At 44.1% G+C, this 288,358-nt stretch overlaps 1 protein-coding gene and 1 pseudogene across 10 annotated transcripts; one reads left to right on the forward strand and one right to left on the reverse strand.

Annotated features, from left to right (window-relative positions):
* Positions 1 to 31,916: 31,916 nt before the first annotated feature.
* Positions 31,917 to 230,854, reverse strand: LOC121279277 (hepatocyte nuclear factor 4-gamma-like). 10 transcript variants are annotated; one of them, XM_041190387.1, is made up of 12 exons: positions 230,125 to 230,289; positions 227,553 to 227,739; positions 190,258 to 190,366; positions 89,550 to 89,721; positions 83,464 to 83,558; positions 75,330 to 75,445; positions 65,124 to 65,282; positions 56,430 to 56,517; positions 56,142 to 56,294; positions 45,316 to 45,552; positions 42,445 to 42,564; positions 31,917 to 33,408 (listed from the first exon to the last, which is right to left on the reverse strand). In XM_041190387.1, exons 4-12 carry the CDS (start codon positions 89,693 to 89,695, stop codon positions 33,284 to 33,286), a joined length of 1,239 nt encoding a protein of 412 aa, XP_041046321.1. In that variant the 5' UTR covers positions 89,696 to 89,721; positions 190,258 to 190,366; positions 227,553 to 227,739; positions 230,125 to 230,289; the 3' UTR covers positions 31,917 to 33,283. The 10 variants fall into 10 exon arrangements, with proteins under 10 accessions (XP_041046321.1, XP_041046322.1, XP_041046325.1 ...); XM_041190388.1 differs by lacking the exon at positions 190,258 to 190,366 and adding an exon at positions 227,087 to 227,232; XM_041190391.1 differs by lacking the exons at positions 227,553 to 227,739; positions 230,125 to 230,289 and adding an exon at positions 230,722 to 230,854.
* On the forward strand, positions 195,561 to 195,655 carry LOC121279434 (annotated as a pseudogene).
* Positions 230,855 to 288,358: the final 57,504 nt, after the last annotated feature.

Genomic DNA, 288,358 nt, shown 5'->3' on the forward strand with positions numbered 1-288,358 from the left:
CTCTCTCACTACCACACACACTCACTCTCTCTCACTACCACACACACTCACTCTCTCTCACTACCACACACACTCACTCTCTCTCACTACCACACACACCTTCACTCTCTCTCACTACCACACACACTCACTCTCTCTCACTACCACACACACTCACTCTCTCTCACTACCACACACAGCTTCACTCTCACTCACTACCACACACACTCACTCTCACTATCACACACACTCACTCTCTCTCACTACCACACACCCTCACTCTCTCTCACCATCACACACACTCACTCTCACTATCACACACACTCACTCTCTCTCACTAACATACACACTCACTCTCTCTCACTACCACACACACTCACTCTCTCTGACTACCACACACACTCACTCTCTCTCACTACCACACACACTCACTATCTCTCACTACCACACACACCTTCACTCTCTCTCACTACCACACACACTCACTCTCTCTCACTACCACACACCTTCACTCTCTCTCACTACCACACACACTCACTCACTCTCACTACCACACACACTCACTCTCTCTCACTACCACACACACTCACTCTCTCTCACTACCACACACACTCACTCTATCTCACTACCACACACACTCACTCTCTCTCACTACCACACACACTCACTCTCTCTCACTACCACACACACTCACTCTCTCTCACTACCACACACACTCACTCTCTCTCACTATCACACACACTCACTCTCTCTCACTACCACACACACTCACTCTCTCTCACTACCACACACACTCACTCTCACTACCACACACACTCACTCTCTCTCACTACCACACACACTCACTCTCTCTCACTATCACACACATTCACTCTCACTACCACACACACCTTCACTCTCTCTCACTACCACACACACTCACTCTCTCTCACAACCACACACAATCACTCTCTCTCACTACCACAAACACTCACTCTCTCTCATTACCACACACTCACTCTCTCTCACTACCACACACACTCACTCTCTCTCACTACCACACACACTCACTCTCTCTCACTACCACACACACTCACTCTCTCTCACTACCACACACACTCACTCTCTCTCACTACCACACACACGCACTCTCTCTCAATACCACACACACTCACTCTCTCTCACTACCACACACACTCACTCTCTCTCACTACCACACACACTCACTCTCTCTCACTACCACACACACTCACTCTCTCTCACTACCACACACACTCACTCTCTCTCACTACCACACACACTCACTCTCTCTCACTACCACACACACTCACTCTCTCTCACTACCACACACACTCACTCTCTCTCACTACCACACACACTCACTCTCTCTCACTACCACACACACTCACTCTCTCTCACTACCACACACACTCACTCTCTCTCACTACCACACACACTCACTCTCTCTCACCATCACACACACTCACTCTCTCTCCCTACCACACACACTCACTCTCTCTCACTGTCACACACACTCACTCTCTCTCACTACCACACACACTCACTCTCTCTCACTACCACACACACTCACTCTCTCTCACTACCACACACACTCACTCTCTCTCACTACCACACACACTCACTCTCTCTCACTACCACACACACTCACTCTCCCTCTCACTACCACACACACTCACTCTCTCTCACTACCACACACACTCACTCTCTCTCACTACCACACACACTCACTCTCTCTCACTACCACACACACTCACTCTCTCTCACTACCACACACACTCACTCTCTCTCACTATCACACACACTCACTCTCTCTCACTACCACACACACTCACTCTCTCTCACTACCACACACACTCACTCTCTCTCACTACCACACACACTCACTCTCTCTCACTACCACACACACTCACTCTCTCTCACTATCACACACACTCACTCTCTCTCACTATCACACACACTCTCCCTCACTACCACACACACTCACTCTCTCTCACTACCACACACACTCACTCTCTTTCACTACCACACACGCTCACTCTCACTATCACACACACTCACTCTCTCTCACTACCACACACACTCACTCTCTCTCACTACCACACACACTCACTCTCTCTCACTATCACACACACTCACTCTCTCTCACTACCACACATACTCACTCTCTCTCACTACCACACACACTCACTCTCTCTCACTACCACACACACTCACTCTCTCTCACTACCACACACACTCACTTTCTCTGCACTACCACACACACTCACTCTCTCTCACTATCACACACACTCACTCTCTCTCACTACCACACACACTCATTCTCTTTCACTATCACACACGCTCACTCACTCTCACTACCACACACACTCACTCTCTCTCACTATCACACACACTCACTCTCTCTCACTACCACACACACTCACTCTCTCTCACTACCACACACACTCACTCTCTCTCACTACCACACACACTCACTCTCTCTCACTACCACACACACACTCACTCTCTCTCACTACCACACACACTCACTCTCTCTCACTATCACACACACTCACTCTCTCTCACTACCACACACACTCTCTCTCTCCATCACACACACTCACTCTCTCTCACTATCACACACACTCACTCTCTCTCATTACCACACACACTCACTCTCTCTCACTACCACACACACTCACTCTCTCTCACTACCACACACACTCACTCTCTCTCACTACCACACACACCTTCACTCTCTCTCACTACAACACACACTCACTCTCTCTCACTACCACACACACTCACTCTCTCTCACTACCACACACACTCACTCTCTCTCACTATCACACACACTCTCTCTCACTACCACACACACCTTCACTCTCTCTCACTACCCCACACACTCACTCTCTCTCACTACCACACACACTCACTCTCTCTCACTATCACACACACTCACTCTCTCTCACTACCACAAACACTCACTCTCTCTCACTATCACACACACTCTCTCTCACTACCACACACACCTTCACTCTCTCTCACTACCACACACACTCACTCTCTCTCACTACCACACACACCTTCACTCTCTCTCACTACCACACACACTCACTCTCTCTCACTACCACACACACTCACTCTCTCTCACTATCACACACACTCACTCTCTCTCACTACCACACACACCTTCACTCTCTCTCACTACCACACACACTCACTCTCTCTCACTACCACACACACTCACTCTCTCTCACTACCGCACACACTCACTCTCTCTCACTACCACACACACACTCACTCTCTCTCACTACCACACACACTCACTCTCTCTCACTATCACACACACTCACTCTCTCTCACTACCACACACCCTCACTCTCTCTCACCATCACACACACTCACTCTCTCTCACTACCACACACACTCACTCTATCTCACTACCACACACACTCACTCTCTCTCACTACCACACACACTCACTCTCTCTCACTACCACACACACTCACTCTCTCTCACTACCACACACACCATCACTCTCACTCACTACCACACACACTCACTCTCACTATCACACACACTCACTCTCTCTCACTACCACACACCCTCACTCTCTCTCACCATCACACACACTCACTCTCTCTCACTATCACACACACTCACTCTCTCTCACTAACATACACACTCACTCTCTCTCACTACCACACACACTCACTCTCTCTCACTACCACACACACTCACTCTCTCTCACTACCACACACACTCACTCTCTCTCACTACCACACACACCTTCACTCTCTCTCACTACCACACACACTCACTCTCTCTCACTACCACACACACTCACTCTCTCTCACTACCACACACACTCACTCACTCTCACTACCACACACACTCACTCTCTCTCACTACCACACACACTCACTCTCTCTCGCTACCACACACACTCACTCTCTCTCACTACCACACACACTCACTCTCTCTCACTACCACACACACTCACTCTCTCTCACTACCACACACACTCATTCTCTCTCACTACCACACACACTCACTCTCTCTCACTACCACACACACTCACTCTCTCTCACTACCACACACACTCACTCTCACTACCACACACACTCACTCTCTCTCACTACCACACACACTCACTCTCTCTCACTACCACACACACTCACTCTCACTACCACACACACCTTCACTCTCTCTCACTACCACACACACTCACTCTCTCTCACTACCACACACAATCACTCTCTCTCACTACCACACACACTCACTCTCACTACCACACACACTCACTCTCTCTCACTACCACACACACTCACTCTCTCTCACTACCACACACACTCACTCTCTCTCACTACCACACACACTCACTCTCTCTCACTACCACACACACTCACTCTCTCTCACTACCACACACACTCACTCTCTCTCACTACCACACACACTCACTCTCTCTCACTACCACACACACTCACTCTCTCTCACTACCACACACACTCACTCTCTCTCACTACCACACACACTCACTCTCTCTCACTACCACACACACTCACTCTCTCTCACTGCCACACACACTCACTCTCTCTCCCTGCCACACACACTCACTCTCTCTCCCTACCACACACACTCACTCTCTCTCACTATCACACACACTCACTCTCTCTCACTACCACACACACTCACTCTCTCTCACTACCACACACACTCACTCTCTCTCACTACCACACACACTCACTCTCTCTCACTACCACACACACTCACTCTCTCTCTCACTACCACACACACTCACTCTCTCTCACTACCACACACACTCACTCTCTCTCACTACCACACACACTCACTCTCTCTCACTACCACACACACTCACTCTCTCTCACTACCACACACACTCACTCTCTCTCACTACCACACACACTCACTCTCTCTCACTACCACACACACTCACTCTCTCTCACTACCACACACACTCACTCTCTCTCACTACCACACACACTCACTCTCTCTCACTACCACACACACTCACTCTCTCTCACTATCACACACACTCACTCTCTCTCACTATCACACACACTCTCCCTCACTACCACACACACTCACTCTCTCTCACTACCACACACACTCACTCTCTCTCACTACCACACACGCTCACTCTCTCTCACTATCACACACGCTCACTCTCTCTCACTACCACACACACTCACTCTCTCTCACTACCACACACACTCACTCTCTCTCACTATCACACACACTCACTCTCTCTCACTACCACACACACTCACTCTCTCTCACTACCACACACACTAACTCTCTCTCACTACCACACACACTCACTCTCTCTCACTACCACACACACTCACTCTCTCTCACTACCACACACACTCACTCTCTCTCACTACCACACACACTCACTCTCTCTCAGTACCACACACACTCACTCTCTCTCACTACCACACACACTCACTCTCTCTCACTACCACACACACTCACTCTCTCTCACTATCACACACACTCACTCTCTCTCACTACCACACACACTCACTCTCTCTCGCTATCACACACTCACTCTCTCTCACTACCACGCACACTCACTCTCTCTCACTACCACACACACTCACTCTCTCTCACTATCACACACACTCACTCTCTCTCACTACCACACACACTCACTCTCTCTCACTACCACACACACTCACTCTCTCTCACTACCACACACACTCACTCTCTCTCACCATCACACACACTCACTCTCTCTCACTACCACACACACTCACTCTCTCTCACTACCACACACACTCACTCTCTCTCACTATCACACACACTCACTCTCTCTCACTACCACACACACTCACTCTCTCTCACTATCACACACACTCACTCTCTCTCTCTACCACACACACTCACTCTCTCTCACTATCACACACACTCACTCTCTCTCACTACCACACACACTCACTCTCTCTCACTACCACACACACTCACTCTCTCTCACTACCACACACACTCACTCTCTCTCACTACCACACACACACTCACTCTCTCTCACTACCACACACACTCACTCTCTCTCACTATCACACACACTCACTCTCTCTCACTACCACACACACTCTCTCCATCACACACACTCACTCTCTCTCACTATCACACACAGTCACTCTCTCTCACTACCACACACACTCACTCTCTCTCACTACCACACACACTCACTCTCTCTCACTACCACACACACTCACTCTCTCTCACTACCACACACACCTTCACTCTCTCTCACTACCACACACACTCACTCTCTCTCACTACCACACACACTCACTCTCTCTCACTACCACACACACTCACTCTCTCTCACTATCACACACACTCTCTCTCACTACCACACACACCTTCACTCTCTCTCACTACCACACACACTCACTCTCTCTCACTACCACACACACCTTCACTCTCTCTCACTACCACACACACTCACTCTCACTACCACACACACTCACTCTCTCTCACTACCACACACACTAACTCTCTCTCACTATCACACACACTCACTCTCTCTCACTACCACACACACCTTCACTTTCTCTCACTACCACACACACTCACTCTCTCTCACTACCACACACACTCACTCTCTCTCACTACCACACACACGCACTCTCTCTCACTACCACACACACTCACTCTCTCTCACTACCACACACACTCACTCTCTCTCACTACCACACACACTCACTCTCTCTCACTACCACACACACTCACTCTCTCTCACTACCACACACACTCACTCTCTCTCACTACCACACACACTCACTCTCTCTCACTACCACACACACTCACTCTCTCTCACTACCACACACACTCACTCTCTCTCACTACCACACACGCCCACTCTCTCTCACTATCACACACACTCACTCTCTCTCACTACCACACACACTCACTCTCTCTCACTACCACACACACTCACTCTCTCTCACTACCGCACACACTCACTCTCTCTCACTACCACACACACACTCACTCTCTCTCACTACCACACACACTCACTCTCTCTCACTATCACACACACTCACTCTCTCTCACTATCACACACCCTCACTCTCTCTCACCATCACACACACTCACTCTCTCTCACTATCACACACACTCACTCTCTCTCACTACCACACACACTCACTCTCTCTCACTACCACACACACTCACTCTCTCTCACTACCACACACACTCACTCTCTCTCACTACCACACACACCTTCACTCTCTCTCACTACCACACACACTCACTCTCTCTCACTACCACACACACTCACTCTCTCTCACTACCACACACACTCACTCTCTCTCACTATCACACACACTCTCTCTCACTACCACACACACCTTCACTCTCTCTCACTACCACACACACTCACTCTCTCTCACTACCACACACACTCACTCTCTCTCTCTACCACACACACTCACTCTCTCTCACTACCACACACACTCACTCTCTCTCACTACCACACACACTCACTCTCTCTCACTGCCACACACACTCACTCTCTCTCACTACCACACACACTCACTCTCTCTCACTACCACACACACTCACTCTCTCTCCCTACCACACACACTCACTCTCTCTCACTACCACACACACTCACTCTCTCTCACTACCACACACACTCACTCTCTCTCACTACCACACACACTCACTCTCTCTCACTACCACACACACTCACTCTCTCTCACTACCACACACACTCACTCTCTCTCACTACCACACACACTCACTCTCTCTCACTATCACACACACACATTCTCTTTCACTATCACACACACACATTCTCTTTCACACATACACACACGCGTGCACGCACACATGCACACACGCACATACACACACATACACACACACACTCACACACACCACACATGGCAGTCAGCCTCTTCCACGCCCCACACCATCCCCTGGAGCTCCACAGTGTCTCACTCCCGGTCCTCATAGCCAGCCTCTCCTACCTGAGGCCTGGGCACTCCACTCCCCAGCACTCCACTCCCCGGGGTCCCGGCTGGAGGTGCTGGAGGGGCGCTCCAGTGTGCTCTGGCAGCATTACACCCCTGGTTTTGAGCAAACTTTTGTCACCACAATGATAAAGATTTGCTGTCTTCTTGATTTGCTTTCACTGACGAATTCCAGGAAACCTGGAAAACCGCTGGAGCCAAAGTTAAACTCTAAAGCCATGTTAAAATTGCTGTAATTAAGTGAATAATATGTTGGAATTGACAACCCGCCTCTCCTGAGGGGCTAGACAGATACGGTCTAACAGGCTGGAATGAAATGCAAAAGTTGACAGGTTGTAACCAGCTTCCCAATGTGCTCACAGGATTTGACCCCACTGGGACCCAAACCCAATTTAAACTCTTCAGTCTTCCCAATATTTAGTTGGAGGAAATTTCTTCTCATCCAATTCTAATTATCAGACAAGCAGTCTGACTACTTTAGAGACAAAATGTTTCATTTGGAGCTACTATAACCAAAATTAAGTGCTATATTCTTCTCCTCTGGGATAAACTTTGTTGCCCACCTCTGAAGATGTTAACAGTATGAGGCAATAGAATATATTTACACTGATGCTAGATTCAAGCACACTTAGGTTATGTGTAGGATGTTTTAGATGCAGAGGAAAGCACATCCTGCACTGTTCCAATTAAACCTTAACTGCAGCATTCGAGTGAGATTTCATATTATCACACGGCCATCATTGAGACATATTTGATTGGAACTATATTTAATTTCGACTTGTTAACAGTTTTGTGCTTTAGGCTTATAACCATTACAAATTAGTTAAAACTATCAGTTTTCTTTCCATTTTGGAGAATAAGGCTAATAGATGTCTTCCCTTACTGTTACGATATCGCAGATGGTATTTGCCAAGCTGACCAAATCCACAAGGGAAACTTGGTCTCACTATCACAACGATTTTGCAATTCGTATTTATTACCAGAAGGCTTGTGCACTGGGTCAGAAGTAATGAGTCCACTACCTTCTTTAGAGATTTTAAAGATCAAATTAAAACATTTATTAACAAAAGAAGATCAAACTTCAATACACACAAGATTACAGTTACACATTTATAACAGTTCCCAAAATTTCTACTTAACCAGATTCCCAACTACACACCCCCTTTAAGGCAACAGTCAAAATAGATTCCAAATTTATAAAGTCATCCAGCAGTTGTACCACAAGCACCCACTGGTCAATGAACTTCCAAAGGCTTTTAACACAACTTTAATTACTGGAACATCAAACTTTTGCAGGGTGGCTAGGAGCTTTTTCCCCAAGTCTGTTTCATGCAGTCACCTTTCCAGATCTCACATGGCCACAACTCACACAGCCTCTCATCCTTCCTTAAATATATTTCTCCGTTTTTGATCTGTAAATCCCATTGTTTCCACTTGTCTTTAGGAGTTATTTTTTCCAGAATATAAAAATCTTTCATGTTATCATTATAGCCAGCACTTTTGGGAAAAATCAAAATAATAACCTTGCCTTATTTATCTTGCCAGTTGTAAACATTTCCCATGTTCCTTTGAAAATCAAACTCTTCTCCATTTATCTAAAAATAAAAATTCCATTCATACCATCTCTGTTGAGACTTCACCCTAGCTTTACTCATCTCTATTTCAAACATCTGTTTTACACCTCTCTTCTTTGATAATTTAAATATTGCAGTCTAATCACCTTTACTTTAATTAAATTAGCCACACCCACACAACCATACACACATACACATAAGCCTGCTTTAAAATAGTAGGAAAATATGATAGTTCCTTGACATTTCAAATGGTAGATATCATGAGGGCAATTTCTCCCGGACACCTTAGCTGCTGAAGTGTCTCCAAGGTAGCCAGATGAAGTTCTGTTGAAGAGTCATACCGACTCGAAACATTAACTGTATTCCTCTCCGCAGATGCTGTCAGACCTGCTGAGTTTTCCCAGGTATTTTTGTTTTTGTTTTGGATTTCTAGCATCCGCAGTTTTTTGCTTTTAGCCAGATGAAGTCTTGGATTGCAAACTGGTTTAGCCAGTTTTTAGCACATGACACCGACGTGGTAAAAGAGTTGATGTGCACTGATAATAGCCACCCCATGGACAGTTAAGGCCTGGCAATTATTAAAGAGGCCCATACACCGCTGTGGTAGCTAACACTTCAAGTAATGACCTCTCATAACAGTGACCAGTGAACAAGAGATATGAAGTCACCACTGGGATTTTTCGCTCTATATAAAGCCATGCTCAGCTTTCACTGTTCACTTTCTGTATAGAATGATTGACCGGACTTGTGTTTGAAGAGGACCTCTGTGACAGATTGCAAGACTTTCTGGGACACTTTGGGCTAAATTTTCCCAGTCCATTAGAGACAGGCTGGGGAGGCAGAGGGCTGGCTAGGGGAAGGCATTGGGAGGGGTCCCAATGACTTCCTGCCACCAGTGTCAAGAAACTTAGTGGAGCGGCTGCCCTACTTAATAGATGCCCCATGGCCCATGGAAGGGCCCCCTGGCAACAAAGGCTACCCCAGGGCACAAGCTCCATCGCCATAACAACCACATTGCTCCCAATTGCTGGGGGCTGCTGCCTTGCCCCAGCTTCCCCAAAGGAACTTACATGTCTTTGAGGGAACATTGGCATTGCAATGCCCTCTTTCTGGTGATGCAGCCTCAGCAATGGCTAGTGGTAGTGTTGCTGATCAGCTGCTGAGCTGCCGGTCCTATGATTGGGCTGGCAGCAATTGGATGGCAGCCTCTGGCAATGAAATTTCTGGCTCCTCAGAACATTCCATCTTGTTGTGTTTAATTCTGACACCCCCTCCCCCAATATGTGTCTGTTGGGTTCGAGTCGGATTTAAAAATTTTTAAATTCTCAAACTTGGCCCCAACCTGTCCACATTCAGGTTCAAAGATTTGGGCTGAGACGGACTCAGCCCCAGCAGTTTTCAAGCAACTGAAATATTCCAATAAGGCTGGCAAGCTCTGATTTAACCCACTTTCCTGGTTTGACAGTGACCATTCATGTTTCCCAGACCTCGGGAAACCCTGACAGTTGAAGAGAAGTGAGCACAGCTTCGGGAAGAAGGAAAATGCTTTTACAGTGCTACTTGTTGTCCAGGAGGATCAGGAGAACATTCCCAGCCCCTCTAAGCTCGCCTCCCACCATTTCCCCTCATATAAAGATTGCTAAAGTCACAGATCAGATTCACCCTGGGATTGGGGGCCACCATCCCAGTGTCAGGGATCGGATCACCCCACAGGCCTCAGTTATCCCCTCCCAGGATCAGGGATCAGACCTCCTGAGGTTGGACCACAACTCCCCGACCGGGTCAATGATTAGATGTACCTGCTCCTATGGCCTGCTCTAGAACTTTGTGCCTGACTGGAAACCAAGCTTGTGAATGGGATTAACCTCCAGGTGTGGAATCTGTCAAGGACAAAAAATGCACAATATTGAAAAATCCACATTCTGTGGAGAAATACATACTTCTGGATTTCCTGATGGAAACTGCCCCCCTCGACAATTAATATCCAAACTTTTGTCAACAATCTATCAACATTTATTCTGAAAATTTTCTGAGGACTTCATCTAAAGAGAGTGAGAGCTGTGCTCCACTTCATTATTGGACATCTTCTATTTTATAAGTTAGGACTCATTACAGCCTTAGTTCCAACATGGACAAAAGAGCTGAACTCCCGAGGTGAGGTGAGAGACACTGCCCTTGACATCAAGGAAGCATTTGACCAAGTGTGGCATCAAGGAGCCCTAGCAAAACTGGAATCAATGGGAATCAGGAGAAAACCATCCATTTGTTGAAGTCATAACTAGCACAAAGGAAGATGGTTGTGGTTGTTGGAGGTTAGTCATCTCAGGTCTAGAACATCACTGCAGGAGTTCCTCAGTGTAGTGCCTCACTAGTGGCCCAACCATCTTCAGCTGCTTCATCAATGACCTTCTTCCACCACAAGGTCAGAAGTGGGGATGTTCGCTGATAATTGCACAATGTTCAGCAGCATTCATGACTCCTCAGATACTGAAGCAGTCCATGTCCAAACGCAGCAAGACCTGGACAATATCCAGGCTTGGCCTGACAAGTGGCAAGGAACATTTGCACCACATAAGTGTCAGACAATGACCATCTCCAAAAGGAGAGAATCTAACCATCACCCTTGATATTCAATGGCATTACCATCACTGCATCCCCCACAATCAACATCCTGGCGGTTACCATTGACCAGAAACTGAGCTGGACTAGCCATATAAATACTGTGGCTACAAGAGCAGGTCAGGAACTAGGAATCCTGCGATGAGTAACCCACCTCCTGACTCTCCAAGGCCTGTCCAACATCAACAAGGCACAAGTCAGGAGTGTGATGGAAAACTCCCCACTTGCCTGGATGAGTGCAGCTCCCACAACACTCAAGAAGCTTGATACCATCCAGGAGAAAGTAGCCCACTTGATTGGTACCGCATCCACAAACTTTCACTCCCTCCACCACCAACGCACAGTAGCAGCATTGTGTACCATCTACAGGAATTCACCAAGGCTCCTTCGACAGCACCTTCCAAACCCATGACCACTACCATCTAGAAGGACAAGGGCAGCAGATAGATGGGAACACCACCACCTGGAAGTTCCCCTCCAAGCCACTCACCGTCCTGACTTGGAAATATTTCGCTGTTCCTTCACTGTCACTGGGACAAAATCCTGGAGCTGCCTTCCTATCAGCACTGTGGGTGTACCTACACCACATGGACTGTAGCGGTTCAAGAAGACAGCTCACCACCACCTTCTCAATGGCAACTAGGGATGAGCAATAAATTCTGGCCCAGCCAGTGATGCCCACATCACATGAATGAATAAAAAAATAGTCACCAGGGGAAAAGGAGTGCTTGGTCATGAGAAATAGTCCTTCAAAGCTGTGTAGCTGCACAGAAATCTACAACAAATCACAAAGGGAACAAACAAGCCACGTATAGGCAACGTTCCCTTTAAGGGGCACAAGTGCACAACTGCATTGTGCATTTCAACAAGAGGCCATATAAAGCACACAGAAATTAGAGGGCACGTTGATCTTGCTAGGGGTGCCCTTTTGCCTGGAGAAGAATGAGAAGGGGAGAGGAGACTGGGCAGGGCAGCACCAACTCAATGCAGGAGGCAGAGAGAGATAGAGAGAGGAGGGTGAAGTGGATTCCAGATTCATTCTGACTTGCTGCATGCTCTATAATCTGGCAATCACAAGGGACTAACATTACCACCAGTTGACCTGAGAAAGTGCCAGTGGACTTCCATCTGGTACCACTGCAGTTTGTGTGATGAAGGAACTCTCACAATTCTGTTTCATCTTTTTAGCAGTTTGTTATGACTGGGTGGTGCACTAAGCCTTTGCAAAGGGCAGTTAAGAGTCATATAGTAAGAATGTCTTTGGAATTATACAGAGATTCAACTGAGTAAATTCAGCAGGTTTCTGTAGCATAGGGATTGGCATAGAAAGGGTCAGTGTGGGACTAGGTACAGTACCACCTACACTGTGATGGAAAGGAATACATGACCTGAGTCTAGAGGCCACTCTTGGATTGGACAAAGACATGTGTAGAGGCAAGCATGGAGACAGCTCATAGCTTAAACATTATACTGTATATACATGTATATAATTGCTAGTAACTATTAAACACTTACTATTAAATTATTCAAGACTTATAACCTCTTCATGAGACCAACTGAATGACACACAACATCTTACAATATGGTGGCAGCTATTGGAACAACCCAAAATCTCACAGAAGCTGGAGGAGAAATTTAAAAGCTAGAAGATTAAAAGAGAGCTTTCTAACCTGACAAAAAACACCAAAAGCGGAGGCCCAGAAGGAAATCACCAGAGAAAATTCCAAAGCAGGATTGGAAGCAGAAGGCAGAAACAAAGCTCCACTGTGCAGCAGAGGACTCCACCAGATCTCAGGGATCTCAGCTCCAATACCCAGAGTGTGCAGAGTCAGGAGACCAAACAGGGTTGAGCTAAAAAACTTAAGTTCTTGGTTAGAATGAGTTTAAAAAGCTCTTAGTCAGCAGCAGTCAGGATTGCGATTTTAAACCACACCACGGGTTGATACCTGAACACATGGTGGCCAAGCTCATTTCAATCAAAAAAAATTAAGTAACAGATAATGAGCAGTTAAAAAATCCAGCAAAAGCTGGGTGGATGGTTTCATGGCCTGAAAATATGCAGATAGTATGGGGAGGACCCAGAATAGTCAACCCAGACAGTCGCTACTGAAAATTACAAAGAAAGGAATCGGGACTGCCATTACTGTGGGAGCCCACCAAAACCAATAAGCACAGGAAACCTCATTGTAAAAAGGCAACAAAGTACCTAGACTGCAACAGCAAGTGCCAGAGCTGAACCACCTGACTATGACTGAAGGCAAAGCAATTAAGTGTTCCAAATTGCAGGTGGATAAAGAAAATTCGGAAGCAAGATCAGAAAATGTAGATTTGGAACTAAAAAGCCAGGAACCAGAAGGAAAAACGCTGGATACCTCAAACTTACTGAGAACCACTGGGTCATAGAAAATTGAAACAGCTGAAATGGAAATCAAAAACCTAGAATGGCAAGAGGAAGTAGAAGTTCTCACAAAAGAGTGTGTAGAGTCTCAGAAACAATTGGTAGAAGTGCAATTACAGAATGTGAACTTGAAGGATAGCGCAGAGGAATTGTGCTCTGCTAAGAAAAGACTGATCAGTGTAGCAAATCGACTTTCATGTACGAAAAATGAGTTTGATAAGGAAAAGCAAGAACTGATGAGAACATTGGAATTCACTAACAGGAAGTAAGACTTGAAAGTGGACTTGAAACACCTAAGTGATAACCTTGTAGGAACAAGCTCAACAAAGATGGATCTTCAATTAAAACTTGATAAACTTCAAGCATCAGAAGTCTCCACTAAGCATTGTGGAAAATGCCTGGAACAGCAGAAAGAATTGCTGATGCATCAGAACAGTTGCTTGAAAGCAGAATTAATAGCAACACTGATGAAGTTCTTGAACTTCGATCCAATCTGAACAACATGCATTATGAGATGTGCAGTATGGAAAAGCAAATCCAGACTTTAAAAGCAGATAAGGAAAATTCTATGAAACAGATTGAAGATCTAACAAATGAATTGAAATAGTTTAAGGAGCAGTCAGTGACCATGGAAGAAAGATTCTGAAAAGGACTGAATGCCGAGGTGCAATTGTTAAACTTATATAAGAGTTCCACAGATAACTCTGAAACAAAGACAAATGAACTTGCCAGAGTAGTTGCTGAGCTGAAGGGAAAGATTCTTAAGCATGAAAAACGACTGGAAAATAAGACAGTAAATCAATTATTTGGGTGAAATGGTAAAGCAAGTGGAAATGGAGGTTCCATTTATGAAATGTAAATACCAATATGCATCATTGCCAACCACTTGTAAGAAGAAACACAGGATGTACACAACAGATGAGCAGAGAGATCACTCTACCCATAAGGAATGGAATAAAACAGTGGCCATTAATAACACCAGATGGGGGTTGACAAGGAACAATTCAACTCCAAAGAATGCAAAAAGAGGATTAAAGACAACCAACCAAGTGCCAGAATAACAACATTCAAAGCAACCTCCTATTCAACAAGGTTTGCCCAGTATAACAGAGTCTACCACTCCTCCAACTGTTAGGAAGACAAGATCTGGAAGAATTATAAAGCCTTCAAATCACCTGAACCTGTAAACACAGAGACTTGAGGGTGGTGTGGGGAGAGGGTAGTAGAAGTAATGTAAATAAGTTGGGTAAGCTGGATTGTACTGTAAATACATTGGATAGACTTGGGAGAAGTGTAGTATAAGGGTCAGGCATAGAAGGGTTAACGTATAGTACCCCCACACTGTGATGTAAAGGAACGCATGACCCAAGTCTCAAGAGCAGTCTTGAACTGGATAGAGATATGTATAGAGGCAAGCATGGAGACAACCCCTAGCTTAGCCCTTATACTGCATATACGTATATGGTTACATGTAGCTAATAAACACTTACTGTTAAACCATACAAGACTCTGAACCTCTTCATGAGACCTACTGAACTACACACATCTTACAACAGTCTCTTTTCTGTAAAGAGCATTGATGATCCAGTCAGAAAGCTTCACGGAGACTTTTTAATTCCAGGGCCTGGATTTTTCCTATGGCAGGTGGGCTGGGCAGGAGTGGGCTGGGGCAGGTGGGGGCGAGTGCGGAGCCAATCGCCACCCATGGTCAGCTGTGCGCTGCCATTTTACGCGGGCAGGCTAATTAACGCATGGCCGGTCAGCGCTGCCTGTGTGGGTGAGGGGAGGAGGGAGAGTCGGGCCCAGCGCTCTTTCGCACATGCATGTGAAAGAGCACAGCAATCTCCCCAAGGCACAGAGCTGCCTCAGGGAGATTGAATAGAGAATAAAACATTTTAATAAATTAAGTAAAATTTTAGTTAAGCATGTCCCCGCATGTGACAGTGTCATGCGACTTGGGACATATTTGTGAAGTTGTGAAAATTTATTTATTTATTTTATAAAAGCTTCAGGAAACCTCACCCCGCTCTTGAATGAGGTTTCCTAAAAAATGCAAAGGCTGTATGGGCTTTTCACCTGCCCGCCAACCTTAAGGTTGGATGGGCAGCATTCTAAAGTATTTTAATTAATCCCTTAATGGTCTTAATAGGCCTTAACATTTCGGCAGACGCGCAGCAAACTCTGGCGTACAACCGCAGAACGAAATATCGCAATGGCGCGCAATAATGTTGGGACGCACACCCGACATCATCACACATCATTTTACGTGTCAGAGTGTTGGGCCTGCCCCCACACGATGACTGGAAGATTCAGCTCCAGAATATTTTAAAAACTTAATTCAAGTTCTCAAACTCCCATACTGGGCTTTGAACTCATTTTCTGGCATATCAGTCCAACCTCTAGCTTGCCTGGTCAAAATATAAGCACTATATTTTCATACCCATATTAATTATGATCAGGTCAAATGTTAAAAAAGGCTTATTTTCTCAGTTGCAATTTGTAACCGTTTAAGTTTATTTAATATTCATTTTGGCTACATCTAAGCTTTGCTCAATCCAGAATAATATTTTATATTACATACTTAACATTTCTTCAGTCAATGTAAATATCATTTCCCGCTTAGATTAATTGTTATGTTTGGTTGCCACTTATGATAGAAATAAAGGCTATTTTTAAATTTACTGATGTTTTAGAACTAAACATACATATTATTAAAGATGTTATAGCAAAGCACTTAGATAAATTCAAGGTCAACATGGTTTTGTGAGAAGGAAATCATACTTAACCAATTTATTGAAGTTCTTTGAAGAAGTAATATGTGCTGTGGTTAAAGGGGATCCAGTGGCTGTACTGTACTTAAATTTCCAGAAGGCATTTGATAAGGTGCCACATCAAAGGTTATGCAGGAAATAAAATCTCATGGCATAGGGGGTAACATATTGGCATGGATTTCTATTGGCTAGCTAACAGGAAACAGAAAGTAGGTGTAAATGGGCCATTTTCAGGTTGGCAAGATGTAATGAGTGGTGTGCCACAGGGATCAATGCTAGGGCCTCAATTTTTTACAATTTATAGAAATGACTTGGATGAAGGGACTGAAGGTATGGTTGCTAAATTTGCTGATGATACAAAGGTAGGTAGGAAAGTAAGTTTAAAGGGACATAAGGAGGCTACAAGGGGATATAGATAGGTTAAGCGAGCGAGCAAATATCTGGCAAATGGAACATAATGTAGGAAAATGTGAAATTTTCCATTTTGGTAGGAAGAATAAAAAAGAAGCATATTATCTAAATGGTGAGAAATTGCAGAGCTCAGAAATGCAAAGGGATCTGGGTGTCAGAAAGCTAATAAAATGTTATTGTTTATTGTGAGGGGAATTGAATACAAAAGTAGGGAGGTTATGCTTCATTTATACAGGGCATTGATGAGACCACATCTGGAGTACTGTGTACAGTACTGGTTTCCTTATTTAAGGAAGAATGTAAATGCATTGAAAGCAGTTTGGAGAAGGTTTACTAGACTAATACCTGGAATGGGATGGTTGTCTTGTGAGGAAAGGTTGGACTTGTTTAGAAGAGTAAGAGGTGACTTGATTGAAACGTATAAGATCCTGATGTAAAAGCAAAATACTGTGGAGTCTGGAAATCTGAAACAATAACAAAAATAGGTGGAAAAACTCAGCAGGTTTTTTATATTTTTCTTTTCCCACCTATTTCTATTATTTTTAAACGTATTTCCATTCATTGTTTTATCTTCACTTTTTAGCCCATTTCGATCCCTTCTCCCTATCCCACCCCCACTAGGGCCATCTGTCACTTGCTCGTCCTGCTTTCTACCCTTAATATCACCATTAGCACATTCTATAGCTAATATCACCACCGTCAACACCCCTTTGTTCTTCTGTCTATGACATCTTTGGCAATCTCTTCTTTGCCTCCATCTATCACTGGCCATCTATCCAGCTCTACTTGTCCCACCCCCCTCAACCAGCTTATATTTCATCTCATTTCTATTTTTCCTTAGTTCTGATGAAGAGTCATACAGGCTCGAAATGTTAACTGTGTTCCTCTCAGCAGATGCTGTCAGACCTGTTGAGTTTTTCCAGCTATTTTTGTTTCTGTTTAAGATCCTGAGGAGTCTTGACAGGGTGAATGTGGAAAGGATGTTTCCTCTTGTGCAGAATTGATAACTAGGAGTCACTGTTTAAAAATAAGTGGTCACCCATTTAAGGGATGAGAAAAATCTTTTTTTCTCAGAGAGCAGTGAGCTTTTGGGGTTCTCTTCCTCAAAAAGCCGTGGAAGCAGAGTGAATATTTTTAAGGCAGATGAAGAAAAATTCTTGATAAGCAAGGGGGGGAAGGTTATTGGGTGTCGTTGGAAATGTGAAGTTGAGATTACAATCAGATCAGCCGTGAGCAGGCTCAAGGGGCTGAGTGGCCTACTCCTGCTCCTAATTCATATGTTCATATTTAATTTTTGGCAAACATATCCAATAGAGTCAGCTGACTCAGGCAGCATGCCAAAAAGCTCTAAAACATCTTTGTGGCAATAGATTAATTTGTGTAACCTGATAGTGTTTACCTACAGTGAGTCATTGCTGAATCTATGCTGAGATAACATTTTATGCTAAATATAAATTGTGGCACAACTTGTGAGGCAGCAAATTCTTTAGCATGGCCAATCTGCCTCGTGAATTATATTGATCAAAATTTTATGTGTGATTACAAGCTTTTCTTTCATAGTTTCAAAAAGTCCTATATCAGCTTAAGTATTGCTGCAAAGAAAACTTGTATTTATATAGCACCTTTGGACAATACCATGGGCAGGATATTGAGTTCGGCGAGCGTGGGGGAGAGCCCACTCGCCAACCCAAAGAATGAACCAGGATGATGTCGGGAGGAATTCCCGATGTCACCCCGCATCATTTAAATTTTCAGGTCAATGGGGGCACAGTTGAGTTAGCTGTGCACCCACCGACTGATCAATGACCAACTGATGCCATTTAAAAAGTCATCAACATAATTAAGGGACCTGCCCGTCTAAACTTAAGGTTGGCGGGCAGGCCGGGAGTTCTGGCGGGCTTCAGAAAAAGCATGAAACTTCATCCATGGGCGGGATTAGGTTTCATGTAGGTTTTTAAAAATTTAATAAAAGTTGAATTAAAAGTGATGGACAGGGAAATTTTATCTGTCTATATTCCACGTTTCTGAATTTGGCGCCGATCTCTCTGAGGCAGCACTTAGCTTGAGGAAGATGAGTGGGCTCTTTTGTACATATGTGTGATACAGTGCACTCTCAGCTTAGGGAATCACCACCCCTCCCCCCACCACCCGCACAGGGAGTGCAGGGCGCTCCCTGGCGGATGTCATGCTGGGCTGGCCTTAATTGGCTTGCCCGTTTAAAATGGTGGCACGCCACTGATTGGAGGCGCAGCTGCACACGTCCATTCCTGAACTTCCCCACCAACGGGGGGAAAATTCTTCCCCATATCTCAAGGTGTGAAGGTGATTTGCAGGAGCATTATAAAGCAAAATTTGACACCAAGCCACATGAGGAGATATTAAGGAAGGTGACCAAAAGCCTGCTGAAAGTAGTTGAATTTAAGGAGTATCTTAAAAAAGGAAAGAGGTAGTGAGGCAGAGAGGTGTAAGTTTGGCAGTTGGTTCATTTAAAATCATGCATGCTCAAGAGGCCAGAATTAGAGTTTTAGATGACTTCAAGTGATTGGAGGGTAGAATATAGGGCTCTGGCCAGAAATGCATTGGAATGATCAAGCCTCAAGGTAACAAAGGCATGAATGAGGGTTTCAACAGTGGAGGAGTTGCAAGGCACGCTGGTGGGGTATAACTGACTGGCATTAGCATACGTATGAAAACTGATGCTGTGTTTTCAGACAATGTTACCAAGGAGCAGGATATAGATAAGAAATAGGAGGCCAAGGAAATATTCCAGGGGGAATATCAGACGTGACAGTGAGGGAGCAGGAAGATAAGCCATTGCAGGGGACCAAGATTAGATAGATAAGAATGGAGTCAGCCACATGCAGTTCCACCCAGGCGCATGGTGACGGGGCGGCGTAGGAGGAAGATGACGTGGTCCACCATGTCAAAGGTCGCAGACAAGTTAAAAAGGATGAGGAAGGAAGGTTTACCTTCATTTGTCACAATCAGAAGGATAGTCATTTGATAAGAGCTGTTTTGGTGCTGTGGTAAGGACGGAAACCTAATTAGAGGGGTTCAAACATGGAGTTTCGGGAAAAGATGGACACAGATTTTGAGTGACGACAATAAGTTCAAGGACTTGGAGAGAAAAGGAGATTTTGGTGGTGGTTTGCAAGAATGGTGAGGTCAGGGTATTTTTTTGAGGAGCAGGATGATGACAACAGATTTGAAGGAGAGAGGGACAGCACCTGAAAAGAGAGAACCATTAATATGAGTACCAGGAGGAGAAGTTGGGTGGTCAGCAGTTTAGTAAGAACAGGCTCGAGGGAGCAGGAGTTGGGTCTCATGAACAAGATGAGCTCAGAGAGGACATGAGGCAAGATAGAGAAACTAGAGAAGGATATGAGTTCAGGTCAAAGGTAGAGCGAAGCTTTAGAGGAAGTATGGTCAGGTGGGTTAGTGGAGGGAAGTGGCAAAGACAGCTGATTGGATGATCTCCATCTCAGTGACAAAGAAGTCCATGTATCAGAAGTAAGGTGGAGGAGACACGGGAGAGGGGTTTAAGAAGATGGTGTGCAGTAGAGAAAAGAACCCATCATTATCTTTGCGTTTCAGGATAATTCTTGGAATAGTGAGCAGTTTTAGTACATGAGAGCAGGACCCAATAGTGCCTTATGGGAATCCAGCCAGATTGACTTATGATATTCTGCTGTTTTATATGATGGTTGAAGGATTTTTTTGTGATTGGAAGCTGGTGACAAGTGGTGTACCGCAGGGATCGGTGCTGGCACCCTTGCTGTTTGTAGTGTTCATTAATGAGTTAGACATGAATATAGGAGGTATGATCAGCAAGTTCGCAGATGACACAAAAATTGGTGGTGTTGTAAATAGTGAGGAGGAAAGCCTTAGATTACAGGACAATATAGATGGGCTGGTAAGATGGGCAGAGCAATCACAAATGGAATTTAATCCTGAGAAGCGTGAGGTGATGCAGTTTGGAGGGATTAATACGGCAAGGGAATACACAATGAATGGTAGGACTCTAGGAAGTACAGAGGATCAGAGGGACATGGTGTACATGTCCATGGATCCCGGAAGGCAATAGCACAGGTATATAAGATGGTTAAGAAGGCATATGGGATACTTGCCTTTATTAGCCGAGGCATAGAATATAAGTACAGGGAGGTTATGCTGGAGCTGTATAAAACGCTAGTTAGGCCACAGCTGGAGTACTGTGTGCAGTTCTGGTTGCCACACTATAGGAAGGATGTGATTGCACTGGAGAGGGTGCAGAGGAGATTCACCAAGGTGTTGCCTGGGCTGAAGCATTTCAGCTATGAAGAGAGGCTAACGTTGTTTTCCGTAGAGCAGAGAAGGCTGAGAGGGACCTGATAGAGTGGTACAAATTCTGAGGGGCATGGATAGGGTAGATAGGAAGGAACTTTGCCTCTTAGCGGAGGTGTCAATGACCAGGGGGCATAAATTTAAGGTAAGGGGCAGGAAGTTTAGAGGGAATTTGAGGAAACAATTTTTCACCCAGAGGGTGGTTGGAATCTGGAATACACTGCCTGAGGGCATGGTAGAGGCAGGAATTCTCACAACATTTAAGAAATATTTTGATGAGCCCTTGAAACATCATAGCATACAGGGTTATGGGCCAAGTGCTGGAAAATGGGATTAGAATAGATAGGTGCTTGATGGCTGGCACGGACATGAAGGGCTAAATGGCCTGTTTCTGTGCTATATAAATCTACGGCTCTACAGTCTGAATTTTCCAGGCGGTGGTCGGGCCCAGAGGGAGCGGTTGTGGAGCCAATCGCCGCCCGCGATTGGCTCCACGCCACCATTTTACGTGGGCGGGCCAATTAAGGTCTGCCCAGTGTAAAACACGAGTGGTAGTGCTCAGCACTACCTGTGCGGATGGGGGAGGAAGGAGAGTCAGGGCGAAAGAGCACTTCAATCTCCCTGAGGCAGGGAGCTGCCTCAGGGAGATTGAATTAATGTTCAAAAAATTAAATGAAAGGTTTAAAAATTTATTTAAACATGTTGCCTCATGTGACTATGTCATGTGAGGTGGGACATGCTTTTATATTTAATGATATTTTTAAAATTTATTCAATAAAAGCTTTAGGGAACTTCATCCTGCTCGTGGATGAAGTTCCCTAAAAAATGCGAAGGCTGCTTGGGCTTTTCGCCTTCCGCCAACCTTAAAGTTGGATGGGCAGCATTAACAATCACAATAATTACTTTGTTAATGGCCTTATATCGCAGGACTACCCGATGATGTTGGGACGCACGTGTCATTTTACGTGTCAGCGTGTCAGGCCCGCCTGCACAAGCCGACTGAAAAATCCTGGCCAATGACTCAATGACCTGACAGTGAATAGCAAACCAGCCATGAGCTATATTCATTCAAATGTTTCTCTCAGGCTTAAGAAAGTGGAGATGAGGGCCACACCAAGGGGAATGGCCAAGATGAGAGTGAGTAATGCTTTTCGTGATAATGAGGTCATTGAAGGTGGAGGATGTGGTTGTGCAAATCAGTAGCTGCAAAAATGTTGTGGTGTGGGCCAAGGTCACAGACAATTGGGATTTTGAAAGTGCAATTTTAAATGAATTGGGGGAAAGTTTTATCCAAGGCAGAAGGAAATAGGGTTGTGATGGGAAAAGTGGATATGGGTGGAGAATTATACAAGTGGTCAGAAATGACCCTATCTGTGATTGAGACAATGGGAGTGGTGAGGCCATGAATATGAGTTGAGAGTTTACAAGGAGGGAGAGATTTAGGAAGGATAAGTGGGCAGTGAACTGAGCAGGGAGAGAACATATTGTGTTGAGATGGAGATTGAAGTCACTGAAGATGTGACGTTGCTCAATACAAAGGCTGAGGGAGGAAAGCAGTGAAGATAAGTGAAGATATCTTGCTTGAGTACTTGGTATTACTCGCATTGTCAAAATACTGTAAATACACAATAGCTTTATAAACTTCTGTAAAACTAAAGACAAACATTTTAGATATCCTCCCTTTGGAATCAGCATTCATTTATAGTGTGCGTTAGGTGTGACTGGGGAAATTGAACCTCTCCCCAATAACAGCAGTGAGTGGCGGGACAGTTTTCAAGATAGGGTCTCATTTGAACTTGAAGGCACCCACTGAGTGCTAACAGTCAACTTACTGATCAGGGGAGGGGGCAACAGGAAATCCAGCTGTTCCTCCATAGAGCTGAGCCTGAGGCATCCATTTAAAGAGAAGGCAATCCCCCTGAGAGGGCACAGGGTGAGGTGGAGGGGGTTGATGATGTTTGAAAGAATTGTCAGCAGGCCAGAAGGTTGTTGTGGAGCTTTTCATGCACCTTCTGAAACCATAAAAATCATTTAAAAAACTTAATTGCAATAATTCTTGACTAGCACTCAGTGTTCCCTTTAAAGAATCACCACGGGTCAGGCCATGCAAGGTGTGTTCCCTGCCTATAGGTGTCTGAAATTTGCAGCCAGGTCCTGCAGGTGGTGTCGGACACTGATTTAGCATGGCCATCCAAGACTTCCCCGCCCGACCCATCCTACCCTATCCCCCATCCTATCCACTGACCTTATACACCTACCTTCTCCCTGGCTTCTTAAAGTGGCTGGGACCTTTAAGCGTACCTGCTCTATGGCAGCTAGCCATAGAGGTGCGGCTTCTCTTTCCCCGACACTGCTGCCCTGCACTGAAGGCTTCGAAAGCCTGCTGCACTGCATATTTCTCACCTAGCCTGAGTCAAAAGATTGGATAAGAAATATGCAGCTCCCAACTATGGTAAGCAAAAGGGAATGGAGTGGCAATCCAACCATGATTGTCACTCCTTGGAAGTTATGGGTCATTAAATATTTTCCACACATGCCAGCCCCTTTCCTTGTCTCTGACCCATTTGTCCCCCAATTTCCGGTAATCCCCTCCCTGTAGTCCCCATCCCCATCTGTCTTCAGTGATCCAGCAACGATTGTCAGGCTGAGCCTTACCGACAGAAGCCGCCACTGGTTATACTGCCAGCGATGGGGAGGTACTGGCCTCTGATTGGCCGGCAGCCCTCAGAGGCAGGACATCCACTCCACTGGGCGCTTGATTGCATAGAAGGCCCAACGCTGTCCAGTTAAGTGCCTGAGGGGCTCTCACTGGTTCTCCAATTGGTTGTGCCACTTGGATCCCCACTGTTAGCACTAAATCCTAGCCATTACACAAAATGTATTCATTCCTGCCCGCCGGTGGGACTTACCAGTGCTGTCAAAATTAACTGGCATTTGGCTGGCTCACCACATCCACCACGGCAGGACCCGCTACACTGGGGCCAGAAAATCCTGATCACTGTGTCTTCTGCTAAAAACTGATGCTACATTACACTCCCAATCTTTCTATCCTCCACTCTAGGCTGCTGTTGTTGGTCCTTCAGGATTAGCCATTTCACTAGATTTATTTCTTTGAAAACAGAGAGTTGGTTAAAAGGAGGGTGCTTCACACCAGAAGGTTGCAGAATCACTGTTAACAGTGGAAATGGATCAGGGCCCCAGGGTTTCAGAGGCAGTGGAAGTGAGATGAGGGTGGAACATGTCAATGTTATAGAAATAGATGTAAGTATAGGGTTGAAGACCAGTTCCTTATCAAACAAAACTGTGGACCATCTGCTCTGGTTGTACAAGCAGCTGAGGAGGGGGATAGAATCACTGGTAATATTACAGAGTTTCTTAAGGAATCGAAACATAATAGCTGGCGTCTTTCAATGTTCAAATGAAGGAAATTCCCAGTTCGTTGGTGATTTACTGTCAGATATGCAATCTGAAAACACAAAATTTACCATGGAGTCAAGAAAAGTGGTTGAGAGGTAGAGCTGAGGGTCATCAGCTGGTGTATATAGAAGCTGATGGAGGTCAACAAGTAATGATACCGAGGCTTGATGTAAATGAGGAAATGAAGAAATCCAAGAGTGGAACCTTATAGTATTTCTATGAATTCATTGCAGGGATAGGAGGAGAAGCCATTGCAAGAGATGTGCTGGCTACATTGGAACACAGGTGTCATTTTTAAAATGTGTTCTCAGCATGTGAGCAATGCTGATGAGGGTGCATTTATTACCCAAGCCAGTTGCCCTGAGTGGTGGCGACACACCTCATTCCCCAAATAGTTTTCTGATGATGCTCCCAAAATGGTGTTAGGTCCTAGATCTTTGCGCTCCTGCAGTTTTGGCCTGTTGTGCATCACTTCACCATTGGTGACTTTGCCAACAGCTTCATAGATTCTAAGCTCTGACATTCCATCCGTGAGTCTCTTTTTCTTTCTATCCCTGAACCATCCTCAAAGCCTAGCTCTTTGATCAAGCTTTTTCTCACTTGGTCTAACATTTCCTTATGCAGTTTGGTATGCCTTTTTGTTTGATAATACCTGCAAAACACCTTGGGACATTTTACTATGTTAAAGGCTCTGTCCAATCAAGTTTCTGCCTGTGTCACAGGATCAACATGACTCTCATCAATGTACTGGCTACATATCTAGCAGATGGTGCTGGACAGCCTGGTCTGCCACATTCCACTGGTTCTCTGAGGACAAAGGCCAGAGGCCTGGCGTGTGCTGCTGCATTGAGAGAAGGTGGACTCCAACATCATAGCTGTCTAATGGGAGGTATCAGATCCTGAAAGCCTTGAGACACATTGGTCATCATATTCTGGAAGCTGCAGTTCCTGCTTCACTCCTATCAGTGCCTTTGTGTTTCCAGAGCTTTAGTCTCTGCATTTAGGAATGGAGCACTGAGTTCTCCTTGGCTATTACCCGCTGGGGATCTGTTGCAGCTGCCAGTTGCTCCATTGATAGCTGGAAGAAAGACAAAACTTCCAAGATGCTACAACAACAAAAAATTGTAGCCTCTGGGCCTATACGTATGAATTGCTACAGATGCTCAGAGATTGCTCTCAGAGCCTGCAAATATGTTTGATGTTCATTGAACATCCTTCTTTTCAAGTAAGTACCCATGAGTTCTGACTCCCAAAACTCCAAAGTCATGGGCAGCCTTCTCCTAATTCTCTGCTGGGACAGTGACAAATCTTCACTTGCTGCCCATTTCTCTGGTTCCCTCCTGCTGGTGTGAGTCTAAAGAATAGGGTCCCAGCTGTTCAACCTTTCCTGGTTGTGCTTTATGTTTACCATCCTTCAGTTGTGTCCACAATTTATTTTCTGTCTGCATCAAAAAGGGGTATGCTTAATAAACAAATCCAACTCCAAAGGTGATACCTTTTCTATCCTCTTCGGTCACACCCTGCCTGTCTAACGATATTCACCCAGTAACCCTTACCAACTACTCTGCTGTTAACAATCTGTGAATATCGTCTGGAATGTCACACCCTCGCCAGAACTTTCTGATTCAGCTTGGGTGAATCTGAGTTGTGCCAGGGAGTAAGTGCTGCAGCTTTCCCACCAAGTGAAGATTAACCTGAAGATCACCAGAAAGCTGAATAGACTTTCCAGTTCAGTGTTTAACTTTCCTTCTTAAAGATTAAAGAAAAAGTTATCCCTCCTGCTCAGAGGGCCTGTAGGAATATTGTCAAGCTGAGGACTGGGACGGAGGGGAGGGCATTGGTGGACTAGGCAATCACCCCCTCCCCCCATGCAGAGGTTGATGCCATGGGTGCGCACTCCCATTGACCTGGTGATCCTGCGCTGGAGGTTTCTGTGGGCATTGGCATGGTGTTGATTCAGCAATGGTGATAGCGTAATAGTATTGTCGCTGGACTAGTAATCCAGGGACCCAGGGTAATGGTCTGGGGACCTGGGTTTCAATCCCACCATGGCAGATGGTGGAATTTGAATTCAATAAAAATCTGGAATTAAAAGTCAAATGATGGCCATGAAAGCATTGTTGATTGTTGTAAAAACCCATCTGGTTCACTAATGTCTTTTAGGGAAGGAAAGTTGTCATCCTGACCTGGTCTGGCTTACATGTGACTCCAGGCCCACAGCAATGTGGTTGGCTCTTAAATGCCCTCTGAAATGGCCTAGTAAGCAACTCAGTTGTAACAAACCGTTACAAAGACACAAAAAAGAAATTAAACTGGACGGATCACCTGGCATTGACCTAGGCACCGGAAACGACAATGGCAATCGCAGACCCTGCAAAGTCCTTACTAACATCTGGCGGCTAATGCCAAAATTGGGAGAGCTGTCTCACAGACTAGCCAAGCAACAGCCATAGTCAACCTCACGAAATCATACCTTACAGATAATGTTCCAGACTCCACCATCACCATCCCTGGGTATGCCCTGTCCCACCGGCAGGGCAGGCCCAGCAGAGGTGGCAGCACAGGGGTTTACAGTTGGGAGTCCTCAACATAGACTCCAGAACCCATGAAGTCTCATGGCATCAGGTCAAACATGGGCAAGGAAACCTGCTGATTACCATGTACCGCACTCCCTCAGCTGATGAATCAGTGCTCCTCCATGTTGAACATCACTTGGAGGAAGCACTGAGGATGGCAAGGGCACAGAACAAAATCTGGGTGGGGGACTTCAATGTCCATCATCAAGAGTGGCTCAGTAGCACCACTACTCATCCTCACCAACCTGCCTGCTGTAGATGCATCTGTCAATGACAGTGGTGGTAAGAGTGACCACCGCACAGTCATTGTGGAGACAAAATCCCGCCTTCACATTGAAAATACCCTCTTCGTGTTGTGTGGCACTACCACTGTGCTAAATGGGTTGGGTTTTAGACAGATCTCGCAACTCAAGACTGGGCATGAATGAGCCGCTGTGGGCAGAACTGTACTCGAACACAATCTGTAACCTTATGGCCCACCATTTCCCCACTCTACCAATACCATCAAGCCTGGGGATCAACACTTGGTTCAATGAAGAATTCAAGAGGGCATGGCAGGAGCAGCACCAGGCATACCTAAAAATGAGGTGTTAACTTGGTGAAGCTATAACAGAGGACTACTTGTGTGCCAAACCGCATAAGCAGCAAGTGATAGACAGAGCTAAGCGATCCCAAAACCAACGGATTAAATCTAAGCTCTGCAGTCCTGCCACATCCAGTCATGAATGGTGGTGGACAATTAAACAACTCACTGGAGGAGGAGGCTCCACAAATATCCCCATCCTCAATGATGGAAGAGCCCAGCACAACTGTGCAAAAGATAAGGCTGAAGCATTTGCAACAATCTTTAGCCAGAAGTGCCGAGTGGATGATCCATCCTTCAGCGGTCCCCAGCATCGCGGATGCCAGTCCCCAGTCAATTCGATTCACTCCATGCTATATCAAGAAATGGCTGAAGGCACTAAATATTTCAAAGGCTACCGGCCCTGACAATATTCCGGCAATAGTACTGAAGACTTGTGCTCCAGAACTTGCTGCACCCTTAACCAAGCTGATCCAGTACAGCTACAACATTGGCATCTACCCGGCTATGTGGACAATTGCCCAAGTATGTCCTGTACACAAAAAGCAGGACAAATTCAACCCGGCCAATTACTGCCCCATCAGTCTGCTCTCAATCATCAGTAATAGAAGGGGTCATTAACAGTGCTATCAAGCAGCACTTGCTTAGCAATAACCTGCTCACTGATGCCCAGTTTGGGTTCTGCCAGGGCCACTCAGCTCCTGACTTCATTACAGCCTTGGTTCAAACAATGCACAAAAGAGCTGAACTCCCAAGATGAGATAAGAGTGACTCCCCTTGACATTAAAGCAGCATTTGACCCAGTGTGGCATCAAGGAACCGTAGCAAAACTGGAATCAATGGGAATCAGGGGGAAAACTCACTGCTGGTTGGAGTCATATCTAGCACAAAGGAAGATAGTTGTGGTTGTTGGAGGTCAGTCATCTCAGCTCCAGTACATCACTGCAAAAGTTCCTCAGGGTATTTTCGTAGACTCAGCCATCTTCAGCTGCTTCATCAATGACCTTCCTTCCATCATAAGGTCAGAAGTGGGGATGTTTGCTGATGATTGCATAATGTTCAGCATCATTCTCTATTCCTTAGATACTGAAGCAGTCCATGTCCAAATGTAGCAAGACATGGACAATATCCAGGCTTGGGCTGACAAGTGGCAAGTAACATTCACGCCACACAAGTGCCAGGCAATGACCATCTCCAACAAGAGAGAATCCAACCACCACACCATGATGTTCAATGGCATTACCATCACTAAATCCCTGACTATCAACATCTTGGGGGTTACCATTGACAAGAAACTGAAGTGGACTAGCCATATAAATATTGTGGCTACAAGAGCAGGTCAGATGCTAAGAATCGTGTGACGAGTAACTCACTTCTTGACTCCACAAAGCCCCTCCACCAACTACTAGGCACATGTCAGGAGTGTGACGGAATACTCTCCATTTGCCTGGATGAGTGCAGCTCCCACAACACTCAAGAAGCTGGACAGGGCAACGTAGTCCACTTGATTGGCACCATATCCACCACCAATGCACAGTAGCAGCACAGTACCATCTACAAGATGCACTGCAAGAATTCACCAAGGCTCCTTAGCCACGACCACTACCACCTATATGGTGGCAGATAGAAGGGAACACCACCACCTGCAAGTTCCCCTTCAATCACTCACCATCCTGACTTGGAAATATATCGCCGTTCCGCACTGTTGCTGGGTCAAAATCCTGGAACTCCCTCCCTAACAGCACTGTGGGTGTACCTACACCACATGGACTGCAGAGGTTCAAGAAGGCAGCTCACCACTATCTTCTCAAGGGCAACAAGGGATGGGCAATAAATGCTGGCCTAGCCAGTGAAGCCCACATCCTGTGAATGAATAAAAAAAAAATTATGAGCCAAGGAATTTCAAGGCTCATAAATAATTAGGAAGCTGCAGAAATTTTAAAATATAATCAAATATGAAGACTACTCTATTCAGTTTCAAAGGTGCAGGTATTACGTTTTCTCACAATGAGATCCAGGAGAACAGCTACAATGATCTTTAAAGGATCACAATACAGGTAGAAAAGGTATATGAAAAGGCAAATGAGTTTCTGGCACTTTCACATTGGGATAACGAATATAAAAGCAAGGTAGAGATACTGAATTTGTACAAGACATTGGATTGGTCACAGTTGGACAATTATATGCAGTTCTATGCATCCTTTTACAGGAGGAATAATGGAGCCAGGGACATGATACAGCAAAGTTCCACAAAATTTTATCAGAAATGAAAATGTATAATCATAAAGGAAGATTGGAAAAAGGTATTTTTCACTGGAACAAAAAGGATTAAAGGGTGATTTAACAGATACTTTTAAAATTATGAAATGCTTTGAGATAGTAAGTAGTGAAATATTGTTTCCATTTATTGGCATGGACTTTGGACTATCACCAAGAGAATGAAAGGGGAAGTTAGAAGAAATCCTTTCAGACAGGGAATTACTAGAAAATGGAATGCTTTGCCAGAATTAACTGCTGAAACATAATTTAAAAGAAAACTAAGTATTTAAAAATAATATAAATAAATATAGGGGAGTGGGAAGGAAAGAAGATGAGCTCACTGCTCCAACAGGCACAGTTGCAATGGGCTAAATGCTGCACAAACACATCACCCTAAGGTCCTCTTCAAGTCACACACAGTTTTGAATGGGACATATATTGCTGCTTCGTTATCAATGCTGGGTCAAAATGCTGGAATTCCTGTGCGCCGTCAGCATATGGATGACAGCCATTTACGAGGCAGCCCAACAAACCCTTCCTCAGGATACATAGGTAAAGTGGTCTTACCAGCAATGTCTTACCACCAATAGCAGCAATGTACAAATTCAACATCTCTCCCTTGCTTTTATATTCATTATCCAATGTGAGGAAGCCAGAAACTCAGAAACACAAACAAATAAAAAAATGGCTTCCTTCTATGTCGTCATTTTTACGATTCACTGGGAGAGACCATGTGAGGCAGTTAAAGGTATAGTCAGCTGTCAAAATGCAAACCGACATTCACACTCATCTGACTTAACCTGTATAAAAGTAAATAGTACAATGACTATGGCAAATAGTGATTAACATGATTGGTCTTTCATAAATTCTCTTTTCAAGGGAAAGTTTGGATGGGCAATAAATGATGGCCTTGCCAGCAACTCTCACATCACAAGACCAAATAAAAAAAAGTGCGAAAGTCATAAGTAGTACTCAAAACCAGAGCTAGCTGATGTCAAATTATGCTTCATAATTCGAAAGGTATTGACATTTATTTGTATTTTTACATGTGGAGAACTCCAATTTTCTGAAAACGTAATAAGTACATGCAACGTACTGAACACTCATCTCACTTATACAATGCAATCCAATGTTTAAAAATTGTGAATACTTTACATTCCAGTACTGATTTTCTTCCAGAAATTGATAATTTTTGATTCATTCACAATAATTCATACAAAAATAATTTCATGTTTATAAAATAGATCATTGCATCAGAATAAATTACAATGATTATATAATTAGTCACTCTGTATGTACAAACCAGGAAACAATTGTAAATGGGTTCACCCCATTTCCACAAGGTAGAAGAAAAGATGCATTCACGCAATTTAAGGCAGCTTTCTTTTCAGTCAAAAGCTATCAGAGAAAAATCTATTTACCAACAATATCTACAGATCAACGTTAAAGCATTAAATGTTAAGCTTTGATATTACTCTGGAAGCTAATCTGATTTGAGATTAACACACATTTCATAAACAGGTACAGAATAGTACGGCAAGTATTCTGAAATAAAGGAGTTGTGTTATTTTTCAGTAAAGCTCCCTCTTCTGGTCATGCAATGTGAAACCATGTGGTAAAGCCAGCAGCCCCAATGTGCTGCTAAGAGATATATCAGGGCTGATACTACAAGCTATAAATTTAAATGGCAAGACTCAAAATAGGAAAGAGTTTAAACACAGTTATATACAATGAAAAAAATATATCTGGTAACGTGATGTTGGCTATAATATACATCTGAGTTTCATAGTTGTGATATCATCAGTACTCTTGGTTGGGTTACAATCGTGTAAGACATTCGGTCGTTTATCGGTTTTAATTCGTCACCATCAATTTTCACTTACCTTAAAAAACTGAATTAAATCCAGTCTTAGAAGGCAAAATTTACAGCGTATACATAACCCAGTATGAAATAGTCTATTTATTCACTGTCACAGATCTAAATTATGGCTACATCAAAATGAAAAATAGTGAAACAACCAGCCAGATGTAAATTGATAAATCTAATCTATAATTTATAAAAATTATGCCATGAACTGTTGCTATTAACCAAGATTTTTTGACATTATACAAATAACTTTAACCAAATCCCTTTGAAATATTAACCTGAGATTGCAGCTTGTGTTTAAGAACCTTTTTGCTCTTATAATGGTAAACCCCACAAAAACAAGTGTTGGCAAAGTCAAGAATTAAATAGCCATCGATACAGACAGTACAAAAGGACAATGTTGCATTCCACCTGTGGCTTGATCCTGCTTGCAGTTCGACAACATAACTCAGGTTCCTGGTTTTGAAGTGTGCAGAAAGCACAAGCTGTCATTCTTAAAAATAAGTTTGGCATCACAAGCCTTTCTGCTTTGGTAATGGCACTTGTTGAGAAATAACTGAGAGGTTGTTTGAAGCAAGTTTATATTGTTCCTGTCCTGAACCTTGTGGAGGAGATGGTAGTGGGGTTTCTGGAGTAGCTGCAGAGAAATGCACACAAAATAAATGCTATAGTTACAGTCATGGTGTTTTTAGTGGCAAACATATGTCTAATGAGATAAGAAAACACAGAACACATGTTCTCTCACATACCATCTCTAAAACAGAATTAATACTTAAGCCATTTGTTAGTGAAGTGTTGTAATACTATACAGTGAAATGCTGTGCTTCCATCTCTGGAATATCAAAACTCCAGCTTTACTTAAGGCTTCCAGTATCTTTATTGTCTTCTTCATTTTTACTGTGCACAGCATCCCATTTGATCCCTCACATCATGCTACAAAGTAATAAAGTTCTGATGGTGCTGCCTTAACAGGCCATTTGCTTGTTTCTGCCCTGTGTTCAGGCATCCCACATTCTACTTTCCATAAATTGAGGTTATCCAATATACTGCTGCCAATGTCCTTACTTGCACTAAGTCACATTCACCTATCACCCTTGTGCTCGTTGACCTATATTGACTCCCAGTCAAGCAATGCCTCATTTTTAAATTTTCATATCTTCTAAAATCACTTAATAACCCCACCGGTCCCACAGCCCTCCAAGGTATCTATATTCATTTAATTCTAGTCTCTTGACTGTCCCTGATTTTAATTGTTCCATCGGTAGTGACTGTGCCTTCAGCAGCCTAGACCCTAAGCTCTGGAAGTCCCTCCCTACACTTGGCTGCCTCTCTACCTTGCTTTCCTTCTTCATGACACTCTTTAAAACCCACCTCTTTGGTCAAGCTTTTGGCCATCAGCCCCAATTAAAAAAAAATAAAGAAAATAAAACTGTAATGAAACATGTCCCTGCTCATGTGACTCTGTCACATGAGCAGGGACATGTTATTAATTAAGTTTTAAAATTTTTATTTTATTTTTAATTGCTTTAGAAAACCTTATCCCGCCCGTGGATAAGGTTTCCTAAAAAGTGCAAAGGCCATTTGGCCTTTTCGCCTGCTGTATGGCTGGACGGACAGCGAAAAATTCAAGTTAATCGATAATTTAATGGCCTGAATAGATTATGGCTGGGATTTTCCGGTCCCATTGGCATCGGGCGTCATGGCGGGCGGGGGCTGGGGGGGAAACAATATGGATAGAAGGCCAAAAAATCGGTTTTACGCTATAGTGAAATCAGTTTGTGATCGTCCCCTCCACCGCCAATAACGAGCTATGTTTCCCACGTCGGGAATGTCATTTTAACACAATTGCATCTAATTATAAGCCCTGCTCGCCAGAATCATCCCTCCCCACCACTACCCCCCCGGTAAATTTACCACCAATGACAGTGTGACTTCAGAATGGTGTGTTTACGACTGCCTTTAAAAGGCGTGTACCTGTCAACCTGAATTTCGAGGGGAACTCGGAGGTGAGTGCACACAACCTTGCACATTACCTGAGCAGCACCTGTAGGACATTAAGGATGAGGCCCTGCACATTCGGGGCAGCGCAGGCAAGTCTTTTTTTCCCAGCTGGCTTTTAGTGCGGTGCTGGAGCAGGGGCTCCAGTGTGGGTCAGGCCGGTGGGTGGAGGAGGTGGGGGTCAAGGCAGTACAGGCAGACTGAAGGAAGTACTCAAGCACATGCCACGGTAGTGGGTGGAGAGGGTGGTGAGGGAAGCAGGCATGTGCTTGGAAAAGTAAGCATTATTCTGCAGCTGAGATTGTTCACCAGCAGCTCCATTGACATGCTTGAAGTCGGGCCTCTGAAGCTTTTCTGCCCACTCAAGCAATGTAAAAACATGAAAGTGCCACCAAATGCTCCAGAGCCTTTCACACCCTCAAGCGCAGATGGCAAATTAATGTGCTTTAGGCAGCAGCAGAGCAATTGGCTGACTGGGCAAGTTGTACAATCCCCTTGCGAAATGTGGCCATGGCACAGTCACTGGTGGAGGCACTCACAACCCCTTTTAATGTCTTTATTCAGATTTGAACCAGTATCCCTCATGGTTCAAGCTATCAGTGCAGCTTTGCAGTGCAGGTTAGGAGAATGACTGCACCTGAGCTGAGAGCACAGAATGCAGTCCAATGGCTGAAGATGCTGTCAGTCAAGTGAAGTGGGTTGGAGGTGGGCGGGGTTTTGGATAGCTATGAAGCACACGACATTCTGGCCAACACTTTCAAGCATGTGTGAAGAGGCCTTCAGACTTAACTAAGTGAGGTTCTTAGGACACAGATGCTAACCCACACGTCTCTCTCTGATCCTGCAGGAGCAGAACATCAGGATTATGGAGCCTGGTGATCTAGTGGTATGGCTCATTACTTAGAGGGAGCAGAGAGAAAAGAGAAGAGTGCGGCAGAGGCACCTGGCTCACCAACAGGAGGAGCACCACCCTCAAGATGAAGGGGTGGCAGGGCCTGCTGCACATGCAGGGGAGGTCCACAGTGAACCATTACTCATAGATATCTTGCTAGACCCAGGGTCTATAAACAGTGCCTGCCATTCCTGCAGGTGACCAAGAACCAGTGTCGCTGAAGACTGCACAAATCTAGGGAACTGGTCGGTCACATATGCCACCTGCTGCAGGATTTGGTGCCACGGGGATATGGACAGCATTCACTGCCAGTGGCTGTGAAAGTGACTGTGGTGCTCAATTTTTACTCCAGTGGCTCCTTCCAGGGCTTCACAGGTGACCTGTGCGGGTTCTCGCAAACCTCCACACATAAGTGTATCCAGGAGGTTATGGACGCCATCTTCATGAAGGCACAGAACTTTGTGCATTTCACCCAATAACAGGAAAGCCAGGAAGCAAGAGTGCTGGGATTTGCACAGATATTAGGTTTTCCACAGGTGCAAGGTGCCATTGATCACACTCACATGGCGCTTAGATCTCCATGGCAACAAGCAGTCACCTACGTTAACCGCAAGGGCTTCTACTTGCTGAATGTTCAGCTGGTGTGCGACCACCACAAACACATCCTGCAGGTCAGTGCACAATTTCCAGGGAGCGTCCATGACTCCTACATTCTCAGTAGGTCTCAGATCCCTGACGTCTTCCAGGGTCTAGAGAGGCTGCAGAGTTGGTTCCTCAGGGACTAGGGCTACCCACAGAGGGCATGGCTGATGATGCCCATGTGGCGGCCTCAGACTGCAGCAGAGTGATGGTACAATGAGGCTTATGCCGCAACCTGGACTTTGGTGGAACAAACTATAGGTATTTTCAAAATGAGGTTCTGGTGCCTCGACAGGTCCGGTAGCACACTGTGTCATCACCATCACTTGCCACGCGTACCACAACCTGGCGCTGCAATGGGGGGAAGACCCGGCTGAAGAGGTGATGGAGGTGCTGCACATATCCTCCGATGAGGACATTGAAGGGGATGAGGGTGAGGAGGTCCTCAAAGGTGAGGATGCTGGCGATTAGGCCATTGCACTGACCAGTTGAGGCAGGCACGCTCGGGAGACCCTCATATCTGCAAGATTTGTGGAGAATGATGATGATATGCAGTGAGGTCAGTCCTGACATCCTCACCTTGTATCTGTGTATATTTGACTCCAGTTTGGCTTATGGTAGCGCACATATCCTCAGCGCTCATGCTCCTGTCATGGAGACGCAGTGGAGGCTCTAATAGTTGCAAAGTTACAGGAGGATGATGATGACATGCAGTGAGGACATTCCATAGATTTTTGCATAGCCTCTGTGAATGTCTGACTCCATCTGGCTGAGGGCAGCTCACTTACGCTCTGTGATCAGGGTCAAAGCATGGAGACACAGCCATGAAATTTTAATGTACCTGATCCTTTGTCAGCCTTCAGCACCTGACCCCTTCAGGAGCACAGGGTCACTGGTCACAGATGCTGACAAGATGGGGGGACCAGCCCCACCTCAAAGGTGCTGAGAACACACAGAAAGAATGACGGAACTCTGTGACGCCTGCCCTTGACATTCTGGCAGCAATGACAAGCACCATTGAGGTGCAGGCATCACTAATGTGACCAGTGAGTGTGAAACTGGACCATCACTTTGTTCTGAAGGTTATACACAGCACAGGGAAGAGGCCCTGGGCTGAGACATCTGCCTTTATCATGCGCAGGAACCAAGGTTTCACATTTGAGTGACATGAACAATGCTCATCAGAACAAGGAGTCATTGACAAGGAGACATTCTTGGGAGTTTATTTACAATAGCGAACATTACGTACAAGTGATTAACACCCTTGCCCAGGCTGTGCAACTACATCTTCTTAACCTTCCTAATCTTGCCGCTACTTCTTGGTGCTCCCCCAACATCAACAGCGGACTTGGAGGCAGCCTGCTAACTGCTACACCCTGTCTGTGATGACCTTGACAGGCGTACTCTGGAGGGCCAAGACCTGGAGGGCCCTGGTCTGCTTTCAAGGTCTTGCTGTGTGGCAATGGCACCCTTCTTGGCCTGTGGAGCTGGAGCAGCTGGAATCAAAGGAAGATGGGATTCGGATGGGCCAGACACTCACGGAATCATCTGGGTGGATAGCTCCAGGCTGCACCTGCTGATCCTTTTCCCTATGGGTACACAATGGACTCTGGCTGACTCCGTGAGGAGAAGGGGAAGCTGCAGTGAGATTGAGCTTCCCCACACCCTTCTTGTGTTGACACTGTTAGATGCCAATTATGGCGTCAGCGATGGAGTTCAGGCTGTGCAGCAGTGCAGGACCAATGTCCTGGACTAAGATTTCCATAGCAGCCACCATCCTACCCATGTTGATCTCAGTGCATTGACATGCCAACGCTATCACCTCAGCCTGAAGGCGGATGGACTCCTCCATTGTGCCTTGCAATCTGAAGAGTGCAGTGGGCATCCCTTCCTGATGTTCCCGAGCTTGCCTTTGCAGCACCAGCAAGTGTGACATGACTGAGTCTAGAGGCTCCTCATCTGACTCAGACTCAGCCGATTTCTGGCCTCCAGTCATCCTCTGAGTGCCGGAAACCTGGGAAGTCCCTGCCACCACCTGCTGTGGATCAATTAGTGTGATGTGCTCAACAGATTGTGACCCCAATGCTGCTCTAAAACCAAATCCCACTGAGGAGTGTGTCTCTGTGCTCATGGAGGGTGTGGGTGAGTGCTGTGACGCGTCTTCTGTGAGGGTGCCATCAGATTCTTCTTCTGAGGTGTCTTCAGGGCTTGAGTCGAGGATCTGGGTCATGGGCTCTCTCGCCTGTTTCCCAGATATGCCTGCGAAAGCAAGGAGAGATAACTAGTGCATGGCAGGGGAATGTGGGACAGGGGAACTCACTCACAGCATGGTTGCCTGATGGATGTTGCACTGCTAGGTCCACACTTGGTTGAGCACTGCCGACCTCACCGTCAAGAACAGTTACTGTCACTGGCCAGCTGGATGGCACTATTTTCAAAGTCCGTGAGGACCTTGATATCAGGCATTCCTCCATCAGTCTGTGACCTTTCCCTCTTGTGTGCCAGCTTGTCCTGCATGAATACAGATGGAGAGATTGTAAGCAGGATGCCTGCCAGACCAGATGATAAGGATGCCTGGCAGGTGTGGGTGGTGAGTGGTGCCATGGACGGGATGAGGACACGATCTGCAGGGCAGATGCAGGTGTGTGAGTGAGTGAATGGTGATGTCCCTTGAACTGGCAGTGAATGAGATCCCTATGAATGTTTGATGGGCTTGTGAGCGTGTGGGTTGAGAGAAGAGTGACTCACCCTGGTTGAATGGAGGAGATCATTCATTCCCTTTTGGCACTGGGTGACTATCCTCTTTCACAGGGGGCTGACCACCACTGCCACCACTTCCCATGCTGGATTGGTGATCTTGCTTGCTGGAATTTTCCCAGAGCAGGATAGAGGACTTCATGTCGGGTCTCCACAGCGTTCAGTAGGCATCCAATGAGGCATTGCTAAATTTGGCAGCAGCACATTTCCTCCCTTTGGCACATGACTTTCCAGCAGCTTCTGATGCCTTAGAGAGTGCTAGCTCTGTGCAGGAGCACCCGCTAAATATGACGCCTGGATTACTGAAGCCTTGAGGTGATGGTGGGGCAGGCCAATCAGAGGCTACCCCATCAGCAATCTGGCGTGTTTCCCAGGAATGCACTATTAATGAGGCGGGAGGCGCTGGAATTTGGGACAATAAGGTACAAAAAGCTGCCATTGCGGCCGGCTGGTAAAATGTCCTTTTTATCACCCTCTACTGCACTTGGTGCAAATCTGGGATGATTCCGCCCAATCACTATAGTGGAGTGGGACTGGCCTGTGCTGTGCTTTGCTGTGTTTAATTGATTTGAAGAGTAGCTGCAGCATGAGTGAAATATGCTAAATTGCAGCAGTTGTGCAGGAGCAAGAGCAAGATCAGATGTGAAGGTGCCGATAGGATCCTGATAACTAATTCTTTTGCTCAAGGTGACTCTGCACTGAGATTTATATCGTGTTGCCTGTGCCATAAGGAATAAAGAAAAATAAAGAACTTGCATTTATATACAGCCCGTCATGATCTCAGGACATCCCAAGTGGTTTGCAGACGCTGCAGTGCTTTTGACACAAAGGCCGGGATTTTCTGGTCCTGCCCACAGCGGGACCAGAAATTCCTTCCCGAAAGCAACGGATCTTTGGCTAGTCCTTCAGATTTTCAGTTCCCCCTGTGATGATTCCTGCCATGGTCAGGGCCGGAAAATCCCGGCCATCATCACTGTTGTAACCTAGGGCATAGCAGCAACTTTGTGCATAGCGAGGTCTCAAAAACAGCAATGAAATAAATGACCAGATGGATGTGTAAATATTGGCCAAGACACCAAGACCCCTCCCCTTGTAATAGTGCCATGGGATCTTTTATGTCAACCATGAAGGGTAGACTGAGCTAAAGTTGACACTTAATGGAATGAAATGTGACTCCACACTTATGTCCTATAACATAAACTTTAAATAGGAAATCATGGTAATGTACCACTAATTATAAGTGTTATCCTTGGCTTAGTGTTAGCACTCTCACCTTTCAGTCAGGAGTGGGTTCACTCCAGGGACTTGTACACATAACCCAGGCTGATAGTTCAGTGTCAACCGAGGGAGTGTTGTACTGTTAGAAATGCTGTCTTTCAAATGAGACATTAAACTGAATCCCTGGCTTCTCTCTCAGGTGGATGCAAAAGGTCCCATGGTCCCTATTTGAAGATTGGGGAAGGTCTCCATGCCTTGGCCAACATTTATCATCTAACCTACACTATTGAAACAGATTTTTGGGTCATTTTTCTTGCTTTCCACAAAGAGAAGATGGCTGCTGCATTTCCATAGAGTGCACCAGTAACTAAATTCAAAAAATGCCTCGTTGGTTGTGAAGTACTTTAGGCCACTATAGGCCCATCTTGGTGCAGCTGATTGTTGTCAGTCCCCGATGCACCCTTCCGCACCTTGCCCAGCTGGAACCCTCCTGCTCCTGCTGCTCCTACTATTATTGCGGTGGAGCCTCTGCCGCATTGTCCACCCTCTCTTCACACCACTCCTCCTCCATGAGGGTCAAAGCTGTACGACATATTGTTGGTCTCTCAGGGAATTAAGGGATATAGGTAGCAGGTGGGCAGGTGGAGTTGAAGCCCAAGATCGGCCACGATCATATTGAAAGGCAGAGCAGGCTTGATGGGCTAAGTGGTCTACTCCTGCTCCTATTTCTTGTCTTCTTGTGACATCCCAAGGACATAAAAAGCACTGTATAAATGCAAATTCTTTCTTCTTTCTTCATTACTGTTGCTGTATTGCCATCACAGAGGATCCAAATACATTAATCAAAAATGAAGAATGGAATTTTCCATGCCCGCTGGTGTCCGGCATCATGGTGGGCGTGAGCGGACAATATGGCAGGAAGGCCAAAAATTGGCTTCACGCCGTCATGAAACACATTTGCAACCGTCAATGGCAGGCCATGTTTCCTGCTGCCACACATTGGGAACTTTATTGTAATACAACTGCATGTCATTGTAAGCCCTGCTCGCCAGAATCATCTGCCCGTGTTGGATCATCCGAGCACGTCGGCGTGATTGCACACTGACATGTTTCACAACTGAACATAAGTGACGTGCCGCCTGCTGAACTGCATTTCGCTCGGGACTTTGAGGTTTGTTTGCCTACCTTGCTTTGGGCAGCACTTGCAGTTATCAGCACCAGGCTTCGCAGGCAGCACCACATCACTTTTAAGGGGGCTCACGGGCAGGTCTCTACCTGCCAGACCAGCCATAAGGTGGGAGCAAGGCTGGGGCTTGCTTGGAGAAGGGGGAGAAAAGGCCTCAGACAAGGGAAGAGTTTGCTGGGCGAGGGTTGTACTGGGCATGGGGGTATCCCAAAGTGTGTGTGGGTGCATATGTTGATCTGTGCAAGTGGCCTCAGGAGGGTGAGGACTAAGGAGGCAGTCACCAGGGGCGATGAGGCCAGATGGAGATGTGAGGGTGTGTGTGAGAGTGATTGGTGATGTCCCTTGAGTGAGTGAATTGCCAGTGAATGTGTGATGGCCTTGTGAGTGTGTGAGTTTAGAGTGATGAGATGGCTGCCTTACCCTGGTGGCATGGATGAGATCATTTATCCTCATTCTGCACTGGATGGCCAACCTCTTCTGTACAGCATTGGCACTGACCACCACTGCCACTGCCTCCCAAGCCGGAGTGGTGACATTGATGGGCCTCCTGTGGCCAGAGCAGGGGGTAGAGGACATCACGTTAGGCTCCAATGGTGTCCAGGAGTTATCCATTGATGCATCACAGATTTGGGTCTTCTTGCCTTTTGGAGCGCAGTGCAGCAGTCCTGGGCTGGAAGCATTGAGGGATGTACGCGCGGCTGCACTTTAATCATGGTGCCTAGACTGAGGAAATGGCGAGGTGACGGCTTGGCGGGCAATTGAGAACCCACCCGCTATCGAAATGGGGTGTCTCCCGGAAATGCATGATTAATTTGGTGGGATTGGGACGATACGGCGCGAAAAAGGCCATTGCAGCCGGTGGGTAAACGTCCTTCCTCCTACCCGCTACCGCACTTAGTTCAAACCTGGGATGATTCCGCCCTAAGCCTATTTACAATTCCATATTAAAAAGCCACACTCAGCTATATGAAAAGAAAACATACACATTTGTTCACTGTGAACTGCTGCAGGCATTGAACTGATCAAAATTGTCTGGCCTGTCACTGGATCCTGGGCGACATGAGGGTGGACAGGGTGATGAAGGTGCGATGGGTCACTCGTACCTACAAAGAAGGAAAAGAAAAGAACATTCTAAAATATGGCCTGGACAAAATCATGCTTCTTGAAATAAATGCTTATAAACTAATATGAATAGATCCAAATTTTTGGTGAATACAACAATCCATCCTGGCAAAATGCATTGGATTTTTTTCTTAATTTATAATTGAAACACGCAATTAAACAAAAAATTTGAAGCAGTTAAAATTTTTATCTCGATATTCAGCTGTGTAAATATCCATTGTGTGTACTTTCGTCAACTGAACACTCATTAAAACTGGAAAGAACTGGTAAATGTTGCAGTCAAAGTACACGCAGTTGTACAAAAATGTGAGCTGATGCTGGAGCACTTTGTCAATGTGATTGGAAGACAATATGTAATTTTGGAACTATTCTTATTAACTAGTCAAATGAAACTTTCACTTGAACTTTCTCTAAAATAATAAAACAATGGTGAGCTGACGCAATCACTATGTGGAGTTAATGATCAGTTGTGTTTACTTTATTTGTGAAAGCAAAGTTATACAAATACCAGGATTACAGAATAATCATGCATACAATTTCAATGAATATATGATTCTGTGAATATTACTATGTCAACCTGTTGTTTGACTGGTCTATGGAAAAGTTATACCGCCTTGGCACACCTGTCCTCAAGAGGACCTCACAGGGTTGAGATTGTGGAAGTGTGATTGAGCAGAAATTTCCTCCAATTAAATATTAGGAAAACTGATACTATTGTCCTCGGTCCCTGCCACAAAATCTGCTCCCTCACCACTGATTTCATCAATCTCACTGGCAACTGTCTGCACCTAAACCAGACTGCTCGGAACCTCTGTGTCTTACCTGACCCCAGATGAGCTTCAGCTAGATGTCTGCACCATCACCAAGACCATCTATTTCCACTTCTATAACATCGCTTGTCTTTACCCCTGCCCCAGCTCTTCTGTTGCTGAAACCCTCATCAATGCCTTTATTACCTCCAGACTTGACTATTCTAATGCACATCTGGCCGGCCTCTCAGGCTCTACCCTCTGTAAGCTTCAGGTTATCCAAAACTATATTGCCAGTGTCTTAACTCACACCAAGGGCAGGATTTTACATACAGTGGGCGGCTGCGCACCCAACCTGATTGGGGTAAAATAGTGCATGATGAAATCGGGCAAGCGCCCCGACGTCATTGCGCAATTGCGCGATATTTTGGTCAGCCGGCACATGCGAGTGTCAACAGCGTGCCTGCTAGCAATTAAGAGGCCTATTAAGGCCCTTAATCAATTCATTTAAACATATTTTCCGCTGCCTGTCCAACCTTACGGTTTGTGGGCGAGTGAATCGGTCAGGCAGCCTTTTGATTTTTTTTAGCAAACCTCATCCATGGGCGGGATGAGGTTTCCACAATTAAATAAAAAATAAATATAAATTTTTGGGCAGAATTTTTATTCTGTTCATATTATTGCGAGTTAGTCCTATGTTGGGACATTTTTTCCAAGTTTTAAAAATCTTTATTTTTGGTTTTAAAATTGTTCAGCTCCCTGAAGCAGCTCTCTGCCTTCAGGGAGCTTTCAAGTTCGCTCCCAAACGCATGCCCAGACTTTTGCGCTTGTACTCCTCCCGCCCCCACCCCAGTAACACTGAGCCTTTCAGAGCGCCTTTCACGCTGGCTGCCCGTTAATTGGCTAGCCAGCGTGAAATCGCGGTTGGCGGCTGATTGCGGGCGGCAGACCATTTCCCGGCCACTCCCGGGCCCTCCACCGTGCCCATCCGACGACCCGAAAATTCTGCCCCAATGTTGTTCACCTGTGCTTATTGGCCTACACTGGATCACGGTTAAATAACACCCAATGTTAAAGTTCACATCCTTGGTCTGACTACTTCCTGCTTCTGTAATCTCTTCCAGCCCTATCACCCCCTCCCCCCTAAGATATCTGTGCTCCTCTAATTACAGCCTCTTGAAAATCCACAATTTTAATCGCTCCGCCATTGGTGGCTGTGCCTTCAGCAGCCTAGTCCCTATGTTTTGGAATCCCCTCCCTAAACTTCTCCACCTCTCTAACTCTCTTTCCTCTTTTGAGGTATTCCTTAACACCTACTTCTTTGACCAAAATATTGGTCATTTGTAGGGCTCAGGGTTTTGTCTGTAATTTCTCAAAAGAAGTGCCAATTTTAAGAGTATCAGATTGGAGGAAACAAGTGAAGAAGCGATGATTCATCACAGGAAATGAAGGTATCAGTAGAATATTTTACCTCGGCTGCAACAAGAGGCTGTATACAGAATAGTATACAGAGGCATGGGAATGGGTCATCTTCCAATCTACTGTTCTTTAGGGAAAAGCTAATATTAAAAATGGGTGGTTGACAAAGGATAGCTTAAGACCAATTCAGTACCTTTTGAAGTGTAGTCACTCATTTTGGTAGGAAAACATGGCAGCCAATTTATGCAGCTAACAATTTGGGTTACAATAAACATTAAAATTGACTGAAAAAGACAGTCTTGATGAGATATGTGGCAAGAATCCCTTTGAGATTTTCCCAAATGGCCACTGAGAATTTGGTGGAAATCTTGTTTACATGTCTCACCAATTTTCTGCCAAAGTTAGACTAGCTGATCAGGAGATCCCAGGAGGAAATCCCAGCAATAATATGGAGGTAAAAGATTAAAACAGGATAACATTGATGCCATTTTGAGTTTCACACTGGATTACTTTAAAAAAACTGTCTCGTGCAATTGACTTGATTTGATATGAAATCACACATACCTCCTAACAGCATTTCTTGGAGCAAGTTGTCAATTTTAGCTAGGCCAAAAAGTTTGACAAATTGAATTTGTTCAATCATCTGCCAAGTTATACTTTGAAGAGTAGGCAACAACAGCAGCAGCTCTCCGAATCGCCCTCGGGAATCATACTGTCGATCATTAATGTAATCTTCCAAACTAACTTGCACTTGGTAACGCATATTCTTAATTTTTGATGGATTGTTCAACGCCTTAGCATCTGCAGCAAAATAAAAACAAAATGAAATAAAATTTGGACACATATTTGTCACTAGGGGATAAAAAGGCTACAAAAAATTGCATAGCAGAAACTCAAGATAAAAGCAAAATACTGATGATACTGCAAACCTGAAATAAAAACAGAAAATACTGAAAAAACTCAGCAGGTGTCAAATGCAGTCAGGCCTGCTGAATTTATCCAGCACTTTCTGTTATCAAAACACAAACTCAAATGGGTGTCAAAGAAGTACAAGTTACCCAATAGCAACTGACCTTTTATAATGAGGGTTTGTTTAGTAAAATATAGTAGATGAAAAAAGAGTTTTATTGTACCACTAATGTCTGTGGATAATACAGGTGAACTTCCATTCACTACAAGTAATAAGCAAAAGGTCTGGGCTGTATGCCTGTCTTTTCCTGAGATGTGCTCCCCCAGTGTCAAATGACTGAATCATAGCTAACATTTCGAACTTAACACTGATCAGAGCATCTACAGCATCGATTTTTTTGTGTTGTACCAAAGGAGAATTGTATCCACCTCAGCCTTAGAGAGCTTTTGCAAAGGAAAAGTTTTCAACTGAACGTATCTCCACAATATGTAAACACTATCACTATGTATGATGACACTTGATCATGTACCTGACAATTTGAACTTTTACCTCTGCTTATTTACGGGTAAAGGTTCTACATTACAGGAGGGAACAATCCTCTTGGGAAGAAGCTTCACAACCCACCAAGCTTTCACTTTGAAGAGGCCATACCCTAGATCACTGGGTGAGAGGGCCAGACGAAGAATTTGATGCTGAAGTTGGAGGGCATCTCCTTCCTCAGATTACTACAATCCTTAACATGCTTTTCCTACTCACATTGCTTTCTCTCTTATTGGTACTAGCTCATAGAATAAAGCAGAAGACCATGGGCCAGATCTTTCGAGCAGTGGCAATGATCGTTGGATTACCACTGCACTCGTAACTCCCCCTGATTCGATACTGCTGCGCATTTCTAGCGGGCCCTTCACAGAAATGCACAGTGCAGCACTGCTTGGGGAGCTTGGTTGGATCGCAGTAGAATCGGGGGAAGACAGCACATGTCCCCTTTTTATGACACTATCTGCCGAATGATAAGTTTAAATATCCAGTCTAAACGTTAGTGAATGGGTGACTGGATGAGTGAGTGAATTGGTGAATGAGTGAAATGGGTAGGTGGGTAAGTGGGTAGGGGGTAGGTGGTTAAGGGATTAGGTGGGTAAGGTAGTAATGTCAATGTCCGTGGAGGCGGTAGCATAGTGGTGATGTCAATGGGTCAGTAATGCAGAAACTTAAGCTAAAGCCCTGGTGACATGTGTTCAAATCCCACCATGGCAGCTGGGGGAATTTAAATTCAATTATTAAATCTGGAATTAAAAGCTAGTCTCTGTAATAGTGACCATGAACCCCCTGTCGTAAGAACCCATCTGATTTGCTAATGTCCTTTAAGGAAGGAAATCTGCTGTCCTTACCTGGTCTGGTCTGGCCTACATGTGACTCTAGACTCACAGCAATGTGATTGACTCTTAAATGCCTTCTGAAATGGCCTAGCAACCACTCAGTTGTAACAATCTGCTACAAAGCCTAAAAGTAATTAAACCAGGTACCGGAAATGACAAGGACACACCCAGCCCTGTTGACCCTGCAAGGTCATCCTAACTAACATCTGCAGACTTGTGTCAAAATTGGGAGAGCTATCCATAGATGAGTCAAGCAACAGCCTGACATAGTCATGCTCACGAAGTGTCCCAAACACCACCATCACATTTCTGGGTATGTCCAGTCCCACCAACAGGACAGACCCAGCAAAGGTGGCAGCACAGTCCTAGACAGTCGAGCATGAGTTGCTCTGGGAGTCCTCAACATTGACTCCAGACCCCAGACCCCATGAAGTCTCATGGCATCAGGTCAAACATGGGCAAGGAAACCTCCTGCTGATTACATGTACTGCCACCCTCCTCCACCACCAACCACCACCCACATTGCCCCCAACCTCAGCTGATGAATTAGTGCTCCTCTTTGTCGAAAACCACTTGGAGAAATGCTGAGGGTGGCAAAGCACAGAGTGTACTTTGGGTGAGGGACTTCAGTGTCCATCACCAAAAGTGGATTGGTAGCATTACGACTGACCAAACTGGTCGAGTCATAAAGGACTTGGCTGTTAGACTGGGGGAGAGTGGATTTTAGTATAATAAGGCAGGATCTGGCTAAGGTAGAGTGGGAACAGTTACTTGTGAGGAAATCTACAGAGGAACAGTGGGGGGCTGTTCAAAAAGGAAATGCTCAACATGTTTCCTCTAGGGTGATAGGAAGGAGTAACAAGCCCATGGATGACCAGAGATATTCAGGTTACGATGAGAAGGAAAAGAGAGGCTTTTAGCAAGTACAAGGGAAGCAAATCAGCAGAGGCATTAGTGGAGTATAGACAGTGCAGGATGGAGCTTAAGAAAGCAATTAGAAGAGCAAAGTGGGTACATGAGAAAGCTCTGGCTGGTAAAAGTATGGAAATCCCAAGATATTCCATAAGTATATCAATGGGAAGAGGATAACCAGGGAAACAGTAGGGCCCATAAACTGGGTGGAACCAGCGGACATCTCTAGAGTGTTGAATGAATACTTCACGTCCGTCTTCACCCAAGAGAATGAGGATGAAGGTATCGAACTCGGGGAGAGAGACTGCGAGGTTCTTAAGAAAATTAATATAGGGAGTGACAAGGCGTTGGAGGTGTTGGCAGGCTTAAAAGTGGACAAATCTCCAGGTCTGGATGATTTGTGTCCCAGACTGCTGAGGGAGGCAAGGAGGAGATCGCTGGGGCTCTGACCCAAATTTTTAATTCCTCTCTGGCCATGGGGTGGTGCCAGAGGATTGGAGAACAGCTAATGTGGTTCTGCTATTTAAGAAGGGTTATAGAGATAAGCCAGGGAACTACAGGCCAGTGAGTCTTACGTCAGTAGTGGGGAAACTATTGGAGAAAATTCTGAAGGAGAGTATCTATCTCCACTTGGAGAGGCAAGGTTTGATCAGAGATAGTCAGCATGGCTTTGTCAGAGGGAGGTCATGCCTAACAAATTTGATTGAACTTTTTGAGGAGGTGACCAGGTGTGTGGTTGAGGGTTGTGCAGTTGATGTAGTTTATATGGATTTCAGCAAAGCCTTTGACAACGTCCCACATGGGAGACTTATAAAGAAGGCAAAGGCACATGGGATACAGGGTAATTTCAGGGTGTGTTCAAATTTGGCTTAGTTGTAGGAGGCAGAGTGTGATGACAGAAGGATTCTTTAGTGACGGGAAACCAGTGTCCAGTGGCGTCCCACAGGGATCTGTGCTGGGTCCCCTATTATTTGTCATTTATATAAACGACGTAGATGACAATGTGGGGGGTAGGATTAGTAAGTTTGCAGACAACACAAAGATTGGCCGGGTGGTTAACAGTGAGGTTGAGTGTCTTGGGCTACAGAAGGATATAGACGAGATGGTCAAATCGGCAGAGAAGTGGCAGATGGAATTTAACCCTGAAAAGTGTGAGGTGATACACTTTGGAAGGAGTAATTTGACAAGGAAGTACGGCACTAAGAAGTTCTGAGGAACAAAGGGACCTTGGCGTGTGTGTCCATAGATCTCTGAAGGCGGAAGGGCATGTTAGTGGGGTGGTGAAAAAGGCATATGGGACACTTGCCTTTATCAATCGAGGCATAGATTACAAAAGTAGGGAGGTCATGTAGGAGTTGTTTAGAACCTTGGTGTTACCACAGCTGGAGTACTGTGTGCAGTTCTGGTTGCCACATTATAGGAAGGATATGATTGCACTGGAGGGGGTACAGAGGAGATTCACCAGGATGTTGCCTGGGATGAAACATTTAAGTTACGAAGAGAGGTTGGATAGACTTGGGTTGTTTTCATTGGAGCAGAGAAGACTGAGGGGCGACCTGATCGAAGTGTACAAGATTATGAGGGGCATGGACAGGGTGGATCGGGACCTGCTGTTCCCTTTGGTTGAAGGGTCAGTCACAAAGGGGCATAAGTTCAAGGTGAGGGGCAGGAGTTTTAGGGGGGATGTGAGTAAAAACCTTTTTACCCAGAGGGCGGTGATGATCTGGAATGCACTGCCTGGGAGTACCTGGAAGAGCACTTGGCACGTCATAACATTCAAGGCTATGGGCCAAGTGCTGGTAAATGGGATTAGGTAGGTAGGTCAGGCGTTTCTCACGTGTCGGTGCAGACTTGATGGGCCAAAGGGCCTCTTCTGCACTGTGATTCTGCAGCAGGTGGTGAGGGAACCAATCCTCATCTGTCTAACTGTTGCAGACGCATCTATCCATGACAGTATTGGTAGGAGTGACCACCGAAATCCCATCTTCACACTGAGGATACACTCCATTGTATTGTGTGGCGCTACCACCGTGCTAAACAGGATAAATTTGGAACAGATCGAGCAACTCAAGACTGGCCAAACATGAGGTACTGTGGTACATCAGCAGTGACAGAATTGTCTTCAACCACAAACTGTAACCTCATGACCTGGCATATCCCCTACTCTACCATTACCATCAAGCCAGGGGTTCAACCCTGGTTCAATGAAGGGTGCAGAAGTGCATGCCAGGAGCAGCGCTTTGTGATTTCTACTACCTAGAAGGACAAGGGCTGCAGATGCATGGGAACATTATCACCTGCAAGTTCCCTTCCAAGTTACACATCATCCTGTCTTGGAACTATATTTCCATTCCTTCACTGTCACTGGGTCAAAATCCTGGAACTCCCCTCCTAATAACACTATGGATGTACCTACATCACATGGGCTGCAGCAGTTCAAGTAGGCAGCTCACCACCATCTTCTTAAGTGCAATTAGGGATGGGAAATAAATGCTGGCCTATCCAGCGATGCCCACGTCCCGTGAACGAATAAAAATAATTGGTGAGGTGGGTAAGTGGCTAGGTGGGTGAAGTGGATAGGTGGGTAAGTAAGTAGGTGGGTGAGGTGGGTATGTGGGCAGGCGGGTGAGCTAGGTAATTGAGAGAGGTAGGTAAGTTGGTAGTTGGGTGAGTTGGGTAGATGGGTGAGGTGGATAGGTGTGTGAGGTGAGTATGTGTGTGTTTTGGGTAAGTGGGTAAGGTAGGTGAGGTGGGTAGTGGGCAGGTGGATGAAGTGGGTGGGTGGATGTGGCAGGTAGGGTGGGGAAATAACAGAGGTGGGTTTGGTGGGTTTATGGGTGGGTGAGTGGGTAGTCAGGTTGGGCAGGGGTGTTAGTCGAGTGATCATGAGGGTAGTCAGGTGGCATGGAGGGGTAGTCAGGTCGGGTCGGGTTGGAGGGTAGTCAGGTTCAGTCTGGAGGGGTAGTTGGGTGATTGGAAGAGGTTGCCTGGGGGCCAGGGAGTGGTGATGGGGAGGGGGGGTGCAGTTGTGTAGTTCCTGAGACATCAGACTAGGTTTTAATCTGTCTAACATTTCCTGGGTAAACACCAGGTAAGTACCGCAGAACTGTCCAAAGTCTCCAGCTAACTCAAAAGTCAGACCCTTTTGCACAGGGTCCCGAGGAGCAGAGGAATTGCCCATCAGAAGTTAAAACTTCCCGGGGAATTCCCACGTAAGTTCGCACGTCAGGACTTCCACAAGATCCTGGTGCCCATCCTCAGTCATGTGTCCGGTCTCTGACAATCCGGACACCAGAAGATTTGGCCCCATTTGGCACATTGTGTTATAAAATATACTTCAAATTTCAATAAGGACAACATCTCTTTCCTTCGTAGCTCTGTGTTAGGAAGCCAATGGCCCTGAGCAGTCCAGCACTTACAGCACCTGTGGCATTCACTGCTACCACTGCAAGTATCAGCTCAGATTTATCCATCCAGCAAGATTTAGAAAACAAGGTGCAGGAGGGTCAATCCAGTGATCCACAGACACAAGTGAAGGAGAAGCTTAAAATTAGAGTTAGGCCAGTTACGCACTTTTTCACACAGATCAGCCAGAATCTGGAAGGAGCTGGAGAGGCTGAATGGCCTACTCATGTTTCTAATTGTTAGCAGGGAAGGAGTAGGAACTTGCTGCCTGAAGGGAAAACTAATATCTGTTCTTATCGGTTGACTCCATAAATTTGGACGTCATGAATCCTGCTTTTACAGGAAGAATGCTTTTTGAGCAAAGAACCTTACTACAGTCATTGGAGATTTACTAGTGCTCATGGCCAACATAGAGATAGATTCACGGAACTGTACATCACCACAGACTTTTGCAGCAGAATGCCCACTGGCAGAGACCTTGATGTCAGTTGTAGCTCATGAATGTTCAGCCTTGATCTGTGGAACATGTGTTCTCTTTCAGTTCCACAGGCTTAGGATCACATAGAGACAACTGCTTATCAGCGTTTCACTGATTTCACTAATTTCATCAGGTCTATTTTCCTGCAATCAGTATGGTGAGGCAACAACCAGTGGAAGGGGGTAGGTTAGTTCTGATGAAGGTGCTGCCTCCTTGTATAACAACACATTCACATGCTCACACCATCTCTTCAATGTGACAGAAACCATGCTGATTCCAGCATTCCCGACAGGTGTCAAAGGAATATGCACTTCAATGCAATTATGCTTAAAGGAAGCTATTTCCTGCATATGGTGAGAAGTTCCAGCTGATTTGGGTTGAAATAAAGGCGCGTGGTCTGAAAAAATGGTGGCAATGTCTTGCGGCTGGACGTCCCGCTTCTGTTTCTGGCATCGCCAATCTTCCCAAGGGCCAGGAGAAGAGGGTCACACTGGCCTCCAAACCTACTCACGCTCCTAAACAGGCCAATTAAAATAGCTAATGGCTTGTTAAAAGCCCCACACTGCAACCTTTAGCAATCTTCATGGAGGTGGCCAGTGTTCAGATCAACTTTAGGCAGACAAGGACATGTTGGGGTGGCGAGAAAAGTTTAAAAAGCTAAGTGTACATGCTTTTCACTGATTTAAGGGCTTATCCCTTTGGAATTATAGTTGCAGCAGCCCATTACAGGTCAAAGGAGGAGCCAGCATTAAGAATTTTACCAGTTCAGGAGATCATTACCCTCCAAGCATCACATGGACATCAGAGCAGTGGTCAAGACTGCCTGGACTCCACCTGAGCACTAAGAAGACAGCAGCTGAAAATGGGTGCTGCACTCTTAGAATTTTGCCCTTGGTGGGCGTGCAGGCCCCACCGGCTCGGCGGTGGGCGGACAGCTGACCCCCGCCACCGAAACGGGACCTGCCGCCATTTTGAGTGGGTGGGCCAATTAAGGCCCGCCCAGCGGCCTTACCGACAGGAAGCATTATGTGCTTCCTGTGCAGGGGGGGAGGGGGGAATCCCCAACTGTCAAAGTGCGCTCTTTTGCGCATGCGTGCGAAAAAGCGCACTGCTCCCTGAGACAAAGTGCTGTCTCAGGGAGATTACTGACATTCCAAAAAACTTTAAAAATTTAAAAATTATTTACATGTCCCCCTCATGTGACAATGTCACACGAGATGGGACATGTTAATAAAGTCACATAAAATGTATTAAAGTTTTAAAAAACGGACATGAAACCTCATCCCGCCAGTGGATGAGGTTTCATGCTTTATCAGGAGCCTGCTGGGGCTCCTGGCCTGCCTGCCAGCCTTAACGTTGGATGGGCAGATCTTTATTTATCTTAATTACTCTGTCAATGGCCTCAATTGGCCATTGACAGGTCGGCGGGCGGACAACTGATTTTGCTGTCCGCCTTCCTAAAGATTTAAAGTCAGGGGTTTCTCCCGACGTCATCCCGCGCCATTTTCCCGTCGGTGAGCGGGCCCCACCCCCAAATTGCCGACGGGGAAATTTCAGGCCTTAGAAACTGAGGGCTGCACAGTAAGGGCAGAGCACTGGGCATCACGAGGCCAGGGAAGAGGGACGAGGAGCACAAAGGAGAAAGTGACACTACCCTGAGCACAGGGTCTACAGGCAGAGGCAAAGAGACTGGTAGATGACTGAGAACTAGTGCTGAAGGAGACTACGGCTCTCTAGGCAGACAGTCATAGACATCTGTGCCCCTGTCAGTACGGACCTCTGTGGCATCTCACAGGTGTCTTAACACCAGCACATCATCCAGATGACAATGCTCACTTCACCAAGGCTGGACAACACATCAGGTTCACAACTAGTGGGGCACTGCAGGCTAAGATAGCACAAGGTCCGGTGCATGGAACGGCTGGATGGTGCCCTTCAATACCCTCCTGCAAGATGCTCCTTCATTGTGGTAGTCTGCTGCACTCTCCATAACATAGTCCTCCAGGGGTCGAAGGTGATGATGCTGAACAGAGAAGCATCCCTAGAGCATATCATTGTGGCCTCCTCCTGCTACCCTCCAGGAGAGGGGCCTTCCTCCTCTCCCTTATGGGTGCCAGGCCTCCAACTGCTCTGTGACATCTCACTTTCCTATGGTGCAGGGGCAGGCTTTGGCACAAGCTCTCTGCCTCAGGAGAAGCAGCAGCCTTAGTGATGGCTGCCTTGGGTTTCTGAAACCTGCATCCATTCCTGCCCCCACTAGCTTTAATTGGAACAGAAAACCCCTCTCCATATCTATTCAGGGCTCACCATTGGGAAAATCCAAAACTCACTCAGTTTCTCATGGAGATGGGTTTCTGACACAAAAACAGATCCAGCTCCTTGTTTTCTGCATCCGTGGCAAAAGTCCAGCCCCACAAGTATCAGCTCTGTCCCTCTGATGAAGTCATAAGTCTATTTTACAGCTTGCTTAACTGTTACAATTATAGTTGTTTGGTAGTACAGAACTTGAGTATTGCTGAAAGAAGAGACATGTCGAAGCTTTTCGCCTTGCACTCATCAGGACGCTTCATAAGAATACCAATATAGGGGGAAGACAACAATTCATACAGTTGAAAAAACTGTTCTAGTAGTTACAATAGTTGTTTGTTGCTATTTTTCCAAGGACTATCATTATCATTGTTAATGCGTGGCTGCTTTCCATACCTGCAGTTATCTCAGCAGGGTGTATTAAGTTCACAGTTTGATTAACAGCTCAAAGAGCTTATTAAAATATTATCTGTCTTTGATGTGGAGTTATGAATACAAGGTTCCTTGTGTTTATAAGAGATTAAGTACTATAAGGGATTTATAAGTTTTTAATGAGCTTTCATGCATGGCAGTGTTGTTTTTAAAGATAGTGAAGGCTCTGATAGATATTTAGACCTTTATTTTATTTCATCCCTACATGGCTCCTGAGACCTGCCCAAGGCGGATACTAGGTAAGTTGTAATGGAGGGTGTAAGGGCAAAGAGTGGGGGTATGGGTTGGCATAAAGACATGGGAGTAGGTGGGGAGGTGATGTGGTGTAAAGGGCCTAAAATTTAAAGAAACAACTGGGAGAAGTCCCAGAGAACTGAGGTGGGCCTTTAAACAGCCTGCTTTGGCACTTGACATCCACTGTGACTACCTTTGATCTGAATCGGCAGGTGCCAGGCCCAACTCCATCCTGCACTCACCTCCCTGGAGTGAAAATTGGGTCTGATGGGGGCACTTTCTCTCAAGGTGAGTGCAACAGGCTGGGAAATTTTCCAACTCAAGCTACCCGCCCCTGGAGTGAAAATCAGGCCCATTATGATGGGGGTCATTTTACAAAACCACAGTCTGAATATAGAACCTTGCTAGGTGGGAGCACATGTTTAGAATTCAGGGCCTGAATTTTACATTTGGCGGGCACGCCCAATCGATTGGCCCGGGAGTGGTCAGGAAACGGGCTGCCGACCGCGATCGACCCCCGGCCGCGATTTCAATTAGCGGCCAGCCAGCGTGAACTGCACACTGAAATGCTCAGTGCTGCTGGGGTGGGGCGGAAAGAGGGCGGGCGATGATATTTCCGCGGGTGTGGGTGAGCACTGCGATAAAGCTCCCTGAAGGCAGACAGCTGCCTCAGTGAGGTGGAGACCTGATAAAGCTAAAATAAAGTTTTTAAAAGCTGAAAAAACTGTCCATGCATCATAATCAACTGCCTGAAAACATAGCTGATAAAAATTCTGCCCGCGCAAATTTATTTAGTTTATTTTATCCCACCCTTGGATGAGGTTTGATGAAAAATGCAAAGGCCACCTGATTGATTCGCCCGTCCATCAACCGTAAGGTTGGATGGACAACAAGAGATCGGAATCAATTGCGTCGTTAATGGACTTAATTGCCCTCTTAACTGTCGGCGGGCATGCTTCTGACTTTTGCACACGCCCACCAAGTGAAATATCACGCGAGTGCATGGTGGTGTCAGGACGCTCGCCCGTTGTCTTCTTGCACAATTTTATGCCCAATCGGATTGGGCGCCCGCCCGCAGGACGTAAAATTTTGCCCCAGGCGTGGAGAGCACCTGTCTTAATTCCTATTGTGGGTTCCTGGTCAGTTTTGCAAAATTATTTCTGATGACTGAAAAGAAACAATTTCATTTTCAAAAGGTATTTCATTTTAAATTCAAACCTCAAATTCAGCAATTCAAAACTTGAAATGCCTATTTGCTACTTCCAGTGGAAGCCAAATTGGTTGTCACAGTGATGTAATGCTAAATCTTCTTTCTGATGTGAAAATTAGTACTCACCTGGATCAAAGAAAACTATTGCTTTCAAACAGGCATATTCATTGTCATCGATCTGAATTTCTTGGAAAGGCTGCACCAACTCATCCAAAATCCTATTTGCCACACGACTAATTTCCATTTCTGGACTGTTGCGGTGTATAGCATAATCATTTCCTGTTGAAAATAGCATGAATGGTCAGTGCTGCATTTTTTTAAAATAAGAGTTGCTCACTATAATAATATATTAGTTCTTTGGAAAGTATTTTTTAAATGCTATCCATAAGGTATATGAATGTCAGGGAATTTTACCTAGTAATAGAACATCCTTGTACAACATGGATCGTTTTGCCACTCCAAGCAGTAAGTGTTCTCCAGCATGTGCTCTCAACAAAGCAACCTGATATATAAGATATACAAGGGAGTTAAAAACTACAGTATATGTAGTTAATGAATAATTTCTAAGCCTATGTATTGACAATTGAAAACTGTATGTCCATACTTATTTAATCTAGGTTCTAAGTTTCGAACAGTTGTATTCTGTGACCACCCACCCCCAAAGTTGTAACTAACCAACAAGCCAAAATTGCAGAGGCTCTCAAATTTGGGGTAGCTTTTCATTGGAACCAAATCAATATTTATGATGTTAGTTACTGTACTGCACAATAGATTCAGTTAAGAACAATTACTTAAAAATGCATAATTATGGCTCTTTCTTAATCTGTCTATAAATTTCCAGTGTCAGCAAAAGTTAGTATGCTTGTTTAGTAGCATTTAGCTCCCATAAATAACACTTCAATTTTAAAATGGTGCCAAACTATATAGAGTGCGTGACAGGATATTGTAAATCAATGCAACCAGATGCTGGCTTTTAAATTCTAGTTAAGATCAGGTCCAGAACAAATTCCAAAGTCGAAATGACTCCAGTTGGGCAATTTATGGTTCATCTAAAAACATTTCAGTTTGGCCACCGAGGTTTTGATGGTTTGTACCCTTCTTTGAGGACATGGGCCCTCTTTATCCTTGCTGGGTCTCCTGCCCCAGATCATGTATTACCCAGAAGTGAAAGAATGAGGCAGATGGTCTGCCACTGTACCATTGCCTATGCCAACCTTGGTCAGGCATGAGAAATTGTGTGCTTCAAGAAAAATGACTGGTCTCCAATCAGCACTTCATTGAAACCTAAGCCTGAGACAGCAAAGGCAGTGGTGTAAGGATATGTACTGCTGTTGTAAAAAGATTGTTGCATTCACATGAAGAGGCAGAGAAAATTCCTTTGCATGGGAAAATCACAAATGCTCCTATCCTGACATGGCAAATTGTTGGTGCCTTGTGTCTAGTGGAAGGTGTCAAATTCTTGGCAGACATTTTACTTTTGCAATTGGACATCTTCTAGTACTTATTTTTGCCAGGTTTCTGGTGGCAGGGTAACCTTTCATTGTCCCTGGTAGAGAGCTAGGAGATGATCTGTCCAGAGACCTGGTGATGGAGGAGAAGGCAGGTCAGGATCAATTCCCAGTTGCTGTAATGCATATTGATTTCACAGTGTTAAAGGAATGGGGCTGTTTTCCAACGTAGTTTGGGATTTTGCACTGGTCAGTGGAATGACGTTATATATATTCAATTGAAAATGGAATCCTTAAAAATCATGAATTTTCAGCACTAGTTCCAACTTATCATTTTAAATGCACTGGTGATCAAAGTAATTTCAATGCATCATTGGAGTTAAGTTAATGAGACCGCATTCCATCAATAGCCTTAAGGTACTTTAAAATTATAGGCCACTTCCTGAGGTAACATCAGCTCACAGATGTTGTGCTATAGAAATGTTCTTCTTTATTTAAAGGTTTGATTGCTACAGTGGTCAGTTCAATTTTGAAACAGCTGCATGTGCACTTTCCTGCAAGCATCTCTGGTTGACACTTAGGAGTGAGAACAATAGCTAACCTTTCCCCTATCTTGCCCAAGCACCCTAGCTCATTGTAACATTCCATCTGGGAACATGCCCAGATGACATTAGTTAACGCAGGCACTGGCTTTCTGGCCTCTATGGCTCAGTGTCACACCACAGAGCACATTTACACATTGAGTTATCCATGGACCCACTGAAATGTTTTTTTTTTAAAAAGCTGACTTATCGGGCTGAATGCAGAATAAAACAATCAGTTTCTACTTAAAAGAAAGTGAAGGTATGCACTCATGTAACATCTAATCACAATTCTCACAAACACCTCTGAGCACATCAACAATGTATATTCAAAGAGTGCCTTTAATACAAAGAAACCTTATCTAACTGGTTTAATCTTGTTCCTGTAGCCCCAGTTCAGTTTATTATAAGTTCAGAGTTCTTCAGTGCAGCCTTGGCAAACGGAGCGCAGGCGACTAACAGAGTGAAGACTTGGAGTTTGGTGAGTTGGGAGTTCGGTGAAAGGGAGAAGGTGAGTTCTGTTGAAAGGTCATGAGGACTCGAAACGTCAACTCTTTTCTTCTCCGCTGATGCTGCCAGACCTGCTGAGTTTTTCCAGGTAATTGTTTGTGTTTTGGGAGAAGGAGTTGTTCATTTCCTTTTTCTATCTTTCTCACCCCATAGAAATTCGTTCTTGCTCTACTACAGGGAAAGGAGCTAGCTGTTTGGTAAGTATCTGGTAAGTAGGTAAGTTCTATTCTCAGAATCACAGAGTGCAGAAGAGGCCCTTCGGCCCATCGAGTCTGCATCGACGTGAGAAACACCTGACCTACCTACCTAATTCCATTTAGCAGCACTTGGCCCATAGCTTTGAATGTTATGACGTGCCAAGAGCTCATCCAGGTACTTTTTAAAGGATGTGAGGCAACCCCCCTCCACCACCCTCCCAGGCACTGCATTCCAGATTGTCACCACCCTCTGGGTAAAAAAGTTTTTCCTCACATTCCCCCTAAACCTCCTGCCCCTCACCTTGAACTTGTAATCCCCTCGTGACTAACCCTTCAACTAAGGGGAACGGCTGCTCCCTATTCACCCTGTCCATGCCCCTCATAATCTTGTACACCTTGATCAGGTCACCCCTCAGAATTCTCTGCTCCAATGAAAACAACCCGAGTCTATCCAACCTCACTTCATAAATTAAATGCTTCATCCCAGGCAACATCCTGGTGAATCTCATCTGCATACCCTCCAGTGCAATCACATCCTTTCTATAAAGGGGCAACCAGAACTGCACACAGTACTCCAGCTGTGGCCTCTGCAAGGTTTTATACAACTCCAACATGACCTCCCCACTTTTGTAAACCATGCCTCGATTGATATTCTATCCCTAAGGTTTAAAATAGTACACAGTTTGGTGGTAAAGTTAATAAAATATATAAGAAAACAACATAAATAAATTATTAATAAAATTAAATAATTATTTAAAACACATTAAGAATGGCAGGGCAAGTGATGTGTCAATGCTGCAGCATGTGGGAGCTCCTGAATAATGTTCTGATCAAGGGCAAACACATCTACAGTAAGTGTTTGTGGCTTGAGGAACTTCGGCTCAGAGTCATTGAGCTGGAGGCTGAGCTGCAGACACTGCGACACATCAGAGAGGGGGAAAATTACCTGGATGCTTTATACCAGGAGGCAGTCATATCACTTAGGATAGGGTCTTCTGATTTGGTCAGTGGCCAGGGACAGGAGGGTGTGACTAGAGTGAAGCAGGTAAGGGGACCCAGAGGGCAGGAGTGTGAGCCTCACCAATTGTCCAACAGGTTTGAGCATCTCTCAGCTTGTTTGGATGAGAGAAAGGGCTATAGGGTGGATGACCAAACTGACCATGACACCTTGGCACCGGAAGCCATCCAAGTGAGGGGAGCAAAAAGGAACGTATTGGTAATAAGGGATGGTATAGTGAGGGGGATTGACACTGTTCTCTAGCAAAAAGTAAGAGTTCAGATAGCTTTGTTACCTGCCGAGTGTTAAGGTTTGGAACATCAGCTCAGGGCTGGAAAGGAACTTGCTGCGGGAGAAGGACGATCCAGTGGTTGTGGTCCATGTAGGTACCAACAAGATAGGCAGGATGAGGAAGGAGGCTCTGCATTGTCAGTATGACGAGCTAGGCATCAAATTAAGAAGCAGAACCTCAAGGTTATAATTTTTGGATTATATGAGCCACTTGCAAATTGGCATAGGACAAATAAGATTAGAGAAATGAAAGTGTGGCTCAAAGATTGGTGTGGGAGAAGTGAGTTCCAGCTTGTGGGGCACTGACACCAGTATTGGGGAAAGTGGGTGCCTGTACCATTGGGACTATCTACACTTGAACCATGCTGGAGCTGGTGTCCTTGTGAGCCGCATAACTAGGGAAGTAGAGAGGGTTTTAAACTGAATAGTGGGGGCAAGGGATCAAATTTGGGAAGATGTGATAAACCAAAGAGTAGAGACAAGGCAAGAGAGACAGGTATTAATATGGGAAATGATAAACAGACTGTGACAGGAAGGGACAGAGAGACAATTTTAAGAGTAAATCAGCAGATAAGGCTAGGTGCTACAAAAATAACAGAAGGACAAAAATAAAGGCTCTGTATCTAAATGCACATAGCATTCAAAACAGATGAACTGATAGCACAAATAGAAATAAATAAGTACAATCTGATAACCATTACAGAGACATGGCTACATGATGACATAGATTGGGATCTGAATATTGAAGGATATGTGATATTTAGGAAGGACAGGAAGTTAGGAAAAGGTGGAGGGGTGACTGTTAATTAATGATGGTATTAGCACATTAGAAAGGGATGACCTAAGTTTAGGAAACCAGGACGTAGAAACGGTTTGGATTGAGATGAGGAATGATAAAGACAAGAAGTCACTTGTGAGAGTGGTGAATCGGCCTCCTAATTGTAACTACACAATAAGACAGAATGTAAAATAAGAGATAATGGGAGTTTGCCAGAAAGGTACAGCAATAACAATAAACATAATCTCCATATAGACTGGAAAAATCAGATGGGCAAAGGTAGTGTAGATGACATGTTCATCGAATGTTTGCTGGATAGTTTCTTAAAACAGCACATTCTGGAATCAACCAGACAGCAGGCTATACTAGACCTGGTATTGAGCACCGAGATAGGATTAATTGATAACCTCTCAGTGAAGGCACCCTTAGGTAGCAGCGATCATAATATGTTTGAATTTTACATTCATTTTGAGGGAGAAAAGAGTGTGGCCAAAACTAGTATTTTGAACTTAAATAAGGGCAATTATGAAAGCATGAAAGAGATTAAGGTATATGTCAACAGAAGTTCAGTGGCAAGCATTTAAAGAGATATTTCAGAATACATGGAATACAGTCTAATGAGAGAGAAAAATTCCAAGGTTGGGGGGGGCGGGGTTGGGGTGGTGATGGCCACCATCCGTGGTTAGCTAAAAACGTTAAAGACAGTATCAAACTTAAAGAAAAAGCGTATAATTACACTAAGACAGGCGGCAGGTCAGAAGATTGGAAGGAATATAAAGAACAGCAAAGAATGACAAAAAGATTAATAAGGAGGGAAATATTAGAGTATGAAAGAAAGCTAGCTAGTAATATAAAGATGGATAGTAAGAGTTTCTATAGATGTTTTAATAAGAAGAGTTAACAAAGTGAGTGTTAGTCCTATAGAAAGTGCATCTGGGGAATTGATAATGGAAAGTAGGGAGATGGTGGATGAATTGAACAGGTATTTTGTTTCAGTCTTCACTACAGAGGACACAAATAACATCCCGGAAATAGCTGTAACTCAGGAAATGGAAGGGAGGGAGGAATTCGGGGAAAATTACAATCACTGGGGAAGTGGTATTGAGCAAATTGCTGGAGCTGCGGGCTGACAAATAACCAGGTCTGGATGGACTTTGCCCTAAGTCTTGAAAGAAATGGCTAGTGAGATAGCTGATGCGTTGATTTTAATTTTCCAAAATTCCCTAAATTCAGGGAAGGTTCCATTAGATTGGAAAATAACAAATATAACTCCTTTATTCAAAAAGGGAGACAGAAAGCAGGAAATTATAGGCCAGTTAGCCTAACATCTGTCATAGGGAAATGTTAGAAGCTATTATTAAAGATGTTATAGCAGGGCACTTAGAAAAATTCATGGCAATCAGGAAGAGTCAACATGGTTTTGTAAAAGGGAAATCATGTTTAACCAATTTATTGGAGTTCTTAGAAGGAGTCACATGTGCTGTGGATAAAGGGGAACTGGTGGATGTACTATTCTTAGATTTCCAGAAGGCATTTGATAAAGCTGTTCAGAGAAGGTTTACAAGGCTAATACCAGGGATGGGCAGGTTGTCTTATAAGGAAAGTCTGGACAGGTTAGGCTTGTATCCACTGGAATTTAGGTGAATGAGAGACGACTTAATTGAAACCTTAAAGTTCCTGAGAGGTCTTGACAGGCTGGATGTGGAGAGGATGTTTCCCCTTGTGGGAGAATCTAGAACTAGGGGTCACTGTTTAAAAATAAGGGGTCGCTCATTTAAGACAGAGATGAGGAGAATTTTTTTTCTGTCAGTGGGTTGAGAGTCTTTGGAACTTTCTTCCTCAAAAGGTGATGGAAGCAGAGTCTTTGAATATTTTTAAGGCAGAGTTAGATAGATTCTTGATTAACAAGGAGGTGAAAGGTTATCAGGGGTAGGAAGGAATGTGGAGTTGAGGTTACATTCAGATCAGTCATGCTCATATTGAATGGGAGAGCAGACTCAAGGGGCCAAGTGGCCTACTCCTGCTCCTAAATCGTATATTCGTATTCTGAGGGGCTTCCTATAGTTATGAGGAATATAGACACAGAGCCAGAGGAAAAACAAAGCAGGACTGATAACTGAGAGCTGGTCAAAAATATATGTTTTGAGGAGGAGAAAAAGCTTTGTTGGAATTTGGGAGGTGTGGGGGCCCAGTGGGATGGGTGGGTGAAGGATGAAAACTTCCAACCATTAGAAAAGAGGGGGCGGGAAACTCTGCCATCAACAGTGTAGAGTAGAAATACAGAGAAGACCAGAGTCACTGGAATCGAACACCCTAGAAGAGATACTGACTGTAGAGACAGGCAAGAGCAAAGCCATGTTTATAAACAAGAACAAAAATTTAAAATTTAGTGAATTATCCATCAGCACTGATTGGGATGAAGGACAGATAACATATCAGCTTATGATTATTCTTTCTGAAGTAAATGAATGCATAAATTACCAGATTTATTGAATTCAGTTATTTGAATTTTTTAACCTGCTGGGATTTAAACATTAGATTGCTAGTTTGCCATAACCATTACACTAAAGTGCCACTTTAACTATTTGGTACATCCCACAAATTGTAATTAATTGAAGTTTCCCTAGGATGTACTGTGTGTCAGATCATTTGCCCACCCCAGGGAAGCGACCAGCCAATTGAAGGGACCATTAAGTGAGGCTGCTGGCACCCTGTGGTCTTCCAGGAGGCTATTCAAGCTGGAGTCTCCAAGTATCAATGAGGGAGCTACAGGCAATAAAGGGCACCCCCACAATCCCAATGGGCAATCTGGAGGGGTCTGTCAGCTTGGTCCACAGGATTTATTTTTACTTGCCTCTCCAGGCCTCTCTACCTCCGAGCTGCCACAGCAGTGCCCACCTCTCCCAGTGGGGCTGCCAAGGCTTCAGTGATGCCTGCCCAGTGATTGGGCCAGCTGTATCTACATCCTGCCCACCGCCTTTAATTGGATGATGGGTCCAGAAGAGGCCAACTAGGAAGCTGCCTTTGGCAAAATAGCTGAACCAGTCCTGCTGCTGGAAAGTGCAGACTTGAGACCCCCATTTGATCTTGAAGCCAGGGCCCTGAAGCCACTGGGAAAATTCAGCCCAAAAAGAGCCATACAATAAATTGATGATTAAATAGTATTGGTGCGTTATGGAGATTCTTTTACATGTGAAAAACTTGCGCTAATGAAATGCACCTATTATGCATAGTTTCCTACATTACAACAGTACTTGAAAAGTATTTCATTGACAATAAAGTGCTTTGGGATGTCCTAGAGTGGTGAAAGGCACCATATAAATGCAAAGCCTTCTTTTCATAATCATTAAAAATGTCACTAGCTTTTTAAATCATAAATTAGATTCCTTGCAGCAGAGCAATGCATCAAAAGTTTGAACTTTTAGATCCTACAACTATGTCATTCCATTATCTAACAGTTTCAACTATGCTAAATCTTGAGTTCTCATACCAGAGCCTCTAGAAAGAACTTAGTTAGGAGAAACTTTAAGTTGGCTTAACTTGGAACAGGGCGATTTTATTTTTCCTAACCTTTCTTTGGAAACTTTAAGGAGAGATGGAGTACAATTTATAATTAAAATTATAGTTGAGTCATCGAATAATAGCCAATAGCATTTTCTACCCTCAATATATTTGTTATACAATAGGCACATAATGTATGTATGTGAGCATCTAGGTTACAAGTATACTTGCTGTTTTGATCAGTTTGCTCAAATTTTAGTTAAAACTAATTCAGTTGCTGCCCAAATGTCCTTCAATGTAGGCAGGATATTACAACAATTTCCAAATCATAACTTCTGGTGATGCACTACCATCTAGGGAAGGAACAAGAAGTCCTGTTTCCTTCTATAAATGAGTTTGGGATATTTAGAGATTCTTCCCCAAATAAGAAAAGTTGAGCTTACATTTTGAAGATGGATTGGGGGTACAACAAGAGTGGTGGAAGTGGAGATGATCAATGAATTCAAAAGGAAATTGGATGGGTGCTTGACAGAATTAAACTTGCAGGGTTACAGGGATAAGGCAAAGGAATGGGACTGACTGGATTGTTTTACAGAGAACTAGCATTGACTTGATGGGATGAATGGTCTCCATCTGTGCTGTGGTTACTCGATTACTCGAATTCCATATGCATGTGTATATGCACATATGGATGTGTGAGTGCAAATACATACACGTATACACACAATGCAATTCAGCAATGAGTTGCTATAAGTCTCTCCAGTTCAAAACTAAATGACCATTTTCAAAAATGTTCATACTCCACCTGATCATCTAATGGCAGTTCACAGAAAGCTGGAATGTATTTTGCCCATTCCACCAAAACCAGCAACTGTTCCTTCATTGATTCACAGACATCACTAATACTAGCAATTTTCTTTGTGGTAATGTCTGCGCTTGCTGCAGAAACTGAAAAGGTGATCTGCTGAGAAACAAAAACCGGGACCAAATTAAATTACAGCTCAGGAAATGTTAATTGTTTTCACAAGCAGTTGCTGTTCCCAGAACACGATCCAAAGAAGCATTCATGCAGATAATTAAAAAACCAAATGAGATTATTTTTGCTTCACTTGTGACTAATGTGAATGGAAATGTGCAGCCTGTTGTTTGTCCACCATCAATGAGATTTTAAAAGAACCTGCAAACAGGTTTCTGAATTCTAAAAAGATTCATGTTTTTAGTAGCACGATACCATTGAAAAATAAAACATGGAGCCAGAAAAATCAGTCAACCAAAAGAAGTGTTTTGTTTGCAAAGAATATCATAAAACCATACCATGCAAAGTCTTTGAAAGTTAATTAACTTTTTCTGAAAAAGCTTTGGAACATTTAATACTGAGCACTAGTTCCCCATTTTTAAGAGTAGTCCATTAAAGAAGATTCATTGTTTTGTTTGTCATAAATGCATTTTTATTGCTATGTGTTGTTAAAAAACAATTCTCACATTGCATATTAATTGAATGCACCTATTATTTCCTTGTCATGATAAAAGCTAAACATCTGATTTCATTCAAAATTATGCTGAGAAAATTAATTATCCAGCTTCAAAAAGTAAAACAAAAAGATATTAGAACCTTGGGGATGGTATATCATGGCCAAGCATTTCATGATAAATCAACAATGATCACCTTACACAGTAGCTTCTAAGTGTGTTACACAACTGTATTTCTCCAAAAGTTACATTTATGTTGCCAATTTTAAGCTAGCAAATCACAATGATTTAACTCATGGTGGTATTCTGTCCTCAGAGTGCGATACAATATGTAGGTCAAACTGTAATTTGATATATTTTTTGCTTTGGGAACAAGATGTTGTGTGCACATTAAGAAAGATGTGGCTAACTGTGCCTTTCTTCTAGTGACAAAAGAGCTTCATGCAGAGTTCTTTCTAGTGCATTCACTTTGCTGCCCTGTTGCAGATGACAACCCTGCTGTCAGCAACTGAGAGAAATGAGGTGGTGCTACTGTCTATTGAAGTCATGTGCCCCACCAACAGAGGAAAAGGTTTTCGGTAGGCACCTTGGGAGGAAACAGTGACTCTAATAATAATATAAATAGAATTGATCTGTTTGTCAGAGATGGAGATGGTCATGCCTGTATAGGCCAGAAAAGCACTGTTGTGTTTTCTAGCATTTGCGTTCTTCTTCCAGCTTTAAGGGAAGGTGCACTGACTAGGTACCAAATCATAATCACAAAATAAAATAACTGTGTTTGTCCCTATGTCGTGGAACCTGCCTCATAATGGTCTAGATGTTGCTGTGGTAATGATGCCAAAATTGTCAGCATTCGCTATCACTACTGTGTGAACTCATAGACTCATGTCTACAATGCAGTAGTCCATTCGGCCCATCATGTCCGTGCCAGTCAACATAGATCTGACAATGTTAATTCCAATTTCCAGCACTTGGCCCAGGGCCCTGGAGGCTATGGCAACGCAAGTGAATATCTAAATACATTTTAAATTTTATGAGAGTTTCTGACTCAATCACACTTTCAAGCAGTGAGTTCCAGACTCCCACCGCCCTCTGGATGAAAAAAATTCTCCTCAACTCCTCTCTTAGCCTTCCACTTCTTAATTTAAATCCATGCCCCCTGGTTATTGACCCTTCTACTAATGGAAAAAGTGCCTTCCTATCCACCCTATCTATCCCTCTTATAATCTTATACACATCTATCAGCCTTCGTTGTTCCAAGGAAAACAACCCCAGTCTATCCAATCTTTCCTCATAGCTCAGATCCTCCAGCCCAGGCAGCATCCTGGTAAATCTCCTCTGCACCCTCTCCGGTGCAATCACATCCTTCCTATAAAGCGGTGACCAGAGCTGCATGCAGTATTCCAGTTGTGGCCTAACCAGCATTTTATACAGTTCCAGCACAATCTCCCTGCTCTTGCATTCTATGCCTTGGCCAATAAAAGCAAGTATCCCATATGCCTTCTTAATCACCTTATCAGGGATCTATGGATATGCACACCAAGGTCCCTCTGATCTTCAGTATTCACTTTCCAGGATTCTACCATTCATAGTGTAATCCATTGCCTTGTTAGCCCTCCCCAAGTGCATTACCTCACACTTTTCTGAGTTGAATTCCATTTGCCACTGCTCTGCCCACCTGACCAGTCCATTCATATCCTCCAACAGTTTACTGCTATCTTCCTCACTATTTACCACCCTACCAATTTTTCTGTCATCCATGAGCTTCTTGATCATACCCTCTACATATAAGCCCAAATTATTATATACACCACAAACAGCAAGAGCCCCAACACCGAGCCCTGCAGAACCCCACTGGAAACAGACTTCCAGTCATAGAAACATCCCTCTACCATCACCCTCTACTTCCTGCCCCTGAGCCAATTTTGGATCCAGCGTGCCACTTTGCCTTGGATCCCATGGGCTCTTACTTTCTTGACCAGTCTGCCATGAGGGACCTTATCAAAAGCCTTGCTAAAGTCCATGTAGACCACATCAAATGCATTAGGCTCATCAACATTCCTGGTTACGTCTTCAAAAAATTCAATCAAATTTGTCAAACACAACCTTCCCTTAACAAATCCATGCTGACTATCCCTGATTAATCCATGTCTCTCCAAGTGCAGATATACTCTGTCCCTCAGAATTCTTTCCAGTAACTTCCCCACCACTGAGGTTAGACTGACTGGCCTATAATTTCCTTCCTTTTTTAATAATGGGGCAATGTTAGCAGTCCTCCAGTCCTCTGGCACCTCACCTGTAGCCAGAGGGGATTTGAAAATTACTGCCAGGGCCCCTGATATCTCTTCTCTTACCTCCCTCAACAGCCTGGGATACATCTCATCCGGGCCTGCAGATTCATCCACTTGTAAGGCTGCTAAACCCCCTAGTGCCTGCTCTCTTTTTATGTTAATTTCCTCTAATATTTCACAGTCCTCCACCCTGATGTCTATATCTGCATCGTTCTTTTCCATTGGGAAGAGCAACGCAAAGTATTCATTGAGGACTGTACCCACTTCTTCCAGGTCCACACACGGATTATTTCTATGGCCCCTAATTGGCCCTACTCTTTCCCTAGTTATTCTCTTGCTCTTTATATATTTAAAAAAAAACATTTGGGTTTTCCTTTATTCTACCCACCAATGTTTTCTCATGTACTCTCTTAGCTTTCCTAATTTCCTTTTTAAGTTCCCCCCTGCACTTTTTATACTCCTCTAAGGACTCTGCGGTATCTGCCATAAGCTTCTCTTTTTTCTTCATCCTAACCTGTATGTCCCTTGACATCCAGAGTTCTCCAGATTTGGTCCCCCACTTTGTCTTTATGGGAATATATTTGCTCTTTACTCTCACTATTACCTCCTTGAATGCCTCCCACTGCTCTGACACAGTTTTATCTGCAAGTAGCTGCTCCCAGCCCATCTGGGACAAATCATATCTCATCTTAGAGAAATTAGCCTCTCCCCAGTTTAGGACTTTTATTCCCGGCCCAAACTTATCCTTTTCTATCACTATCCTAAATCAAACTGAGTTATGGTCACTATCTCCAAAATGCTCCCCTACTAATAAGCCTTCCACCTGCCTGGGCTTATTTCCAAATATTAGGTCCAGAACTGGCCCCTCCCTTGTTGGGCTTTCAATGTATTGCCTAAATAAGCTCTCCTGGATGCAACTTAAGAATTTTGCTCCCACCCTACCTTGCGCACTAAAACTATCCCAGTTAATATTTGAGTAATTAAAATCCCCTACTATTACTGCCCTATTATTCTTACATTTCTCTGAAATTTGATTACGTATTTGATCCTCTATCTCTCCCTGACTGTTTTGGGGCCTAACGTGTTTGCCCCTTTTGGGTTTTTTACTTCTACCCATATGGCATTTTTTGATGATCCTTCCAAGATATCATCCTTCCTCACTGCTATTATTGATTCCTTGATCAATATTGCAACCCCCCTCCTCTTCTATCCTCCTCTCTATCTCATCTGAGTACCCTATAACCAGAAATGTTGAGCTGCCAATCCTGCCCATCTTTTAGCCAAGTTTCAGTCATAGCTATGATATCATGCTCCCACGTGCTTATCGGTGCCCTCAGCTCGTCTGTCTTATTCCTCAGGTCCCTGCATCAAAATATATTAATTTAGCTTTGCTAAACTCATTTCTTTCTTATATAGCCAAAGTTTCCTCTGCCTTCCAGACTCACTCACTAGCATTTTAACTTCTAATTCCATCTCAGCTTCTCTCCCCTCTGAACTACTTTTCAGGATCCCATCTGCCTGCCAATTTAGTTTAAATTTTCCCCAACATAAGAACATTCTAAATAAGAGCAGGAGTAACCCATTCAGCCCTTCAAGCCTGCCCTGCCATTCAGTAAGATCATGGCTGATCTGCCCCAGGCCTCATCTCCTCTTTCATGCCAACTCCTCATAGCCCACAACTCCCTGGTATTTCAAAAATCTATCTAGCTCCTCTTTAAATACTTTGTGATCTATGCTCCACAATTTTCTGAGGTAGAGAATTCCAGACATTCACTACCCTCTGAAAGAAGAAATTCCTTCGCATCTCAGTTTTAAATGACTGTCCCATTATTCTGTAACTATGTCCCTTGGTTCAAGATTCCCTCCCTAGTGGAAACATCTTCTCAAATCTACCCTGTCAAGACCCCCCTCAGAATCCTGTGTGTTTCAATAAGTTCAACCCTTATTCTTCAAAACTCTAATGAATAAAGACCTAACCTGTTTATCTGTTCTTGATAAGTCAACTCCTTCATCCCAGGAATCAGCCTAGTGAATCTCTTTTGAATTGCCTCCAATGCCAGTATGTCCTTTCTTAAATACAGGGACCAAAACTGGACACAGTATTCCAGATGTGGCCTCACCAACACCCTACACAGTTGTACCAAGACTTCTCTATTTTTAAACTCCAACCCCCTCACAATATAAGCCAAAATTCCATTTGCCTTCTTAATTACTTGCTGCATCTGCATGCTAACTTTTTGTGTTTCATGCACAAGAACACCCAGATCCCTCTGTGCTGCACTTTTTTGGAATATCTCTCCATTTAAATAATAATCTGTCTTTTGATTCTTCCCATCAAAGTGCATGACCCCACACTTTCCTATATTAAACTCCATCTGCTAAGTTTTTGCCCACTCACTCAACCTGTCTATATCCTCTTGCAGATTCCTTATGTCCTCATCACAACATGCCCTCCCACCTATTTTTGTGTCATCAGCAAATTTGGATATGTTACACTCTGCCCCCTTCTCCAAGTCATTAATATAGATAGTAAATAATTGAGGTCCTAGGACTGATCATTGTGGTACTCCACTAGTTACATCTTTTCAACCTGAAAAAGACCCACTAATCCCGACTCTCTTTCTTTGTGTGTTAACCAATCCTCGATCCATGCTAATATATTACCCCCAATACTGTGAGCTCTTACCTTGTGCAATAACCTTTTATGTGACACCTTATCAAATACCTTCTGGAACTCCAAATACACTACATCTACCAGTTCCCCTTTATCAACTCTGCTTGTTACATCCTCAAAGAACTCTAGCAAATTTGTCAAACATGATTTCCCTTTCAAAAAACCATGTTGACTCTGTTTGATTGCGTTAAGCTTTTCTAAATGTCCTATTTCTTCCTTAATAATGGACTCCAACATTTTCCCAATGACAGATCTTAGGCTGACTGGCCTATAGTTTCCTGCTTTTTGTCTCCCTCCCTTCTTGAAGAGGGCGCAACGTTAGCGGTTTTCCAATCTGCTGGGACCCTCATGGAATCCAGTGAGTTCTGGAATATTTTGACCAATGCTACCACTATGTCTGCAGCCACTTCCTTTAAAACCCTTTAATGGAGGCCATCAGGTCCTGACAACTTGTCTGCCTTTAGTCCTATTAGTTTCTCAAATACTTTGTCCCTCATGATAGAGATTGTTACAAAATCTTTCCTCCCATTAACTCCTTGCTTATCTGATATCTTTGGAACATTTACGGTGTCTTCCACCATGAAGACCAATGCAAAATATTTGTTTAAATTATCTGCCATTTCCCTGTTTCCCATTATCAATTCTCCAGTCACATCTTCCAAGGGTCCCATACTCACTTTAGCTACTCTCTTTCTTTTTATAAACCCATAGAAGCCCTTTCTGTTTGTTTTAATATTTTTTGCCAATTTACTTTCATAATCAATTTTCTCCCTCTTTATTAGCTTTTTAGTCATCCACTGCTGATTCCTAAAAGATTCCCAATCCCCTGGCCTACCATTAGTTTTCACCACTTTGTATGCCTTAATTTTTGACTGCTTTTCCTTGACTGCCTTTGTTAACCACCGGTGGTTCATCCTTCTCATCGAGTCCTTCTTTTTGACCAGAATAAATTTTTGCTGAACATTTTGAAATATCTACTTAAATGTCTGCCACTGTTCATCCATTGACCTATCCCTTAGTCTATTTCCCCCAGCCGCTTTAGACAACTCTTTTTTCGTACCTCTGTAATTATCCTTATTTAAATTGGAGGACATTGGTTTGAGATCCGAGTTGCTCGTCCTCAAACTGAATTTGCCAACAGCATTGGCAAGCCTCGCTGCAAGGATGTTGGTCCTGTTCCTGTTCAGATGTAGCCTGTCCAACTTGTACAGGTTCCACCTCCCCCAAAAATGGTCTCAATGACCCAGGAATCTAACGCCCTCCCTCCTGTATCATCTCTCCAGCCATGCATTCATCTGGTTCTATCATTCTGTTCCAATACTCACTACTGTGTGGCATCAGGAGTAAGCTGAAGATTACTATCCTTGAAGTCCTGCTTTTCAATTTCCTACCTAACTCCCTAAAGTCTGCTTGCAGGATCTCATTTCTCTCTCTTCCTATGGCATTGGTCCCAACATGGACCACGACCTCTGGCTGTTCATCCTGCCCCTTCAGAATGCCCTGCAACTGCTCCGTGGCATCCTTGACCCTGGCACCCGGGAGGCAACATACCATCCTGGAGTCATATCTACAGCCCCAGAAGCGCCTGTGTACTCCCCTCACTAACGAATTCCCCGACCATTATTGCCCTTCTACCCTTCTTCTTCCCGCCCTGAGTAACTGGACCACCCACAGTGCCATGGCCTTTGCTCTGGTTGACCTCCACAGAGAAACCATCACTCTCTCCGTTTTCCAAAGCTGAAAAATGGTTTGTGAGCGAGCTGCACTTGGGGGAATTCCCTCACTACCTGCCTGGTCCCCTTCTGTCTAGCAGTCACCCATGCCCTCTCTGCTTGCACTTCCTTAAGCTGCACCGTGACCACATCCTGAAATGTGCTATCTACAAACCTCTCAGCCTCATGAATGCACCGTAGTGTCTCCAGCTGCCACTCAAGCTCCAAAATCCAGAGCTCGAGTTGCTCCAGTCGGAGGCACCTCCTGCACACATGGTCATCCAGACCGCCATGAGCATCTAGGATTTCCCACATAGTGCAGGATGTGCAAATCACAGGACTGAGTTCCCCAGACATATCTTAACTAAATAGAATATGAACCCTTGCTTTTATCTTACCCTTACTTCTAATGAGCATAGACTAGATTCTAGATCCTCTAAGTGCTGCTGACTGCCTGTCCCAGGGTCTTTCTCTCGCACTCTCCTCTGACAGTAACCTGACAGTAACTTTGGAGTCTGCACATATGTAGTCAACAGCAGAATTCTGGAAGTTGGTGTCAGTAAGTCTATGCTTCTCCAGAGGCTATGCATTAGAAGTCCCTGCAGACTGCAATCGAAGGGAAATCTATGAATTGATGAAAATTTCCACTCCAGTACTGTTAGTCTCACTGAAAATATCCTTGAAAGCATTACACCTTGTTGAATGAGGTATTGAGTTTAAAATGGTCTGCTACCTTCATAATTACTGCTAAGCAGCTTCACAGACCGTGAAAAGCAAATTTTATATTTATAGGATATCAGATTTCTCCATAATGAAAAAAATTGCATGCATTTTAATTTTTTAAAAAGTTTGTTCATCTTTATTTTAACTTCCATATTAATCTAATTGTAATTATTTATTTGTTCTGAAAATTAAATTAAAAGTGAAGATTATTAAATGCTTTTAACTTACTGGTTTGCTCTGTATAAAGATTTCAATGTGAGTGGCTGCCTATCAGCTTGCTGACATCACTGCAGCTGCTTCCCAATGACATCCCCTTGACTTGGTGCCAGGTTTAAACTGTTGTTGGGAAAGGGGAAAACCCACACCACAGGGACTGATAGATTTTTCAGGTCAGCAGCAAGCTCCTTGAATTATCACTGACCCCAAAATTTGGACTATTATAACTGCCACTGTTTCTAACCACCAAAAACATTAGACAGCAACGCCAACCAACTAAATAGCCTACAATATAAATGCACCAATCAAAAATGCATGATAGCTTGGGGCTGAATTTTTGCTACTGAGGTGGGTAGCTCGAGTTGAAAAGTCTTCCAACTCAGCAGATAGGCCTTGGTTTAAAGGGGACTGTTAATCCAATTTTTGCTCTGGGGAGCAGATCATAGGCAGTCACAGGGATGGGAGAAAGTTGATGTGGGCTGGTTAGAAGGGTCTCTGTGACGTTATCCCAGTTGATTTAGAAGCTGTTAGACCCTGTCGTCCTCACCCCTGATCTCCCCACTCAGCCCTCCATGTCAACTCATGCCACTCACCCACCCCTTATTTTCTTATGGCCCCTCATGACGCCTCCATGCCAATTCATGCTCCCCACTTCCCATGTCCCCTCATACTCCATGACAGTCATCCAGTATTTATCATGAGCAGACCTCAAAAATTAACTTCTAACAATCAAATACAGCTCTCATTCATCCACACCTGATCATGGAAAAACTCCTATTCATGAAACCCAAGCTTTTAAATTTCAAGTGTTCAATCTCTTATAAAAACAAAAAGGCATTTAGATGCCACATCAAAGACAACTAATCTTTTAATAGCCTCACTAAACAGTCAAACTATGAATTCAGAACTCCTCTGCTAAGATAATTTTAGCTTTGAAACTCAGCCAAGCATTCATAATGCCATAATAATAGTTCTCAGGAAATGTCAACCAAGAGCTTTATTGAAACTGCACAAACAGGTGGTAATGTTCTTTTTCTAGCCTACACCAGAAGGCCTGTCAATCAAAGCAGTTCAGCAAACAGTACTTTTTTTAACTGTCACTGACAGCTTCAGCTGTTTATATTCATATTTAAAGAGCAGGGGATTTAAGAAACTTGAGATCCTGCCACTTAAACAAACATTATCCATCCTTCAGGAGCACTTACATCTACTCTGTCAATTCATGACTCCCACACTGTCACTCAAGTTCAAATGGACCTGCTAAGTTAAGGTTCCTCCTTATGTGAATAATGCCATGCCCTCTTCCCTCTGACTGGCAAAAGCTGAATCTGTTGGAAATGAGGCATCCATCTGCAACCAAATCTTGCCCACATTTTTAAAGGTCCAGCCCTTGGTCTCTTTTAATAGAGTAAAATATTGCCAAGTAATTTAATTCCGTAAAAACTATATTTCTTCATAGGATGCTGGTCCACTCAAAATCAAATTTTCAAAGAAAATCAAAGTAATCTGAAAAATTTTACTTCAAATCCTGATCAATAAAGTGGCAACAAAATTCCTCAGGAGTTCTCATGATTAGCCAATATAATGTCGATAAAAGATTGATGGAAACTCAGGGCGGGATTTTTTGGCCACGCTCCCCCCCCACTGTCTGGGATCGTCTGGTCCCGCCGAAAGTCAATGAAATTTTGGCTGGCTCGCTGCATCACCAGCAGTGGGTCCTGCATGGCAGGGCCAAAAAATCCTTGCCTCTGTTCAATTCGCAACCTGGATCTCAGCTGATCCTTGCCAAAGTTATGGCAACTAATCAAAAGAAGCTGAAGAGTGATTCCTGGAATTTGTACTGCCTGAAGGATGAAGTGTAACAATAAAAGACAAAGGGAAACTAGAAATGAGAGGAACGAAAGACGCAAATTCTTGTACTGTACCTGCTCTACCTGATGAGAGCGAACTTCAGCCTGAGCCAGTGTGTTGATGGAGGGTGAGTTGTTGCTCTCATAGCTGTTCCTTCTGTTACTTATTCGATCCCGCTCATTTTGTACAGCTGTGGGAGAAACATTTTTGTTATACAGTAAACAAACACTCTGAAATCAAAACTGTCTTTTACACATAGCTGAGTAACAAAATCTATTCTAGATGCAGGTCTAATGAAGCTTCATCTCCCAAGTGGTTTGACAGTCATTAATGTGGGAGCACTGTCTTCGCACAGAGCTAATCACTACAATTATGTGCTCCATCAGCTCTGAAGGTATTTTAATTATCAATTCTTTGGAACTGCTAACATTTGTCCCTTTTTGCTGGTCATAATATTCATTCATTCTGTAAAACCATTATTTACACATAACTGCAATTCTTGCATTCAAGCTGACAACTTGGTTTAAGGTCAATTTTGTCAGCACTCTGTAACTGTGTTCTGTTCCTGTTTAAGTTTTAGGTGAATTTTGACTGAAACATCACCGCTATGCTGTTCTTCACAACAGCATTATGATTGTATTATCAGCAGCAACAATGGAGGAAATGAATTATTCCATTCAGAACTGGATGTTCCTAACTTGTGGGCATGGGCACAAGATGATTGTGAGATATAACAAGTCTCATTGAATAAATACACTTGTGCCCAGCCCTTTTGTTGAGACTAGAACCTGCTTAGTACAGGAACAAGGCACGTTGTGCTCTACACCTTACCCTCCCTTTAGCTATTTTATTTTAACTGGAACAAATGAGGTCAACTGTGTAGCCAAGGTGACGCATTTAAAGAACAATATCCTTTTGTGGTATTTTAAAATAAAACATATTATGTGTTGAAAAAATCTTTTTCAGTAAAATGATGTATATTGTCAATCAAAAAACTTGGTTGGCTAAGGCAAGAAATGGCGCAAAAGTAGTCTATCAATTAAGAAAAGAGAGATCTTGTGCACAAAATCAAACAGGTTTGTTTGGCCAAACTAATGACAAAATGAAAATTAGGTATATATTCATATTTCATAGATTGGCTTATTTTCAATTTATCCAAAAAGCCAAATTAATCTCCATTTTAATAGATTTTATTTCTTTCAATGTCAAATTCAATTTATACAATTGTTGAAAGTCCAATCTAATTTCCAAATATCCACTGGTCAGCTGGTGAATTGATGTGCAGTATTTGAAGTTGAATAAATGGTTTCACAGATTAAGGTTTATGGCAGCTATTTATACCAGCTCAAAAGTATATTTAAAACACCTCTATTAACCAGTACATTACAACCTCACATACATTTACAACTGGCCTTCAAATAGAATTTTATTACCCAGAATGGAGGGCATTGAACAACTTTAGAATGTAACACGGGGCAGAAGTTTTTGCTCGGTGGGTGGGTGCGCGCCCGATCTGCTCAAGTGTGAAATGATGCGCATTGATGTTGGCTGAGCGTGTCGACGTCAACGTGCAGTCGCACAATGGTTCAGTCGGCGGGCACACGCCGGAGCCAACAGTGCACCCACCGACAATTAAAAGGCCTGTTAAGACTATTAAGTAATCAATTATCTTAAAATTTTCACTGCCCATCCAAGCTAACGGTTGGCGGGCAGGCGAAAAGGCTAAGCAGCCTTTGCATTTTTTTGGCAACCTCATCCACGGGCAGGATGAGCTTTCCAAAAGCAAATAAAGGTAAGACAAAAGTTTTAAAATTGAATTAATAACACGCCCCTGCTCGTGTTCGCATTCAGCCCGATCGCCCTCCTCCCCGGCCTGCACAGGCAGCGCTGAGCGCTGCTGTTCACGTTTCACGCTGGGCAGGCCTTAATTGGCCTGCCAGCATGAAATTGCAGTCCGATCCCGATCACAGGTGGCTGTCGGCTTCCCAACTGCCCCCATCGAGCCCATCTGCCATGTGCAAAACTCTACTCATGTAATTCTTGGGCCCAGAATTCTAAAGCCTCAAAATTGCAAAATCCCTCTAGGCAGGAAAGGCAAAAATTGGTTTCACGTCGTCGGGAAAACAGTTTGCCATCGTCCACTCCGCCCGTCATTGGTGGGCTGCCTTTCCCACCGTCCAACGTCGGCAACCTAATTTCAATGCATTTGCATCTCATCATCTTGCCTGCCCGTCGGATTCATCCCCTACATCGACATGACTTCAGAAAATACAAACATATGAATTAGGAGCAGGAGTAGCCCACTCAGCTCCTTGAGCCTGCTGCACCATTCAATAAGCTCACGATTGATCTGAATGTAACCTCAACTCCACATTCCCACCTACCCCCGGTAGCTTTTCACCCCCTTGTTAATCAAGAATCTATCTAGCTCTGCCTTAAAAATATTCAAAGACTCTGCGTCCACCACCTTTTGAGAGTTCCAAACACTCTCAACCCTCTGACAGAAAAATATTTCTCCTCATCTGTGTCTTAAATGAGCGACCCCTTATTTTTAAACAGTGACCCCTAGTTCTAGATTCTCCCACAAAAGTAAACTATCCTTTCTACATCCACCCTGTCAAAGCCCCTCAGGATCTTAAAGGTTTCAATTAAGTCATCTCTTACGCTTCTAAATTCCAGTGGATACAAGCCTAACCTGTCCAGCCTTTCCTCACAGGACAACCTGCCTATTCCATGTATTAGTCTAGTAAACCTCCTCTGAACTGTTTCTAATGCATTTACATCTTTCTTTAAATAGGAAACCACTACTCTACACAATACTCCAGATGTGGTCTCACTAATGCCCTGTACAACTGAAGCATAACCTCCCTACTTTTGAACCAATTCCCCTCACAATAGATGATAACATTCTATTAGCTTTCCTAATTAGCTGCTGTACCTGCATACTAGCCTTTTGTGATTCATGCACTAGGGCACCCAGATCCCTCTGAATCTCAGAGCTCTTTAACCTCTCATCATTTAGATACTAAGCTTCTTTATCCTTCCTACCAAAATGAACGGTTTCACATTTGCCCACATTATACTCTATTTGCCAGATCTTTGCCCACTCACAACCTATTTATGTCACTTTGCAGCCTCATGTCCTCTTCGAACTTACTTTTCTACCTATCTTTGCATCATCAGCAAATTTAGCAAACACACCATTGGTCCCTTCATCCAAGTCATTTATGTAAATTATAAAAAGTTGAGGCCCCAAGACGATTCCCTGTGGCACACCACTTGTTACATCTTGCCAACCAGAAAATAGCCCATTTATGCCTGCTCTCTGTCTCCTGTTAGCTAGCCAATCTTCTATCCATGCCAATATGTTAGCCTCCACACCATGAGCTTTTATTTTCTACTATGACTGGTTACACCTGACCTGCACACTACAATCCACTTGCAAGTCGCCACTGGCCCCATTTGATATATCAAACTTAGAATTCTCTGCTCCCTATTAACTAGCCAATCTTCTATCCATGTGTTTACAACGGCATTTAAAGGGTCCACACCTGGCGAGCTGCACTTCAAGGGGAATACGGAAGTGAGTGCACACTAATGTTGCACAGCACTCATGAGGGTAGTCTATTTGACTTCAAGGGTGAGGCGCCACGCATTCAGGTGAGGGCACAGGCAAGTCACTTTTTCCCAGATGGATGACAGTGTGGTGCCAGGGCAAAGGCTGCACTGCGGTTGGAGTGAGTGGGAGGAGGTACAAGGCAGCATGGTCTGATGGGAGTGCACAAGCACGTGTGGGGGTGGGGTGGGGAGGGAAGTGCCCACACATTAGGGAGACCCTGTATAAAGTGCTCATTCTTCTACAGCTGAGATAGTTCAGGTGCAGCCACATTGACATGCTTGGAGTTGGACCTCTTAGTTTATCTGCCCAACCAAGCAGCTCAGAGGCATGAAAGTGCATCAAATGCTCCTTTTCACCCCTCAGGTGCAGACTGCAAATTATTGAGCATTTTAAGAGGTTGAAGAACAACTGGATGATTGGGCAAGTTGTACAATCTCCTTACTATAGCTAGCTATAGAACAGTCACTGGTGAAGGAGCTCATAGCCCCTTGCAATGTCTCCATTCAGGTTTGGGCCAGTCGCCCCCATGGTTCAAACTAACAGTACAGCCTTGCAGGAGAATGCCTGTGCCTGAGCTGAGAGCACAGCGTGCAGTCCAATGGGCAAAGCTGCTGCCAAATTGGTCAGGTGCAGGTGGGTGCAGTTTCGGTCAACCATGCAGCGCACTAAACTCTGGTCATCCAAGTGGTGGCCAGCACTCTCCGGGAAGCATTAGGGGGCCTTGTCATGGAGCTGGGGCTGCACAAGTAACCACGTGAAGTCCCAATGTGAAGACCAATGCTAACCCATGCATCTCTCTCTTCCATTCTGCAGGAGGCACACATAAGGAGCATGAAGCCAGAGAGTGAAGGCAAAGGAGAAGATAGCAATGGAGGTGCCTGGCTGGACAGAGAGAGGAGCAGCACCCTCAGGAAGGAGGGGTGGCTGGGGCTCTCGCATACGCCGCTGAAGAGCCACAGTGAACTATCACAGTTCAGCACCTAGCTAGAACCAGGGTCTGTAGACACCGCCTTTCATTCCTGCAGATGACTGAGAATCAGTATCGCCGTAGACTGCGCATGTCTAGAGAACTGGTCGTCACATCTGTCAACTACTGCAGGATTTGGCACCATGGGGACATGGAGGGCATCAACTGCCAGCGGCCATGAAAGTGACAGCTGCGCTCAATTTTTACACCAGTGACTCCTTCCAGGAATCCACAGGTGATCTCCGCAGGATCTCTCAAGACTCTGCACACAAATGCGGTCACCCGATTTTGTGCATTTCAGCCTGGAACAGGAAAGCCAGGGAGCAAGGGCGATTGGATTTGCGCAGATCTCTGCTTTTCCACAGGTGAGGGTGCCAGCAACTGCACTCATGTGGCAACAAGCAGTGCAGTATGTGAATCACAAGGGCTTCCACTCGCTGAATGTTTAGCCAGTCTGCAACCACAGAAAACACATGCTGCAGGTCTGCACATGGTTCCCAGGGAGCGTCTGCAACTCCTCCACTCTCAGTAAATTTCAGATCCCTGGCAGCCTCCAGGGTCCACAGAGGCTGCAGGGATGGCTCCTCAGGGACAAAGGCTACCTGCAGAGGCTGTGGCTGATGATGCCTGTGCAGTGGCCTCAGATAGCAGCAGAGCGAATGTATAATGAGGCTCATGCTGCAACTTGCACTTTGGTGGAGCAGACCATCGGGATGTTGAAAATGAGGTTCTGGTGCCTGGACCAGTCTGGTGGAGCACTGCAATACAGACCAAAGAGGGTGTCATGCATCATCACTGTCTGCTGCACCCTTTACAACCTGGTGCTGCAATGGGGAGAGGAGCTGGCTGAGGAGGAGATGGAGGAGTTGCACATGAATGTTTGACTCCTGTCTGGCTGAAGGCAGCGCACATACCCTCCGTGATAAGGCTAGTGTCATGGAGACGCAGCGAATGCCCATAGTCTCTACATTCCAGGAGCATGGTGATGACATGCAGTGGGGAACTGACTCACAGCATGGTTGTCTGATGGATGTTGCAGTGCTGGATCCTCACTTGGTTGAGCATTGCTGATCTCACCATCAACACAGAAACGGTACAGATCATTGCCAGACAGCAGAATGACCCTATTTTCAAAGTCTCTGAGGATAGTTCAGTACCTAGCTAGATAAGCAGGATGCTTGCCAGGCCAAATGAGAAGGATGCCCAGCATGTGTGGGTGGTGAATGGAGCCACGGATGGGATGAAGAAACGATCTGCAGGGCGGATGAAGGTGTGTGTGAGAGAGTGAATGGTGATGTCCCTTGAACTGGCAGTGAGTGAGATCCCTGTGGATGTGCGATGGGTTTGTGAGTATGTGAGTTGAGAGTGATGGGAAGAGTGACTTACCCTAGTGGAACAGAGGAGATCATTCATCCATTTTTGGCACTGGGCGGCTGTCCTCTTTTGCAGGGCATTGGTGCTGATCGCCACTGCCACCATCTCCCATTGGTGACCCTGATTGCTGCTGTTCGCTCACAGCGGGGGTAGAGGACTTCACAGCGGGCCTCCATTGCATCCAGTAGGCACCCGAGGGAGGTGTCGCTAAATTTAGGGGCAGCATATTTCCTCCCTTTTGCAGCTATGTCTTTCCAGTAGCTTCCGATGCCTTAGAGAGAGCCAACTCTGTGCCGAGGCCTCCTTTAAACATGGCGCCCGGATTACTGGAGGCCTGAGGTGAGGGTGGGGCGGGCTAATCAAAGGCTGCCCTGCCAGCCACCTGGCATGTTTCCTGGGAATGCATTATTAATGAGGTAGACGTACTGGGAATGGGACGATAAGGCATGGAAATCCGCCAACGCGGCCTGCTGATAAAATGTCCATTTTCCCGCCTGCCACCACATTTAGTGCAAATCTGGGATGATTCTGCCCCTAGACTTTATCACACTTGTTAATTTTTCAAAGTAATACTTGCATAACTAATCCATCACAGTGTTCATTGGTTAGGTAGGGCACCAACTCAGCATCTTGCACCATAGCTACCCAGCTCTCCTCACAATTATTTAGAAGCACAATGCAAATTTCCATCCACTTCTTTTAACAGCAATACAGCCCTGCATTGCTTACTTAAGCTCTCTCACGCCACTTTAAGCACACTCCTCAACTCCCAACCTTCCCTTCATTCATTCTACCTTCTGGCAGGAGAAATTGACATACAATACAAGCCAAACACAGGCCACTGGAAGGGCTTCTCCACCTTTAAGCCCCTCACCACAGGTTACTTGATGCCATAGTCACCTTGGCAATCCGGAAAGAGCCAGACAGGCACAGCCTTCCAATCCTTTCTTTGATTCTCGAATCTCAAAGAGTTGATACATTCAATCTCTGCTTCCTTCTGCCTTTTCCACAAATCCACAATTGCAATGGATGGGGCACAGGAGGAGGAAGATGCTAATGATGTTGCTGAATAAAACAATGATGAGGACAAAGCCACCCAGGGTGAAAACCCACATAATTCTGGATCGTTTGGTGGCACACAGCCAGAAGCCTGTTTATCCTGCCTTCAACATCCTCCAGAATGGCCTGGAGTTTTTAATGAGTGAAGTTGCAGATTCTTTTATTCTTTGGCTTGCTGCTGTGCACAGCTGAATTCAGGGAACAGATGGTACAATGTAATAAAAATAATGATAACTTATGCAGTAAACTTAGCAGCAAGAAAAGCGAAAGTGCCAAGCAGTGCCCTGCTTTTTGTCCCCATTCTGCTTTCAATGACTGCAGGATAAGCTATGGACTTAGAGGCTGAATGGAAGTTTCCAGGTTCAGCCGCGAATACCTGGGCCTGAATTTCCCCTCGTTGCATACGATTGGTGGGCCTGGGAGCGACCGGGAAACAGGCCCCCGAACACAATTGGCCCTCGACCGTGATTCCATGCTGGCTGGCCAATTAATGGTTGGGGCGGGCGATGACATCACTGTGGGAGCAGGTGAGCGCTTCAAGAGAGCTCCCTGAAGGCAGGCAGCTGCCTCAGGGAGCTGCAGGCCTGCAAGTAATAAAATGCAGCACTAAAAAGCTGCAAAAAAAATCCATGCATCACAATCAAACACCTGAAAGCATACCTCATCAAAATATTGTTCCCAGATATTTCTTTTTATTTTATTTCCTAACGGAGGTTTCATCCCGCCCTTGGATTAAGCGTCATGAAAAATGTAAAGGCCGCCTGGCTGATTCCACCGTCTGCCAACCATAAGGTTGGATGAGGCACGAAAAATTGCAGACATTTGCACCGCTAATGAGCTTAAATGCCCGCTTAATTGTCGAAGGGCGTGCTTTCAACTTTTGCATGTGCCCACCGAACGAAATATCGCATGAGTGCGTGATGACATCGGGATGCTTGTCCGGCATCACCTCACATAATTTTACGCCTGATTGGGTTGAGCGTGTGCCTGCCCGCGGGATGTAAAATTCTGCCCCTGTTTTATACCTGCACCAATGGGAATGTTAGTAAGAGACCCAGCAAACTCATAGGTATCTCCCTCTAGAGGCCATTGGTAGAAATAGCACTCTTCTGAAAGGCACAACATTGGAGCAAATCATTTTGGAAAACCCAGGCCACCAATTCACCTCATCATTATTTGCCAATCTTACCTTCTTTCTTCATACCAGCTCGAAAACATTTCTTCAATCTGCAATACCTGCACTGGTTCCTCTTGTCTTTGTCAACAACACATTGCCGATTAAACCTGAGGGGTCATATAGTAAATTTTTGACTAACTATGAACCAGAACATACAATCAGGGTTGTCATTAGGATTTTAAAAAGTTACATTCTGAAACTGAAAAAGGTAAAATGTCACTTTCATGTTCCCTATTTCTAAATATAGCATCTCAGGTGGCTGTACCTGCAAAAGCCGAAATGGACAAACATGAGGATGGAGGTTGTCTCCTGACTATGTAAACAAGGTAAAAAAACTTAGCAGTACGTCACAGGAATTGTCTATGAATGACTTGGAGTAACTAGTGGAAGCTTCAGATTGAACGCAGAATTTAAAAAACATAAATGCAAATAGTTAGTATCATTGTAATCAGCAGCAGGGTATAAACATAAAATTGAATTAAGTTACAGATTTAAATTCCAAAAATTGCAGTGCTGACACAATATTAAGATCGAGGATGTAGCAAGGCAACTAAACTAGAAGTGAAATTTTGTTGGTATGCAAGTACCATTACATATTTAGTTCCAGGAAAGCCAGTATACTATAGAAAGGGGTTGCCATAAACTAATCACCTGCCTGAATCTTTACTGATTTTATGTTTAAAGTCAAAATTGGCACCGGCTAGGAGGGTCACCATGGAACAAATGGTAGATACTATAACCAGAAGAAGCCCATGCCACACGGGAAAGGATAACTTAATTTATCTGGGATACAGATGGGTGTTGAGACTTTGGACATCAGAGGGTGCACACTGATGGTTATATCATGTATTAATCGTGCTCTACTCTGTGGACATTGGGGGGGTGGGGTGAGAGGGCTGCAAAATGAGACAGCTGATTGGCTGTTGGTTATTCATCCAGCTGATTCTGCTTTGCTTTGAATTGAATGGAATGGAATGGAAAGGCAGGCAGATTGTGTAATGATCCACCAATTTACTAACATTTGTTTTGCATCCCCTTTGAAGTTGAATTTTTCCCTGTTTGTTGCATCATACGTCCAAATAGTGATTGCGTATAAGGGCAGAACGTTTAATGTAATGATAATGCAATTAAATATAGTATTTATAATATTCCAAATTCTCTCTTCACAGAGCAAGGAGAAACTAGTGGTCTTTTGTTGGGCAAAAATACATTTGAATGATGCAGCAAATACACTGAAGAAGATAACAGTGAAGTGGAGAAGGAAGCATAGGATGACTTATGCAGCAATGTTGATGAAGGGGCAGCAGTGATGTGGGACAAGGAAACTATTTGTGCCAGTGCAAATCTAAAATGGTTAGTTAGAAATCCCATGCAGTTGACCATCTACCAGTACTACTCAACTAGTGAGACAAGCACTCATTTGCGGCACACATTCACTAGCACTGCCATACCAAATACATTATATTTAACTTCTACAACCATCTTGCAGTCTCACATTGCCTAGAAATGAATATCAGTTGCTCAATAGGAAAATGAAAAGTCTACTTCTTGCAGTTTCTCCTACAGTTCTTGAAACGATCATATCAAATCACATCAAAGTTGAGGGGAATGGTGAGCTCAATTATCACTGATAGTGCCTTCACTCTTTTGGCCTACATGCACAGCTCAGTCATAGGTTCCTAATTCAATGAGCTGCCTTCTTAAACACCTTCCTTCTAGATTGTATCACTTAAATTCTTTAATCTTTTGTCATTGCTCACTCTTTTACACCTGGATTCAGTCTGGTTCCTCTTTACTGTGTATACCCTTTTCATGCATGGTTGCCAAAGCTAGACATAGTAACCGAGATTTTCTGGTCCCGTCTCTGGTGGGAATTGTTCCAGGCAGGATGGAAAATTTGTCGGACCAGCCAAAGGTCCGTTGACTTTGGGCAGGAATTTCGGGTCCCACGGTGGACGGGACTGAAAAATCCTGGACTCTGAGGAATGGTCTAAGTGCATGATGGCCTTAACATAACTTATCTAGACTTATGTTCTATTGTAATGGCTATAGGCATTCATGTTATTCAGTTGTTATATATGGCACTGCAACAACAAAGATGGGAGGTAACCAGAGGTCTTCGGGATTTAGCACTCAGGCCATTAATATTTACAATGATCTAAGTGATTTTGATTTGGAGTCAGAAACAAAGCTATACAGTTTTGCTGAGAATACCAACTTGTGGCCAGGAAGATGTAGGGGAGGGGGTAGGAGGGGGTTGCAAATGAGACAAATGGGTTAAATGTAGAGAGATTTGGGTTATTTACAAAATGCGGTTGACAAGTGTTTAATGCTAATACAAATTCACAGGGAATAGGAGGGAAGGGGAATAAGTCATGGGAATATAAGATAAATGGTTATTTCTCCACACAACATAACACAGAAAGTTCTGAGCACTACTTGTGGATCGGTTACTGAAATTATCAGCAGAGTGTGCAGAAAAGAAAGAAGAGCCTAGAAAGAGGGATAGAGCTCGTGTCCCAGAAAATGTTAAAAAGCTTACAACAGTACTTATTCAGCCATTACAGAATAAAATGTACAATTGTGGTCACTCTACAATATCCAAACATTGGAGAGTTTTGGGGTAGGATAATTAACTTGATACCCAATATGGGGCACCTAAACTGTGAGGAGAGTCCATGGATATTAGAAAAGTTTAGAAATGAAAAAATGGATCTAAAGTCATATGTTCAGAATTCTAAGGGAATTTGAATAAGTTGAACCTAGATGGGCTGTAACTTCTGAGCTCCGGGGCAGTGTATCTGGGGGGTACCCGAAAGATGCACGGGAATACACCCCACCACACCGCACCACTGGATCTTCCCGGGGAAGGATTGCATAGCAATTGCTTGGGAAGTTCAAATTTCCAATGGGCAATTGCCCTGCATTAGGAACCATCCGAAAATACAGTTTAAATCGCAAACTTCAGATGGTTCCAAGTCATACAGCAATAGTTGCCCAGAAAAGTTAGAAGAATTAAAACCGCTTCTAGCTTCTGGAGAACTATTGTACAGACCGCTTATGACCACCGCCCCCCCCACCCCAACACCACCCCACCCCACCCCCCAACCATGGGACTACCTCCATCCCCTGAGTGCCCTTGGGACTCCTTCCACTGCCTCACTACCCACTCCCCCTGACCCCCAATGGGCTCCCCCACCCCCCAGTAGCCCCTGACCCCCATGGGACTTTCCTCAACCCCCAGTACCACACCCCAACTACTCTCCCACAGGACTTCCCCCTAATCCCCCACTATCCACCCCCGACTAACCCTCCCTCCCACAGGACACTTCCCACCACCCCCATGGGATTCCTGCCACCCTGCCGACACGCCCATGAAAACCCCCAACCCCCTCACTAACCCCACTGGACTCCCCCACCAGCCGCACCCCCCCCCCATGGGACTTCCCCCCCACCGCCACCACTATCAACTCCACTCCCCAGCCCCCCCACCCCCAGACTACCCACCCCACCCCAACCTACCTGTCCCAGCCACCACCCAAACCCCCCCACCCCACTCTCCCCAAGACCCGACCTGACCCATCCCTCTCGGGCCCAACCACTGCCCCCCGCAACCAGACCTGACCCAACTCCTACCCCACTTCCCAACCCCAATCCTGATCCAACCTCCTCTTGACCCAACTCATCCCCCCACTCCCAGGCTGAACATGCTGCAGCCACACACACCACCCCCTAACCCCAACCCCCCCAACCCCCCCCGGCCCCACCCACTCTGAACCCTTCAAATCCTACTTTATTTACCTACCTTCTCCCTGGCTTGTCAAAGTAGCTGGACCTTTAAACTTACCACTGCCCTCCTTCTCTCTGAAGCTGCAGCCCTGGACAGGAGACAATGGGAACCCGCTGCACTGCACAGATCTTGTCTGGCCTTAGTCGGAAGGTCAGACGAGATGGCACTGGCTGGATTTCAAGGTAAATAACTACAATTGAAGTGGCAATCCAACTCCATTGCCATTCCACTGGAAGTTACAGGCCTATATGTTCAACATAATCAAAAACTCTACAGGTTACAGAATCAAACTCAAGAGAAAAGAAATAGAACCACCATCTTAGATTGAAGCACATAATACAGTGGGAGGTGGATGTGTGGAAAAGGCTGTGAAGGAGGTTTTGGGGGCATAAATTCAAGAGGAAACAGGTATTTGGCATAGGGAAGGATTGAACATATTGAAATGACAGCCAGGAAAGGACCCACAGATTCATCTCACCTATCCTGAAGTGATGGGGATAAAGTACTCTATGATATATGGTTTTATTAAACGTTGGGACCAGACAGGTGGACCAGTACCTCTTGCAGTCATGCATATTCCTCTCTTCTTGCTCTTGCATGGTTACTTCTGGTGTTCCTCAGGGGTCTATCCTCAGTCTACTCCTATTGCTCAACTATTCACTGTCCCTCAGTCAGTTTCCATGTGTAAGCTGGTAACACCTAGCTCTACCTCACTACCACCTCTTCCCATTCCTCCATTGTCTCTAAATTATCAGACTGCTTGCCCGATATGCAGTGCTGGATGAGCAGATATTTCTTCCAACTAAATATCAGAAAGACAGAAGTCATTGTGTTTGGTTCCCATTCACAAACTCCACTCCCTAGCTATCAAATCCATCCCCCTCCCTGACAATTGTCTGAGGCTTAACCATACTGTTCACAATCTTGGTGTCATATTTGACTCCAAGATGATCTTTTGGCTACATATCTGCACCATCACTAAAACTGCCTATTGCCACCTCTGTACCTTTGCAGGACTTTATCCCTGCCTCAGCTTATCTGCTGTCGAAATCCTCAACTTTGTCTTTGTTACCTCAGGACTTGACAGTTCCAATGCATTCCTTGCTGGCCTCCCATCCATCACCCTCTATAAACTTGGGGTCATCCTAAGCTCTGCCACCTATATCCTAACTCACACCATGTCCCACATTCACCCACCACCTCTGGGTTCACTGACCTAAACTGACTTCTAGTTAAGCATTGGCTCGATTTTAAAATTCTCATCCTTGTTTTTAAATACCTCCATGGCCTTGCACCTCTTTAGCTTTGTAACCTCCTCCAGCCCTACAACCCTCCATGATAACTATGCACCTACAATTTTGCTTTCATGCACGTCCCCAATTTTCATCGCTCCACCATTGGTGACCCTGCCTTCAGATGCCAAGGGCCTAAGCACTCGTATTCTCTTCCTAATCTTTCCCCCTCTCATTCCTTCTTTAAGACAATCCTTTAAACCTATCTATTTGATCAAGCTTTTGTTCAGCTGCGTTAATATCTCCTTTGTGACTTAACACCAAATTTTGTAAAGAACCTTGGGATGTTTTACGATGCTAAATATACTATCTAAATACAATTAATTATTGTCATTGGTGTTGTCTGTACATCTCATGTACCATTCCAACTCTGGAATGCAGTAGTAGCTCAGTCTAGTAACCATTCTTCTTGTGGAAAGTAGATAGTGAATATAGCAGTCTATATTTGGATCATGGGCCCAAACTGAGCCAAGTCTGATCCTATCTCCACTCAACATTAAGACATACACCCTTCCTAGTAGGAGATAATCAGCGCTATCTGATCCAGGAATGCTGACCACCATTTTCCATCACCTCCCCTAAGGACAACTGCGGCTTCCCACCACCATTCTGTAGACTACAGATTGAAGCTACAACCTCCATGTTCTTGTATGGTTCAGCTACACACCTAAAATTTCTCCCTATCCGAAGGTTAAGCAATAACATTAAAATAAACTTTATTTGGAAGTAATCAGTAATGGTTGAAACAAAACATCTTAATACCATGAAAACTAATGTGAACAAAATGCTGTAAGTAAACTAATAATCATCTTGAAAATTGTTTACTACCTTAAAACTTTAGAATTGATTTATTACAATAATTCCTACACTGCCAGCTCTCAGAATTGAGGCTACTCAAGGACAAAGGCACATGTAGAAGTGATTCTTTAGTAAGACTGATGATTACATATTCAATTTTTACTCTGGGTCACTTGGCAATGTCAATACATTATAAGCAGGAGATCAAAGTGGTATACCTGCAAGAGTACACATGATTCTTCCTTATGCTTCGTCTGAAGAAACCTTTGCATCCATCACAACTGGAGGCACCATAGTGTTTTCCTGTTGCTCTGTCCCCACAGATTGCACACAACGTGCTAATCCCATTGTCTGATGTATTCATGGTGTTTGTCTCTGTTGGAGAAGTGTCTGAGTGTGGAAAGTAAAATAAAATCAGTCCAGTTACACTTAGCAGGCAGCACAGTTACAAAGCCAGGAAAATTTTTCACTAACAGACACCTGTCACCCTCTCTTGCCATTTCAATTAGTATGTGCTGTTATGTTACACTACAAAGTGAGCCATATCAAATGTTGTTATTATTCTGATGAGTCTCTTTGTACTGTCAGAAGCAAAAGGATCTAAAGAGTCCTTTGAACATTAATTTCACTATCACAGTTATTCTTTGATCAGATTTGGCAACTATATGCAAAAATCCACCCATTATAATCTGTAAAAACAGTAATCTTCTAGAAATGAATGTGTTTACTTAAAGTGTTTGTACTATTTTGCAGTGGTGTAATTCATAAATTTCAGCCCAGTAGCATAAATTCAGAATCAAACAGTCTCTGTGTGGTTTCAGAGGGCTGATTCAAAGATGGGGAAATCAAAAATATATTAAAATATAATTTGTAGTTTAAAACAAATCCAAACAAATGTATTTTCACTTTCAGTTCTAATGTTCAAAAAAGCAGTAGAACTTTAGATATGCTTTCAAATGGAAATGATTAAGACCGACACTGGCACAGCTACAAAACTATCTGTTGTCTTCTAATAAGTAGCCATAAATGATTTCTTAACTGACAAGCCTTGTACTTGCGCCAACAAATAATGCCTCTTAAGCACTATGATATCAAGGACAAAACATAAATTAATGCAACAGGACTATAATGTCATATAAACCACAATCTAAAAGTTATTAGGAATATTTTCTATGTAGCTGGGACTGGTCTGTAGAATGTAGTTATTCTTTATTTCAACTTGATCTCTTTCTGTTAACTCTCCCACTTGCACTGGGAAATTTTTCATCTTTGGAGGGTTTAGAAAGTAATGCTCCTTAAAAATTAATGAATACATCCTGAATAGAACTAAATTCTGAGAGTGTCAACGTGACTAATGTATAAATCATCACTGCCTAGAAATTACTGTTAGGATGTTTGATATGACCATTAAATAATTGAAGAATGTCATAGAAATGTATTGAGCAGTCATCTACTAATTTCACCAACAGTGATTTCCAGGCTCACGTTAGTTAAACCAGTATTCTACAAATGCTATGAAATAAATGTTGATGTACCTATAAGTGCATTGTTAGTCCTGTAATGAGTCCATAAAAGAATAACCAACAGTTAAAGCTTTAGACTAGTTAAATAATCAGTGAAGGGATGAGGTAACATTAGCTTATTATTTACTCAACATGGTCACTAGCCGCTTATAAATTTCACTTCTTGTCTAGTTCAAAAACTAGTTGTGTATAATTTTTAAGCTCTAGGGGCAAAAATACCTCAATTTTGCTTCACAAGTGACTGGAGTGCCTGTTCCAATGAAATTTAATTAATTAAATAAGATGTTTAGCACAGAAATGTATATTCATTTTTTTCTGTTGAAGTTGTCAAAACGCTAAAAATTATAGGATTAAGATAAATGGAGCAGGGAATACTCCAGCTGGCTTTATTTTAAGCCTCTGACACACTGACTGACAGCCTGCAAGTGGGTGGCACATTGTACTTTTTAAGAAAAAAGCAGTAGCCAGATTCACAGCGCTACCGCCAAATATGTTGTCAATTATTAAGAGCGAAAGGAAGTATCGCATTGGAGTAGTCATAACTTCAGTAAAATCTATTTTAAATGAATCAATTCTTTACACAAACTACTTTCAATTCTTTACATTACTTCAACCTACTGATCATAAACTAAGCAATGTATTATCAACAAAATACTGTAACTTACCATGGGTGTTGTACAGCAACTGCATATTTTCAAACTCCAAAGCAGTGTAAGATGGGTCTAAAGCTTCACTATAATTTGCCATGTCCATATCCAAGAATGATTCAGACAGCCTCATTATGAATGTACATCAGGCTATGTCTTACGCACCCCACCATCCGACAGCACTGCTAGGTTGTCTTTTACACATTCAGAATTTTGAAATGCTGCCCACAATAAACTACGTGATCAGCTTGTATAACTTTATGTTGGATGGGAGGAGTTCTTCAAGTCACAGGCTCATTCTGCACAGTTGTGTTAGCTATCGTTTCTGGACCAAGAGTACCTGAATGAGGTTATGATGTTCATGGAATTTTTAGTGTGTGTGTTATCATTTGAAAGTCAGCAACAACTATTGGCTTTCTAATTACTTTAGGTGCCTGAAAGAAGACTTTGCATAATAAATACAGTTACACTGGAACACAACTGTGAAGTAGAGGGAAGCTATCAATAAAGATCAAGTGTAATGGAATGGATTTTTCAACTGCTACCAATAAATGTTGTGGCTGCTTGTTTAGCTTTGGGAACAACCGTTAATTATATTTATTTGCAGTGTCAATAGGAAACAGAATGAGGTCAGATTTAAGACAACAAAAGTTGATGAACTTGAGTTTGTGAGGCAGCATAGCACCTTCTCAGAAGTTGTACCAACATTAATGCTCAAATTAGGAATCAAAATGAGACAAATGTCTTCAATAAATAATGGATGTCCTGAACATCCTCATCACTTATTTTATCAAATGATGCTCTGCATTTGATGGTTTGATAACCATTGCTGGAACGTCAGGGATTAACTGCACCCTCACCTCCATAGAACTTTGTCCAGGTGCAGGGAATGATAGGTTAAAATAGTAAGCCACAATATTTCTCCATTATAATGAATCGGCACACATGAAAATGTGTTATAAAGCTGGAATACATTGATCTTCAGATGGTACTGATAAACTACCTGAGGTTTATTTTGCAGTCTACAGCATCATCTCAACATTCACTTTATAATAAATTCCAAACTATACATTAATAAAAACAGAAAATGCCGAAAATACTCAGCAAGTCAGGCAGCATCAGTGGAGCGAAAACCAGAGTTAACAATTCAGGAGACCTTCAACGTTAACTCTGCTTTTCTCTCCACAGAATCTGCCTGTCCTGCTGAGTATTTCCAGCATTTTCTGTCTTTTTTCAGGTTTCCATAACCTGCAGTATTTTGCTTTTGTATTAATGTCCAAACTGTATATTTTCTGCACAAAGGGGGAAGCTGCATATCTTTTATATAGTTGCCTTAACAATTTTACTTTATAGTCTCTATGAATATGATGCATTTATACATACTGGGCACAATCAGGAACAGCACATTTGTGACTTTATCAATTCCATGCTGGCTAAATGTCCTTCATGAGCCATTCTCTGCTAATTTCAATTTTATGATTTATTCTTAAACTACATTTGAAAACCAAAATAACATAATGCTAAATAAACCTGCTTTATTATTGTATATCAGATCTCACTAAATGTTGCATATGCAGCTGAACTTGGAAAGCAAACACAATTTTAAATGAAGAACTATAAAAATACTTTACACAATCATTGAAGATAGCGAAAAATGCTTCCATCACAAAACACAGATAATGGTCACAATCTACCAAGTCTTATCAGATTTTGCATTACACATTAAGTGGAACCAAGAAAGCTTCATATATCTTATCTGTATAACTATTAAATCTATACTTGTCCAGCATTCAATGTTCTGCCCCCTCCAATAATTTTAAAAACAACTGATATTATGATAAATATCTAATCTTATCTACAAGGTTACATGCATAAAAAAATAAATTCCAAAAGAATATTTCACTTTATCATGCTGGGGTATAATCCTCACATTTACTTAAATAACATACTAGCAGTAAGAAAAGGAAAAAAAATAATTCGGCATTATAGCACCATATATCCCTCTCTTCACTGTAGAGATGTGAATAAAAATGGTGCAACACTAACTGAGTGGGCCATTTGTCTTTCTTAGCTCTGCTGTGAAAATTGTTCCTATTCAAAATTAATTCTGGAAAATGGGTGACAAACACAAACAGAAGGCTTCATTCAAGGTCAATCAGAAAAAACTTCGGCAGGGTTTTAGGGTGGGAGTGTACTTTGAAAAATAAGTATTGAACTCTGAATTACATCTGAGTTTAACCAGCTGAAAGAAGTTATCTGGAGCAGGTGCAAAGGCCACTGGTGGTATCTTGCTGTAGCAGCAACAAGAGGAGAGAATAGCTCAAGAGGGTAAAGGCCATAAGACTCACATAACTCATAGAACAAACACTTTGGGAAGATTTTCTGCCTGTCGGGCGGGCTGGTCGGGAGCGGGTGTGGGCGGGCATGGAGCCAATCACCACCCGTGATCAGCTCCGTACTGCCAGTTTATGCAGGCAGGCCAATTAATGGGCCAATCCAACAACTAGCCGACGATCTAATCCCCATCGAGGTGCTAGTATCTCCACTGGTGCCTACCTGGCTGAGATGGTGTGACGCTGGTGCTTGTAATTCATCTTGGGGCACAGTGGTGAGGGCACTTCACACTCGCTTGAAGTGCAGGCAGAGACAGAGAGTGCCCATGGCGCCGGCAGTCGGAGGACTGTGGGGGACCAGGAACATGCTCAGTGGTCCCTGAGGCAGCAGATGCTGGAAGTCCAGCAGGGTGCGCGGGAGGATCTGGCGGAGATACATGAGGAAATGTGTGGCATGGTCTCCGTGCTGGAGGAGTTGATGTGGAGCATCAGCAATGCATTGACCCTCTTGGACCAGCACAATGCTTCCTCCATGGAGAGAGTGGTGACTCTCATGCACAGGCGCCTCCAGGAGAACAATCAGGGCTTCCTGGGGTTGCTCTCGTACCTGCAAGCCCTCACAGTGGCATTGACCTCAGGTGGTCATTGTCAATGTGGGAGATGGATTGGGCACCCAGTATCCCAGCTAGGTGACCATCCATCAATGATGAGCAGGGAGGTCTGCAGTGACCTCACATTGCCTGTTGTCTCTGCGGTCTCCTCTCAGAGCATTCTGGATGAAGGCAGCAGCTCCTTCAGCTCTGCCAGTGACCATGGGACCCGATGAGGCTATGGCGACTGGGGAGGTGCCAGCCATGCACTGGCCGCTCCCTCCCAGACGGGGCCATCACATGCCCCACAGGCCAGAGGATGACTGCCAAACTGATCAAGGCCAACAAGACAGCAGAGTGAGCAGCAAGTGGGGGGAGCACTTTGACATAGCACACAAAAACATAAACTTAAGACCATAAGACCATAAGACATAGGAACAGAAATTAGGCCATTTGGCCCATCGAGTCTGCTCCACCATTCAGTTCAATTCTCAACCCCATTCTCCCGCCTTCTCCCCGTAACCTTTGATCCCCTTACCAATCAAGAACCTATCTATCTTGGTCTTAAATACACTCAATGACCTGGCCTCCACAGCCTTCTGTGGCAATGAATTCCATAGATTCACCACTCTCTGGCTAAAGAAGTCTCTTCTCATCTCTGTTCTAAAAGGTCTTTCCTTTACTCTGAAGCTGTGCCCTCGGGTCCTAGTCTCTCCAACTAATGGAAGCATCTTCCCCGTGTCCACTCTGTCCAGGCCTTTCAGTGTTCTGTAAGTTTCAATCAGATGGCCCCTCATCCTTCTAAACTCCATCGAGTATAGACCCAGAGTCCTCAAACATTCCTCATATGTTAGCCCTAGCGTCTGTGGTGTGCTAGCTGAAGATTCATTGGATTAAAGCCTCCCAGGTGTCCCTGCCTCCCTGGAATATGTCAGCGTCTAACCCCTCAGCTTTCTCCTGAGCATGCTTATCCTTGGACTTACTACTGGACTCATCGTGTGCAGCCGGAGCATCTGTGTTAACATCTTCTTCCTCCACTGCATCCCCCTTTCCAGCGCCAGATTGTGGAGGGCGCAGCATGCAACCACTATCAGCGACAAATGATATGGGGGGTATTGCAGTGCACCCTCTGAACGGTCCAGGCATTGGAAACGCATCTTGAGAAGACTGATGGTTCTCTCCACCACAGCCCTTGTGGAGGCGTAGCTCCTATTGTACCGCTGCTCAGATTCTGTTCTTGGATGGCAGAGGGGCGTCATGAGCCACCTTCTGAGGGGATAGCCCTTGTCACCCAGCAGCCAGCCATCCAGCTGGGCTGGAGCACAGAAGAGCCACGGCACCTGGGAGTGTCTGAGGATGTAGGCGTCATGGGAGCTGCCTGGGTACCTTGCACAGACTTGTAAAATCTGCATCCTGTGGTCACACACTATTTGCACATTCATGGAGTGGAAACCCTTCCTGTTGATGAAGGCACCGGGCTGGCGCCTTGATGGCCACGTGTGTGCAGCCTATAGCACCCTGGATGGGGGTTGGGGGAACCCAGCAATGGCTGCGATGCCTCTGGCTCACTCTGCCTGGCTGGCCTTGTCCCTGTGGTAGTGGATGAAAGTCAATGCTCGTCTGAACAGAGCGTCTGTCACCTGCTTGACAGAAGTGTGGACCGCTGACTGGGAAACTTCACAAAGATCACCCACTGATCCCTGGAAAGAGCTGAAGGCATAGAAGTTGAGGGCAGCCGTGACCTTCAACGCTACTGGCATGGGGTGCCCACACGCACAGTTGGCACTGATCTCAGGGCCTATCATCTGACAAATGGAGGTCATTGTATGCCTTGAAAGACAGAGCCTCCTTCGGCACTGCACCTCAGACATATTGAGGTAGCTGCTTCACCGCCTGTAAACTCTGGCAGCAGGATAGTGGCGTCTTCTGCGGCCGCTTCTGCCTTTGTCTACCTCTTGGCCCTGTGCCCCTTGTGCCTGTGCCTGTCCTCCCAAAGGTGGCTCCCCTGGAGGCTGAATATGGACTCCTGGCCTCCTTCCTCTTCTGGTCCTCCCTTCCTCCTCGGAGAATGCCTCCAGTAGAGAACACAGCTGCCATTCCCAGGGTAAGGGAAGGTTTCCTGAAACCAGCAAGGCCCCAAGAATGATGTTTACTCCAGAGTCCTGACCTGAAGCCTGTTATTCCTGTACTAGCAGCCGTGAAGAGATTTGAAGTTCTCCTGTTCACAGAAGCAAGTAGGAGTAAGTTTAAACATTAAGGGCAGAAGTTTGCCCTTGATTGGTGGGCGGGTCCCACCGGCTTGGTGGCGGGCAGGCAGCCGATCGCTGCTGCCGAAATGGGCCCCGCCGCCATTTTAAGTGGGCAGGCCAATTAAGACCTGACAAGTGGGCCGCCCGACGCTTCCTGTGCAGGCAGAGGGGATTCCCCAACTGCGAGAGTGCGCACGTTTGTGCATCTCCCTCAGACTAAGTGCTGCCTCAGGGAGAGCGCTGAAAGGTTCTGAAACTGTAAAAATAGAAAAATAAAAAAATTATTAACATGTCCCCCTCATGTGACAATATCACACAGGATGGAACATGTTAATAAATATCACAGAAACTTTATCCCGCCGGTGGATGAGGTTTCATGTTTTTTCAGAAGCCCGATGGGGCTCCTGGCCTGCCTACCAACCTTAAGGTTGGATGGTCAGGGCCTTTAATTGATTTAACTACCCTCAATTGGCCATTGACAGGTCGGCGGGCACACGGCTGATCTCGCTGTTCCCCCACCTTCCTGAATATTTAAATGGGGCGGGATGACATCAGGAATTTGCGTCGGTGAATGGGCCCCGCCCCCAGCTCGCCGACAGAAAATTTCTGCCCTAAATGTCTAACAAATACCACTCGCGAGCCCACTCACCCCTCTTATCCCACCCATGGAAGAGGTTTTTAAAAATGTGGCCCACCCACCCGCCCCTTTTGCCCGTGCAACACTCTGAAGATTGCACAGGCTGCAAAAAATCTCCATCCATTAATGGCTCAAGGGCCTTAAGTTAATTAATGGCAGGCACGCATCGAAGCTCATAGCGCATCCGCCCACTGAAATATCCCGACGGCGCATGGAGATGTCGAGACGCACACCCAACTTCACTGCGTATCATTTTACGCATTGGCCTGTTGGGCCCAACCCTGCATGTCGACGTCAAGATTCTGGCCTTTAGGTAACATATTTACTTCAATAGAGTCAGCCACCATGACTAAAAAGCTATACATGGTGACTCAGGTTCAGAAATGAGATGGACTGGGATGTACCACTTGATCCACAAAGGCCTGCAGGAAGAGGCTTTCATTCCGTTATTCAGGTAATACCTTCAATTTGTATCCCAAAGGTTCTGTGCAAGCAATCATAAGAGGGCACTTTCTGGTTGGCTTTTCAGCAATTAACACTTCATTCAAAAATTGATCTCTCTCACATGACATTCTATACACTTTCCATTCACATTAATCTTACTTCTTATGCCATGCATTTACAATTAAAAACCCATGTGTGAATTTATTACAGTGGAAAAAGAATGGGAAGAACCTAACCAGCCATATGAAGGTAGCATTGGTGGCAGGCAGTAGTGAAGTTTTTAGAATGGTGCATTGGATTCCCGTGTCCAGCCAGTGTTGCCGGAGGTGAGTGACCGACGGAAACGGCTACCTGCCCAGCAGTAGCCGGTGGCCAATTAGTGCCAATTACCTGGCGAATTGAGGCAAGATTGAGGATGGTGCCAGTAAGGCCCTATGCTGTGGCCAAAGCTTGGCAGGTCCCGAGAGGTGGCCTCTTGGCAGCAGGTTGCACAGGGAGGAGGTGGGGGGCAGCGGCAGAAAAACCTTCTGAATTGAAATACCCTGCCCGGGGTAGTTTCTAGCACAGGACCACAGCTGTGGCCGCCGGCTTTCCTGAAGGTGGTTCTCTTTCCACAATATTGGCCTGACTGCTGTTCCCACAAACCATTTTAAATATCTGCTCAGAGCAACTGTGACAACCTCACATGCTGGGGCAGCCAGCAGGACAATGCCCTCCCATTGGCCCAGCTGGGTACCCATCCTGTCCGCCATTCTTAATTGGATGATGTTCCTGGAGGCGGCCCCTTAATTCATCACTACCTGTAAGCATGTTCAGGCGGGTGCCAGGCAGCACCAGCAAGGTCCTGACCTCTGTAAAACTTTTAAGCCGGTAAGATTCCACCCATTAAGGTAGGTTATCAGTATAAGGAGTAAAACGGACAATAATTTCTGGCAACTGCATAGGTGCAGTTAAATGCGGAGATTGGATATTGCTGTCTAACTTGCCCGACTCCTCCAAAATCTTCACTATAACAGTATCTCACTGAGAGGCTCAGTATTGAGATACATGGAAGAGTGTAAGGTTCTAGTAATTACCCATTACCTATTAAACTCATCAGAAACAGTTAGGGCTAGTGCAATAAAGTGCAACCACATTTCTAATGGTGAGATCTGTCTTAATTACTGCCAAGCATCCTCTCTGATGCTGAAAATTTACTTTTACTTTTAAAGAGTGGAGTCACATTCATCACATTCAAGTTAATGTTGGGGATTTAAACAAAAATATGGACCAGGATTTCCCAGTCGGCGAGCGGGGGGCGGGACCCTCTTGACGACACGTAAAATGATGCGGGATGATTTCGGGCAGAATTCCCAATGTCACCGCGTCCCATTTAAATTTTCAGGTAGGCGGGGGCTCAGCAGAATCAGCTGTGTGCCCCCTGACCTGTCAATAGCCAACTGAGGCCATTGACGGAGTCATTAAACTAATTAATGGACCTGCCTATCCAACCTTAAGGTTGGCGGGCAGGCCAGGAGCCCTGGCAGGCATCAGAAAAAGCATGAAACGTCAGCCCTGCGCGGGATGAAGTCTCATGTAGGTTTTTAAAAATGTAATTAAAGATTTTTTTTAAAAGTTATGGACATGTCCCAACTCATATGACAGTGTCAGGGATTTTTTTTTCTATTTTTCAAATTTTTTATTGTATAGCCTGAGGCAGCACTTAGCCTCAGGGAGATGAGTGTGCTCTTTTGTGCGCATGCGCGAAAGAGTGCACTCTCGGCTCAGGGAATCCCCCTCCGGCTGACAGGGAACGCATAGCACTTCCGTGTGGACATCATGCTGGGTGGGCCTTAATTGGCCCATCCACATAAAATGGTGGTGTGCCTCCAATTCACCCCCATGTACAGAAAAATAAAGAAAGAAAGAGAAGGATAGGATTCAGGGGGTGGGGGGGGGTGGGGGGGGGTGGGGGTGGCGGTGCTACAAGGGAGAAAGGAAAAAAGAAGAAAACCATAGACAGAATTTTCCAATGGGGGAAAATTCTGCCCATGGTTTTCTTTATTTTTTTCTTTCTCCTTTATCTCCCTCTCTTACTCCTATCTTTCTTTTTCTTTCTTTCTTTTTCTGTACATGGGGCTAAGTTTTCATGATGGGCTAGGGAAATGGGAGACTTTGGAAACCCACGCCTGTCACCTATTCCTACCAGAATTTCATTTCCTGGAGATGAGGGTAAGAAGGATTTGGATTTTCTGACTCCTGAGGCAGCGTTAGAGGAGTGCATGTATCCAGTGGGTTGGTTAGAAGAACTGCCTTGGCTTTCGGGGACATTGGCCCAGCTCTCCAAGATAGTTCTTTTGTTCCCCAACCTCCTCATACTTCTACCCGCTCTCGGACTCCTCCGTTCCCCTCAGATTCTCCTTGCCCCCTCCATACTTCCGTAGAACCCCACCATGCACGCTCTATGCCCCCCATATGTCCTCCATAGCCACCTACTAAGCATCTGCTATGTACAGTCCTCAGTAGCCATGCCATAGAAATGGAAAGCCTTCAAAGTGGAAAATTAAAAATGAGACCTTTAACAATCCAAGAGAACTGTCAGTGAAAAACACAACCATTCATATTTTTAAAATGATCCTGAGCCTATGAAAAAAAGTTCAGCTCCTCGGGTGGCCATTCAGTTGTAAAAACAAACTTCTATTCAGTAACCACATCAAAGACAGATAATCCTTTACTCATTTTTTAAACTGTCAGTCAAACTGTGGACAAAGCCCCCTGTTGAGATGTGTGGTTTTGTAGCTTTTGAACCTCTGCTAAGCAATCCTAATGGCCCCAGTTGTCAAAGCAAACCCTTTAAAATGGAAACAATGAAGACTATTGAAACTGCAAAAACAATGGCCTTGCTTTTTTCTAAGCTACACCAGGTGGCCTGTCAATCAAAGCACGCAGGTGCAGGCGTCTACTTTTTTCTCTAAGTGAAAGCTTGTAAACTAGTTTTGTTTCCAAATTTCAAGGGCTGTGGGGTGTTAAATCATTTCAAATCATGACAGTAGAGCTCCCAGGCACCATTATCCTCAGTTTTAAATGTGAATAGCACATACACCAATGGGAAAAATACTCCAATGCATCTCAACACTTACACAATGCTGATCAATATAATACTCAACTTAACATCGCAGGACACTGTTCAATGATCAATAATGGCATTAACAGTAGAGCATCTAATAATGACATTTGAAGCTGTCAAAATGCTTAACACATAACTGTCAGGATGTTCCTCATTCCTCAGCAAACTTCTGCCAAGGTTCACGAACTGCCAAACAAGGTGGGTTTTCAAAAGCCTTCCAAAACCCAACCAACCCGACAAAAGTACTGGGGAAACAGGAAAAAAAATCCTCTACGGCTGTCAATGGTGACCTTAACATCAGCAGAAGCCTGTGAGGAGTCACAACGCAAGCCAGTCCCGACCCTTGATATGGCTATGTGAAAATGGGGTGAGGTCAGGTAGACACAGGAAATTCAAAATTCCTGAGAAAAAATCCAAGGTTTTTGTCATTTCTGGTCCATTCCCACTTCCATCAGGAGATGGAAACCCAGCCTGAGGTGTAACATTGGATTCCAACTTGCACCTCCTGGTTCAGACTGCATGCCTCAGGAAGAATTCTTCAATCTGATTGGTTAAGGAGATATACAATCACCCAATCCAGACGGGTTCCAGATACAATGTAGAGGGCATTGTATTGAAATACATTTCTAATTACTGCACTTTCCAGTGCAAAATTCCATAGGAAGTCTACGGGCAAGTGTAAGTATAATGAACAGCAAGCCAATATTTCCTAAACAAAAATCAAAAATACCTGGAAAAACTCAGCAGGTCTGGTATCATCTGCGGAGAGGGACACAGTTAATGTTTTGAGTCCGAATGACCCTTCAACAGAACTAAGTAAAAATAGAAGAGAGGTGAAATATAAGCTGGTTTAAGGGGAAGGTGGGACAAGTGGAGCTGGATAGAAGGCCAGTGATAGGTGGAGATAACCAAAAGATGTCACAAACTAAAGGACAAAGAGGTGTTGAAAGTGGTGATATTATCTAAAGATATGCTAATTAAGGGTAGAAAGCAGGACAAGCAAGGTACAGATAGCCTTAGTGGGGGTGGGGTGGGGTGAAGGAATCGATAAAGGCTAAAAGGTAGAGATAAAACAGTGGATGGAAATACATTTAAAAATAATAGAAATAGGTGGGAAAAGGAAAATAAATATAAATTATTGGAAAAAAAGTGGGGGGGTGGTGGAATCGGAAAGGGGGTGGGGATGGAGGAGAGAGTTCATGATCTAAAATTATTGAACTCAAACAAGGCACACAATTTCCTGCTTCCACAGCGTTGCCACATATTAGCAACGGGCGGTACTACCAGCCTCTGCTGCCAATCCCACCCTACCTCCCCAATAATTCAAAACTTCCTTTCTATTCCTGTTGGGCCAATGACCTCCTGACTAAGCTTCGCTCTCCCACAACATGATGAAATATATCTGCATGAGTCATGGATATCCAGTTCAGATTCCACTTTTATAACCACAAAGCCAGGATTTTCAGCTCGGCGTGTGGGTGCATGCCTGACACGCCCAAGCATGAAATAGCACGCGATGATGTCGGGCGAGCGTTCCGACATCATCACGCATTCACGTGATATTCAGTCAGTGGACACGCGCGAGATTTGGCAGCGCGCCCGCTGACAATTAAGGGGCCCATTAAGGCCCTTAGGCAGGTCATTAAGTAGAATTTTTTGCTGCCCGTCAAACCATATGGTTGGCGGGCGGGCGAATAGGCCAGGCTCTCTTCGCATTTTTTGAAAAACCTCACCCATGGGTGGAATGAGGGTTCCAACATTTAATTCAAAAAAATTTAAAACTCATTTTTAACATGTTCCTCTTCATGTGACTTAGTTTATATTAATTGTAGATCTTCATTTCTCATTTTACAAATCATCAGGTCCCTGAGGCAGCTCTGCGCCTCAGGGAGCTTTTACTATGTGCACGCCTCCTCCTACCCCCACCTGGCGGTGTTGAGGCTCTCAGTGCACGTTTCACGCTGGCTGGCTCTTAATGTTCAGCACCTTTTGCAACTCCTCAGATACTGAAGCAGTCCATGTCCAAATGCAGCAAGACATGGACAATATCCAGGCTTGGGCTGACAAGTGACAAGTAACATTCGCACCACACAAGTGTCAGGCAATGACCATCTCCAACAAGAGAGAATCTAACCATCATCCATTGACATTCAATGGCATTACCATCGCTGAATCCCCCACTATCAACATCCTGGGTGTTACCATTGACCAAGAAATGAACAGAACTAATCCTATAAATACTGTGGCTACAAGAGCAGGTCAAAAGCTATGAATCTTGCAGTGAACAACTCACCTCCTGACACCCCGAAGCCTGTCCACCGTCTACAAGGCATAAGTCAGGAGTGTGATGGAATACTCCCACCTGCCTGGATGAGCGCAGCTCCCACAACACTCAAGATGCTTGACACCATTCAGAACAAAGCAGTCCGCTTGATTGGCACCACACCCACCACCTTCAACGTCCACTCCTTCCACCACCAGCGCACAGTGGTAGCAGTGTGTGCCATCTACAAGGTGCACCGCAGCAACTCACAAAGGTTTCTTAGACAGCAACTTCCAAACCTGCGACCTCTACTACCTAGAAGGACAAGGGCAGCAGATGCATGGGAACACCACCAGCTGCAAGTTCCCCTCCAAGCCACATGTTACCCTGACGAAACTATGGGTAGAATTCTGTCCTTGTTGGGCAGGCATGGTGGGCAGGCTTAGGAGCGGTCGCAAAGCCAGCTGCCATCCAGGATAGGGCCCCGATATGGGTTTCATGCTGGCTGGCTAATTAATAGTCAGCCAGCGTGAAACGTGTGCTGCAGCACTGCCAGGGTGAGGGTGGGAGGAGAGCGAGTGCGGAAGTGTGCACATGCTTGGGGGTGTGCACAGTAAAAGCTCCCTAAGGCACAGAGCTGCCTCAGGGAGCTGAGAAATTTTGAAAATAAAAAATAAAGAATTTAAAAATTTTAATTAGATGTCCCCTCATGTGACTCTGTCACATGAGCAGGGACATGTTAGAAATTAGTTTGAAATGTAAAAAAATTTTTTTAAATTACTGATCGAAACCTCACCCCACCCATGGATGAGGTTTCGCAAAAACTCCAAAGGCTGCTTGGCCTTTTCGTATGCCTGCCAACCATAAGGTTGGACGGGCAGTGAAAAATTTCATTGGGCAGGATTTTCCTGTCGGCAAGCTTGGGGCCGGGGCCTGCTCACTGACGTGTAAAATGACACGCGGTGGCGTCAGGCGGAACTCCCGACGTCACCGTGCCCCATTTACATTTTCAGATAGGCGGGGAATCAGCAAAATCAGCTGTGCACCCGCTAACCTGTCAATGGCCAATTGAGGCCATTGACAGAGCCATTAAAGTAATTAATGGGCCTGCCTGTCTAACCTTAAGGTTGGCGGGCAGGCCAGGAGCCCTGGCAGGAATTAGAAAAAGCATGAAACCTCATCCATGGGCAGGATGAGGTTTCATGTAGGTTTTTAAAAATTCAATTAAAGTTTCTTAAAAAAATTATGGACATGTCCCAACTCACATGAGAGTTTCACATGAGGGGACGTCAAGGAATTTTTTTTTCTATTTTTAATATTTTTGACAGTAGAGCCGATCTACCTGAGGCTGCACCTAGCCTCAGGGAGATGAGCGTGTTCTTTCCTGCACATGTGCAATACAGCACACTCTCAGGTTTAGGGATTCTCCCCCGCCCGCACAGGAAGCAGACAGCACTTCCGTGTGGACATCACACTGAGCGGGTCTTAATTGGCCCAACCGCGTAAAATGGCGGCATGCCCCCCGATGGGAGGCGCGCCTCCGGGCGCCCGCACTTCAACTTTGCCCCCGACGGGGGGAAAATCCTGCCTATTTAGTTAGAACTTTAATGGCCTTACTAGCCCTGTTAATTGTCAGCGAGTGCGCTGCCGACTCATGTGCGCACCCGCTGACTGAAATATCACACGAGTGTGCGATGATGTCGGGACGCTTGAATAGTGTCATCATGTGCCACTTGACGTTCATTCAGGTCGGGCGCCGCCTGCCCGACGAGGGAAAGATTCTGCCCTACGTCGCAGTTCCTTCACTGTCCCTGGGTCAAAATCCTGGAAATCCCTTCCTCCCAGCACTGCGGGGTGGACTACAGTGATACAAGAAGGCAGCAATAAAAATGCTGACCCATCCAGCGCCTCCCACATCCCATGAAAGAATAAACAAATAAAAATCTCCCAATCTTGATCAATCCTCAGCTGAAAATATACACGAGCAAATGTTGGGTGAGGAAAGGGCTGCGTTTACATGGCTTTTAGCCTCTCCCTCTGTACAAATAGCCTCGGAACACTTGCCATCGAGGCACACAGATGAAGAATTACCATTTGAACGAGATGTCCAGAAGTAATCAGCGTCTATGGGATCATACTTCAACAAGAAGTCAATGCCTTTAGGAGGGGAAGGGGAAAAGGAAAAGAGTGCTAAATAATAAATATATGGGTTTGCAAAGTATGCTGGTGTGTAACTGAGGGTGTCACTTACTGTGGATATTGGTTCAGTTGAAATTTCTGCGGTGTCACTGGTGCTTCAGGCAAGTGACTTGTTGAATGTACTTCTGTTAATGATTAATGCTTCATACAGCAGAATCCAAATTAAAACAGAACTTGTTTGAAACGTCAGGCATGGATTTTATTTTTCGGTCAGAAATATTTGATGGTAAATCCTTTATATCATGAAGGAAGTCCATTCCAGCAAGTTACATTTGAACACTCATGCTTAATTTAAGATAAACTCCTTTCACTGTCCTAGCAAGTTGTTTTAAGCCTAATCTGCAAAAGGAATACAGTGTTAAATTTTGATTTCTCATAGGGGCCTCCCTCATAATGACTTGGAACAGAGTTGAATCTCCCTAAAATGTTTTCATTCAGGCCCACAGTAGTCTCCAGTCTTTATCCCATCAATCCAGGTTCAAGGCCAATCTCCAGAGGTGGAAGGAGGCTGTTCTATACTGCTCATCAGCCACTCCCCTTGCTAAAGATTTCTAATAGCAAGGACAATAGCCAGTTTGCAAATATTTACATGACGGCCCAACCATTCATCCACCCAAAGCACAGTGCACCTGAACTCCATCACATTAACCACTGCCACAGATCCCAAAGGTCATGCAGACATTAACATTGCACTATCCTGGAATATGCACATCAGGCTTACTAAGTCTGTGATTACCCCCTTTGTCAATCAGGAGTATGAGATAGACAAAGAGAGATATTAAAGAAAGCCAATTTTTAATATAGCCCACTTACTTCCTGTGTGTAGTTTTAATATAAGATAGCTTGAAATTTGGCCACATCAATGTAACTCCAAAATCAAGGGGCAAAAAATTACTGTAGAAAATGCTGTGCATCTGGCAACTTGCTTAAGGTAACTAAAACAGTAGTAATTACTCATTTTAATATAGTTCCGATGACCTTGTATTCCCGTGAATGGACCAGCTGATCTATGATCCAGAAGCTCTATTCTCTATACTCCATCCTCACAGACATATAAACCAAGTGATTAACAGTTGCTGTACTTGCAGTAATCTGCTCATTAAATTTAATGTATATTCGAGCTACCAGATGCTCTTTAAAATGTCAGGTATTACATATGGATAACCATAATGTCACTTTACCTCAGGGGACAGAATTTTGCCCTTGGTGTGCGAGCTCCGTGGGGGCGGGCAGGAAGCCAACCACTGCCTGCGATTGGCACAGCACCTTTAATGCTGGTGGGCCAATTAAGGCCCACATAGCTTGAAATGTAAGGAGCAGCACTCAGTGCTACCTGTGCAGGCGTGGGAGGGGAAGAGGGCAAGTGGACCAAGCATGAACTTTGCGCATGCACTCAAGTGAGCGCTTCATAGGCCAGAATTTTGATGTTGGCGTGCAGGGGTGGGCCCGGCTTGCCGACACATAAAACGGCGCGCGGTGATGCTGGGCGTGCGCCCTGATGTCACTGCGCGTCATTTAAATCTTTCGTTTGGCTGCACGCCCGCCAAACTGTCAAAGACTTGTTAAAGCCATTAAAAAACCCAATTAAAAACCCTTGTGGTTGGCGGGCAGGCAAAGGGCCCAAACAGCCTTCGCGTTTTTTCAGGAAACCTCACCCATGAGCAGAACAAGGTTCCCTGAAGCTTTATTAAATAAATAAATATTTTTGCACAATTCATTAACATGTCCCAGTTCATGTGACACTGTCACATGAGGGGAAATGTCTAAATAATTTTTAACTTTAATATTTCAGTACTTTTAACAGCTCCGTGCCTCAGGGAGATTGCTGTGCTCTTCGCAGGCCCCTACTCTCCCTCCTCCCTCCACCTGCACTACCAGCCATGCTTCACGCTGGGCGAGCCTTAATTGCTGCGCCCATGTAAAATGGCAGCACGCAGCCGGTCGCGGGGAATGATTGGCTCCGTGCCCGCCCGCGTCTGCTCCCGACCGGCCCGCCCGACATACCGAAAATTCTCCCCATAACCTCTGAGGCACAGGGCTGACTTTGGGAGATGAAGTGTTGTTTAAAAAAAATAAAGAAAATAAAAACATCATAAAACACGTCCCCTCATGTGACTTTGTCATATGAGCAGGGACATGTTTTCAATTCAAGTGTAACATTTTTATTTGATTTTTATTTCCTTTAGGAAACCTCATTACGCCCGTGGATGAGGTTTCCTAAAAAGTGCAAAGGCTGCTTGGCTGTTTCATCTGCCCACCCACTGTTAGGTTGGACAGGCAGCGTAAATTTGAATAGAATTACCTTTTTAATGGCCTTAACAGGCCTTTTAATTGTCGGCGGGCGCACTGCTGACTCCAGCACACACCCACCGAATGAAATATCACAGGACTTTTTGATGAAACCAGGCGCTTGCCTGACGCCATCGCGTGACATTTTGCGCTCGGTCCGGTCAGGTGCACCCGCCGAGCTTCATATTCTTTATAATATAGAAGCAAAATGCTGCGGATGCTGGAAATCTGAAACAATAACAAAAACTGTTGGAAAAACTCAGCAGGTCTGACAGCATCTGAGGAGAGAAAGACAGAGTTAACATTTCGAATCTGTCCGACTCTTCTTCAGAGCTAAAGGGAAGTAGAAATGTATGAACTATATCCTATTTAAGGGGGGAGGAACTGGTGAAACTGGATAGAAGGCCAGCGATAGGTGGGGGCAAAGGAGGGATTGCGAAAGATGTCATAAACAAAAGGTCAAAGGGTTGTTAATAGTGGTGGTGCGGGCTAAAGGAGATGCTAATGGTGAACTAAGAGTGGAAAGGAGAATGTGATAATGGCAGGACCAGGGTAAAGACTCTGGAAATTGAGAGATGGCCCTAGTGGGGTGGGGTGGGAGGAGGGGGCGGTGGTGGGAGAAAAGATCAAAAAGGCCAAAAGCTGCAGATTAAACAATGAATAAAAATGGAAATAAATTTAAAAAATAATAATAATGAAAATAAGTGGGAAAAATGTAACAAAATAAATAAATATAAAACATTTTTTAAAAAATGAATAAGAAAAAAGTGGGGTATCAAAGGGTGGGGATGGAGAAGACAGTTCATGATCTGAAGTTGTTGAACTCAATGTTAAGTCCGGAAGGCCGTAAAGTGCCTAATCGTAAGATGAGGTGCTGTTCCCCGAGTTTGCTTTGAGCTTCACTGGAACAATGCAGCCGGCCAAGGACAGACATGTGAGTATGAGAGCAGGATGGTGTGTTGAAATGGCAACGACAGGGAGGTCTGGGTCATGCTTGCGGACAGACTGAGGTTTTCCGCAAAGTGGTCACCCACTCTGTATTTGGTCTCTCCAGTGTAGAGGAGACCGCATTAGGAGCAGCGAATGGAGGAGACCAAACTGAAGGAGGTGCAAGTAAAGCACTGCTTCACCTGAAAGGCCCATGGATGGTGAGGAGGGGGCAAGTAAAAGGGCAGGTGTTACACCTACTGCGATTGCATGGGTAGGTGCAGTGGGAGAGGATTGAGGTGCTGGGGGTGGTAGAGGAGTGAACCAGGGTGTCCCGGAGGGAATGGTCTCTATGGAATGCCGACACAGGAGGGTGAAGGGAAGGTGTGTTTGCTGGTGGCATCATGCTGGAGTTGGTGGAGATGGCAGAGGAAATATTCTGCCCTTTATATTCTTAATATTCTGCCCGGTGGTGTATTTTACTCTGTTATTTGAGCTTCAGCATTCAACTAGATCATTTCAGATGAAGAGTCATGAAGTACATAACACCTTTGAGTCTCACAAAGGTATCCCCCATGTGAACTTAATAAGATTATCAACTAATTTTCTGTAATCTACACAGAAGTATGCTTTTTAAGAATGAGCACTACAGGATACCCAGGCAGGGACAGCCTTTGCCTTGAGGGAGTCCCACACAAAGGATGGGAACTGGATCTGCTTTAAAAGCCTGTCTTGTTGCAAGGCACTAAGACTGACCCTAACGTTGCTGACGATGGGAAACGATCCATACGGATCAGCCATGCAGGAATATGTCAGGCTGAAACTTTCAAGACCCTGTGCAATCACATGGGCCTAATGTCTTCCCTGTGCCCATGACTCCTATAAAGAACTCAAATGTAGCATTTCCTTCATTCTTTTTTCTTCACCATCTGATGTGTTACTCCCCAGTTTTCCAATCCCTTTTCTACTAAGGCCAGGATTTTCAGGTGGTTGGGTGGGCACAGTGGGTGGGCCCGGAAAACGGTCCACCACCTGTGGCCGGCCCCTGACCACGATTTCATGCGGGCTGGCCAATCAACAGCCAGCCAGCATGAAAGGTGCGCTGAGAAGCTCAGCGCTACCAGGGTGAGGGCGGGAGGAGCGCGATCGCAAAAGTCTGCGCATGCGCAGGGGAGCGCGCAATGAAAGCTCCCTGCAGGCAGGGAGCTGAAGAATTTCAAACCATTGAATAAAGTTTTTACAGATATGGAAAAAAATGTACATACGGCGGACTCACTCACCTTAACATGTATATTTGAAAAGTTCTGCCCAAATTTTTTTAAATATAAATTTAATTACAGAAACCTCATCCCGCCTGTGGATGAAGTTTCCTAAAAAATCCAAAGACTGCCTGGCCGATTCGCCTGCTGCCAACTGTAAGGTTCGATGAGCAGCAAAAAATAGCACTTAATTAATACTTTAATGGCCTTCATAGGCCTCTTAATTGTCGGCAGATGCACTGTTGACTCTCACACGTACCCACCGACCGAAATATCGCACAATGATGTCGGGATGCTCGCCCGAAGTCATCGCGCACTATTTCACACTCAGGCATGTTGGAAATCCTGCCCTATGTTTGGAAGTGATTGTGTTGTTATATTTTCCAGAAAACAATTGCTGAAAATTGTGAAATAACTCCACAGCCTTCTTTAATAATAAATAAAGACAGAAAATGCTGGATAAACTCAGCAGGTCTGACAACATCTGTGGAGACAGAAACAGAGTTAATGTTTCAAGTCTGTATGACTAGTCTTCAGAGCTAAAGAGTAGTAGAAAGTGATGGAATTTATACTGTTTAAGGGAGATGGTGCAGGTAAAGCAGGACAGCAGATTAGGAGACCAAGGAGAGATTGCCAAAGATGCAATGGACACAAGGCAAAGGGAGCGTTAATGGTAGTGGTAAGGGCTGAAGGAAGTGCTGATAGTGGCTTAAAGGTGAGAAAGCAGAACATGTGAATAGCAGAACAAGGGTCAACACCCTGTGGAAGAACAACATGGAACAAGTAACAGCTGGTCCTTTTGGGGGTGGGGTGAGGGGAGGGGACGGGGGTTGGGCAAAACGAATAGAAAAAGGGTAAAAAAAAAATTAAAAGGGGGATAAAATAACAAATAAACGAATAAAAATAAAAATAAGTAAATAAAAATAAATTTTAAAAAAGGGATTAAAAAAGGTGTGAAGATGGAGAAAAGAGTTCGTGGTGTGAAGTTGTTGAGCTCAATGGTAAGACTGGAAGGCTGTAAAGTGCCTAGTTGGAAGATAAGGTGCTATCTCTCCGGTTTGTATTGGGCTTCACTGGAACATTGCAGCAGGCCAAGGATGGGCATGAGATCACTGTGTGTTAAAATGGCAAACAACAGGAGGGTCTGTGCTTGCGGACAGGCTCAAGGTCACCCAGTCTGCGTTTTGGCTCCCCAAAGTAGAGGAGATTGCATTGGGAGCAGCGAATACAGTCTTCACCTGAAAGGAATGTTTGGGGCCTTGGATGGTGAGGAGGGAGGAGGTAAAGGGTGTTGCACCTTCTGCGATTGCTTGGGAAGGTGCCATGGGAGGGGGATGAGGTGTTGAGGGTGATGGAGGAGTGGACCAGGGTGTCCCAGAGGGAACGGTGCCTATGGAATGCTAACAGAGGGGGTGACGGGAAGATTTGTTTGGTGGTGGTCTCATGCTGGAGTTGGTGGAAATGGAGGAGGATGATCCTTCAAATGAAGAGGCTGGTGGGGTGAAAAGTGAGGACAAAGGGGAACCTATCATGGTTCTGAGAGGGAGGAGAAGGTGTGAGGGCAGAGGCACGGGAGATGGGTCAGACATGGTTGAGCGCCTGTTAACCACAGTAGTGGGGGGAACCTCAATCTATAGCCTTTTACCTCTACTCAGGCAACAGCTATTGGCCCAAATAAATTTAATCCATCTAAAAGCTTTTTTATTATCAATTAAATATTTGTTCTCATGGGTAGTCAGGGTACGTAAAACCACCTCCTCAAAGCCAATGAATGATGATATAGTACATAACTCTGAGATGTTATTTTGGTTATATAAATCACCTCATTACATTTGCCCAGCATTTTAAGTACCTTTGCATTCAACCTGACCCATGAACAGATTGCAAACAGATAATGGCAACTAATTCTTTCTCAGTTGACACAAGTGCATTTGAATATCCAACATCAAGCAATGGCAACTTTTGATAGTTTGTGGACCCATTTCACAATGTCCACCATTTCAAAAACTTTATTAGTAATCAGTAGGGACTGCAATTGAACTTTAGTTAAATTTCCAGCTTCATCTTAATGGTCTGGAATCTGCAGGTGTAATGAAGCAAAACACTCAGCATTCGCCATCGTTACTGTGAACAACTGACACCAACTCCTAGTGTCCATGCATGCATGAAATATAAGGATGTTCGGCATAACAAGGGTTAATGTGGGATTGGAGAACGGTAATGCCCAGTGTGATGTGGAGAGTCACATGATTGTAGAGAGGGGACAGAGTTGTATGAAGAAACTGGGGTAGAAGCCAGAATGAAATTCGCTCTTCGTCTGGGTTATACTTTGTACAAAAGTACATAGTTATGTGTTACCAATAAACACAGCTGATCAACCTTACAAGTCTCTGAACCTCTTTGTGAGACTTACTGAACAAATCCTTACAACATGGTGGCAGCTAATGAACGAGCCCAGAGCTAATGAAGCTAGTGAAGGGCTGAAATCTGAAAAACTAAACCAGCAGCATCCTGACCTGACTGAAGTGTACCTGAACCAAAGACACAACTGGAAAGCACCTAAAAAGGTCCATTGCAGGTGTGGAGAAAATTTGGGTGAAATTGTGCAACAAGTGGAGATGAAGCTTCCATTTTTGAAACGTCAACTTCAAGGAAGAACATGGCGGACTCCACGGAGAAAGAAAAACCAAGTCCGCTCTATGATTGAACAGAGTGAACATTCCCTCCAGAAGGAATGGGATAAGTAAATGGTATCTGGCCACAGAAGACTGATGGTTGATAAGGAGAAGTCCAACTCCAAGGAGAGCAAAAAGTGAATCAGATGGAGACAACCAAGTGCCGGAAACACAGAATACTATGATTTCAACTTCAAGCTAACAAAGCTTCCCCAAAGCAACTGAGCCTACCCATCCTCCAAGTGTGACCAGAACGAGACCTGGAAGAATTGTCAAGCCTCCAGACTCTGAATTCTTAAAGTCAGAGACTTGAATGGCAGAGAAAGGGCAGCACGTAAAGAAAGATTGTACAGTAAATATGTTGGGTAAAGACTTGCGGGGGGAGGTGTTAGTATAATGATGTTAGGCATATCATGGGTTAAGATGGGGCTGGAGAACAGTACCACCCACAATATGATGTAGGGAGTCACATGACAACAGAGAGGAGACAGAGTTGTATGGACAGACTCTAATGGAAGTCAGCATGGGCCAGGATTTTCCAGTCATTGGATGGGCTTGGCAGGGGTGAGCGAGAGTGGCCGCGAAACAGTCCACCGTCTGCGATTCGGCCCTGACTGCGATTTCATGCTGGCTGGCCAATTAACAGTGTGAATCACGCGCTGCAGTGCTCAGCGCTGCCTGTGTGGGGTGAGGAGGAGGGCGAGCACAGAGATTCGCAGGTGCATACAGTAAAAGCACCCTGAGGCACAGAGCTGCCTCAGGGAGCTGAAGATTTTCCAAATAAACAATGAAGAATTTTAAAATGTTCGAAACGTGTTCCATCGTGTGATTCTGTCACGTTAGAGATGTGTGCAAAGAGTTTTTTTTTTAATCATTGGACGAAACCTCATCCCAAACGGTTGGATGGGCAGTGAAAAATTTCGATCAATTAGTTCATTAAGGGACCTAATAGGCCTCTTAAATGTTGGTGGGTGCACTGCTGACTCCTGCGTGTGCCCACCGATCGAAACATTGCGCGATGACATTGGGACTCTCTCCCGACGTCATCGTGCATCATTTTATGCTTGTTCGGGTCAGGTGTGTGCCTACCTGATGAGAGAAAAATTCTGCCCATGAAGTTAGCTCCTAGTTTGCGCTATACTTTGTACATATGTGTATAGTTACGTGTTACCAATAAATACTACTGTTCAACCTTACATGCCTCAGATCTTCCTTGCGAGGCCTACTGAACAAACCCTTACAACAATGCACATTTAAGTACAGAAATCCAGAAGTTATCAGGAGTACTCTGTTTCTCCACAGGGTGTGCTCAACTAATTGGCACAAAAATCAGTGATTTGGTGTGAAGTTCAATTTTTTTATGCACTATCCACACTGTAAAAATCTGTGAAAATGGTAACATTACTGAATGAAGTATAACTGAGTTTAATACACATTCGGTCCTAATCACTTTAATCCTGAAAACCTAGTTTTAAAAATTTAGAGTGTCATTCCCTTCATCCATAATAAAAATTCCATAGCTTTTTAAAATAATAAAAAAAACTTTCATTTTTGAAGTGTGTTCATATCTCAGATTCTACCTTAAACTTCCATCCAGGGGTCTAAGTTCAGTGCCGGACACGAAAGTGGGAGTGATTTCCACTGATGTGGGTGGGGGCGGCTGACTGCACGTGATCTTGCACTGTTCGACTCATTAAATATGCATCCGCAAGGAGCTCACAAATTCTTGCAGGGGGCAGACAGGAAGTCATCATCCCAGCCATTACCTTATGGGTCGAAGGTCCAGGCACCATATTTAAATGGCACCCAGAAGTTTGCACTATCCCTTCCTCTTTTGCCCGGTCACTGCTCCACTCTTCCCCATTAACTCTTCCTCCCTTCCTTGATCATCCTCCTTGCAATGCTATAGGTTGATATTTACACATGCTCTTTGAAGAGGACAATGCAGTGGCAATCTAGTGTTAATCATGGTAGAAGTCAACCTTGCAAAGTGCATGCCACATAAGTAGTCGTAAAAGTGAACATTCTAATTTCTCATTGGCAGGGAGCTTAATTCTGGTGAGCTAGGCTTTTAATGAACATACATAACTTGTTAATGCAAGCAAAAGAGCTTCCTGGCATTGCTTGTTGGGAAGCTTGACCTGCCTTTACCCTGCCTTTAAAGTCTAGAGAACTTAATTCCTAAAGTTCATCCCACCATCATTTTTGGCCTCACACCACATTAAGTCCCCGTCTGCCAAACTTCCTGCTGCTGGCAGGACCAGGATATTCTGCCATTAGTTTCTGTAAAGTGATTGAAAAGTGAAAAATTGGAATCCTGCCTGCTATCTGCTTCCATACCTGTCCACTTCCATTTTTTTTAGAAGCAGTAGGTGGACAAACAAATTGCTTGTGGGAGGAGGATTGGCAATTTAAACATTATAATGAGGCTACCTGCCTCATATTTAGCCACCATTTTAAATTTAACCCTGGTCAGCCTCGTGAAACTGGCAGCTAAAGGGAGGCAAGGACTGCTGGATTCTGGAGGTAAGTGCCCTTTCCTTTACCTTCTGTATCCAGTACACTTGCTTCACCACTGGACAACCATCCCTACCCACCTCGTACACTTCTGAGCTCCCTTGAATCTTCTGATTTTCCCCTATCCTGGCCTCCCTGGTCTTCCATATTCTGGACTTCGATCTCCCTCTTTCACACCCAGCCTCCCAAACTTTCATGCACTATAGTCTACCCAACTGACAACCCCTTAGTCAAGCCAACTCCAGCTGGGAAACAGAGGCAAAAATTGCTGGTCTGGTTCTGCTGTTAAATTCAGCAGAAGCTTCAGGAAACCCATTCTTCCAGGTTTCCCGGCTTCGATCCAGCAATCCTTCCCCCACCACCAAACTGCTCCAGCCCCATCTCTGAATTAATATCCAAACTATGGTGTCACTGCTTTTGCATAATGGAAGTAATTAGTAGTAAATAGGACTCAGTCTGCTCTACTCAGTATATTTGTGAACTGGTTTTAATCATTCATATACATATTCCCTTAGCTATCACTATCTAGTGTAGACATTGGCTCAGTGGTAGCATTCTTGCTCTCAGTCAGAAAGCTATGGGTTCAAACTCCAGTCTTGGACTTGAGCATATAATCTAGGTTGATGCTTCAGAGAAGTACTGAGAAAGTGCTGCATTATTGGAGATTTTGGAAGAAACATTGAATGAATTGAAGACCGACCCATCTAATCAGGTGGACGTAAATGATCCACAGCACTATTCAAAAGTTCTTCTGGTGTCCTAACCAGCATTAATTCATGCAACAACACCAGTAGAAACACCTTCTAGCTGGTCACAAATCCGATTTACCATTTTAGAGACTTGTGCAAATTGGGTTCCATAGTTGCGTATAAATAATAACGATTACGGGCAGGATTTTGCATTTTGGGTCAGGAGGCTAATGGGAGTAGTCACTCAGCAGTGAATTTGCCTGAAATGGCCAATTAGTGGCCAAAGGGTACACTTGTTGCCCAATTAAGGGAGGCAGATGGGCTCTCATAGCTAGGGAGCCAATAGGAGGCTCTTGAGCCCAGAAGGAGCTGCAGCCTGCCATTTCAAGGGAGAGAGAGGTTTCATTTCAGAGCTTTAAAAAATGTTCAAATAAAAAATTGTCACAGCAGCTGGGCCACCATTCAGAATGATAGAATTGTTACAGCACAGAAGGAGGCCAATCAGCCCATTGTATCTGCACTGGCTCTCCGAATGAACCTAGTGCCATTCCTCCACCTTCTCCCTGTAACCCTACACATTTTCAGATTATAGTCTAATTCCCTTTTGAATGCCTCAATTAAAACTGTTTCCACCACACTCTCAGGCGGTGCATTCCAGACCTTAACCATTCACTGCATGAACATTTTTCCTCATTTCGCTTTTGCTTCTTTTAACAATTACTTTAAATCTATGCCCTCTCGTTCTCGATCCTTTCACAACTGGGAACAGTTTGTCCCTATCTACTTTGTCCAGAGCCCTCATGATTTTGAATACCTCTATCGAATCTCCACTAACCTTCGTTCCTTCAAAGAAAAGAGTCACAATTCTTCAACCTATCTTCATAACTGAAGTACCTCATTCCTGGAACCATTCTGGTGAATTTTTTCTGTACTCTCTCCAATGCCTTCACATCTTTCCTAAAGTATGGTGCCCAGAACTGGATGCAATACTCCAGCTGAAGCTGAACTAGTGTCTTACACAAGTTCAACAGAATCTCCTCGCTCTTGTACTCCATGCCTCTATTAATAAAGCCTAAGATATTGTATGCTTTATTAACTGCACTCTCAACCTGTGCCGTCACCTTCTATGACTTATGCACATACACCCAGGTCCCTCTGCTCCGACACCCACATTAGAGTTGTATCCTTTATTTTGTATAGTCTCTCCATGGTCGTCCTACCGAAATGAATAATGTCACATTTCTCCACATTGAACTTCATCTGCCACTTGTCCGCCCATCCCACCAACTTGTACATGGCCTTTTGAAGCTCTACGCTATCTTCCTCACAGATCACAATACTTTCACGTTTCGTATTGTCTGCAAATTTTGAAATCGTGTTCTGTACACCAAAGTCTAGATGATTAATACACATCAGGAAGATATAGGTGGCCTCCATTCGCAGCTGTAACCAGACAGATGGAGAGGGCCTCTAAGTTTGCCTGGAGTGCTGGTCCCCTGGCCTGGCACCAGGAGGCTGCCACCAGGCAGTTGTCCTGTTTCCAACAAAGCAGAGAACCCAGAAGTCAACTGGAGCATTTCACTCGGCCTCCCATAATTGGCCTTAATAGACCACTTGGTTGCTTTAATTGGCTACCTACCGATAATCCTGCCTCCAGAAAGGTGGCCTGTAGGAAGAATTGTGCTGGCAAACTGGTTAAGCCTGCTGGCAGTGGGATTTTGCACCGCTCCCCCCCCTCCCCCCCACTGCCTCCACCCCAAATCTGCCCTTCATATAGCTCAAACATAGGAAAAGTGCTGTATAAGGTTCTTCTTCCATCATTCCTTCTAGCTGCAGAAACACATTTGTTCTTTGTCAGTGGATATTTTGAATTCTATTTTGAAGCATTACACCTTTCTTATCCCTGCCTTAATCTGCTGGTTTGAGCTGCACCTTAAATTTGGCAGATATGGCCTTTCTTTGGATCTTAATTACTTTATTGAATAGTCTGTCCACTGAATCGCTATCATATTTGTTCAGTTCAATGCTTGCAGGCTGCTTCTTTCTTTCTGCCCTTGTTAGTTCAATCAGTTTTAGGTTATTATGCCCATAGTACATTTCAGTTGGTCCAAATTAACCTTCAAGTAAGCTATCTGGTCTTTAAGTAATGTATCCGATCACAATGCCACCAATTGTTCTGATTTCAATTATTTTCTATATCAGTGATTTTTTTTCATGGTCACAAAATTGCTATAAGCAAACCTTGTTGTCTACAATCTGAAAAACTGCACCATTTCTATATTCTGTTTGTACAAAGGTATGTCTGAGAAGGGTTGACAATTCATCCATTTGCAATAATCTGTTTACTGGATTAACTTCAAGCTATAGCGAAATAAAAACCTCTTCATACTAGCAGATATCAGCACACAGACCAAAAGCAGCTTAAAGCAGTTCATATATTTGTTTACAAGTAAGTAGAATAGGGGACACAAACATCCCTTACCACAGAAAGTAGTACACTCGCATTATATTTGAAACCTATAGTAATACAGAGAAATGAACTGCTCCTTCACAGCGAAAGGACTATTTTGTTAATTAACTCGAAGGGAACAAACCTATTTCATTCTAGATCAAAAGAGTTTGATCTTTAAATATATGGAGTAAGCACCTTAGACTTGATCCTATGTATTCTATTTTCTGCAGAAGGATGTAAAACTTTATTAAGATAGCTCACATTTAAGTGGCAATGTCGACAGGAGATTCTTCAGTGTAAAACAGCAAACAACACAAATAAATGACAGTGTGTATCTTCAGGGTCCTACCACAGTAAATATATGATTACAATCAATGAACTTGTGTGAAAAAAAAGTAAAATAGTCTTTAAAAAAAGCATATTTGAACAAAGATCCGGCTTGTTGATTGTCTTTCAGGTAATGATTAATAGCAGGAACTTTCAAGCTTCAGAACAAGAACATTCCATGTACTTACCAGGTTGTATTAGTTCATCTTCATGTAGCTTTCATTTCTGAACTTTTGGTGTCATTTGGATAAATGTTCTATAGTATTTCAAATAGTTAGGATTAACTAATTGCAACTTTCTGTTTGTCGCTTTTTTGGGGGTCACGTGAAAGGTCCTATTTTCATCAAGTAAATGTGTAACTAACTACAAATCTTCTATAGATAAGCATTTCAACAACTAGTTATGCAATTAAATAGGTTGATTTATCTGTTATTTAAAACAGAAATATCAGAGAACTTGTTGATACGTTTAAAAACTACTCCAGAAACTATTCATTCAAAAATGATTATTTTTTGTTTTACACAATGTCAAGAATGCTCTTTGAAAAAAAGCAGTAGAAATACTTGGGGCTTCAACAAAGAACAAAAAGACATAAATTTTCAAATACCAATCCCAATGGTTGCAATTTAAATAATAAATCACAACAATACACATTTTTGTTTACTGGCAGTGACAGCTTAATGAGGAAAAAATGCTATTTGCATTTCAACCTCCATAAGATAACTGGGTAAACTGGATTTCTGAGTCTAAAAAATTGAAACAAAACACAGATAAAACAGTTATATAGGATACTGTACCAAAGGCTACTCATTTCCCAGCATTTTCTCCAAAGGCGTCACTATTATTTCTCCTGTGCATCCACAAGAGTGAAAATACATCAAGAGTACAAAAGCAGTAAAATTGTTACAATGCTTTCATAAATAATAAAATAATACAATAATTACATCTAGCTGGAATTAGGGCCTATCACTTCTTCTTCCTCTTCTGCCATTTAGAACAATTAACAACTAGCTGGGTCCACAATGAAACATGCATATCCTCCTTGCTTTGTTTCATACACTTTGTAACCTCACTAGCCTGCGAATAGGTTTCCATGCCTGGACTTCATATGGGAATTTAGTGGAAGAAAATTGGAGGGAACCATGATTAAAACAGCATAAATGTCTAAAAATGACCTTGTATGTTGTTTTTCTGGAGGTTGTGCTGACATCTTGCCAACTTTACAGTGGGATATTGGAAGGAACCCCCATTGCAATTTGGGGCTAAGGTCACATCATACCATGCTCTCTCCCTCAAAAAGGCATATGCTTCCTTTCAAATTACTAGCTTTGATTATTTTCCTTGCTGTATCTGGATACCAGAAATGTTCTTGGATATCACTAGATTTAGAATATTTAAAGTCCCCCAGTGAGTGGATAAATCATGTCGGCAGATTACTGTTTATAATGTGATACTTTTAATGTGCTGAACATTATAAGTAAAATAAAGAAATACTTGCATTCATGTTGTGCCTTTCGTGACCTCAGGATGTCCCAAAGTGTGTTACAGCCAATGAAGCACTTCTGAAGTTTAGTCACTCTTGTAAGACACCTGGCAGCAAATGTGTGCACAGCAAATTCCCACAAAGAGCAATGTGATTATGACCAGATAATCTTATTTTGTGATGCTGATTAAGGGATAAATATTGGCCAGGTCACCGGGGTCACTCCACTGCTCCTCTTCAAAATAGTGCCATAGGATCTTTTACATTCACCTTAAAGAGATTTAACATCTTAGCTGAAAGACAACATCTCTGACAAAATAGCACTCTCTCAATCCTACACTGGATTGTCAGCCTTGGATTTTGTGCTTAAATCTCTCAAACCCACACCTACTGATTCAGATGCCATTCTTGTGCTACCAAGGAAGACGTGGCTGGCACAGTATAATTTAAATTAACTTAAGATATAATTTTACAATGTTTTGCACATACTTCATCTCTTGGTTTCATGGAGTAAGTTGATATATTGAAATTTTTGCTCAAATGTTTTCTTGATGTTAACTATAACTGAATTAATTGTTCTAAGTTTAATTTTAATTGAATAATGTTTTTAATGCCGAGTTCTTTTTAAAATGCAGGCAGTGGAAATTTTAATGAGGTGCTCACTTTTTTCTTCATCACCTTGACTTACAAATGTGTGTAAAGCATCGAAGAGGATCTCTTACAGTACATACAGCCAAGGTAAATTTAGCAATTTAACCATTCTTATTCCACCTGATAACTACAGTAAGGTTCTAGATAAGTTCATTAACTTCTATCAGAAAATCTTGACATTTTGTTTTGCTTATCAGCCAATAAGTAACATGCTTAGACTATAAAGATAAAGTGGATTAGTGTTTCATAAACAATTAGTCATGAGGGGCTGATCACTTTATTTCCACACGTGCATAGAAACATCGTTTGTAAACTAGCTGAGTGAGGTAAAAGTTGTTTGGTTCATGTCTTCACTGTTTAGACACAATGTGCCTGCTTAAAAGCATTTCTGGTGTAAAGTTTGTCATTTGCTTTGCCATTTATTTAGCCACACAATAGACACAATGTAAACTGATTTCTGAGAGTAGGTCCCGTACTCAATCTGCAGCAGGGGCATGGCCAGCACCATATTAGTCCTGGCATGAGAGTTGACTGTTTTTGCAACAAGAGGGGCAGGTTTAAAATTTTGAAGAGCAAGTTTGAAAGTTTTTTTTTGTGTAGAAGATGATCAATAATAGTTGAAGCCAAGTGGCTGGACTCACCCATATTCCAACGGCAAATAAAAGAATAGATGGTCAGAAATAAGGCTGAAGGCCATCAGAAAGCTGCACTTACTTAAGATGCAGCTCTCTCTCTATATATATTATATAATATATAAAATATTATACTCATGTGTATGATTTATATATAAAAATGCATGTACAAAGGAGAGATGGTAAAGTTGTTAGTATTTTAGAAGGATAAGATTAAATGGACAAAAGAGCCTTTTTCAACCAAAACTATCTTGTGAATAAATATAATCAATTATTTCAATTAATATTATGGATTTGCTGAAAACTGACATTTCTTAAAGTACATATCTGGGAACTGGCACTGTGGGGAAATCTGCGACTCATGTCTGTCATTTTGCCTTTTTATAGTGGTGAGAAAATAAGAATTGTAAATACATGCAAATTTCTTCCCAGTAGGATTTATGGATTGTTTGTGTCTTGGGATTGTAGCAGCAATCTGAGTGCCAAACAGGCGTTCAGCACACATGGATAAAAGCAAAGGGACATGGCACAACAATCTCTAGTGAATAAGCTAGGGGAGGATATGAAACACTTGGGAATTAGGCAGACAAGTGGCAGATGAAACTCAACGTAAGGAAATGCAAAGTGCTTCACATGGGACAAAAAAATCCAAGAAGGACCTATTAATTAACTGAAAAGAAAATAAAGTGCTTGGAAAATAAAAGAGATCTATGGTTCTGATTGACAATAAATTGATGCTGTGGCAACAATGTTCAGTGGCAGTGATAAAGAAAACTTGATGTTGGGTTGTATTAAAAAGTCAATATTAAGCCAAGAGAGTGAGGAATTCCTGCCACTTAGAATATATGTAGAGTTCTAGTCATAACAGTACACAAAGGAAAGTGCAGCTATTGAAAGAATATAGAGGAGAGTAACCAGGATGACTGGAGTGTGAAGGGGTTGGATTATGAGCAGCGATTTTGTAAATTTGGGATGTTCTTACTGGAAAAGAGAGCAGTGATATGTTCAGGATTCTAAAGGGGATGTAGAACATGGCCAACTATTTTGCTTTGTTCAGAACAGCAAAAACAGTGGAGATGGTATGTATTTGAAGTGAAGCTAATTTAAAACTAATGTGTGAAAGCACTGGTCCTAATATTTGTGGTGTGGGTGAAAATCTGGAAGTACTCTGACAACAGAAATCCTGATAAATATAACGGCAGGGCCTCCATCATTTTTTTTACCTCAACTTCCCACCCAGATGGCAATGGACTTAGTGGGCCAAATGGCCTCCTTCTGTGCCCAAGGCTGGGTTTTCATTCTGGAGTCAGGAACCTGACGACCAGATCATTTCCAGGTCCTGAGCCTGTGCTAGCAAGAGCAACATGACATGGTTTTTTAAGGCAAAGGCCCCAATTTGACTGAAGGCAAGATCGACACTCAAATGGAGGCAGCAAGGGCAACCTGGAGACAGGAATTCATGATGGAAGATGATTCAAGAAAGAAAACGGCAGCAATTACTGGGCAGGCAGAAGAGCACAGGAGCAGCAGCCTCGTAGTTCATAAAAGTGCCCAAAGGCTCATTCCTCAGGTGCTCAAGCCTCTACTCAGGTGATGGAAACTGCATAAGCATCTCAGTTTGACTTTTCCTTTTTTAGACCAGATTTTTCATCACAGTCAATAATGGCTCCCTGCCGTGCTCCTGACTCCTGTGCCAGACTGTTTACTCTTCTCATTATTGATATTGAAAATTTGATTATGTCCCTCTCTAGCCTATTAACAAGCTCTTCAATGAGCTTAACATCAAGTTAACTGGAGGCATGCGGGTTGCCAGCTCCCCACATTGCCTGCCCTTTAAAAACTTAACATGTCATGGAGGCATCGAAAGACTGATACACCGTCCAAGTGCATGGCTTTTAATGCATCTGTACCTGACCTCTCCCCCACAGGTGATTGAAAATCTAGCCCTAAGGCTAAGAGATTCAAAGGATGGCAGAATGTCAACAAAAGAAGGCAATAGTCTGGAATGGTTGTCAACATCTGCAACTGTAAATTTAACTTACCGCCAAAATATCTCATTCCTGGGATGAAGGACTTATCTTATGATAAAGGTAGAACAGGCTGGGCCTATATGCACTGGAGTTTAGAAGAATGAGAGTTGATCTTAGTGAAACGTGTAAGATCCTGAGGGCATTTGATAGGATGGATACCAGGAGAATGTTTCCTCTTGTGGGGGAGAATAGAACCAGGGGACACAGCTTAAGAATAAAAGGTCTCCCTTTTTAAATGGAGATGAGAATTTTTTTCTCTCAGAGGGTCATTAGTATGTAGAATTCTTTTCCCCAGAACAGCAGTGGAGGCAGGGGTCATTGAATTTATTATGAGATAGACAGATTTTTTATAAACAAGGAAATCAAGGGGGGCAGGTGGAGAGTGCAGGCAGGAAAGTGGAGTGGAGACCACAATCTGATCGGTCATAGTCTTATCCACTGGCACAGCAGGCTCGAATATCTAAATGGCCAACTCCTGCTCCTAAGTCCTATGTTCCTATATCAAGAATGGACCTCATTTAGATATTACAATCACAGGGCTGCCCCTCCAAAGAGGGTTACTTGGACATCACAAGCTCACCACGATTAGAACGAAAGTAAGCGTGTTTCCAGTAGGTTGACCTTGCATTTCAAAAATTTGCCAAATTAACCACGCACCAACCAAACCTCTGCTACATGGCACAAAGGAATTCAATCCAGCTGACTAGAGCTCGGAAATGTGCTGACAAAATTTAAGACAGGCCCTCCAGTAAATTCAGCAGGGCCGGTGGGAAGTCTTAACTTCCAAGTTTCCCATCCATGACTCCTTTCTGGCTCTCTTCTAGCCTCACAGTTATTATTGGGCAATGATTTCCAAAGATTTCTGCTACAAGAGTTTATTTGCCTCAAGCCTGGGTCTTAGACTTGTAGTCTAACTGATAAAGATTGACTGCTATGATTAGTCAACAACTCCAAGATTGCTGTTTGATGTGACTGCCAGGATGGCAGAAAGCAAACTAGGTGGTCCTTCATCTTTTTTTGTTTCACAACCCCGATGTTTCTATGATACATTGCTATTTAGAGCCACAAGGTATACAATAACTTTATTCCAACTGAATCAAATTTTCTTGTCCTTGCCAATATTACCACCTAACATGCGAGGCGAAAATCAGGTGGTGAGTTGATAATATCTTTAACTGCTTCACTGAAAATTGGCTAACCTATTTCTTAAATCCAGACTAGATTTACTATTGCTGGCACCAAAGAGAGATAAGGAAACTATAACCCTGACAGCAGTACATTTTTATCATTTCCGTATCAAAATATTGCTGGCAGTTAACTGCCACTAGGGAGATCGAGCTCATTGTGCTTACTTCACATTAGTAGCAAATGAAATCAAACTACAATCATATACTATTTATGACTGCAGTTATTCTGTTAAAGTAGTTATTATTTCAGTCCGATTATATAGCTGCATGTATTAGAAAGGACATGCCATCAGGTCTTTTGAAGACTAAAACAAAATAAATGGGATTTTTCATTCGGCTATGTGATGTTATTAAAAATGTTCTCCATAAGCTGAGTTGGCTAATCACAATCCTGGAAATGCGAGGTGCAAAAAATTCTTATGCAACTTTAGATCAGTGAACTTGTAATGATCTCCTATCCTTGAATGCAGCAGTACATCCCCATGTAGTTTTTAAACCCAAACGCTGCAGACATCATCATGCTATCTAACCTGTTGGCTTGTCTGTTGTACTAATCAGGACACTTTTCCTTCAAGATTTGTACCTTTACTTATGAGGATGTTCAATTGAAATCAATTTTTACAGGAGATGAAAAATTCAATAATCAGCAATTGGCACTTTTTTAAAATACAGATCAAATACTCACCCGGTTACAAATCAGAAGTTTAATACTGGCAACGCAGAGCCAGCATGCTTCTTTTGCATGTTAATGTTTTCCCCCAAACTATGAAACAGATTATTAGCAGTGTTGTCATATGCATAACAAATGCATCTTTATGAAATGTGTTGCCATTATTTTAGTGCTAACATTAACCCATCTATTTTACCTTGGTTATCAGCTAAAGAGAAAGGGGAATTTTGGGTAAAGTGCAACATCATCGTAGTGGGGAGAATTTTCTCCCCATCGTGCGGGCTGTGTGGGGGCGGGCGTGGGCAGGCGTGCAGCCGATTGCCGCCTGTGATCGGTTGCGCGCCGCCATTTTACATGGGCGGACCAATTAAGGCCCGCCCAGCGTGAAGCACACCCAGAAGCGCTGAGCGTCCACTGTGCAGTCGGGGGGAGGAGGGAGAGTTGGGGCCTGAGTGCGAAAGAGTGCAGAAATCTCCCTGAGGCACAGAGCTGCCTCAAGGAGATTATTTTCATTATTAAAACTTCAAAAAAAAATTGACATGACCCCTCATGTGACAGTGTCACATGAGCTGGAATATGTCAATGAATTTTAATTAAAAAAATTTATTTGATTTATAAACACTTCATGAAACCTCATCCCGCCTATGGATGAGGTTTCATGATAAATGCAAAGAACACCTGCGCTCTTCGCCTGCCTGCCAATGTTAAGGTTGGATGGGCAGTCCTGAGAATCAGTTAAATTAGGTAATTAATGGCCTTAATAGGCCTTCAACAGTTTGGCGGGTGCGCAGCCGACTCCACTGCTCTCCTGCCGAATTGAGGGTCAGAATGTTGCACGGTGACGTCAGGATGCATGGCTGACATCACCGCATATCATTTTACATGTCGGCGAGCGGGGCCCACCCCCGTGTGCTGACCAGAAGATTCAGGCCAGTAATTCTGAGGTTTTTTCCACTGAATCAATTATGTAAATTGTCTTGAAAGGCACTTTCTTTACCATGCACTACCACACAAGCAGGAACAATTGACAAAATTATGAACCCATCCCAGAATTTATATCTGCTGATACAAACTTAATTTTAGACTTTAAATTTTAGACTTTAAAATCAATCAAAAAGGCACTGAATAAAGGATTTTACTGCAGCAGATATTGCACTTGTCGGAGGCTGACATGAGTATGAATTATGTAATAAACTTGGAATTCAGGGCTGGTTTCTTGTAAGAAACAGTAAACTTTATTTACAGGCTCCTGGTGAGGCTACATGATTGTTCCAAGACCAAGGCTAAAAAGCTCAGCCCCTAAGAATCCCCCCGCTTGGAGCTGATTCGGCTGTACAGTCACATGATCCCCATAACAGTAAGAAATAGTTTAACTTACAGTTACTACATTCCTCCGCCTTTAATTTTGTTTTACCCTCTTATTTACAAAAATATCTTAGCACGTATTATAAACAATTATATATAGTTCATGCCATTAGAAATTTAGTCTCCGAGGAGGTTTTCGGATTTGGGTACAGCGATGCAACTCTACAACTGGAGGTTCTTCCACTGGATCGACTTGAGCAGGAACTGCAGCTTCAGGGACAACCCTAGACAATGGCAGTTCCGAGTTATTTACTTCAACAGGAACATCAGGTGTGTCTATTCTTTGTCGATCGGGCACCTCAAAGGTTGAAGATTTGATTTTGATTTCAGGTGGATTAACTGGATGTTGGAGGGTTTCTCGACTTCTGTGATGATCCACGTGTTTCCTAACAATCCTGTTTTCCACTTCAACCTGATAAGATAAAGGTCCTGTTTCAGAGACGATTGTACCAGGGACCCATCTCAGTCCAGTTGTAAAATTTCATTCAGAAACTGTCTCTCCCACAGTAAACTCTCAACCTTTACTGTGAATGTCATGATTCACTTTCCGACTACCCTGGTTTCTCTCCACCTTCCCCTCTAAATTAGGGAATACTAGACTCAATCTTGTACAAGTCAGTGTTTCATTAACAATCTTGAAGCTGTTAAACCAGTGGCCGCATGAGGAGTTGTACGATAGCTGAACAGGAATCTTGAAATTTGCATTTCTAATGTTCCCTCTGATAGTTTCTTCATGCCAGTTTTAAAATGCTTTTTCTGCTAACCTATTCGATGAGGGATGATATGGTGCTGTTCTGATGCGTTTATTCCCATTTAGGTTGACTCTTTGGAATTCAGTGCTAGTGAAAGCAGTATCATGGTCTGATACAATAACTTCAGGTAAACCATGAAGACCGAAAGTCTGGCGTAGTTTTTCAATGGTTGCAGACGAAGTAGGTGATCTCAATTCAAACACGTCTATCCACTTTGAATGTGCATTGATGATCACAAGAAACATGGTACCTAGCAATGAACCATATGGACTATATGTACTCTAACCCAGGATCAACCAGGCCGCAGTGGAGCTGAAACGAGCAACTTCTGTGCTGCTGACACTGGGGACACCACTTTTTCTATATTGCTGTCTATACCTGGCCACCAGATATAATTTTGTACGAGCATCTTCATTTTTGAAATACCAGGATGTGCCCTATGAAGTTCATCCAGTAATGGTTCCCTTGCTCCCCATAACAAGATGCCATCTTGACAACTCAATTCAGATCTACGGGCAAAGAATGGTTTTAATTCTTCAGAGACTTGTGCATTTGACCATTCTTGTAATACTTGTTCATGGATTTTTGTTAAAATTGGATCCTGATTGGCCCAATTCATTACCTGTCTTCTGCAGACTGGTGAGGAATCCAGGAAATTCAAAACAAGTACAACGTCTTGAGGTACTGGAACATGTGTAATACCATCTGGCAAAGGAAGACGACTGAGGGCATCTGCATTTGCTATGTGCACACCTGGACGGTGTATTAGAGTGTACTCGTATGCTGACAATATTAAAGCCCATCTCTGAATTCTAGCGGAAGCTATTGGTGGGATTGCCTTATCTTCACTAAAGAAACCCAACAGTGGCTTGTGATCTGAAACTATGATGAAGTGCAGACCATGCAAATGTTGACGGAACTTAGTTACTTCAAGTATGATAGATAAGCATTCTTTTTCAATTTGTGAGTAACCTTTCTTGGCTGCAGAAAGGGTTCTGGATGCATATCCTATCTGTCTTTCAGATCCATCCTCCACCTTGTGTGACAATCCTGCTCCCACTCAGTAGGGAGAGACATCACAAGTTAGTATTAATTCCTTAGACGGGTCATAGCGCACTAGCAGACATGGCGAGTGTAAAAGCTTCTTGACTTTTATGCAGGCCTTCCAAGATCATCTGTGGTTCTTCTTCAATAATAAGTGTAAAGGGGCTAACAATGTAGATAGATTAGGCAAAATTGACCGTAATAGTTTACCATGCCCAAAAAAGACTTGAGCTCCGTGATGTTGGTAGGAGAGGGCGCTTCCTTGATTGCCCTGACTTTCTCCTTGAATGGATGCAACCCCTGGGCATCCACTCAATGACCAAGATACATAACTTCCTTTGCTTGGAAGGTGCACTTATCTTTTTTTAAATGAACACCAGCCTCCAAAAGCCTCTTCAGGACCTCTTCCAGGGTTGCCTCATGTTCTGCTTCTGTGGAACCTGTGATTAGGACGTCGTCCAGGTACACAATAACCTGGGGAAGTCCTTGCAGTAAGCTTTTCATTGTTGTTTGGAAAATTGCACAGGCAGATGACACACCAAAGGGTAGGTGTATATATTGGTACAGGCCCTTGTGTGTGTTTATGGTGACATAACTTCTTGAGGTGTTGTCTAGCTTGAGCATGACTCATGTCCAGTTTATTGTAGGAACTTCCTCCTCCAGGTTTAGCATACAGATTTTCAATCCTTGGGATTGAGCATTTGTCTAATTTTGCAGCCTTGTTTACCATTAATTTATAATCCCCGCAAATGCGAATGGTTTGGTCTGGCTTTAGCACAGTGACTATGGGTGCTGTCCATTCTGAACATTGGATTGGCTGAATTATTCGTAACTTCACCATTGACATAATTCCTCATCTACCTTTTCTTTTAGGGTGTAAGACACAGGTCTTGCCTTAAAAAGTCAGGGTGTTGCTTCAGAGTCCACATATATTTTAGCTTGCAGACCTTTGATTTTCCCCAGATCATCTCAGAATACTCTGTCATACCTTTTCAGCAATCCTGGAATTCCTCCTGTCCTGACCTGAAATATTTCTGACCAGCTTAATTTGATTTCTTTCAACCAATCATGGCCCAGAAGGTTAGGTCCTTCTCCAGTAACCACAATTATCAGTAGCTGAGTTGTCTGTTGTCTGTATGATACAGGTACGGAGGTGATGCCTTTCACCTGTATTGCTTCTCCTGTATATATTTTTAACTGAGCAGCGGTTTTCTCCAAACTCAATGGCTGAGTACCTACTCTGTGTTATTTAAAGATGTGTTCTCACACCACTGTAGTCAATGTTCCTGTGTCAAACTCCATGAGCAGAGGCTTTGCACTTACTTCCACTATCCTCACTGGCTACAGGTGAGGTCCCATAGGACTGGAGAATGGCCAATGTTGTTCCATTGTTTAAGAAGGGTAGCAGGGATAATCCAGGAAATTACAGGCCTGTGAGCCTTACGTCAGTGGTAGGGAAATTATTGGAGAAGATTCTTCGTGACAGGATTTACTACCATTTGGAAGCAAATGGGCGTATTAGTGAGAGGCAGCATGGTTTTGTGAAGGGGCGGTCGTGTCTCACTAACTTGATCGAGTTTTTCGAGGAAATGACAAAGATGATCGACGATGGAAGGGCAGTGGATGTTATATACATGGATTCCAGTAAGGCCTTTGACAAGGTCCCTCATGGCAGACTGGTACAGAAGGTAAAGTCACACGGGATCAGAGGTGAGCTGGCAGGATGGATACAGAATTGGCTTGGTCATAGAAGACAGAGGGTAGTAGTGGAAGGGTGCTTTTCTGAATGGAGAGCTGTGACTAGTGGAGTTCTGTAGGGATCAGTGCTGGGACCTTTGCTATTTGTGGTATACATAAATGATTTGGAGGAAAATGTGACCGGGCTAATTAGTAAGTTTGCAGACGACACTAAGGTTGGAGGAGTTGCAGATAGTGAAGAGGATTGTCAAAGGATACAATTGGATATAGATTGGCTGGAGACTTTGACGGAGAAATGGCCGATGGAGTTTAATCCAGACAAATGCGATGTAATGCATTTTGGAAGGTCTAATACAGGCAGGAATTATACAGTAAATGGCAAAACCATTAAGTGCATCGACGGGCAGAGGGATCTGGATGTACAGATCCATAATTCACTGAAAGTGGCAAAGCAGGTGGATAAGGTAGTCAGGAAGGCTTATGGCATGCTTGCCTTCATTGGCAGGGGTATTGAGTATAAAAGCTGGGAAGTCATGCTGCAGATGTATAAAACCTTGGTTAGGCCACACTTGGAATATTATGTGCAATTCTGGTCGCCACATTACCAGAAGGTTACAGAGGCATTGGAGAGGGTGCAGAGGAGGTTTACCAGGATGCTGCCTGGTCTGTAGGTTATTAGCTATGAGGAGAGGTTGGAGAAGCTCGGATTGTTCTCACTAGAGCGACGGAGATTGAGGGGTGACATGACAGAAGTTTACAAAATTATGAGTGGCATGGAAAGAGTAAATAGTCAGAAGCTTTTTCCCAGGGTGGAAGAGTCAATTACTAGGGGACATAGATTTAAGGTGAGAGGAGAAAACTATAGAGGAGATGTGCGGGGCAAGTTTTTTTACACAGAGGGTAGTGAGCGTCTGGAATTCGCTGCCAGTGGAGGTGGTGGAAGCAGGTATGATAGTGGTGTTTAAGAGGCAGCTTGATAAATACATGAATAGGATAGGAATAGAGGGATAAGGACCCCGGAAGTGCAAAATGTTTTAGTAGACGGGCAATATGATCGGGGCAGGCATGGAGGGCTGAAGGGCCTGTTCCTGTGCTGTACTTTTCTTTGTTCTTTGTACTTGGAGGATAACAGTGATTGGTTCAGTTTTCCTGGCCTTCAGAATGTGTTGGGAATAAACATCGGCCTCAGTAAAATCTGGCTCATCTATATTGCGCACTTCATTTAACTTGACCTGCTGTCTGATTGGCTGTCTTGATCTAGCCCTGCACTGTTTAACAACATGCCCTTTTTTGTGACAGTAATGGCATTCTGCCTCTTTAAATCTGCAGACTTTGGGTAACACTTTAACTTCTGTGTTATTGGTGAGCTGCTTCCAGTATTTATTTTTATTTTTCCAGTGGTAGGGGCCACGTCCCACTTTGCGATTGTCTCACTGGTCCTCGCACCACACCCAGTGGCTGGTTCCCACCCTAACTGCAGAACAGCACCATGTTGCGCACTCTGCAAAGCCTGCGAATCTCTCTCAGCACTCTCCATTTCTAGCGCTATCTCCATGGCCCACTTCAGGTCTACCTCAACTTCTGCAAGCAAACGGCACTGAATGGCATCGTCATTTATGTCTCAAGCCAAATGATCTCACAACAGGTCCTTTAAAGTGCCAATGAAGTCACAGTGTTCCATTAACTGTTTTAACTTTGCAATGTACGTTGTGATCTACTCAAGAGTTAAACTAGAATCCTTGCAGTTTCACTGAAAGTTTAGGCTGAAAATATCCCTTCACGAGGTCTGCTAGCTCAGTGAAGGATCTGGAATCTCATGCATTAGGAGCTGTCAGACCATGGACGAGGTTATATGTTTCACTCCTGTATACATTAGGAGAATTGCCTTTTCTTTCTCCTCTACCATTATTTTGTTAGCCACAAAGTAGAACCCAAATCGCTCAAGGTATTGACTCCAGCCCTTGACAGATGAGTCGTACAGGTCAATTCTGCCAAAGAGAGGCGTTGCTGGTGAGTATACTTTTTTTCTTCCCGAAAAATCAAAATAGAAATTCTCACAGTCTTGAGGCAAGGTGCTGCGTCGGTGCTATTTATCCTCGTCGCCAATTGTAATATCTTGGAGAGTGCAGGGCTAGTTTCTTGTAAGAAACAGCAAACTTTATTTACAGACTCCTGGTGAGGCTACATGCTTGTTCCAAGACCAAGGCTAAAAAGCTCCGCCCCTAAGTTTCCCCACACTTGGGCTGATTCGACTGTACAGTCACATGGTCCCCATAACAGTAAGAAATGGTTTAACTTACAATTACTACAATTTTTTTTCTATTAAAAGCTTAGATGAAGAGACCAATGGTAGCGTATCAAAGCTTGCTGATGATACAAAGTTAGGTAAGAATATAAGCTATGGGAGGCTGCAAAGAGAAATAGAGAGGTAAAGTGAGTAGACAGCAAGGTGGCAGATGGAGTAATGTGGGGAAGAGTGAGGCTATTTTATTTTGTTGGCAAGAATAGAAAAGCAGAATTTTTTTAAAAGGCGTGAAACTTGTAAATATTGATATCCAGAGAGACTTGAATGTACTCATACAAGGAACACAAAAGGTTAGTATGCAGGTTCAGCAAGTAGGAAAGCAAAAGGCATGTTGGACTTAATTGCAATGAGATTGGACTACAGGAATAAGAAAGTCTTGCTACAAATATGCAGGGCTGGTGAGACTACACTTGGAGTATTGTACACAGTTTGGTCTCCATTATTAAGAAAGCATACATTTCCTTTGGAGATGGGACAATAATGGTTCACTAGATTGGTTCCTGGGATGAGAGGGTTGTTCCATGATGAAAGGCTGAGTAAATTGGGCTTCTACTCTCTGGAGTTTAGAAGAATTAAAGGTGATCTCTTTGAAACATACAAGATTCTGAAAGGAATTTATTACAGGGAGACACTGAGAGGTTGTTTCCCCTGGTTGGGCAATCTGGAACATGGGTGATGGGCCCAGGATAAGGGATCAATCATTTAGTACTGAGATTAGGAGGAACTGCTTCACCAGAGGGTTGTGAATCTTTGGAATTCTCTACACCAGAGGGTTGTGGATATTATATTGTTGAGTATATTCAAGGCTAGGATAGGATCATTGTTGGTCTCTTCAGGAATCAAGGGATATGGGGAGAGGCTGGGAAAGTCAAATTAAGACAGAAGATCAACTACAAACAGACTGAACTGCTGGGTAGCCTTGGAGGGGCTGTATGGTCTATTCCTCCTTCTATTTCTTAAATTGTGTTTTTACCGTGTGCAAGTATAAACACAAGGAGATGTTTACTTTCACTTGTTCCTATAATTAACCAACAATTAATTGTACCAATTGATCTAATCCTGTCCACCATTTTTATATTGAGATAACCAGTGAGCAGATTGCAGAAAACTAAACTTAATCAAACATGAGGGTTTGATTGTCTACATCTCATGTTATAAAGCAAAGGTTCTCAAATGAGCTTCCCTGGCCTCCTAGGGGTCCTAAAGAACATTAAAGGGGGCACCACCTCTTGCAGCTTCTCCCAACACCACCAACCTAGCATTCGGACTGGCTCAGCTCTTTCCAGTTGCTGATTGGCAGCCCACATATTCAGCACCATACCAGTCATGTGACCTCCTGATTTCTTACTTCTTTCATCTGAGCCAGCAATTGACATAAAGTATTAAAACTAAATTGCCAACACTATTTTTAATATATTATTTACTGTTCAGATCCAATTATAATATGTTATTGTGTGACTGCGTGATGTTTGGTTTATCACCATGTTCTCCCCGAGCCCTTCCCTTAGCTCTTGCTTCTGGATGATGCAAGTCGAACACTCTGAATTATCAGCGCATGGGGCTGGAAGTTTCGGCAGAGATCTCTGGATATTGAAACCAGGAAGCAACAAATCCTGGGGCTGAATTTTACATCCCACAGGCGGGCGCACAGGCTGAAATAGCAGGCAATGACGCTGGGTGAGCGTCCTGGCGGCATCGTGCACTCGCATGATATTTCGGTCGGTGGGCACAAGAGACAGTGGACAGTGCGCCCACCGACAATTAGGAGGCCTAGTAAGGCCATTAAAGTATTATTGAACCTGGATTTTTCGCTGCCCGTCCAACATTACTGTTGGTGGGCGGGTGAATTGGCCAGGCGGCCTTTGGATTTTTGAGGAAACCTCATCCTAGGGTGGGATGTGGTTTCCGATATTAATTTTTAAAAAATAAAATGCTTGGGCAGAATTTTTATCATTGATATGTTTAGATGAGTGATTCTTATGGGTGGAACTTTTTTTTCGAAATTTCATAATGTTTACTTTTGACTCTCTGCCGTCAGGGAGCTTTCACTGCGCGTTCCCCCACGCCCCACGTTGACTTCAGCACACACACTCTTCCCGCCCCCATCGCGGCAGCGCTGGACTTTTCAGCACGCCTTTCATGCCAGCTGGCAGTTAATTAGGGTCAGCTAGTGTGAAATCCGGCTGGGGGCCGATTGCGGGTGGCGGCCGGTTTCCCGGCTGTTCCCCGGCCCGCCCACCCTGCCCGCCCGCCCGATGACCCGAAAAACCTGCCCCAGTGCTAGAAACTGAATGAAACATGCGGATAGGAACAATTTAGGCTCCTCGAGGTGCTTTCACATTGTTTAGGAATATGATGAGTAGCAGAGATCCAGAAGGGACTCCTATGGAACTCCACTGTGAGACAGAGCCATACATATCCACTGTATAATAAAATTGATAGCCATCCGGTGTTCCATTGGGAAACCTGTGCAAACATTTCTAAAGAGATTCTTGTGTTATGGTGTCCAGAATAGTGGTGACACACCCAGAGATTCCTGCATGTAACACAGTAGTTAACACTAATAGGATTCCAGATATTAAACGATAGACTGACCCACAGGCTGCCTGCACCACCAACGACTGAACATGCCTTGAATTTCAGCATGTTGTTGCAGGCCACCCACCACTAGCAGCACCTGAGTACCCAGTCTACCAGCTTCCTGACCAGCAGTGGCACAATTTCTTTCAATAAGTCTTACTTCAGAATGCAAGCTTTTAAATTTGGCACAGCCCCACCGGCTCTCGGCAGCTATAGCACTACTCCTCAATCACTGCACCTCTTTCAATTTGAGCACTTCCTGGTCTGCTCCTGGCGTTCCCGAGCTACCTTCTCTATTTATCATGGATTTTACTGGCAGGGGGAATGTATTCCCCGCCCCCAGCTGAAATATCCACTGTCAACCCCACCACCCGAAGCCCGCCGCAGTATTATGTTGGGAGCAGCCTTGGTTGATTTAAAGTGGGACTTTCGACCCCATCTTGGGAGAAGTCCTGCCTCAGAGAGCTGCTGGCCAAAAGGATTGGCTGACAGCTCTGTAGTCCTAGCAGCACCAGATTTGAGTAGTAGCCACTGCTGGGACCACAGGTAGATCCCAGGGAAGAAATGTCATGGATCCTGCACTTCAGGTAAGTCCAGGGGCTTTGGATGGGCCTGTCAAGCAGACCCCAGGGAGGAGGGACAGAATGTGGGGCTGAGTTATAGAGACTGGGCTGCAGGTAGGGGGTGCATGGGAGGCTTAAGGGGAGGGATACAATCTTGGGAAGCGGAGGTGCCTCTGATGGGTGCAGGAGACCCCACCCCCAAAAGGAGGTAACCCCACTTACTGCCCAAGAGCATCCTGTGAAGTGAAAGCTGCCGGACTTGCCTCCGCCTTCCCCTGCCGCGTGTAAATTAGTGGCAAAGGCGGAATGATATCCTTAGTTGGTAGTTAATTGGTTACTTAAGGGCCTCAATAGGCCCAAGGGTGGGCAGGCTGCCTGGTGCCTTCCCCACCCACCATAATATAGGAGACAGGTCAGGAGTGGGCAGGAAGGCAGCGGGCAGGCCACCCATTTTAATTTACGAGGCCCCCCCCACCTTCAAAATACAGGTGGGGGTGTGGAGGCTAGACCATGGTTTCCTTCCATTCCCCTCCTGTTATAAATTGTAGCAATATCTTTAAATATCTGTAAATAGCTAGGAACTAATTAGCTAAGAACTACCCAGAAGGGAAAAACAGTTTGGATCAATACTCTTATTTCCCAGTTTTACTGGTGTTCCATTTTAAGGTATACAAGACCAGTTTGAAGTAGTATTCTTATTTCCCAGTTTTTACTGTTTTTTTCCTTCTTGGGTAATTATTATGTGTAAGTGTTCCAGGGGGCCACATTCCATGGTTGCACTAGAGACTGATGTTTGTGTAACAGAACCAATTCAAATCAGTTCTTCTATTATACAAGGAAGCATGGTTCTGATCATTCCAAGCTCAAAGTGATTATTACCGACATCTAGGAACCAAAAGACAACATGGACACATAGCATCCCCTATCATCTGGACTTATTTTGGGGCTTCCATACTTACCCTGGTCTGCACAGCTCTTTCTTTGCCTGTCTGCCCTCCCATGCCACCCCAATGAACTACCATATATCTTATTAGGCTTTGGCTGCACTACCTACTCACCCCACCATCTCTATCATCACTCGTGCATCAGGCCCATACATTCACTTCAGGCTGTTGTCCTACTGCCAGTCTCTGTGGTCCTCTAATGGGTCATCTCAAGCAGTAATTCATTGTTGAAAGCATTTATGAATAAATAGAGCTCAATACATGCTGCAATCAATAAAGGGACCAGGCTGGCTGCAATGGAAGCGTTTTTAGGGGCAACAAAGAAGAGATTATGAGTGAATTCAGTACAAGGATTAGGAACAGTAGATAGGAAGCAAGATGAAGGTGGATTAAGGGAAGTGAGGGTGTTTTATGACAAAAGGATGCTGATGAATTACCTTGGTAAAAGTTCACTTGTTTATTTACAATATAAAAATGTGCAGCCCAAAGTATCTGAAAAAAACACATGATTAACTTCCAATCAATCATTAGGACAGCAGGCTGAACATTTTTTCTTCCTCTAATTCTTTACAGTATTTTCAACTGCAGTTTAGGTTACAACTAAGTGGAATATTATACATTTGTTTCTGACTAATCCTTATTACATTCAGTGGTCTTGTTCAGCTACTGGAAAACAGTGAAAACATTTACAAAGGCAGATGCCAGGTAGGTAATACAAATGAGAATCAGGCTGAATATTGAAAGTCCCGAGGGGAATTGAAAAATCAGTTAAGAGAAGCAAAAAGAGTATGAGAAGAGACTGACAGCTAACATAAAGAGAATCCAAGATTCTCATGCATGCATAGAAATAGTAAAAGGGTGGTTAAAGGAGCAGTGGGGCTAAAAGGGATTTAGACATGGAAGCAGGGGGCATGGTTGAGATACAAAATGAATTCTTTGCATCTATCTTTACCAAGGAAGAAGATGTTGCTCAAGTCATGGTGAAAGAGGAAGTAGTTAAGACATTGGATGGGCTTAAAATTGATAAAGAAGAGGAAATAGATAGGCTAGCTATGCTTAAAGTTGATAACTCACCACGACCAATCAGCTGCAACCATCTGGATACTGACAGAAGTAAAGGTGGAAGTTGCAGAGGCACTGGTCATAATTTTCCAATCCTCCTTTGATACAGGTGTGGTGCCAGAGGGCTGGAGAATTGCAAACTATATATCCTTGTTCAAAAAAGGGTGTAAGGATAAGTCCAGCAACTCAGGCGAGTCAGTTTAACCTCAATAGTGGCAAAACTTCTGGAAACAATAATTGGGGACAAAATTAACAGTCGCTTGGGTAAATGAAGGTTCATTAAGGAAAGCCAGCACAGATTTGTCAAGGACAAAATGTGTTTAACTAACTTGATTGAGGCCAGGATCTTACAGCTGTCTCTCCCCCGGCAGATGCAGTGAGCCATTTAAATCTCCATTCAGCTCAGTGGGGCCAGAATATCCCACCAGGCGGGAGGGGACATAAAATCCTGGCCTGAGTCTTTTGATGAGGTTACAGAGAGGGTTAATGAGAGTAATGCGATTAATATGGTTTACGTGGGCTTCCATAAGGTGTTTCATAAGTGCCACATAACAAGTTTGTCAGCAAATTTAGGGCTCATGAAATAAAAGTAGCAGAATGGATACAAAATTGGCTGAAACAGAGGTTACTCATCAACATAATAAGAACAAAAAATACTGGAAAAACTCAGCAGGTCAGGCAGCATCTGTGGAGAGAAACAGATTTAAAGTTTCAGGTCTAGATGGCCTTTCATCAGAACTGAAATGTTCTGTCAGACTTCCAGCATTTGCAGTATTTTGTTTTTTGTAGTAGTGGTGAACAGTTGTTTTCAGACTGGAGGAAGGTATATAGTGGGGATACCTTGCTTTTCTTAATATATATTAATGACCTAAATTTGCGTCTATAGGACACATTTTCAAAATTTGTGGATGACTCAAAACTTGGGAACTGAAAGGAGGATAGTGATAAACTTCAAAATGACATAGGCAGGCTGGTGGAATAGGCAGACAAGTGACAGATGAAATGTAATGTAGAGAAGTGTGAGGTGATTCATTTGGCAGGCAGAATGAGGAGAAGTAACATAAAATATAATTCCAAAGGGGATGCGGAAGCAGAGGGATTTGGGAGTATATGTGCATAAATAATTGAAGGTTGCAGGGCAGGTTGGGAAAACAGTTAATAAAGTGTGCAGTGGGCTTTACGAATAGCAGCATAGCTGCAGAAACAAGCAAGTTATGATAAACCTGCATAAAACATTGGTTCAGCCTCAACTGGAGGGTCTGGTTCTGGACACCCAACAGGATTTGAAGGCATTTGAGAGGATATAGAAAAGATTCAGGAGAATGGTTCCAGGGATGAGAAACTTCAGATGCATGGATAGATTGGAGAAGCTGAGACTGCTCTCCTTGAAGTGAAGGAGATTTCATAGAGGTGTTCAATATCACAAGAGGTCTGGAGAGAGTAGAAAGGGAGAAACTGTTCCCATTGAGGGAATGAGCAGCAGAGAAAACTGATTTAAGGTCATCGACAAAAGAAGCAATGGCGGTATGAGGAAAAACTTCTTTGCACAGCAAGTAGTTAGGATCTGGAATGCCCTACCTTAAGAGTGTGAGGAGGCAGATTCAATTGAGGTCTTAAAAAATGTTGGATAATTATCTGAAGAGAAAAAATTGCAGGGCTATGGGGAAAGGTGGGGGAGTGGGACTACGTGAATCGCCTTTGCAGAGAACCTGCACGGACACCTTCTGTGCTGTAACAATTCCAGGATTCTATGGACACATTCCAGTTGAATCATTCTGTAGATGATAGATCCAAGGGTGTTTTAGATAACAGAGTAATCGGGGTCAAGCTAATCAGCGGAATTGCTGTTCCATATTAACTTGACATTTTAGAAATCAGGAGTGAAAAGGGAACTTCGAAGTAGCTTTTACCACTGAAGCACCAATTTAATAAAACTACTTCGAGGTTAAACCGGGAGCTGGGTCCTACTTTTAGCTCTGTGCTTATGTGGCATATATAATGTTGTCAATCATACATTATCTTAATGAATCATTTGTTATTCTGAAACTCATGTTCATTCGATAGGTTCACGTAGTAGGGATCACTGAGTCTGTCAACAACAGCTTGGTTGCAGACTTAACCAACGCAGGTTAAACTAGTGGTGTATAAGACATGGGGTTCAAGCACTAAGATAAAAGCAAAAAACTGCGGATGCTGGAAATCCGTATGACTCTTCAAGAGTCATGCGGACTCGAAACGTTAACTATATTCCTCTCCGCAGATGCTGTCAGACCTGCTGAGTTTTTCCAGGTATTTTTGCTTTTGTTATGCGGTTCAAGCAATTTGTTTTGGAGCTCCTAGTAATACAATAACACAGGGGAAGGGCTTTGTCTTAAACCTATCTGTCGCTTAGCTCCCAGGAAAGGAAGATATCGCACATAGTTCCTGAAATAAGGACTTGGATTAAGCAGGTGTTGATGGATAAGCCTGGTATTTACTGCTGAACATAGGCTGCCACATTATAAACTGCCCTGTATAAATCCAACCACAACGCTTGGAAAAAAAGTCTTGTCATCTTCCTGATGAGGAAATGCTGAGGCTTGGGACAACAGATGCTTTTTCCTTCATTTTTTCTTGGGATGTGAATGTCACTGGCAAGACCAGCATTTATTGCCCTTCCCTAATTGCCCTTGAGAAAGTTGGATAATCCACCTTCTTCAACCACTTCAGTTCATCTGGTGTAGGTACACAGTGCTGGTAGGGAGGGAGTTCCAGGATTTTGACCCAGCGACAGTGAAGGAACAGCAACATACTGCCAAGTCAGGATGGTGAGTGACTTAGAGGGGAACTTCCAGGTGGTGGTGTTCCCGTGTGTCCGCTGCCCTTGTCCTTCTTGATGGTAGAGGTTGTGGATTTGGAAGGTGCTGTTGAAGGAACCTTGGCAATTTGCTGCAGTACATTGTTTGTATGATAAACACTTTGCCACCGTGTGCCTTTGGTGGAGGGGTTTAATGTTTAAGTTGATGGATGGGACCCTGATCAAGAGGACTGCCTTGTCCTGCGTGGTATTGAACTTCTTGAGTATTGTTGGAGCTGCACTCATCCAGGCAAGTGTAGAATATTCTATCACACTCTTGACTTGTGCCTTCTAGATGGTGGGCAGGCTTTGGGGATTCAGAAAGTGAATTACTCACCTCAGAATTCCCAGCCCTGAACTGCTCTGGCAACCACAGCATTTATCTGGCTGGCCCAGTTAAGTTTCTGGTCACTGTTAACTCCCATGATGTTGATGGTAATGTCATTAAAAGCCAAGGAGAGACGAATAGATTCTCCCTTGTTGGAGGTGGTTATTATCTGGCACCTGTGTGGCACAAATGTTACTTACTGCTTATCAGCCCAGGATTGAATGTTGTCCAGGTCTTGCTGTTTGAGGGCATGGACTACTTCAGTATCTGAGGAGTTGTGAATAGTACTGAACATTGTGCAGTCACCAACAAACATCTGAACTTCTGACATTTTGATGTAAGGAAGAATATTGATGAAGCAGCTGGAAATGGCACCATGATCCCCATAGAGACTGATAACTTTACAAAAGATATTCGAATTTCAAGTGGCTGACTGGAAGGATCACACACCAAGAGTTCCGGTTTTAAGACTTTTACTGTAACAAACAAGCTAAAAGCAACATTGTCTAAATACTATTCATTCAGCAACTTGTACTCTAAACCATTTAACTTTTAAAATGACCAAAAATCCCCCTCCATGGGTATACTATACTCTGTCCCTTAAGTTGACACTTAATTTCCAGGAACCAGTCCAAAACTATTTTCAGTTCCTGATGACTTGCTTCCTTTTTTCTTTTCCAGCTGCATAACTTCTAATCATGGAGATCTTTCAGCACAGTGAATAGCATCCCTGCCTCTCAGCCAGCAGTTCTGGGTTTCATTCCCACTCCAGGACTTGATGGCCAAGGAAGATGCATTCATAACGTGATAAACAGGCTGAGTACCAACTTGTAAATCCTTCCAACATACTCCACCAACAAGAGGTAAGAGCAGGAGAGATTCCTGGTCAGCCATTTGATGGAAAGAAATTGGAGCCTCTACCATCACTATCCATAGTTCCAGCCTACAACATGCACACATGCAAAAATGTATGTTGCCAATGCAACTCAGACTCCTGGCGGGAGTCGATTGGCTTAATTGGCTGGACAGCTGGTCTGGATCAGACTTGTGCCAGCAGCACGGGGTTCAATCCCCGTCTGCCTGGGTGGATTAGGGCCCTGCTTTCTTGTCGGTCACAGTGCTGTGGATCGGAACTGCCTTCGGGCAGAGAACTCAAGAAGAAGAACTTCTATCCCCAACTGACTTCAGTCAGGGTTAACCTGGATATTCCTCACCCAAGCCAAAGCTGATTGAATCTTCCAGTCTCATTTAAACCTTCACGAACTTGGTCTCTTCAATTCAAAGGTAAGCTCCCAGCAGTATTCTGCGTAGCGAGCAACAGAGGCTGGCTACCTCTATCACTCTCGCAGGTTCGTGCAGACTGACCCTGTCTATGAGACTCAGTAATTTCTTAGGAAAACTTGCAATCCAATTCTACAATGGCTTCCTATGAACTATTCCCTCCTTTAGCCCTTCCCAATGGCAACATGAATAACATGGGCCTTGTATCTAAGTAGAAAGGCTAATTAGCTATCCTGTGATTCCCCCCCCATTCCAAACTATCTTGAAAATAAATAGACAGTTTAAAGTATAATGATTTATAAAGCCTGACATTCTTAATGTGTCCCTGTGAGACTTGGAGACTAAGGCAGTGATGGAGAAAATGGTGGATGTGGCTAAAATCTAAAGTACTGCCTCTGGACATGGCACCAACCATTTTTGCAGGGGTAGGAATGGGGCCAGGTTAGGATTTGTACATGAATGTTTCTAACAGGTAAATGCCCATATAAAACTCCAACTATCTCTAGTCATGTCTGATTTTCCGTCGCCTGTAGTGAGAAAGGCAACACACGCAGATTAGACCTGGTAGAAACAAGTCTAAATTTTGCGGAGTCCTTTGGAGAGGTAGTGTACCCCTTTGGATATGGTCGCAGGACACCTTTGGGGGAGGTCAGATGCCCTTTAAGAGAGTTAAGCTGCCTTTTGGGCAGACAGGTGATTTCCTGAGGTGTCTATAACAACAATGACGGCAGCACACTTCTGGCTCAAAATTTCTGCATACATGCCATTTGCCTTACGAGATGGTTTGGTGGCCACTTTCTGTTCATAAATGGTTGCAATCTCATTGGATTTCTCGGCCATACAGTTTAGCATTTTTGTATTGCCTGTGAAATATGCACATGTTGATGTTGTTCAGGAATCTGGGAGAGGGACATTGTCAGCAAGAAAAAGGATAAAACTAAGGCAATGTATCCAGGAGTTATACACTGTAGCTATAGGTGAACATGAGGATGCTGTGAACTAAAAAAAGGGTAAGGCAAATGCTGTGAGTTTAAGGATGTACAGCTTCAAATGACAATATGCGTGGGAGTGATAGTTTCATGGTTATGTTACTGGTCTAATAATGTAGAGCTTGTGAGTTCAAATCTTACAACGATAATTTTGAGAATTTAAATTAAGTTTTTAAAAAGCTGGTGTCAGTCATGAGGGAAGGAAGCCTGCCATCCTTACCCAGAATAGCCTATATGTGACTCCAAACCCACTCCTTTGCCACTCAGCTCCCTTTTGATATGGTGCATGAAGCCAATCAGCTAAACCAAGGAGGTGGCCCAAAACCAACTTCTTGAGGCAACAGTGATGGGCAATCAAGCCAGACTTGCAGCGAGGTCCACATCCTCAGAATGAATCCATTTAAATTAAATCCCTTCATCTCATCTTCTATATGAGCAGGGTGAAACAATTAAGTGACTGCAGACCTGAGCGAGAACACCATCACACTGCTTGCTCCACACCCAGCAAACGTTATTCTCTCAAGCGCTAATTTAACAATAGATACCCGTTTGGTTTTGTCTCTGTTGTCGTGGAAACGCTGGCAAATGAACAAAATAAGTTCTGCATCTAAACCACAAGAGCTAAAACTCTGCGGGTGAATGCAGTATTATCAGTAATGTGATTTGTTTGACAGGGTCATTCTCTGACTTCATCTTTCCACTAAGGAGCCTCGCCCACCCAGGACACATATCATAAACTACAGCAGGAGCAAATGTTTGAAAAATTAACCCCTAATATGTATTGAGTGAACACAAGATGCAAAGTATATTCCAGGATGAGATCATTTTCTGAGTAACTGTATGGAACAAGTTGAAGTCAAAGTTGGAATCCCCTGGCTTTTGAAATCGGAGAATTGTTATTATTTTAAAATTTAATTTTATTCTCATCGCTTTTACATATAGGAATTAAACCTAAAAATTATAAAATTAAGAAAAGCCACTCCTAAAATTTCTTACTAAAATATTTGCCAAAAGCACAGAATAAACCAGAAGCACCTACAATCAAAGGATTGAAATTGTAGATTTGCCAATAAAACGCTTCATGATAAATATATATGTAGAAACTTTCATCATTTTCCTTTCCTGGTAATGATCTTATTTTATGTTTTACTGGCATTATACATTTATCTGTGAGTGATGTGCCCTGTTTCACAGGCCACTGCCATGCACTAATTATCTCCCCTTGCTTTTGCAAGCACATCTGGGAAACAGCTGTGGAGTCCACGACCCAGGGCCTCCAATCAAGCCCCGATGAAACCTCTGAAGGGGAATCTGAAGGCACCCTCCCTTCAGATCCATCACCGCACTCACCCACACCCTCCACCAGAGATACACATCGCGGTGGGACCTAGCTTTAGAATAGCCTCGGGATCACAATCTGGTGAGCACATCGCACTGTCTGATCCACAGCAAGCGGCTGCAGGGACTTCCCAGATGGCTGGCACTTGGAGGACTGCTAGAGGCCAAAGCGTTGCTGAGTCAGAGTCAGATGATGAGCCTCTGGACTTGATCATGTCACAGTTGCTGGAGTTGCAAAGGCAAGCTCAGGAACATCAGGAAGGGATGTCCGCTGCACTTTTCAGATTGCAAGATACGATGGAGGAGTCCGTCCGCCTTCAGGCTAAGTTAACAGCGCTGACATGCCAACATATCAAGGTCAACACTGGTAGGATGGCGCCTGCCATGGAGACCTTGGTCCAGGACATCACTCCTGCCGGGATGAACTCCATTGCTGATGCCATAGTTGGCCTCCAACAGTATGTGAGAGTGGTGAGGGGCAGCTCAATCTCACTCCAGCTATCCCTTCTCCTCAAGGAGTCAGCTTGGGGCCCTAGGGTACCCATAGGGAGGAGGGTCAACAGGTGCACACCCGGGGCCATCCAGTCAGGTGACTCTGGGAGTGTCCAGCCCATCCAAATCCCTTCTTCCTGTGATCCCAGCAGTTCTAGCTCCACAGGCCGAGGAGGGTGTCACTGCCACACAGCAGGACCCCAAAAGCAGGCTGGGGCAGTCCAGGCCTCAGCCCTCCTGAGGAGGCCCGCCAAGGTCGTCACAGACAGGGCGCAGCAGACGGCAGGCTGCCTGCACCTCCGCTGTGGATGTCGGGGAAGCACCAAGCCATAACAGTAGGGTTCGGAGGGTTAAGAAGATGTAGTTGCCCAGCTTGGGTACGGGTGTTAATCACTTGTGCATAATGCTCACTATTGTAATCTCCCAAGAATGTCTCCCTGCCTATGGTTCCTTGTTACGATGAACAGTGTTTATGTCCCTCAGATGTGAAACCTTGGTTCCTGCACAAGATTAAGGCAAGTGTCTCAGTCCATGGCCTCTTCCCTGTCCTATGTACAGCCTTCAGACCAAAGTGATGGTCCGGCCTGAGACTCACTGGGCACATTGCCGAATGATGCAACTTGACGGTGCTTGTCATTGCTGCCAGAATGTCGTGGGCAAGTGTCACAGTGTCCTGTCATCCTCTGTGTGCTCTCAGCATCTTTAATGTGGGGCTGGCCCCCATCTTGTCAGCATCTGTGACCAGTGATGCTGTGCTCCTGAAGGGCTCAGGTGTTTAAGGCTGACAAACGATAAGGTGCATTTAAAGTTTCATGGCTGCATCTCCCATGAAATGACCCTGATCACAAAGCACAAGTAAGCTGCCCTAGGCCAGACAGGAGACAGACATTCACAGAGGTTATGTGAGGATCTATGGAGTGTCCTCACTACATGTCATCATCATGCTCCTGCAATTGAGCAACTATTGGGGCCTCCGCAGCATCTCCTTACCCTTATCACAGAGGGGATGTGCGCTGCCATCAGGCATACCGGAGTCAAACGTTCACAGATATAATGTGAGGATCTATGGTGTCTCCTCACTGCATGTCCACAAACCTAGCAGCTATGAGGGCCTCTCGAGCGTGCCTACCTCTTTCGGCCAGTGCAATGGCCTCATCACTGGCATCTTCACCTTCGAGGACCTCCTCATTCCCGTCGATGTCCTCTTCATCGGATGAGACCTCCAGCTCCTCTATCTCCCACTCAGCCAGCTTTTCTCCCCTTTGTCATATCAGGTTGTAAAGGGCGCAGCAGATGATGATGATACATGGACCCTCTGTGGACTGTATTGCAGGGCTCCACCAGACCAGTCCAGGCACCAGAACCTCATTTTCAGCATCCTGATGGTTTGCTGCACCAAGGTGCAATCTGAGGCCACCATACAGTGTCATCAGCCACGGCCTCTGTGGATAGCCCTTGTCTCTGAGGATCCATCCCTGCAGCTTCTGTGGATCCTGGGAGACATCAGTGATCTGAGACCTACTGAGAACATAGTTGTCATGGACACTCCCTGGGAACTGTGTGCAGACCTGCAGGATGCGTTTGTGGTGGTTGCACACCAGCTGAACATTCAGCGAATGGAAGCCCTTGTGGTTGACATAGTTGACCACTTGTTGCAACAGAGATATGAGCGCTATATGAGCATAGTTGATGGCACCCTGCACCTGTGGGAAACCTGAGAACGCTACAAATCCCAGTGCTCTTGTTTCCTGGCTCTCCTGGTCCCAGGAGAAATTGTGTGTCTTTGGGCAGATGGCATCCGTGACCTCATGGATATATTTATGGGTGGAGGCCTGTGAGATCCCACAGAGGTCACCTGTGGAGCCCTAAAAGGAACCACTGGCATAAAAATTGAGCATCGCGGTCACTTTCACAGCCACTGGCAGTGGATGCCCTCCATGTCCCTGTAGCGCCAAATCCTGCAGCAAGTGGCAGATGTGGCTGATCAGTTCCCTAGATATGCGCAGTCTTTAGCGACACTGGTTCTCAATCATCTGCAGGAATGAAATGTCTGTAGACCCTGGGTCTACCTAGGCTCCGAACAGTGATGGTTTGCTATGGCTCTTCAGCAGTTTGTGTAGGAACCCCAGCTGCCCCTTTTTCCTGAAGGTCCTGCTCCTCCCTCTGTGCAGCCAGGAGCCTCTGTTGCTGTCTTCTTCTATGTCTTCACTCTCTGTAAGCCATGAAACATACAGGCTAGATCACAAGGATCCATGCTCCTGATGTACTCCTCCTGCAGGATGACTGCAGGATGAAAAAGAGAGACTTGTGGGTTTGCATGGGTGTGCTAAGAACCTCTCTTGGTTAAGTCCGACGGCTCCTTAATGCATCCTGGAGAGTGCTGGCCACCACTTGGATGGCCAGAGTTTAGTGCACTGCATGGCTGCCCGAAACCCCACCCACCTCTGCCCACTCCACCTGATTGATTGGCGGCAGTTTTGCCCACTGGACTGCATGCCATGCTCCCATCTCAGGCACAGACATTCTCCTAACCCACACTGCAAGGCTGCACTGTTAGCTTGAACCATGGGGGAGACTGGTCCAAACCTGAATGATGACACTGCAAGGGGCTGTGAGCACCTCCACCAGTGACTGCTCCACAGCCAGTTTTAGCAAGATTATACAATGTTGCCAGTCATCCAACTGTTCTGCAGTCCACTAATATGCTTATTAGTTTGCAGTCTGTGCCCAAGGGGTGAAAAGACTAGGAGCATCTGGTGGCACTTTTATGCCTCTGCATTGCATGATAAGCTAGAGGCCCTACTCCGCGCTTGTCAATGTGGCTGCATCTGAACTGTCTCAGCTGTGGAAGAATGGTCACTTTATAAAAGGCTTCTCTAATGTGTGGCCGCTTCCCTCACCCCCACACTGCATGTGCTTGTGCACTACCATCGACCGCAGTGTAGCCCTTTCCCACCCCTCCCAAGTTGCCTCAACTGCAATGCAGCCCTTGCACCACTCCCCTCTAACTCATCTCAACTGCAATACAGCCCTTGCACTGCTCCCCCACCCCCTCTAACTCAACTCAACTGCAGTGCAGCCCTTGTGGCATCACACTGTCAGCCAGCTGGGAAAAAGCGACTTGCCTGTGCCATCGCCTGAATGCGTGGTACCTCAGCCTTGAAGTCGAACAGGCGACCCTGGTGAGCACTGTGCAATGTTACTCTGCAATCACCTTCAAGTTCCCCTCAAAGTGCAGCCCGCTAAGTGCATGCCTTATAGTTGCTGTTGTGAAAAAAATTGGCATGCTCAGGCAATCCAGCGTGGGGAGGGGGGGGGGGGCAATTCCAGTGGGCTGGGCTTATAATTATATGCAGATGTGTTACAATGAGGTTCCCGACGTCCAACGGCAGGAAATGCAGGCTGCCGTTGACGAGCACAGTGGACAATTGCAAACTGCTTTCACAATGTCGTGAAACTGATTTTTGGCCTTCTCATCATATTGTCTGCTCATGTCCGCCAACTACGCCTGACGCCTGCAGGCTCGATAAATTCCACCAATCGTGTCAGAGATCAGAAGAGACTCCATAAACATTCTACCCAGTTCCAAGAAAAAAATTTCCTCAGATTGGCCCCTTGCCTCAAATATCCATCCAATTCTCCCCTAAATATTTTTTGGTACTTTCTGCCTCTATTAGGAGGTTCCACTGAGTGAGAAGGGTTAAAGCTGCCCCTAGGATTTTTCTTCTGTTGACAGGGCTGAGTCAACAATTACCATAATACTAAGTGCTTACAATTCTTTACACTCCCGCAGACTATGAATTTATTATTAATAAATGTATGTGTTGTTGATTTTCAATCTGCCTGCCTGAGTAAGACTGGATGAATGGGTAGTAAAAAATGAGCAGGGTGCCCACCCACTTAGATCTTGTTCTTTTTCTACCGTCTCTGATATTGATCTGAAAGTTCTGAAGGAATTTGAGGTTCCCACCTAAAGCAGGCAAAACCCTCTTGAAATTATGCAAATCAGATTCTATTTTATCAAGAGGAGCCTCAAGGCATTTGGAAAAGCCGCTGCTACTTTTCACCAGGAAGAAACAGGTCAGGAGATGGTGGGAATAACAAAGATGCCCCCCTGGAAAAGTCAGACGATTTCCTTTGTGTGTCCCAGAGGAACAGGGACACACCGCCGATACGTCAAGGATAGTACTGGCTTTCAATACTCCAGGCTTAAGGCCTCCCTACCACCTACCTGGAAGCTGATTGCTGGCCAAGGGCTGCTTGAACTTTCCCTCACTGCAGCCATTTTGTGCCCTTTTCCTGTTTGTTTGGGACAGAAGTATGCCTTGGTTTCCTCTCACCTCTGGCAGACTGGACATTAACTCGCTGCAGCCATTTCCCACTGGAAACATGTTCTGAGTTAAAATTCAACCTTGAGAGCTGCTGAAACTTAATATAAGGGTGTTCAGTCAGTAACAGTTAATGTAAGACTGGGAAACAGTACTGCCCACAGAAGTTGGCATGACAAATGTATCTAGTTAGGGCTATACCTTGGAGATATGTATATAGTTAAGTGTTAAAAATAACCTATGTTCAAACGCACAAGCCTCCAGGCCTCTTACGCCAGTATTTCACATTCCCCCGCCGGCGGGTCTTTAGGCGGGAGAGAGTGTGAAATTGAAGGAACGGGATTTCCTCCGAGTTCCCTCCCACCCTGACCATTCGGCGATTTTACCCGAGGGCAGAAGAGGCCTCCGATGGGAAGCCCGCCATTGCTCCAGTTGAGGCTCTTAAGAGGTGTGGGGGGGAAGCCCAAAAGAGAACGGGCTTACATCTCAGGCAAGAGGTTTGGGGGATTTTGGTGGGGGGATGGGGCCAGAGTGCCTCTAACAGAAGCTCTAACAGGTGCCACCCACCCAGAGTCCAGCACCCTCTTAAGGTCCAGTAGCTGCTGGATCTCCCTCCAGCACCCCCACCCACCCCCGGCCTCTCACCGACACCCCAATAGTCCCCTTTGCACCCTCTCCCCACCTCATTGGCCTTCCCTCCCTCCCCGCCATGGGATCCGTCCCGGTACTTAGGTTCAGACATGTTGATGCACTTCCTCTTCAGTCCACTGCAGTCCTTGTTGCTGCAGGGATGGGAGAGCTGCAGGCCAATCAGGTTGGTGGCAGCTCTCTAGGGTGGGACTTCCTCCTGAGTGAGGGGCGGAAGTCCCACCTGCAGCCAACTGACACTCATTCAAGTGTGAAATGTCTGCAGGGCACTTAGAGTCGGCGGGGATGTGGGGAGGCGAGACCCCACTATCTGAAAAATTCAGGCCTTAGTGAGACACCAAACTACCTTGCAAAAAACTCCCAAAAGTAATCAGCTCATCTGAAAATGCTTCTTCCTTAATGTTCTGCATATGCAGCAGCGGGAGAAAGTCTGACTGGATGTTTCTTTTTTTAAACCCAAAGAGTTAAATACAATATGTACAAAGATATTCAGAGTGCCGTATAATCTCTCAGCTCGTCTGTTCCCAGTCGTTTCATGTCTACAAGAGTTACATGACACTCAATGAGTCAACGCTTTCCGACCTTTGAGCATCCTGTGCAGTATCACCTCGATGCCGCTCCTTATGCTGGTGTGCTTCTGCCAGCCATGAGTCTGTATCCTCTTGATAGTCCTTGACTGGTACTCAGTGCCACACTTCTTTGTCCGGACCTGCCCCTGGCTCCAAGGGAAAAGCTGGGAGCTCAGGCTACCAGTTTCCGCCTATATGGCCGAGGAGCACGGGATCAGGAGGCCACTGGGCTGTGACAGGAGGGAGCTGCAGAACGTGCACAGGCTGGAGCTCAAAGGCACAGCAGGAGCCAAGAACTGTGCTGGCTGCCACCTGCATCCCCACACCGCTGCCCTCAGCAAGCTCATCCTATCCCTCGACTCTCCTTCTGGCCAAGTCTAATTGGCTGATGGCGGGAACCTTCAATCCCCAAAAATGTTGATTTTTCTTGCAAAATGCTGCCCATAATCTTAACAAGCAAATTTGATCTATAATGTATGTTTTATCAGAAAATAAGGTGCAGGTTTACAAGGGTGAGTGTGAGGTTGGCTGTTCAGACAGGGGTGTGAGGCGGTGTCTGGAGAGAGAGGAGTGAGTGGAGTGTAAGATATGTTGTTCTAAGGAATGTTGTGCAGGAGAATGCCGAGAAAGTTGTGTGTGGGGGCTGGTAACTGAAAGTTATGCCACTCACCTTTCCCACCCTCCTGAGGTCCTTTGACAGATTCGGCAAGTCATCCCACCCTCTCTGATTGGTTCAGAAGCCCCGCAGTGCAACGCTAAAGTGGTGGCTGAACTAAAAAGCCACAGCAAAGACCGCTATTCAATCACATGGCTTACCAACCAGCTACCGGCCTTTCCACTGCATCGGGCCTGAGAGTATGAAATTATGCCCACTGTTTTCAATATGAAGCAAATTAAATAAAGCTACCTGCAGAATTGTAAGAAAACTCAAATTGCAGTACTGTTGCAAAAGTGAAGTCATGATAGCCCCAGAGGCTGCTCTCTCATCTGAGAATCAACTGGTGGCAAGCCTAACCTAGCAATCACCATACCTCAGGTGAGGTGGAGAAAGTAGGGCCTGCATGGATGGCCTCAACCAGTACAGGAGTTGAACCTGCACTGTTGGCATCACTCTACATTACAAACCAGTCAACCAGCCAACTGAGCTAACCAACCCCCAGGCAAAAACAGCTGTCGCTAAAACCAGTATAGATTCACCACAGTATATTTTTGCACACTTACCTCAGAGTGCCTTGTACATTAAAACATTTATAAAGATCAAGCTCCAACATATATATTGAAAAACCTCTAAGTTGACTTTTTTAACTGAGGTGAAATAGTAGGTGATGCATAGCTCACTACTTGTCTCATGGTTTTTTATTCATACAACTAAGAAAAGGTTGAAATCGCTCTAGCGCTTCTAAATTGCTTAAATTAACATAGCTGTGAGGCTCTGATCCTTTACTTTTCCCCTCACTAACTCCTAACACTTAAAAATCAATTATCAATTATTTAACAGGAGGTGATGTTAAGTGTCTCAACTGGCAACATGAGAGCTCCACTGATGTGGAAAGTGGGATCACTAAGTGGAACAACGAAAGGAAACAAAAAGTAAACTATCACTTGTCCTCAAGTTATCTCATAACCTTTTCCTCACCTTTACCCAAAAACAGAAGGAACAGTAAATTAATTTAGTGAATAACCAATATTGCTGCAAACTATTTCTAAAAAGCGACTTCAGGAAAAAGGACAAAATTAAATGTTTCTACAGTGGCATTTTCAAATGTGTTTGCTCTATTTATTAAAAACCAATCTTGATAAAGCTAAACGAATGATGACTTTAAGCCAATATGATAATTTATTGCTACAGATTTGTTTATTTCAATGTTTCTGTCAACATTTAATTATTCCAAAATGTGAATCATATAGTATTTTTAATATGTTGGGGTACTTTAGGCACTGCCATTTGGGGGAGATGGTGGTATAGTTATAATGTCTTTGGACTAGTAATCCAGAAGCCCAGGCTAATGTTCTGGAAACAAAGATTCAAATCCCACCACAGCAACCAGTGAATTCAAATTCAAGTAATAATCTGGAATTGAAAAGCTAGACTCAGCAATGGTGACTACCATTGTTGTAAAAACCTATTTGGTTCATTAATGTCCTTTAGGGAAAGAAATCTGCCATCCTTACCTGGTCTGGCCTGCATGTGACTCCAGACACAAGCAATGTGGTTGACTCTGAACTGCCTTCTGCAATGGCCTAGCAAGCCATTCTGCTCAAAGGCAATTGGGGATGGGCAACAAATACTGGCCATGTCAGCAATGTCCATTCCCCGTGAAAGAATAAAATAAACTTTGAATTTCCCCCTCCGACACACAGAGAAATGCACACACTTTCATCATTATTTTATCCCAAATTTAAGTTTCATCCTGCAATGAAAATCCGTCTAGTTCCACTTTTAGTTTTATAGATCCATTTTCATAGTAAAAGGATCAGGTTATTCTACACATTTAAATGGGCATCATCCATATCAGAAAGGATCCGGAAAATCTTCATGCTTAAAAACCTACAGTAATAACATAATTATGCTGAAACACATTGCCCCTGAAAATGATACACTGTTGCTCTGGCTCAAACAAACCCACTAATTTTGAAATTATGTTTTTTTTTCCCACGATATCATAAGACATCTTCATTAATCTTGCACTGGACATCACATCTAACCTTATTTGGTTGCCTTTTCAATCAATAAAACACTGGATGGCAAATTGTCAGGCAATGAATGGTATAAGTAGCAATCACTACCTTCATCGCTTGAGAGACACATTTTGGTCTGAATTTTTCCGTTGGCGTGTGCGCGCAATTGGCAAGCCCGGGAGTGGTCAGAAAACAGGCCCCCAAACATGATCGGCCCACAACCGCGATTTCACACTGGCTGGCCAATTAAGGCCCACCCAGCGTGAAACGTGTCTTGCCAATGGCTGGGAAGGGCCTGGTGAGGCTGGGCAGAGCCTGTTGGGCACCGGGTCCAATGGCGACCTGGCAAGCAGTTTAAAAAAGAAAGAGGCAGCTCCCTGAAGACTGCCAGGGGAGAATTGTATTCTGCGGTCTGGAGACTGGAACAATGGCCTCAACAGTGGCTCGAGACGTCAGGCAGGAGGGCAGGTTGGGTGGGCATTTGGTCCCCTGTTTTTCAGATGAGTACCACACGGTCCTCGTGGAGGAGGTGGGTGCCAGATGAGACACCCACATTCCCAGGGATGGCAGGAGGAGGCCGCCGCATCAGAATAAAAAAGCTTGGGGGGAGGTGGCAGCCGAGGTTAGCAGCCATGACATCATGAGGTGCACGTAGGTGCAATGCTGCAAAAGGTTCAAAGATCTGCTGTGTTCGGCATGGGTAAATACCGTATTGGCATGGATTAGTGTTAAGTGTTAAGGGCTGGCCATCCCTCTGTGGAGCCAAGGGATGTTAAGAGTCTGACAGCCAACTGCCAATGATGCCAGAGCTGGCCAAGGCTGTAACCCATGGCTGCTTGGCTTGAGTGCATTGCGGTATGAGGGCCATGACTCAGATGTGTTCTGCAAGGTGTTCCTCAGGTGGGGTTGGTAAGGCTGCAACTGTGCTGCAGGTAGAGAGTGGACTAATCAATGCTCCTCTGTCCTTTTAGAAGAAGGGGAGCCATAACAACATAGAGAAGTCGTGGACAGGCGGAGGCCCCACAAAGCTCTTAATTTTGATGAAGTTTGAGCTGGGCGATTTGGAGAGCCACCACCCACTTTGTTCAACCAGTCGTGGAGAGGCTCTGATGAAGGTAAGAGTGCCGTACAGAGAGGTGAGAGTGTCAGGTTGTGCAAACATTCTTGTGTAGTCTCTTCATTGATGTGAGCCTCAAAACTGGAGTACCCATTGATCATTGAAAGACGATAGCACCATGATGCAGATCTCCATTGTCTCACCAGGGTGCCTGGCATGCACAGTGACAGTGTGATGACTTAAAATAATGACGTTGTTGTTCTCACTTAGATTCGCCAGCACGCACTCTATTGCAGGACCCCGAAGAACCACCCCTGATGCCAAAGGACTGCCGGGCTTCAGATGCATCTGCATCACACCCTGCACCAGACACCAACGCAGATACCAGGATCTTGGTGGGCATTAAATCAGCGGCAAGAATGTCGATGCACGGCAATGAGTGAACTTCATACTCATATGAGAAGCAGGTGAAGGCAGAGAATGCCCAGGGACCAGCAGTCAGAGGACTGCTAGAGACCTGGACGATGCTGAGTTGAAGGCAAGTGATGAGCCCTAGAGTCATCCAGCGTCTGCCGCCTAGTGGGATCTCCCTGAGAATCTGGTGGAGATCCATGAGGGTATGCGTACCATGGTCTCTGTGTGGAGCAGTCCATGCAGATCATGATCATTGTGTTGACCCCTCAAGGTTGAGCACACTGCCTCCTCCAACGAGGGAGTGGCGACTCACGTAGAGAGGTGGCACCAGGGACAGAATCAGGGTTCCTGAGGTTGTACTCAGACCTGCAAGCCCTCACACAGGCAATGACTTCAGGTGGTCAGTGCCAGTATGGGAGATGGATGAGGCACCAGGTATCCCAGCTAGGTGCCCACCCATCAATGGCAGGCAGGGATGTCCAGAGTGAGCTCACGTTGGTGCACGACCTGCTTGTTGCCTCTGTAGGCTCCTGTCAGGGTGCTCTGGATGACAACAGCAGCTCCTCTAGCCCTCTGACAGTGACCGTGGCATCTGATGAGGCTGCGATGATTGGGGAAATGCTAGCTGAGGCACTGGCCACTCCCAGGTGCGGCCAGCACAGGCTCCACTAGCCAGAGGATGTCCGCCAAGGTCATCAAGGCTGACAAGACAGCAGAGTGAGCAGGCTGCCTCCAATGCCGGTGCCAGTGGCGGGGGGCGGGGGGGGTGGTTGCAACAAGATGCAGCACTCGTAAACATAAGTTTAAGGCACCATGAGCAGAAGAGGGACTGTTGATGGGTGATCCTCTGTTCTGCCATGCTTTGTTTACACATTTACTGGTGTGGGCATTAACACCAGACATGGTAATGTTCATTTGTTTTGAGTGTCAAAATTACATAAAGTTTGCTTTTGCCTTAATGGCCTGAGTATGTTTCGCCTATTTTTGGTGCAGTAATATGTAATGCTGAATGTGAGTTGCTGTAAACTTTATTGCATAGGCACTGAGTGGACTTTGGGTTCAAATGAAAAGGTCATTTCAGACATCCGGGATGGAGGTGGCAGCCCTGGCATGAGGTGGGAGCAGTTATTTGGCAGCTTAGCTGAAGGAGCATTGGATCAAGGCACTCGTGCATACAGAGATATATCTCCATGCCCTCAGTGTTCTCCTCACCGTGCTCCTCTTTTGACTCACTACTGGATTCATCCTCTGTGGCCTGTGGAGCTGCCTCAAGATCCTCTTCCTCCAGTGGATCCCCCCCTTGCCAGTGCCAGATTTTGGAGAGCACAGCATGCAACCACTATCACTGACACCCACTCTGGGGGTTTTGTAGTGTTCCCCCTGAATGGTCCAGGCATTGGAAGCGCATCTTCAGAAGACCTATGATCCTTTCTATCACTACTCTTGTGGAGGCATGCCTCCTATTATAATGCTGCTCTGTCTCTGTTCTTGCGTGGCAAAGAGGTGTCATAAGCCACCTTGTCACCCAACAGCTATTCATCCAGTCAGACTGGAGCACTGAATAATCACACACTATCTGAACATTCACTGGGTGGAATCCCTTCCTGTTGACAAAGGCACCCGGCTGACCTGCTGGCGCCTTGATGGCCAAATGTGTGCAGTCGTTTGCAGCCTGGAAAAGGGGGATCTCAGCAATCACTACAAAGCCTCTGGCTCGCTCAGCCTGGCTGGCCTCGTTCATTCGGAAATGGATAAATGTCATTGCCTGCCTGAACAGAGCATCAGTCACCAGCTTGACGCAACTGTGGACAGCTGTTTGGGACACTCCACACAGATCCCCCACTGAGCCCTGGAAAGAGCTGGAGGCATAGAAGTTGAGGTCCACTGTGACCTTCAGCGCTACTGGCATGAGGTTTCTACCCAAACAGTTGGAGGTGATCTCAGGCCCAATCATCTGACAAATGGAGGTCACTGTCTCCCTTGAGAAGTGAAGCCTCCTTTGGCATTGCACCTTGGACATATTGGGGTAGCTGCCTGTAAACCCTGGCAGCAGGATAGTGGTGTCTTCTGCAGCCCCTTCCATTTTTGACTACCTGCTGGCCCTGCACCCCTTGTGTCTGCACCTCTCCTCCCACAGGTCCCTCCCCCGGAAGCTGCATTTGGACACCTGGCCTCCTCTCCCTTCTGCCCCTCCTTTCCTCCTCAGAGGAGGTGCCACCAGCAGAGAGCACAATCCCCATTACCAGGGTAACAGAAGGCAGACTGATACCTGGAAAGGTCCACATGATCAAAATTCTCCGGGGGCCTTGGACACACCAAGAGTCCTAAAATGAAGCCTGGAAATTCCAAGACTGAAGCTCAGAACAGAGATGAAGCAGTCAAGTACAAATAAGCAACCAACAGCAAACTATCTCCTAAACTCTTCAATATTCACATTGGCAATGCTGCAAGCCCTTTTCATCCCACCCTTGGATGAGGTTTTGTAAAAAGTAAGCTGCCGGCTTGCCCATTTTGCCCATGTGATGAGCGCAAAATTGTATGGGCAACGTAAAATCAGGATCAATTGGGTTTTTAATGGCCTTAAGTGACCTTTTAATTGATGGCAGGCGCAGTTCCGACACTCACACGGGCCTGCCTACCTGAAGATTGCTCCCATGTGGCATGATGACGGGACGCTCGCCCGATGTCATCTAGCGCTAATTCACTTCTGTTCGGGTCTGGCGTGTGCCTGCCTGCGAGGCATAAAATTCTGCCCTTGGTGTAACTTGCCAGTTACATCATTTGAGAAGCTTCCTGGCTAATATTCTGCCTCCTTAACAACACTGATTGCAGATTCAACATCTGGAATGTTCTACAGTGAAAACTTTTGATATGGTGTATGGGCTGTCTCTCCAGATTCAGTGGGTATCATTAAAATAACATTTCATTATTTGCATACTGCACTTTCTGACATCATATGATGCCAGAAACCAGACAGCACATAAAGTGACTGCCCAAAGAAGGGATACTCATTTCTGGACTTTGGCTGTTAAGTAGACATTAAGTTTGTTCTCAGTAATGAGCAAAACCATTTCTTATACTTGCACTTGCCTATAACTTTTCTATGGGTTTTTGCATTGTAACATACTATAAATTACAATGTAAAAATGTTCAGCAATCTCAACAGAGATTTATGGACCTGTGTGAATAGGAAAAGAAACTGTTGAAGAAGCGTTGGATAAAGGCATCCCTGGTGTCCCTGAGTTCTTGAAGGATACAAGTGTCTGCCTCCATGCCCTCAGCATTCTCCTTTACCAATCAGATTGAAGAATCATTAATGCATAGCATAGTAAGTTGGAATATTAATGCCAAATCAGGTACATAAACTGAAATAAAGAGAGGGAATGAAAAAGAATGGATTCATATAGGGAGATACGCTAATATCTGATGCTGGACATGAGCAGTTCTGAACTTTATCGCACAGGCACTGAGTGGACTTTGGGGCCAAAGAAAAGGGTCATTTCAGACATGCAAGATGGACCCCTGCCATGAGTTTGAAGCAGATCTTTGGCAGCCTAGCTGAAGAAGCGTTGGATAAAGGCATCCCTGGTGTCCCTGAGTTCCTGAAGGATACAAGTGTCTGCCTCCATGCCCTCAGCATTCTCCTCACCGTGCTCCTCTTCTGACTCACTACTGGATGCATCCTCTGTGGTCTGTGGAACTGCTTCATGATCCTCTTCCTCCAGTGGGACCCCCCTTGCCAGTGCCAGATTGTGGAGAGCGCAGCCTGCAACCATGATCAGTGACACCCACTCTGGGGGTATTGTAGTCCACCCCCTAAACAGTCCAGGCATCAGAAATACATCTTCAGAAGACCTATGGTCCTCTCTAACACCACCCTTGTGGAGGCATGACTCGTATTATAATGCTGCTCTGCCTCTGTTCTTAGGTGGTGGCGAGGCGCCATGAGCCACCTCTTCAACAAATAGCCCTTGTGGCCCAGCAGGCATCCATCCAGCCGGGTTGGAGCACTGAAGTACCTCGGCACCTGGAGTGTCTCAGGATATAATCATGGGAGTTGCCTGGATACCTTGCACAGACTTGCAAAATCTTCATCTGGTGGTCACACACTAACTGTACATTCATTGAGTGGAAGCCCTTCCTGTTGACAACGACACCCGGCTGACCCGCTGGCCCCTTGATGGCCACGCGTGCAGTCGATGGCACCCTGGATGTGGGGGAACCCAGCAATTGTTGAAAACCCTCTGGCTCGCTCAGCCTGGTTGGCCTCATCCGTACGTAAATGAATAAATGTCATTACCCGCCTGAACAGAGCTTCTATCACCAGCTTGACGCAACTGTGGACAACTGATTGGGAGACTCCACAAAGATCCCCCAGTGACCCCTGGGAAGAACCAGAGGCATAGAAGTTTATTGCCTCTATGACCTTCACAGCCTCTGGCATGGGGTTTCTACCCACACAGTTGGAGGTGATCTCCGGCTCAATCCATCTGACATATGGAGGTCACTGTCTCCCTTGAGAGGCGGAGCCTCCTTTGGCATTTCACCTCAGACATATTGAGGCAGCTGCATCGCTGCCTGTAAACCCTGGCAGCAAATTACTGGCGTCTTCTTCAGCCCCTTCTGCCTTGGACTACCAGCTAGCCCTGCGCCCCTTGTGCCTGTGCCTCTCCTCCCACAGATTGCTCCCCTGGAAGCTGCATTGGGACACCTGGCCTCCTCTCCCTTTTGCCCCTCTCTTCCACCTCAGAGGAGATGCCACCAGCAGAGACCACAATACCCATTACCAGGGTAAATGAAGGCTGTCTGATACCTGGAAAGGTCCACACAGTCAAATTTCTCCAGTGGCCTTGGAGACACCACTAAGTCCTGAAATAAAGCCTGGGAATGCTAAGAATGAAGCTCAGGACAGAGATGAAGCTGTCAAGTTCAAATAAGCAACCAGCAGCAAACTAGCTCCTAAACCCTCACTACTCACAATGGTAATGCTGCTGACCCATTTTATCCTGCCCTTGGATGAGGTTTTGCAAAAAATGAGTTGCCCGCCTGCCTATTTTGCCCATGCAACGAGTGTGAAATTGCACGGGCAGAGTAAAATCGGGATCAATTGGGTTTTTAATGGCCTTAAGTGACCTTTTAATTGATGGTGGGTACGGTTTTGACACCCACGCATGCCCACCGCCCGGACGATTGCGCATGCGCTGGATGATGTCAGGACACTCGCACAATGTCACCTCACACAATTTCACACCCGATCGGGTTGGGCGCGCGCCCGCCCGCGAGGCATAAAATTCTGCCCTTTACATCTAATAGTGGCTTCCAGTAAGATGGGAATGAGACCAGGCTAGGTGAAGCAGTTATACTTTTGCAAGCTAACAAACAGTATGTTGTAGCAAATGAACACAGTACTTGAGAGCCAATGATGTTCCCACAGTGACTATAGGTGATAACAATGTTATATTATTGTGCAATGCTTAATGTGCTATTGAAATGGAGAAAACAAAACCAAATTCACTGCAGCCTATTACTTCGCATCAGAGGAGCAAACCATAGGTTTGCAGATTGGAGTTTGAGAGGCAATCCTTTGCACCTTATTTTGTATTTTTCTCTGTGTTTGTTGACTCACTAACATATTAGGTGGAATCCTGTCCTCTTAGCTCCCGCTGGAACAATGGGACCATTTGTGGATTGGGAACCCGATTTCCTAATAGGCGGGTTTGCCGAGAGTCTCTCCCAGAGAAATGGCATTGGCTTCCTGTCTCCAGGTTCCCGACCAATTAGGAAGGGTGGGTAAAATGACACCTTCGTTCTGTCAAAGGAAGGATTTCTAATTAAAGTGACCACAGCGTGTGTCACAAGGGCTCACCTGGACTTGAATTTTTGAGGCTGCCTGTTTTGGATCTTTGAATGAGCTATTTAATTACATCTACATCCCTGCTCTTTCCCCATTGCTCTGTAAATCTTTCCTCTTCAAGTAATTAACCAATTCAACCCTCAGCCTATTGTCCTGTTCCACCCTTGTCTCACAGTTACTTTCCACAAATGGTTTCCTTCATTCCTTTTCACACAAGCCATTACGAACACTCAAACCTCTCCAACTTGTAGAAGAGAGCACACTACTTATCGAGAAGCAATGGGGTTGGCTAGGATCGGTGGCCCCCCCAGTGACAGACATCTGTCAGCCATTGGCAATGTGTGCCCATCTGCTCCACTGGGAAGGTCTTGTTCCAGGACAGTGCAGGTGTCAGGAGCAACCAGCTGTGACAGCCTGAGCCTCCTGAGGCATTGATGCTCAAACATTTCAAGAGATCTGATCCTCTTGCTGTGTGTTGCGGTCTCGCCTCCTACCAGCTGGCTCTTGGTGTCCATCTCATCTGCCCTGTGGAGAGGCATGAGGTTGAGGAGAAGGTAGTTGTTGCTGGAACTATTGGTGATGGTATGGCTTCTGCAGAGGTGAAATATGGAGCTGTTTTAAGCAGCTCCCAGGCCATGCTGAATGCTGGAAACGGGGAAATGCAGCTGCAGGTGAGTGAAGTACTAAAGAGGTGAAGTGCCTTCCAAGAGGTTGGCAATCTCCTGTCAGGCAGTGAGAGCTCTCTCAGAGAAGAAGTGATTCAAACAGTAGCCCCTCAGTGGTCATGGCTGGAGCTATTCAATGTAACTGATCAAAGCCTTCTCAGTTTGTCAGTTCCACTGAAGAAGTGGAAGAGGTTTCTGCTGTGCATTCACCTCAGTGACCCTGGCAAAGCGCAGAGACAACATAGAACACAGAAGCAGGAATAGGCCATTCAGCCCATCGAGCCTGCTCCTCCTTTCAACACTATCATGGCTGATTATCCACTTCAATGCCTTTTTCCCACAATATACCCTTATTCCTTTAGGTCTTTGGCATTTAGAAACCTGTCAATCTCTACTTTAAACATACTCAATGACTGAGCTTCCACACCCCTCTGTGGTAGAGAATTCCAAAGATTCACATCCCTCCATTTCAAAATATTTTTCCTCATCTTGGTCCCAAGTGGTTTCCCCCTTATTTTGAAATTGTATCCCCTGGTTCTAGACTCCCCCACCAGGGGAAACATCCTCCCTGCATCTACCCTGTCTATCCCTTTCAGTATTTTGTAGGTTTCAATGAAATCACCTCACATTCTTCAAAACTCTGGAGAATGCGGGCCCAGTTTCCCCAATCTTTCTTCGTAGGACAGTCCTGCCATCCCAGGAACAAGTCTGGTGAAACTTCGTTGTGCTCTCTCTATGGCAATAATATCTTTCCTAAGGTAAGGTGACCAAAACTGCACACAGTACTCCAGGTGTGGTCTAACTAAGGTTCTATATGATTGAAGCAAGACTTCACTACTCCTATACTCAAACCCTCTTGCAATAAAGCTAACATTCCATTAGCCTTCTGAATTGCCTGCTGCACCTGCATGTTAGCTTTCAATGACTTACTGACGAGGACACAAAGGTCCTTTTGTATATCTACACTTTCTCATCTCTCATAGAAACACAGAGAAATAGAAGCAGGAGTAGATCATTTGGCCCTTTGAGCCTGCTCCACCATTCAATGTGATCATGGCTGATCCTCCAACTCAATGCCATACTCCTGCTCTCTCCCCATACCCCTTGATGCCTTTAGCATCTAGAAATCTATCTAGCTCCTTCTTAAATATATTCAGTGACTTGGCCTCTACAGCCTTCTGTGGTAGAGAATTCCACAGGTTCACCACCCTCTGAGTGAAGAAGTTTCTCCTCATCTTGGTCCTAAATGGTCTACCTTGTATTCTGAGACTGTGACCTCTTGTTCTAGACCGCACAACCAGAGGAGATATCATCGCTGTTTGTCCAGTCCTGTCAGAATTTTATACGCTTCAATGAGACCCCCTCTCATTCTTCTGAACTCCAGTAAATACAGGCCTAGACAACCCAATCTCTCCTCATACGGCAATCCTGCCATCCCAGGAATCAGTCTGATGAATCTTTGTTCACTCCCTCTATGGCAAGTATATCCTTTCTTAAGTAAGAAGATCAAAGCTGCACACAATACTCCAGGTGTTGTCTCACCAAAGCCCAGTATAGCTGCAGTAAGACATCCTTGCTCCTGTACTCAAGTCTTCTCACAATGAATGCCAACAATACCATCTGTCTTCTTAACTGCTTGTTGCACCTGCATGCTTGCTGTCAGTGATTGGTGTACAAGGACACTCAGGTCCCTTTGTTCAACAATGTTTCTCAATCTGTCACCATTTAAATAATACTCTGCTATTCTGTTTTGCCTACTAAAGTGAATAACTTCACACTTATCCACATTATACTGCATCTGCCATGTATTTTCCCACTCACTCAACTTATCTAAATTACCTTGAAGCCTCTTAACACCCTTCGCATCGCTCACATTCCCACCAAGCTTTGTGTCGTCAGCAAATTTGGAAATATTACAAAACAAAAACAGAATTACCTGGAAAAACTCAGCAGGTCTGGCAGCAGCGGCGGAGAAGAAAAGAGTTGATGTTTCGAGTCCTCATGACCCTTCGACAGAACTAGGTAAATCCCAGGAAGGGGTGAAATATAAGCTGGTTTAAGGTGGTGGGGGAGGAGGGTGGTGTTGGGTGGGGGGAGAGAAGTGGAGGGGGGTGGTGTGGTTGTAGGCAAAAGCAGTGATAGAAGCAGATCATCAAAAGATGTCACAGACAGCAGAACAAAAGAACACATAGGTGTCGAAGTTGGTGATATCATCTAAACGAATGTGCTAATTAAGAATGGATGGTAGGGCACTCAAGGTATAGCTCTACTGGGGTGGGAGGAGCATAAAATATTTAAAAATATTTAAAAATAATGGAAATAGGTGGGAAAAAGAAAAATCTATATAATTTATTGGAAAAAAAACAAAAGGAAAGGGGAAGAAACAGAAAGGGGGTGGGGATGGAGGAGGGAGCTCAAGACCTAAAGTTGTTGAATTCAATATTCAGTCCGGAAGGCTGTAAAGTGCCTAGTCGGAAGATGAGGTGTTGTTCCTCCAGTTTGTGTTGGGCTTCACTGGAACAATGCAGCAAGCCAAGGACAGACATGTGGGCAAGAGTGCAGGGTGGAGTGTTGAAATGGCAAGCGACAGGGAGGTTTAGGTCATTCTTATGGACAGACCGCAGGTGTTCTGCAAAGTGGTCGCCCAGTTTACGTTTGGTCTCTCCAATGTAGAGGAGACCGCATTGGGAGCAACGAATGCAATAGACTAAGTTGGGGGAAATGCAACTGAAATGTTGCTTCACTTGAAAGGAGTGTTTGGGCCCTTGGACGGTGTGGAGAGAGGAAGTGAAGAGACAGGTGTTACATCTTTCACATGGGCATGGGGTGGTGCCATAGGTGGGGGTTGGGGAGTAGGGGGTGATGGAGGAGTGGACGAGGGTGTCCCGGAGGGTACGATCCCTATGGAATGCCGACAGTGGGGGTGAAGGGAAGATGTGTTTGGTACTGGCATCATGCTGGGGTTGGCGGAAATGGCGGAGGATGATGCTTTGAATGCGGAGGCTGGTGGGGTGATAAGTGAGGACAAGGGGGACCCTATCATGTTTCTGGGAGGGAGGAGAAGGCGTGAGGGAGGATGCACGGGAGATGGGCCGGACACGGTTGAGGGCCCTGTCAACGACCGTGGGTGGAAAACCTCGGTTAAGGAAGAAGGAGGACATGTCAGAGGAACTGCTTTTGAAGGTAGCATCATCGGAACAGATGCGATGGAGGCGAAGGAACTGAGAGAATGGGATGGAGTCCTTACAGGAAGTGGGGTATGAGGAGCTGTAGTCAAGGTAGTTGTGGGATCGGTAGGCTTGTAATGGATATTGGTGGACAGTCTATTACCAGAGATTGAGACAGCGAGGTCAAGGAAGGGAAGGCATGTGTCAGAGATGGACCACGTGAAAATGATGGAGGGGTGGAGATTGGAAGCAAAATTAATAAATTTTTCCAAGTCCCGACGAGAGCCCGAAGCAGCACCGAAGTAATCATCAATGTACCGGAGAAAGAGTTGTGGAAGGGGGCCGGAGTAGGACTGGAACAAGGAATGTTCCACATACCCCATAAAGAAACAGGCATAGCTGGGGCCCATGCGGGTACCCATAGCCACACCTTTTATTTGGAGGAAGTGAGAGGAGTTGAGGGAGAAATTGTTGTGTGAGAACAAGTTCAGCCAGACGGAGGAGAATAGTGGTGGATGGGGATTGTTCGGGCCTCTGTTCGAGGAAGATGCTAAGGGCCCTCAGACCATCCTGGTGGGGGATGGAGGTGTAGAGGGATTGGACGTCCATGGTGAAGAGGAAGCGGTTGGGGCCAGGGAACTGGAAATTGTTGATGTGACGTAAGGTGTCAAAGGAATCACGGATGTAGGTGGGGAGGGACTGGACAAGGGGAGAGAGAAGGGTGTCAAGATAACGAGAAATGAGTTCTGTGGGGCAGGAGCAAGCTGACAAGATCGGTCTACCTGGACAGTTCTGTTGATGGATTTTGGGTAGGAGGTAGAAGCGGGCCGTCCGAGGTTGGGTGGCTATCAGGTTGGAAGCTGTGGGAGGAAGATCCCCAGAGGAGATGAGGTCAGTGACAGTCCTGGAAACTCCTTTCAAGTGAAGCAACATTTCACTTGCATTTTCCCCAACTTAGTCTACTGCATTCGTTGCTCCCAATGCGGTCTCCTCTACATTGGAGAGACCAAACGTAAACTGGGCGACCACTTTGTAGAACACCTGCGGTCTGTCCGTAAGAATGACTCAAACCTCCCTGTCGCTTGCCATTTCAACACTCCACCCTGCTCTCTTGCCCACATGTCTGTCCTTGGCTTGCTGCATTGTTCCAGTGAAGCCCAATGCAAACTGGAGGAACAACACCTCATCTTCCGACTAGGCACTTTACAGCCTTCCGGACTGAATATTGAATTCAACAACTTTAGGTCTTGAGCTCCCTCCTCCATCCCCACCCCCTTTCTGTTTCTTCCCCTTTCCTTTTGTTTTTTTTCCAATAAATTATATAGATTTTTCTTTTTCCCAACTATTTCCATTATTTTTAAATATTTTAAATCTTTTATGCTCCCCCCACCCCAACTAGAGCTATACCTTGAGTGCCCTACCATCCATTTTTAATTAGCACATTCGTTTAGATAATATCACCAACTTCGACACCTATGTGTTCTTTTGTTCTGCTGTCTGTGACATCTTTTGATGATCTGCTTCCATCACTGCTTTTGCCTACAACCACACCACCCCCCCTCCACTTCTCTCCCCCCACCCAACCCCCCGCCCCCCCACCACCACCTTAAACCAGCTTATGTTTCACCCCTTCCTGGGATTTACCTAGTTCTGTCGAAGGGTCATGAGGACTCGAAACGTCAACTCTTTTCTTCTCCGCCGATGCTGCCAGACCTGCTGAGTTTTTCCGGGTAATTCTGTTTTTGTTTTGGATTTCCAGCATCCGTAGTTTTTTGTTTTTGGAAATATTACATTTGGTTCCCTCATCCAAATCATTGATATATATTGTGAATAGCTGGGGCCCAAGCACCTATCCCTGCAGTCCCACTAGTCACTGCTTGCCATTCCGAAAGAGACCCATTTATTCCACTCCGTTTCCTTCCTGCTATCCAATTCTCAATCCATGCCAATATATTACCCTTAACCCCATGTGCTTTAATTTTGCACACTAATGTCTTAAGTGGGACTTTATCAAAAGCTTTCTGAAAATTCAAATACACCACCATCCTCTAGTTCTCCCTTATCTATTCTATTAGTTACGTCCTCAAAAAACTCTAGTAGGTTTGTCAAACATGTCCCTTTCATAAATCCATATTGACTTTGTCTAATCCCATTGATATTTTCTAAGTGTCCTGTTATCACATCCTTTATAATAGACTCTAGTATTTTCCCTACCACTGATATCCGGCTAACTGGTCTATAATTGCCTATTTTTTTCCCTCCCTCCTTTTTTAAATGTGGGGTTACATTTGCCACCCCGCAATCTGCCTGGACTGTTCCAGAATCTACAGAATTTTGAAAGATGACAACCAATGCATCCACTATTTCCATGGCCACCTTTAGTACCCGGGAATGTAGGTTATCAGGCTCTGGGATATATCGGCTTTTAGTCCCATTTCTCCAGCACTGTTTTTTCAGTAATACTAATTTGCTTCAATTCCTCCTTCTCACTAGACCTTTAGTTCCTTAGTATTTCTGGGAAGTTATTTGTGTCTTCCCCCATGAAGACAGAACTAAAGTTATGTTTAATTGCTCTGCCATATCCCTACTCTCTATTATAAATTCTCCTATTTTGGACTTCACTAATCTTTTTCTTCTTGCATACTTGTAGAAGCTTTTACAGTCCACTTTTATGTTTCTTGAAAATTTACTCATATTCTATTTTTCCCCTCTTAATCAATCTTTTGGTCCTCCTTTGCTGAATTCTAAACTGCTCCCAATCCTCAGACTTGCTACTTTTTCTGCAACTTTATACAACTCCTCTTTGGATCTAACACTATCCTTAGTTTATTTTGTTAGCCATGGTTAGGCCACTTTTCCTGTTGTGCTTTTGCGCCAGAAAGGAATATATGCATACATTAATTCCTTAAACATTAGCCATTGCTTATCCACCATCATGCCTTTTAATGAAGTTCCCCAATCTATCTTAGCTAACTTGTCTCATACCTTTGTAGATTCCTTTGTTTAGATTTAGGACCCTAATTTCAGATTGGACTACTGCACTTTCCAACCTAAGGAAGAATTCTACCATGTTATGGTCACTGTTCCCACAAGAAGATTATTAATTAACCCCTTCTCATTGCACAAACCAAATCTAGGATTGCCTGTTCCCTAGTTGGTTCCTCAACGTACTGGTCTAAAAAACCATCTCGTACACACTCCAGGAATTCATCTGCCACAGTATTAAAGAAATAATCTGTGCATTTTTTCCTATCAAAGTGGATAACTTCACATTTTTCCACATTATATTCCATCTGCCATGTTCTTGCCCATTCACCAAGCCTGTCAAAATCCTCTTGATGCCACTTTGCAGTTTCTTCATAATACACATTTCCACCTAGCTTTGTGTCATCTGCAAACTTGGAAATATTACATTTGGTCCCCGTATCCAAATCACTGATATATATTGTGAACAACTGGGGCCCGAGTACTGATCCGTGCAGTACCCCACTAGTCACAGCCTGCCAACACGAGAATGACCCGTTTATTCCTGCTATTTGTTTTCTGCCTGTTAGCCAATCCTTAATCCATGCCAGTATGTTAACTCCTATCCCATGTGCTTTAATTTTGCTAACCAACCTCCTTTGGGGGATTTTATCAAAAGCTTTCTGAAAATCCAATTATACTACAACCACCCTTTATCAATTAAATTAGTAACATCCTCAAAAAACTCCAACAGATTTGTCAAACATGATTTCTCGTTCATAAATCCATGTTGACTATGCCCAATTAGGTCATTATTATCTAAGTGACCATTTATCACATCCTTTATAATAGCTTCTAGCACGTTCCCTACAACTGATATAAGGCTAACAGATCTGTAGTTCCCTGTTTTCTCTCTCCCTTCCTTCTTAAATAGTGGGGTGATATTTGCTACCTTCCAATCTGCAGGAACCATTCCAGAATCTATAGAAGTTTGGAAGATGATCACCAATCCATAGCTACCTCTTTCAATGCTCTGGAATATGGAATATCAGGTCCTGGGTACTTATCAACCTTCAGTCTCATTCATTTCTCCAATACAGCCTTCTTACTAATACAAATTTCCTTCAATTCCTCATTCTGCCTAGTCCCTTGGACCTCTAACTCTGGGAGATTTCTTGTATCTTTCTCAGTGAAGACATACACAAAGTAATCATTTAGCTTCTCTGTCATTTCTCTATTTCCCATTATAAGTTCTCCTAACTCTGCATGTAATGCACCCATATTTGTCTTAACCAAACATTTTGTTTTTACATACCTATAGAAGCTTTTACAGTCTGTTTTTTTATGTTTCTTGCCAGCTTATGTTCATATTCTATTCTCCATTTCTTCATCAGTTTTGCAGTCCTCCTTTGCTGTATTCCAAAATGTTCCTAGTCCTCAGACTTACACTACTTCTGACAACTTTATAGGTCTTATCTTTTAATCTTCTACAATCACTAACTTCCTTTGTTTGCCACGGTTGACTTTTTGCGTTTTTGTGCCTTGAGGGAATGTATAATTGCTGTAAATTATGTAATTATTCCCTAAAGGCTGTCCATTGCATATGTATGGTCATACCTTTTCATGTATTTTCCCAATCCACCTCAGCCAATTTGCCCCTCATATCTTCATAATTCCCTTTGTTCAAATTTAACAGCCTGGCTTCAGATTGAACCACCTCACTTTCAAACATAACATAAAATTCTATCATGTTATGGTCACTCATCCCTAAAGGTTCTTTTACAAGATGATTCTTAATTAGCCATTTTTCATTGCATAATACTAAATTTAAAACAGCCTGTTCTCTAGTCAGTTCCTCAACATACGGCTCTAGAAAACCATCCCTAATACACTCCAGAATTTTGTCTTTCACAGCATAAGTCCTCATTAGGTTTATCCAGTTTATATGCAGATTGAAGTCACCCATGATTACTGTATTATCTCTGCTGCATGCTTCTCTAATCTCCTGATTAATACAATGCCCACATTACCACCGCTGTTTGGTGGCCTATAAACAACTCCTACCAATGTTTACCTGGAAAAACTCAGCAGGTCTGGCAGCATCGGCGGAGAAGAAAAGAGTTGACGTTTCGAGTCCTCATGACCTTTCAACAGAACTGAGTGAATCTAAGGAAAGGGGTGAAATATAAGCTGGTTTAAGGTGGGGGGGAGGTGGGGAGAAGTGTGGGGTGTGGTTGTAGGGACAAGCAAGCAGTGATAGGAGCAGATAATCAAAAGATGTCACAGACAAAAGAATACAGAGGCGTTGAAGATGGTGATATTATCTAAACGAATGTTCCTCGGCACCTCATCTTCCGACTAGGCACTTTACAGCCTTCCAGGCTGAATATTGAATTCAACAACTTTAGATCTTTAACTCCCTCCTCCATCCCCACCCCCTTTCTGTTTTTTCCCCCTTCCTTTTGTTTTTTCCAATAATTTATATAGATTTTTCTTTTCCCACCGATTTCCATTATTTTTAAATCTTTTATGCCCTGCTAGCCTTTCCACCCCACCCCCAATAGAGCTGTACCTTGAGTGCCCTACCATCCATTCTTAATTAGCATATTCGTTTAGATAAAATCACCATCTTCAACGCCTCTGCGTTCTTTTGTTCTTTTGTCTGTGACGTCTTTTGATTATCTGCTCCTGTCACTGCTTGCTTGTCCCTACAACCACACCACCCCACCCCTCCACTTCTCCCCCCACCACCACCACCCCCCCCCCCCCCAACCCCCACCTTAAACCAGCTTATATTTCACCCCTTTCCTTAGATTCACTCAGTTCTGTTGAAGGGTCATGAGGACTCGAAACGTCAACTCTTTTCTTCTCCGCCGTTGCTGCCAGACCTGCTGAGTTTTTCCAGGTAATTCTGTTTTTGTTTTGGATTTCCAGCATCCGCAGTTTTTTGTTTTTATCCTACCAATGTTTGCTGCCCCTTGCTGATTCTTAGCTCCACCCAAACAGATTTCACATTTTATTCTTCCGATCTGAGATCCTCCCTTACAGGTGTGCTGAGCCTATCCCTTATTATCAGCACAACACCACCTCCTTTTCCTTTGTGTCTGCCCTTCCTAAATGTCAAATATCCTTGAATATTCAGTTCCCAGTCTTGGGCACCTTGCAGCCATGTTTCCATAATGGCAGTTAGATCATATCCATTACCTCTATTTTTGCCTTTAAATCATCTACCTTGTTGCAAATACTGTGTGCATTCAGGTAGAGTGCCCTTAAATTTGTTTTTTGACATTATTCCACACTTTAGGTTTAGTTGATGCTTGCCTTCATTTTGCCTGCCTTCTAATTTCACTTGCTACTTTTCTACTTACAGTTACCTGCTTTACTTTTTTACAGTTGTGTGCTGTTGGAAAATAAGGAATTCACGGTTTAAAATGCTCTTTATTGCCTTTTATAACCTCAATTGTATCCCACCAGATCCATGTGGGTTCCCCACAAGGCTCGGAACTTAGGATAGGGAAAACGAGAAGAGGGTGGGATGACATCAGGATCTGACCTGGCCTCATTTACCAGGGCTTTTCCACCTCACACACATGAACCCTCCTCCATGTGATTGGGAAAATTCTGCCCATTATTTCTCTTTGTTTTATTGATAGAGTATTTTATGCAATTCGAGCATTGTTTCATTTTAGGTTGCTGGTGATGTCTTGCCAATGTTAAGATGGAGGGCCATCAGGTGGTGATTTCCCTGCACAGATTTTGAAAATACTAGAATTCAGACTGTCCAGAATTCAGACTAGAACCTAGATTGCTTGGTAAAAAAAAATCCAAAAGGAGAATAATGCCGTTAAAAAACTGGACCCTGAGGTCGAAAATAATTTAGGAAATGAGATAAAATTCAGAGGGGGCACATTTCAAGTCATTAGGTAGAATTTTATGTGCCCTCTGGCATCGGGCCTGTTTGGAGGCATGAGTGGACCATGTGGTGAGAAGGCCAAAAATCGGTTTCACGATATCGTGAAACCAGTTTGTGATCATCCGCTCAGCCCGTCAACGGAGGGCCGTCTTTCCCGCCATTGGACATCAGGAACCTAATTGTACTACATCTGCATATCATTGTAAGGTTGGCCCACTGGACACACCCCTCCCCACCCCCCCAACCCCGTTGAATTGTCCACCTACGTCAGCAATTCACAACAGCACATAAAAGGCAGGCACTTGGCGGGCTGAATTTGAGGGGAACGTGGAGGTGATTTCACAGTAACATTGCAGAGCACTGATGAGAGACGCAGCCATGCAGCGCACTAGCCTCTGGCCATCCAAGTGGTGGCCAGCACTCGGTGGGAAGCATTAGGGACCGTCACATTTAACCAAGATGGGTTCTTCGTACACCCATGCTAACCACATGTCCCTCTTTTTCATCCTGCAGAAGGAGTATATCAGGATCATGGAGCCTGGTGAACTTGCTGTATGCCTTGCTGGGGCTCTTGCACATGCTGCCGAAGAACCACAGCGAACCAGCACTGGTCGGTGCCTAGCTAGACCCAGGGATCTATAGATGCCATTCATTCCTGCAAATGACCGAAAACGATGTCGCCAAAGACTGCACGTGTCTAGGGAACTGGTTGGTCACATCTGCCAGCAACTGCAGGATTTGACTCCATGGTGACATGGTGAAAGTGACCGCGGTGCTCAATTTCTATGCCAATGGCTCCTTTCAGGGCCCCACAGGTGACCTCTGTGGGATCTCACAACCCTCCACCCACAAATGCATCCATGAAGTTATGGATCCCATTTTTACGAGGGCACACAATTTGGTGCATTTTGCCCAGGACCAGGAAAGCCAGGATGCAAGAGTGATTGGAAATGCCCAGATCAGGGGTTTCCCCAGATCTGGTGCAGGGTCTTTGTGGCAGCCGCCATCCTACCAGTGTTCATTGTCTCTACACATCCTTATTTTCAAATCCCTCACCCCTTCCTACCATGGCAACCTTTTTCAGACCTATAAACCTGCCCACACTCATTCTTCCAACTGTAGTTTATTCCTCTGCTCTTGGCTCCACACTTCCTAAACCTTTGTCTTGCTACATCTGTCCCCATGTTTACAAGCCTCCTTAGAATCAATTTTCTTTTTGGCCATCACTATTATTTCTCCTTCTACTTGGATCTGGCTTCCAACTGTGAACCACCTTGGGCTGTTTTGCAGTGTAAAAGATATTCAGAACTACTCAGGGGTAAAGGGGAAATCAGTTGGAAGAAAATATGATGGAAAGATAGGAAGTAAATATTTTGCATTATATTGGCAATAGCCTGCAATTAAACCAGTCTGATCACAACCTTAATGTCACGTACGCTTGACCCTGAGATGAGCTTTTGATCTCATCTTCATGTCTTCACTAAGACTGTCTATTTCCACCTCTTTAACAATGCTTCACTTCATCCCTGTCTCAAATTATCTGCTACTGAAACCCTCATTCATGTTTTCATTATCTCTAGACTTGACTATTCCAACATGCTCCTGGCTGGTCTCCCATATTCTATTGTCTGTAAACTTGAGGTCATCCAAAACTCAGCTGCCCGTAATGTAACTCGCAAGCAAGTCCCATTCACCTATCACCCATGTGCTCACTGACTTACATTAGCTCCTGGTCAAATAACATTTTAATTTTAAAACTCTCATGCTTGTTTTCAAACTCCTCCATGGCCTCGCCCCTCCCTATCTCTGTAATCTCTTCAAGACCCACAACCCTCCGAGGTATCTACACTCCTCTATTCCGGCCACCTGAACATCTCTGATTTTAACCACTCTATCATAGGTGGCCATGCCTTAAGCTGCCTAGGCCGCAAGCTCTGGAATACCCTCCCTACACCTCTTTGCCTCACGTTCCTCCTTTAAGGTACATTTTAAAACATATCTCTTTGACTGAGCTTTTGGTCATCTGACTTAGCTTAATGACTGTAGCTTAGTGTCATATTTTGTTTTATAATGCTCCTATGAAGCACCTTGGGGTGTTTTATTGCTACATATACTTATTTCTATAAATTATTGTTATTAATCTTTATAAATCTACGATAAGAGTAAAACTGTAAAAAAAGAAATTGGTTCTGGAAAAAAATAAGTAGAAAACCCAATGAAGACAAATTGGGCCAAATGATCCGCATACTTAATATAGTTCAATGCACTGTAATTTAAAAAAAATTATGACATAGTCAAATAATTGAAGGAAGTCCTTCAGGAGATATGTCAGTGGCTCTGGACAAATGCCTTAATCCTCCTGAAATATACCAGTGGGAACAGGGTGGGTATGTGGTTAAAATGGCAGGCAGCCACTTGCCCCTGCATTCCCAAAATATTTACATCCTGCGCCATTTTAACTGATGGACTTTTGGCAGGTCTGAGCAGCCCTCCCGCAGCTAAGTGTCATTACCCCCATGCACAAACTCCCCCCTCAACCCCCAACCCCGCAGGAAAGTGGCAATAACTAATTACTGTTAATAATTGATAATGAGGGAAAATGCCATGCCTGCCTGTTCAAACACAGCATTACTAGCACAGAAAGGGAGAAAAAGAGTATAAATGACCAACTCTGCTTCTATTACTTGAACATATGTAAGTAATATTAACAATTATTTCATAATTTAAGCAAGTTGTTAAGTTCCTAAATAAAATCATTTGGATATGTTCTATCTTTTATAAACAAATCCCAATGCAATCAATCTGTTCTGTTAATACTGGGACAAATGCAATGCTGAAAGCGTAGTAGGCTTGCTGCAATAAAATTCTCATATCCAAATGTGTTTATTTAGTTATATGATTCTTAATTGCCGAGACCTTCGTACCTGGTGATACCTGGAGCATACATCATCACTGCCAGTAATACTTTGCATTTTGAAATTCCAATGTTGCTGCTAACAGCAGCGAATACTGTTTAAACATAAGCTCAGAAAGGTGTGGCAAGGTGTAAAACTTTACTGGACTCCACCAATGTACTTCACAATCTTCTTGCAAGGAAATGGTGGGACTCCAAATATTTTATATAGTTTTCCAATTTCTAATGCATTCCCTTGGAAAACAATTAATATTTCCAAAAGCAAAGTATAGGTATCATCTACATGTTTTGCAAGTGATTATAAAAGGTAGCCTGAACAGTGTTGTTGCCTATAAATCAGCTTGTGAATCTCCCATGGCGCTGGTCACTAATTCCTCTTGAACCTCTGCATATCCTATTTAATTATGAAGGCCTACAACTTTCATTCAAAAGCCTGTTCATGTAATGAACTCTGTAAGAAGTACACTTGAGAAGTGCTAGCTGCTTCAATCCTCATGGACACGGCGATTTTTGTTATTTCCAAGCTAATTGCATTATAAGTAACCTGCTATGCCTTACAGTGTCTGTGCAATTACTGTGTAAGTAATTCTGACTGTATGGGTAGTCTTCTGAAATTGAATTACCAGTGGGCAAGGCTTCATGCTGTGATTCCGTAAAAGTATCTCTCACAAGTTTCAGCCTGAGTAGAATGTTCTGACCATGTAGTGTACAGCATCTTCTGGAGTAAAGAGGAAAATGGGGTCGGGACTCTATGTCATCTCTGGAAAAATATATCATATTTGAATGGTAATATTTAATCCCATGGCATGTCACCCCACTCACAGCACACAGACAAGTGGAGGCTTTGGTTCATAGAATCTCGGCCTGCCTCTGGAAACCACCCTCCAGTTATGGAGAAGTGGTGGGAGAAGGCCTGAATTAAAATAACTATCTTTGCAGCAAAGAGGCTGTAACCTTGAGTGGCTGTGCATACATGCTGATTCTGGGATATATAAGTTTATCGTTATTACCCTGGAAGCATTAGGTTTTTTTTAAGCAAACACTGATAACTTATCTATTTTGTGCTGGGAAGCCTCCGCTTCATGTTTTGCTGTTTTGTTCATACAATGCTATAAAGTTCTGTCATATACCTCACACAAGCAGCAGCTTCCATTGTAACCCTTAAGAGACTAGAACATTGCCTTATATCCAAAATGAATGTGTATCCATCTGCATACTGTAATCACTATCACTATAACCACTGAATTATTCCCAAAACTGAACTCAGTCCCATATTTTGAACGTATCCATGGAACACATCAATATTTTATCACTTTGGTTCTCAAAATATGAAAACCACAACAAACATTTAATTGTTGATGAAATTCATTGCATTGATTACATTTTATAAAATATTGAGCTTCCAAGAAAAGATTATTACAGGAACATTGCCCCAATAGTATAAGCATATTTATCAAACTGAATTTTATGCAGGCGCACAGGGCAGGGGCAAGTTTGCTTGCCGGCTTTCCCCATAGCCTTTTAACTGTTGTTGGGCCTTTAATTGGATTGAGACGGGGCTTCTATCCCTATCTCTTGTAATGTGCCTTTAATGGATAGCAGTATGCCATCACTAGAAGGGATGTAAGTCATGTGATCCAGTCTCAGTTTCAGTTTGGCCTATAAGCAGAACACAGTGCACACAGCTTTGCTGCTGATGTCTTCAAGCTTATGCCTATGTAAATCTTCTCATGTGCCTAGTCTTAATAAGTCTACCCACAACATTGGGTGTTTACCCAATCCCTTATATCATGATAAAAACACAACACCACCAGAGTGGAAGCCTCACTTCCAAAAGCTGCCAACTAATCAGATGGCTGGCACCTTCTTGGCCCAGCAGCACCACAGGGAGAGGTGGCCACTGCTGGGATGCATGCAATCCTGAAGAGAAGCCAATGGTGCCAAGATTTAAAGGTAGGTCTGGGATCTCATTGGGGCCAGGCCTGCAGGCCCTGAAGAGGGGTTTCAGGGGCTGGGATTGACACAGCGAGGGGGGAGGGGAAATGCATGGGGTAGGATGCCACCATAGAGGGAGTCTCCGATGCGACAGATTTGCCCAAACAGGAGGCACTCCTTCTTGGCCCAGTCACAAGGCTGCTAGGTTTCACTTGGCAGCCTGGACACTTGGCAAGTGCATTGCCCGCTGTGAGCAAAATCCCAGCAGTGGTGGGAGGGTGGCCTTAAATGGCTTTTAATTGCCATTTAAGGGCCTCAATTGGCCCACTAGCAAGTGCCCTGCCCAATACCACCCCCACCATGGGTAGAATACCCGAGGGGGGAGGGCGGGTTGGGAAGACTACGGATAAGGCATCCTGCCATGATAGCCGAATTTACACCCCTGTCCGCCTGCCATCTTGTCCTTTGAGGGTGGGGTGGGATGGGGGTGGGGGTGGGGGTGGGGGCACGTAAAATTCAGTCCATCACATCCATGTTAACTTGGAGGCACTTCTTTCAGTAACTTTTACTTGTGAAATATTTGGCATTTTTCAAGATCAAATCCTCTATTTTACAGCTAAGGGCACCTTCAATTTTAAATTGCTAAATTGCCCATTTCATCCCTCCACTCCTGATTATGTTGCTAACTCATTGGTGTACAGTTCCTTAAGAGCTGTATGATATCTCACCACAAAATGACAATTCCTGGTACATGGGTGAATGCTGATATGTTAATCAGCTGTGATAGACATCACATCTCCATCCAATTTCTGTCCTCACCTGATATTCCCAAATGCAATCTCCTATTAGAGATGATTGGGTCACAATTAGGAGTGGGAATCCTAGCTTATTTTTTCTCTCAACAACCTGTGGAACAAATGCCAATGTTAGCACTCCTATCTGGGACACGATTGGTTTTTGTAGCTTAGCTGAGTACATGAATGTGCCGAGGGCTATGGAGAAACTTTTCATACATTTTAATATATTTTGTGTATTTTCAAATTAGTCATGTGTCAACCACAAATACTACAGTGCAGGAATATGGGATATTTAAGTTATAGCTATGATGGATCACAGATGTGAGTTGTTCAGATCATGGGAGTTACCGAGCATAACTGCAGTGCTCGTCTGAGACACTGAACAGAATCCAGCCACTTCTCTACGGGAGAAATTAGAGGGTGAATTGTAATGGACTGTACTCCCATACATCCTAGCAACCAAATCAGATATTGACAGATGCTTAGAAAGATGCTGTATGGATGGTGAGTGGGAGAATATCTAAATGGAGGATGGGAGCTGGGTTAAAAAAAAATCACAATGCCGAGAGTGGTCCATTGCTAAGAGAACAAACATAGGCTCTGAAATCTCCCGACTCTCTCTCCACTTGCGATGTTTTCAATCTCTCAACTCACCCCCCACTCGCACTGTTTTCAATCTCCCAACTGCCTCTCCCCTCACCCTGTTTTCAATCTCCCGACTCTGAAAGGAGGCCATTTGATCCCTTGTAATTGTGCCTGTTCTAGTTCTTCAACAGGAGTTACCTACTATCCTATTTGAATCATATGACCATTTGGAAAAGTGAAGTGGATACTGAGTTATATCTCTACCAAATTGGAAATGAAGTATTGCCTTGGTGCTGTTGCTTCCTACAAAAAATAAAGTACATTGTGAGCTTAATATCGTCAGTTGAACAGTGATGAAATGTTGGGCCTTCTGTTAGAGTTCTTGGTTGCAATTTGCAAATTTCTCCTCAAATCCTCTTCTGGGTTGAGAAAGATGATCATTTAAAAGCCTACGAGGCAGTTTGGACTTCAACAGATTTCAGAAAACAGATGATCATTCCATAGGTTGTATAAAAGATTGGAAAAATTCAACTCTAGGATCCCTAGAGCAAAACTCATGTTTAAATTGCTGGATTGTACTAAGGTGTGTCTCCTGGCTCTAACTGGTGCTCAGTTATCAGACAGAAAGAGAGAGGGAGAGAGAGACGCTGATTGATTAGATGTCTTCTGCCTTGAAAAAGTTCTAGGGAAACAGTTATTTCCTTTAGCCTTCATGGAACAAATGGAACATTCCACAGTGACATGGAGAATAGAGATTTCAGTGGTTGCCAGATTTCAGAATGACCTAGATATTGGACGCAGGCACTAATATAATGGAAGGGTTAAAGACAGACAGAATTAGGTAAAAGTACCTTTAGCAGATCTGGCTATTACAGCAGAAGTCAGAAATGGTACAGCAATAATACAGAAATAAATTCCAAGATTGCCCAAGGAACAGTTAATAGGTTCTTCAACTGTGACTCAAAGTACCATTACACAATGAACAGCTCGAAGTAGAAAGGCAGGTTCCTTGAAATGACACATGTCAAAGAGAATTCTGAAGAAAGGAATGAAAATAATGTTGAATTAATGCAAATTGTGCTGATCCCAAAATGTTTTAATCCCGTGATGAATAGTTGTGAAGTGTTTTAATTGTGCGGTGCTGGATAGTACTTGCACTTCATCAGTATGAGGAAGAGATTGATTAAAATGTTATTTTGATTAACTAAGTAGTGAGAATCAATGCAAGGTTAAGGATGTACTACTTTCTTTAAGTTTGATGATGATAACATATTGAGGTCACTAAAGAGAGTTGTAATTCCATATAAAATAGCTGGAGTAAGCCACTTTATACATACTGATGTAGTCTCTAGTGCGATACCTAAGCTGTTGAATGAACATTCTAGGAAAAAGGCACAAAAGAAACTTGACATAAAGCGTGTCATTATTTTTGGAAAATCAGTGAAACTGCAGTTCACTTGGTTAGGACATCACTGTGCACCCTGAACAACACCTGATGTTTCTTGTCAGAATGTAAGACGAGGATTAATGATAAGAATCAGAGAGACAAAAAGCAAATTATCTTAAAGTTACACAGACCATTTGCTGACCCTACTTGCCAATGGTTAGAAACCCTTCTAAAAGATGCAGCTGTGGTTGATGAAGAGTATACAAGGCTAATAGAAGGGATTACTGAGAAGAGTGACATCTGTTAAAAAAAATAGAGAAGGCTGTGGCATCCTATTGGAAGCCTTTCATTGGCACATGACTTAAATGAGGTAATTACTATGGATCTAAAAGTTTGGAATAAAGACAGAAATAGCTTCATTCTGTATTTTATAAATCTTATGACCAGATTTAATCTTTTTATATTAAAACATAGTAAGGACAAAAGGGTTGTTACAAACATGATTATGGAAGAACGGATCAGGTCCAGAATTGGAGTTTTTCATTGAAAATGGAGGGTTTTGCTAGAGACCTGTGTGAAAATATGAACATTATTGTCACGAATACCACCGCTAAAAGTCCTTTCAGCAATGGACCCTGTGAAAAGAGTCATGTGTTGATCAATGAGATGCTACATAAAATGTTAGCTGATCAACCAGACTGCCCTGTTTTTAGGTGATTCATGCAAAGAATTCACTCCAGATGGTTGGAGCATATAGTCCCTAGCAGTTGGTCTATAGGCAAAATCCCAAATTGCCTTCTATGCTGTGCGATGGTCTTGCTGCTCCAGAAGGTACTACAATTAGTCCTATTGTTTACATGCTGGGATACAGGTTTTCATCAAGGCTGAGATATCAGAACAAATTCAGGGAACACTGAGATATCATGTAGGACCATATGAGGAAGAATTTAATTCAGAAGATTTTGTGTATTATAAAAGAAAAGGTTGTAGTGAATGTAAGCGCTCTGGTAAGATAGTGATGGTAAGACTTTTTATCAACCATGGCAATCAAATGTGAAGGTTCACTCCTCACGATTAATTGAAATTAATTACAAAACCCAGGATTCTGAGCAGCTATTGGAAGTAAATGAGACACTTTGCACCTCAAAAGCTCATGTATTTTGCAATGAGGGTCCTGAGGAACAGAGCACGATAGATCAAGGGCTGGGTGATTGTAATGTGAATGATCATGGCAAACAGATGGAGTCATCACATCCACAGGCCAATTACCCAGAGTAGGTACTTGGGTGACATATATACTAGAGAGGTGTAACAAGTGGAGGGATGAGGCAATTGAGGGATGTGCATAAAAAGTTAAAAGCAAGTTTAAATATTGGTTGAATATTCAGGATGATGGCTAAGAAGTGGGGTCTATGGACTTACAGGATAGATTGAAATAGTGGAGAGTAAGAAAGCACAGTGCAAGTATTGATTATGGGTTCAGAAGTGATTCTTGTGTCAGAAAACGATCACATACAGGAGAAAGTGTCTCCGATAGTGCAAGAGGGGGATGTCACAATATTACTCTCAAAAGACAGAAAAATGCAAGTAGCTGCCAAAACTTGAATAAGCTACAGAACAGAACTCGAACAGGAGTTATCATGATTGTGAAGTTCTGGTGGCTGCCAATAAATTTGAGGATAACCTCATAAAGAGACAAAACAAAGGGAATTAGATCAAAAGCAAAATACTGCAAATGTTAGAAATCTGAAATAGAAACAGAAGATGCTGGAAATCCTGAGCAGGTCAGGCAGTAACTGTGGAGAGAGACATTTCAGGTCTGTGTCCTTTCATCCAAACTGGGAAAAGTTAGAAATGTAATAGATTTTGAGCAAGTGAAATGTGGGAAGAAGAACAAAAAGGAAAGTCTGTGATGGGGTGGAGACCAGAAGAGATCAAGTGACAAAAGGTTTCATGGTGCAGAGCCAAAGTGGGTGGTATGGGACAAGTAAAGACATAAAAGATACACATGGGAGGAGGTGTAAATGGCAGGAAGCTGAATAGCTGCCATTCCACAAGCATAAAAAAAAGAGATGAGAGAAACAAGGTAGAAAATACAAAACAAGAAAAAGAAAACCAAACAAAATAGGGGCAGAGGTTAGGATCTAAAATTATTGAACTCAATGTTGGGTCCAGGAGGCTATGAAGTGCCCAGTTGAAAGATGAGGTTCCTCGAGCTTACTTTGAATTTCATTAGAACACTGCAGCAGGTCAAGGACAGGAAGTTCAGAGTGGGACCAAGGTGGAGAATTAAAATGGCAGGTGGCAGGCAGCTCTGGTCACAATGACAAACTGGATGGAAGTGTTCCACAATGCGGTCACCAGTCTGCATTTGGTCTCTCCAAAGCAGAAAAGGACACACCAGAAGCAGCGCATACAGTACACTAAATTGAAAGTACAAGTAAACCACAGTTTTGCCAAGAAGGAGTGCTGCTTGACGGTGAGAAGGGAGGAGGTAAAAGGGGCAGGTGTTGCATCTCCTGCTCTTGCATGGAGGGGTGCCATAGAAAGGGAGGGGTTGTTGGGGGTGACTGAGGAGTGTGTCTGACTATTGTGAAGGATATAGTCCCTTTGGAATGCTAAAAAAGGAGAGGGGAAGATTTATGTCATGATGATGACAATGGCAGAGAATGATCCATTGAAAATGGAGGCTGGTGGGTGGAAAGTGAGGACAGCCTATCGTGGTTCAGGGTGGAAGGGGAAGGGGTGAGAGCAGAAGTATGTGAAATGGAATGGACATGTTCAAGGGTCCCAACGATTCTCATTTGAGAAGGGAAGACGTATCAGAAGTGCTAGTATGTAAGGTTGCATTATTCAAAGAGAGAGCAGTGATGGAGAAACTGGGAGAATGGAGTAGAGTTCTTGCAGGAAGGAGGGCATGATGTGTGTTCAAGGTAGTTGTGGGAGTCAGTGGACTTATAGTGAATATTCATTGATAGCCTATCCCCAGAAACAGAAACAGAGAAGTCAAGGAAGGGAAGAGTCAGAGGTGGGCCATGTGAAGGAAAGGGAAGGGGAGAAACTGGAAGCAAATAAATGAGTTTTTCCAGTTCAGGTGGAGAGCAGGAAACGGCACTGATGCAGTCATCAATGTACCGGAAAAAGAGATCAGGGAGGGGGCCCGAATTCGACTGGAACATGAAATGTTCCACATACATAACAAAAAGGCAGGCATAGCCAGGGCCCATGTAGGTATCATAGCAACAACTTTTATTTGGAAGAGGTGAGTGGAATTGAAAAGTAGAATTTGTTCAATATGAGAACAAATTCAGCCAGGTGGAGGGTGGTGGTGATAACTGGGGACAGATTGGGCCTCCATTCAAGGGAGACATGGAGAGTTCTCAGATCATCCTGTTGGCGGATAAATGTGTAGATGGATTAAATGTCCAGGATGAAAAGGGGCAAGAAACTGGACACTGTAAAAGTGATGAAGGGCATTGGAAGAATCATGGATGTAAGTAGGGAGAGAGTGGACAAGGTGGGGAAAGATTGAGACTCTAGGTAGAAAGAAATCAGTTCAGTGGGGCAGGAATAGACTGAATGGATGAGTCTACCAGGGCACTCCTGGGTCTTGAGGAGGAGACAGAAGCAGGCTGTTTGGGGTTTGTCAGGTTGGATGCTGTAGAAGAAAGATCTCCAGAGGAGATGAGGTCATTGACAGTCCTGAAAACAATGGCTTGATGTTTCATGGCAGGGGTCCTGGTCTAGGGGGAGGTAGGAGGAAGTGTTGGAGAGTTGGCATTTGGACTCTGCTAAGTCAGAGCTTTCCACCCCTCCGCCCCCACATCATGGTTGTATGAGCCCTGAATCATGCCCATTCCATTTCCCCACATCTACCATCACACCTTCCCTTCCTTCCCAAAACAATGATAGGGTTCCCCTCGTCCTCACCTAATCAAACAGCCTTCATATTCAATGGATCATCCACTGCCATTTCCGCCACCTCCAACGTGATGCCACCACCAGGCACATTTTCCCTTTTTCCACACCTTACAGTTCTCTGAAAAGACTAAGTTTGTTCCCTCTTTGATAGCCTAGTCTACACATCCATCAAACTCAATATCTGCTCCCCTTCCCACAGTGCCTTCCCATGCTGCCCTAGCTGTCCCATATCTCCGCATAATCCCAACTATCTACAAACTCTGTAACTGGAAGTATCCATTTCACTCAATTCCCTTGTAAAGGCTTGTAGTGAGTCAATATTTTTCATGCTTAAGTAATCAAGAATGAACTCAATATGAAAATAAATACTCCTCCAGCAGCTGATTTCATATGCATGTCAGCTCATCCTACCATCCCAATCCTTATCAAGTAATCTATTGAATCAAGTACATCCCTTCACCGTTTTAAAAATCTCAAAAATATCTCAATAGCTCCTTGCCATTTTTTGTAGACAGTAAGCAGAAGCAAGAAAGGGAAATGGCTGAAAAGAATGGAGAGAAGGTAAAAGAACGATCAAAGAGAAAGTTGCTTGAATGGGAGTTCCAGATGGTGGAGGACATATGCGTAAAGGTGGCAGCCACTGATGGTGATGAACAGTGGTAGGGCTGGTGGTGGTGGGGGTCAGTGGTTGGTGTGTGTGCCAAGCCTGAGGAGATTATTGAGGTGTCAAGTAAAAGGATTGGCCACTTAACAAGGCATCACTTGGTGACTGGTCACCCAGGAATCATATTGCAGGAAGAGTCATCACCTTCAGCAGAGCGAATGGGGAGAAAAATTGCAAAAAAAAGAATTGTTTGAAAATATTATGAAATCCGAAGTTTGTGCCACTTTCATTGTTTATTTTTCATTTATTTTTATATATGCCACAGTTTTGGATTGCTCCTGCATGACAATGTTGATATCATGCACATTATGCCATGACATTGAACTGTGAAAAGGCAGAAATGGTATAAAAGCAACATTATTAGAGGAGACTAGAAGAAATGGTATAAAAATTCTGTATATCAAACAAAATTTGCCTCATTGTAGGATCTATTCTGGTTTGAGCCGATGGATTTCTAATTGTTAATTAGTCGTCCAGTTATGTCCCTGCCTGACACATTTGAATTGCTGGATGTTGCAACTTTAGAAAAACTTCTGTGACTTTCCAGAAGCATGAACCAATTGCAGCTTTGGAGAAGTGATCATAAGTCTCACAGACCTTGTGATAATGCTCTATATGTGCTCCACAGAGGTGATAGGGAATAGTGCTGCAGCTCCCAAGGAAATCTGAATTTAATCTTCAGCTTTAAATTCCAAGAATTGTTCTTTGAAGTATAAGTTAAAATAAGGTTTTTTTCCCACCCAATTCCAGTATTTCATTTTCTGGCCTTTTCCTCCAAGCCAGGCCGTTATTTTTAACAATTTTCTCTCCTCCTTTCTTATAGGCACTGACTCATGTAAGGGTACACTCTCATGGTCATATGCAGCCCACTGATATCTCACACAAGTACTTATTCTCCAGTAATAAAAACAGAAAATGCTGGAAACACTCCAGGCCTGACAGCATCTGTGGAGAGAGAAACAGAATTGACATTTCGAGTCCATATGACTCCTGTTCAGGGCTAAAGAGTAGAAATGAGATGGAATGTATACTGTTGTAGAATGTATACTGCAGCAGGTAAAGGCGGAAAGGTGAGGACTAAGGAGAGATTGACAAATATATCATGGACACAACACAAAGGGAGTGTTAATGGTAGTGGTGAAGACTAAAGAGGGTGCTGAAAGTGCTGATAGTGGCATAAAGCTAAGGAAGCAGAATGTGTTAATGGCTGAACAAGAGTCAGCCCACTTTGAAAGAAAAACTTATTTTCCAGGTCTCTCTCAATGAATGACAGTAGGTTATTTCACATTCATTATAGGGGAAGGCATCATTACCAAGCCTAGGGCTGCCATACCTGCTGTCAACACAAACGTATTGTTCTAGCACTGGATAAGAATGAGAAGCGGGAATGACAGCTGATTCTTTCTCTATTCCCAGGAACACTGAAAACAACTGGAGTAGCCTTGCTGCTGCCTTACTTTAGATCTTAAATGATTCAATAGAGATCAAGGATCAAACCTAGGAGCTTCCTGATTGTTAAGGCTTATTGTCATATCATTGCATTTGCTCAGTGTGCCATGGATAAGTGGACCAAATGGTATAGTATAAGCAATTAGAATTCTGCTGTTCCATGTAGTTTCCTGAAAATACACTAATAAGATGCCTCTAGCATTGATTTTGCTTCACTTTGCATGCAAATAATATCAAACATTCATGATTAATCTTTATCAATGTAAACCAGGATCACAGAGTACATATGGCACCATTCCAATATTTCATATTACCAATGTTACGTGCAGGGCCCAAATTACATTAGTAATTTGTGATTACACAGCCCATTTAAGATCATGTTCTGTATGGCTCAAAAAAAAAACTGAAACAGTAAAGTAAGTGTGTGACCCTGTAAATAATACTACATGATGTCCAAAGTTGTTATATCAGGTGCACTATTGGTCAAAATACCAGGGTCTAAAAAGTAGAATAAATATATTTATGGGAAAAAAAAGACATTTGCAACTTTAAAAAATGATTGTAGTAAACAAGGCAATAAAACTCCTGTAAAGCAATAAATTTAACGATTTATTATAACCAGGTTTTAACAATCCACCCACTCTAGATGAACAGTATATGGCACATTTACAAAAGATTGACCGGCATCAAGCACAGGACTAAATACTCAAAACAACGACTGTATCTTTGGGTGTAAGCAGTTCTTGTACTAGACCAGACTTAACTTGCATAGTGAAAACTGAAATCCAGAACCTCAAGCATTTATACTTGGTACTTGGGAAGGTTTTCCCCCTTAGTCTTCCACTAGGGAATTTTCACAAGAGGTGCACAATGAGTGCAGTCAATGGTCGCATTAATTTAAAAAAGTTCAACAGATTTTCCTGAAATGATTCCTTAGAAGACATGGAGATTAAGGTTTGTGGAAGATTATTCCAGTTCTTGGGGAGAAAGGAGTTAGCAAAGGAAACATGTTACATTGCAGTGTGACATGTTTATACGCAGTTTTCATTATAAATTTAAATATAGGAATTTATAATGGCAAAATGTTACACAGCCCTGATAAAATTTGACAACAGATGTTAAGGTTTTGTAAATGGGAAGCTTGGACAGATGTATGATTTCAATAAATTGAAATTTACGCCAGTAACTAGATTATTGGTGAACATGATTATTGTAAAATAAAACACAAATGGAGAAAATATTTTTTCAACTGTGAATACTAAGCAATGGATAAGAATGTTTCTTATCAAATTACAGTAAAGAATCACAGTGAATGGGGACGTCTCAAACTGGAAACCAGTCCTAAGCAGAATGACTCAAGATACTGTGCTGGGCCCACATTTGTTTCTCCTCTTTATAAATGACATCTAGCCAGATCAGACTCTTTGCAGGTGACTGCCTCGTCTTATTGAAGCAGCAGGTGAGATTAACTTTCAGGGATATATAAATAACCTCGTCAAATATGCCAATATACAGGGAGCTAAAATTTAATGTAGAGAAATGTAACACCATGAAAATCAGCAATACTCGATATCCATCAGTACCCAACTACATATGCATGATTGTCCCCTAAAAGCTACTAAAGTATAGCGTTATGTAGGAATCCACATCCAAAATAATTTAAAGTGAAACATACAAAGTCAATACATCATTCTTCCCACCTACAAAACCTTAATTTATGTTGTCAAGTTTTATAGAGTTGTGTATCTTTTTTCCATTATAAATTCCTATATTTAAATTTAAAATGGAAACTTCCTATATAAACATATCACACTGTAATGACACCCTCCGGCCAGTGGTTGGCAGTGCTGTAACATTTTGGTTTTACATCTCCCAGTTCCTCAACCTGGAATGCAGGGAAGCTCTTTCGCCTCAATACGGTTTACTCCTCTGTTTTCCATTTTAGTATTTAACAATAAATGTAAAATAATGTCAAATTATAACATTAAATGAGAATAGAAGATATGACTTTAAAATGGAGACTAAATTGTACCCACACACCCTGTCCCAATTATTCCCAACCTTTAATCCCAACTTCCCTTTAAGATTACACTTGGTTTTGGCTCCTTAAATGCAGCTTCTACTAAGTTCCCTCTTCATCATCTTTGGAAATGCTCTGTGGTAATTTTATGTCAACAATTATAATTGAAACTACCAATGAAAACATTTAAAATGAGAATCTCATTGTAAATACTGACTTGGCATAATTCTACCACTGGTGCTGCTGTTGTCATTTTCATCTTCCAGCTCCCTTGCTCTTGGCCTCATCAGCATCCAGTCACATTTCTTGTCCAATTGTCTTTCAGCCTGACCCCAACTCTTTCTGAACACCATCACCATCACCACCCCTAGCTTGCATTCACTCATTTTGTTACCCACCATCTTAAATCTTCCTCCTATTCCCACACCTGGAAGCGCCACTCCTTCCTTCTACCACACTGCTCCTAGCCATTTCTTCTCATTCTGCAGCCGGTCACCTTTCTGTCCTCCCTTTGGCCACTTTGGTCCCTTTGCAGCTTAATTTTTTTTTTCCCTCCACACTAGTCCCAGTACTGTTGCCAAATCTTTCAGGCCTTCCTCTTCTTCTCCAACTCCATTGTTCAACCACCTTAGCAACATTAGCCTCACTGCTATTCCCTCCAGCCCCAGCTCTAATTTTTTTCAGTCTCCACTACTGAATTAGCTCTTGGCACTGTGAACTAACTCTTCCTGGGCCTAATGCATCTTCCATGCACTCCAGCTCTGTTTCTTCTCCACCACCTGTCTCAGGGCATTTTTGGCCTTAGCTGGGAATTAGCATTTAAGACGAGGAGTCAGAATTTTTTGAAAACAATTCGAGAATATATCTCTCTTATTCAACAAATGGGATTTGGAAAGTTCATCCCAGAGGAGATAACTAAGTTCCACTTTCATGTTAAAACGCTTTGCGAGCTAGATATTCTTTTGCTCCAAGTTTCAGGCACAGGGATCCCAACTCACAACGTGCCTGCTGCCATTCAGATCGATAGGGCAACATGTATCTGCCTCTTCTGAACAATTGCAGCACTAGCTGGTGAACCTCCAACGCTGATCTCTCCTTAATTCTGTCGCAGCAAGCTCAGCACACAACATTAAGCCACAGCAGTATTGCTTGTTGATCACATGGTATGGGCAGTCTGTTTTTTTCTTAAAGGCAGGCTGACTCTTAAAGGAAACCTGCAGAAAAAGGTTGCTGCAATGGGAATTCTTGGACACTAACCACCAGGTGTTATGTTTTTATATTTTTCAAATATTGTTTAGGAGCTATATTGTCATGTGTATGTATGCATAAGTGTCCAGAGTGTCACATCACCCACTTCTGCACTACAGTCTGTGTATTGAACTAACAATGTATCAGGTGCAGCATGTGGTTTGATCTGTGAAATACATTTGAAGAAAGCTCCAGCACTTGAGCCTAAAAGCGTGATTATTTCAAACATCTGGGAACCACAAGGCATAACACACAATGATCAAAAAAATGGACCAAATTTTCAGAAAGGGTAGTAGACGAAGGAACTCTGGGATCAATTTAAGAAACTGAAGTTTTAATATGAATCGGGGAAAGTTTCTTTCTAAATGTTTCCTTTACTCATGAAACATGGTTTAAGCTTTAAAAACAAATTGTCGGGAATGTTCAGCAAGTCAGGCAGCATTTATGGAGAGAGAAACAGTGTTAACATTTCAGGTCAGTGACCTTTCCTCAGAAACATGAAGAGTAAATGACAAAAGGGTTCATGGTACAGGGCCAAAGTGAGTGGTAATGAGACAAGTAAAGAATCAAAAGATGTGTCTAGAGGAGATGTGAATAGCAGAGTGAACAGCTACTGTCCAAAAGTAAATACGAGAGAAAAACACAAATAGAACCAAAACCAGGACAGAAAAGGGAGCCATAAGGGGGGCAGAAATTACAGTCTGAAATTGTTGCACTCAATGTTGAGTCCAGCAGACTGTAAAGTGTCCAGTTGAAAGATGATGTGCTGTTCCTTAAGCTTACGTTCAGCCTTAGTGGAACACAGCAAGGAGATCAGCGTGAGATGTAGAATTAAAATAATAAGCTACTGGAAGCTTAGGGTCATGCTTACACACTGAAAGGTGCCCCACAAAGTGGCTATCCAGTCTGCATTTGGGTTCCTTGAATTCAGGAATGAAGTTGAGATGAATTATGCAAAATCCAGAAGTAATTGACCTGATTTTAAAATTTTATAGAAGTGGAAGGTGTGTCTTCCTTGGCAAAGTTGTTTTGTGCTTTCTGCCATTGAATAGCTGTGAAGGCAATTTCATGTCAGCCTCGACAGGTGTAGCTCAGAGTGAAAATTAGGCAAGGTTTGGGTCTTTTTTTGTCTCTCATCATTTCATGAGGGTTCTCTTGACTGTCGAATGCGTCTTTCTATAAAGTCTGTGTCCCTTCAGTAATGTGGTGATGATGTTGAACCCATACTGTTCAACAAATTCCATAAACTTGCTGGGGGTGAATTGAGTTCTATTATCATATATTACTCTTTCAGGAATCTTGCTCAGCAAACAGAACTCATACTGCTGAATTACCTGGAAAAACTCAGCAGGTCTGGCAGCATCAGCGGAGAAGAAAAGAGTTGACGTTTCGAGTCCTCATGACCCTTCGACAGAACTTCTGAAGTTCTGTCGAAGGGTCATGAGGATTCGAAACGTCAACTCTTTTCTTCTCCGCCGATGCTGCCAGACCTGCTGAGTTTTTCCAGGTAATTCTGTTTTTGTTTTGGATTTCCAGCATCCGCAGTTTTTTTGTTTTTATCATACTGCTGAGGTGATTTTGTAGTTCTCAAATCTTTCACCTTTCCAAGAAAAGGGAACTTTGCTATAACGAGATATCATCCTTAACTGGGCATGAATAAATCAGCTCCCAGCAGCTGATCTGGACTGAGGTTTCAGAGTTACGATTTCACTCTGAAATATAAGCCAGGGAGAGAAATGGTGCTGACACATGTCGACCTTGTCTGTCGCCACATGAGAAACATGAGATAAAAGATCTAGGTGTAAAGATCCATCATGTAGTGAACGTAACACCACCAGAACTGAATCAAATTAGAGATGAGACCAGTAAAGACAAAGAGTTACAGATGCTACCCCAGCGAGTGATCCAGGGATGGCCTGATAAGATACAGCAAACACAGCCAGCAATACGGCAATATTGCTCAGAGGTGACATCTCACTAGAAGATGATTTTCTGCTGGATGATTCCAGAATTATCATACCCAAGACAATGCAGACAGAACTTCTTCAGGAGATATATGAAGGCCACTTGGAAATGGAGAAGTGTAAGCTCAGAGCCAGATCAGCTACTGGATAGGTATCTGCAAAGATGTCGAAAAAATGGTACCTACATGCAGTGTATGCCAGACATAGAAATACACAGCAGAAAGAGAAGATGATAGCTACTGAACTACCACCCTGACTATGGGGTACTGTGGGAGCCAATTTATTCGCTCATCTGCAGGGCTACTCAATGGCAGAAGGTACAAACCAACTTTGCCAACCAAGATACATCTTTCATGTGACCAGGAGGAAGTAAGACAACAACATATTGATGCACAGGTAGAAGGAGGTCAACATTTCAATAAGCTTACCAAATCCTTGCGAGTCGTTGAGGATAAACTGTACGTGTACAGGATCCAATCATGAAAAGCTGGACCCCAGCAAAGCTAAGACTCTAATGATTCATCATTGAGACTGAAACTGGTAAGCAAATGAGAAGAATCAGAGTCCATATTTAATCTGCACTTGAGCTGAAAAAGCAGAAAATGTTATCAAAAGCACCAGCAAATTTACTTGTGAACAAGTGAACATCAACAGCATCACCAAAAAGTCACCAGTAAGTGACATAATATCAGCAACATCAAGCACAACACCTACAACAGTAGGAGCAACCCGCACAGCATCGCCAGTACAGCGTGCCAACTCATTGCTGAAAGTGATGAATACCAAATACATGAGATGGAGGCACAACATCCTACCAGCTAAGCGATACAGTGAATCATGTTTTTGAGAAGGGAAAATAAACTATAAAAGGCTCAAGGTGTTCAATTTAATTATAAAATGTTGATTGTTAAACTTCCTTAGACATAATATTAAAAAGTTAATGATTAGACAGTTATATTGATATATAGAGGCATTATATTTTTTTAAAGAAAGAAGGATGTTATATTGTTATATTACTTCAATATGATTTAGGGACTATATGTTCATGCATATGTACACTAATTAATTATTGACAGTGCCACAGCATTTACTACTACACTATAGTTTGTGTATCGCACTAACAATGTATTATTTCGCAGCCCATGGTGTGATCTATGAAAAACACTTAAAGAAAGCTCCAGCATTTGTGTCCAAAAGTGTGATTATTTCAAACTTCTTGGAACTACTAGACATAAAACCAAGGCAGACAGAGGGATCTGGCACTGAAGGCATTAGTGGTGCAAATAGACAGTACAAGAGGGCTATGGTTCTACAGGAGGTGAGGAGACCCTCAAGGACCATGCTCAGAAGGGAATGGGTGAAGGTGACCAGGAAAGTCAATTGCCAGATTCTGGACCAAAGGATGTGGCAGCAGTGCCACAAGATCTAATGACCTCAGGCAGGTTGTCAATGTCAATGAATGCACCTTCACATGACCTCTTCTACCCACCACACCACCAACCTCTCACGCTGCTCGATGCACCAGATTCCTCCAGCACTCACCGAGCAGCACTCCCTGGTATTTAGGACTCACACCCAACATTCAGATACTCGCCCAATTCTCACTGCATCCACACATTTCCAGCTATTCAACTATGGCAGGCACATGATCCAAACTGTGCTATACCATCACTGACATTCTGCTAACTCTCTTACAGGACAAGGTGGCACACAATAGAAGGGAACAGAGCAGAACCAGCAGAGGACAAGGGCACCTCATCTCCTGAGCACTACAGAGGAGTTGGTTCTTAACATTGTGGAGCCAGCTGTGACCAGGCCATGGCATCCAGCATAGCTGAGGACATTGAGGATGATGGCATATCCCTGCCTTATGCCCCTTCTCAACTTCCAGCTCACCCTCATCCTGTTTTCTGGCATGATGAACAAGCTGCTGATGATGTGATCATGGATCTCCTGCTTCTCAATCCAACCCTGTTCTCTCACACCAATCTCCACCTTCTAACTTCCTGCTTTCAGACACCCTGGAACTGCCACCTTCCCAGCCTCAGGGTCCCTGGAGTGGGAAATTAGAGCAGCAGAACAGCACTGATGAAGGGGTTCACCTGAACTGACACTCGCAGCTACCAGATCAGATACTGGCACTTATCTCAGAGGCTAGTATAGAGTTGGAATAAGCACATGTTGGGTCACTGGCATGAGTGGGCTACAGCCAAGCAGTGACAAAGGATCGTTCATTTGCCACCTCACCGGAGAGCTGTTACAGGGAGCTGAGATGATGACCTCAACGGAGCGGCACACAGAAGAGCACTGATAGGAATGCACACAGAGATGTTGGGTGCATTGGCTGGCCAGTCAGTCACCCTCCTATCCCTGTCAAGGAGCATGGAAGAGTTTGGGTCCAGCTTGGTAGAGAACATGACACAGAGTTTGCCAATCCCACAGCTTCTATTTCATCTCCATATCGTGCTATGAACCCTGAGGCAGTGGTACAGCTGCTCCCATACCTGACTTTGTACGCACAAGTCACCTACTTCTCTGCCATCCCTGGGAAGATGTGGCAATGCTCCATGGCAAATGCAGGAACTCAACAAAATGCTGCCAAAAACACTCCAGAGTACTTTCAAGCATTTTGCACTCAAAAAAGTTTAAAAGATTTAACTTATCTGCAAACAGGATGCCTGACTCATTGAGCAACACTGCTGTATGGCCCAGATTGCTGCTTCATGTTTCTTTTTAATTATTAAAGAACACAGGTATTCCCTGGGCCAACATTGCTCAATGTTGGGATGCTGGTAGCGTGTCAGCCGTTTGGACAGTGTGATACCAGGACCGCACCAAAACAGCATGTTTCGGTGCACACAAGGGAAGCGCCTGCGTGCACCCATTTCCTCTAAGGAAACCCCCACGTGGTCTGTGCAGTGGGCCAGTGGCACAGCCTGCCCTGGGAAACCCAGCTAGGTCTTGGTAGAGCTGCTAGAAGCAGCTTTACACAAATACATTTCACACCCAGAAGCTTCTTAATTGAAAGTGATGAGCAGTAATTTCTGATTTGGCGATCTTGGCAAGTGCTCACCTACAGTAAACCTGGACTTACAAACCTCTAAACAGCAGTGGGCTGGGTGAAGGAGGGAGGGTGAGGTGGGGGGGGGGGGGGGGGGGGGGGGGGGGTGCAGGCCTGCTGCCCTCACCTCTTGAAATTTAGAGCCTTCCTCACAATTGAATGGGATACCTGTACACGGAACATATATAGGCAGATGATCCTAGACGCTGACTAGTTGCCAGGTGCAAAATTGGACTATCCAGCCGCTCAGATTGTTCACCCATTATGGGGTAAAGATGGAGGTACAAGGGATATCTGATCATAATGGCCAACAACCAGAGTTAAGTGATTATATTTTGGGAGACTTCTTGTTCAAGTTCTCAGTCCAATACAGACAAGTCCGGCAGGCCTGGGAGCAGATGGAAAAGTTGTCTGTGGCATTAGAAATAGTGCCGAGGTAATGCAGACAATAATTTTTAACATTTCTACTGCTTCTTCATGCAAGACATTACCTCAGTTAGCTCCATGCTCAGGGAAGCTACCTGCCAAAACAAAATACAGTGGTGTGCCCTTTTTGCATGGGAGCTGCACTTTTTTTTCTTTATTCTAATATGGGATGTGGGCATATGTTAGCCATCCTTACCTGCCCTTTGAGGGCAGTTAAGAATCAACCACAGTACTGTGAAATAAGGATGGCAGATTTACTTCCCTAAAGGACATTAGTGAATCAGATGGGTTTTTACAGCAATCAATGAGAGTTGTCAGGTCACCGTTACTGAGACTAGTTCAGAGTTTATTAATTGAATTCATCCACTGCTATGGTGGGATGTGAATCCATGTGTCCAAAGCATTAGGTTGGGCCCCTGGATTACTAGTCCAGTCACATTACCACTACACCACCTTCTCACTGCAGGATGCTACCTGGCAAAGCTCCAGCTCAAAATCCATGGGCCATGCTGCCAGCAGCCTTAAGCAAGTGAGGGTCGGACTCACGCCCCTCAGTGGGAGGAAGTCCTGCCCTTGAGAGATGCCAGCCATTGTAGTCCCAGCAGTGCCCACTGCTGAATTCTGGAGCTGCTGGGACTACAAGCAGGCCCACAAAGAAGAGCAAAGGCATACGGAATGAGGTAAGTCCCTGGCTTTTAGGGTAGGAAGGGATCAGGAAGCCTGGGTGTTGAGAAGAGGGGTGGTGGGGGCAGGGCAGGTTTTGGAGGCCAGATGGGAAGAAACAAAAGCAGGGGGAGTGGTGGGGGAACATCTTGGGGGGGAAATGTCCCTGATGCACACAGGGCACCCCCCCGCAAAAGGACGCGACCCCACCACCTCCCCCATCCTTCCTGCCTTTTAACCAGTTGGATTAAAATGGCCTGCCCACTTCTGCCTGCCTGCCCATGCCAACTGTATTATGGCATAGACAGCATAATACAAGGCTCAACTGGCTTGTTAACAAGCTGGAATGCCCATTAATTATCTTTTTAAAAATGGTGCATGAACTGCCGAGTTTGATGCCCACCACTTAACATATTATGGGGACAACTTGAGGGTGGGTGGGAAGGCGGTGGGCTACCCACCCATCATATTTTATCTACCACACCACCAAAAACACACCTGGTGGGGGGGGGGGGGGGTCTTGAAATCCAGCCTCAAAATACAAGCAAAAAGAAACAAGAAGAGGCAGTTGGGGAGGTAGCTGAAAGATCTAGTGAGGTTACAAAGCCACAAGAATGTGGGCTAGCAATTGGCATCGACTTATCTTCAATGGGAATTCAGGCAGAAGCAATAAAGCATTTCCAAAATCCTTAGGCTTCACCCTGAGTTGCCTGCAACAGCTTTCTAACATCACATTGCCAACTTCACAGTCCTCTGCAGGAGAGCTCTCAATGATTGAGTGAGCAAAAACAGAAGAGCTGCTTCATGAAGGCCATGACTGAGACTACTGGATGATGGATAGGCAGTTGCAAGAGGCTGTAACTGGTAACCCTACACTAGTTAATTGTTTGGTAACAGTTGTGACAACAACTCTCACCCACATCAGAGAAATGGTAAGAGTTTCACTCATTCAGTTTGCAGGCAACCATTAGGAAGCCCAGCACCAGGAGCATGGCAGAAGAAGAAAAGGAAGACCTGCATTTATATAGCACTTTTCATGACCACCAGATCTCTCAAAGCACTTTATTGCCAATGAAGTTCTTTTGAAGTGTAGTCACTGTTGTAATGTGGGAAACATGGCAGTCAACTTGTGCACAGCAAGCTCCCACAAACAACAATGTGATATTAACTCAATAATCTGTTTTGTGTGATATTAATCACGGGATAAATATTGCCCAGAACACCAAGGAGAACTCCCTTGCTCTTCTTCAAAATAGTGCCATGGCATCTTTTACATCCATCCAAGGAGACAGATGGAGCCTTGGTTTAACATCTCATCCAAATATCAGCACCTCCAACAGTGCAGCACTCCCTCAGTACTGCACTGAAGTATCAGTCTTGATATCCATGCTCAAGCCCTGAAGCGAGATATGAACCAAGAGCCATGTGATACAGAGGCAAGAATCCTATCAACTGAGCCATAATTAATCCACATTCTGAAAAGACTCTCTGGCAGAGGCTTCTTCTCAAGAAGGTGTCCTAACTTTCTACTCCAGGCGGGCCTCTCAGGGGAAGCAGAAAATACCAGACAATGGCCAGGCAGTAGCACATATACTAAAATTGGAACGATACAGAGAAGATTAGCATGGCCCCTGCGCAAGGATGACACGCAAATTTGTGAAGCGTTCCATATTTTTAGGAGTAGCGGCTATCGTCAGAGAGCCGCTGCTCAGGAATCCGCCCCTCCGTCCTTTTCAGTGGTTGGCAGAGAGGAGGGCTGTGGCCGCAGGGGTGACCAGGATCGGGGACGTGCTGGGTGGCGGAGGACTGGGCTGGATGCTCCCGCAGGAGTTGGCGCGACGTGCGTCTGTGAGTGTCCAGGTCGCAGCCGATGCCATCCAAGACCTGAGAACGGTCGTGCTCGGACCCGACGTTATTTTGGGTCTTGAGGTGGCCCAGGTGCGCGGTGGTCTTCCGTCTGAGCGTTCCCCTGTTCGGACAGAATTCCACATTGGCCCCAAGCCCCGAACCCTCCCTCGGGTGCTGGTGCCCCGCAATATGAGCCGCCTCGGGGACATGCCCTCTGTGCCTTTTGGCACGGCAAAGAGGGGCTTTTTGTACGGACTGCTGCTGCACACCTTCCATTTTCTCGCCCTTGTCCGTCGACCGGACACGCCCTGGCGTGCCTTGTTGCCGTCCGGCGGCGGAGGCCCCCGATGGGAGGCCCTCTACGGAGGTGTCCTCCCCCTTTCTATCGGGGACCTGGGTTGGAGGGTGTTGCATGCAGCAGTCCCTTATAATAAGAGGATGCATAGGTTCACGGACTCTCAGGACACATGCCCTTTTTGCGGTCTTGTGGAGTCCGTGGACCATGTATACATAGGGTGTTGTAGGCTGCACTCCCTTTTTAGTTATTTGAAAAACCTTTTATTGATGTTTTTTTGCACTTCAGCCCCACGCTCCTGATCTATGGGCACCCGGTGTGGAAGGGGGTCGGGAAGGAGGAGGACCTCCTCGTGAACCTGCTCCTGGGCCTGGCCAAGTTGGCCATTAACAGGTCCAGGCAGCGGGCGATCGACGGGGGAGTCCCGCCCGATTGTTTGTCCCTCTTCCGTGGCTACGTTCGCTGCCGGATGTCCCTGGAGAAGGAGCACGCGGTGTCTGCTGGCACTCTCGAGGCCTTCTGTGCTCGGTGGGCACCGCGGGGACTGGGGTGTTTTGTTGACCCCTTTAATCACATTTTGATTTAAAGTTTGTAAGTTTCCTTTAAACTTTGTTCTTGGTTTTACAGCTGACCTGAATTAGGGGCTGTGCCTGATTTATCCCAATTTTGTTGATTTGGTTTTCATTTAAAAGATTATCAATGTGGCTGTCGCGGTTGCAGGAACATCATATTACTCTGAACCAAAAACTTTCACACCACAAGCATTTCCAAAGCAGCATAGCAGTTGTCAGCAATCCATGATGCTTGTGAGGTTCTTGGGTAGAAACAGTAAAAGTCGGTCACATTTAGTGAGAAACAAAACTGCTACATATGCTGTTAAAACATGGATCCTTCTTCATTTTCTCTAGACTCCCTCATCTGGTACATGTTTGCATGGGAGAGATGGTGGCATAGTGGTAATGTAATTGGATGAGTAATCCACAGACTGGGCTAATCCTCTGGGAAACATGGGTTTAAATCCCACCACAGTAGCTGGCAGAATTTAAATTCAATTTGTAAATCTGGAATTATGAAGCTAGTTTTGGTAATGATGACCATGACAACTATCATCAATTGTTGTAAAAAAAAAAACCCTGGTTCACTAGTGTCCTTTTGGGAAGGAAATCTGCCATCCTTACCTGGTTTGGTCTACATGTGACTCCAGACCCACAGCAATGTGACTGACTCTTAACTACCCTCTGAAATGGCCTAGCAAACCACTAAGGGATGGGCAATAAAGTACAGGCCCTGCCAACGACAACCATGTCCCATGAAAAAATAAATTAAAAAATGGTAAGTAAGCAAAATATACTACCATCATCCCCTTCTTAGTAAATGAGAGGCATAGTGTGTTTCAATGGTTTGTTTTCAAAAGTATAAACAATAAACTGAAGCATAATTTGAATATTCCACTTCACAAGTAAAACTATTACAAATGCAAACTTTTGTATTAATTTAACAATGCACTCAGTTGTGCACGATAAGATGAAAGATTTGTTCATCAACTGAAAATAGTTCACTTTATAACAGTCACTTAAATATGGCAGACATTTTCTCTCACGAGTAGGATATAGTCTAACATCAGCTGTGGTCTCATCTGACTCATCTTCATCAGCAATGTCAATGTCAGAATCGGATTCAATGTTTACAAACGGTGTACTCAATTTTAAAGCTTTAAAGAATGATGCGTTTTATGTGATGAGCTTGTGAACTACACCTAGTAGCGATCATTGATCCTTTTGTTTCAATCGCCTTTGCATACATGTTGATGATTAGCTCTGCAGGGTAGCTCAGAAAGAAGTATGCGCATAGGATGTGCAAAGATCGGTGTAGTTGGTGGTTTTCCAGTGGTCGAGCGAGGATTGCTCTGTGATTGCAAAGAAATAGATACAACTCTTGCTTCCAAACCATGCTCTCAGCTGTAGCTGTACCTATCACTTTATTCAAGGCAGGAATAAATCTCGTGGCTCTGGCCAACAAGGTGTGCTTTTTCAATAAGTGAAATCCAGGTAATTTTCAAATTTACTGACCTCATCACTATTGAATTGTCCACTGTCACTTCTCATTAAGGGGCCAATTGAAAATGATTTTTCTTGGCCCGTCCACTTTTACAGTTGGCGGATGGGCCAATTGGTCAGGCGACCTTTACGTCTTTGCTCAAACCTCGATCCAGGGCAGGATGAAACCTCCATCAGGAAATAAAATAAAGAGATATCTGGGGATTATTTTTTTATGAGGGATGCTTTCAAATGCTTGATTGTGCTGCATGGACATATTTTGCAGCATTTTTTGTTGTTTTGTTTATTCTGTGCAGGTCTGCAGTGCCCTGAGGCAGCTGTCTGCTTTCAGGGAGCTCAGTGGAAGTGCTCACCAACACCCGCGGTGACGTCGCACCTGCCTTCTTCCCACCCCCACCGGCAATGCTGAGCCTTTCTCAATGCGTGTTTCACGCTGGCTGGCCGTTAGTTGGCCAACCAGCATGAAATTGCGTTCGGGAGCCCATTTCCTGTTCACTCCTGGACCCGCTGATCACACACGCCTAACGAGTGAAAAATTCAGGCCACAGTTTGGGGACTTCAGGTAAATCCAAAATCTGATCAAGCTTTGGGATAACTGCATTTATTGAAGTTCCTTCTCTGTCTGCATGTAACAACTTTCCGTTTTCTGATACCAGTGAAGCGGTTAACATATAATTCAATAACGTTGGTATGCGTAGGAATCGAGTGCTTGACTGCAATCATGTGCAGTTCTGTTGTTCTTTGAATGAGAAGCATGCCACATTCCCCAGATATGACAGAATACAGCATTCGTTCTGGTGTCTTTGAATGAGATTGGGGTTTCAGAAGTCCCGAGAACTTTCAGTGCTTTGTTACTGTTGTAAGGGAATTTTTTTGTTTTCTCTGGTTTGCAGAGAATGGGGCAATGCTGAAGTTTGTTGGATGCTTTGTCTTCCATGACATTGACAGATGTCTCTGTATCTACGAGAGCATCTATGTCTGAGCAGCCAATGGTCACTGTCATGCAGGGCTAGTCACTGTGTCCGAAAGAGAGCACAAAAGTATATTCAGAGTCATCTGCCTCTCCATTGACGACATTCTCTTCTGCTGTGGTATCCATAAGTGGCACCCTTCTGTTGGTATTGCTCTTAACAGTGGATTTTGCTGATGAGCAACAAACACAAGCAAAGTGGTTTCCACAAGTTTCACACTATTTTCCAGCAGAAGGACACTCTGCCCGGTGTAGGGAAGCACTGCCACAGTGAAAACATTCTTTGGAGAGGTCGCAATTGTCTTTGTGAAACTGCTGTTTGTGGCTTTGCAAGTGGCTTTCATGCATGTGAGTGATGTAAGGTGTTCACAGGAGTTGAACACAGAGTGCGGTAGCTACTGTTGACAGCTTCAACTTCAGTAATTCTGGACTCTGAAGGCAGTAGTGATCTTGCTAACTCCAACAGCTCTGCCAGCTTTCTTGACAGCTTTTTGGCATAGTTGACTAGCGAGACAACCTTCGATTATTTGTGTTTTGGTTTCCCATTCAACACGTTCAACATCACCAAAGTCACATTTGGTGGCTAGTTCCCTCAGTCTCATACAATATTGATCAAGTGCCCCATTTGCTTCTTTGGAAGACAATTGTTACGTATATTGTATTTTTCTAGGGTGTGAAAAAGATTGTTGGTGCATTTTTTGCTGAGTCATAGTCATATTGCTCAGACGAAGTGTCTCAAGAACATCTTCACCTCCACAATGGAGAAGTAAGGCATTTTCCTTTTGTCATCGAGTGATTGCAAAACCTGTCATTGCACCTTTGAAACATTACAGACACCTTTGCAAGCCTGGGAACACAGATGATGACTCTATTTTTGTTCATTTACAGGATGTGGGTGTCGCTGGCTAGGCCAGCTTTTATTGCCAATCCCTAATTGCCCTTGAGAAGGTGGTGGTGAGCCGCCTTCTTGAACCACTGGCAGATTGGGAAAAAACGCCATATATGATCAACAATACGGTGATAGTACGTGATCAGGATTGCATTCTGTCTAAACAAAATCTTCTCCGTAATGATCTGAGGTTAATTTTTTTTGATTGGATGGCTATTTTTGTAAGATCAATGAGTGCGTGTGAGTGTACACTGTGCAGGGTTTCTTGTTATTCATCCCGAATTGGAGTGCCTTCTGTGTGAACCTAATACAGCCTCAATCTGTTCCCAAAATCTTCAACTTAAAATACTGTCTGCAGAAAAAAGAAAAATCCCTTCCTAAAGTTCATGCCTGGAAACACTGTTTCTTACTTTTCGCCATCCTCATTGCCATTGTGAAGCTCTTGAGTAGAAACAGTAAGGTTGAGCCGCATTCAGTAAAAAACAAAACTGCTGCAAGTAATGTTAAAATACAGATCCTTCTTCATTTTATCTAGACCCCCTCTGTTGGTACATGTGTGTATGGTAGCCTCAAGTGAATAAAATGCACAATGCAACTTTCAATACACTACGGTGGTCTCTCTGACACATAGTAAGTTTGAGGACTGTAATTGGCGCACTGCATCAGATGACTTAAGAAAACGCATGCCATAGGAATTGGGGCACTTGGCAGATTTAAATATCACTAAATAAAGAGATGTTTTTATTGATCTTTTGGACATGATTTATTGGTTTCAGAAGTTATTCACTTATTCTCTTGGCGTTCTTAAAATGTGAGTAGCTCTAAAATGAAAGAGACATGGTTGCTTCTGTGAAAAAGGTCATTGTCAAGGAAAAAGATCATAGAGGGAAAGCAGCAGATTTGTAAGGACTGGCAGGCCTGCCCTGCACAATAGCAGAAAGAATGGAGGAGTCCAGCTCAAGCAATTGTGGACTGATTTTACAGGCCGTTATGAGGATGTTGCCCATGAATAGATTGGTCTCCTTTATGAAGCATCAACTGCAGCACTCTAATCAATCCATGCAGGTCATGAGTAGGACTATGCAGACTTCCAATGTCAACATGTCTGCTGTCTTAAATAAGGTGACTGATATCTTAGACATGGCCTTACAATGCTTCATTAATCTGCACCAGGCTGCTCCCCCAAAGAGATAGGAGTAATGTGCCATTGGCCCAGAAGAGGGTGATAAGGAAAGTGAACATGGAAATGGGGACTCAGCTCACGTGTCTCGCCTACTGTCCCCTCGACTAGTACCTCACCTGCTGTCTGCTTTCCTAATGACTGAGTCTGCCCCTGCACAGGTGTAGGTGGAGCAGAAATTGGCGGAGTTCTCATGGGCTCCAAAACCCAGAGAGCGTTAGCCAATATATCTCAGGATCAGAGTGGCCAGCCTCTGCTTCTGCTGAAGCCACAGGAGCTGCACCAAATAGGAGCGATAAAGAAAGGAAAAGCAAAATATTTGTAGTTTACTAAGGGTATACATACGAGTGTTTGTGAAAATGTTTTGTTCTAAAGTTTCCTTTTCAATCTGCTAACATAAAATGTATTATTTCACATCTGTTTCCTATTTTGCTCATTCTTGCCTATCAAATGGCAACTCACATTTTCAGTTGCTTGATGAACAATGTAAAAACATAAATTGATGGGGACCAGTTGGTGCATGTGCAGTGGGTGAATGATTGGTTCCAGGACCGTTTCTTGTCATTGAGGGCAGCATGCGGCCAATGATTTGAGAGTTATATTGGACCAGTCTTACCAACAAGCTGTTCAGAAATCAGTCGCATTTCAAGCAGAAATGTGTGCAGTTGCTCTGGCACTGGGTGCCCATCTTCATGTTCCTCCTCTTTCTCATCCTCCTCTCCACTGGAATCCCCATCGGATGGTAAGTGATCAGTGGTTTGTTTTCATTGCTGCTGCGCTATGTTGTGCGGAATGCAGCATACAGCGATTATCCTAGGAATCCTCAATGGAGAGGACCGAAGAGCATCTCCAGGCGTGTCCAGACACCTGGAGTGCACCTTGTGTGTGCTAATGGTTTGCTTGATGACACATCTAGTTGTCAAGTGGCTGGTATTGTAATGCTTGAGGTTCATTGGCAGGAAGTAAGGGAAGGGGAATGTAGATGGAGAGAAATACAAAGGAAGTGATCAGAAATGGGCTTATTTCTGATTGACACAATGGGAATAGTGAGACCAACTGAGATGATAAAATGAAGAGGTGGTCATAGCTATAAATAGAGGAGTTTGTCTGGAGGGAGAAACTAAGGGAGGATATAGGAAGTCAGTAAATTCAGAGGAGACAATATGATTATTTGAGATGGAGTTGAAGTTACCAAGAAGCCACTTGGTGCAGAGGCTGAAGGAGGAGAGTAGTGAAGATATCTTAATGATAAACTTGGCATGGTACTTAGTTGGTCAATGGAGAAAGAGAATTTTAAATGATCAGTGAGAGGGGTAGAAACAGGTGAGATATTCCATGGAAGGGAAAGTGCTAAAGGAGTAAGGGAATAGACCAAAGCTAAAACCCACACCACTGCTGCGGCAGCTTTGGTGAAACAAGTGGTGGAAGGTGTAGCCAGGAGAGGAGGCTTTATTACCTGGGGACAATACAGAATTTGGTTAAAATGCCTTTTTCTTCTGCTTGTTCTTACTTCTCCTTTCTATCTCTTTTTCTTTTCTCTCTCTCAATTATTCACATTCCAACATTCTCTACCAATCATACCTCACATTTAAAGCTTCACCTCAGCCTCACACACTTCAAACTGCTGCAAACCTCACACCAACGCCTCACAGTTTGCACATACTGTCAGCTATTCAACCATGAGAGCCACATCAGCCTAAACGGATTACACCACACTCATTGGTGCACTTCCCTCTTGTGTACAAGTGAAGATGGTGCATCGCCACAGCCAGTGCAGGAACGAACAGGCGAGTGAGAGGTATAGCTGCATGTCTTACCCCTTGGAGGAGATGGTGCTCGTCATTTTAGAATGACCATGACTAAGGATAGGCCAGCTGCAGGACTGAAAGCATCAAAGGTGACAATGTGCTCATACCTGATCCTTCTTCTCTTGTCCAGTTTCCTCCTCATACCAAACCCTCTTCTGATATACAGATGGTCTAGGCATGCATCTCTTGGATTTCCCCCACTTCCCTCACAGTAACCATTGCACCTTTCAACTTTCAGATACCAGAGAACTTCCACTTGGCCAGGAAGTGGGCAAGTATGAGGTAAGATAGCAGGAAGACAGTGCTGAAAATGAAACTCTTACTCACAGCCATCGGCTCAGATACTGATTCTGCACAGGATTTAGAGAATAACTTGGAGGTGGAACCTACACATGTTGAGACATAGGACATGAGTGCTTGTAGCTAGGGGAGAGATAACTCAAGTGGCAAAGGTTAATGTCGCAAACAAATTCTGCTCCAAAGCACTCAGATGAGTCCTTTGATGGAGCGCGTACAGAAAAAGATTGCTGGGTATACACACTGAGATGCTTGGTGTATTGTCAAGCCTCCCAGAAATCCTGCTGTCGATGTCAAGGACTATGGAGGAGACCTGTGTCAACCTTGCACACAGCTTTGTGCAGAGCTTGGCGTCAACGGTTTCCAGCATGGAATTAGTAGCAGCTCCATTACAACACTTGCGAACCCAATCATGATGTTGTGTCTGATAGCTAATATCTCAGCTTGCAATGCTGCAGAAACCGAAACCACCTCAATGTCTGAATGCTGCAGTGGAAACTTGGACTGAAATCATGCAAATTCAGTTATCTGCCATGCAACCTCAAGCTGCTGCCATCATAGCTGTGAATCCCTGTGTTCAAAGTGACTAACAGGATCTCACAGCACTCCAGAAATCTGTCCTCCAGTACATTGCTACGATTGTACCATCCCACGGGATTCACAATGGCTCCATGTAGTAACATGGCTCTCATCATGTGTGAGCACACTGAAGCCAAAAGCCAGGTAGTCACTGGATAGCCCTGGTCACCCAATAACCACCCTCGGTTTTGTCATGGTAGCTCAAATTCTGATGGTACAGTAGATTAGTGCAGGATAGAAATATTGTGACTGCCGCCAGGATACTGTGCATTATCCTGCACAATGCACTGTGTATGATTGCACACCAGTTGGACAATGAGAACCCTTTATGCTTGTGGTGCATCTCTGAATTTACATACACAAAAGCGCAATATGTGCAGTCCATGATACCCTGCACAATGGGGAAGCCTGCTATACTGGTGAAGTTACATGCTTGAATTCAGTGTATTCAGCTCTCTTTGCATACAGAACATTAATAATTTCCCTTATACAACAGTGGACGTGTTGGATATGTGACCTGCTGCAATCTGTAAGGGGCTTAATGGATGAAGTTCATAACCATGGTCACCTTTACAGACAATGGCATGTCATCCTCAACCTTCTCTGAGGCTGCAGGTGTATCTGCAATGGCTGGCAGATTTCTGTATCTTCTTAGTGAAACTGTTCCTTGCAGATGTTGAGATAAGACCCAGGGTAAATATGACCTCCTGCTGACAGCCCTTCTCTCCTTCCTCCTCCTCCTCCTCCTAGAAGCTTGTGTTCCTTTGGGTCTCCTCTGTATATTCTCTCTGTCATGCTGCAAGCCAAAGATGATTGAAACTACTGCACACAGGACTAGGATCAAGCAATGTGAGCAAAACCCTTAAAGTCAGAACAAAGGCCTTCACCACATGCCAAACCACTGCCTATAGACTTATCCAATGTTAAATAGCAATACAAACCTCCAAACACTTTTACTGTCAGTATAAATCTATCAGCAACTAACCTGAATGCAGTTGATGGTCCCTTTCAATAGCATTGGTGTGGAATCCTTATTGCTACTGAACACATGATCAGCTGTGTGAGTTTAAGAAGGGACATTTGTTGGAGTATTGAGGTCGAAAATAGTATCGCTAGAGTCAAATCAGTATTACACGCTGACTGAAGACAGCTGGAGGATGACACTGAATCGGGGGGATAGTCAACATTGACAACTGCAACAAATTACAGAAGGACATTCATAAACTTACAGAATGGGCAAATACTTGGCAAATGAAGTTCAACACAGATAAATGTGAGGTAGTACATTTTAGTAGGAAGAATAAGGAGGTTACTTATTACTTGGAAGATGCAAATCTAGGTGCGGTGGAGAAACAAAGGCTGCTCAGAATACAAATACATCAATCACTAAAGGTTGAGCCACAGGTTAGCAAGGCCATTTCAAAAAGCAAACCAAGCATGAGGCTTTATTGTGACAGGGATCGAACTGATAGGGAAGTTAAACCTGTATCGAACCTTGGTTCGACCATACTGCATGTAGTTCTGGTCAACATGTTCTAAAAAGAATATAGAGGCACTGGAGGTGGTACAGAGCAGACTTACATAGATGATACCAGAAATGCATGCATCAGAAAGGGAATGACAGGCTGGGTCTCTTCTCTATTGAAAAAAGGCAAAAGGGTGACCTAATAGAGGTCTATAAAATTATGGAAGGTTTTGTTAGAGCAATAGAGAGAGAATGTTTCCTCTTGTTGGGAAGAGAATAACTAGAGACCATCACTATAAGATTGTTGCCCAGAATTCCAATAGGGGATTTAGAAGAAACTTCTTCACCCAAAGAGCGGTGAGAATGTGGAACTCGCTAAACATGGAGTGGTTGACGCCGAAGGGAAATTAGACAAACATATGAGGAAGAAGGGAAATTTAGATAAAAGATGGGAGAAGTCTCAAGTAGAGCATAAACACTGGCATGGCCGAAGTTAGGCCAAATAACTATTTCTGTGCTATATGTTATATAATCTTATGTAATCCTGTGAAGCCACAATTTTCATAAGCTCCACACTTCAGCACACACTCAGTTTCTGTGTTAATGGCCTCACTCACAATAATCTTCACAGCAGCCAGCTTAATAAGTGTGTATGTGCAGCATGGATGCCATTTTGGACTTGAAACTCCATCCATAGTTGGGAAAATACAAATGTCGCACAACCAAATTTTGAAACTTAAATATCACATTCATTTGTTGGAAGATACATTTGTACAGAGATCTAAAAGAGTGAACCCAAGTCCTGTTTCCTGTCTTTCAATTGAAGTGTTAAAACTAGGTCCTGTCTGTCCTCTCAGCTGTTCATAAAAGATCCCACAGTCCTCTTCAAAGTAAAGCAGGCGAGTTCACCCTGCTGAGACTTTGAGGGTCTGACATTCATCATTAAGACTGGGCTGGTGTCCCAGTAAATGTAGGCCATTGTTCTAGCCTGGCGGCCTGGCCATCCACCTGCCTCCATTGTTACCCAAGGTCTGCTTATAGAGGCAACAGTCCCAATTCCATTCCCCTCCCCCACCACCTCCCTGACATGAAGATATGTTGGGGGGTCAGGGGGAGGGGTGGGGGGGCTTTTTAAAGGAGATGATTATCCAGGTCGGAAAGTTCTCCAACTTGATCTTCTCAACTCATTCAAGAAAATCTGGCCCAAAGTGTAAGTGAAGCAGTTTGGAGAAGTTTTGGTCTCCTTACCTAAGGAAATATATATCTGTCATAGAGGGAGTGCAACAAAGATTCACTAAATTAATTCTTGGGATGGAGGCATTGTGCCATGAGGAAAGATCAAGCAGGCTGGGCCTTTATTCTCTGGAGTTTGGAAGAATCGGAAGTGTACTTACTGAGACATACAAAATTCTTACAGGACTGGGCAGGGTAGATGCTGGAAGGATGTTTCCCCTGGCTGGGGGATCTAGAACCAAGGGACACAGATGACTAAGGATCCTCTGAGAGAAGAAATTCTGTCTCATATCCATCCTAAATGGGAGACCACTTATTTTTGAACTGTGCCCCCTAGTTCTAGATTCCCCATTCAAGAGGAAATATCCTCTCAGCATGTACCCTGTCAAGTGCCTCAGAATCTTATGTTTCAATAAAAACACCTCTCATTCTTCTAAACTCCAATCAGTATAGGTCCAACCTGCTCAACCTTTCCTCATTAGACAACCCTTTCATCTTAGGAATCAATCTAGTGAAATTTCTCTGAACTACTTTCAATGCAAGTATGTCCATTCTTAAATAAGGAGACTGATACTGTACACAATACTCCAAGTGCATGCTCACCAAGGTCCTGTACAGTTGTAGCAAGACTTCTCTAATTTTATATTCCATCCCCATTGCAATAAAGACCAACATTCCATTTGCCTTCCTAATTACTTGCTGTACATTAATCTTTGGTGATTTATGTATCAGGACACCCAGATCCCTCTGTACTCAGCATTCTGCAAACTCTCATCATTTAAATAATATTCTGTGTTCTATTCCTCCTGCCAAAGTGAGCAACCTCACATTTTCCCATATTACGTTCTACCTGCCGATTTTTTGTCCATTAACTATTGTATCCCCTTGCAGGCTCTTTCCTTCTCACAACTTGCTTTTCAACCTATCTTTGTATTATCAGCAAATTTTGGCTGCAATACAAAACATCTCTTCGTCCAACTCATTAATATAGATCATAAATACTTGAGGCCCCAGAACTGATCCTTGCACCATGCCATTAGTTACAATTTGCCAGCATGAAAATGATCCATTTATCTTGACTTTGTTTCCTGTTAGTTAGCCAATCTTCTATCCATCATCCCCATCACCATGAGCTCTCATCTGCAGTAACTTTTCATGTGGCAATTTACTGACTGCCTTTTGGAACCTCAAATACTCTACACCTGCTGGGTCCCCTTTATCTACCCTGCTTGATACATCTTCAAAGAACTCTATAAATTTGTCAAACATGACTTCCCTTTCACAAAACCATGTTGACTCTGTCTGATTGTATTATGATTTTCTAAATGTCCTGCTATTACCTCCTTAATAATGGATTCTAGCATTTTCCCAATGAGTGATGTTAGACTAACTGACCTCTAATTTCCTGCTTACTGTCTTCTTCCTTTCCAAGCTTCTGTGACCTTTCCAGAATCTAGGGGATTTTGGAAGATTATGACCAATGCATCCACTATCTCTGCTGCCATTTCCTTTAAGACCCTAGCATGCAGGCCATCAGGTCCAAGGGACTTGTCAGCCTTAAGTTCCATTTGTTTTCCTACTGTTTTTTCTCTAGTGAACATGATTGTTTTAAATTTCTTTCTCCCTTTTCCCCCCTGCTTTTCTGCTTTTCTTGAGATTCTTTTTGTGTCTTCAACTGTGAAGACAGATACAAAATATTTGTTCAAAGTCTCTGCCATTTCCTTGCTTCCCATGATTAATTCCCAAGTCTCACCCTCTAAGGGATCAATGCTCACAGTCGCTACTCTTTTCCTTTTTATTTACTTGTAGAAGCTTTTACTGTCTTTTTTAATTTCTTAGTTTTCTCTCATACTGCAATTTCTCCCTCTTTATTAGTTTTTTAGTCATCCTTTGCTGGTTTCTAAAATTTTCCCAATCCTCTGGGCTACCACTAATCTTTGCAGCATTGCATGTCTTTTCTTTCAGTTTGATACCATCCTTCACTTCTTTAGTTAGCCAGGCATACTGCATCATCATCATGGAGTCTTTCCGTCTCAACAGAATATACTTCTATTGACGGTTCTGAAATATATTCTTACACGTCTGCCGCTGCTTCTCTACCATTTTACCTTTGAACCTATTTGCCAAGTTCACTTTAGCCAACTCTCTCTTCATACCTTTGTAATTGCCTTTATTTAAGTTTAAGACTTTGGAATGCTGAAAGGGAAGGGAAGATGTGTTTGGTGGTGGCATCATGCTGGAGGTGATGGAAATGGTGGAGGATGATCCATTGAATAGAGAGATTGGTGGGGTGGAAGGTGAGAACAAGATGAATCTTCTCAAGGTTTGGGATGGAGGGGAAGGGGTGAGAGCACAAGTGCAGGAAATGGGTGCTCACATTCGAGAGCCCTGTCAACCACGGTGGGGTGTGGGGACACAGGGGAGTCCTCAGTTGAGGATAATGGAGACACTGGTGTGGAAGTGTGCATCATCAGAACAGCAGAGATGGTGGAACTAGGAGAATGGAATGGAATCCTTACAGGGTGTAGGGTGTGAGGATATGTATTTCAGGTAGTTGTAGGAGTCAGTAGGCTTAAAATGAATAATTGTTGATTGTCTCCATTTCTGGGGATAGGTTGAGAAGTCGAGGATGGGAAGGAACGAGCTGGAGATGGACAATGTGAAGTGAGAGAAGGATGGAAATTGGAAACAAAGTTGATGCATTTTTTCACTTAAAAGAATGAGCAAGAAACAGCACCGATACCGACAACAATGTATTGGTAAAAGTGCTGAGGGAGGGGTTCCGAGTAGGAACAGAACAAGGAACGTTCCACATACTCTACAAAAAGACAGGCATATCTAGGACCCTATCTCCTCATCATCCAAGGCCCCAAACACTCCTTCCAGGTGAAGCAGTGATTGACATGTATTTCTTTTGATTTAGTCTACTGTATTCACTGCTCACACTGTGGACTCTACTTTGGGGAGACCAACCCAAATTGGGTGGCCAGTTTGCAGAACACCTCTTCTCAGTCCACAAGCCTGACCCTAAACCTCCAGTGGCTTGTCATATTAATTCTCTACTTTGCTGCCATGCTGACATCCCTATCCTCCACCTACTGCAGTGTTCCAATGAAACTCAGTGCAAACCTGGGGAACAGCACCTCATCATTCGATTAGGCACTTTACAGCCTTCTGGACTAAACACTGAGTTCTACAATTTCTGCTATGACCACCTCCCACCTCTAATCCAATTTTGTCTAATTTTTGCAGGTTTTGGGCTTAACCTTATTTATTGTTTTTGCTTTCAGCCAGAAGACTGTTTATTATTCTGTCATTCACAACTCCTCTGGATCCATAACAAAGACAGATTTACCTGGAAAAACTCAGCAGGTGTGGCAGCATCGGCTGAGAAAAGAGTTGACGTTTCGAGGCCTCATGACTTTTCAACAGAACAAGGGTCATGAGGACTCGAAACATCAACTCTTTTCTTCTCCGCCGATGCTGCCAGACCTGCTGAGTTTTTCCAGGTAATTCTGTTTTTGTTTTGGATTTCCAGCATCCGCAGTTTTTGTTTTTATATATTTTTTTTTCCTCTGGATCCATGTTTTGTTTCTTTACTTGTCCCATTCTCACATCCTTTAGCTATTCTCACCAACTCTCATCTCATTGAATGTTTTCCATCTTCTGTCCAATCACAGACCTTCTCCTTTGTTTTTATCCCAGCCTTCCCCATTTCACCACATTAAAACCTATTACATTTCTTACTTTTCCCAGTGCTGATGAAAGATCACAACCTCAAACGTTAACTCTGTTTCCCTCCATAACTGCTGCCAGACCTGCTGAGTACTTCCAGCATTTTCCGTTTTGATTTCACTAATTTGCAACTGTTTCATTGACATTGTATCCTATCAGCTCCAGATAAGCGTTCAAACATGCATCATAGTAATGGCTCATTTAGAGTGTAAACTATTATTCTGACACAGAAGTTCCAAAAAAAAAAATAGCGAGTGACTTAGGTCATTATTTATGCCACACCATCATTTCCTGGGACTTTTATACTACTCCACCATTGCCTCTCGCCAAGAATAGATAACAGGTAGTTAATATAGCTGGGCCCCGTTCAAGCTCTATGACGATAGCGATTTTAACGCATTTAAGCCATTCTTCACGCAGTGGCCACTTAGACTGGAAAATAATATTGCTGGAGATCTGGCGGCAGTGAGAGTTATGGATTTGAATTTGAGGAAGCGGATTGTTTTATTTCCCTGGCTTGGGAGTCTTTGTGGTGCCCAGCACAGCCCAACTCTTGTCTATTAACTCAAATTGGCATGTAATAAACATTAAGATAAAAGCTCTGAAGAAGAGTCACATGGACTCTAAATGTTAACTCTGTTTCTGTTTCCACAGATGCTGCCAGACCTGCTGAGTTTTTCCAGCATTTTCTGTTTTTATATGTAATGAACATTATTGGGAAATGATCTGAGCAATCCGGATCTTTCCTTTACTCAAAACTGGGAAGTAGCCTGATGCTTTGTGGGTTATATTTGTGTCTCCTGACTCCAAGAATTGAAGATAAACTTTGATTACAGACTTTTTATAGTGGCAGTCAATTAAATAAACATGACTTTAGAGAGACCATAACTATTTGTTACACAACTCAATGTGCAGACACTGATACCGGAAATTATAAGTCTGCTTTAATAAATACCAGTTTTCATTATAGTCCATTGAAAAGGTCAAATACATTACTTTCATATTGGCAATGGAATTCTAAATGAATAGAGAAATCAAAGTCCCAATATTTATGGTGAGACAGCCAAGGGCGTGGGGCAGGAGATGGAGTTCCTGGGAAGCCCAGGAATGGGGAGATTAAGCTGAATTTAAACACCAGGCTGGTGCCTAAGTCTTGCAATTCAGTTGTGAGGTGATGGCATTTGAAGATGAGTTCTTCAAATGACCTTCAAAACTCATGTGAGGTCATTAAACATCTTGCAAAACTGCATCCAGGCCCCTCAGGCTACAGTGCTTGCATTGACAGCAATGACTATCTTCTCTCATTGAATGCTCAGAGTTTGTTTGGAGGGCTTCATGGATAGGGGGCATCTCTCCTCCTCTCCACCTTCTGTACCAGGGCTCCAGTGCTGTGTCTGAGTACCTTGAAGTACAAGCCCTTTACTTTGTGCCATTAGTCAGTTTTCCTCCTGCTCAGAATGTCTCCTACAGCCACTTGCAGCACTTATTCCAACTTTTATCTCCCCTTTAAGAGGTGTCGGCTAGTTTTAAGTATTGCAAGCTAGCTTTAAGTGATGTGAGCCTCACATAAACTTGGGTCCCTTCTGAGGCATGCAGCCACTCAAGAGCACACAGCTATCATTTAAATTATCATGGAGCACAAGGATAAACAACTGTCGATGCTGTGGTGAAGGGAAAGTTGGGCAGTTTTTGACACTCCATTGAGCGCCAACCAGGTGAGAGTTTCCAACCTAAAGTCACAGGCCACTAATTCCTTGACCTTACAGAACATGTCAGGGCATCTCCATGAATGCATTTCCTTACCTTCTATATTTTAGTACCAATTTGTGTACATCTTGGAAAAAATACATTTTTTGAAGCATTGCTGTTGAGTTTAAAGATAAATCACACCATTAGCAGTGAGATTATTACACTATCAGTTGCACTGCCTTTGTATTGCTGCTATCCTCACTGTAGTGTATCCAAATCCAGGAAATTTTGGCAGAAATTTACCTCGTAAGGATCGGGTTTAACTTATGGAACTTTTCGCCAGTAGCAACAGTGCAGTGAATTAAGGGTAAGCTTTCTCTGACCCCTTGATTCTCCAGATTGTCCTGATAATTTATCTTCCATTTGAAAAGAGGTTCACACAAAAAAATGCAAACATTAACCAATTCCATGTTGTCCATGTAGCAAGCCAATATTTTCACAATATGCAAAGATTGCATTATTTGTCAGCAATCAACTGACAATGAGCTGAGATGAAATCGGCAGGAATTACATCACTGATTCTGAATAGATAAGCAATTATCTATTTAAATCTGTTACTGCTCTGAGTAAATGTATCACATGACAAGACACTTACCCATGCAGGTCAGAGTGACCTTTGGTCCTTGTGGTGCCAGTTGATTCCTATGGGCAGTATGAATGCTACAACTAACCGGAATTTCCCTGTGCTACTCAACAGGAGAAGGAACAAAATCTTCAGCCTTCCTGCTTTACCTGCTATCCAATGATTGGAAATGTGTATATACACAGAAAAGGATTGGTTTCCCTCTGGTACCTGTCCTGCAAAAAAGCAGCCCATCAATATTCACTTCCAATACTTAAACTTGAAGGGGAAGATATCAAAGTGCTACCACTAATTATGGAACCATATCCCAGTATAACTGCACAGTAGCAAGTACTGTTCAGGGGTGACAGCAGTGTAGTGGCAATGTTATGGGACCTGAAACCTATGAGTTCAAATCCAGCCACAGTAGCTGGTAGAATTTAAATTCTGGGATTGAAAGCTGGTATCAATGATGGTAACCAGGAAAACTATTATTGATTGTCGTAAAAATCCATTTGGTTCACTGACACCCTTTAGGGAAGGAACTCTGCCATCCTTATCTAGCCTGACCTACATGTGGCTGACTTTTAACTGCCCTCTGAAATGGCCCAGCAAGCCACACAGTTCAGGGGCAATTTGGGATGGGCAACACATGCTGGCCTTGTCAGCGACACTCACATCCCATGAAAGAATAAATAAACAAAAAGTAAAAAGGAGAAAAGCTGACGGAAAACAGGAGGGAGAAAAATAATAATAGCTGCAAATGTTCTATTCCGGTTCATGTGTAATATTCATACATCACCATTATTTCATAATATTCATGACTAGAGGATTGCTCAAGATTATGGTTTAGGATTACAATGTGGCTGTCACTGCAACTGTGGTACATACAAAGTTCCTATTGGAAATGTTGTGCATTGTAACTCAAAGGACTTGCATTTATATGGTGTTTTTCATGGCCTAAGGGTGGCCCAAAGCATTTTATAGCAATGAAGTACTATTAAAGCGTAGGTATTGTTGTAGTGTAGGAAACACATTAATCACATTGTGCACAGCAAGATCTCATTAACAGCACTGCGATACATGATTAGATATTTTTTTTTGTTGGTGAGAGATAAATATTAATCCAGAGAATTCTTCTGCTCCTCTTCAACTAGTATCATGGGTTCTTTTACATCAAAGGCAGAGAGCAGACAGAAGTTTAACACCTCATTTGAAAGTCTGCACCTTAAACGGTGCAGGACTCCCTCAGTACGTAATGAAGTGTCAGTCTGAATAATGTGCTCAGATCTCTACTGTGGGTCTTAAACCTACAACCTTTTGACCTAGTAGGTGAGCATACTACCAACTGAGCCTAAATGTTATAAAATTCAGCTGCCAGCTAATTGATAGAATTAATAGCTTGCATTAATGCCTTTGGATTCATGGACCAGGCAGTTCGATGACACTTGAATATCTCACAAAGTTAGTAGGTATTGTTTGATGGATAATTATTTTATTTGTATGGACGTAGGTTAGACATAAATAACTTAGAACTATTAGGGCATTAAGAACTGAACACACACGTTACATTTCAACATTTCCTGGGAGTGCATCCACAACAGAAAACTAACTGCAAATAGTGCATTTATTTGTTCAAAAAAAAAATCAGGTTTAGGATCAGAAATTGCACCAGTAAACATCAAGCTGCTCCTCTTGAGCTAGAGTGGAAGGACATTATCTTGTAATTTGAATTTTGCCTGGGTTACAAGAGCTGGATTTTTTTGACCTAATATTTTTCTAATATTAGTTTTAATATTTTTCTCAACAATAATTTAGTAACCAGAAAGTTCATTCTAGGCTCAAAGTAGATATTTAAACTATTAGTTAGTCACAGGGAGGATTGTTGTGTATAATCTCAAATATTTTTGGGCGATAGTGAAAGTTCTGATATCCAAGGGTAACGTCATTCCATTTGCACAGGGAAGGGCTTAGATCTGCAGATATGGAGGAGTCACTGCTCACTTATTTCAATAGGGAGTAAGTAAGAATGAAAGTTCAGGAGGTCAAAACCTCATCTCATTGACTTAAGCAGAACTGGCAACTTGCTCTTTCTAGTACACAAAATGGTCTGTTTTTACAGCAGCAAAAAGGTGTGTTTTAAAATTAGCTGAGCTTCAAAAGCTGAACTAGGGCAGGTGAGATTTCATTGAGAGAGATAGTAAGGGGTGTCATTATTGTTTTCCATAACTGAGAAGTGTAAGGCACTTGATAGCACTCATTGTGAAAACTGTAAAATGGTTATTCATGTATTCTATGTATGAAGCCAGCTCACAACCTCAAATTGTATCTTGTCTCAGTAAAATGCAGTAAAGGTGATAGAAATGGCTACACATGAGGGGTGGTTGTGCTGGTGATGGAGGTCTCGGCTGCTGGCTGGAGAGCCAGTGAAAGACTCGCAATGCTTCTTTCTGAGAAGGCCTGGCAGTATTACATGCCAATCAGGCAGGGGACAGGCCACCAGATCGGGGGGTGGGGGTGTGGTGGAAGTTTCACCAATCACGAATTGGCAGCTAATCAGAGGCCGGCAGCTCTTTTGAAAGCCAGTCCCACCCAGAAGGCAGTGGCTGCTGCCAGTATGACACCCACTCAAAGCCCAGGACCAGGCCACAGGTCAGTGATGGTGGGAGGGGATTTGCAGAATGGGGGGTCACAGGAGGAGGGAGGTGCAGAGAAATCAGCAGCAATGGCTTTCAGCAAGCACCCCATTCCCAATGCTGGGTCCCTCGATCAGGCAATGAGTGTCTTTTAGCAAGAGACCCTTTCCAGAAGACCATAAGCAAAGAAGCCAGAGTTTGGTTGCCCTGCATGCCACTTGGTGAGCCTTCTGCCCACTGCTGGGTTAATAAGTAGACTGAGGCCCTTAATTGGGTATTAATCATCCATTTAAGTGCTTCAGTTGCTGGCAAGGCAACAAGGTTATCCACAAGCCTTCCTGCCGTGGACTTAATTGGGGTGGAGGCATGAAGGTCCCCATCCACCACCCTCAGGCCTGATTAAATGCCCACCCGCCACCAAACTCGTCATGTGGGAGGGCACAAGATTCTGCCCGATATGTCATTAGTTGGTGTACAGAGTCAATGCTTTCTATTACAATTTCTGGGTCACTTATCTGTTTGGGCAGACACTAGTGCAATCCAGATCATGTATAATATGAGGTTCACTTTTGGGAATGGCTGAGGTTACTGGGTCCAAATAAGTATTGAACATGAAAACACAAAAACTGTAATAGGAAAAAGCAGACAGGAATTGAATTGATGTTATAAATTAATGCACACTTTTATTTTTCATTAGAGTTCTTTGTAATTCTCAATTAAATAAGAAAGTGAATAAAAATATTTTAAAATATTTAAAATGGCAACCTGGTCAATAATGCTTAGCCTCTTTTAACAAACTCCATTTTGAAGTCTACTGCTGGTGCAGTCCCCACCGCAAATCAATAGCTCGGTAGAGATATTTGTCAGGTACTGATTCATAAGGTCAAAAACACATGGATGAACGAGGGTTAATTGGGCTGATCTTTATTCATCCAACCAAAACAACCGTACATTCCTCCAGTTGCTGCATCTGGTTGTTTTGTTTAAAATAATTTCTAGTTGTTTTTTTTGCCTCCACCACTCTGCGTAGAAATCTATTAACATGTTGATGACTTTCTGCAGGAAGAAATTCCTCCCGATATCAATCGCAAAATTTCCATTTTTAAGTTCAACTCTCTATATTCCCTTTGTCCCATTCCCACAGTTTAATTTAAAATAGTATTAAGGATTGACCTTTTCCATACCAGATACTTTGTTGCCAAGCTGGAAAACGAATATCTTCCCAGTCTTTCTTCATAACCGAGTCCCTGGCATGAGGGATCACCCTCATATCACAGAATCACAAAATTGTAACAGCACAGAAGGAGGCCATTCAGCCCATCGTGTCTGCACCGGCAATCCGAATGAGCAATTTACCTACTGCCATTCCCCCCGCCATCTTCTCCCCATTACCCTGCAAATTCTTCCTTTTCAGATAATAATCTAATTCCTTCTTGAATTCTTCGATTGAACCTGCCTCCATCACACCCTCAGGCAATACATTCCAGATCCTGACCATGGAATGCTTCTCATGGTTGTTCTCTATGGTGCCTTCAACACTTGGAAGTCTGCTGTGCTTCCCAGTGACCAGAGCAAATTTGTTGAGGGATGCACTAACCACAGCGCTGTAAGTTTGATCATGACGACTATTTTGATTACTTAATTCAACATTCTATTGATATTGCTAATTGCTGCTCTCCATTGGTTGGACAAACCAAGTGCTGAGTCTACTAAGATTCCTAGATTTCTGAATTTCCTCCTTCAGCTCCATTTTCCATCTTTGTCATTGTCTATCAATTTACATTCAGTATCTGAATCCAAGTTGATGACATAAATTAGAAATAGTAGTGAGCCCAACAGTAAGCCCTGGGGTTAGTACATCTCCTCCTACTACAATATTATTCCTCTCCCCAATACCCACTGCTTGTTCATGTCTCAAATTTCATGCTAAAATTGGAATTAAATAATTGATATTTACTGAAGTGAAGGGATTATATTTGTGAAAGGATGAAAACAGGTGCTAAATGGGTGCTGTGTTAATAAGTCATGCCTATTTGAAAGTCTGAGTCTAGCATGTAATGTTGCTTCTGTTGATTACCACAATTTGAACTTGCCTGGAGAGCGTTAAAATAGAAGCCAGCAGGATTCAGCATTCAATCATTGATTAGGTGGAATTTTTGTGGAGTAGTGTACGTAGGTTCCACACATACACTTCCACTGAAGGTGTGGAGCGTGCTGGCTGACCCACAGTGGCAGGTTTCAGGATGGTTCCGAATGAGAAGGCATAAAGGTTTCTGGATGTGGCACTGGAGGTCTTGATGGAGGATGTCCAGACTAGGAGGGATGTTTTGCATCTGCAGGGGACACGGGAAGAATCTTACCTCACCCTCCTAACACTTTCTGCTGCAGCTCGTGCTGCTTTGTTGGCCTCATGAGCTCTTTCATTCCTCCTGCAGATCAAGGGTGGCCCATAGCGAGGTGCCCATGACCAAGCACTCCCTTTCTCCTGATGAATCCTATAAGGTCTCTAATAAGTTAGGGTAGCACGGCAGGCACTCTTTTAAAGTGATGTTCTCAGAAAAATTCTGAAATAAATGCTCATAGTGTGTTGATGACGTCTTGAAAAAGGGTGGAGTTTTCCATGCCTATTGGTGTTGGGCGTGTTTGGCAGCATGAGTGGACAATATGGCAAGAAGGCCAAAAATCGGTTTCACGATGTCATGAAACCAGTTTGCGATTGTCCGCACTGCCCTACATGTGGCAGGCCACATTTCCCATTGGGAACTTCATTGTAATATATCTGCACATCATTATAAGCCCAGCTCACCGGAATCATCCCCCCCATGCTAGATCATCCAAGCATGTCAGCGTGATAGCACACCTACGTGTTTCACAACTGAACATAAGCGATATGCACCTGGCGATCTGTACTTTGCTCTGAACTTCGAGGTTTGTTTGCCTACCTTGCCTTGGGCAGCACTCTTGATCATCAGCGCCAGGCTTCTCAGGTAGCACCACATCACTTTTAAGGGGGCTCACGGGCAGGTCTCTACCTACTAGACCAACTGTAAGGTGGGGGTGGCTTTTGAAGGGCTGTAGGGCTAGGGCTTGCTTGGGGAAGGAGGAGAAGTGGCCCCAGGCAAGAAAAGAGGTTGCAGGGGTCAGGTGGTGGCATAGTGGTATTGTCACTAGACTAGTATTCCAGAAGAGTCAGAGGAATTTTCTGTGGACCTGGGTTCAAATTGCACCACAGCAGATGGTGAAATTTGAATTCAATAAAAATCTGGAATTAAAAGTCTGATGATGGCCATGAAACCATTGTCGCTTGTCGTAAAAAGCCATCTGGTTCACTAGTATCCTTTGGGGAAGGAGATCTGCTACCCTTGCTGGCCCACATGTGACTTCAGACCCACAGCAATGTGGTTGACACTTAATTGCCCTCTGAACTGGGCAACTGGGAATGGGCAATAAATGCTGGCCTAGCCTGCGACGCTTACGCCCCATGAACAAATAAAAAAAGGGCGAGTGCTGTGCTAGGGAAGGAGAATATCCCAGGGTGTGCAAGTGGCCTCAAGATGGTGAGGGCTGAGGAGACAGTCTCCAGAGGGGATGAGGCTATGATGGAGTTGTAAGGGTGTGTGTGAGGGAGTGAGTGAGTGGTGATGTCCCTTGAGCTGGCAGTGAGTGAGATATCAGTGAATGTGTGATGGTCTTGAGTGTGTGAGTTTAGAGTGATGAGATGGTTGCCTTACCCTGGTGGCATGGATGAAATCATTCATCCCCTTTCTGCACTGGATGGCCAACCTCTTCTATGCAGCAAAGGTACTGACCACCACTGCGATCACCTTCCAAGCTGGTATAGTGAGGTTGCTGGACCTCTGCAGCTGGGGGTGAGGGGGAGTAGAGGACATCACTGAGGGCCTCCATGGCATCCAAAAGGCATTCCAGGGACGTGCCACTGAACGGTGGGGGTGGGGGGGGCTACAATCTTCTTGCCTCTCGGGGCCATGGCTTCCGTGCAGCAGTCCTGGGCTGGAGGCACTAAGAGGTGCATGCGTGGCTGCACTTTAAGTATGGCACCCAGTGTGAGGAAGCGACGAGGTGATGGTGTGGTGGGCCAGTGAGAAACATAGTATGTTTCTCAGGAATCCCTGTTTAATGAGGTGGGAATGGGAAGATATGGTGTGAAAAGCCGCCATTGTGGCCAGTGGGTAAAATGTCCTTTTCCCCGCCCATTACCGCACTTAGTGCGAATCTGGGACGATTCCACCCAAAATGTCCCAGAAAATGTCACTATATGTTTCAAAAGTCAGTGTCAAACCTCCAGTAGCGAGTGAACAATAAAAGCTGATAAACCTTAAATAGTGCTCACAAATGTCTGCAATGACCTGAACATTCCCAGTCAGCTGCACTGTTAGGAGAGGGTGATAGGTCAAGCACCATCTGCCAAAATCATGTACAGCCTACATAATGAGAACCAGCAAGCAATTTAAATGGCAATCGACCCCTTAACGATCCTCCAGATGGCCATCCCTCATGCAAACTTCAGCTCTTTTACCAAGGTGGCGCCTGGCACCAAATGTGAACCAAAGCAGCATTTCAGCTTAAAACACTACCTTGGTCACCTCAAAGGAGCTTTCAAAATGTGTCCCCAAATTGTTAACATTCAGTGTTGGTGCTAATCAGTTCAAGGTGCAGGTGAAGATGCCAGTTTAATACTTTGTGGCCAGAGTAAATTAGCTGTAAAGCCTAGTGGGTGAAAAGGTTATACTTTGTGCTGACTCAGGCACAGCTAAATTCACCAAGTGAAGCACTTCTAATTTCTAGTAAAATTTGACTAAAGGGGAAGAGATAATGAATAATCAGCTTATTTCCATTTTAAATTTAAAGGCTGCCTGAGCTATTTTAAGGCTCTTGTCAGTTTGGAGCAGTTGGTAGGATTTTCACTGCTAGTTAGGTTTGTGGGTTCCAGAGAGAAGACGGAGTCAGGTCCAGCGTCCTTGGAGGCAGGCCTGAAGTGGCAACACAGGCAGGCAGATGGTGAGGCTGGAAGGCTAGAAGGCCTCCGTCCATTAACCAGGATATTGACCCAGTGTAATGATGAATGCCAGGCCCTCAAACTCTCAACACTCATCCCCTTACTCCTCACCTATTAACCCTTCATACCTCCATGCCCATTCATACCCATATTCCCATGCCCCTCTGCCCCCTGAATGCCTTCTATCCTTTATAGCCACTCACCCAGTATCCACTATGGAGAGACCTCAGGAGCCAGGAATCAATAACATTGAAAAGGCACTGAAATGGACATGAATCAGATCCCACTCATCATTTTTAAAAGGCCTACTGAGTTGATCTGACTTGGCAAAAATGTCCGGGCCATAGTATATCTAGGCTAATATTGAGAGCAGTACTGAGATGCAATTTTTCCAGATAAGACATTAAACCCAGGCCATGATTACTTGGTTAAATGGATTTGGAAGATCCATTGGTGAAGAGGGTCTTGGCCAAAATTCCTCCTTCAGCCAACACAACAAGAAGCAGTTGGCTAGTCATTCATACCTTTGCTATTTGTGAGACGTTGCAGTGCACAAATTGGTTGCTGAATTTGATCACAAATCAGTGATTATGTTTCAAGTTAATTAATTAGCTATAAAGTTTATTGGACTCCACCCAACAAGGATATGACATGGTGCTACATAAAGTCTAGTTCTTTCTTTTAAGCAGAGTCACATTATGGTGAAGCCAATGCCCAGCTTTCGCATTACAAAAGCACTTTTTCAGGCATTGGTAATCAGTGAAATTGTCAGCATCATACTCAGTATCTCAAGTTGGTATGGTTCAATAGCTCATGTTGTGCCAATTTCAGAGATGCTGTATAATAAGTTAGAAGTTCAGAACCTGCTCAGTACCATCTCTTTTTTGCAAATCTAATCAAAAATCATTTCCATGTTAGTTTTTTTTGCACTCATTCACTAAGTTTAATTTTGTGCTTTTTCCTTCTATGGAGATTTGAATGCTTGTCTATTGCATTCATACCACATCCTTGTTTCTCATTTTCTTCCTTTTTTCCAAAGCTTTATTGTTTCCCTAAACTATTCATCGTTTTTTCTCTCTGTACGTTACAATGTTTTTCCTTCTGTTAATGAACTCAAAAGTAAACCAGGAAGTATTTTCAATTTGCAATGGACCAAATTAATTTGTGAGAAGGTTCCAGTTTTGGTAATGCTGAGATATACAATTTTATCCTGTGTACCTCAGGACTAAGTCAATCCTTCCAAGCACTCTGGATAGATGAGATTTTCACTCTATAAGCCCCAGCTCACTGAGGTCAAGCACAGATCGAATCCACTCACTAATGGCATCATGCAAACGTATAGATGGAATAAACCCTTGGCTTATTCCTGTTTATTATTCGTATCGCTGCTTCCAGTAAAGTTAACTCAAATTAATTGATACTAACAGTAACTGAGTACACATTATAGAATTGGAGGATTAAGGTGACTGCACTCCAAATATTCACCTTCCTGCTTCTTCCGTGCTGCAGCTGCAAAAGCCCTACTCAAGACAGAGGTCTGAATATTCCCCTATTACTCCACTTGAAATCAGGCAGTATATCAAGGGGCAAACAGGAAATGTGGCAGAGAAGCCTGCGCTAGGTACCAAACCCTGAAATCACTATTGCCAATTTTCCTGCCTCCCGCATGGGGGGGGCGGGGGGGTTGGGTTGTGTTGGAAAAGTGCCTTAGTGCCAGTGGTACAGGCCTCAGTGGAGGAGGAAGAAGGTTGGGAGGAAGATGAAGGTCCCAATTTTTAAACAAAGCCAGTTCCAGATTTTAAAAAAGATTTACAGCATCCAATAATTTATAGTAATCCACATTGTATTTAATTAAAGGGTGGGCTGTCATGTAATGTGACATCTGCATCACCTATAAGCACAATTTAATTAGAATGTTATGGTGTACTCAGCCATTCTGATATATAATATAGGCTGATTCTATGGCATGGGATTGTAATAGGCTATGATATCCAGGAACTCGAAGCATGCAATGAAAAAGTTACATCTGAGCTAGGGCGTCAGCGCTTAAAAATGATTTTGCTTTTCATAGTCATCCCTATAATCGCATTCATACCTTATTTTTCTCTCCTCCAAAAACATTTTCCTCATTCACAGATATTTACACTCATTCTGGCCACAGCTCCTTTTGCAGCATTGTTAAATGCAGCTCTGCCAGTCTACAGAACAATATTGAAATCCGTTCTAATACATGGGCTAATATTTCATCTGTACAGCATGCCTGTCTGCACTTGGTCTTCAAAAAGGTTTTAAGAAGGAAATAGATCTGTTTTCGCTTTTGTTTGGAGAGTGCAACACTGAGGTAACCAAATCCTGAATATATCTTCTTGAAAAAGTCATGGGCCCAGCATAGTGGATTTTCCATGCTGGGACAGGACATGATGCACAGACCAGTTCGAGTCAGTAACTGGTGAGCTATACAAGGATTCTACCGAATTTTCAAAGGATCCTATCTATTTTAGAGCTATCTATTAAAGATTTGAAGAAAGTATTCCACTTTGAGGTCAGGGACCACTGAGCGCAGCATTTTGAAATTTTGGGTGATGTTTTGCATTAATCTATTCTGTTATTTGGAGAATTGGAATAACAATGAACTGTTAAGCAACTCATTACTATCTTCGAATTCTCATTCATCCCTCCATAGCTGGAGATATTCTAAAGCAGGCCCTGGAATTTTTAATAGTTCTGAAGCCATCTTAACCATGACCATGGCTCTTATTTATTTTGTCAAGTCTTTGCCATTCCCGTCCAGACAGTCGGATTAATCACGTCGTATACTCTTTAGTCCCCAGCTAGTCCTGGAACTCCCTCTCTAACAGCACTATGGGTGTATCTATACCACGTGGACTGCAGCGGTTCAAGAAGGCAGCTCACCACCACTTTCTCAAGGGCAATAAGGGCGGGTAATAAATGCTGGCCCAGCCAGTGACACCTACATCCCATAAATGAATTGTAAAAAAACCAGGGTACGGTGTCAGATTCACCTTGATTTCCTGAATCTTGCACCCTAGTCTGTGGATATCTTGGACGGATTGGCACCCAAAGAAAATAAGAACAAAAAAAAAGGGAAAGGAATAGGCTACTCAACAATGATCATCCATAGCCCTCTGTGCTAGAGAATTCCAAAATTTCACAGCCCTCTGAGTGAAGAAATTCTTCTCACCTCAGTCCTAACTGATCGATGCCTTGTCCTGAGGCCTTTATTCTATGTTCTAGACTCCCAAGCCAGGGGAAACAGTGGGCTAAATTTTCAATCGAAGTCAAAGTCCAACTCGGAGATGGGCATGGCTGCAATTTGGCACCGCCAACTGTCCTGCCAGTTCGTCACCACGATCCCTTCCCCAGGCCATTTTAAAGCAGGCTGCATCAGGGTCAGATTAGTTGCCTGCCAAAAACTCGTGGGTAACCAATTAACTGCAAATTAATGTAATTAAGGAGTCTATTAAAGCCCCATTCATGCACTGACTGGGATTCCAGTCAGCAATGCAGGCAGCCCATATTGGTGGTGGGCTCAACATAGGAAGGGAGCCACCACTGCTTACATGAGGGACAACACCCACACCTGGGCCACTGGGCCACAGCTGCAGCCACTGGCCTTCCCCTGGTGGCCTCCAAGATCACAGCCTGGCAGCTGTGGCTGTTTTAAAAAGATTTTAAAAACTTAACTGGCTTTCTCCCTCATTGCCTCAATCCTCAGATCTGCAGTGTCCACCTCAACTGGTGGGGCTGCCAATCTGTGAGTGCTGCAGTCTCATATTAGCCCTCCAGCATCAGGAACACACCCATTGTCCCTGATTGGATGGCAAGCCCATTTCAAGACAGCAGTGGGCATGTCTATAATACACCATGTGAGGTCAGGACCTGGAACCAGTCCCCATGTCAGGTTCCTGAATGAATATTCTGTGTAACTTCTCCATATCTACCATGTCAAGCCCATTTAAAGTCTTACATGTTTCGATGAGATCACCTCTCAGTCCTATAAATTCCAGAGAGTATAGGCCCAATATATTCTCAACCTTTCATAATAGGACAACCCCCTCATCCTAGGGATCAATCGAGCGAACCTTTGCCATACTGCCTCAAAGTCATGTATGTCCTTCCTTAAATGCGGAAACCAAAACTGTGCACAGTACTTTAGGTGTGCTCTCACCCAAGTCCTGGATAACTGTAGCAAGGCTTCTTTACTTTTGTACTCCAGACCCCTTGCAGTAAGGTGAACATGCCATTTCCATCCTAATTTCTTGCTGTGCCTGTATGTTAACATTCTGTGCTTCTTGTTCTGCTGATCAACATTTAAATATTCCTCACCATTTTAAATAAATACTGTTTCCCTATTCTTCATACCAAAGTGAATAACTTCACTTCACCCCACATTATACTCCATCTGTCTTACCTACTCATTAACCTGTCCATACACCTTTGCAGCCACTTTGTGTCTTCCTCGCAGCTTACCATCCCACCTAGCATTGTATCATCAGCAAACTTGAACACATTACTCTCAGTACAGTCATCTAAGTCATTAATAGATTGTAAATAGCTGAGGTTCCAACATTCCACTAGTTACAGCCTGTTAATTTGAAAAGGCCCTGTTTATTCCTACTCTCTGCTGTGTGGCCACAACCAAACCACTATCCATGCTACTATATTATCCCCAAACCCACATAACCTTGTCTTAGAAACTTTAACATGGCAAATTTATCAGATGCCTTTTGGAAATCCAGATATACCACATCCACTAGTTTCCCTGTACCTATCCTATTAATTACATGCTTAAAAAGCTCTTAGATTGCTCAGACACAATTTCCCTTTCATAAAACCATGTAGTCTCTGCCTAATCATGATTTAAATGCCTTATTAACACCTCTTTCATAACAAATATGTTGCAGATGGACAGGATGTCCATGCAAGTAGCCTATTGTTATCAACCCCATAGAAGAGATCTGAGAAAACAAAAAAAGGGTCTTTTGGAAATGCCACCTTGGGCTATAATTTGAGAAACTTTAAAAAGTCAGTTAGAATCGATCCCAAAGGGAGATTTTTTTTTATTCATTCACAGGATGCAGACATCACTGGCCAGACCGGCATTTATTGCCCATCCCTAATTGCCCTTGAGAAGGTAGTGCTGAGCTGCCTCCTTGAACCGCTGCAGTCCATGTGGTGTAGGTATGCCCACAGTGCTGTTAGGGAGGGATTTCCAGGATTTTGACCCAGTGACAGTGAAGGAATGGCGATATATTTCCAAGTCAGGATGGTGAGTGGCTTGGAGGTGAACTTCCAGGTGGTGGTATTCCCATGTGTCTGCTGCCCTTGACCTTCTAGATGGTGGTGGTCGTGAGTTTGGAAGGTGCTATCTAAGGAGGCTTGGTGAGTTCCTGCAGTGCATCTTATGAACAGTACACATTGCTGGCACAGTGCGCCGGTGGCGGAGAGAGTGAACGTTTCTGGATTGTGTCGAGCTTCTTCAGTGTTGTTGAGCTGCACTCATCCAAACAAATGGAGAGTATTCCATCACACTCCTGACTTGTGCCTTGTAGATGGTGGGCAGGCTTTGGGGAGTCAGGAGGTGAGTTACTGCAAGATTCCTAGTCTCTGACCTGCTCTTGTAGTCACAGTATTTATATGGCTAGTCCAGTTCAGTTTCTGGTTAATGGTAACTCCCAGGATGTTGATAGTGGGAGATTCAGCAATGGTAATACCATTGAATGTGAATGGGAGATGGTTAATTTCTCTCTTGTTGGAGATAGTCATTGCCTGGCACTTGTGGGCATGAATATTACTTGCCACTTGTCAGCCCAAACCTGGATATTGTTCAGGTCTTGCTGCATTTGGACACTGACTGCTTTAGGATCTGAGGAGTCATGAATGGTGCTGAACATTGTGCAATCATCAGCAAACATCCCCACTTCTGACCTTATGATGGAAGGAAGGTCATTTATGAAGCAGCTGAAGATGGTTGGGCCTAGGACACTACCCTGAGGAACTCCTGCAGCAATGTCCTGGGACTGGGACCACTGACCTCTAACAACCACAACCACCTTCCTTTGTGCTAGGTATGACTCCAAACAGCAGACAGTTTTCCCCCTGATTCCCATTGACTCCAGTTTTGCTAGGGCTCCTTGATGCCACACTCAGTCAAATGCTGCTTTGATGTCAAGGTCAATCACTCTCACCTCACTTCTAGAGTTCAGCTCTTTTGTCCATGTTTGAAACAAGGCTGTAATGGTCAGGAGCTGAGTGACCCTGCCGGAACCCAAACTGAGTGTTAGTGAGCAGGCTATTGCTAAGCAAGTGCCGCTTGATAGCACTGTTGATGACCCCTTCCATTACTTTACTGATGATCGAGAGTAGACTGATGGGGTGGTGATTAATCGGATTGGATTTATCCTGCTTTTTATGGATGGGACATACCTGGGCAATTTTCCACATTGACAGGTAGATGCCAGTGTTGTAACTGTACTGGAACAGCTTGGCTAAGGGTGCAGCAAGTTCAGGAGCATAAGTCTTCAGTACTATTACCAGAATATATCCTAGTGTGGAAGATATTGAACACCAACACTGTTGTTGCCTTCGCTAGATTTGAGTAATGACCTCTAATTTAAAGATTCCTGCTTGGCAGGAGTGCCATGCTGCTAGATTGATAGTTGCCACTTTGGAGGATCAAGTGTAATCTTCCTTGATTTGTATTTAGTACCAATCATCACTGACAACATCTCAGCACAAATTAGCATAAAATTATTTCAATACTCACCAGTGCTAATGAATTCCTGTCAAAGGCTGGAAAAGTACTCTCAGCTTCATGTAACAGGTGAATCCCGACTGTTGACTGGAGTAATTTGCACCATGTAGGTGTTTCCTTGCTCAGTACTGTTAATGTCTAGATTTCCCTGACTTACTCTGCTTATGAATAACATGGAATATACTGTGGTTATAAATAATGTGGAATCAATCATGGCACAATCATTCCTTATGGTTACATTACGTTAATCTGAAGCAAATTTGGCAAATTGAGGCATTACATTCATGCAAGAAGTGTGTCATGCAATAACTGTTAACGTCACCAAGCATGAATGGTTCACTTCTCACAATGTTTAAAAGTCTTTGGTGCTAACTGACCCAAAAAAGAGAAACACTTAGTTTACTTCTGACATGGAGATAAAGTTGTACCATATAGCCACCACCACACCACAGCTGAGTGTAAGATTAAAAATTTGTACCTTAATCCTTTCTGTGCTAACGGTCTTGTTTGTTTTTTGCCTATTTCATGTGCCTTTTATTTGGCTGGTGAGCATATGATCACTCACATTACCAGAGTAGAACTATTGTATGAGTGTTTTGAAAAAGGCAGCTTAGAATTTTTTCTACCACTCCATCACCCAGTGCTAACACAGTCTCAGAGGAAATCTGTAGAAACACAAAATCCAGGGTGTGCCAATGACATAAATTTCTACATGTCTGACTAATCTAACTTACTCCTACTGAGAGGCTGCCAATTTTGTCCAAAATCTGATGAAGTGAGATCAAATACAAGAAACAAAAAACATTTAGCTGTGATGGGGGGTGGGGGGAGGGGTGTGTATGGCGTCACTAGATGATGTCTTACAATGGCATAGAGCCCAGAACTTTGTACAATGCAAGGGTATGGGTTCATGTACTGACCCAGCTGTCTGTAATGTCATGACATCCATAACTGGCATGCGTATTTCCAGAACCTACTAAAGTACTCTTTATCCTCATGGAGTGTGAAAAAATTGGAATGAAGAAGACTGCTAATTTGACATGTTTTGTAATATTTAATATTCATCAGAACTTTGTTTCTCAAATAAAAATAATTTCTAGAAACGTTATAAAATCGCTTATGATTTGCCAGGATCTATTACAAATATTTGCCAAGCCCCTCTTTACAACTTCTGCAATAACATGGCAATGTTATTGTCGTTTTATCTCAGTTATTGTTAGCGAGTTTTGTATATATTTTGAAATTTTTTTGTGTACATATATATATGTACAAAAACATCGGTAATTTGTATATTGAATAGATCTTCTATTTTTACCTAGAAACTCGTTACTACAAAGTACGTGACATGTTCACAACAAGATTCAGATGATTGGTCATTTGTACTACTTGTTTAATCAGTCACGCTGTTCGGCGTGCAACTGTACACAATCCAGATGGGGACAATAACGTAAGTATTCGCTATTAAGCGCAAAATGTCCTCTTTCAGTTATTAATTTTCGTCTGGAATAAGATTTTGAAAATAACCGCAAACTTAACATTTTTATCGTCAAATGTTTCAGAACCCCCGCTTAAATTGCCACCTTTGCCCACAACTAAAACAAGGCATTCTGCGCTTTAAATGGTTGTTGTAGCCCGTCAGAGCTAAAATATTGACACCACATTGAGTAAATATGTGCTTTGGGTTACTTCAGAGATAGGTGGGAGCCAACAGCCGAGGTCTCCTGGCACATATAGCTGTTAACAGCCAGAAACTAAGACAACGGAAATTTGGCGCTATTATTTACAAAAATGTTTGAACTGGGCGAGTAAATATAGGTTTGCCCCGCTATAAATGGCTGCACGATACTCAGCTACCTCTTAAAACTTCTCTTATTCTGTATCACCTTTAGAAATTTACCTAGAGTGTGTACAGATTCAATTTCATGTTTACAAAACTTCGCCGTATTTTAACCAAAGATAAATAAAAAGGTTTTTTTTTTACAGAGCTACATCAGATTTGAAAATAAAGTCTAATTCAAAAATAAATTCGCAAAACAATTCTGAAATATATTTCTGAAGCCAAACCACAAATTACTGTACTCTACTAACGAAATCCCAGTTCATTTGGTACAAATGGCATTTCATTTCAACTGACAGCCTGAGGTCATGTTTGCTAACAATCCGTGAAATGAAACTAGCGCGCCTTCGACCAACAGCATGGACTCCTAGGCACCTGACAAATAAAACCCCTCATTCCCCCAGCACCTCACAAATAAAATTCCTCACTCCCCCGCACCTGAAACATAAAACCCCTCACTGCCCCAGCGCCTCACAAATAAAACCCCTCACTCCCCAGCACCTAACAAATAAAACCATTCACTCTCCCAGCACCTCACAAATAACACTCCTCATTTTCCCAGCGCCTCACAAATAAAACTCCTCATTTTCCGAGCACCTCACAAATAAAACTCCTCACTCTCCCAGCACCTCACAAATAACACTGCTCACTCTCCCAGCACCTCACAAATAACACTGCTCATTTTCCCAGCACCTCACAAATAACACTCCTCACTCCCCAGCACCTCACATATAAAACCCTTCACTCTCCCAGCACTTCACAAATAAAACTCCTCACTCGCCCGCACCTGAAACATAAAACCCCTCACTGCCCCAGCGCCTCACAAATAAAACCCCTCACTCCCCAATACCTCACAAATAAAACCCCTCACTCCCCAGCACCTTACAAATAAAACCACTCACTCCCCCAGCACCTCACAAATAAAACTCCTCACACACAGTTAGCTGAAAATTATTTTTAAAAAGTAAGCAACAGGACAAGAGATGACGTGGATATCCACAGAGAAAATTCTTTCTTAATTGCTCCTCCCCCAACACTTTCTCAAACTCAAAGATGCAGAAGTAATGAGGGAGGGCAAAAAGTAAAGTCGAGGTCCAAGTACAAGAGTTAGCTGCAGGCGAGAGGGGTGCTCTCATCACGTGTACTGTTTGTCTACTTCACACGATCCGACTTCAAGGGAGGGAAGGAAGAATAAATCGCTACTGATTCTTACCTTCTAACTAAGCCGCAGTTCCTCTGCTTGTTGTCATTGCTCTGGGCTATAAGAGGACACAGACCGCTCAGAGAGTAAAGGAGAAGCACAAACGACTATCAGCTCCAGGCCAGCAGCAAGGTGCGCCCTTAATTCTGCTGCTGAGTGTAGTTCAGTCCCAGGCGCCGGGGCCCGGCCAACCTGTCACTGCATCGATCTTTGAATAAACTCCAAGTGGGTGGAGATGTTAAACAGTAACTAGTAACTAACGTCAAAGGCACTTGCCCGGCTCCACAGCACTTTTACCTTGCGCCCAGCTGGCGGTTCTCTGCTTACTCTCAATCAACCTCGACGGTACCTTAGGATTTACTTATTTTCTTATTAACTTAAGGGGGGCTGGTGGGTGAAGGAGTTGCCTGAGCCTTTGTAAAGGTAAAGAGAATTGCATCAACGGTCTCAGGATTCCTGTGTACAGAATGTCCCGCACGCAACCTTGTACACGGCTCTCAAAGGATTTGTTGGCATTATCACGACATTTTACATTCCAATCGCCGCTTTTTGTGACATGTAGAAACCGACTAATATTGACCTGCGTGTATAAACAGAAACCGTTCTTACCTTTCCGCAAGCTCCACCCATTCCTGATGTCACCTGAACTTTTTTATATACCAGAATGGTGCACGTAAACCTTACAGGGAACTTGTCACCTCAACGGTAACTACACACTGAGTGTCCTGTAATCTGTTTATATCACTACAGTTTGCTGACCGCAGCCCCCCCTCCAAAAAAAAACAACTTAATGAGCCTTTTTACAAAAATAGGTTGTTGGGTTTTTGAGGGTTTTTCCCCCCAGCATTTTTGCACTTGATATCTTTGGCCTGTGTGTTAGCCACTGCTCACTGGGTGAGCCCACACTCTCGTGATCCTTGAGTGTTCTGTGTGCCCAGATAAACGCAGGTGAAATATTGTGGCACACCCAAGATAACCGAGAACCTAAGTTCTCAAAGAAGATGTTTTTTGCCATAAGGGCAAAACATGCTGTTTTTCATTTTGAAACCTGCCAGTAAAATACTGGCAAGCTAGAAATTAGTGGGACCTGGCTCAGCCACTCTATGTGTGACAAAATGGGATTTAATTGATACAGGGGGAAGTAGACCACTACAGAAATCCTGCCATCAGCTTATTTAAATTATGCAGGGTTGAGTCCTGGTAACAAGATGCCAAAATGCAATTGAAGGTCATTTTGTTGGTGGATAAGGCACTTATGTAGTACAAGTGCTGCTTGTCATTTGTCAGCCCAAGGTTGGATATTATCCAGGCCCTGCTGTAGGATATTGAAATAGCTGTGAATGAGTATGAACACCGTAGAATTGTCAGAGAACAACAGCATTCCTTATTATGTGTTATAGGAGGAAATATCACTGATGACACAGTTAAAGATGATTGGTCTGAGGGCATTTGCCTGATGAATTCGTGATATGATGTCCTGGGGTATGATGACTCTCTTCAATAACCACAATCATCTTCCTTTATATCAAATATGATTCCTTAACCGCTAATAACCTCAATTTTAGAGGATTTCTTGGTGGAATGCTATCCAGATGACATGACCAGCTCCTCTAACCTCTCCTCTGGCATTCAGCTCTTGCAACCATTTCTGGATTAAAGTTGTAATGAAGTCTGGATCTGAATGGTTCTGGCAGACCACAAATTGAATATAAGTGAATGTTTTAGTGGTGAGTAGGTGCCACTTGATGGCACTGAGAGGGGTTCAATGAAGTGTGAATTTACTGGGTCACATTTGTCCTGCTTTGCTTTGATAATACATATTTGGACATTTTTTCATATTGCTGACTGGATGCCATTTTCCTAAATGTATTGGATTAGCTTGCCTAGAAAGGATGACTAGTTCAGATGCACAGATCCTCTGGGCTACAATGGGATGTTATCAAGTTCTCTGGTTTTCACTATGTTCAATGCTTCTCAATGTAGCATGAAATGAACTGAATTGGCTAGAAATTAGCATCACTAATGTTGGGAGCAGGACAATTGGGCGTCTTGACTTAACACTCTTGACTTGTTTGCAAATTGAATTTGGAGATGTTCCTGGAGCTTTCTCCTCTATTAATTCCACTATTGTCCATACCATTCATGAGTGGATGTGTAAAGACTGCAGAAGTTTTCTCTGCTCCATTAATTGTAGGGCTACATAATTGTATCTGTAATTTGCTGCTTTTGGTATTTAGCTTGGGGGTAGTCCTGTGTTGTATCTGCACTTGGTTGGTGTGTCATTCCAAGCCTGGTGCTGCTCCTGGCACATCTTCTTAGCCAACAGTGAATTAGGTGGCAATGGGGAAGTAATAAATATGTTGAATCATAAGGTTTCAGATGTTAGTCTTTAATTCTGGAGCTGCTAATGTCCTCCTGGATGTCCAGGGTTTTGGGCTATTAGACCTGTTTGTAGTACACAAAGGAGGGTGTCCTCATTGTGAAGACAAAACTTCATCTTTGTAATGATTGTGCAATAGTCACTCCTGCTAATGCTATCAAGGACAGCACATCTGCTTCAAGTAGGTTGGTGATGTCAAGTCAGTTACTCCCTCATGCCAGTTCTTTCACCGCCAGTCTCAATCTGGCAGCCATGTTCTTTTGGACTTGGCCAATGGTGGGGCTACTGGTCAGCCATTCTTGATGATGGATGCTTTCTGCTCAAGTTTCATTCAGCGTGAAAGGGTACTGATTTGTCAGTTAAATGATAAGCGACTGGATAACTCCTGAAGCTGACAACTGAGCAGATGTGGACATACCAATCAACCTATGTCAGCCACCAATGAAAACTACCAACCAGTAATTTAAAAACAAATTTCCTATCCAAAGTTGTTAGTCAGGAACAGTTATTGATAGTTACAAACAGAAGAACCAATCAAATCACTCCAAATATCTTTGCAACGCTATTCTGCTACCTCCTTTGATTGACTGCAAGCTAGAGTTTGTAATATGATAAAGAGGTAAACGTTTATACAGAATTGATTAAAGGTATTAATACAATACTATTCACTGTGTAAATCTGCATAATGATGTTTCTCAATAGAGACCTTGACCTCTCCTGGAGTTTCCAAAGACAGATGAAGAAAGTTAATGACTGCAAACCCCCAGAACAAATCATTTAGCTTAAAGAAAATGCATTGTGTCTCATGATTATTATGCTGTTGTAAACATAAAATATTCTGTCCTTTAATTTACTGTGAGCACATCACAGAGACCCACAAGTGTGACATAGTTTTTCAAATGTTTGGTTGGAGTTTGTTAATTGTGGGAATGTCTGCAAAGATTTGCCTAAGAGCAGAGCAGGGTGAGAATAATCAGAGGGAGGCACATACTGGATGTTACATGTTGACAACTAGCTTAGTTCAGTTAATTGTTGCATCTTCAATCTTTAATGTTGCTGAAACTGAAACCTCCCAAAATATAATTTGTCTGCTTATTAAATGTTTTGATTTATTTTAGGAATTAGCTTTATAATGTTTAATGGTACAAACATGATAGACATTGCCAATGACAAGAAGTGGAAACATACAAAAAAAATGTTCCTGGTTCCTCTCATATTTGGGAGAAAATGCATTTAATTACCAACAGAGCCTAGTTGCTTTTGTGAAGCATGATTTTAACAAGGCATCAGTAATGAGAAAAGGTTTAATTCTTTACCATTTCTCACTTTACTGTGTAATCTCTCACCTATCTATCCAGTATTTCTGGACATACTTTCATTTCACCCCAACAGTTAAAGCTAGGCCTTAACTGGAGTTCAATGCTCAGTTTTCAAATACCCACCAACACCCCCAGCTGTAAAATGGTACACTTGTTTGTAATTAGCCTTCGACAATGTCTTAGAAAGCAAGAAGAATTTTTTTTCATTTACTACTGATCTCTGAGCCCATTCTGTATGAGACCATTCCTCAGAGCTAAATATGAACAAATGAAGACTCAAGTTACATAGCACTAATATATTGTCAGTAATTCAGGGTAAAACTTCCATCCATTGGTTTTATGACTGTCTTTACTTATCTACTTTCGCAGGTCAGATATCAATTACCATTGGGCTTTTCATTATTGTTTCTTGCAGTAGGCCTAGAATGGAATAAAAACCATTGCATAAATTCTTTTTCAGTCCCATGCGTATGGTGACCAGACATCCCCATTTTGCCAGGATGGTCCCACTTTTTCATTAAGTGTCAGGGTGTCCCAGCAATTTTCTCAAAATAGCTTAAATGTCCCAATTTGCAGCTTTTCCCTCTTACATGAACTATGAACAGAGGTTTTCATCTGCACTTCACCTTTTCGCACAGCATCAGTGTCTCTCCCCTCCCATTTACTTTGCACCCCAGTTGGCAAACCCAAAAAACTGTCTGACTCTGTGCTTTACCCTGGGCATCAGAATGCCTCCCACTCGTTGACCATTAAGCAGCTGCACCAGGACATTCCTGCATGCACAAAAATCCTTTGCATCGACATCCAAAGCTGGGAGTGAGTTTTTGTCCAAAAATGGTCCTCAGCGAGACAGCTCTAATTGTGAAACTTTTGTGTTCTTCTGTCTGTTTTTGGGCACTGTCTTCAGCTGCATTAACTTTATTTGCATCTTATATCATCCCCAACAAGAAGAAAGCAATTCTCAAATTGTTTTTGTAAAAGCAAAATATTGCAGATGCTGGAAAATTGAAACAAAAACAAAAATTACTGGAAAAACTCAGCAGGTCTGACAGCATTTGTGGAGAGAAAGACAGAGTTAATGTTTCGAGTCCATATGACTCTTCTTCAGAATTGCTATTCCTCCCTCCAAAAACTACATCCAATGACCATCATCCACCCCACAAAGTGAATACCCAGTTCCAATCGGTCAGTTGGAGTCCACTGCATGTTCTGTGTGGCCCTTTGACCTGTCAATCACTCACCTGAAGTAATGGGCACAGTTGAACTTATTAATCAAAGCAGGTCAAGTTTGGTCTCTGGGCAATTCAAGTCCTCCTAGCACTTCCATTGCCATCCAATTTAATAGAAAGTGAAGAAAGATCTGGTTTGTTCTTAGGATAAACAAACACCATTTTCAGTGCTTTAATTACTAAAGGCTGCATTGTCTCTCCAAGGAGGCAGGTTGATGTGAGGGTGATTGACAGCAGTAAGGGTCAATCTCATAGGCCCATGTGGCACATAGCACCATGACAGACAGCTAGGCAACCAATGAGATCTAAGAATCAAAGAGCACATTCAATCAGTGTCATAGGGTTGCTAGCACTGGATGAAAATTTTGCAAGAGGTGTCATCACATGACCTCCTACATTCAATTGCCCCTCCCCCAGACTCTTGCCATTTGTTACACATCATGGGCATGAAGGCCGCCTTCCCAAATCTTTTCACTCTGTCCGGGTTTTGACTTTCAAAAATCTGGTGACCCTACCCACATAGGCCCTTCTCTCTCCTTTTCAGAGGGTATTAATCCATAATTCCAGTCGACTAGCAGTGCGGAGCATGCACCTGTCCCACAGAAGGGGACACAAAGTTAATCAGGACCCTCCAGGACTCGGTCCTCCAGAGGACGCCCGCCAAGGTCATCATAGACAACAGAGTGTAGCAGTCAGCAGGCCGCTTCCGCCTCTGCTGTGGATGTTGGGGATGTAATAATACAAAGCGGTAGGGTTAGAAAAATTAAATAGAAATACGAGGAGCACCAAGGTTTCATGGGTGTTCATAATTTGTATGGAGTTTGCACTAATGTAAAAAGATTTCCACTCATTCCACTTCTCATGCTTCTTCTATCTGATGGTATGCTTTATGGTCATTCAAGTGTTACAGATTCCCCCATCACCCCACTCCTCACGGATGTCATATCATGAGCCTCAGCTCTATGGTATGTAGAACAATCTCATAATAATCTGTCTGTTCTTTGCTCAGTACAGACATGAGTGAAGTGTCAACCTCAAATAACTTTGTGGTTGGCCAAAGCATCTCTGAGACCTGTGTCAGAGATTCATCTGATGTTGTGTCATGAGTCTAGAACCTGGAGACTGCTTTAGTCCCCTGATGCTTCTGCATTGTAGAGTGCTCAATGTGTATCCTAGATGATGAAATGTCAATGCACATTGAGACGGGGCATCTTTCATCATCATGCACGTACTTTCTGCCATCCTTAAGTGTGCTTTACCAATGAACTTGACTCTGAGCTCTTATGTGCTTCTGTTTGCCTGCAACGTTATCTCAGGCCCACGTGTATATCTGTACATCACCCCAATATTAGTGCCCACCTTCCCACCTACATGGTTTTCAGCTTTTGATCTCGCTGACATATGTTGGTCCTTGCATGTCCTGCTAGATGGTTAAAAGTGTGTGACCTAGGAGTTGTGTGTGGAGGCCCAGATGGCTGATATGGACATGGGAGGATGGCGCGTCGGGCCAGAAGATCTGGCTAGCATTTCTTTACATTGACCCTCTGCCAACCCTCAGATGCTATACTGAAATGGTTATGTGCAACTAATGGTGGTATTGGTGTGCTTGGTTTCTATGTGCATATATTAGACTGTTAGGACGAAAATGTGTAGTCCTGAAATGGGATCAGAGTGAGGCTGCAATACATCTGATGTGTGCTCTGTATTGTGATTTGTGTCATTAAGGGCTGGATGGAGTATCAGCATTTTCAGGAGCACTAATGCCACAGCTAAGCATCAGGGGAAATTGGGAGACTCCCATCAGAGGCATGTTCATGAGTGGCAGGCAGATATCAGAAAATACTGCTTGTGAAGCTTTCAAGGTCCATTGAAAGGTGAACTGAACTGCAGCTTCACATCCTTCACTGAGGATTATAGATGCCTGTGTCTTGAGGACGTATATGATGCTGAGGACTGAGTGTGATAAAGAGGCATCAACACTTGTCTTGCATGAACGATTGGCTGTGTGGGAAAACCACAGTGCGGAATCAGAATCAACCTCACACATGAAGGCGATATCCAGTGAGTGAAGATTGACCTCCAGGCATGTTGTCACAATGCAGGCATACTGCCATGAATACTGTTCCAGTCTCCTGTAGGCTGTTGTACGCAGTGGAATGTTGCTGAGATGCTTAAAGATGCTGCGCCATCCTAACTCTGCTCATGAAGGGCCCTGTTGCAGTTATTATCACATTACAGAAAGGCCACATTCTCCCGAGGCTGCCTTACCTTCCAAGGATGAGGACATCGTGATGCCAGAGTGTAACTACTCATTCAGAGATTGAAGTGGTGCATTGAGATGAGGAGGATAGTAATGAAGCATGGAGGGTACTGGTGAAAGAGTATTGTCACAGGTAGTTATCATCATCCACCTGGAACCTGGTGGCTATTAGCATTTCAAATGCATGCCTGCCTCATCTGGCCTATGCTATGGCCTCTTCCTCTGGCCCCTCAGCTTCCTCACCCTCATCATGCTCAGCCTCCTCAATATCTTCATCATCGGAGGACACGTGCAGCTCCTCCATATCGACATCTGGCAAGATATCCCCCCCCTCTGGAGTGCCAGGTTGTGCAGGTTGCAGCAAGTCATGATGATGCATGAGACTCTCCAGGGGGTGTACTGGAGAGTGCCGCCTGGCCTGTCCAGACATCTATAATGCATCTTCAGTGTGCCAATGGTCTGCTGTTTCAATGAGCATGTTGTGGCATGAGCAGCATCGTACCTCTCCTCTGAGGCTCTTTGTGGCTGCTGAACAGGCTTCATCAGCCATGTCTTTTGCGGGCAGACTTTATCACTGAGGATCCAACCCTAGATGAACTGAGGACCCTCAGAGATCTGTAACACCTGCAAGTGACTCAAAGTATACCAGGCATGGTACTCACATACCTGCATAATCTACTTGTGGTGATTGCAGACCAGAGAGAACCCTTTCCTGTTGATGAATTGTAATGGCTGCTGTCAGGGAGCTCTTAAAGCCACGAGTGCAGTCGATGGCACCCTGCAAACTGTGGAAATCCAGAGATAGCAGCAAAGCCTACTGCTCTGGCAGCATGGCTGGCATCATCGAGAAAATTGCACCTAATTGAGCCTTGCTCAATGGGGCACTGGTGACTTCCCGTATGCATTTGAGCAGATGCTTGAGAAATTCCACAGGGGTCCCCAGTGGAGCCCTGGAATGAGCCACTTGTGAAGGACCTCTGAGCAGTGGTAACTTTGAGAGCCACTGGCAATGGATGACCTTTCAGTCCCTGTGACGTCAACTCCTCCTGGAGAATGTGGCAGTGTGAGTCACCACACCATTAGACATGTGAAGGCATCTATGGCACTGTCTCTTGCTCATCTAGAGATACGAGAAGTGTCTTCTGTACCCCCTTGATCTTGCCAGACTCATCCACTAAATGGCTCTGTTAGCCTTAGCTCTGGGTGTTAGTGCAGGGGGCTCTGCAGGCCATTGTTCATCAGGGTGAGGTTCTTCCCTTTGTCTAGCCTGGCAATGACGGGCCCTTTTTCTCCTCCTTCTTAGTTGCCTGATTGCCGAGATGAACGTGACATTGGCATGTTGGCTGTTCCATCTATGCTTCCCTCGTGCTCGTCTTTGCAGGAACATTGAACAGAAACATGACTGAGCTTAAACCTGCAAAGGCCATCTTCCTATCACTACTAGGGAGTGACTGTGGAGCCAAAGGGTTACTTTCATCCCAGCCATTACATCCTCAATTAGTTCCTTTGCTGCACTATTACAGCCTTCAGGATCACCTGAAGTGCACTCCCCCCCACCCTCTCCCCCCCCACCCCAAGAAAATGCAACTCCAATGACAGTGCTTTGACACAGAGGTGTGGATCTGACAGAGTTCTGCCAGGCACTAGAAGTCTCAGGCAGGGCAAACTCTCAGACTGTATTCTTTGATTTAAACAGCAGCCTCAACTTGCAGTGATGGATTGAGAGTTTGTTGGGGGCGGGTGGGAGGTTCCAATATCCGAACCTGCCAGCTGCAAGGTCTTATAACCACAAGGCATCTGCATTGTCCATTTCCAATTGGTTCATTCTGATACTCGAGATTTCCCGCAAATAGGACAAAAGGTCTTTACTAGGCCACAATCAAAATCATACTCTCGCATGAGAGCGCAAGAAGAGTTAAGGTGCCAAATTCGCTAAATTGGCATTTGACTGCTCATAACATGTCTCAGCTGTGCCTTCCTCTCCATTAAGAAAATTGGAATTTATCGGGGTGTCCCTTTAACCAGCTCACAAGTGCGGTTCTCGACTCCTCCCACAGACCCTAAGATCCCTCTCCTGACAATTTTTTTCATACTTTCTCATTTAACTGCATCATTGATTCAGCTTGGGAAATGGCGTTGCTGAGGTTCTACTATCAGATGAGCTTCGGCCCTCCCCCTGTGACTGTGCAAATCTCTCCCATCATACTGGAGGAGCATCATGTTCAGACTTGCCTCCCACTAATCACTCTTCTTCCCCCACTTCTAATACTTGATCTCATTGCATTGGATATCCTCGTCTTCCCCCCAAACCATTTGATGATGTCCCGATGTCCCATGTACCCCTGACCCCTCTCTGTCTTGAGGTCTGTTGCACCATGACCTACAGAGATCCCTGTACCAACACCCCCCCTCCCCACCAGCATGAGGCCATCGAGTACCCACCCCTACATTACCTCTTTCCCACCTACAGGCTGCAGACGCCTCTTCTGACTCTGACTGTGCCATCTGCAGCCCAGTACGAAGCCCCAGGACCGACATGTGTGATGGACTGACCATGCCCTGCCCACACCATGCTGGGCACTAATGGCACAGGACTGACAGGCCCTCCCCCTCCCTGGACCGGGACAAGGACAGTCATTCCAAGCACAGCCCTCTAAATTGTGGTGCACAGCCAAAGGACTGTGTTTGCATTCTGGCCCTGATTACCTCTTTGCACTTGCCCAGGACTGCCTGTGCTTCTGACTCCAGGATGATTCCCCCCTAGGTCATGTGCCAATGTGCACCCTTCTCCAGTCTTCACCCAACCTCCCCACCACACCCCGCTAGTCAAGCCTTTGCCCTCCAGCCCCCTTTCCTTGCCCCTGTATTATCTCACACCCCCTTCAGTCAAGCCTTTGCCCTCCAGCCCCTTCCACCACCACTCACCCCTTTGCTTCTGCCTTACCGCTGGTCTGGAATAGAGAGACTTGGCTCTGAACCCACCTTGAGCTCTTACTGATCTTGCCTGCGCAGCCTGGCAGGGAGTCAGAACAGCTGCAAGTGCAGCAAATAGAAAGGTAGATGAAGCCACGAGTGAAGTGCAGGTCACCAGTCGTGAATCATGCCAGTCTAATTAGCCAGTGTGGCCTTTTGATCTGGAGTGGGGGTGTAATTCTTTTTTTAATGAATATTCATGACATTTAAATGCATACAAATACAGTTTCCGACATGGTGCGGCAGCCTACCCAACCTGCCATTAAAGTCCGGAGCGGACAATCGCAAAATATTTTTATGTTGGCAGGAAACTGATTTTTGGATGACTGCCAAATTTTCCTGTCCCACCTGCCATAACACCACCACTGACAGGACTGGAAAATCCTGCCCCTTGAGTCAGAAGGTTGTGGGTTCAAGTCTTACTCCAAGAACTTGGGCACATATTTGCAGCACTGAGGAATTGATGCACTGCTGGAGGAAATGTCTTTCAAATGAGAAGTAAACTAAGGCCCTGCCTATGTACTCAGATGGATGTAAAAAACCTCATGACATTCTTCAAAAAACAGCAAGAGATATATTCTGGTGAACTGGCCAACATTATCTCTCAAACAACATAATTTAAAACTGATCCGGATATCTGAGTCAAAGCTGCAGGAGCTTGCTATCCGCAAAGTGGCTGTCACACTTCTTAAATTACAAGAGTGATGCTTTCATTGGCCAAAAGTGTTTTGGAATTCCCTGAGTTGTGAAAAATGCTATATAAATGCAAATGACTATTTCTTCAATGCAGAACATCAATTAACCAGAGACAGTTGAACTATATAACCAAAATAACAGAGTACAAGTCAGATGAAGACATGTTTAAACTGTGTATTAAGATTAGACAACACCTTGAGTATTGTAAAACAAAAATAAAAATAAAAATACCTGGAAAAACTCAGCAGGTCTGGCAGCATCTGCGGAGAGGAACACAGTTAATGTTTCGAGCCCGTATGACTCTTCAACAGAGTTCTGTTGAAGAGTCATACAGACTTGAAACATCAACTGTGTTCCTCTCCGCAGATGCTGCCAGACCTGCTGAGTTTTTCCAGGTTTTTTTATCTTTATTTTTGTTTTGGATTTCCAGCTTCTGCAGTTTTTTGCTTTTACCTTGAGTATTGTGTTTTGTTTTTGTTACTGAGACACAAGGACTGGAAGTAATGCAGAATGTGTTTGAACTCCAGGTTAAAGGTCTTATATAAAAGGACCAGAAAAGTACATTTTAAATGTTTAAATAAAACACATGGGAGGTAGAAAGCAGGGAAAATAGTAAACACAATGTAAAACATAAATTTGGAAAATTACTTTTAGTCTGAAAATAGGAAAAGGAATGCTGGCTCAAACTAATAAAAGGCAATTTTTGCTGTGATTTCAGGAGTCTTCTTTATACAAAGAACTATCAGACAGATGGAATAGAGCCCGAATAGAACAATGGAAGTGAAAACCCTGCAATCGTTAAAAAAATAGAATTGGGGACCTTCATTTTTTGTGAACTGACAGAAAACTAAATTTTCCAAAGGCAACATGTCTGAAAGTGTCAAACTTCAAAGCGTCAAACCTTGGTGTCACACAATGTGGGGCAAATATAAGTGAATTGGTTTATTTGTGAAATCACCAACGTCTGATTGATTAAATGTGAATAAATCAAAAACAATTTGATTCAGTTAATAGATATCACTGAACAAGGAATAAGCGATAGGAAATGAAGCTATCAATTCATTAATTTTTTATGGAAACTACAAACCCTGAACTGGAAAATAGCAGGAAACAATCGAGAAAATCTCTTCAAAATAATCTTACTAAAGAAAGTTATTGGAGTGGGGTTAAATTCTGATATAGTTGGTGACATAGTTGAGAGGGTGGTGATTGATACTATCTTGAGAAAAGTAAAATTTTACATAAATTAGCTAAGCTTAAGGAAAACAATGGGGGAATTTTAACTCCAAAATTGGGATGAGTTTGGGTCGAGTGGGATATAAAAGAAATCTCAAACCCCATTCCAAACCTTCCAACTCACCCACATTTGTTTGTTGTAAAAATGGCTGCTTGGATGAGTTGGTCGAGTGAGGCTGGAGGTTTGTGATGAAATTCCCAGGAATACATCCAGCCAGAGTTGGCAACCTTTGGCTGGTTATCAACCAGGAATTCAACCTGAAATCATGCCATTGGTTGAATTAAAACTGGGGCCAATATTTCAGTTCTTTGTAAGTGTCGATATGGTTGATTGGCCTCTTTTCTGTGTTGTAATATCTAGAGGCCTGAAGTTACCTTTGGCGGGCAGGCCCAGGAGTGGTCGGGAAATGGACCACTGACCATGAATGACTCCCGACCGTGATTTCCTGGCCAGCCAGCATGAACTGTGCGCTGAAATGCTCAGCGCTACTGGGATGGGGGTGGGAAGAGGGCGGGTGCTATGAGAAAGCTCCCTGAAGCCTCAGGGAGCTGGAGACCTGAAAAAGCTAAAATAAAGGTTTTAAAAGTTGAAAATAAAGTGTCCATGCATCATAATTAATCATCTGAAAATATAAGCTGTCTACAGAAAACTATTTTTATTTTATTTCATCATGGAAATTTCATCCTGCCCTTGGATGAGGTTCGATGAAAAATGCAAAGGCCGCCTGGCTGATTGGCCCATTTGCCAACTGTAAGGTTGGATGGGCAATGAAAAATCAGAGTGAACTGCGCCATTAATGGGCTTAGTTGCCCTCTTAATTGTCAGCAGGCATGCTTTGAACTTTTGTGCGCACCTGTCAAATGAAATATGTCGGGATGCTCGGCTGACACCTTCTCGCACCTTTTACGCCCAATTGGGTGAGGCGTATGTCCACCTGTGGGATGTAAAATTCTACCATAATTTCTATGTATAATGTTTTTGTGAAGTTAGTTTAAACATTATTCTTCCCAACCAGAAATTTACCAGTGAAAGTAATATTTGTAACATAAACTAAAAATAGTTGCCTGAACAGTGGTAAATTCCTAGGAAATATTTCTTCAGCAGGCCTTGTCCCATGTTGGGAGCCTGAGGCTCAAGTTGGAAGACTTGGCTGATGCTTGAATTGTTGGTATGGGTTCTTGGTACATACTGTAGCTAATCATAATATTATAATGTTGGCTCAGAATGCACCTTGAGGAATTGCTCCTTTTTGAACCTAATGATTACCGACAGGGCTTTCTGCTTATAATCCCCACCACTTGCCTCCAGGATATATGCCAATGTTTCATCATGTAAACCCCTGCCTCCATTCACCCCATCCAGTCAAACTGATTATTTCCAATATCTTGATCACTAATAAGCAAAAATGTTCAAGAAAATGAAAAAGACACAAATAATGCAATAGCGATTTCTCTCCTGTGCTTCTCAAAGCAGTATCTGGGAGATTAATCCTAAATTCCTGGAAACTCAAGGACAATTCTACCTAAAACAAAAACAAAAGTTGCTGGAAAAACTCAGCAGGTCTGACAGCATCTGTGGAGAGAAAGACAAGAGTTAACGTTTCTAGTCAGTCTGACTTCTTCAGAGCTAAAGAGAAGTAAAAATGTGGTGAAATATATACTGTTTAAGGGGTGAAGCTGGATAAAAGGCCAGCGATAGGGTGGAGGCAAAGGATAGATTGCGGAAGATGTAATGAACAAAAGGTCGAAGGGATGTTGATGGTGGTGATACTGGCTAAAGGAGGTGCTAATGGTGACATTAAGAGTAGAAAGCAGAATGAGCAAGTGACAGATGGCCCTAGTGGGAGTGGGGCAGGGGAGGGGATGGCATGGGAGAAAAGATCGAAATAGGCTAAAAGGCGGGGAAATAACAACAAATGGAAATAAATTTTAAAAATAATAATAGAAATAGGTGGGAAATATATACATATACACAAATTAAAAAATAAATATTTGAAAAAAGGGGATCAAAAAGGGGGTGAGGATGGAAGAGGGAGTTCATGATCTGAAGTTGTTGAACACAATGTTAAGTCTGGAAGGCTGTAAAGTGCCTAATTGGAAGATGAGGTGCTGTTCCTCCAGTTTGCGTTGAGCTTCACTGGAACATTGCAACAGGCCACGGACGGACATGTGGGCATGAGAGCAGGGTGGTGTGTTGAAATGGCAAGCGACAGGGAGGTCTGGGTCATGCTTGCAGACAGACTGAAGGTGTTCCGCAAAGCAGTCACCAGTCTGCATTTGGTCTCTCCAATGTAGAGGAGACTGCATTGGGAGCAGCGAATGCAGTAGACCAAATTGAGGAAAGCGCAAGTAAAGTGCTGCTTCACCTGAAAGGAGTGGTTAGGCCCTTGGAAGATGAGGAGGGGGGAAGTAAAGGGGCAGGTGTTGCACCTTCTGTGATTGCATGGGAAGGTGCCATGGGAGGGGGTGGAGGTGTTGGGGGTGATGGAGTTGTGGACCAGGGTGTCCCGGAGGGAACAGTCCCTACGGAATGCTGACTGGGTGGAGGGGGGCGGGGCGCGTGAAGGGAAGATGTGTTTGGTGGTGGCATCATGCTGGAATTGACGGAAATGGCAGAAGATGAATGCGGAAGCTGGTGGGGTGAAAAGTGAGGACAAGGGGAACCCTTTCATGGTTCTGGGAGGGAGAGGAAGGTGTGAGGGCAGAGGCACGGGTAATGGGTCAGCCACGTTTGAGGACCCTGTCAACCACCATGAGTGGGAACCCTTGGTTAAGGAAGAAGGAAGACATGTCAGAAGCGCTGTTTTGGAAGTGGCATCAATTCTATCTACTTCCCTTGTTCATTGATGGAAAACCTGGAAGGAAACCTGTGAGGATTTAATCATTTAAATTACATCAGCCTTAAATTTTCGAGCTTTGTCTAAGGTTAAATAACAATGTACAAGAAGGCTGTTTATTTATACAATTAATGACTCTAAAATGCTAGAGTGATTGTCCTGGATTCTCATTATAACTTCAGCAGGAGACCAGCAGAGCTTCTAAAGAAATGGTTTGGAGCTTGAAAGCACCAATGGAATTTCAGGGCCCATGTTTATTAAAATAGCCACAAGGATATCTATTGGTCCGACGTAGATTTCTCTGACTCCCTGGTCTATCTCCTGATCTAGAGCTGGAAATTTACGTACATTTTGCTACTTGCAAAATTCCCTCATCAGACAGCGATTAAACACTGAGCAACCTCAGGCTGGGTTAACCTCAAAGAGGCAGCTCACCTACAACACATTGCCACCATAGCATCAGAATAAAAATTGTGCATCCCAACAACAACTCATCGGTGCTAATAAAAATAGGTTTATTTTGTAATGGAGCACTGTTTTCCTTCATGTAACCATCTTTCAGAAGTTAGGACAGTGGGAAATTATAACATATAGACATGTTTGAAAACCACAGTAAAGGATTCTTATTTAATTTGATTTTGTTGAGTGGAACATTTATAATATATTTATGTCAAAAATGTTTTGAGCAACTCTTTAAAGCACACTGGAGTGAATTATTCATTTAATGGTAGAGGAAAACATGCAATAGCATATCAGTCTGCTACCTTGCCCAATACTCTTTCCATTTTAGGGTTTTAAATGCTGTAATTCTGTTGCTGTGCAATATTTGGTAGATCTCCAGCACCCTCTATTGATATTGTTAGTTCACTGACACATGAGGGGTTCAGTTGGTGAGCCCCCCAAAATGGAATCAGGGGTTGTGATGCGCAATCATGTTTGTTGCAATGAAGACAGCGTGCCAACTTGTTGCTGCCTACATATGTGAGTAATCTCTGCGTCCAGCCAGCACTCTGCTATTCTGTTCTTTGGCTGGGTACATTAGCATGGCGCTAATTGTCTGAATACCTTGAAGCACTTAAAGCTAACTTGAAATGCTTAAAGCTAGACTACACCTCTTAAAGGGGAGGTGCATTGTGGTTGGAGCAGGTGCTAGGAGTTGTGCTTATGGAGAATCTGGCATGGGGAAGAATGAGGACTGGCACAACAGGGAAGAGAGTGAGCTCCAAGATTCTGTACTGGAGCTCTTGCTGGAGGAGGTGGAAAGGAGGAGAGATGTCCTGTAATCACAGGAAGGAGTGGCCCTCCATACACACAATCAAAAAACAGTGGGATCAGACAGTGTAAAGGTCAATGGCAGGAGTCAAGCCCTGAGAACCTGGATGCAATGCTACAAGAAGTTCAACCACATAACAAGTGGCCACAGTCAGTGAATACATCCTTAAATGGCATATCCTGCCAACTTGTGCCCCTGGCCTCAGCCATTGCTCAATTAAGCACACCCCCATCACTCACCTATCCACAATCTCTAGCAATCAGGACTAACATTCATATGTCTCACCTCACCTCATTTAACACTGCTCACCCACATCTCACAATTTGCACACACAGCTGACAATTTAACCACCACTACCACATTACATCACGCTCGCTGAGCGCTGCACCTTGCTTCACGTTCGCCGATCGCTGCACGTTCCATTGTGCTCACCAAGCGCTGTGCGTTCCATCACGCTCACCGAGCGCTGCGCGTTCCATCACGCTCACCGAGCGCTGCGCATTCCATTGCACTCACCAAGTGCTGCAGTGGAAGTTCAGACTGCTGCCATGCATCTCAGACTGCTGTCATTGTGGTTGTGGAAACCAGTGGTCAAAGGGGCTTGCAGGGTGTCACTGCAGTTCAACAATCTGTCCTCTGACAAATGATTGCGATTGCTGAGGCACTGCCCTGGGGGGAGTGGCATTGGCTCCATGGAGCATTAACTTGTCCTCGTCTCTCAGGGAAACGTCAGTCATCCTCCCACGATTGAGCTTTACCAGTGGTCTTGCTGGTTTTTTGTCAGCCCAGCCAGCTGCCACCCATGCAAAGCTGAGCCCTCACATCCCAGAGCTGCTTGCAGTCATCCTGCAAGACCAACTACAACTACCCTCAGTGACAGGCAACAGCCTTCTACCAGCCATGCTGCAGCCCTATGAGTAGCACTGTGTAGAAGTAAAAGAACAGACAAAGGCACTTGGATGCCAGGCGTTAAGGAATTGCACAAGGTTGATTCGTTGACTTTTATTTGCAATATGGCATGTTTTCATTTATAAATGTGATTTACATGTTTATTTTGCAGTGGCTTTTATTGTTGCAATGTGGCCAAGTGGATGATGTTATGGTCATGATAGAGTGGAGGTAAGGTGTGGGACTGCTGTAGGGTTGCAGTTACCGATATTGTATTGGATGAGGTTGCCTCCTCCCTTCCCTTCCCTCTCCCTCCTCCTTTGCTCACCGAATAGCTCATGGGAATGCAAGCTGTGAGGAGGACACAAAGAATCTGAAAAGAGATTAAAGTGAGTGAGCAACAAGGTGGCAGATGAGGGATAATGTGGTGAATTGTGAAGCTATTCATTTTGGCCATAAGAATAGAAAAACAGAATATTTTTAAAAAGGTGTGAACACTTATAAATATACTGCACATTGCATCATGCTCATTGAGTTGATGTTCAGAGCAACTTGGGTGTATTCATTCAAGGATAACAGAAAATTAGCATGACGGTACAACAAGTAGTTAGGAAGGCAAATGGCATGTTGGCCTTTATTGTAAGGGGATTGGAGTACAAGAATTAAGGGGCAAAAATTAATCCAGTTGCAGGGGGGGTGGACTTGTGCGGGGGCAGGCACAAACCCGATCAGCACCTCCGATCGGGACCACACCGCCATTTTACTTGTGCAGACCAATTAGCGTGACGCGTGCCTGAAGTGCTGAGCGCTCCCTGTGCGGGCAAGGGGGAGATTTCCTGAGTTGGGGCCTGTGCTCTTTCGTGCATGTGTGCAAAAGAGCCCAGAAATCTCCCAGAAGCACAGATGTGCTTCAGCGAGATTAGATTAAGTTTCAAAAATTTAAATAAAGAAAATTAAAAATTTTAGGACATGTCCCCTCATGTGACAGTATCACATACGCTGGGACATTAATACAGTATGCAATATTGCTCTCCATAATGAAGGAAGGGTATATTTACGTTGCATCCAGTACAATGAGGGTTCACTAGATCAGTCCCTGAGATGAGAGGCTTGTCCAGTGATGCCAGGCTGAGTAAATTGAGCTAATATTCTCTGGAGTTTAGAAGAATGAGAGGTGATTTCACTGAAGCTTACAAGATTCTGAAAGAGCTTGACAGGGTAGGGGAATCTAGAACATGGGGCACAGGCTCAGTACAAGGGGATGACCATTTAGGACTGAGATGAAGAGAAATTTCTTCACTCAAGGGGCAGAATTTTACAGCCCCGTTTTGGTGGGGATGGGGCTGTAAAATGCAGCGAGACATTCTAAACCCCATTGACTTCAGCAGGAACGTAAAATCCCATTGCCGTAAAATTCTGCCAAAGGAGTTGTGAATCTGGAATTTGGATTTTTGGTCTCTCAGGGAATCAAGGGACATGGGGAGCGGGCAGAAAGTTGGATTTGAAGCTGAAAATCAACCATAATCATACTGAACAGCACAGCAGGCTTGATGGGCAGTATGGTCCACTCTTGCTCCTATTCCTTATGTTCTTACCATCGTGAGGAGACAGCTCTGGCTGTGAGTTTATGCAGCGTGCAACAGACTGTCATGAATATTGACACCCACTCCAATGAGTACAGGAGGATTCCTTCAGAGTGGTCCAGATGCAGCAGCAGCATTGGACATAACTTTTCCCTAATAGGGTGGGCTCATGCGCGACCTGAACAAGAGTAAAATGGTGCACAATGATGTCGGGCGAGTGTCCCGATGTCATCGTGCACTCTCGCGATATTTCACTCAGCGGGCATCTGTGAGAGGCAGCAGTGTGCCTGCTGACAATTAAAAGACCTTATAAGGCCCTTAATTAATTAAACTGAATTTTTTGCTGTCCGTCCAACCATTTGGTTGGCGGGCGGGCGAATGAATAGGCCAAGCGGCCTTTGCCCTTTTTGCGAGACCTCATCCACAGGCAGGATGAGGTTTCGACCAATGATTTAAAAAAAGAGAAAACTTTTAAAACAAATTCTTAACGTGTCCCTGCAGCGTCACATGAGGGGACACGTTTTCCTTATTTTTTAATTCTTTATTTTTAATGTTAAAAATCTTCAGCTCCCTGAGGCAGCTCTGTGCCTTCAGGGAGCTTTCACTGAGTGCACCCCCACACATGTGCACACTTCAGTGCTCATGCTCCTCCCGCCCCCACCCCGGCAGCACTGGGGCTTCCAGTGTGCGTTCCATTAATTGGCCAGCCAACATGAAATTGAGCTCGGGGGCCCGATTGCGGGTGGTGGTCAGTTTTGCAGCTGCTCCCAGGCCCCCCATGCACCCGAGGTAAAAATCTTGCCCATTGTTTCAGCATGCCAATTGTCTACTTTATCACATTTCATGTGGTAGCTCAATTTTCATTATAAAGATCCTGTGCACGTGTGCATGTGTAGTTTTTTTTTATTTATTCGTTCACAAAATATGGGCCTTGCTGGCTAGACCAGAATTTATTGCCCATACATAATTGCCTTTGAGAAGGGGTTGGTGAGCTACCTTCTTGAACTGCTGTTCAGAAGGGAGTTTAAGGATTTTGACCCAGTGACAGTGAAGGAACAACGATATAGTCCCAATTGAGGATGGTGCATGGCTTGGAGGGGAACTTGCCGGTGTTGTTCCCATGCATCTGCTGCCCTTGTTCTTCAAGATGGTAGAGGTTACGGTTTTGAAAGGTTCTGTCGCAAGAGCCTTGGTGAGTTGTTGCAGTGCATCTTGTAGATGGCACATACTACTGCTACTGTGTTGATGATGGAAGGAGTGAGTGTTTAAGGTGGTGGATGGAGTACCAATCAAGCAGGCTGCTTTGTCCTGGATGGTGTCAAGTTTATTGAGTTTTTGGAGCTGCACTTATCCAGGCAAGTGGACAGTATTCCATCACACTTCCGACTTGTGCCTTGTAGATGGTGGACAGGCTTTGGTAGTCAGTAGGTGAGTCACTCTCCACAGAATTCTTAGCCTCTGATCTACTTTTGTAATCATAGCATTCTTATGGCTGGTCCAGTTCAGTTTCTGATCAATGGTAAACCAGGATGTTTATAGCAGTGCACCGGAGTAATGCACCATGTTGCCAACAAACAACTCTTATCATCCAGTAGCCAGCATTTAACTTGTCACAGTGACACCTTTAATGCTGCCAGGATACCAAGCATTGGCCTTCTTGGATACACTGACTGTGGTCATACACCAGCTGGGCATTAAATGAGTAGAATCCTTTTTGGTTTCTATGTGGTCATACACCAGCTGGGCATTAAATGAGTAGAATCCTTTTTGGTTTCTATGTGGTCATACACCAGCTGGGCATTAAATGAGTAGAATCTTTTTTGGTTTCTATGTTGGTTGAAATCAGCACCTGCAAAGTGATGTGTGTGTGTAGTCAATGCCTACCTCTGCCATAGGAAAGCCTTCAATCCTCATAATGCCATATGCTCATTCTGCCTACTTATCTATGGCAGGAGAGAATAAAATGTAGTTTGCTCTCTTTGAATGCAGAACCTTAATGGTGTTCCTTATAGTGGATGGCAAACTGCAAGATATTGCAAATTTCTCCAGTTCCAGCCTGGAAGGAGCCAGGCACACAAAAGTTAATTGCCATGTCACGAATCCCCAAGAGAAAACCATAAACCAAAATAACCAAATTTACTAAATGACCCCCAAAGGAAGAAATTACCAATAATATTTCACTTTTCGTAACTTTTACTTTAACACAAATCAGAACCAATGCAAATTAACAGGCAAATGATTCTTCAAATAAAAAGGTAAACTTCACTTTCACACTCAGCAAAGACATGTGGCGCCATATACAGTTCCGAAGTTCTCTAACTTGCCCTCCGGTATGTAGAATCTTTCACTTTCTCACTCTATCGATTCAGCCCTTGAGTCACATTCAGCAGCAGTTATACTGGAGATGGTTTTCACCTGAACGGCACATTTCTGAATAACATCCTTCTCTAAGTTCATGACAGTCTTGGTGGCACAAATTCCCCAGAGACTCCTATATTCACCACCTTTATTAAACCCCATTAAACGGTCTGGTCAGCTCTGATAAAACAGAAGCACAAGCAGTAAAATAGTTTACTTCACAATCCCTACTCTAACCCTGCCTTCAGCTTCCTGCCCTGTTTAACTATATTACACAAACACAGCTCCTGTAAATGTGCCTTCTCTTTTTTCCCAAGTCACATTTACAAACAATTCTTAAAAACAATTACAGATTCCACAGACCTTTTAAAGAAACTACAACATTTTCTTATTGTCCTGCTTCTGAGTCAAAGGGCATCACAGCCATGGCCACCTTAACAGTCACTGGCAATTCAGACCTTGCTCTGCTCTGAGGTTGGGGTTGTGGCTGCAGCAAGTGGCATATTTCAGTAAGGATGGCCTGATTGAAATGCAGATGTTTCGCACATTATTCCTCACTTGGGAGAATTCCTCCGTGAACACCTTGGGCAGTTATGGCTGCTGTGAGCCCTTTTGGTCCCTCAGCTCCTCCGCTTCCAGCAGCCTGCTCTGCTCTATATGACTTGTTCATTCTTCAAGTGATGCTGCCTTCCAAAGTGAATGCATGTTAGTGCACCCATATCTGGGAACAACTGGTTTGTGCAGAAGCTTCGAAGTCAGCAATAACTCCTTCAGCAGCTGCCACACTCTGGTAGAAGAATTTTGCAACTTGAAACAACTGTAGAAAGCACCAAACACTTGTAGAATTGTAGGAGCAGCTAGAAGAAATCAACCAGCAAACTAACCTGTAAATATTGGATGATCTGTTTAAAATAACGGGGCATTCTTCCTGCTGCTGAATGTGTGTTGAGCTGTGTGAGGTTAAGAGTGGGTATTGGCTTAGAGCACTGAACTCCAAAGGGCATGGCTGGCGTCGCATCAGCATTGCAACGTTGACTCACGTCACGACATTCCTGCTCTGCAGGCAGTCACTGTACATGCACTGACGCCTACACATACATGACATCTGCTGTGATTGGCCTCAGTTCGTGTGCTCACAGGCAACACCATTTTGGAGCTCCAGAGGCACCGACAGTGCCCACAAATCAGGTGCCAACCAGCTCGATTTCTCGCCCCTGCGTCAGCAATGGATGTGAGTGCTGTGCAGAAGTTCCCAGCTGCTGAAGGTATGCCAGAACAGCCTAGCTGAAATCCAAGGCTGATAGGTCTGATTTCAAAATTGCAATTTTATTTATTTTAATATTCTCTCCAGTGAAACTGTAACATATGTCTAATGCTTCAATCTAGAATTAGATCAAAAATCAACAGCAAAACCAAGTTTAGGAGATTTGTTTATTTTTTATAAAGTTCAGATCCAGTTCAAATGAAACAAATCATTCAGTTTGGATTTTGTCCAGCAGAGATTATCATCCAAACAAACAAGTCACTGCGTTCTATTAAGCAGATTTGTATTTGAATAGTTCTGCACGAGTTTCAGATTTAAGTTAGAATGTTCTCCAGGTCTACTGATCTCTACCAAATTTATGGGCTGTGGATTTCATATTATGCAACTGCTACACCATTAGAAACATTTTGAAGCCTCAGCTAGCCACCAGAGAATTCCTGAATTTGCTCATTTTCATACTCATTGATGTAAAACCTGGGGCAAGTTTTATGTCCCGCAGGTGCCTTTAACTTACTCTTGCGAGTGGTGTGTTTTTGTGCACACCCACCTCGCTGGCACCGGCATTGGAGAGAACCTGCTGACTCTGCTGCCCTGATGGCCTCAATGACCTTGGCAGTCATCCTCTGGCCACGGCTGGCATCTCCCCAGTCATCGCAGCCTCATCTGATGCCACAGTCACTGGCAACGGGGCAGAGGAGCTGCTGCCGTCATCCAGAGTGCCCTGAGAGGAGCCCACAAAGATGACAAACAGCTCATGAGCCAACCTGAGGTTGTTCTGGACCTCCCTGCTCACCACTGATGGACAAACACCTAGCTGGGATACTGGGTGCCTTACCCATCTCCCACACTGGCACTGAGGGCTTGCAGGTCTGAGTGCAACCCCAGGAACCCCTTATTCTGCTCCTGGAGCTGTGTCTCCATGAGAGTCACCACTTTCTCAATGGAGGGGACAGTGTGAGGATCAATGCAGTGTTCATGCTCCGCAGGGACTCCTCCACAACAGAGACCATAGCACGCATACCCTCTTGGATCTCTGCCAGATCCTCCTGCACATCTCGCTGGACATCCAGCATCTGCCGCCTAATGGACGACTCCAGAGGCTCATCATCTACCTTCGACTGAGCTTCGTCCTCGTCTCCAGCAGCCTTCCAGCTGCCGACACCCTGGGCACTCTCTGCTTCTACCTGCACCTAAAGTGATTGTGAAATGCCCTCACCTCTGTGCACCAAGACACTAGCCACCGAACCAATGCCCACCAAGGTGCTGGTATCTGCACTGGTGCCTGCTTCAGAGAGCGGGTGGGAAGCAGGTGCAAAAGAAGCTCGGTGCTCCTCCAGTGTCAGGGGTGGTCCTGCAGAAGGAATACCTGCTGCCGAACCTAAAGAGTAGAACAAGGATATGTCATTAATTAAAGTCATTACACTGCCATCGCGCCTGCCAGGCACAAAGGTGAGACAATAAAGATCTGCATCATGGTGCCCTCATCTTCCAATGATCAATGGGGACTCCAGGTTCGAGGCTCACATCAGTGAAGAGACTACGCTAGAATGGTTGCACAATCCAAAACTCTCACCTCTGTGCACTGCACTCTCACCTTCGGCTGGCACCCCCGCCTCTCCACGCCTGGTTGCACAGGGAACGTGCTGGCTCTCGAGCTCCAGGGTATCTTGCTTGAACCTGCTAAGCAGCAGGAGGTTGGGGAGGTTGGGCTGCTCTCTGCCTGAATGTGCTTTCTCTGATTGGTTATGGTTTGTCTTCTCCTGAAAGAACAGTGAAGCATTGATTAGTCCACTCTCTACATGCAGCACCACTGCAGCCTGGCCAACCCCAGCTCAGGAACACCTCCCAGGGCACATCTGAGTCATGGCCTTTAAACCACAAGGCACTCAGTCCAAGTGGCCAGGGATCACCTCCTTGGCCAGCTCCAGCATCATTGACAGTTGGCACTCAGACTCTAGCACCCGATGTCCATGGGGAGGAGGGGTGGGGAGGGGGGAACAGTGAGACCTTAACACTTCTGCACACTGACCCATGCCAACATGTTACTCACCCTTCCTGAGTGCACTTCCAGCACTGCACCCATATGCGTCGCACCACATTGTGGCTGCTCACCCGAGCTGCCTCCTCCTCCCATGCCCTCTTGGGACAAGGACATCCCTCCTGGCAGCCACCTTCTCCAGGAGGATAGCGAGGCACTTGACGGAAAAGTTGGGGGGGTGGGTGTAAATGCCCACCCAACCTGCCCTCCTGTCTGTCGTGTCCAGCCATACTCGACTCCATAACCACGGTTTGGAAACGCAGAGGAGATGTCATTCCGTGACAGCCTTCCAGGATTGCCTGTGCCACTTTTAAACCGGCCACCCGGTCGCCATTGGGCCTGCCCCTGCTTGGCCCTTCCCAACCAGGGCAGAGCCACACTTCATGCTAGGCGAGCCTCAATTGGCCTGCCAGTGTGAAATGGCAGTCGGAGGCCGATTGTTAGTGGCTCCATATAAAGTTGGGACCATCAGAGTTCGGAACTCTTCAGTGAAGTGATACAATCCCTGTAGAGATCGATAACTTTTAAGAAAAGATATGAATTTCCCAGTGACGAACTCAAAGGATCACAAAGCAAAATTTCACATTTTAAAACTTTTACTGTAACGAACTAAAATCAACATATGAGTAAACATTACAAAGTAGGAACTAATACACTAAATTACAGAAAAGATACCTCCTCTTTAACTTCCTAACACAACAGAAAAACCATTGCCATATTTGTACATTATACTCCACCCTCTGTAGCTTGTAGTCTCAAGTTTGAACTTCTTTCAAGGTTAATGGGTCCCTTTTCCCTGCTTCATCAAGGTGAATATGCTGGTGTCCTTTTAAACCAAGTCCTTTTCACTCAACTCTTTGGGAACATAATCAAATAGGTTCCCTCTGGTGACTTTGTGGTATCCAACTTTTCACAATCATTGTTTCCTTGAACACAGGGCAGAATTTCACCCATGTCAGGCAGGCTCGAAGGGGGCAGCCATGGGTGGTCGGGAAGCCAACCGCCAATCGCGATTTCACGCTGGTGGGCCGGTTAAGTTTTATTTTACTTTTATTTGCTTTAGGAAACCTCATCTCACCCATGGATGAGGTTTCCTAAAAAGTGCAAAGGTCGCTTGACTTTGTCGCCTGCCCACTAACCATAAGGTTGGACGGGCAGTGAAAAATTCAACTTAATTGACAATTTAATGGCCTTAACAGGCCTTTTAATTGTCAGTGGGCATGTTGCCAACTCTGACTCATGCCCGCCGAACGAAATATTGTGCGATTGCACATTGACGTCGGGACACTCATCTGACATCAACTCGTGTCATTTTAGGCTCAAGTGGGTCGGGCGCATGCCCACCCGCCGAGCTAAAAATTCTACTCATAGATTCTGTCCTGACCAACCCTTCGCATGGTGATTAACCCAAAAGCAGTCCTTTTCTTCTGCTTGGCACAGCAGTACATGTTGTAAATTATCTTTTCCAAACTCGGCCTGATTGACTCTGGGGGTCTGTGAGCCTGCACAGTAAGGCCAGCTGCCTTTTCCTTTGTGCCCAGATGTTAATATGCTTTCAGTAAGTTTCAGTCTGTGTCTCTGTCCCCATAATAATCTGGTCAAAAGAGGCTTATCACCAGGCAGAACTAGTCTGAAGTCACATGGGCTCGTCTCTGGGCAGAACTAGTAGGAGGTTTACGTGCCCCTCTCCACTTATCCATCTTACCTTGAATTAAAGATGACAGTTTAAACATATCCATCTTATAAAGGTCTACATTCATGACAGAAGTGCTGTTACTTATGCAGAGCTCTTCAGAAAGATCGGTATAAGATCTGTGCTGCCTGTACGTTCAATGGTGGGAGTAACATCTGGCAGGTTGCATCTTCCAGAAATGGTATCTGACTTTCCTGAACTCTATCCTGTGTTGCTCCAGCCTTTCCATTACAATGGTATCCAGAGGTATACACAATGGAAATGTAGTACTTATTCCTGAGATGCCCAGACAGTGGGCTGACAGGTCCAAAAATCTTCCATGGGCTGACCCTGTGAGAAGTAATAAAATGCAGATGCAGATATTTCAGGTGATATGTCCAAATAAAAATGCTTCAAAAAGCATTTCCAAACAGTAGAAATCAATGTTTAAACTCTCCAAACTCTTCTGCCTCAGAGACTCCTCATTCTGCTTTAAAACAAGAGCAGTGCCTTATACATCCCTGTTAAATTTACTCAGAGTACATTAGCAACGTAAACTCAGGAAACTCACAGCTGCTGTGCCACTATTCTTCCATCTAGCATATGCAGTGGAGAGCGGTAATAGGCTCAAAAAGCATGCGGGAACTCGGGAGAAAGCATTTTAAAGGTGCACAATGGTAACAAGTGAAAATAACTTGTATTTCCCTGTTAAAGAAAGTTTCCTGCATCATTTATGTACTGTTAAAGTGCTAATGTGCTGCTGACAGCAACAAAATTCACTCCTATATATTTGAAAACTGAATTAGAAGCATCTCCATTTATTTATTTCTTTTCAGGTGCTGACGGATCTGCAGTGCATTTCCAATATTTTCTGCAGAGTTTGACCCTTTTACTCCAATGGTGTTTAAGTCCAGACTCAAAATATCTCATCAGAGCATTTCATTCAAAGAATATTATTCATGATTTATGAGGCCATGTTCATGGTGTAAAAACAATAACTTACTTTTTCTGCTACACAATATTCCTTTAAGAAAATTTGTCCTAAATCAGTGTTTTTGTTATCAGATGAAGAAGTAAATACATTGCATTCATTTTAATTGTTCATCTTAACGAAACACAGTCAACTGTTTTAGACTAGATATTGGACATTTGCAAATCAGTGCTGTAATCCTCTTATTTCAGTGTCTATTTGTCAAAATTTCCATTTGTTTCAATTATTGTTGTAGCAGAGCCTCATTCCATAGAAACAGAAGTAAATCCCTCTACTGCAGAGCCTTATACTTATTATCAGTTCCATTAACCTTTGCAGCTAATCAGTGAAGGCTCCAAATAATTTACTTACAATGTTAACTTGTGAAAAGTAATTTCCATTAGGTCAGATTGTGGTCCAGCTAAAGCAAACAGTTCAATCACACGTGAGGTTTTAACATTCCAAGCATTGCTCTTTTCCCTTCTGTCCCTTCTATTTCCTTCAATCTGTTCTTCATAAAACCAAATATTTCTGAACCTCCCCATATATTTTCATCTCCTTTTGCACCATTATTTTTGTGACTTATATTACAACGAAATTTTTCCTCTGATCTGTTAATTTTTCTGTTTAGGGTTTCAACTGACTGTTAGGTCCAAAACATCTAGTTTACTTGAAAGCTTCACTATGCATTTATATGTTAATGTATATATCTTGAAATCAAGATTATAATCTTCCACCAATTTTTCCATAATTAAAGAGGATCAAAAGGAGCTAAAATATTATTTTAAAGAGTAGCAAATATTTAAAACCAGTGGACTATTTTCATACTATTATAATATATGGCCAAAGATCAAATATTCATTTCTGCAGAAAATATTCTAGTCTTTTATTTGTGAAAACATTACATGGACGACACAAACAGGAGTACTGGAGCACAAATCCTCAACACTACAAAATTTTTGGAAAAATGAAGGATTTTGTAATGAGAGACATACATCTTGGCTTGCACCCAACTTACAAGACTGGTTACTCTCAGAATACTACTGTGTGCTTTTCTGAAAATTAGATTAAAATTATCAATAAGTAACATTTACGTTGATTATATCACAACCTGTGCTTTTATCATGTATTATCTACATCGAGCAACCATACCATCAAATCTGCTATGACATATGTAATTAGCAAAAAAATTATTAAAAGAGCCTGTACTCCAAAGATAATGTTCCAAAAAAGTCATAGATACTCAAAAATTATTTTAAGCAGTGAATTTATTTTGGAGTTCAGATGCATTTCTCAGAGTCCTAGTAGCAGTAACCCAATAAGGAGCAGTTTTATGACTCCTTGCCTATCCTACATTGATAATAGCAGCATCAAGAGGACAACCAAGCAGGTTATCAGCAGAGTCATATGCATGCGCAGAAGTCCAACTGTAGCATTACCTGGTCAATGGAAGGAGAATCTAGTGCTATCAGTTAAAGGTACAAATATCTAATACTTCACCTTGTTAAAATTAAAATAAAATTGCTAACACAGTCAATCCTCACTATAAGATACCGACAATGCACTGTAAAGGTTATGGAACAGGTATTGCAATCAATTCCTTGCCTCAATTTTAATTCACAAAACACACCAAAAAATTGTATTCCTACTAAAAGAAATAAAATTCAATTGTAGACCAGCGATCCACAACAATATTAACTTGTAACATGGCTTGACTTCTGCGTACTTTCTAATGGAACTGCCATGAGTTAGTTCACAATGAGGTGAAGAAAATATTGTTTTATGGCAGGTTAACTTTGCAATGGATAATATATTACCAAGACTAGTGATTTACAGTGACAAAATATACAAAATGCTATTTACATTGGGAGCTTTTTGCAGATGAAATTCAGGAACATAATTATTTTGCTGTGAATACTTTTCTGAGTGAACTTTATCATTACTATACACCCATAGTGCTGGTTGAGTCTCAAATGGCAACAATATTGGTGATGCATCCATGGTGCCTGTCCAATGAGGCAGTCAGGAGGACTGAATTGTTTTCAGATTTGAACTTTATCAGCCTTGTCTCAAAGTGCTGCACACATCAAACAGAAGCCCTGCTGCAGCTCAACAGTCTGAGGAGGAAAATCAGCCGGCTTCTATGCGCAACTGGTTGGCAGGTATGGTCTGTTAGGCGGTGGAGTGGGCATCAGGTGTCAGAGGGGGATGGACCCAGCTGCTGCTGGGCTGGAAGGTACTTGTGGAACCTGCAGGAGGGCTCCTGCTCTCCTGACCCCACAAATGTCTTTTAAAAATGAAAAATAAAGCTTATATTTTTGGCGATATCTTCAGGAGTTCCTTTATGGACCACTTAGGCTTCTAAGTGTCCGTAAATAGTAAATTTGGCATACGTCATGTACGTGTATCCAATTGCCCCCTGAAAGTTACAAACCGGTTCTTGAGGGGTTGAAACAGCCTCCTGTCTGTTTTGAGCAGCAGTGTTGGATGCCATTTTAAAGGCTTGTCTGAAAGTTAAATTACCCGAACGCATAATCAACGATGTTGCAGTTCTTGGTGGGTTAAAGCAAGGTCCTTACTTCATGAAATATTTTCCATATTCTATCCTGACCTTTAGTATGGGATGTTGATGCCGTGGAAGTCATATGATGTCAGAATGTCTGCTTTAAGATTACTGCAAATAATTGTTGGATCATTATTTTTGCGATTGCAGTGATACATACCAGGGATCTGACAAAACATCTCCAATTATATATTTCTTTTCAGGTGCTGACGGACCTGCTGTGCATTTCCAATATTTTCTGCAGAGTTTGACCCTTTTACTCCAGTGCTGTTTGAGTCCAGACTCAAAATATCTCGTCAGAACATTTCATTCAAAGAGTATTATTCATGATTTGTGAGGCCATGTTCATGGTGTAAAAACAATAACTTACTTTTGCTGCTACACAAAAGAATTATATGCAATATTCTTCATTTAATATTCTGGTGCATCATTTACAAGACAACTCATTTCAGGAGCTGACTTAACCATTAGTGTGTTAAATTACTTTCTAATCTAAATGTGGATCAACACATCCATAGTAAACTTATCTCTAGTCACTGTGCCTGAACCTCATTAATAATTTACTTACATAAAACCCACTCAGTATATTATGCTTGAAAAAAATCAATTAACAGATCTCCAGTCATTAAAAATAAAAATTGTCCAAAAGAATATGATCTAAAACTCCAAGTTGCACACTTTCAGATGAGATCATCTCATTAGCGTTTTAATTATGTTGTCATCAGTCTACATAGTTCAGTTTGTACATACACTACATATTTTCTTCTGTTCTGTTGCAACATGCCTGCTGTATTACAATGAATCCAGTAATAATGTGCAAGTCTCCAACAATTTAGTGTTTTCTACTTGATTGCAGTTTGGGGGTCCTCAACAACTCACCTTATGGAGAATTGAAGTATCACTGACAGTAACACCTGGATTTCTGTTTTTAACTGTACATGTACAGACCCTAGAAATTGCTGTCAGTTTCCAAGTAGTAATGATGGTGAATGCTGACAGTTTCATTGTCATTACTACTAGAAAATCATTACCAACCATAATATCAAAACAAGTAAAAGACTGTGGTAGAAGTTGAACCTTGGAATTGTGTTAACAGAATGGTGAAAAAGTTGCTCAGAGAGTGGTCAAAGCAAATAGTATAGGTGCATTTAAGGGGAGGTTAGATAAACATAGAAACATAGAAAATAGGAGCAGGAGTAGGCCATTCTGGCCTTTGAGCCTGCTCCACCATTCATCATGATCATGTCTGATCATCCAACTCAATAACCTGCTCCAGCTTTCTCCCCATATCCTTTCACACCAAGAGCTATATCTAACTCCTTCTTGAAAACATACAATGTTTTGGCCTCAACTACTTTATGTGGTAATGAATTCCACAGGCTCACCACTCCCTGGGTGAAGAAATTTTTCCTCATCTCAGTCCTAAATGGTCTACCCCGTATCCTCAGACTGTGACCCCTGGTTCTGGACTCACCCGCCATCGGGAACATCCTTCCTGCATCTACCCTGTCTAGTCCTGTTAGAATTTTATAGGTTTCTATGAGATCCCCCCTCATTCTTCTGAACTCCAGCGAATATAATCCTAACCGACTCAATCTCTCCTCATATGTCAGTTTCACCATCCCAGGAAACAGTCTGGTAAACCTTCGCTGCACTCCCTCTATAGCAAGAACATTTTCCTCATATAAGGAGACCAAAACTGCACACAATATTCCAGGTGTGGTCTCACCAAGGTCTTGTATAATTGCAGCAAGACATCCCTGCTCCTGTACTCAAGTCCTCTGGCTATGAAGGCCAACATACCATTTGCCTTCTTTACTGCCTGCTGCACCTGCATGCTTACCTTCAGCGACTGGTACAAGGACACCCAGGTCTTGTTGCACATTCCCCTCTCTCAATTTATAGCCATTCAGATAATAATCTGCCTTCCTGTTTTTGCTACCAAAGTGGACAACCTCACATTTATTCACATTATACTGCATCTGCCATGCATTTGCTCACTCACTCAGCTTGTCCAAATCACATTGAAGCATCTCTGCATCCTCCTCACAGCTCACCCTCCCACCCAGCTTTGTGTCATATGCAAATTTGGAGATATTACATCTAATTCCCTCATCTAAATCATTAATATATATTGTGAATAGCTGGGATCCCAGCACCGATCCCTGTGGTACCCCACTAGTCACTGCCTGCCATTCGGAAAAAGACCCGTTTCTTCCTATTCTTTGTTTCCTGTCTGCCAACCAGTTTTCTATCCATCTCAATACACTACCCCCAATCCCATGTGCTTTAATTTTACATGCTAATCTCTTATGTGAGACTTTGTTGAAAGTCTTGTGAAAGTCCAAATAAACCACAACCACTGGCTCCCCTTCATCAATCTACTCCCAAGCTTCTATTTTAAGTAGTGGGGTTACATTAGCTACCCTCCAATCTGTAGGAACAGTTCCAGAGTCTATAGAATCTCGGAAGATGACCACCAATGCATCTACTATTTCTAGGGCCACTTCCTTAAGTACTCTGGGATGTAGATTATCAGGCCCTGGGGATTTATCGGCCTTCAATCCCATCAATACCATTTCCCTACTAATACTGATTTCTTTCAGTTCCTCCCTCTCACTAAATCCTGTGTTCCCCAACATTTCTGGTATGTTATTTGTGTCCTCCCTTATGAAGACAGAACCAAAGTATGTATTTAGTTGGTCAGCCATTTCTTTGTTTCCCATTATAAATTCCCCTGTTTCTGACTGTAAGGGACCTACATTTGACTTCACCAATCTTTTTCTCTTCACATACCTATAGAAACTTTTACAGTCAGTTTTTATGTTCCCCGCCAGCTTACTCTAGTACTCTATTTTCCCCTTCTTAATCAATCCCTTGGTCCTACTTTGCTGAATTCTAGACTGCTCCCAATCCTCAGGTCTGTTGTTTTTTCTGACCAATTTATATGCCTCTTCCTTGGATCTAATACTATCTCTAATTTCCCTTGTAAGCCATGGTTTGGCCACCTTTCCTGCTTTACTTTTGCGCCAGACAGAGATACACAATTATTGCAGTTCGCCCATGCGCTCTTTGAATATTTGCCATTGCCTCTCCACCGTCATCCCTATAAGTAACATTTCCCAATCCATCATAGCTAACTCGCCCATCATACCGTAGTTTCCTTTATTAAGATTCAGGACCCTAGTCTCAGAATCAACTACATCACTCTCCATCTTGATGAAGAATTCTATCATATTATGGCGCTCATCCCCATGGGGCCTCACACAACTAGATTGCGAATTATTCCTTTCTCATTACATAATACCCAGTCTAGAACGGACTGTTCTGTAGTTGGTTCCTCAACGTATTGGTCCAGAAAAACATCCTGTATACACTCAAGGAATTCCTCCTCTATGGTTTTGTTACTAATTTGATTTGCCCAATCTATATGCAGATTAAAGTCACCCATAATTACAGATGTTCCTTTATTGCATGCATCTCTAATTTCCTGTTTAATGCCATTCCCAACATCACCTCTACAGTTTGGGGGTCTATATACAACACTCACTAACATTTTTTACCCCTTAGTATCTTTCAGCTCTACCCATGCAGATTCCACATAGTCGGAGCTAATATCTTTCCTCACTATTGCGTTAATTTCTTCTTTAACCAGCAATGCAACTCCTCCACCTTTTCCTTTTTGTCTGTCCTTCCTAAATACTGAATACCCCTGGATGTTCAGTTCCCATCCCTGGTCACCCTGCAGCCATGTCTCCGCAATTCCGGCTATATCATACCTGTTTACATCTATTTGTGTGGTTAATTCATCCACTTTATTGCGAATGCTCCCCGCGTTAAGGCACAAAGCCTTAAGACTTGTCTTTTTAACATTACTAAGAACATATGTAAGAAGAGGGAATAGATATTAAAATGATACTATGTTGGATTTAGTTGAGGAAAGATGGGAGAGGCTCGAGTGCAGCATATATGTCGGCATGGACTGGAATGGCCAAATAGGATTACATAGGATATGCCAATGGCTATGTAATTGTGCTACAGTACCTCATCACAAACCCTTGATTCATTTTCTATCCTGCATCTCATTGTTAAATGTATTTTTTGGTAGATATTGCTAGTAGAAAATCCAGTCTACATAAAACCTATTTGCCAGAATCTTGATTTTGGATACCCTGTCAAGTCTGCAGCAATGCATAGATTCCAGCTTCAATTTCCAAGGAAGAGGCCTTGCCTGAGGTAGCCTGTGGCTGGGGTACAGTGGGCTTAGAGCAGGCTTGTCCAACCCTTTCGCTTGGGGGGCCACATTTCTCACCCAAGGGACCAATGAGCAAACTTCAGAAAGATAAGGTTTGGCACAACTTTAAACTGAATTTCAAAAAGAAAGTTGCTGTATTAAGAAAAGAAACAATTGTCAAGCAAAATTAAAGCAATGTCGTAGCAATAAATTGTTAAGTTAAAAAGATTAATAATAAAAATGGCCAGAGTGTGACAGGGTCAGTGTGTGTGTGCGTGTGTCCAGCTCACTCCCAGTCTCAGGGTGTTCACTCACTCACAATCACCCACTGTGAGGTTACAGTGAGTGAGAAACCTGAGACTGTGGGTAAGGCAGACACGTGCACACCTGTTCCCTCCCTGACCACACACCCCCTCCTTCCCCCGCATGCACACAACTTTCCACTCCACCTGTGTACACATAGTTCCACTCCACGCCCCCCCCCTCCCAACCCCCCGCCGCCCCCCCTCCCCCCCCCCGCCCCATGCCCTCCCACACCCACACACACTCATTCCTCACTCACTGCTCCTGTTGCTCCTTCACTTCCCTCAGGCCCAGGCCTGGCCCCTACCACATCTTCATTTCCCTCAGGCCTGGCCCCTGCCGCTCCTTCACTTCACCTAGGCCTGGCCCCCACCACATCTTTACTTCCCCCAGCCCCAGTCCGCACCGTGCCTTCGCTCGGCTCAGGCCCAATCCCGTTTCCCTTGGCTCTGGCCCCCACCACACCTTCGCATCCCTCAGGCCTAGAAGCCCTCAGCACACTCACTGCCACCGGTGTTGCTGCTTCTCCAATCTAAGACTGTTTTTGTGCCTCATGTGGGAATGGAACAGCCTATGATTGGAGGAGCAGTCCCCATTCAAAACCATGAATTTCATCTTTCATTTTGAACTTATTGGCCTGTCTTACTGGCTTTTGAAAAGTGGCTCCGGGGACCATGTAGAGGGGCTTTTCAGGCTGCATTGCAGTCAATGGGCCACCAGTTGGACAAGCCTGGTCTAGGATAATGACCTGAACCTGCACATATGACCTCTCAGATGAAGGGAGTGAAGAACATGAGTATTCAAATAGTCGTTTGGTAGTACAGAACTTGAGTAGTGCTGAAAAAAGATTTGTGCTTTTCATCTTACACTCATCAGGACATTCGCAAGAATACCAAATAAAAAGGTAAGAACAATTTCTAGTTTATGAGAAGAGAGTGCTGATTGGTTGGCAAGTGGACTCTGATTAGTAGAGGCGTTGCCATGGAGAATACATCAGTTAACTGATGACTGACAGTTAACTGCCAAGCTTTGTTTAAATTCAAACCAGGCAGCTTTAATCTGATTGGTCAAGGCATTGCCCTGGGGAATTAGCTAAGGAATGGCTAGAACATTAGCCTCTAAGACATTAAACAGGCAACAGATCATGAGTAGTGCCAAAAATTCATGAGGAGGAGGTTGAATCCTACTTTATTTCTTTTGAGAAAATTGCTAAGGGGTTAAAATAATCAAAAGAGTCTTGGACCCTCCTTTTGCAAGGCAAATTACTTGGGAGAGCCCGTGAAGCATACTCCATGTTACCAGAGGAGACCTCTGTAGATTATGAACAGGCTAAAACTGCCATTTTAAATCTATATGAGTTAGTACCTGAGATATACCATCAAAAATTTAGGGTGGCCCAGGCCTACATTGAACTTGAGAAAGAGAAACACATGGCTTTTGATCCCTGGGTTAGATCTCTAAAATTAGACCTCTCTTATGAAAATATACAGATGATTCTTTAGAAGAATTTATAAACAGTTAATATTAGATTCCATATGAAGAAACAAAGTGTCTCAAGAGGATGCTGCACTAAAAGCAGATAATTATGAATTCATACACAAAATCATTCCCTAATAATCCCCTGAGGTCCAGGAACACAAAGTGGAGAATAATAGGCAATGGGGTGGCAGTGAAAGGGAGAATAAAAACGAGAACACAGGGAACCCTCCTCAGATTCAGAAGGAAGGTAGGAATAATTCCTGAAAGACTGCATTTTTAACTGTAATAAACAAGGTTCAAGAAAGCTGATTGCTGGAGGCTCAAGGGGAAACCAATGGGTTTTATTGGTGTTCACCAGGCCAGTCCAGGTAAGTGTGCCCTCACAGGTGGCACAGTGAACAAGTCTGTGACCCTAACCACAGTGACTGAGCCCTCCAGGAATACAACCATGAGTGCAGTAGAATCATACAAAATCCAGGAGGGTTACATGGATTTTCTATTTAAAGGAAAGGTGGTCCTGCACCTTCTAATGAGGCAATCAAGCCCATTATCCTGCTCAAGGATACTGGGACCACCCTATCATTAATGCTGGATAAAGACATGACTTTCCAACCAGAAAGTGCAGTGAATGTGAAAGTTCCAGTAAAGGTATTGAAGATGGGTTTATGCTTGTACCCTTTCATCAGGTCCAGCTAGAGTGTTACCTAGTTTCTGAACTGGTTACAGTAGGGATTGTCCCTGCTTTGCCTGTGGATAGGGTAGACTTGCTTCTGGGTAATGATTTAGCAGGGATAGAGTGATATCTTCCCCAATAGTCTTAGATCAGCCAAATGAGGTCAGCAAGATGGAACAGTTGCAGGAGGAAATCCCTGGTATATTACCTGACTGTGTGTGTGGCTAAGCAAGCTCCACCAGAGGGAGCTGACCCAGCACCTCAGTCAGATGGTCCTGTGGTCGGGCTGTCTGAAACTTGTTTTGTAGATTTAAATGAACAGAAGGAGGTATTCAACAGACCATCCTTAATTGAGGCCCAACATGCAGACCCAGACTTAAAATGTATGGCAGACTGCCTGTTCTGAGGCAGACGCAGAAGGGGTCCCTGAGTGCTACTACTTAAAAAATGGGGCAGTGATGAGGAAGTGGAGAGCTCCTCAAGGACCTGTAGAGGAAGAGTGGATGGTGGTTTACCAAATTGTAGTTCCTCCTAGATATTGTTGGGAAATCTTTTGGATTGCCCACAAAATCTCAAAGGCTGAGCATGTGGGTATCCAAAAGACCCAGGCATGGATAAACCAGCCTTTTTATTGGCCTCACCCCCACAAAGATGTGGTTGTAGTTTGCAGAACTTTCCAGTCCTGTCAGATTGTTAGGAAATCACAACCTACAATTAAATCCACCCCACTAATCCCTATCCCTGCATTTGATGAACCCTTTAGCAGAATTCTGGTAGATTATGTGGGACCCTTCCAAAAATAGGGTAGGTATCAATACCTTCTAACAGTTACGGATATGGCCACCTAATTCCCAGAAGCCATCCCCTATGGAAAATTTCAGTCAAATCCATTGTTGAGGAGCTCCAGGTTTTCAACCATTACAGGCTGCCTAAAGAGTTAAAATTGGATCAAGACTCAAATTTTATGTTCTGTTTATTTCAGAAGGTTATGCGTAGCCTTGGCATCGAACATTAAAGTCCTCAGCATATTCCCACTGTCATAGAGGGATCTGGGACAGTTTCATAAAATCCTGAAAAACATGATCTGACCCGACTGCTATGAGTATCCCCATGATTGAGATAAAGGCTTAGATCCTGTCATTCACCACTAGACATTCACCATATGAAGCAATGGGCTTCAGTCCATTCGAACTGGTGTATGGACATGAGGTAAGAGCACCACTTAAACTGATCAAGGAAGAATTCCTGTTTCAAAGGGAGGAAACCTCATTGTTAAATTATGTGTCTGCCTTCCTTGAACGACTCACTAACGCATGTGCTGTGGCTAAAGAATAGCTGAAAGTCTCTCAGCAGATCATGAAAAGGCAGGAAAATGGGCATACTGAAGCTCGAACATTTAAACCAGGGGATCAGGTCCTAGTGCTGTTACTGGTACCAGGCAAACCTCTGAAAGGCAGGGGAAGAATTTTTGCATTGGCGTGAGGGGGCGGGCCTATATGTCCGCACGTAAAATAATGCGCGGTGATGTCGGGCGAGTGTCCTAACGTCACCACGTGCCATCGCGATATTTCGTTGGGCAGGCGCGCAATGATATCCACTACGCGCCCACCATTAATTTAAGAGCCACTTAAGGTCCTTGACTCACCAATCGATGCTGATTTTTCGGCACCCGTGCAATCTTCAGGTCGGCACACGAGTACAACGGGCAGGTGGGTTGGACACATTTGTATAAATCTTATCCACGGGTGGGATAAGAGGGCTCACTGGGGTCGCGAGTGTGCACAGTAAAGTATTTGTTTTTCAAAGTTTTTGAAACTTGCCTGTGTGATGTGCAATACTTCAAAACGGATACCATCTGCTTGGGCTGGACTCTCAACCTGCAGGTCAGCACTCTGCAGTGAAGAATCATTTTTGGGCCTGCAGGTTTCAGGAAGCCTTCCCATAGCCTGGGAATGGGAGCTGAACTCTCCACAGGAGGCACCTCCTGAGGAGGAAGGGAGGGCTAGAAGGGAGGAGGCCAGGAGTGCACATTCAGCCTCCAGGGGAGCCACCTTTGGGAGGACAGGCACAGGCACAAGGGGCACAGGGCCAAGATGTAGACAAAGGTGGAAGGGGCCACAGAAGATGCCACTATCCTGCTGCCAGGGTATACAGGCGGAGAAGCAGCTATCTCAATATGTCTGAAGTGCAGTGCCGAAGGAGGCTCCGTCTCTCAAGGGAGACTGTCACCTATATCTGTCAGATGATTGGGCCTGAGATCACCGCTAACTGTGTGGGCAGGCACCCCATGCCATTGGCTCTAAAGGTCACAGTTGCCCTGAACTTCTATGCCTCTGGCTCCTTCCAGGGGTCGGTGGATTATCTTTGCGAAGTCTCCCAATCAGCTGTCCACACTTGTGTCAAGCAGGTTACAGACGCTCTGTTCAGACAGGTATTGACCTTCATCTACTTCCATTGGGACCAAGCAAGCCAGACACAGCGAGCTAGAGACTTTGCGATGATTGCTGGCTTCCCCCATATCCAGGGTGCAATAGACTGCACACGTGGCCATCAAGGCGCCAGCCGGTGAGCCCAGTGCCTTCGTCAACAGGAAGGGCTTCCACTCCATGAACGTACAGATAGTGTGTGACCACAGGATGCAGATTCTACAAGCCTGTGCAAGGTACCCAGGCAGCTCCCTCGACACTTACTTCCTCAGACACTCCCAGTTGCCAGGGCTCTTCAGTACTCTGGCTCAGCTTGATGATTGGCTGCTGGGTAATGAGGGCTATCTCCTCAGAAGGTGGCTCATGACGCCTCTCTGCCATCCAAGAACAGAAGCTGAGCAGCGGTACAATAGAGAGACATCCCTCCACAAGGGCTGTGGTGGAGAGAGCCATTGGTCTTCGCAAGATGTGCTTCCGATGCCTGGACCGCTCAGGGGGTGCACTCCAGTACCCCCAGATCGTGTGTCGGTGATAGTGGTTGCTTGCTGCACTCTCCACATGCACTGGAAAGGGGGGACGCTGTAGACGACAAAGATGTAGATGCAGTGGCTGTGGCTCCACACGAGTCCAGCAGTGAGTCCGATGATGAGCACGCACAGGGAAATGCTGAGGGGGTTGACACTGACCCGGGCATACTCCAGGCAGGCAGGGACACCAGGGAGGCTTTAATCCAATGACCTTCAACTAGCACACCACAGATGGACCTCCAGGGCAAGCCATTCTTGGTGCCTATGTGCAAAATCTTCCAGGTTAGGACCAGTAACTAAGGGCCTTGTTAATAAAGCTGGTGAGACTTCAGGGCACTCAGGTTTGAGAGGAGCCCTCTGCTGCTCCTCCTCCCAGCCCTGTTGTGCTGATGCTGAAAGGAAGAACAAGGACATTGGATCAGTTTACGTGGAGACAATGACAATGTGCATCCCTATACCCTGTATCATTATGCATTCATCCTTCCATAACCAATGGTCAAGCCATGTTGCAATATTAAATCACTTAACATTCAGCACTGCTATGGCTACTGGAGGACAATGCTGACCTCAATGCTGGGCATACATACCTGGCCATGGCACCACAGCCTCACCACCAGTGGACCTGGGGACATGGCATCTCTCCAAATCCAGGGCCTCCTGCTCAAACTGGCTGAGAATGGCTAACTGCGCCTGGCCTCTGCCAGTCCTCATCCACTCTGCCCCGTTATGAGCATTCTTCTTCTGAAAAGGAGAGAAGAGCATTGATTTGTGCAAATTGTACATGGACCCTCTTCGCGGACGGCCCACCCCAACCAGAGTGGAACATATTAGGGCTCCAGTGCCTCCTCACCCGCTGCTGCCGAACACTCTCACAAAGATCTAGGTCTGTTCCCTACCTCCCCCTTGGCCACATGCTGCCTACATCACATTCGGCAAACCTTCTATAGCAAGGAGGTGCAAGCACGTGAAGCACAGAGGGCAGCAGATGGTTAGTTGCCACGCCACCTTGAAGCTCCCCTCCCAGCATGTCATCACCCTGACTTGGACATGTCCTGCAGTTCAAGCACAACCCCTAAGTACAGCTCCTCCAGATTGCCCCCAGAACAGTAATGTGGGTCTCAGCATACCACATGCTGCTGGCGCAGAACCCATTTCTACACCAACCTCTCAGGCTGACCTCGGCATGGGCAATATCTGCTGGCCCACCCAGCGAAGGACACATGCCATCAATGATTCGATGCAGTCACTACACTCAGATTTGGGGGGGGGGGGGGGAAAGAGGGTGAGGGGCAGCCAGGGGGAAAGCCGATCTTCTGTGTTAAGTGACCAATGCCAACATTGTCCTCATCCTTCCAGAGCGGAACAAGTTGTTGAAGCGCTTGCGACACTGGATCCAGATGCGCCGCTCCATGTCGCAGGAGCTCACCACCTCCCCCACCTCCTCCCAGGCATGTTTTGTCATCTGGGGGTCCTCCTCCTCCTCCTCCTGCCTGGGGAACCAGCACCTCCCGCTGTGCTGCCACCTCCTCGAGGAGGACAACAAGGCCGTCATCAGAAAAACAAGGGGCACACTGGCCCCCCACCTACCCTACCCTTCAGCCTGGCCTGCCCCGATGACCTACCCTCCAGACTTGCATCACCTCTATTGCCCCTCTGCAGAGCCCTTTGCCCAGTCATTGCGAGCAGCCTTTACAAGGCCACCAGGCCTTCCTTTATACAGGCCGCTAGGTCGCCATTGGACCAGGCAGGTTGAGCACGCCCACCGCCGACCGCCCACTCCTGCTATGCAGCGGGAGTTGTGAAGTACAGTGGGCGGAACTTAATTGGCCCACCCACGTAAAATGGCTGCGCTGACCCGATCACAAGCGGCAATTGGGTCCACACCCATTCCCAATCCACGCCCCCCCACCGCCATCCAGAAAATTCCGCCCCAGGTTTAGTGGCCTGTACCAATAGGCAAAAAGATCAGCAAAATAAATTACCTCATCAACACCTCTGGATGGAGAAAGAAACAATGGCTGTTTCATATAATCATGTTAAGCAGTCTTTCTGTAGTGTTGTGGGTATCAGGAAAGGTCACCGGTTCAAAGCTGGAAACATTATAAACATGTTAAAAAGATATTCTGGTTGGGAACAGGACAAACAGGTAAATGTATATGCCAAGCAGCTAGAGTAGATGAGGACACAAAGGATATTAAGAGCTAGAGGGAGGAGGCCTAGAAAATTCATAGATTGAACCCCCTACTGTGAAGCTAGCTGACACAGAAGTATTAGGGGGGTTAGACACAGCATTTAATTAAATGCCAGACAGAGGACAGACATTGCAGAACTCCTAGGTCAGTTTGAGGAACTATGTAAGGACAAGCCAAGTTGCACTTCCTTGGCTCTTCATGATGGGCATAGGGAGACCCCACCTATAAAACAAAACCTATTTCAGCTGAGCTGCAGTAAATTGATTCAAGTTCGAGAGGAGATTTGATATATGTTAGAAAATGACAAAATTGAACCCAGTCACAGCAGCTGGAGTTATCCTATCATATTAGTCCCTAAACCGCATGGTTCCAAAAGGCTCTGTATTGACTATCAAAAAATGAATGCAGTGACCCGAATGGACTCGTTCCTGTTCCCTTGCATTGAAGATTGTATTGACCAAGTGGGCAACCCCTTTTACATCAGCAAAATTGATTTATTAAAAGGGTACTGGCAAGTACCCATGACCATCTGAGCTATTGTTACCCTAGATGGTTTATTTCAGTGCAAAGTAATGTCATTTGGACTAAAGAGTGCCCCAGTCACCTTGAATCAAATAGCAGCTGGCTTACACAATGTGCTGTGTGTATTGATGACTTACTAGTCTACAGTGACACCTAGGAAGACCACCTAAACCATCTAAGGGCACTATTCAAAGTTTACAAATGCTAATTTAGTAGTAAATTTAGCCAAAAGCGAATTTGTTAACACCAAGGTAACCCACGTAGGACATGTTGCAGGTCAAGATTGACTGTTGCCAATGGCACTGAGAGTACAAGCATTGATAGATTTTTCCATTCCCAAGACCAAGGGAGAGATATGCAATTCCTGGGGATGTTTGGATTTTATAGGAAATTCATTCCAAATACACCACCCAAGCTGCACTATTGACCAACTTGTTAAAGAAAAATGTCAAGATAGTGTGGTCAGAACTGTGCCAGATGGCTTTTGAGATAATTAAGGCTATTCTAACAAAAGGAACCAGTATTAACAACCCACACTTTAACCGACCATTGAAGGGGCTATTAATGTGAGTGATATAGGGAAGATGATTCAGATTTGAAAGACCAATTGGATATTTTCCCAAAATATCAAGTAAGCACCTATGGAAATACTCCACCGTGGAAAAAGAGGCTCCGGAACTCCTACTACCTCTTCAACATGTCAGCAACGGACACAGGGAGATATTAATATACATTGACCACAACCTATTATCCTTTTATTAGAGAAATTTAACGTCAACAATGCAAGGCTGGTCAGGTGGAGTGTATTGCTTCAGCCTTTTAACTTGAAAATTATGCATATTGTGGGAAATAACTATGTAATTGTAGATTATCTGTCCAGGATTTAAACAAGTTATGTATCACCAGGAAGCTGTGGAAGGCTTAGTGACAATGACCCTGAGGAATGCATACGAACGAATGTGTGTTCTATTGTGCATTTTCACTATTGTTTCTGTGATGTAACAAGGAAAAAGTGAAATGTCAAGCAATTTCATTTTTTCCTCATTTTGCGGTGAGGTGTCATGCCCACGCAATTATATTCATGTATTTGTGGAAAATGGATACTTCAGTTTTAAAAACAAAATGAAGAATGGATAACTGCTTTGAAACAAAATGGAGTTGAGAGGTCAGGTAACCTCTCTCCTACAAAAGGCTGAAAGTTAGCCAGCTTGTCTGGATAGAATATTAAAATGCAAATAGTCTTTGGGACATTTCATTGAGCAGGCGTTAAATGCAACAAACCTTTCCTTCAGATTTAATTGCTGCCATTGTCCAAATAACTGCAGAAGTTGGTTCACAATGGGGCTGCAGCATTCTTGGCTATTGAATGGAGCTCCACAGAATTAGGAGAAACCCAATCTATCACAGGGAGATGCAAATGGGTGTAACTCAAACATATTGTGTGTCAACGTCCAAGTCATCTGGGACCATTTGTGTAGATAATGGAAAACAGATACTATGGCTACCTGACAGAAACTAGGTTTTGATAAGCAACGCTTATTAACATATATTTTGAGAACAGCCTCGGTCTGGGAGACAAGGAGATTCAGAAGGAACAGATCCACACCAGCAAAAGGAGGACCCCGCCTAAATTTCACCAGCAGGCAGAGAATAGGGGCTAACCTTTACCTACCAGTTTGAAGAGCCAAATCAGATGTTTGCTACAGGGATTCGATTGTACCTCAACTGGAGTGAAGCTGGGAACCTGCTGCTGTAACAGTAAGCCACTGTGAATGTGTCGTTGGAAACTTCCAACCTCAATTTCTTCAGTGAACCAAAAGGGAATCATCAAGCCTGGATTTCAAGCTTCCATCTCAAGAGCATCAAGTATAACAGTGAATTTTTGGACTTTTAAGACCTAAGTGCCTCTTTTGTAATCCTCTTTGTGTGTGTCTGTGTGTGTGTTATTGTGAATACATTCAGGTGAGAAATAAACATTCATCCTGTTTTTTAAGCTTGCGATAAAATCAGTCTTTTGTCTGTTCTTGAGAGTTACAACACTCAAGGGGTTAAAACACTTCTCCTTTAAAACACACCAGTTTCCAGACTGTTGAAAGATAGAAAAGGGGGGATCCATCCTACCATCTCTCCCCTGTCCATGACAATATCATGATAGATATAGATAGTGGAAGTAATGAATAAGGTGAAAATTGCGAGAGGAAGGACTGGAAAAGCTGGCTATGCTTAGAGTGGATAAATCATTTGGTCCAGATGGCTTTCATTCTGGATTGCTAAAAGAAGTAGGGGTGGAAATATCCAAAGGACTTGACATAACCTTCCAATTTTTCTAGATACAGGGGAAGTGCCATAGGATTGGACAGTGGCTAATGTGACACCCATATTCAAGAAAGGGTGTAAGGAAAGTCCTAGCAAATACACACCAGTTATTCTGACATCTGTGGTGGGCAAAGTTTTAGAAACAAAATTCAAGGAAAGAATTAACAACCACTTGGGAGAACATTGAGTTAATTAAGGATAGCCAGCATGGATTTGTAAAAGGCAGATCATGCCTGACTAATCTAATTGAATTTCTTGACACAGTAACAGAGAAGGTTAATGAAGGGAATGCAGTGAATTGTCTACATGGATTTTTAGAAAGTGTTAGACAAAGTACCACATAAATGGCCAGTTAACAAAATTGAGGCTCATGGAATAAGAGGATCAATGTGAAATTGGATTTTAAAAATTTGGCTTAAGGACAGAAAATGAGTGGTGATAAATGGTCATTTTTCAGACTGGGAGGATGGTAGACAATGCTGTTTCCCCAGGGGTCAGTGCTGAGACCAATTTTTTTTTTACTATATATTAATGACTTGGACTACAGAGTTGGAATACAGAGCAAAATTTTAAAATGTGCTGATTATAGGGGAAAGATTGGACAGGCTGGGCTTGTTTCTACTGGAGTTAAGAAGAGCGAGGGGTGATTTGATTAAAGTATACATGATCCTAAACGGCCTTGACAAGGTGGACGTCGAAAGGATGTTTCCTCTTGTGGGCGAGTCCAGAACTAGGGGACACTTTTAAAATTAGGGACTGCCCTTTTAGGACCAAGATGAGATGATTATTTTTTTCTCAGTTGTGCAACTTTGGAACTTTTTTTAAATCAGTTTATGGGATGTGGACGTCACTGGCTAGGCCAGCATTTGTTGCCCATCCCTAATTGCCCTAGTTTAGAAGGCATTTTAAGAGTCAACCATATTGCTGTGGGTCTGTAGTCACATGTAGGCCAGATCAGATAAGGACAGCAGGTTTCCTTCCCTAAAGGACATTAGTGAACCAGATGGGCTTTTACAACAATTGACAATGGTTATAGGGTCATCATTAGACTTTTAATTCCAGATTTTTATTGAATTCAAGTTTTCACTATCTGCCTTGGAGGGATTCAAATCCAGGTCTCCAGAGCATTACCCTGGGTCTCTGCAATATTAGTCTAGTCTAGTGACATTACCACTACGCCACTGCCTCATTCTCTTCCTCAGTAGGTAGTGGAGGCAGGGTCATTGAGTATTTTTAGGGCAGGGGTAGATAGATTCTTGTTAGGCAAGGCAATCAAAGGTTATCAGGGTTAGATGAGAATATGGAATTTGAAACACAAGGAGATCAGCCAGGATCTTATTGAATGGTGCAGCAGGTGCGAGGGGCCGAATGATTTATTCCTGTTCCTATTTCTTATGTTCTTATACCAAACTTGAGGAGCAAACAGTGGGGATGATATAAATTAATTGTAACAGAGCATAGATAGTCTAGCAGAATGGGCAGTCAAGTGGCAAGTGGGAATTTATTACAGAGAGATGTGAGGTGATACATTTTGGCAGAAGGGATAGGAAGAGGCAACATAAACTTAATGGCATAGTTCTAAGATGTGTGCAGGAACAGAGGGAACTGAGGGTGCATGTGCATAGATTTTTGAAGGTTGCAAGATATGTTGAGAGCATGGTTAGCAAAGCTATGGAATCTTGGTTTTTGTAAATAGAGTTCATTTAGTATAAAAGTGGGCAAGTTATGCTGAACCTTTATCAAGCTCTGGTTAGGTCACAATTAGAGTATTGCATCTGGTTCTGGTCACCACATTTTAGGAAGGATGTGAGGGTCCTCAAAAGCGTGCAGAGGAGATTTATCAGAATGGCTCCAGGAATGGGGGGTTTTAGCTGCATAGTTAGGTTGGAGAAGCAGGGGCTGTTCTCCTTTTAGCAAAGAAGATTAAGGAGACATTTGATGGAGATGTTCAAGATTATGACAGTTTTGGATAATGTAGATAAGAAAAACAGTTCCCATTAGCTGATGGTGCAAGGAGTAAGGGACACAGATTTAAGATTTTGGGCAAGGGAGGCAGGGGGAATGTGAAATAAAACTTTTTTTTTTAAACAGAGTGAGTAGTAATGACCTGGAACTTGCTGCTCACAAGAGTGGTGAAAGCAGAGACAATCCATGATTTCAAAACGAAAGTGGATGGGTGCTCAAAGGAAATAAACTTGCAGGGCTATGGGGATAGAGCGGGGGAATGGGACTGACTGGATTGCTGCATGGAGAGCTGGCATGTATTTGATGGACTGAATGGCCTCCTTCAGTGCCATTAATTATTTTATGACTCTGACTCTAGGCGCAGAAATGCAACAACTCAACATCCATACCAAGGCAACCACAATGTTTAGTGATGCCTCCTTAGATCATAGATTAAGACCATAAGACATAGGAGCCGAAGTAGGCCATTCGGCCCATCGAGCCTACTTCACCAATGAGGTCATGGTTGATCTGATTATCCTCAACTCCACTTTCCTGCCTTTTCCCCGTAACCCTTGATTCCCTTACTGATTAAAAATCTGTCTATCCCAGCCTTGAATATGCCTAATGAGCCAGCCTCTACAGCCCTCTGCAGTAAAGAATTCCACAGATCCACTAGCCTCTCAGAGAAGAAATTCCTCCGCCACACAGTGGTCCGCTGCCCGCGATTGGGCCCCAACCGCGATTTCATGCTGGCTCGTCAATTGACAGCCAGCCAGTGTGAATTGCGCACTTAAAGGCTCAGTGCTGCCTGGGTAGGTTTGGGGGAGGAGGGTGAGCATGGAAGTCAGCGCACGCGTGCACTTAGTGAAAGTTGCCTGAAGGCACAGAGCTGCCTCAGAGAGCTGAAGATTTCTAGCATTAAAAATAAAGATTTTACACATAAGATTTTAAACATATGAGTCTATCACATGAGCAGGGACATGTTAAAAATGAGATTTAAAAATTGTTTTATTTTTAGTTAACATGGGAAACCTCATGCTGCCCATGGATGAGGTTTCCTCAAAAACCCAAAGGCCACTGGGCCTTTTATGGGCTCAACAGCCCTCTTATTTGTTGGTGGTGTACTGCTGACTTCAGCGCACCCTGCTGAACAAAATATCACGCAAGTGTGCAATGGTGTCGGGACGCTCGCACGACGTCATTGTGCACTATTTCCTTTGTAATTACCCTTTATTTAAGTTTAGCACATTTGTTCCTGACCCAAGTTTCTCACTCTTAAACTGAATGCTAAATTCTACCATGTTATGGTCACTGTTTCCTCGGGGATCTTTTACTCCGAGATCATTTATTAAACCTGCCTAATTACACATTACCAGATCCAAAATAGCCTGATCCCTGGTCGGATCCACATCATATTATTCTTGGAAACTGTCCTGAATACATTCCATGAATTCTTGCTCATGGCTACCTTTACCAACTTGATTTTCCTAATCTACATGAAGATTACAGTCACCCATGATTAACATACTGCCTTTTTTACATGCCCTCAATATCTCCTGATTCATTCTCTATTCTACAGTATAGTTACTGTTAGGGGGTCTATAGACTACTATAGAAGAAGTGTCTTCTTCCCCTTGTTATTTCTTACCTCCACCCATATGGGTTCTACATCTTCCGATCCAAGATCATTTCTTGCTATTGTACTTATTTCATCCCACACTAACAAAGCTACCCCATCACCCTTTCCTTCCTGACTGTCCTTTCAAAAAATCACATACCCCTGAATATTTCATTCCCAACTTTGATCTCCTTGTAACCATGCCTCCATAATGGCTATAAGATCATACACATTAATCTCTATTTGTGCCGCTAATTCATTTATTTTGTTCTGAATACTACATCCATTTAAGTAAAGAGCCATTAATTTTACCTTTTTACCATTTTTCCCCCTTTGACCCTATTTGCTGCTGTTTTTTTTTAAATGTTTGTACATTCTGGCCTTTCCTGTCACATTCTGGTATCATTACCTAAATAGCTGCCCTGCAATGCTGCCATATCCTTTTGCTTTGTAAACATACTTATTCCCTCTCCAGTACAGTTCAAGGCTGCAAAGAACAGTATCTATGCCCCTAATTATACTGTCCTCTGTCGCTACTACGTTCCTATTTCCTCCCTCTGCTTGAATGGCTCCCTGTACCACAGTGCTGTGGTCAGTTCACTCATCCTCCCTGCAGTCCCTGCTCTCGTCCACACAGCTTGTAAGAACCTGAAACTGTCCAGCAGTTACAAGAGGCTGAGGATCCTTGAACGCTGCCCACTGGGTCCTCATACCTGCCTCAACTGCAGTCACACCCTCCTATTCCTGATCAAAGGCCAAATTTGAATGACCTAATCTGTGGGGTGTGACCGCCTCCTGGAGCAAAGTGTCCAGGTAACTTTCCCTCTCCCTGATGTGCACAATGTCTACAGCTTGGACTCCAGCTCCTCAACTTGGATCCGAAGTTTCTCGAGCTACAAACATACTACAGATGTGTTCGCTCTGGTTTACCTTAGTGTCCAGCAGGTCCCACATGCTGCAGCAGCAACACATCACCCATTCTGCCTTCGCTATTGTATTTAATTTAATTTATTAATGAATTACTCTAATATCCCTGCCCTTTACACTTAATTGTAATGATTTTTTTTACACCAGTATCTATCTTATACTTAACAAGATATTTTTAAGGAAATGAGAAAAAATAGACCAGAGATCTAAACACAAACTAGAGATCTTACTTTTACTTTAAAGCCTAGAAATACTCACCAATCAGCTGCTCTCCGCCCTCTTTAACGGCCTAGTGCCTCTCCCTCTCCGCCCTCTTTAATCCTTTGAGGTGCTTTTGGTGGGAGTGGGAGATTGACAAGTGTGTTGTTCTGGGCAGGTGGCTAGAGAAGGCCAGATGAAGCAGGCCTAGCTGAAGGTGGCAAACCAGGTCAGCAAGCGCAGAACGGTGAGGAAGACATGGATGTAATGCTGTAAGAGGTTTAATGACCTTCAAATGTTTAGCAAGGTGAGTGCAGTGCAACACCCAATTGGGAGGCCACCAGCTGACATGTGAGCTCAGCAGCTCAAAGGTGCATAGTTCTCCTGAACATAGGTGAAATGTGTGAACAGAAGCTTTACTGTCCCATTAGCAAGGCTCAAATTGAAGCGCTATTGAGGAGCAGCCAGCACTGGGTAGACTATCAGTAGCACGTCTCAATCAATCAATGGGTGGGAATCAGGCAGCTCACAATAAATCTGGAGTCAGACAGGGCTGCCCTCTCTCCCCTGTCCTGTTTGCATGTTGCATAGAACCCTTTGCTGAGTCCATCAGGAAGGATCTGGGCATAGGAGGAATAATAATCCCAGGCAGTGGAGGCACTCAGGCCAAAGCCTCCCTGTACATGGACAATGTCGCCACCTTCTGCTCAGATCCGCTGTTGGCGCGCAGACTGATCCACATCTGTGACTAGTTCGAACAGGCCTCAGGAGCCAAAGTGAATCATGGGAAGAGTGAGGCCATATTCTTTGGGAACTGGACTGACCAATCCTTTGTCCCCTTCACCGTCAGGGCTGACGGCCTGAAGGTGCTGGGAATATGGTTCGGAGGGACCGGGGCATGTGTTAGAAACTGGGAAGAACGAGTGTCTATGGTGCAAAGAAAACTGGGCATGTGGGAGCGACAGTCCCTCTCCATTGCGGGTAAGAACCTGGTCATCAGGTGTGAGGCACACTCGCTGTTGCTGTACTTGGTGCAGGTCTGGCCCATTCCAGACTCCTGCGTGATGACGATCACCTGAGCCATCTTTCTCTTTATCTGGAGGTCAAAAGTGGATTGTGACGTAATGTACAAGCCTCTAGATAAGGGGGAAAAAATGTGCCCAACATTGCCCTCATCCTGATGGCCACTTTTGTGTGCAACTGCATCAAGCTGTGCGTAGACCCTCGGTACGCAAACACCAAGTGTCACTATGTGCTGAGGTTCTACCTGTCCCCGGTGTTGCGAAGGATGGGTCTGGCCACACTGCTGCAGAACGCTCCAAGTAGTTGGACCGTGCTGTACCACCTGTCCATTGTGGAAAAATTTATATAGAGAACCAGTTTTGACAACAAGTCCACCAGGCAGTGGTCGGCATGTAATGTCTTAGAGGCCCTGAGGGAAAAGGAGATGGTGGATCCTGTCGGATGGTTCCCCAAGCAGACTGTCAAAGTCATTTGGCAGAATGCCTCATCACAAGAACTTTCCAACAAGCACCAAGATGTAGCTTGACTGGTGGTGAGAAAGGCCCTCCCAGTCAGATCCTTCCTATATGCGAGGAATCTCAGCCCCTCTGCACGTTGCCCTTGAGGTGGGGATGAGACTGTTGTTCACCTCCTTGTGGAAAGTGCCTTTGCAAAGAAGTTCTGGAGAGAGAGATGCAGTGGCTTCTGTTGAGGTTCATCCCGAGCAGTTCTGTGACACAGGATTCTGTGCTCTACGGGCTGTTCCCAGGGACACACACCGAGACAAACATCAACTGCAGCTGAAGGATCATCAATTTGGTGAAAGACACTCTTTGATCTTCCCGAAACTTGTTGGTCTTCCAGTGCAAAGAGTTATCCCTGACCGAGTGTTGCAGAATGGCACATTCCAAGGTCCAGGACTACGTGCTGTGGGATGCACTAAAGCTTGGGGCAGCCGCCGCAAAGGCGCAATGGGGAAAGGTCGCTGTCTAACACCTTTCTGCCATAGCGCACCGAGGGGCTGGGAACTGTATAGACCCCTCGGGCTGTATGGCTCACAATGAATGTTTGCATTGAATACTAATTGTATTACAATTGTATTGAAGCACCTCAGAGTGCAACATGATGTATGTTGATAACTCCAATACCATTGCACTGCCTGACTGTCTGTTATGACCATATTGAAATGATAATATTCATTGATTGTATTGAAGAACCTCATGATCCATGTGTAAAAGTTGAATCTGATTGCACTTTTTGTGATGGTGATTTAGAAATGTTGTGTTACATTCTTCCAAATATTTTATGAATAAAGAATGTTTTCAAAAAAAAAACTCATGTATGCAAGTTGCATGGAATTGTTGAGGAGGGGCCAGCGTTATCTTATCTTTCTCTCCTTTGTCCTTGCAGGAGAAGAGGGTGCACAATGTCCAAGGAAGGATGCAGACTGGGTCTGGAGAGCCATAATACTGACAAGTATAGGAGAGGCAGCACTTGAGTTGGCAAGGTTCGCAAACCACGAGGAAGTGGGCGATGGAGAGATGGAGATCAGTGCTTGTGATTCCCATCCCATTTGAAAGTCATTGTAGTCCCCTGGTCTCACATCAGTAACCTGCCTTATGCAATGGTGTGCAGCCACTTAAGAGATGCCACCGAGTCTGCCGCTTTTCCTTGGAACATGCCAAAGGCAAAGAAGTTCAAGGCATGGCCACCAGTCCCGCCAGCTCTGAGGTCTGAGGAACCTCTGTCTGGATAGACACAGTCTCCAGTGGCAATGAATCTCTGACACGTTGAGGTAGCCTAATACACAGTGGTACATTCTATGCTGAGGGTATGGCCTCCATTGGCTCTTGCCCTTTCTTTGCTCTCCTCTGCTGTCCCCATTCCCAGGGCTCTGCACTTGCTGGTGAGGATGGTGATCCTCATTGCTGCTCGAGCCTGAGTAGATTAATCCTTTCTCCAGCTGTTGTCTTGCTCGGGGTCGGCTGCATTAGTAATACTTCCTGGACCCTCCTCTTATATCTTGTGATCCCTGCAGGCTCACAAGCACCCCCTGCCACACTACCATTGTCAATTGAGGCAATTGCAATATTTGGGCAAGTTGCTGGGTCCCATTTGCCAACCTTGGCTCCCAAAATGGTGCACATCAGGAAGCTATGATGACACAGGCCAATGCAAAGTTTCAGCCCCATCTGCTTCCATTTCACAACAAATATTCTGCCCAGTTGAACAAGATCCTTGCCCAAAATTAGTATGTCTACTGCCCAACTTTCCAGTGGAAAACATGTTAAAAAGTTAGACCAAACTTTATAAATGATGTTTCCCACTCTGGAAGTCTAAAATAAGTCAAAAGTCACATTTGCAGGAGATAGCTCAAATCATAATTGATCATCCATGTACATGCTTTGAGTCATGTGGACTGGTATTTTATATTTGCATAACATGAAAGTGTTGTAACAATTTCCTGAATGTTGAAGGATAACCGTGTGCTCTTTGTGACCCCCCTGCAGTGAGAACAGGTAATGAGATAGATGGATTTGCCTCCAAGGAAAATGGCTTGCTCCTGTTCTTCCTTGTGCTGAAATCTGTCTTCTCGCCTCAGCAGGACTGTCCCTCAGTGTGGCCAGAGATGTGCGTAGAAGCAAGGAGTGTTAAGAGTTCAGTTTAAAACAGCGAGGAGAGAGCCAGGCGCTCAAGAGAACCAGTCAAAGCATTTCATATGGCAGCACATCGGTGCCTCAAACTATACAGGTCACTAAGCACACTCTCGAATGATGTGCTATATGAGGTTACCATGGTGGATTTGTACATAGATCCCGAAGGTTGGATTCTAGGAGTCAGAATCTTGACCTTGTGAGCAGGGTTGTGTCCCCTCTGAAGTTTCTTTTTGTACATGCTCCTCCTCACTTGTATAGGTGCTTCACCAAGTGCTCTTTCTTGTAGCTCACTAACTGCTCCCCACAGATAGGGCGGAATCATCCCAGATTTGCACCGAGTGCAGTAGTGGGCGGGTAAAAAGATGTTTTACTCGCCGGCCACAATGACGGCTTCTCACGCTGTATCATCACAAACCCACCGCATTACTTATGCATTCCCAGGAAACACACCATTTCCATGGCGGGTGGGCTCTCATTTGCCCACCACACCATCATCTCACTGCTTCCTCATGCCAGTCACCATATTTAAAGTGCAGCCATGCACACACCTCTCAGTGCTTCCAGCCCTTGGCTGCTGCAAAGAAGACATGGCCCTGAAAGACAAGAAGACTGAAGCCCCCAAGTTCAATGACACATCCCTTTAATGCTTTTTGGAGGCAGAGGAGGCTCGCTGTGATGTCCTCTACCTCTGCCCTGGCTGCAGGATGGGCAGCAACATCAATAATCTAGTTTGGGAGGCAGTGGCAGCAGTGGTCAGCGCTAATGCCCTGCAAAAGAGGACAGCCACCCAGTGCCTCAAGAAGATGGTCTCCTCCGTTCCACCAGGGTAAGTCACTCTTCTCATCTGTCTCAATTCACACACTCAAACCCATTACACATACACAGGACCCTCACTCACTGCCAGTTCAAGGGACATCATTCACTCTCTAACACACCTTCATTTTCATCCTGTCCATGGATCCATTCACCACACACGCACACGTCACGCATATTTATCATCTGGCCTGGTAGGCATCCTGCTTACACTCTCTCCATATCTATTCATGCAGGACAAGCTAGCACACAACAGGGAGAGGTCACAGACCAGTGGAGCAATCCTGAAATCAAGGTCCTCATGGGCTTTGAAAACGGAGCCATCCAGCTGGCTGGCCAGGATCTGGACCGATCTTGTGCTGATGGTGAGGTCAACGGTGCTCTACCAAGTGAGGATCCAGCAGTGCAACATCCATCAGATAACATGCTGTGAGTGACGTGTCCTGTTTCACAGGCCACTGCCCTGCACTAATTATCTCCCCTTGTTTTCACAGGCACATCTGGGAAACTGCCAAGGGAGTCCATGACCTAGGTCTGACAATCAAGCCTTGAGGGAAGCTCAGAAGAGGAATCCGCTGAAACCCTCAGTGAAATCTCATCACAGCGCTCACCTACGCCCTCCACCAGCACAGAGAGGCACACATCAGTGGGACCTATCTTTAGAGTGGCCTTGGGATCACAGTCTGCTGAGCGTATACGAAATAAGGTAGATGAGCTTGTGGCGCAGACTGAAATTGGCAGGTATGATGTGGTGGGCATCATGGAGACATGGCTGCAAGGGGATCAGGACTGAGAGCTAAATATACAAGGATATACATCCTATTGAAAAGATAGCCAGGTTCGCAGAGGAGCTGGGGTTGCTTTGTTAGTAAGAAATGAAATTAAATCGATAGCAAGAAATGACGTAGGGTCAGATGATGTAGAATCTGTGTGGGTAGAGTTGAGGAACCGCAAAGGTAAAAAATCCATAATGGGAGTTATGTACAGGCTTCCGAACAGTAGTCAGGATGTGGGGCACAAGATACACCAGGAAATAGAAAAGGCGTGTAAGAAAGGCAAGGTTACAGTGATCATGGGGGATTTCAATATACAGGTAGACTGGGAAAATCAGGTTGGTAGTGGATCCCAAGTAAAGGAATTTGTGGAATGTCTACGAGATGGCTTTTTGGAGCAGCTTGTGGTGGAGCCCACTAGGGAACAGGCAATTCTAGATTTAGTGATGTGTAATGAGGCAGATTTGAAAAGAGAGCTTAAGGTGAAGGAACACTTAGGAGGAAGTGACCATAATATGATAGAATTTACCCTGCAATTTGAAAGGAAAAAGCTGGAATCAGGTGTAACAGTATTACAGTTGAATAAAGGTAACTACAGAGGCATGAGGGAAGAGCTGGCCAGAATTGACTGGGAGATGAGCCTAGCAGGAAAGACAGTGGAACAGCAATGGCAGGAGTTTCTGGGAGTAATTTGGGAGACATAGCAAAAATTCATCCCTAGGAAGAAGAAGCATAATAAAGGTAGGACGAGGCAACCATGGCTGACAAGGGAAGTCAGGGACAGCATAAAAGCTAAAGAGAAAGCATACAATGTGACGAAGAGCAGTGGATTGTCAGGGGATTGGGAAGACTACAAAGACCAACAGAGGACAACTAAAAAAGAAATAAGGATGGAGAAGATTAAATATGAGGGTAAACTAGCCAGTAATATAAAAGAAGATCGCAAGAGTTTTTTTTAAGATATATAAAGGGTAAGTGAGAGGCAAAAGTGGACATTGGGCCACTGGAAAATGATGCTGGAGAAGTAATAATGGGGAACCAAGAAATGGCGGAGGAACTGAATAAGTACTTTGCATCAGTCTTCACGGTGAAAGATATGAGTAACATCCCCAAAGTTATGAGAGCCAGGGTGCAGAGGTGAGTAAGGTGGCCATTACCAAGCAGAAGGTGCTAGGAAAACTGAAAGGTCTGAAGGTGGATAAATCATCTGGACCAGATGAATTACACCCCAGGGTTCTGAAGGAGATAGCTGAAGAGATAGTGGAGGCATTAGTGGTGATCTTTCAGGAATCACTGGAGTCAAGGAAGGTCCCAGAGGACTGGAAAATCGCTAATGTGCCCCTCCCTGTTTAAGAAGGGAGTGAGGCAAAAGACAGGAAATTACAGGCCGATTAGCCTGACCTAGGTCGTTGGTAAGATTTTAGAGTCCATTATTAAAGATGAGATTTCAGAATACTTGGAAATGCATGGTAAAATAGGGCAAAGTCAGAATGGTTTCATCAAGGGGAGGTCATGCCTGACAACTGTTAAAATTCTTTGAAGAGGTAATGAGTAGGTTAGACAAAGGAGAGCCAATGGATTTTATCTACTTGGACTTCCAGAAGGCTTTGACAAGGTGCCACACAGGAGGCTGCTCAGTAAGATAAGAGCCCATGGTGTTAGAGGCAAGGACTAGAATGGATAGAAGATTGGCTGTCTGGCAGGAGGCAGAGAGTGGGGATAAGGGGGTCCTTCTCAGGATGGCGGCCGGTGACTAGTGGAGTTCCGCAGGGGTCAGTGTTGGGACAACAACTTTTCACTTTATACATTAATGATCTAGATGAAGGAACTGAGGGCATCCTGGCTAAGTTTGCAGATGATACAAAGATAGGTGGAGGGACTGGTAGTATTGAGCAGGCGGGGAGGCTGCAGAAGGATTTGGACAGGTCAGGAGAATGGGCAAAGAAGTGGCAGTTGGAGTACAACGTGGGGAAGTATGAGGTCATGCACTTTGGTAGGAAGAAGAGGCATAGACTATTTTCTAAATGGGGAGAGAATTCAGAAATCTGGAGTGCAAAGGGACTAGGGAGTCCTAGTCCAGGATTCTCTTACGGTTAACTTGCAGGTTGAGTCGGTAGTTAGGAAGGCAAATGCAATGTTGGCATTTATTATTTCGAGAGGACTAGAATATAAAAGCAGGGATGTGCTGCTGAGGCTTTATAAAGCTCTGGTCAGACCACATTTAGAATATTGTGAGCAATTTTGGGCCCCATCTCTCAGGAAGGATGTGCTGGCCCTGCAGAGGGTCCAGAGGAGGTTCACAAGAATGATCCCAGGAATGAAAGGCTTAACATGTGAGGAATGTTTGAGGACTGTGGGTCTATACTCGATGGAGTTCAGAAGGATAAGGGAGGATCTGATTGAAACTTACAGAATACTGAAAGGCCTGGATAGAGTGGACGTGGGGAAGATGTTTCCATTAGTAGGAGAGACTAGGATCCGAGGGCACAGCCTCAGAGTAAAGACCTTTCAGAACAGAGATGAGGAGAAACCTCTTTAGCCAGAGAGTGGTGAATCTATGGAATTCATTGCCACAGAAGGCCGTGGAGGCCACATAGATAGGTTCGAGATAGACCGAGATAGATAGGTTCTTGATTGGTAATGGGATCAAAGGTTATGGGGAGAAGGTGGGAGAATGGGGTTGAGAAGCATATCAGCCATGATTCAATGGTGGAGCAGACTCGATGGGCTGAGTGGCCTAATTTCTGCTCCTATGTCTTATGGTCACATCAAACTTTATAATCCACAGCAGGCGGCGGCAAGGACTTCCCAGGTGTTCGACACTCGGCGGACTGCTGGAGGCCAGAAATCAGCTGAGTCCAAGTCAGTTGACGAGTCTCTGGACTCGATCATGTCACAGTTGCTGGATCTGCAAAGGCAAGCTTGGGAACAACAGGAAGAGATGTCTGCTGTACTCCTCAGATTGGAAGGCACAATGGAGAGTCCATCCGCATTCAGGCTGAGGTGATAGCACTGGCATGCCAACACGCCGAGGTAACACTGGTAGGATGGTGGTCGCCATGGAGGCCTTGGTCCTGGACATCGCTTCTGCACAACTACGTGGGCTGAACTCCATTGCTGATGCCATAGTTGGTCTCCACCTATATGTATGAGAGAGGGGTGCAGGCAGCCTGATCTCACTCCAGCTACCCCGTCTCTGCAACGAGTCAGCTAGGGGCCCTTGGGCACCCATAGGGAGGAGGGTCAGCAGGTGCACACCCAACGGGGCCATCCATACAGGTGACTCCAGGAGCCTGAACCATCCAGATCCCTTCTTCCTGTGACCTCAGCAGCTCCAGCTTCAAAGGCCGAGGAGGGTGCCACTGCCACACAGCAGGACCCCCTAAAGCGGGCCATCACCCTTCAGGTCTCAACCCTCCAGAGGACACCCACCAAGATCATTACATACAGGGCGCAGCAGTCTGCAGGCACCTCCAACTCTGCTGTGGATGTCTGGGGAGCGTCAAGACATAGCGGCAGGGTTAGTAAGGTAAAGAAACTCATTTGAGTCAACCAAATAAACTAAATTAACAAAATTGGGGACAAATTAAAAAGCAGCCCCTGAAAGGGAGACTGCAAAAACAAAGACAGAATTTAAAGCAAACTTACAAACATTAAACCAAAATGTGATTAACTGGGTCAATAAAACACCGCACTCCCTGTGGTGCCCACTGAGCACGGAAGGCCTTAACAGTGTCGGCAGACACAACATGCTCCCCCTCCAGGGACACCCAGCCACGAACATAGCCATGGACAAAGGGCAGACAGTTAGGTCGGACGACCCTCTCAATCACCCGCTGCCTGGACCTGTTAATGGCCAACTTGGCCAGGTCCAGGAGTACATTCACAAGGAGGTCCTCCTCCCTCCCGGCCGCTCACCGCACTGGGTGCCCGTAGATCAGGAGCATGAGACTGAAGTGCAAACAAAACAACAATAAAAAGGTTTTTTAAATATCTGAAAAGGGAGTGCAGCCTACAACATCCTATGTATACATGGTCCACAGATTCCACAAGGCCGCAAAAGACGCAGGTGTTTTGTGAACTGACACAGCCTACAGTTA

The sequence above is a fragment of the Carcharodon carcharias genome, chromosome 6, assembly GCF_017639515.1.
Source record: "Carcharodon carcharias isolate sCarCar2 chromosome 6, sCarCar2.pri, whole genome shotgun sequence".
Taxonomy (NCBI): domain Eukaryota; kingdom Metazoa; phylum Chordata; class Chondrichthyes; order Lamniformes; family Lamnidae; genus Carcharodon; species Carcharodon carcharias.

Excerpts from the sequence above, each read along its gene's own strand:
- LOC121279277 (XM_041190384.1), bottom strand. The coding sequence starts at position 91,634 with ATGAGGCTGTCTGAATCATTCTTGGATATGGACATGGCAAATTATAGT. Across the intron at positions 89,722-91,519 it reads GTTGCTGTACAACACCCATG|ACACTTCTCCAACAGAGACA; the intron begins GTAAGTTACAGT and ends TTCCACACTCAG. Across the intron at positions 65,283-75,329 it reads GCTCTCATCAGGTAGAGCAG|CAGATCACCTTTTCAGTTTC; the intron begins GTACAGTACAAG and ends TTTGTTTCTCAG.